At 36.7% G+C, this 261,151-nt stretch overlaps 3 protein-coding genes across 4 annotated transcripts; 1 reads left to right on the plus strand and 2 right to left on the minus strand.

Annotated features, from left to right (window-relative positions):
* Window positions 1-1,564: 1,564 nt before the first annotated feature.
* Window positions 1,565-81,348, minus strand: LOC149770825 (pleckstrin homology domain-containing family M member 2-like). The gene is made up of 16 exons (XM_089949063.1): window positions 81,211-81,348; window positions 76,671-76,774; window positions 74,428-74,537; window positions 66,622-66,746; window positions 65,700-65,762; window positions 63,479-63,601; window positions 57,176-58,704; window positions 56,605-56,671; window positions 54,930-55,085; window positions 54,593-54,681; window positions 49,035-49,164; window positions 46,823-46,992; window positions 28,661-28,892; window positions 23,318-23,491; window positions 16,244-16,363; window positions 1,565-13,442 (listed from the first exon to the last, which is right to left on the minus strand). The coding sequence occupies exons 1-16, from the start codon at window positions 81,280-81,282 to the stop codon at window positions 13,338-13,340; spliced, it is 3,369 nt and encodes a 1,122-aa protein (XP_089805189.1). The 5' UTR covers window positions 81,283-81,348; the 3' UTR covers window positions 1,565-13,337.
* A 62-nt stretch (window positions 81,349-81,410) lies between these two features.
* On the plus strand, window positions 81,411-124,963 carry LOC149770826 (uncharacterized). 2 transcript variants are annotated; one of them, XM_089949064.1, is made up of 7 exons: window positions 81,411-81,527; window positions 84,740-85,027; window positions 115,990-116,055; window positions 117,581-117,666; window positions 123,356-123,473; window positions 123,833-123,891; window positions 124,790-124,963. In XM_089949064.1, the coding sequence occupies exons 2-7, from the start codon at window positions 84,755-84,757 to the stop codon at window positions 124,893-124,895; spliced, it is 708 nt and encodes a 235-aa protein (XP_089805190.1). In that variant the 5' UTR covers window positions 81,411-81,527; window positions 84,740-84,754; the 3' UTR covers window positions 124,896-124,963. The 2 variants fall into 2 exon arrangements, with proteins under 2 accessions (XP_089805190.1, XP_089805192.1); XM_089949066.1 differs by lacking the exon at window positions 117,581-117,666.
* A 13,048-nt stretch (window positions 124,964-138,011) lies between these two features.
* LOC149770827 (uncharacterized) lies at window positions 138,012-260,779 on the minus strand. Its single transcript, XM_089949067.1, has 4 exons — window positions 260,418-260,779; window positions 218,204-219,401; window positions 141,368-141,557; window positions 138,012-140,175 (listed from the first exon to the last, which is right to left on the minus strand). Exons 2-4 carry the CDS (start codon window positions 218,963-218,965, stop codon window positions 138,071-138,073), a joined length of 3,057 nt encoding a protein of 1,018 aa, XP_089805193.1. The 5' UTR covers window positions 218,966-219,401; window positions 260,418-260,779; the 3' UTR covers window positions 138,012-138,070.
* Window positions 260,780-261,151: the final 372 nt, after the last annotated feature.

Here is a 261,151-nt window from a genome sequence, read left to right on the forward strand (position 1 = left end):
ATATTATAAGAATTATTTTATTTAAACCAACTGCTGATACGATTGTCCATTCAGGAATAGAGATGAAAGGATCCTTAAGATGGCTGCAGTGGTAACCATATTGGCACCATTTTCGTTTTGGACCAAATAGACATCGCAAGTCTTCTGGTGAAAACTCCATGTAAATATGACACTCTGTGCAGGAAGAGTAGTGATAACAATATTTAAAAGACAATACTCTGGTGGCCATACTGGAAATATGCAAGCAGACCATTTTCATTTAGGTCTAACTATACCATGGAATGAATATATGTTTAAAGTTTCATGGCAATCTTCTACACAGAAGTTGCGATAACAAACGTGCTAGCAGAAGGTCGGATAATGAAGACATACCAACCTATAAACTCTTCTGTTTCATGCCTAGTAGAGCTAACCTCCCCAATGAAACTTCACTGCCATTAAGACAGACTGTCATAATTACCTAACCTGTATTACTCAGGTTAACTACTGCGGACAAACAGATCGAGCCATGGGGCTAAATACTACGTCACGTTTACCTAACTCGATTTAATCAGGTTGAATAATGGAGACGAATAATTATGCCATGCTTGCATAATTACAGTAAGACCACTGCTATTAGAGACCACCTGTTTTGAGAGACCACAATCCGCATGCACAGATTTATTGATTACATAGTTATGTCCTGTTTTGAGAGACCACCTGTTTTGTGAGACCATTATTTTTTGGCAGAAAGGGGTGGTCTTTCAAAACAGGTTCTACTGTATATTACTTTGGGAGACTACTGGGGACAAATAGATGGAGCCATGGGGCTAAAGACTACCATGTTTACCTAATGTGTATTACTCAGTTTGACTACTGGGGACAAACAGATGAAGCCATGAGGCTAATGACTATGAAATGTTTACCTAACTTGTATTACTCTGACTACTGGGGACAAACAGATGGTTGTTGTTGTTGTGGGGTTCAATGCCATTTTTCTGCACACAATAGGCTATGCATGGCGGCCAGTATTAATGGTGGAGGAACCACCGACCCACGAGAAGCTACTGGCATGCTTTCTCACATATCCACATTGGCCAAATCCTAGACTTGAACACATGCAGACAGAGGTAAGATGGCAGTGACCTGTAACGTAGAGCGCTTTAGACCACTCTGGGCCCCGACAAACAGATGGAGCCAAGGGACAAAAGACTATGTCATGTTTACCTATCTTGTATTACTCAGGTAGACTACTGGAGACAAACGAATGGAGCCAAGGGACAAAAGACTATGTCATGTTTACCTATCTTGTATTACTCAGGTAGACTACTGGAGACAAACGAATGGAGCCAAGGGACAAAAGACTATGTCATGTTTACCTATCTTGTATTACTCAGGTAGACTACTGGAGACAAATGAATGGAGCCAAGAGGTATAGACAGTAAATGAGAAGGAAATAAACTACTTTGCTACAAATATGTATAGAGAATTTGTGTTAAAACCCCCCAAATATAAACCACATTTTAGAGTAAGTACAGCAAAATTTGTTCGGAATTGTTTCAACTAGTAAAGACTAGAGCATAAGTAGTTTTTCAAAGTACCATTTTATCATAAAATGGAAATATTTTCAAGTATCATTTATATTATAAATGGACAATGTTTCAAAGAACCATTTCTATTATAAAAGAACATATTTTCAAATATAATGTATTCTATAAATTCTAAAATGGTGGACACCTGGTTATAACAGAAGGAATTCAATGGCTGTCTGCTAAAATAAGCTGTAGCAGGCACCCCTCCTCATTTTGTTTTTTGTTCTAGTAAGCTTTGAAAGATTCTGTGTCATTATAATAAAGTATTTTTCCAGTAATGTAACAATATACTGCAACAGTATCACCAATGAAATAATAATTATAATACAACAGTATCACCAATGAAACAATAATTATAATACAACAGTATCACCAATAAAACAATAATTACACTACAACAGTATCACCAATTAAATAACAATTACACTGCAATGTTATCACCAATGGAATAATGATACTATAACAGTATCACCAATAAAATACTAACTGTTCTCCAAGCAATTATAATGAATAATCACTGGTGAAATGTTGCAGTATTAAACTTTTGAATTTTTAAAATTTCTACTAGTTCCAAAAAATACAAGATAAGTTAAAATGAATAGGTTAGTTGGCATTTTCTTGTTTGCTAAAAGTTTAACTTCAAGAAAGGGTCATAACATAGACAGGTAAGGTACCCTGTCACTACTTACTGATGCAAATGAGAGGGTACACTGTCACTGCTTGTTGATGCAAATGACAGGGTACCCTGTCACTACTTGTTGATGCAAAAGAGAAGGCACCCTGTCACTACTTGTTGATGCAAATGAGAGGGTACCCTGTCACTACTTTTTGATGCAAATGAGAGGGTACCCTGTCACTACTTGTTGATGCAAACGAGAAGGTACCCTGTCACTACTTGTTGATGCAAATGAGAGGGTACCCTCTCACTACTTTTTGATGCAAATGAGAGGGTACCCTGTCACTACTTGTTGATGCAAATGAGAGGGTACCCTGTCACTACTTGTTGATGCAAATGAGAGGGTACCCTGTCACTACTTGTTGATGCAAATGAGAGGGTACTACCCTGTCACTACTTACTGATGCAAATGAGAGGGTACCCTGTCACTACTTTTTGATGCAAATGAGAGGGTACCCTGTCACTACTTGTTGATGCAAATGAGAGGGTACTACCCTGTCACTACTTGTTGATGCAAATGAGAGGGTACTACCCTGTCACTACTTGTTGATGCAAATGAGAGGGTACCCTGTCACTACTTGTTGATGCAAATGAGAGGGTACCCTGTCACTACTTGTTGATGCAAATGATAAGGTACCCTGTCACTACTTGTTGATGCAAACGAGAAGGTACCCTGTCACTACTTGTTGATGCAAATGAGAAGGTACCCTGTCACTACTTGTTGATGCAAATGAGAGGGTACCCTGTCACTACTTGTTGATGCAAATGAGAGGGTACTACCCTGTCATTTGTTGATGCAAATTAGAGGGTACTACCCTGTCACTACTTGTTGATGCAAATGAGAGGGTACCCTGTCACTACTTGTTGATGCAAATGAGAGGGTACCCTGTCACTACTTGTTGATGCAAATGAGAGGGTACCCTGTCACTACTTGTTGATGCAAATGACAGGGTACCCTGTCACTACTTGTTGATGCAAATGAGAGGGTACCCTGTCACTACTTGTTGATGCAAATGAGAGGGTACCCTGTCACTACTTGCTGATGCAAATGAGAGGGTACCCTGTCACTACTTGTTGATGCAAATGAGAGGGTACCCTGTCACTGCTTGTTGATGCAAATGACAGGGTACCCTGTCACTACTTGTTGATGCAAATGAGAGGGTACCCTGTCACTACTTGTTGATGCAAAAGAGAGGGTACCCTGTCACTACTTGTTGATGCAAACGAGAAGGTACCCTGTCACTACTTGTTGATGCAAATGACAGGGTACCCTGTCACTACTTGTTGATGCAAATGAGAGGGTACCCTGTCACTACTTGTTGATGCAAATGAGAGGGTACCCTGTCACTACTTGTTGATGCAAATGAGGCTCAAGCATGTCTTAGAACACTCATTGTGCTGCCACCTGCCTTACAACCAATGAAAGTATAGTTGGCCAAAAAATCTGGATGAGTAGGGAATTTTCTGTTGAAATTTAGACAGTGCTGTTGATTCTACAGGTTATAAAACCAAATGTTTTAAGGTATCTCTAGCTATTTTTTTTTTAAAAATCTATATCGGACTGCACATTAGTTATTAAAAACTTCTTCTGCCAGGATATTTTATGTCCAAGTTGACAAAGGTCAATCATGCGTAAATATGTCACATCGTAAAGAACATGGTACATTGAAAAGAAGTAATTTCACAAAGGTGGATGGGTAGTTTGTTGTTATTGTTGTTGTTTTGAGTTTAATGCAATTCTTCAGCATATGACAGACTATACATGGTGTCCAGTGATTTTGTTGGAGGAAGAACCAGACAAAAACCCCTGTAAGAACTACTGACCCACAGGAAGCTACTGGCAAGCTTTCTCAAGTACCCACACTGTCTGAGCCCAAGACTCGAACCCAAGCGGACAGAGGTGAGATGGCAATGATCAGGCAGAAAAGGTGAGTATTTAAGATCACTCTGCCACCTGGAACCATGGGTAGTTTGACAGTAAGTATACATAGGTGCTAAAAAACAACTGAATTTTTAATGCACACTCTATCATTTAAAATCATTAATGCATGAATTAATCCAATTAATGGTGGTTAAACAAACTTATTGAGCAAAAAAACTTAATAGTGTCAATCACTCAAAACTTTCAAAACTCAATATTACACTACCTAATAACTGCAATATTTCAAAATTCAATATTACAATGCCTAATAACTGTAATATTTCAAAAGTCAGTATGACATTACCTAATGAGTATAATATTAAAAAATTCAATATTACACTGCCTAAGAGCAGTAATAATTTCAAAATTCAATATTACAATGCCTAATAACTGTAATAATTCAAAACTCAATATGAAACTGCCTAATAACTGTAATAATTCAAAACTCAATATGACACTGCCTAATAACTGTAATAATTCAAAACTCAATATGACACTGCCTAATAACTGTAATAATTCAAAACTCAATATGACACTGCCTAATAACTGTAATAATTCAAAACTCAATATGACACTGCCTAATAACTGTAATAATTCAAAACTCAATATGACACTGCCTAATAACTGTAATAATTAATTCAAAACTCAATATGACACTGCCTAATAACTGTAATAATTCAAAACTCAATATGACACTACCTAATAACTGTAATAATTCAAAACTCAATATGACACTGCCTAATAACTGTAATAATTCAAAACTCAATATGACACTGCCTAATAACTGTAATAATTCAAAACTCAATATGACACTGCCTAATAACTGTAATAATTCAAAACTCAATATGACACTGCCTAATAACTGTAATAATCCAAAACTCAATATGACACTGCCTAATAACTGTAATAATTCAAAACTCAATATGACACTGCCTAATAACTGTAATAATTCAAAACTCAATATGACACTGCCTAATAACTGTAATAATCCAAAACTCAATATGACACTGCCTAATAACTGTAATAATTCAAAACTCAATATGACACTACCTAATAACTGTAATAATTCAAAACTCAATATGACACTGCCTAATAACTGTAATAATTCAAAATTCAATATGACACTACCTAATGAGTGTAATATTTCAAGTCAGAATGACACTACCTAATGAGTATAATATAAAAAATTCAATATTACACTGCCTAAGAGCAGTAATAATTTCAAAACTCAATATGACACTACCTAATAACTGTAACAATTCAAAATTCAATATGACACTGCCTAATGAGTGTAATATTTCAAGTCAGAATGACACTACCTAATGAGTCTAATATCAGGGCTCAAATTTAACACAATTTTCTTTGTAGTCAGAAGGACTAGTATACTGAGAAATTTACTAGTCCTGCCAAATCTTTACTAGTCCTGTTCACAAAACAATGTCACACAGCTTTCATGTACGTTTAATGATTCAGCTTTAAAGTTTGAACAGCCCACAACAAAACTGGATGTTTTCTGTGTGTTTGTTTTTCGAATTGCGTACACCAGTTACACCACATAACGTTCCTTTCCTCGTCATAATTCAGCCATTCCCTGTCTTTTGTCCATTTCTTCTGAAATTTTCCATTACGCTTTTCCCTATCATAAGAATTATTCCTCATCATTCTCATTTAACTTTTGCTTTTTTTCCGGTGGATGAACACCTTCTATCAAATGCCACATTTTGCCTGTCCGACAAGGAAGGAATTGTGCCTTGTTTTGAAATACAAGATGTTATAGTATAGCTGACACGAATTATTTAAAGCAAGAAAAGGAATTTCACAGTGTCCTTTATATAAGAAAGTCAGAGCAAGAAACAAGTTTCAAAACAAGTGTCTTTGCCCCCTCCCACAACTAAATGGCCCCTCCCTAAAAACAACTTAACTTCAGTGGATGTTGTGCACGATCAAAGCAGTGGCTGTTGTAAACACTGTTATAAAATATTAGCATCAGAAGATAGTGTTAGTTTCAGCTTGGAAAATGCGTGTTCCCATCAAGCGAAGTCATCTGATACTCAGTGCATTGTATTTAACAGCTCCAATTATGGTATCATAAATCATAAGTTTGGTAATTGTTCCTAATTAATCGAACCTCAATGTATTGTTGAAATTAATAATAAGGAGGAAAATTTTCAAATCTTAGATGCTCATGCTCAGAGATTTTAATTCCCAACAAATGTACTGCATTCTGCTCAGATATCTCCACGAGTATTCAATTATTTGTTCATTCTTGTAAGGGAAAAATATAAAAACTATTCTTATCATCATAGAAAAAGTAGTTGTATGGAAAGGATGTGTCAATAACGCAATCGTAATAAATTGATCTAATTCTTATAATTATTTCGATGGAAATGTAAAATATGTAGTTTCCTGTTTGTGACTGTTAGTGCGTTTGGGTAGCGAGCAACAAAAAAAAACCTTAAACAAAATAACATGCAAACTAATTTCTTGGAATAGTTTTTGCCGTGTTCTTTTGTGTGGTATACCGCTTTGTAGTTTGTTACTGTGATCGAGTGAATAAAGTGATACCACGTCATTTTTCATTTCATTCATTATCAGATTAATTAGGATCAATTACCAAACTTCCGCTGTTAATGACGGGACCATAATTTGTGCTGTTAAGTGAAATGCACAAAATCGGATGGATTCTTGTTATAGAAATGCACCTGTCCAAGGCAGAAATTGACTTCATCTTCTCATGCTAATATTTTATGCCTGTGTTTACAATGGCCACTGCTTTGATTCTACAGAACATCTACTAAGTCAAGTCTTTATTAGGGAATGGCGTAAACAAATGCTGACTATTGATAACTGAAACTTACTAGTCTGACAGGAAATCTGCTAGCCTTGGGCTAGTGGACTACCGCTAATTTTGAGCCCTGAATATTAAAGAATTCAATATTATACTGCCTAAGAACTGTAATATTTCAAAAGTCAGAATGACACTACCTAATGAGTGTAATATTAAAAAATTCAATATTACAATGCCTAATAACTGTAATATTTCAAAACCCAATATTACACTATCTAAGAACTGTAATATTTCAAGTCAGTATGACACTACCTAATGAGTGTAATATTAAAAAAATTCTATATTACACTACCTAATAACTGTAATATTTCAAAACTCAATATTACACTACCTAATAACTGTAATATCTCAAAACTCATTATCACTCTATATAACTGTGTTATTATAGGCCAAGACATGCAGAATATTTCCATGATTTTTCTACTATTTATCAATACGATAATGCAAAAACTGAAGATAAAGTTGTATGTGGTCACTTGATTCATTACTGATATTAATCTAATGCTTACAATACACACAATTCATTTACAAGAAAAACATCCAAAAGCAAGTTGCCACGTTTTCTTAAAATTGCACAAAGAAGCTTTGATAAATGACATGTTTGCATAACGCATACATATGTGCATCAAGTGTAAAGACAACAAGTATCCATTATATTTACAGTCAAGTAATTACAATGTCTTACCTGTACTGACATGTACAGGTTTTACATTTCAAAGGCTGCAACAAAGGCGGAGAAGTGCATACAAATTTTACACCAATGGTACTTTAATCAATACATACATTTACTAACCGAAAACATCTATACATATTAGCGATGGACAATTAACCAGTCTAACCAGGTTTTGCACTAATTGGTTTTAAGATAAATATCTGATCTTGCTCCCCATCACCAAGGGCAGTAATACCCTACCCCTTAAACATCCCATAAAAACCCATTGTTTTATGGTTGACAAAAATAGGGGAGAGAGAGGAGGGTGGGGAAACCAGACAAAGTGAAGAAACCCAACCTTATCAAAACTGAACCAGCTAGGTAGTTTCCTACCAGGCACCTGGACCCATCAGAATTTCCCTGTCCATCCTAATACATACAGATCTACATTGCAGGTACTTAAATCTATATCCATGGTCTTTTACCACCCTAAAACGTGTATATATATATATATATATATATATATATATATATATATATATATATATATATATATATATATATACTACATTAAATTTAGTTTATTGACATAAGCTCATACAAGATATTTCCATCACATGGTAAGACTGACCATTATTCAATTAAAAATTGATTACTTAAGACAAAAAAATAAAACACTGCTTAGTAAACTGCATGTAAATATAGTTAATATTTTGTCTTAGCTGTGATTGTACATACAGTTTTTGCAATCATATATACTTCTTATAGCCAACTGCACAGACACCAATCTGCCATCACATAATGCACCAGCAGATCTGGGTCCATGCAGTTTGTTGGGAGTAATCAGTCAAACATCTACCAGCACATTATGTGAGAGCAGATCAGGGTCTATGCTGTATGCAGTTGAAGTCAACTTGTATGCGAGTATATATGGTAATGATAAGGATGTATGAATATTTGTAGAATACAAATATATTAATTGTAATTTCATGCTCATTCTTAGGTCTGAAAATTCTCAAATTATTACTAATAACAAGATATTGAAGTATATAAAATAATTTTGTTTTATACTCAGGTTGCATGAAAAATCCGAGCGCCAAAAAATAACAGAATGTAACGTGCATTGATAAAAAGTGCACAATATGAATTGGAATTTTTCTCTCAATTTTTGAACTTCAAATCAATTCCAAACCCCAAAATCAAGCCATTATACATAAGTAAATTTCACTATATCAATCTCAGACATGCCATTTAATACGGATGCATATGAAATCAAAACATCTTCATTAAAAACAATTTTTTAAAGATAAAGGTAATGAATTTTCATTGCTAAAGAGTCTAAAACTAATGATTTTAGAACAATTATCAAATTTAGACTTGTACATGTTTTATATTGTCCATGGGAAGCACATGCATGGATTGCTGATCATTTCTATCCATAACCCTTTAATGCACACCAGTCTAGAGACTGAACTGCCTAATCTGTACTTAATTTATCTAAATAAATTTACGTCCTGTACAGTACAGTAAAACTTTTCTTTCTAGTGGGAAATTTATTGCAAACATTGGGACAATCATTGGGTATGCTTTCTTTCAGCATGCATGAGATGACACGGTGGCCATGGCAACTAAACCCTGCTTAGCATTTGTAAATATCTTTGACAAAATTAAATATTTTGAAATATTCTTCTAAATAAACTTTTTTGTTTCTTGCCAGTCCAGTCCGGCTTTGAATTTTCCCAACTTATGAGGGGGAATGCCTAAATTTATAAAAAAAACACCTATTTGATGCAGTCCAAATTCCACATAACATAGGCATAATAGTTTTCAGCTTCTTGTCAAAACCGAGATACAAATCTTATTTTTCTTTTATTTTACGTGTTTCATTATATAAAAATCCATACGAAGCACTGATATTCATTTCTACCTGCATTTACTATAACTGACATTTTTCTTTTATGATATCTGATGTACATTTTTCATGACTTTTTTAACCTTCTCTATAACATGGCTACTGTTTACTGACCAGGACAAAACACACATTATGTCCAGCTGACCCAGATCAATATATAACTGTCCAGATGCTGGGAATCAAAATGTCCAGATGCTGGGAATCAGAATCTGTTGTTGCCATTAATGAGGAGTCTGATTCAGCTAAGATTCATCCAAGGACATGTCATCTATGACAGTTTCAGCTCTAGACCAGACTCCAAATATGAGGCTCTGGTATCCAAAGAACTGCTGCCCATGAAAACATCCTTGGAAAAACAAGTTGCTGGACATGATCAAATACATCCACATCAGCGGAATACAGATGAAGAATTAACAGCATCCTATTTCTATATTCCAAGTGAATTCTGCAACCCAACTGTTTGTAAAACGTTTACGTTGGACAGTATCATATTCCTTTTTTAAGTTATTTTCCTTTTTCCTGGCTTCAAAGTATGTTGATATGATGACCTTGATAATCAGAAGTAGCATGCGTCATCAGATATTGAATAAACACAAAATAGTTAATGAATGGAGTTGCAAGCATGTGCTATTTATCTTCTCATCTCACAGAACAGATCAGAAACAATTAAGTTTCATATTTCACCTGGTTTGTATTACTTCTTTTAACATCATGAAAATCAAATTTGCAGTTATTCGATATGCCTAAAATAAACATTCCAGATTGACAGGCTACTCTTGTTTTGCCATGTGAATGAAATTAGCTGGCATTGGACCGAAGGCAATCTTGCATACTTTCTTCCAGTCGAAAACACTTGAAAGAAAGCTAAGAATTATAGAACATTAAGGAAACACATCGAGAAAAGCTGTATGCTTGGTCACAGGCATATTTATTCACACTTATACATATGCAAGTACTCAGACATCATATTATTCTGATCCAGACAAATGGAGTGTACTATGACGACCACAAATGACGAACCAAACCCTTATACCCTAAGATCTGAATTTTATTATCAGAAACTCAAAAGACCAGCTTTAAAATATGTTTAAAAGATTTTCTTGCTAAAGCAAACTTTAAATAAGTGGGTATTGTATATAATCATCGACCGAATGTCATGCCATAGAAGAAAACATTTCTTATGGTGGATGCTTTAAGACTACCAAGAAAAACAAATTCATTTAACAATTGTTAAAATCCATCTGAGCTCAATTTTTACTTTTATGTTTGTTCTCCAAACATGACATGATTTACCTTCAAGCCATCAATTTTTCAAAATAAATGTGATTTTTGAACTTTACATACTTTTAACATCCCATTCCACCGGATCTGTCTGTATGCCGTATTTGACATGGCTGATCTCTTGTAACTAAAAATGGTATGAACAAGTGTGTGTAAACTATCATGTATGTATCAAGTGTGTGTAAACTATCATGTATGTATCAAGTGTGTGTGAACTATCATGTATGTATCAAGTGTGTGTAAACTATCATGTATGTATCAAGTGTGTGTAAACTATCATGTATGTATCAAGTGTGTGTAAACCATCATGTATGTATCAAATGTGTGTAAACTATCATGTATGTATCAAGTGTGTGTAAACTATCATGTATGTATCAAGTGTGTGTAAACTATCATGTATGCATCAAGTGTGTGTAAACTATCATGTATGTATCAAGTGTGTGTAAACTATCATGTATGTATCAAGTGTGTGTAAACTATCATGTATGCATCAAGTGTGTGTAAACCATCATGTATGTATCAAATGTGTGTAAACTATCATGTATGTATCAAGTGTGTGTAAACTATCATGTATGTATCAAGTGTGTGTAAACTATCATGTATGCATCAAGTGTGTGTAAACTATCATGTATGTATCAAGTGTGTGTAAACTATCATGTATGTATCAAGTGTGTGTAAACTATCATGTAAATAGGCTGCAGACAGCAGTACAGAAACACAAGTTCCAAACTTTAATTATCAATACTACAAAAATGAACAAAATACAAGTGAATAAACTAATGAATTTCAAGTCACATGAATTAAAATCTTACAATAATATATTAAAAAACATTTCACATGAACACAAACAATTTGAAAAAAAATTGCTACTCTTTTGGCAAGAAGTCTGAATTAGTATTAACAGCATTTTATCAAGTATTCAGATTACTGGAGGAAATGGGTTTCTGTCTAAAGTTTAGTAGACATGATTTCAACAGTTACATGTTGGAGAACATAATCAGCAAGCAGTTAACCATTTACTCTTTAAACTTCTGGACTGAACAACATACCCAACTTGACCCCATACCACCCCATAGTAATCTTTTCTCAAAATAATGAACCTGACTTGCTCAAGTAAATAAAATAAAAGCATGCAATTCAAAATCTAGTAGTTTTAATTTACATTTTGCTTTAAAACTGAACACAAAGGTTATATATAAATGAAATTTCAGTAAATGCCCGTTCTCCAGCTATACATTTTTTACAGGGTATGTGTGCAAGATAGTCACATTTTACGAAAGGGTATTTTTTCAGTGACGGGGCATTATTTTAAACAAAAAGAGCATACCATTACAAGTACTTTCCTGCCCCCAAAAAAGTCTTGGTCTCAGCATTCAATATACCATCATTTTAGAAATAAAAACGACGTTACATTTATACATGTATATGCATTCTACATTAAATGAAAGGTAAAAATATATGGAATTAACAGAACTTGCCAGTTTTAAGTAGACATTTTACAAATCCAGACAACTGGGAGGGTCAAATGAATAGGTAGCATGGATATTAGAGAATTAGGTCATTGGAGTACCTCTTTATTTCTATCTAGTCAGAGTAATGCATGAAAGAGATAACAAATTTTGAAGGAATTATTTAACAGAACTGCTGTATTTTAATTTAAGTTTAGGAAATGTCTTAATAAGCCATGAAACTTTCACAAAGGTCAATGTCAGAATCACTATTTAGAAGTAACAAACAGGGTACATATATCTTCTTTTCATGTTGTCCTTTTGTTGATTAAACAGAAAAAATTAAGATCTGCAAATATTAAATGAATAATAGATTTTTGCTTTTGGGAGTCATTAAACATCATTTTAATGACAAATATTAAAAAGGGGAAAAATATCATTATTACTGAGACATGGAATAACAATCATTTTTAAATTAAGACGAATAAAAATATGAAGAAGAATAAAAATATGAAGAAGAACATCTTAATTACCATAAGATGGTGGTGCAAGGAATGAATGTCTCTGAAATCTGAAATCTTATTGATACGTATGAGGACTGTATGAAATGTGTTTAATTTGTAAATCATATCACCATTTTTGTTGTTGTTGTGGGTTTAATGCCATTTTTCAGCACATGATAGGCTATACATGGTAGCCAGTATATCTGGTGGAGGAAGAAACTGGAAAAATCCCAGGAAGAACCACCGACCCACGGGAAAATTTGTTCTTGCTACTGGGGGTGAAATGTATAATTCTGTATCAGTTTCATACACAAACTGTTTATACCCTGATCTGCTGGTGCATTATGCGACAGTTGGTTTACGTTGACACTGTTTGCAGATGGTCTGCATTACATATGGACATGTATGGTTCATAAAAAGGAGAGAGAGAGAGAGAGAGGCTATCATTGTACAAGTTATTGCTTTACATACAACAGTATTATATCACTTAAAGACTACAGCTAGCGAGACAAAACAACTCTGATTTCACTGGGCAGTCTTCAGTTTGAGGCTATTCTTAAGAAACTTGTCCATTTCTCTACATTTTCTCTGCAAAGTTACGTCTTCCATGGGAAGCTGTGGAACTTCAACCTGAAAATAAATGAATGAAATGATATGATTTTAACAAAATCACAAAATCTTATTCAACAACTACATTGGAGAATCACTCGTATTAAGATGGCTTGGTTATGAGAATTTAATTTTGATTATGGGTTAAATGTAAGCTTTTTAACAATATGTTAATCCTCATTTACTTCTAAGCTAATTAAGTTTTGCTAATCAGATTACCGTGAGAAAAGCCAAATTTTAAATACCACAGGACCATCCCATTTTGACTCTATCCAAGTACTAAGAGATGAACTATACAAAATCATTTTCTCTTCCGGTCATGGTAAATCAGCAAATCTCACTGGTACTTATGGTTGGTCTGTACATATTTCCATACAAGTCTCCTTTCCTTAGAATTTTATACTTTTGCATATATATATATATATATATATATATATATATATATATATATATATATATATATATATATATATATATCAGGGATCGTCCTGGGCTTCGCCAATGTCGCAAATTGCGATTTTTTTTCCTTATTGGTGACAAAAATATCCCATCTGGCGATTTTTTTGGCGACAGACTTTTTGGTTATTTAATTTGTACATACAGTCATGGATTTGGACTGGATAAATTAAAAGGGAGAACAAAAGGAAGCCACAAACTTGACTAAGCAATGCATTGGAATCAATCTGTTACACAAACGATCCTTTGTTCATATTGACAACCCCATCTTTAGAGTGCATTGTTACATCATAATCTGCTAATGCTGACATCTGGGCTGAGTACTGGATGCTGTGATACAGTCAATCATGCTACCGAACTATACCCACAACTGACCGACTTCTGAAGAGGCGAATAGAACAGATACAATTATTGAATGGCTAATCCTTCTGGGGTTTTTTAATTATTTTTTTTATTGTTACATATACCAATACAATAGTTTTGCTGAACCTTCATAGAAAACTGATAACCTTTGAAGTACCGACTACTGCGTATAAATACAAAGCAAATGGAAAAAATCTCAATCACAATTATATCTGTCGCCAGTGCAGCATTTTACTCATTGATCTTTTCCTTTTGCCATCAACTGTGTTACAGCCGCAGAGACTTAAACTCCGCAACAAGAAATAGCAAAAAAAAAACAGTTTTGCATAATTAATAATAATTATTTATTTCTCAAAATACAGGAGTGAAAGAATCCCTAAATTGGGTGTGAATTTATGCTTATATATACAGTCCAATATTGCCAGGTGTTGACTCATGTAAGCTTCATTCGTGGGAATGGAGATCCTATTTTGCTTGTCGAGAAAATTTATACAGCATTCAGTGATCATTCTTGGGATTTAGGAAGCAATTCACTTCAAGCTTTGTGAAGCTAGCCATGGGGGGGGCTGCGGAGAGACTACTGGTATCACCTGTCAGCACTGTAGACTGTGAACGTGGATTCAGTAAGATGAACCTCATAAAAACTTACATCAGAAATAAACTCTGCATCTCATCTCTCGAGAATTTAATCAGAATCAGCATGCACAGATGTGAAAAATCAGACTTTGAAACTGCATTTAACAAGTGGGCAGCCCTAAAATCGCGTCGGATCTTCATATAACACTTTGTAACATTTTGTTAATGCTTGTTGTAATTAGAGTATTAACTAACCCATCTTTTGTAATTTCCATTGCCTGTTACATTAATAGACTAAATTAACACTTGAAAAAATGTACACTACTTGTTCTGGCAACACCTTTTGAAAATTAGCGACAAAATAATGAGGTTGGCGATTTTTTTTGCCACAGCTTTCTAAAAGCCAGGACCATCCCTGTATATATATATATATATATATATATATATATATATATATATATATATATATATATCAGATATTAAATAAATATTTACAGACAAGAAATTATGCATTTTGTGTGAAATGAGGTCATCTTCACACATCGTTTTATTAAAAATCAGGAGAAAATTATCAACTTGCATAAATCCCAACCCTGTTAATATCAGCAACATTAAAAATATCGATAATTTTGTGTGTACATAACATATATACAAATGTTATTCTACATTTATTCTGAATTTGTTTTTAATGGTGTGAATAGGGTTTTGTGATGTTGAATCACAAACCCAATCAGCAGATGGTGTGGTGTAGAGAGTACTACCTGGGTTCACATTACTAACTGAAGTACACACAACAGTTGCCCAAAAAACTCATTGATTTTGCCTGAAAACACACCTTTCAACAAATTTCACAGCATGTAACAGACTTTAAATTGTAATGATTTCTTCAAAAACACTGAGAATTTTGTGTAATAGCTACAAATTGCCAAGAAGGGATACAAGTCATCTGTTTAGAAGGAAATGCAAAAGTAATTTGAATAAATGAAAAGAGGGTGAGGCATTTTGTCACTGATAAGAAATTTCCATGTCTGAAAATGGAATGGATGGACTAATTTACAGGCATGTTTGTAACCTGATTTTATTTACAAAATGGTTTTACAACATGATCAATAGTTATTCATAATTCATTTTTAAAAAATGATTCCATAACACGCCTCTGGTTTTTAAATATAAATATTTAGTATCTAGAAATCAGTTATGCCTTTCATATTTTATAAGTAAATATTACACACATCTGTGTGATCACTCTCAAGAAAAAGGCTACACATTGTATAAGGCCAACTTCCTACAGCAGAAAGGGGCGACCTGACAAAAATGGAATCAGCATCTAGGTAGAATGTCATTTTCTTAGCATGTAAGCCCAAAGCAGATGGGCATTTAATCTTTCTCTGATGAGTACTTGCAAGGATGAACTCAAATTTTCATACCTGGAAATGTTCTGACCAACAAGATGATAGGGCTTGGAGGAATTTAGAAGTTTCATTCTCACTGTTGAAGTACAGCACCCATTTCTCACTGCTAACCTTTGCTTCCTGAGAGTCGAATGCCTGAAAAAATTATCAAAACGTTCCTTACAATGCTTGTAAGTAGGATCATTTTTACGTTTTAAAAATATCACATTAAATTTTCAACCGATCAATAGCTACCTAATGTAACAATTATCCCATGTCACAATCTCAAAACAAGGATTTCTAAAAATCCAGTCTCACATTTGACCAATGCAATGATGTACAAGAGTTATTAACAGATTTCAAAAATGAGGAATCATTTGACCATAGACCTGAGAAATATAAATTTTCCACCCTCTTTTATGTCAATCACACATCTTCACTATATTAACATCTTTAGAAACATTTTTCACCCACAGAAATTCACTTTTCCACTCTCTAATTAAATTTCCTACAACTCTAGAGGATTTACTCTCCTTTTCCTCATAGCTCACACAAACTTTCTACCTCTTTGGAGTTTTGAGGGTCAGAAAATTCATCTCTGGCAGGTCATTTCTGAGAACGAGACAGAAAAGAAAATATACTTCTTTGCACCACTGCAAATTAAAAGTTTTGATGTATTCCCTGAGCATAATGTCAGTTCAATTTGTAAAGAATGATACATTAATTAAAACAACCAAGATTTTAATGTTATGCCACTTGAAGCTAATCAATTTCCAACAAAATACAATTCAAGTTGTTCATATACCTCTGACAACTGGCTTCATGAGCCAACATATTTCCAATTTTGTCTAATTGAGTGAAACTTGATGCAACAACAAACAAATGCTTATTTCAAATTATTCTTGACAATGCTAATTTCAAATCATTCTTTACAATGCTAATTTCAAACTGTTCTTGACAATGTTAATAATTTCAAACTGTTCTTTACAATGCTAATAATTTCTAACTGTTCTTTACAATGCTAAAAATTTCTAACTGTTCTTTACAATGCTAATTTCAAACTGTTCTATACAATGCTAATATCAAATTGTTCTTTACAATGCTAATTTCAAATTTTTCTTTACAATGCTAATTTCAAACTGTTCTTTACAATGCTAATCTCAAGCTGTCCTTGACAATGCTAATTTCATATTCTTCTTTACAATGCTAATTTCAAATTGTTACTTACAATGCTAATTTCAAATTATTCTTTACAATGTTAATTTCAATAATCACTCCCATTTTCTGTGCAGTATTAACAACCTCTCATGATGACTACACATGGTTTGTTTCTTGACTTCAGAGGGTCATTATCTGGCAGGGGTATTTAGAACTCTTGTACCTAATAATATTTCTGTTTGTATCAATTGCCCAAGATTTGTACTGCAACAAATGCATTCATTACTGAGCATGCATTCTATATAACACTTTATTCTCTAAGTAAAAGCTAATTTTGAATTCAGGTCTATTTGCTTTCCTTTATCACAACACATTCCCTGTGACAATTGACACAATTTCTCACTTTCTCTAAATCTGTCTCTGTCCTGCCTAATCCTTGCTGCAGAAATATTAATATACTGATATGGTGAATTTTGTATTAGTTCAATTTTTTCGCTAAAAATTCTTCTTCTTATTATTATTATTATTATTATTATTATTATTATAGGTATCAAATTGGTAAACCAAGTTAAAAGTACTGGTATATTGGAAAAAAGGCAGTTAAGGCAGTTAGGCAACTGGCTCCACCCCAGTTAGGCGACTGGCTGCTCTATATGCATATGATCATGAAATCCCAACTGTCAACAGCCTCACAATGACTGGGCAAATCCACAACTGTCAACAGCCTAACAATAGTTGGGCAAATCCACAACTGTCAACAGCCTAACAATAGTTGGGCAAATCCCAACTGTCAACAGCCTAACAATAGTTGGGCAAATCCACAACTGTCAACAGCCTAACAATAGTTGGGCAAATCCACAACTGTCAACAGCCTAACAATAGTTGGGCAAATCCCAACTGTCAACAGCCTAACAATAGTTGGGCAAATCCACAACTGTCAACAGCCTAACAATAGTTGGACAAATCCACAACTGTCAACAGGCTAACAATAGTTGGGCAAATCCACAACTAAAAATAGTCTAACAATAATTAGGTAAATCCACAATTGTCGATAGCCTAACAATGATTGGGCAAATAATGTCATTATCCATAAAATGAATTCCTAAGTTTGTTTCTCTGCATGTTTCCTTAAAGAAAATTTATTATTTTGTTGATAAATGTTCATAGCCAAAACCCCTTTTGCGTATCAATCCAGGATCGGGTTCTTTACAGTGAAAACATTTTACCTTTTGCAAGTTGTGATACTATTATAGTCAAGGTAGACATACAACACTGCTGTTGATGTGATAATGTCATCACTAATATTTTTATCTGTACAATATTTACACACAACTAAATATGAAATAAAATTTGCTAACAAACACTATATTTTTACACATACTGTAGTAACGGTTATATTTTATAAAAGATTCAATGCTGCTCTTTGCATTTCATGCATTTGTATTTCATTACAGCACAATTTTAATAAGGCAGGATATAGTTCTCTTCCTTTAATTGAATTTCTATTCTAATCCAAAAGTGCGAAATAGAAAGGAAACAATGGATGAATGTGATAACCATATGAATGTGATAACAATGGATGAATGTAATGGATGAATGTGATAAACAATGGATGAATGTGATAAACATATGAATGTGATAAACAATGGATGAATGTGATAAACAATGGATGAATGTGATAAACAACGGATGAATGTGATAAACATATGAATGTGATAAACAATGGATGAATGTGATAAACAATGGATGAATGTGATAAACAATGGATGAATGTAATGGATGAATGTGATAAACAATGGATGAATGTGATAAACATATGAATGTGATAAACATATGAATGTGATAAACAATGGATGAATGTGATAAACAATGGATGAATGTGATAAACAATGGATGAATGTAATAAACATATGAATCTGAATGTAATTCAGAGACAATTAAAGCAAAACGAAAAACAATGTGATGACAGAAGAAATCCAAACATGGTTAAAAATAGATTGCAAATGAAAAGCAGATTTAGTACAACTACCCATCTGAGGGTCTGTATACAAGTATCTCATGCATGATCTGCAGCAGTGTTAGGCAAATCCTATTCCAGGAATGTTAAATTTGGAAAGGTAATTGGCAAGTGAGAGGCAAGAGATTCATGCTTCCTTGGCAGCAAAAAGAAAGCTTACATTGCCAAATTTATGTGTTGTTGCATTACGTACCCATATCATCATATTAAGTAATCATTTTTATGCCAAAATCAACCGACAATAATGTTATATATTTAAAAAGCATAATGTAATGGGGGTAGCTTATTTCAAATACAAATGATGTGCACTAGATCATAACGATTTAAAGAACTACCGCCCAGTTTCTAATCTCCCATTCATATCAAAAATCTTAGAAAAGGTTCTATCCCAGCTTGTATCTCATCTAAATTCAAACATTCTTTTTAGCAATGTACAATCTGCATATTGCCCTTGCCACAGTACTGAAACTACTCTTCTAAAAGTAGTTAATGACATTCTCTCTGCGTTGGATAACAGAAGGATTACAGTCCTCACCCTCCTTGATTTGTCTGCAGCATTTGACACAATAGGCCATGATATATTACTTCACCGTCTCCAGCATGTATTTGGCATTCATGATACAACCTTACTGTGGTTCAAGCCCTACTTGGTCAACAACAGGATACAAATTGTATCTGCAAATGGAATACACTCCAGCCCAGTTGATATATGTGAGAAAGCTTGCCAGTAGCTTCTCGTGGGTCGGTGGTTCTTTCCGGGCTTTTCTGGGTTCTTCCTCCACCATTAATACTGGCCGCCATGTATAGCCTATCGTGTGCTGAAAAATGGCGTTAAACCATACAACAACAACAACAACAACCAGCCCAGTTGATCTATGTTGTGGTGTTCCACAGGGGTGTGTTCTTGGACCTGTTCTCTTCATTCTGTACACTCAGTCGCTCACAAGTGTCATAGATCATCATCCAGTGTCTCACCAATTGTACGCTGTTGACAACCAAATATACAAATCTAGCCACCCAACTGAAGTTGATGCTACCATCCAAGGTGTAGAGAGGTGCATTTCTGATGTGAAATCATGGATGACACGTAACAAGCTGCAGATGAATGATGATAAAACTGAGGCCATTCTGATCACAACACAAAGACTTTCTCATTCACATCCTTTACCTCAAACAACAAATATCAGCAACACCAACATTAAATTCACACAATCAGTATGAAACCTAGGTGTTACTCTGGACAGTACTCTCACATTGCACCAACATGTCATGAACATATGCAAGGCTGCATATCTTGAGCTGAGACGCATCAGCTCAATTTGCAAATATCTTTCAGTTGATGCCACTAAAACACTTGTGTGTTCATTAGTACTTTCAAGACTGGACTATTGTAACTCAATTCTGTCTGGTTCATCTCAATATCTGCTCCAGAAACTTCAAAAAGTTCAAAACACAGCTGCTCGGATCATACTTAGAGTAACATGATCAGAGCACACCTCCCCGCTGCTCTGTACCCTACACTGGCTATCCATTCGATCCAGGATCAAACACAAAATTTGTTCTCTGTGCTATGTTTCACTGTCGGACTCTAGTCCAACATACCTATCCGACCTCACCCATGTGTAAACACCAGCAAGATACTTATGCTCCTCTTCTGACTATCGTATACTCATTATTCCCACTGTGAAAATAAAGTCACATGGACAGCGTTCTTTTGCATGCCAGGGCCCAGCAACATGGAATGAATTGCCCACTGAACTTAGACACGGTGATCGCATTCAAGAGGGCTCTTAAAACTCACTTATTTCGACTGCAAAAGACCTAATAATGTTTCCTACCTTAAATATTCTCAGCATGTTTTTTTTAATGTTTTCTCATTTCATGGTGTTTGTTTTTGTAATCATATCATTATATGTTTTTTATCTTATAGGTGTTGTCTAATGTTGTCAAGCGCTTAGAGCTTCTAAAGATTAGGCGCTATACAAAGTCCTCATTATTATTATTATTACTATGTATGGGTTAAATTTCTGAGACATTAAAAATTTCAGGAGTTTGATTCAGTAAAATCCCGGAGATGATAAGGAAAAAAAACCCACTAGAATCATTACTACCAAAAATTATAGTAAAACGTTCTTAAAAACAATATTTATTATTATTATTATTATTAATTATTATTACATAGTTCAAAATTTCCGTTAGTCCAGAAACCCATGGTTAGTGACAATATCAAGGGACTACTGGAATCATGCTTGTAGCTAGTCCTGTGGATTACTGCTCTGTTCCTGGTCATTAAAGAGTGTAACTTTTTCATACAAATGTGATAGCCATGTCTCTTAATGACCAGGAATAGATTACACATGTTCTGATTGGCTGATAAGCACTGCAAATAGCTTACTTAACAAGACGCATTTTGCATGTTGTAATTCAACCATAGGAATCAGATGTTCTATCCTTATAATGGGTCTTACTTTTTTAATTAAAATTCCATTTAAAAATACAGATCTCTGTGCCACAGTGGATACGTATCTATCAGAATTTGCCACAATTTCAAAGTGATATTTATTTTAACAATTAAAATCTCCTGGCAACTACTAATTTTGAATCTAAACTAGTACTATGGGTAAGCAAATACATTTTTCAGGCATTAACCCTGTACTATAGGACTTGAATTCGTTAAAATACAAGTGATGAACTGGGATCATCAGCACTAGGATCTTGTGAATAAGGTTTAAAAAAATGTTTCTAACCAATTTAATTTCAATTTTCCATTTTGGACTTTTCATTTTTAATATGGAAAAATACCGAAGTTGAGACTGCAAATTTCAGAACATTTAAGAAATCCAAAAAATGTTCTGCCCCAAACAAAAATCTCAGATTCAAATATAGTTTGGAATGTAACTGAAAATATGAAATATCCCATGCAAAACAGTAGCACTCATTTGGTACAGGTTAACAATGTATAAAAGTTATAATGGACACATTTCCTTGACATCAAGCAAAGTTTATACAAATGTGACAGTAAGCATTCTATTTCAAGGTTAACTGCTTTCCTCCATATTCAGCAAAGGTTGCTGATTACAATGAACTCTACAAGAGAATGGAAAGCAAATAATGCTTACTCCCTTGTTTTAAATACTTTGAATTTTATGGCTTCTACTATGAGTGTGCCGTTTTACCAGTACAATCAGCATATTGTGGTACATACAGATCCTGCTGGTACAAGTACCATGGTACATTACCAATGAACTGGCTATTGTGACATGTATCTAACTAAAATTGTTTACTTCTGCAACCATTTTTATCATTTTAATTTTTGTCTATGGCTTTTGTTCTAAAGCACTACAAAAAGGTTTCTGAAGGCTGTGCCTGCTAAGAAAATATTTTAAATGCACCTTATATTCTGAAGCAATGACCCACAGTGGCAGATGTAAAGTCTGAAATACTGCTTGAGCTGGCACCAAAGAAGAATTTTGAAATTACTTGCATTAGCATTGTTTGCTGAAATTATGCATGACAGATAGAAAATTAATCGATTACCATTTTTGTTTTGGAAGGTGAAGTAGAGATGTAACTTGTAAATAGCTGGTTAGCTGCTGAGCTTTGCTGCCCAAGTTTGTTAATATTATCCTATATTTGCCAACAATGCAATCCACGTTGATTAAATACAAATAAGACAGAAGCCTATTTCATGTAACTTGGACTTGTCTACATGTGGGATGTTTCCCATTACAGCAAGATAAAATAAGATAATATTTAAAAGAAATCTTTGTTATAAGAAATACTAACTTTGTTTCCCAATCCATGAATTTATGTACTTGCAAAACTGCCATTTAATGCCAAATCGTAATATTTTATACCCAGAAAACTGTTACATGTATTTAATATTAAGTTTTACTTCAGTCTGCGGTATTATTAAGTGCCATTCATACACATACCAGCACACAGAAGGTTTTGCATGTAGGGTCAGTGAGAACAGCTGTAATGTCCACCAGACTGGCACTGCCCAGTGTTCTAATAAAGCTGGTCTGCAGGTCCTCATGACACATGAGCAGCTTCTGACTGGTCAGTACTAGACAACAAGTGAGGCAACTTCCACAGGCTTGACGAGTCTGTAACAAGAGAGACAATGTATTAAGTGCTAAAGGAAAATACAAGCCAGACCAGTCGGTAACAAGGGAGACAATGTATTAGTGCTAAAGAAAAATATAAGCCAGACCAGTCTGTAACAAGAGTGGCATTAAGTGCTAAAGGAAAATACAAGCCAGACCAGTCTGTAACAAGGGAGACAATGTATTAGTGCTAAAGGAAAATACAAGCCAGACCAGTCTGTAACAAGAGTGGCATTACATGCTAAATAGAAAATACAAGCCAGACCAGTCTGTAACAAGAGAGACAATGTATTAGTGCTAAAGGAAAATATAAGCCAGACCAGTCTGTAACAAGAGTGGCATTAAGTGCTAAGAAAAATACAAGCCAGACCAGTCTGTAACAATAGAGACAATGTATTAGTGCTAAAGGAAAATACAAGCCAGACCAAACTGTAACAAGAGAGACAATGTATTAGTGCTAAAGAAAAATACAAGCCAGACCAGTCTGTAACAAGAGAGACAATGCATTAGTGCTTAAGGAAAATACAAGCCAGACCAGTCTGTAACAAAAGTGGCATTAAGTGCTAAAGGAAAATACTAAGCCAGACCAGTCTGTAACAAGAGAGATAATCTGGCAAGTGCAAATTCAATTACAAAATCTGCAAAAAACTGGTACCCCACAAAAAATGGTGAATTCAGTCATTGGAAACATGAAGCTGTTATGAGAATTTGGAGACTTCCTATTTCCGTAAAAATACGAAAAGAAACAGGCTGATTTCCTATTTCCATAAAAATACAGTAGAAACAGGCCGATTTCCAATTTCCAGTAAAAATACAGTAGAAGCAGGATGATTTCCAATTTCCAGTAAAAATACAGTAGAAACAGTCTAATTTCCAGTAGTTAGCTCCATTTTATCGAGTTTGTGTGATCTTAAGTACTTGTGAATTTCTTCCGCTTTTTTTATTCTATTAGTTTCTGGCTGAACACAACTGTAGCTATCGTCCTGGGAAATATTACACACTCTACAGACTGAATTGGAATTTTCTGGGAACAAAATTAGTCCTTGATGTCACAACTCCTTTACAATGTCACAGGAGTTCAAAGACGGATTTGGTTTGGTTTCGTGTTCCATGGCACAGCAACCCAAGTAGGTTATTTCATGGCAAAACAATTGGAGTAAAATGCCTTACTCCCTGACATGCCAACATTGCTCCTCCTGAGCTGATCAATTGGTAGGATTCAAATCTACACCCTTTTTGTCACCCTGGCATGCAAACCACTGCCTTTTACAACAAGTTAGAAGGTAGATCACACCTATTCTACATCCCCGAGCCCATATTCAGAGACAGAACAAGATAGTGTCAAAAAAGTACCATATATACTCACTTATAAGTCAAGTCGAACTACAAGGAACAAATATCTAGATCTGCCGCAGCATAATGCACTGGAAGATCAACGTCTATATTGTTTGTTCTACCGATTACTCCTGATAAAACTGCAAAGACCCAGATCTGTTGGTGTATTATGCATTGCCAGATCTGGGCCTTTGCGGTTGGACTTGTTTTATAATTGACTACACAATGATATGAAGACTCCCCAAAAGGAATTGGAATTTCTAATGTCTGTTTTTCCTTGTATGATGGAGGATGGATGTCCAGGGTCTGAATGCTGAACCCACTATTGGTGTATAGCTACATAAAATTATTTTCAGATGAAATGCATGCATATTTTAAGAACTATAAATGAAGGATATAATACACTGACAGTGTTTAATTTTGACTTTGGAAACTGGTCCTTTACACAAACCTGTTATGAAAGACCACCTGGTCTTGAGAGACCATATTTTGTCAGCAGAAAGGGTGGTCTCAATTGACAGGTTTTACTGTATCATTACAACAGTACAACAATGTCCTATTATATGGTCTGCAGTTATGATCATGCCACTTTAACAGTAAAACAATGTCCCATTATATGGTCTGCAGTTATGATCATGCCACTTTAACAGTAAAACAATGTCCCATTATATGGTCTGCAGTTATGATCATATCACTTTAACAGTAAAACAATGTCCCATTATACGGTCTGCAGTTATGATCATGTCACTTTAACAGTAAAACAATGTCCTATTATACGGTCTGCAGTTATGATCATGTCACTTTAACAGTAAAACAATGTCCCATTATATGGAATGTAGTTATGATCATGTCACTTTAACAGTAAAACAATGTCCCATTATATGCAATGTAGTTATGATCATGTCACTTTAACAGTAAAACAAAGTCCCATTATATGGAGTGCAGTTATGATCTTATCACTTTAACTGTAAAGCAATGTCCCATTATATGGTCTGCAGTTATGATCATATCACTATAACAGTAAAACAATGTCCTATTATATGGTCTGCAGTTATGATCATGCCACTTTAACAGTAAAACAATGTCCCATTATATGGAGTGCAGTTATGATCTTATCACTTTAACAGTAAAACAATGTCCCATTATATGGAATGTAGTTATGATCATATCACTTTAACAGTAAAACAATGTCCCATTATATGGTCTGCAGTTATGATCATGTCACTTTAACAGTAAAACAATGTCCCATTATATGGTCTGCAGTTATGATCATGCCACTTTAACAGTAAAACAATGTCCCATTATATGGAGTGCAGTTATGATCTTATCACTTTAACAGTAAAACAATGTCCTATTATATGGAATGTAGTTATGATCATATCACTTTAACAGTAAAACAATGTCCCATTATATGGTCTGCAGTTATGATCATGCCACTTTAACAGTAAAACAATGTCCCATTATATGGAATGTAGTTATGATCATATCACTATAACAGTAAAACAATGTCCCATTATATGGTCTGCAGTTATGATCATATCACTATAACAGTAAAACAATGTCCTATTATATGGAATGTAGTTATGATCATGTCACTTTAACAGTAAAACAAAGTCCCATTATATGGTCTGCAGTTATGATCATGCCACTTTAACAGTAAAACAATGTCCTATTATATGGTCTGCAGTTATGATCTTATCACTTTAACTGTAAAACAATGTCCCATTATATGGAATGCAGTTATGATCTTATCACTTTAACTGTAAAACAATGTCCCATTATATGGAATGCAGTTCTGATCATATCACTTTAACAGTAAAACAATGTCCCATTATATGGTCTGCAGTTATGATCTTGTCACTTTAACTGTAAAACAATGTCCCATTATATGGAATGCAGTTCTGATCATATCACTTTAACAGTAAAACAATGTCCTATTATATGGAATGCAGTTATGATCATATCACTGTAACAGTAAAACAAAGTCCCATTGTATGGTAAGTGTGTGTGTGTGTGTGATTGGATTTTTAATGTAGCTTTTGCTATGATGTTTGCAGTGTGGCAGTTTTTAGTGATGTCTAGCACTGGAGCATCATGCCGCAGACAAGTAGCAATATGTTCCACCCAGTTACATTATTCTGACACCAGGCCGACCAGTCCTAACACTAACCTCTTAATGCTGAATGCCAAACGAGGCAGCTGTTAATACCATTTTTGTAAGTCTTTGGATGACTTGGCCAGGGACTGAACCCATGACCTCATGCATACAAGGCGGACACTCTAACCACTAGGCCAGAGGAGCAGTCATACATATAGTAACAATTACGATCATATCACTATAACAGTAAAACAATATCCCATTATATGGAATGCAGTTATGATCATATCACTATAACAGTAAAACAATATCAAATTATATGGAATGCAGTTATGATCATATCACTTTAACAGTAAAACAATGTCCCATTATATGGTCTGCAGTTATGATCATATCACTTTAACAGTAAAACAATGTCCCATTATATGGTCTGCAGTTATGATCATATCACTATAACAGTAAAACAATGTCCCATTATATGGTCTGCAGTTATGATCATATCACTATAACAGTAAAACAATATCCCATTATATGGAATGCAGTTATGATCATATCACTATAACAGTAAAACAATATCAAATTATACGGAATGCAGTTATAATCATATCACTATAACAGTAAAACAATATCAAATTATATGGAATGCAGTTATGATCATATCACTTTAACAGTAAAACAATGTCCCATTATATGGAATGCAGTTATGATCATATCACTATAACAGTAAGACAATATCAAATTATACGGAATGCAGTTATAATCATATCACTATAACAGTAAAACAATATCAAATTATATGGAATGCAGTTATGATCATATCACTATAACAGTAAAACAATATCCCATTATATGGAATGCAGTTATGATCATATCACTATAACAGTAAAACAATATCAAATTATACGGAATGCAGTTATAATCATATCATTATAACAGTAAAACAATATCAAATTATATGGAATGCAGTTATGATCATATCACTTTAACAGTAAAACAATGTCCCATTATATGGTCTGCAGTTATGATCATATCACTTTAACAGTAAAACAATGTCCCATTATATGGAATGCAGTTATGATCATATCACTATAACAGTAAAACAATGTCAAATTATACGGAATGCAGTTATAATCATCACTATAACAGTAAAACAACATCAAATTATATGGAATGCAGTTATGATCATATCACTATAACAGTAAAACAATATCCCATTATATGGAATGCAGTTATGATCATATCACTATAACAGTAAAACAATATCAAATTATACGGAATGCAGTTATAATCATATCACTATAACAGTAAAACAATATCAAATTATATGGAATGCAGTTATGATCATATCACTTTAACAGTAAAACAACATCCCATTATAAGGTATGCAGTTATGATCATATCACTTTAACAGTAAAACAATGTCCCATTATATGGTCTGCAGTTATGATCATATCACTTTAACAGTAAAACAATGTCCCATTATATGGTCTGCAGTTATGATCATATCACTATAACAGTAAAACAATGTCCCATTATAGGGTATGCAGTTATGATCATGTCACTTTAACAGTAAAACAATGTCCCATTATATGGAATGTAGTTATGATCATATCACTATAACAGTAAAACAAAGTCCCATTATAAGGTATGCAGTTATGATCATATCACTTTAACAGTGTGAGTAAAATGTGGAGCACAATATGTACATGTCAATAAAATTCCATTAACAGACTGACCTGTAATCCTTCTGATACTGCTTGACATAAACTATGCAGCCAAATATTTGCCTCCACCTCAGTTGACAGCGATAACCAGAAAGCATTACCATTGGCCAGAATAATCTTGATGCTATGGGAGCGTTCTGAATTGAAGTCTACCTTACATCCAACACATTCTTCCTTACCCAGGTTCACAATTGTGTGTGGTTTTACATCGCTCTTGTCATTAAAAATACACAGCATACAATCCCTAAAAATAAAAAAATTATAATAATAATAATAATAATAACAATAGAAGAGGCCCAAGCTGGGCCTGAGATAATCAACTACCGCATTTCAGGTTATTTTTCGTACCCTTTAATTTTTCGTACACCAATAACTGATTCGGCCCTGATCCCGTATGTAGTTGTGATCAGGCTGTACCGTATTTCGGAGCTCTGCAGCGTAAAAATCATTTAAGATACACCAACGTGGGTGGTATTATAAAAAAGCAGACAGATAGAACTCTAAAATGATACCAAATAATCTGGAAGTTCTAGTTGCACTACAGAAGGAAAAACCTCATTTTTGTTACCCGTTTTTTTTTTCCCACCCAAAATTTGCTCGTGGTCGGAATGCGATTTTGTGTCTGGATTTGAGACCTTTTGGCCTCAGAACTAAGGCAGACTGGTCTGAACTGCACACAGACAGGTGATCCTTTGTAAAAACTAGGTTACGGTGGGCATTTGGAATAAAGAGCGGTCTCCATATGAAAATGATGGGTCCATTAAGCACAAAAAAAAAAAAAAAAAAGAACTCCAACTTTTACCCTTCTGCACATGCGTAAGCAAAATAACCAATGGAAAATTTCTAATACAACTAGGCATTAGTCTCATGGAAAATCTGCTGAAAGCCGATGTATTACAATGTATTCAGAAACAGCCCCCCAAATGTCTTTCCTATGCACATTTCCAGTGAAAACGACAAAAACGTCTGTGGTAGAATGAGTTAGGCCATAAAAATAATTACATAATTAATTTTATATTTTTTTGGACACAAAATTTAATATTTTTTCAGTCATCCTATTTTTTTTTGTATATAAAATGATCCACATGGTTTCCACGCTTTTCTAAATATAAATTTCCAGGTCATTTCCAGACTGAAATTACTTTTTTTCAAGATTCACATATGACCATTACTGAATGGAACTAAAGAACACTGTTGATTACAAAACAGGCATTTTCTAAATCTAAAGATGTTTCCCTTTCAAGACTCTCCAAAAACATCGAAGTCAGAAAAGATGATCATGTACAAAACCAAAATGTATCACACAAAACAAGTTCGATTATATTCCTATAAATTAGCATGTAAAGTCATTTCAATGTACAGAATGTCATTTCAATGTACAGAATAAAAATTCTAACTTTATTCTGCTGCATTATGTTGCTAAGTGGGAACAACATAATGAACATAAATTATGTTTTGTTTCCTTTCAAATTTTTAATTCTAAAGAATTATAGAGCAATATATATTCATTTCATAGAAAGTAACATTTCCTATGGAAAGAAAAAAACCCTCAAATTATTAGTCTTGCCTTGTAACGAAAAGAGTTTAACCCTAAATGTATCTATGCCAATAAAATCCAAAAAAGATTTTTCAAACAACCTAATCTCCTTAAGATGATCTAGTTAAAAATCCATCATTTAAAAAACATTTTCAAAAGGGTTTATTTGAATTTTGACAAAAGACCTTCACAATTATATAATGTTGTATTAACAAGGACTGAATTTTCTGTAAAATCAACTTGTCTTCTTGTAATTCGTTAAACCAAACATATATTGATACAGGAGCTCGTATCATTTTTAAATATATACAATAATGTCAGACATTTCTGTGCACCTAAGGTTTCTGTCTCCAATACTGAAGCAAAACACATACCGATTTCTACTGACTGACGAAAGTAAAATAATGTAATGCTTACCATTTAAAAAGAGGCAACTGTCACCAGAATATTGTTCAAAATGATATTAATTTTGGACATACAGGATACCACCAATATGTTTTCATGACTCGCGATATGTCAGCCAATTTTGCGCACAGCTTTGAAAAGACGTCATGTTTATCCATTAAGCTATAGAAATTAAATACATTACTTTGGACCGTCTCTGTCTGCAGTTTCGAGTAGTTTGATCAGGATTACAGATAATTTTACCAAACTGAATGTAACAAAGCCAATCAATGGCAAGCAATATTAAGCCAACTAAACCGGTCTTGTAAAAAATTAGTAAAATTCAATACACATGTATTTTAAAAAATGAGCTATTACGTGACAAGAAACAACAATGAATAAGGTATAATGTGTTTACATCTTGTTTATGGGGAAAAATACTACAGAATTTAGAAACAGACTATATGCTGGGAAATTTTGTGAGAATCATGTTCTAGTGGCAAGCTGACATGTTGGGCAGCAGATGATTTTGTACATGTGGGACAACTTCTTGAAAAATTGGAAACTTCGATTAAGATGCATCATTTTTTATGGCAACAGATACATAGTAAATAGGATGTTCTGGGTTACAGGTTCAAGCACAGGAGTCTGATATTTTATCAATAAAGTATGGCGAAATCTCAGACAACATGAAATCACCATATCGGTAATATAAATAAACACAAGGAGTGCATGTGTGGCCAAAACCCTCCGCTCGATTTAACTTTTCTCACGCGTCTTTTGCTACTTCAGAATCGCAAGAAGACTGAAAACTATACAAATACATTTTAAAAAACAGTGATGTACCAATGCATAACTCTCGGACGACCATCGCATGAATCCAATCTGGCGAATTAACCTTTATTTTCACCATTATTTTCTCAGAAATGGCAAGTATTATAATCTGCAGTCAAGCAAGACGAAACTATGGTGTAGATGAAACCTGACCCAGTACTCGCCATTAGCATTACTAGTCACATGACTTCACAAATCTCAAATAAGGACATCGATAGTCCAATATTCAACAACAAACTCCTTTATAATGTTGTAGATAAATTCAATTATATTAAATAAAAAACTTTTTGTAAAAATCAGCCATCTGGATAGTCTGATTTATCAAGCAGAGATCACATGTCCATGTTGTGGTCATGTGATACAACAATACTCCAAAAGTTGTTCTCAGAATATATAAATATTTTGTGTTCTTTCATTTTTGTATTTTTATTAGAATCAGTATAAGACTTACATTTAAATTTTTTTTTCTTTCTCTGCAACACTTGAAAAGGTGGGTTGTTAAATGTGTACATTACTCATGACTAGCAATGCAAATTGCGAGCACCAGGTCACATTTCATCAACGACGTAGTTTTATCTTGTCTTTCAGCAGATTAAAGACATAACTACTACAATTTCTGAGAAAACAAGTAATTTTCATATTGATTTCATGCATGTCTCATTCGATCTAGCAACGTTTAAAGTTTGCTAGGATATCCAGTAAGAGGCTATTCTTTGCCACCACCATGTTGGCCTCTTGTGATGCTAGACTGGTTTTCATACCTTTCACGTAAGGAAAGATATGGATATCGAGCTGAACCTTGAAAATAAAAGTCTACTAGATGAATCTAATCCACTGGGCATTTTGGATTGACTCAGAATATATGTTTATTGCAAGCAACCAAATGATGCATACTGTACCCTCTGAATATTCTGGTTAGAACTCGATAAATTTAACTCACGATCAGTTTAGTTACGACTTAATTACGTGATTGTTTTGGACATCAGGTGGAGGTGGAAAATTCCAGAGATTTTCCTGACTTACATCACTATTTGTGAAATTCATGGTGAGGAAAAAAAGTCTACTTTCTCCCGACTTTTCCTCAATTTCCCAGTAGCGTGGGAACCCTGGATCTACAGTGAAGATTTACTTTTGCCAAAGTGATAAAAAAAGTATGACCCTTTCAATTTAACAGCTAAGAATAAAAGATAAAATCATTGTTTTACTTGCAATTTTTATTGATCTATTATTTTTATTTCATTTTGTTAAAATTGAAGACAGGTTCACATTTCAAACGGATTTAAAAATATACCAAAGTTCGTTTTAGGTACATCAAATGATCAGGGTATTGTTGTGCTAAGCAAGTTATGAGTAGTGATTAACTTTGGGCATGTTCTTAACTGAGTATTTGAATACTGAAATGGGAGATTCATGCAATATAACAATCGTGGTTTATAATCATGCATGTCGGTCATTGATAATTTCTTTCTTTTATTATTGTATTTCAATACATATTTTTATGTTTTTATTTGCATCACGTTTCAAACGGCGTCGAAAAAATGCTGATGTATCACTTAGATACGCAAAATGACTAATTTATTCTTTGCCAAGTATATTTGGTATAATCCCATAAGAGAAATATAAATATGTTTCCTCAGTGAAACACAAACCCAAATTAACTGTTATCTTCGCGTAAATTTGTATCTGAGGTATCTAATAATGGAGAAGAAAAAACCCAAACAGAAATATTCACCAATTATAAGTTTGTTCAGCTTACTCAGAAAGGGCAACTGATATTGCCCTTCTTTGTCTTTTGTATCGGTGAGAAAATATAATGATATATTTGTTTTGTTGTCATTACAATATATACCATTATTCATTAACAGCTGGACGTCATTAATGAGTGATCTTGTTTATGTCAGTCTGTGTAACAAAGAAACGCGCTCATCTGAAAATGAGTCCAGCAGCCACTTGAGTTAATTTATCAAGTAAAAATAATATCACAGTACAGGAAGATGCGAAGACCAAAGGTCAATTAATCTTATTGTCTCAACATAGTAATGCAGTAAAAACTATAAAAACCCAGTTAGTTTTAATCATAATTGCAAAAGTCATTGACTATGTGAGTTTGATTTATATATAGTTAATATCTTCAAAGATCTTGGACTGTTCATGCTTGGGCATGTCTTCATTATTAACCCATTAACCCCTAGTGATGACTTTACGAGGCAGGAGGTAGTAGCCTACTGCCGAGCTCTGTGGCATCATGGTCATGCAAGATACACTAAAGTGGGTGGTATTATAGAAAGGTAGACAGATGTAGCTCTACAATGATACCAAATAATCTGGAATATCTAGTTGCACTACAAAATACAGAAACAGCTTTCAAAATGTGTTTCCTCCAGGGGTTAATGTGTTAAGTTTCTTCAAACCCCTGCCAATGGGAGAGACTTTTATCCCACCACCACCTAAATGCACTGAACCACCAAACAAAAGGCAGAAAATTGGACCTGGATGGCCCAGAAAAGATAAAGGTGAAGCCCATCACCTGTCTGTTACTTCATTTACCGAACTCGCCAATGAAAAAGATGGTGCTGAACTTCACAAATCAAATACTGATGCAGCAGATAATGCCATCATACCAAAAGATACTATTGTAAAGGTGCCCATTGTTGCCGAAACATTTCCTGAGCCTGCAGTAGACAATCTGGACTGCAGCAAAGATATGAGGGATATAAGCCAGTTTCCTGGTATTGCAAAGTCAGCAGCAAGAGGAAATTATAAGAAATGGGACATTAATGATAAAATAAGAATTGTTGAGGAGGTAAAAATATGTGGAATTAGGCCCATAGCTGCAAAGTACCACCTTACACCAAGTACTTTACCAACATGGATGAAAATGGATTTTTAAAAAAATATTCAAAGGACAAAGAAAGGATCTGTCCTAGGTGCCTACTGACCCATGACACATTCACATGAGAAGGAGCAGGAAATTCTTGGTATGCGGGACTGTCACATGCCTGTAGAATTAGGCTGCAAAGTAAAACCTTACACTAAGTACATGTACTTTATCAAGCTATATGAAAATGGATGTTTCAAAAAAAAATTCAAAGAACAAAGAAATAATCTGTCCCAGGTTCAGGCTGACCAATGACACATTCACAGAGAAGGAGCAGAAAATTGTATACTCTGTATGCGGGACCATCACATGCCTGTAACAATTGAGATGTCACAAAATTATGCTACTGCAGTTATTCAGGAGAAATATCTAAAGCTTCAGGGCTCAAGAGGATGGGTTGATGGAAGCGAAATGGACTTGCACTGAGATGTAAACTTCAATATCTCAAAAACTACCTCAACACCTAGAGGAAAAAATAGACTGCTTTACCAGATATATAAGAAGGCTGCAGAAGGATGAGGAATTTGATGAACATTTAATTGGAAATATGGATGAAACGCCAGTCCATTTCGATTTGGTTCCTGGGAAGATAATTCATAAAGTCTGGATGAAAGAGGTGCGTATTAGAGGTACCGGCAGTGACAAACACCAATTTAACTTGTGTACTGACATTGCCTGGCATCTGGTGATTTGTTGCCACCAATGATAATCATTCGGGGAAAAAGAAACTTAAAAAATCTAAAAATCCTAAAGGGAGTTGTAGTGAAAGTTCAACAAAAAGCATGGAAGGATGAACACTAATGTTGGATTATACTTATGAAGTTTGGAAAGTACACACGAAGTGAGCAACTGAAAAAATTCCAGCCCCTTCAAAGCAGCAGATGATTGTCCGGATTTTTGAAGCCAGTGAAGAATTAAAGAAGAAAAAGGACATGATAATCAGTAGCTTCAATGTTACTGGTCTTTCAAATGTATTAAATGGTAGAGAGGACCACTACATAAGGAGTGACAATGCAGCTCCATTGGAAAGTGTTTCTAGTGACGAAGAACGTGAATGGTTTGAGGGTTTTGAGCTGGAAGACTTGTAAAACTCTTGAAAATTATAAATATTTCACTGCATCATGTTTTTACATTTGTTTTGTGCATTCGACCAATGTTGGATCAATTATATCCTTGAAAATAATGTGTTTATAATACAAAAATATTTTTATACACATTGCTTTGTTGTTATTGCTCTCTCTGTCTGTCTGTCTGTCTCTTAAATTCATTTGCCATTTTTTTCAACTGGCTTCAGAACAAGTATCAGTAGATTAATATTATTTTTGAGCTAATGGGCTTGTCGTACATATTTTCAATACCCCATGGGTAGCCTCATTTCCCTACATACAGCCTCCTTAGTTTGATCTGTTGAGGTGAATCTGGTCTTCAATCCAGTATTTACTGGAAAAGACCAAGCTAAAGGTCATGTGTATTTAATTAGCATGTATATTACATCTGCATAGCCATGTGGCACAGTGACAATGGATCTCATAATTACAATCAAAACGATTTATTCATTCAGGTTTTAATTGCCAATGGAATATAATACTGCCCTTGTAGTGTTTACATAAGGAATAACAAAACTTACTGGTATCTGAACAATAAAGGATAATCTCTCTTTCTCTCTCATAACAACAATCAAATTCTTGAGTTGAGAGCAGAATGAGACAGAATTTGTACATTAGTTTTGTACGTTTGGTTGTCGAGTGCCGTGTGTTCCGCAGGCCTTGTCCAGGTATGATCCCTTTATTTTTCGTACACGGTCATTACCACAAAATGATAATTAATATTTTGTACACTGAAATTAATAAATAATTTTTCCTGTACGAAAATCTTCATGAAATACAGTACCTGATGTCTACCCTAAAGCCAATGCATGGGCATTTGCTGAGGAAATGTGGGTTTGTAGAATGTTTGCCATCAAATTGAATTCTAATTCTGTTGATTAGTTATGACAAGCAGTGTGTAATAGTGATTAGATAGCTCAACACTACAAAGCTGTTGGGGCCCAGAGTGGCCGAGTGATCTAAAGCTCTTACCATTACGGATCACTGCCATCTCACCCATTTGTGCGGGTTCGATAGTTTAGGAAGATGATCATTTTCCTTAAATGCCAGCTATAAACAAAATATGAAATTTTAAATTGTATATTTATTACATTTTAAACTCCACTGCAATAATACTATCTTGCTTTCTCAATATGTGCAGCCCCAATACTTTGTGTTGTTAGCAACTCATTGGGCACAAAAAACCCACAAAAAAAATGATAATGCTGATTCAACATATTTACCGTACATCTGTTGAAACACACATGGTCTATTCATGGATTCTCAGGCAAAAAGGTTTTCCTTAACATAGTTCCATATTTACCTAACACTTAAATATCTCCTTCTTCTTGGTTCATTGTCATTAAAATCCTCAAAAAATGTAGCAACATGCTGAATTTATTCTGAACTTCTTCACAAAACATAAAATAATACAGATTATAAAGACAATCCTGAGTTCTGCCATATAAGGTATTCGCAGAATGTCAAAAAAAAGATGGTTTCAGTATATCAACTAGTACGATCAGAAAAGATTGTTTGATGGACTGTGATAATTTTTATGTGAATTATTTCTCAGAGGATACTTACCTAATCACATTACTATAGGACTATTAGCCTGCTACCTCTTGAACAAAGCCCTGCTAAAAGACAAACATCATCTTTTCCTGTCCTTTTTATATAGATAAACAAGATGCAGTAACTCTTGCCCAATACCTCCCTTTGATACCACCAGGTGTCACCAGTTATTAGTTGAGTGAGAAATTAACGCAGTTGCACACATGGCTGGGTGGTTGGGATGGGTTTTTAAGTAACGGGATTGGGTAAGTATTCCCACAAAAACATAATTTACTTAAAAATTTGCTTTCTCCCTCAGACACATTCCCCAATCACATTATGATAGCAGAATAAGTAATAGGGGAGGGGATGCTGAGCATCCAACCTCTACCTTTTGTATCCTTCAAGGGAATGATAGCTGGATTCCCTATGTGATCAATAACCCATTCTCCTAATTATATAATCAACACAGCCGGGGGTCACTTGATCTGTGACATTTATCTACAGTTAAGAAGATGAAGATTGAAATCTTCTTACCTACAAACTCTTTGATTACTGACAGATGGTAACACATTCTGAGCTACAAAGCATGGTTGTGTCAAGAGCCACTGAACCCTCCGATCTGAAATGAAGAGAGTCTAGGCATGCAGCTTGCTTACCCTGCATGTGGAAGCTAAATCTATCAGGAAACATGACTTGTATGATAGTGACTTTAGTGAAGTGTGGACTAGTGGTTCTAATGGATTTAAATCAAGCCATGTTAAAACCCAGGATTGGTTCCATTTGGAAATAGAGTGATAGATTTTGGTTTAATGAGACCAGTGGTCTAAGGTTGACATTGCCCGGGGTGGGAGTGGGAGACAAGCGCCCCAATCCTCCAAAATGCCCCATACGGCCTGTGTCTCTTACTGCCTCTGTCAACTAAAATCCAGCTCCTGGCCTTCGCGAGTGGCTTAGATTTGAAGCCCGGCAGACCATGTTTTCTACTAACAGGAGAAGGGGTGAAGGCGGCCCACTGGCGCCTTAAAACCAGTTGCTTCGGGTAGATGGGACTCGTAAACCTTGGATGGTAGCTCATCTAGGAGAAGGAAAACTCCGATTCCAAACCTCTGCTGCCTTGTGGCTATACCCACTCATGGGAAAGGCTAAGGGAGTAAACCCCGACAGAAAATCCGGAGATGGAGTCCCTAAGGCGGTATGACATTGACTTCAACGTCATTCCGGCAACTCCTGCGACGCCGTTGGTGCCAAGCTGTATCGGCATTCGTCGTTCCCTTGGGCACACCAGCTGCGTGGAGAGGGGGGATCTGCTGCATGGGCAACAGCTGATTCTCCATACCACCCTGCCCAGGCTTCATAGCTCCACTGGAGAGGACACTCCAGCGTCGTCGTACGGCGTCGGCACAACACGAGAAGTAGCAGTTTACCGGTTCTAAGTCAAAGCTCGATTGGCGTAGAGCTTGGCGCCAGGGGTTACTTCTGACGGTGGGAGAGATCATCAGGTCTCACTGGACAGCTACCGCCCGCCTCAAGCTGGGCAGCCCCCAGTCAGTAAGGTGCTGCCCGCCATGACCTGCCTGCTTCACTGGGTGCGTGGAGCTTAGAGAACCATCTCGACAAGTGGGCCACAAAACTCTGCACCAGGAAAGACTAAAAGAAGAAATAAAAGACTCCAACTCTTCGTTTTGCAACCTGGAACATCAGGACCATGTGTTCTGGATTGACCACTGACCTACAGCAGATCGACGATGCACGGAAGACTGCCGTCATTGACAGAGAACTCTCCCGACTGAACATCGACATTGCCTGCCTCCAGGAGACCCGACTGGCTGACAGCGGCACCATCAGGGAAGCCAATTACACATTCTTTTGGCAGGGGAAGCCCTTGGATGAACCTAGGCAGCATGGTGTAGGCTTTGCCGTCAAGAACACGCTAATCACCTTCACTGAACCTCCATCATCAGGTACTGAGAGAATCCTTGCCCTCCGGCTGTCAACATCCTTAGGCCCGGTCAACATCTTCAGTGTGTACGCTCCAACCCTCTACTCCACCTACGAGGAGAAAGACAAGTTTTATGAGGCTCTGGATCAGGCAATATCCAGTATCCCCAACAATGAAAGCCTTTACTTACTAGGAGACTTCAATGCTAGAGTGGGAGCTGACCATGAGGCCTGGTCCACCTGTCTTGGCTTTTACAGAAGGGGCAAGATCAACGAGAATGGTCAGCGACTGCTGGAGATGTGCTGCTCCCACAGCCTATGTGTGACAAACACTTTCTTCAAATGCAAGGAGATCCACCAGGTGTCGTGGAGACACCCACGTTCACGCCACTGGCACCAGCTAGACCTCGTCATCACCAGGCATGCAGAACTGGCCAGTGTCCTCCTTACCCGCAGCTACCACAGTGCCGATTGTGACACGGACCATTCCCTCGTGGCCAGCAAGGTGCGAATACACTGGACAACAAATTTTTACAAAAGTCATGTTACTGAAATAAAATTAGTCAATTCTTATCAATTTTTATGTGCTGAACACGAATATGACAGTCAAATTGCAAAATTGGCTCTAGTTTTTTTGTAATCTGCAAGAAATTAATGTTTACATAACGAAATGCATTCCAATATTAAAAGGTCAACTGTAATAGCCTACCTATAAAAAATCAAGTCATTGACTACATCTTAGATTTCTTCGCCTGTCTCTTGTACAGCTGTTCGGGAGCATCTCTGAGGAGTGTCCAGCAGTAGTCAGCCAGCATTGTAGTGGACCATTTTCCCTGGTATCTTTGTTCCATTGTTGCGATATCTTGATGAAAACGTTCGCCGTGTTCATCACTAACAATACCACAGTTGCTAGGAAAGAAATCCAAATGGGAATGAAGGAAGTGAATCTTTAGAGACATATTGCAGCCAAGTTTCTTATACTTCATCAACATGTCTTCTACTAGTTCCTTATAGTTTTCTGCCCTAACATTTCCGAGGAAGTTTGTAGAAACTAGGCGAAAAGCATTCCATGCTTGTTTCGCGTCACCTTCCAGCAAGTTGTTGAACCGGTCATCTTTGAAAAGCTCTCGAATCTGAGGACCCACAAAAACTCCCTCTTTAATCTTTGCTTCGCTGAGTCGAGGGAATTTTTCATGCAGGTATCGGAATGCTGGCAAAGTCCGGTCAATGGCTTTCACGAAGTTCTTCATCAAACCTAGTTTGATGTGAAAGGGTGGTAGCAAGATTTTCTGAGCCTCAACCAGAGCTGGGTGTTGGATATTCTTCTCTCCAATGGCTACATTCTGCCTGTGAGTCCATTCCTTCCTCATGTAGTGCATTTCCCTTGCTCGGCTATCCCACTCGCATAAGAAACACATGTATTTTGTATATCCTTGCTGCAGTCCCATTAAAAGGGCAACTACCTTCAAATCACCACAGAGGTGCCAGCTGTACTTGTTATACTCAATGGAATTCAGTAGCTGCCTTAAGTTATCGTATGTCTCTTTCATGTGGACAGCATACGCTACTGGAATAGATGGAAGAATGTTTCCATTGTGCAAAAGCACAGCCTTGAGACTCAGTTTCGAAGAGTCCACAAATAGTCTCCATTCTTGTGGGTCATGAGTGATTTTTAAAGCATTCATGAGGCCCTCAATATCGGAACAGAATATCAGATTACTTTCCTTTCTGAAGAAAGGCTCCAATTGCTGGTGGCGCTTTCGATATGCAGTAATTGTGACATCTTCTTCTAGAAGATTCCATTGTTGGAGTCTTGATCCTAGCAATTCTGCCTTGTTCTTTGATAAGTCCAAATCACGAATCAGGTCATTTAGTTCTTCCTGTGTTATTCTGTGTGGGGTTGATGATGCACCACAGTGAAAATCTGGATCACTGCATGCTGATGGACCAGGAGAAGAACAGGTCGACTCACCTTTGTCTTCGTCAGATGAATCAAGAGAATATTCTGCTGGAGGTTCTGGAATAGGAAGTCCCTCACCATGTGGAACTGGTCTCAATGCAGACGGAATGTTTGGGTAGACTATTCTCGACTTCTTTCGCTTCGTTATTCCGCCGGAAAGAGGAGGAACCAAGCAGAAGTAACAGTCATTTAGGTGGTTGCTTGGCTCTCTCCACACCATTGGGACTGCAAACGGCATTGATGACCTTTTGCAATTCAACCACTGTGAAAGCTGTGTTGTACATGTAGCACAGCATATATGCGGAGCCCAAGGCTTGTCTTGGTCACCAACCTTGCATCCGAAGTAAAGATGATATGCCTTCTTCACTTGAGAATTGATACTTTTCTTCTGGTTGGCAAATGTCACTTCCCCACAAATATAGCAAAAATTGTCCGCGGTATTAACACACTTTCGAGGCATTACTGTTCTTTATTGTACGTAAATGGATAAAATAATAAGTTTTATGTAACAGTAGCTTGAACTGTCTCGCACAACGTCTAAAATATTTTAAATGCTGAACCTATCTGATTGGGCTTTATATAGTACGTCAGCTTCAGCAGCCGCCTGGCATTAGTATAATAGGCCTACACATGTATAGTACAATGCTGACGTCAACTTACTTCAGCAGCCGCATGGCATTAGTATTGCATTGCATCAGAAAATGATGCAATCAACTGTGGATGATGTGAGCATGATGGTATTATGCAATGTTACATCATTATTCCGGATGTTGCTGCAGTCCTACTGGAGAAATTTACACAGTGAAACATAGAAAATGAGGTATATGAATATCTTCAAAACGAGAGCCAATACAAATTTTTCACGGTTATATTCGTGTTCGGCACACCAAAATACTACAGATTAGGGCCTTTTCAAGTCAGTAATGATTTCACTGTTGACCAGTGATATTACCCAAGAAGCTGCACCATGCCAAGAAGAAGGGTCACCCACGTATCAACACCTGCTGTGCAAGCAACCCAGAGAAAACACAGCAGTTCATCAGCAAACTGAAGGAAGCCCTCACCAAAGTGACACCTGATGACACCATTGATTCCAAGTGGTCCCATATCCGTGACTCTGTGTACAATTCAGCCATCACAGCTTACGGGAAGAGGGAGCGAAAGAATGTCGACTGGTATGAGGCAAACTGGGAGGAGATGGAGCCCGTGACTGAGGCAAAGAGGAAAGCCCTCCTGGCATACAAGGCTGCACCTAGCCCCAGAACACTACAAGCCCTCAGGATTGCAAGGAATAACGCCCAGAAGACCGCCCGCCGCTGTGCCAACACCTACTGGCTGAACCTTTGCAACAGTATACAGACAGCTGCTGACACCGGGGCTACAAGAGGAATGTATGAGGGTATCAAACAAGCGACAGGCCCCCCCCCCAGCTACAAGACCGCCCCCCTCAAGTCCAAGACGGGCGAAGTCATCACAGACCAGGGGAAACAACTGCAGCGATGGGTTGAGCACTATCTCGAGCTATATGCAACCCAAAACAATGTCACTGGAACTGCCCTGGACGCCATTCCAGACCTGCCTGTCATGGAGGAGCTAGACACACAGCCCACCCTGGAAGAGCTCGGAAAAGCCATCGATTGCCTTGCCTGTGGGAAGGCTCCCGGAAGCGACGGCATTCCGCCTGAAGTCCTCAAGAGCGGAAAACCAGCACTACTCCAGCCCCTACACACACTCCTCTGCCTTTGCTGGGAACAGGGATACATCCCACAGGACATGCGTGATGCCAACATCGTCACTTTGTACAAAAACAAAGGAGACCGTAGCGACTGCAACAACTATCGGGGCATCTCCCTCCTCAGCATCGTCGGAAAGGCCTTCGCCCGTGTTGCCTTGGCACGCTTGCAGATCCTAGCCTCCTGCGTCTACCCAGAATCCCAGTGTGGATTTCGAGCCGGCAGGTCAACTGTAGACATGATCTTCTCACTACGTCAGCTGCAGGAGAAGTGTCGCGAGCAGCGGATGCCCCTCTACGTTGCCTTCATAGACCTGACGAAGGCGTTTGACATGGTTAGTCGGAGTGGACTCTTCAGACTTCTGCAGAAGATCGGCTGCCCCCCACGTCTGCTTGCTGTCATTATGTCGTTCCACGAGAACATGCACAGCACAGTGTGCTTCAATGGCGCAACATCTGAAGCATTCCCAGTCGTTAGCGGAGTCAAACAAGGCTGTGTCCTTGCACCGACGCTCTTTGCCATCTTCTTCTCCATGCTTCTCCAGTACGCATTCAAGGACTGCAGCGAGGGAGTGTACATTCATACCAGGGCTGACGGCAAGCTGTTCAACATCGCCCGTCTCCGTGCTAAGACTAAAGTCACAGAGGTACTCATCCGTGAATTGCTCTTTGCCGACAATGCAGCCTTGACATCACACACGGAAGATGGACTTCAGCAGCTGGTATGCTGCCTCTCCCATGCATGTAAGGAATTTGGACTGACCATCAGTTTGAAGAAAACAAATGTCATGGCACAGGACACAGACTCCCCTCCCTCTGTCTACATCAATGGGTACAATTTGGAAGTTGTCGAGAACTTCACATACCTCGGGTCTAACATCTCCAGCTCACTCTCCATTGATTCTGAGGTGGGCGGCAGGATTGCCAAGGCAGCAGCAGTGATGGCCAGACTTAACCAGAGGGTCTGGAACAACCCCAACCTCACTGAGAAGACCAAACTGCGTGTCTACCAAGCGTGCGTGCTCAGCTCACTTCTCTACAGCAGCGAAACATGGACCACCTATGCAAGACACGAGAGGAAACTCAACAGCTTCCACCTGAGATGTCTGCGGCGCATTCTGCACATCCAGTGGCAGGACAAAGTACCCAACACAGAGGTTCTAGAACGCGCCAACATGAACAGCATGTTCTCCATACTCAGCGAGAGGCGCCTTCGCTGGCTCGGCCATGTCAAGAGAATGGACCCAGGTCGCATTCCCAAGGACCTGTTATATGGGGAGTTAGCAGAAGGTGCACGACCAACTGGACGACCACATCTGCGCTACAAAGATGTTTGCAAGAAGGATATGAAGACAGCAAACATCAATGTCAACGACTGGGAGAGCTGTGCAAACAACCATTCCAGCTGGCGTCTAGCTGTCAGGCAGGGAGTTCAAAACACAGAGGAAAAGAGAAGAATAAAGCAAGCTGAAAAGAGAGCTAAAAAGAAGGATAAGCAAAAGCGTACTTTGGAGCTATGCCATCGTCTCTCGTAGACGGATGGATGCCAAGGAATGAGACCAAAAAAGGCTAAAATATCCTACAGAGATTGGGGCCAAATGTTTCTCCTCAAAGAGCCAGAGAAAAAAGTCAGCCACTTAAGGGATTGAGACACATAGGGAAACTGTTCTTGGTATGGCACCAGTCCCTGACAACATGCCACTTTCCCTAATAAGCCTTCAGAATGGACGGCCTTCCTGCTCTCAATGTTCTCTCCACAACTGAAGGTTTGAACTGTTTGTCTCACAAGGCTGTCCATATAAGAGACGAGCATGTAGAAGAAGACGGTCTGGGCAAGGAGTAGATCAGTGACCCAGGACTTGTCCCATATGATATCAGATGTTGCTATTCTGACCCTGCAGCTTCTGGATCCTTCTAAAAAGAAGTGTGACAGTGCATTCACAGTTTTTGGGTCCAAAACTGGAGACAAAGGGGTTATCATGTGGCTCCACCTTGTTGTAAAGAAGTCAATCAAAGAAACCACCCCTCAAAGTGTGCAAATCTGAGTGAAGACCCACTGATGGAATCCATGTGAAAGGCTTGACTTCTCCTAGATGTGTTGGTCAAGACAATGTGTCTGCCTTGAATGTGTCTGATTTGTATGTTTACATGGAGATTGTCAAACCAACATAGAAATTGCCAAATCAGAACACAATAGTTGGGTGATTTGGTGACTCCCCATCTGAGGAGATAGGTCACCACCACAGAGTTGTTGGATCTAATGAGGACTGTTTTTGTCTGAGAGCTGATCTTTTCAGAAGTGAAAGACATTATGACGGTCTTCATTTTTAGGATGTTGATATGTTCCCCTGACTACCACATGCTGCTGATTGTAGTGTAGGCCAAGAAACAGCTTGGCACCCCAACCATGTGCACTGGTGTCAGTACATGCCGTTATTTTCACTTGGGGGCTTCTTGAGCAGGTTTCCCATTGCCAGCTATCCTGGGTTGCACCACTGATTCAGGAATGACCCAAATCTCGGGTGTGAGCTGAGCAAGATCAAGTCTGCTGCCAGACTAAATAAACTAACGAGCTGCAAAAACTCTCTCGCTGAATTCCTGCTGGAAATGGAATTGATGAGTTTGACGATTCTAATGACATGAACACGAGGAAGTCGCACCAGATTCTGGTTGTTTAAAAATTCCATATCCAGAGGGACAAAAATCCTGGAACAGATGGAAGTCTGACTTTTCCCAGTTCACTAGAAAGCCTGGATGATATAAAAGGGAGAAGAGATTGTCCGGCTTTGAGGTAGAACAGAACTTACTATATGCTTCTGGAGGGTGTTTTCTAGGTATGCTGCTGTCACTGTAGATAACATCAATCAGTAACGATGTCATAATCACAGCAAAGGCCCAAGGGTTGATGTTAAAATAAAACTGACAGCATACTCGTCCCATCGAACAGAAAGGTAGATTGGACTCGCATTCTCCATCTTGAAATTGGGATGCACAACTGGTTGAGTTGACTCAGATGATGGGTCTCAATTTGTTTGCTTTCCAAAAAAGGAAACAACCTTGATTAAAAACCGCCGAGATTGTGGTCTTTGCACAAGTTCCACCATGTTTTTTTTTTTTAATGAGTGACCATATCTTCTGTTGTAGAAAGGCATCCTTCTCCCAATTTGAAGGTGCATCCATGATGAGGGGAGAGGAGAAGAGTGGATGGGCTTGTTGATATTTGAAAACCCAAAACCCCTCCAAATGACCTGGATCATACACACAATTGCCCCCACTCACCCCCGTTCTGTGAGAATATGGAGATCAAGTGAGCTCAAAATTCATTTTCTTACCACCTCTGTATGACTGTCTATTAGAGACTGATATTGATGCACTTGTGACTGAGAAGATCCCCTGTCCCGAGTCCACTTAGCATCCTTTCCAACTGGCAGAGTGGTTCCAAATGCCCATGTGCATTGAGTGGCAAGATGGAGGGGCAGTTCCTGAGCTGCCTGCCTCCAAACTTCCTCTATTCTTCCTCCAAAGCAACTGTGACCTGAACAGGGTCATCCGGAAAGGGACCGTAAGACAAATTTTGAATGACATGCAACTCATCATATTGGCCTGTCAAAGTAATGGCCATGGTATGGTGAGAATTCCTGGTCAATGACATTAGCAATCCTGGCCATCACCTCCCAAGCATGGCTACTGCCGGGTGTCTATGTCGAGACATCTTACACATGTGCACCAACAAATGATCAAATGTCCTAGTGGTGAATTTTTTTTTCTCTCCTTTCAATACATTCCACAATCACATTACTTTCAGAATATTAGCTGGCTACCTCACAAATTCAGCCCTACTTAAAAACAAAAGTTGTCTTTCCCTGTCTATTTCTAATAGAAGGGCAATAACCCTTAAATTATCTTGCTAAATCCACAACAGTCAAGATTACTGATAATCACTGTACTTGACAACTAAAAAGTTACACCACCAACACGACATGAAATAGTTCAAACCTGTGAATACAGCAGTTTTCTTTTACATATACAGTATAAGCCCATCACATACCACAATGTCTTGTGATCTAATGCAGTAATATGTGTTCTTTTGATTCTGTATTAAAAAAATCTTGTTTTCAGTTAATCTTGAAATTAATTTCTTGGTGTTGAATGCAAACTGTTTCTTGGTCTTATAACAGATTTGGTTTTCTAATATTGGAATTTTCCTTATCTACTCTGCAATATATTTCGAAGCAACACAAATTACTATTATGACCAATTTATTATTACCTAAGCATAACATAGGCTGGTTTCCAGGTGGTGCCTCGCAGTAATCCACTTGATTCCGGGGTTTTGTATAACACGTGTCCCTCCCTCTCCGAAGATCCAGCTCGACCCCTGCATGTCTGGGGATCTTCCCAGTGAACCAAAGCATAATACTTAAGTTTGGCTTCTGAGGACTGTAAGGAAAAAGAAAATAAAAATATTAAATGAGATCTTTACAATTAGGAGTATTAACACCATTTTCAGCACAAGATAGGATGTATACAGCACCAGTATAATTGATGGCGAAGAACCTGGAAAAACCTGGAAATAATGACCAACCCATGGGCAGCCACTGGCAAGTTTTCTCACTTACCCACATTGTCTGAACCCAAGACTTTAACAAACGCAGACTGGTGAGATGGCAGTGATCCGTAACTGTGAGCATTTTAAACCGCTTGGCCAATCAGGTCCTCCTCACCCTTTATAGTGTAAATTATCATCTATAATTTGTTGAATGCTTTCTATTAAACACTAAAAATAATTACAGATAAACGTATCGATAATAAGTTTCAGCTCATACTTAAATGTTATTATTATATGCAAGCTTTTAAAAAAGAGAAAAATGTACTTTGAACATGAAAGCTGAAGTAAACAAATAATAATTACTAATTTCAATGACTGATGCTGAACAATGTATTAGAAAGTACAAAACAATTAATGACATTACATAATAATGTGAAGATGTGGAAATTCTATATAAGGTTCGCCATTTTCTAAACGAACAGAATACAAATTTAACTGCAATCTGGTAGGAATAGTAATGCAAACCAACTTCTCTGTGACTGATACTACTGCAGGCTTACTTTCTGGGAGGAAAAATACTGCAGGCCAATTTTCTAAAAATGATAATACTGCAAACCTATTTTTATAGGAAGGATAATACTGCAGGAATACTTTTCTGGGAGGGATAACAACGCAGGCCAGCATTCTGGGAGGGATAATAAATCAGGCCTACATTCTGGGAGGAATAACAATTTAGGCCTACATTCTGGGAGGGATAATAATGCAGGCCTACATTCTGGGAAGGATAGTACTACAGAAATACTTTCTGGGAAGGATATTACTGTAGGCCTACTTTTCTAGGAGGGATATTACTTCTGGCCTACTTTCTAGGAGGGATAACGCTGTAGGCCAACTTTCTGGCAAAGATATTACTGTAGGCCTACTATCAGGTAGGGATACTATTGTAGGCCTATTTTACAGCATGGGTAATACTACCGGCCTACTTTCTGGTAGTGATAATACTGTCGACCTACTTTTCTGTATGCTATTTATCTGTTTACAGAGTTTGCAGGGGATTACCTCGGCCAAAAATCACAGTACACTGATCACTTACTTTCATGTCCCTCAGTATACCACTGCTCCTAGTACATAACAAAACAAAATTAGATTTTATTTCTTTTCAAATGTTGGACTTGATCCCAATATCTTTCACAAATCTCATTTGAATTTCATGTTGGTATATTTGAGACGTGTTAAACATGTGATTAAATGTTCATAAATATAATTATAGTCATAATATTCTAAATTAATTTGTGACAAACACAACAACTTTGTAAGAATTTTAAAAAAAATATTGAATATATTTTGTCATTAAAAACAAAGACATGATTGTAATATCATTAAGGTTTTAACAAATTCATTCTGGAATTTCTTTACAATTCATACTTATGCAAACTACCGAAGTACCGGTACAGTCAAAAAGTACATCGATATGTACCACTGGATTTAAACTAGTATGTCATGCACTCTACTTAAAACTTGTCAAACTTGCATGGGTCTTTAATTTGATGAGTATAATTTTACAGTACTTGGTTAAGTTCATTTGTTTTTTAAGTTTAACAACATTTGTCAGCAGATGATAGGATATACATGGCAGTCACTATAAATAGTGGAGGAAGAACCCGTATATCGGTAAGGACAACCACTCTTCCAGAATCTTCAAGTTCTTCATTTATTCATCTTTCAATTCCTTAAATACAGCCAATCTCACCTGAAAATTTACTTCTATGAACCAATCATCCATCTTAATCTGCCAGTCTTTTAAGGTTACTTACATGTGATATAAAAAATTTATACAGCAAATGCCTGCCCTAAGTGGGCATTTTTAACACTATCCAGAAGTGATTCTTTATGACAGGTCTGAATATATACGGAGTAAACATGTTATCCTTACTTCACAATTACACTCTGTAGCAATGTATTTCCTAAGTCCTGTTCTCTGAATGGTGGCATCAGTGTCTACTGTCAGTTTGATTGGTACATCATCACTTGCCATGACTGATGCTAGGCAATCCACTATTGCTCTGAAAAGACAGATATTATATATCACACAAAGTCATTGATAACACCGTATTTTATCACACAAAGTCAATCATACCACTGGATTTTTATATTTATTGCACAAATTCCTTGATAACACTGGATATTATGACACAAAGTCTTTGATATTACAGGATTTTATTAAACAAAGTCATTGATAACACCAGATTTTAATATGCAGTCATTGATAACACCAGATTTTATCATGCAGTCATTGATAACACCAGATATGATCATGTAGTCATTATTAAAACCAGATTTTATTACATAAAGTCATTGATTACACAGGATTTTATCACCCAAGGTAACTGATAACACCATATTTTATCACACAGTTATTGATAACAACAGATTTTATTATACAAAGTTATGTCCAACACAGCATGGTCCAGCAGAGAAAAGTCAGTTCAGCATGATCTGTTGGCTACATTTGTAATGATAGTTCAGCATGATCTGTTGGCTATATTTGTAATGCTAGTTTGCCATCTATTATTATCATAATCTAACCCTACTGCAGCTCAAACTCCACCCCAATCAAATATGGCACTTAGGGAGCACCAATATTATCAAAATTTTAGTCTAGTAAAGAGACCCTTGTTAAGAAAACTGTAAGTTTTGTGATTCTAGTTTTCTTTCACATAAAACTACAGACCTTAAAACTTAAAGTGTGAAACTTCCAAGTAAGAAACAGTCTACAGTGTAAAGATTGTGACAGTATGTAACGAGAATAAAAAATAATAAGTGACAGTTCCTAACATGAAATATAACTAAGTTGTAACTGTCAAACAAAAAGAATAATTCGGTTATGACTATGTAACATGAATAATAACTAAGCTGTAACTAAGACACATGGAGAATAACTAAGTTGTGACAGTGTGTAACATGAAAATTATATTTTGACAATTTTACAAAGTCATCTTGTGTACCACTGCAAGAATGCATCCATATGTAAATGTCTCCGAACCTTTAGATACTGTTGATTGTACCTATTTTACAATAGCGTCATACAAATAATTTTAAAAAGATATAATAAGCAAAGATCGTGTTCACAATCAAACTCGTCAAAAACCTTGATGCTATAAGCATATTTATCTACACAATTTATCGCAAAAAAACAAGACAGTTTGATAATTATCCCAGAAAGTTATTTGTTAACATGTTAACAATGGGATTTGATCTAAACAGAAACATGTCACTAATGAATTCAAACTGTGACAAAAACTAGTAGCATTTTAAATAACTCGGATTCTTAAAGATAAAATATGATTATATTAATAGCCTACACAGACCTGAAAACCTAAAGAGACATTCTCAGTAGGTCAGTTGACCAATTTTCAGTAACATGTAAAAGCTATTATAGTAAAACTTTAAGAACCATTACATGTTGTAACCTACAATATATAGCTACTGGTGTGACTGGTACATGGTACTTTTGCACTTTCTAAGAAACTTCTGATCAAACTCCATTCTGAAGCATTCTCCCCCCTTCACTTTCATGACTAGTATTGCTTCCAAGGTATCAACTGACACAGATGACCTGGATTATGAGTGTTTGTTGCAACAAATGAGAACACCCTCTCACAACCTGCATTTGAATGAAGAACAATAAGTACATTCTTCATGATGCTGGACAAAAATCTGTATCTGAACTGGCCATTAGCATCCTTGAGTTTACCATTGCTTGTTAACTCGTTTAGTGTTTAAGATCTCAGGATTCAATTCATCTACTTGGTAATTCAAATATTCCGCTTCAAGTTGTCTTGCCAGTTGGTTTCTTTGGGTTACATACTCATAAACCTTGACGGAAAATACATCACACTGCTAAAATCACTCATCATCCTTTTTGACTCATCAGTAACTGCACTGTGTTTCAGAAGTTCATTATTCAAGGGAAACCTCTTAACAATGTGATCACAAGCAGCTGTGTAATTGTCCCTTACATGTTTATATAAGTGACAAAGGCTACTTTCATACAACTTACTTTCAGCAAAGTATTTTCAAGTTTCTAAACCTACTGTAAGTGAATCATATGATTTTTGTTTCTTACAGTCATGATAATTGATATCAGTAAGATCCTTGGCTTGTGAAATTTCCGTAGCCTTTACAAATCTAATCAGCAAATGTTTTAATAACTCAAGCATGTTTTCTCTAAGTTTGTGGATCATAGGCTCCTCCTGTTGCATGATTAAGTTGAACTTGTTAAATAATGGAATTATGTGGTCTAAAAATAAGCAATAAATTTTACGCCCTCCAGGACTGCAACGCCTTACACACACTCATAGCCTTTTCCTCTCTGTAACTGATTTTTTAAACTGTCTTTCCGGTCATTTCTAACCAATGATGTCTGACATCTAGACAGAGTTTTTTTTATCTAATTTCTTTGATTTAGCTTTATCTAAAGAACCTATCTTGGGTTTCATTTTCTTAGACTTTCCTGCTGAAGCAGACTTGAGGATAGAACTAGCTTGCCTTCTAGATTTATCACAGCTCAAAGCTTTAATGCACGTGCCTGCACTATCGTTATTTCCTTCTTTATTGCTAGATACATGTGGAACCGTCGTTATTTCCTTCTTTATTGCCAGACACATGTGGAACTGTCGTTATTTCCTTCTTTATTGCCAGATACATGTGGAACTGTCGTTATTTCCTTCTTTATTGCCAGATACATGTGGAAATGTCGTTATTTCCTTCTTTATTGCCAGATACATGTGGAACTGTCGTTATTTCCTTCTTTATTGCCAGATACATGTGGAACTGTCGTTATTTCCTTCTTTATTGCCAGATACATGTGGAACTGTCGTTATTTCCTTCTTTATTGCCAGATACATGTGGAACTGTCGTTATTTCCTTCTTTATTGCCAGACACATGTGGAACTGTCGTTATTTCCTTCTTTATTGCCGGACACATGTGGAACTGTCGTTATTTCCTTCTTTATTGCCAGATACATGTGGAACTGTCGTTATTTCCTTCTTTATTGCCAGATACATGTGGAAATGTCGTTATTTCCTTCTTTATTGCCAGATACATGTGGAACTGTTGTTATTTCCTTCTTTATTGCCAGATACATGTGGAACCGTCGTTATTTCCTTCTTTACTGCTAGATACATGTGAACTTTATCCTTGGAACTAGACACCTTCTCTGACATCCTACCTTTGGCTTTAGCTCTTTGCCTTTAACCTCTTGCTTCTTGGTTTCTTTAACAAAATACATTTGTAAGAGTTCCCACTGTTCCAACAGTCTCTTTATACCTTCATACTTTTATCCCAATAATATGATATGTCCACTAATAAGTCGTCAAAACTAATAGGCAGCATATCAGCCCACTTTTTCACTGCTAAATGTATCAAATGGCATGAACATCCGCTCAGATACATGGAGGGATTCACCTTACTTATATGTCCAAATACACCTTTATTGCAACCTGTCATCACTGAAGCATTATCTGATTCAAAGGCAAAACAGTTATTCCAACTTATGTTTCTCTTTTTCAAATCATCATCCAATAATGTAAAAATATTTTCCCCAGTAGAGGCTCCATCAAATGTTGGAACCGACAAAAGTGCTTCAGTTACAATCCTGTCTGTGTTATCAAAATATCTAACAACAAGAGCTAGGTACAGCTTCTCAGAATCATTGCTACCATCAGTTGCTGAAAGGTTGGGATAAAATATTGTTAACAATGCCTTCCTGTATTGACTTGCACTGTTGTTGTTCTTTGGTTTAACACCATTTTTCAGCACAAGACAAGCTATACATGGCGGCCAGTATTAATGGTGGAGTAAGAACCCGGGAAACCCCTGGAAAGAACCACCAACCCTCGAGAAGCTACTGACAAGCTTTCTCACATACCCACATTGGCTGAATCTGAGACTCGAACCTACACAGACAGTGGTGAGATGGCAGTGATCCGTGACGGAGAGTGCTTTAGACCACTCGGCGCCCCTACTTGCACTGTTGTAATTCAGTAACAGTAGCTTTTGTTCTGACACACTGATGACTATTTGCTAACAATGATTTTGAAAACATGCACTTGAATAGTTTAGAAGCATGGTCAGATGCAACATTATGCTCAACCAAACAGTTTTTAAAATATACTTCGACCTTGTCCTTAGCGACCTCTAATTCAGTTTCTGGCACTGCAGTTCCAAATCCCATAGAGGTCATGGACTTACAACTTGATTTCATTGCACCGTATTCTGTATGTTTCTTTAAAATTCACATGGTGGCAACAGTCATCTCGCCTACCATGGGAAATGTTCAACATGTGCAATAAATGTAATGGATGCCTTTTTTAAAATACTTTTTTATAAGCATGACCAAGTATCTGAGTAATCTGTTTTATACGTTTGCAACCACTGTTAAAGCTTTTTATGAGGCTGGTTGTTGTCTCCACCTTTGACACATTTTCGTTTGGAAGACATTTTCAGATGACTGGATGACAAAATGAAAAACGAAGCTAGATCAGATGTGCGCTTCTCACGAATAAAATAGGCAGGTTTAAAGCATCTGAGGTACTACTGTATGGTTAGCCTGGTTCCCAACCAAAATCCACTCAGTCTAAGATGAAACTCCGAATCCGAACATGGAGTCTAATATGACAATCCAGATCCGGAATGAACCAGTACAAAAAATATCCGTAACATTAAAATAAAGATGACATTTCCCTACTTTTTGCTATCATTCCGTAAGTCTGTAATTTTAGTGGGTTTTTTGTAAGACTTACGGCTAAATCGTAAGAGTTGGCAGGTCTGCCTACATAGATGAAAATAATAACTATTATCTTAGTGTCACTATTTTCAACATGACGAGTGACTGTAATGAAAAGAGTAAATGTAATGAATCCTCTAAACAAAATAAGCCAACAATGCAAAAATCACACACTGAGCAAAATGAAACTTGTAACATTCATTAATATTAATGAAGCTCCACCTGTTGACTTCAACCATAATCAAGCACTTGTTAAGCCACTTATTGCAACAAAGCAATGAGATGCTTTCCTTCATTATGAAGTTATTACAATTCTTTTGTGAACTGCACTTGTTGAGATTGTACAATGGTGACATGCAGTTTTTTTTTTACTCAGTAGTTATGTCCCTACCATTACATACAGTTTCTGTTATTCAGTGGTAATGTCCCTAATTTTTATGATGTAATGCCATTGTCAAGACACACAATAGCTGCTGCAGACGACAAACTACTGTCCATTTTATTTTTATTTATTAAACGTTATTTATCACGTGTTTGTTGAAATGTACTACTAGAGTTTTTAGTTATGATACTGTCCCCTCTTTAAAATCTGAAAATGTCCCTTTATAAAACTGCCAGCAAAGAATTCTGCGATATATGTGAAGAAATCACCCCTGAGATAATCTTTGCTGAAAATAGTCCCAAAAAATGAATACATACTAACCTACTACACTTTTCATCTCCTGTTGTCAGCCAGTACTGTTTCTTCCTGCTCTTACACACAATGTGAACCAACTGGTTGTTCACGCCCAACTGAAACAAAAGTAATCTACTGACTTAAAAAGACAATGTTGGAAATATCACTGAGCTAATTTAAAAAAAAAAAATGAAAAGACTATCCCAACCTTTAGAATTTATGTATCATGGCATAATGAAAATTAAGTATATAAAAAAAAGAAAAGAAACGGCTTTAAAATTAAATAAAATATTCATATTCAATTATTTTTCTCAACTAAATGTCATGGTAAAACTTCAAAAGTAGTCAATTGCCTTGTACATACTGATATGTAGTCAATATCTGAAAATCTGATGACAGCCTCCCTGGTAAATTTCCCATCTCTGCTCTCCTGTGACAGCAAATATAGCGATCGCGACGAGATGAGGATGAAGATGACAGATTTTTCCCCTTCTGTGTGTCCCATTAGGCTGCTAAACATCTGAAATTTCAGCACAATATAAATGTTTGTGTTTGCACACACACTTAGTATATAGTTATAAATATTTGATCATTTTTATTAACATGCATTAGTGGAGGATTCTGAAAAGTCCTCCAGCTGTCTCTCCATTCATCCACCCTCTGTCTGTGTGTAAACTCTATAAAATAGCAGCTTAATGAGCTGTTAAAAATTCTATACATTTATGCAATTTGAAGATATTATCAATTATTAAAAGAAAGTTGTATGCTGGTGAGTTAACTTTCTCAGTATATTATATTTATCGAGTTCATATCAGACTCCTGATAATATGAAATGTGGCCAACGTCATAAATTGTAAGAAATTTCCCAAAATATAATTTTCTTTGGACCTCTTCATTTCTATTACAAGGCTAAACTGCAATTATTAAAGTTATGTTATGATTTTTCATTTTTATTGTTTAATAAAAGACAGTAGACAAATGTCAGGCAGCTGAACAATCTCAGCCCCACATGGACCTCTTGTTTAAAGAATTAAGTTGGCAGAGAAGACAAATATTATGACTTTTAAGGAAAATTACCACCAGATTAAAGATGTCAATGGGTACCTGGGTACTCGGGTATCTGCATATTGATAATAACCCATGTAATAAAATGGGCAACAGGGTACCAGTTAAAAAACATATTTCCAACTTTAGACCAAAAACATCAGAAGTGAGCAGGACACAGAAGAATGATTACAGTTCAAGGCAGATATCATGGGACTATTGGCAGCTGTTCATTTTTTCATTGTTAGACAACCTTCTAATTTTCTTATTTTTGATTTACAGTAACTGTACATGAAACAGTTCCACGAAAACAGATGGGTTTCTTGATTGTGAAACCATGTGTCACAGATACATTTTATTTTGATACACAAGCACACAGTGGACCAGTCTAATGCAATCTAAAAAAATGGCACCAGATATTAAGAGAAACAGGCTTTATCAATGTGACTATTGGATGTCATATGACTGAAAAAGAAGAAATTGTGTATATGAACTCAGCAAAGCCTTACCCTATCCCATACTAGGGGTCAGAATGTGTTCATGAACTCAGCAAAGCCTTACCCTATCCCATACTAGGAGTCAGAATGTGTCCATGAACTCAGCAAAGCCTTACCCTGCCCCATACTAGGGGTCAGAATGTGTGCATGAACTCAGCAAAGCCTTACCCTGCTCCATATTAGGGGTCAGAATGTGTGCATGAACTCAGCAAAGCCTTACCCTGCCCCATACTAGGGGTCAGAATGTGTCCATGAACTCAGCAAAGCCTTACCCTATCCCATACTAGGGGTCTGAATGTGTCCATGAACTCAGCAAAGGCTTACCCTGCCCTAAATATATTAGATAACACAAGAGTATCAGTGCCATGGGTTAAAATTATTTTTTGTGGTGTTCTAACCAAAGCAGTAACTGTGTATCTGCCAATAAAAAACCTCCAAGAGGTTAATCTCTAAGAATGTACTGTAAAAGGGTAATGAAAGTAAAATGTCACATTTTACCTTCATGAAGACTTCATTTTCATCCATCACATCTAGCATTATAAACAGCATACTATTGTGGTCTAACCTGACAAGAACAAAATTAATCCATTACCATCTTAAAGTTGATGTGTTTGATTTGAAAGACATTTCCATTGAGAGTGACTCATTATACAGCAATCTTTCACAAAAGTTAGTTTCTCTGAAGTATACTTACAGATCCTAACAATACTAACTTGGAAATAATTCAGATAGGTTCTTTCTATGAACAAAATTGTTATCTTTATTCCTCAATTAAAAGTCTAGGTGATCCAAGATCTGGTATGTCATTATATGAATTTACAATGAAAATCAAAGCCAAAATGAAGTCCCATTATCATAGACTCAAATCATCATTTCAGCCCCCACCCAGCATTACTGTGCAGGATAACAATAATATTAATAATAATAACAGTAATAATAATAATAAAGCAAAATTTTAAAGTATCCCTACCGTTGTCAAAATTCTTAAGGTATACACACATGCCTGTAATCAAAACACTTCATTCAAGGTTTAAAAAAAAGGATGAATAATGCCTGATAATTTTCTTACCTAACCTCTCCTGGGCATAGTTTGTTATTTTCGTTCTCATCTGCCTCTTTACAATTGACAACATCTTCATCTGCCTCCTCTATAAAGCTGAAGAACGGACATGTATTTGGTTTATTGATGATATCATTAACTCTGTCATGAAGCTGCATGATAGCTGATTGTGTTGATGGATTCAGATTGGCCACCTTATCTACATTCTGATTGGATGACTTGTTTACATGTTCACTCTTATTTGAATTCCTTAATTCTGACTGGTTTGGTGACTTCCCTGAATCACTCTGATTGGCTGATTTGCTTGGACATTGCCCTGAATTGGAATTACTTGTACGAGACTCATCAATGGATTTCACATATGCAATCTCGCTAACTGAGTTGTGCAGCAGTTCACTTTTGTTTGAATTCATAGTTTTTAACTGAGCAGATTTCTTCAATTCTGATTGGCCAGATGATGTCTTTATTGATGTACTCTCTCCAATAAATACAGAATCATTTTGGGCCTTTATTGCACTTAATGTATTTTCTTCTTTAAAATGTGTAAGTTTAGAAATATTTGTTTCTAACAATTGTGGAGTTTGTACAGTTGACGGCTCATCGCAGTCAACACTTCTTGCATAAATATCTTCCATACTATTGCACAATCCCACTGACTTTGTTATAACCTGTTCTGTTTTGTGACTTGACTGAAATAAGTCTACATTAAACTGATCACCTGATTCTACTGAAATCTTATAGGAGTCCAGCGAAATCTTGCTATCACAATCTTTGGACTCTGACTTTTCAGGAGATCTATGACCTTTTTTGACCTTTGACTTTTCACTATCTCTAGCACCTTTATGGTTGGAATGCATTTCCTGATGAGGTTTATCCACAGCATTAACTATCACAGTTTGCTCATCAAACCTGAACTGTTCTGTAAATATTCCACTGTCCCGTTGACAAGACTTCTCAGAACTTACTTCAGAGTGGCCTGTGCTTTCCATACTAGAAATCATGGTATCTACACTATCTTCACGGCTGTCTGAGCCTTCTATGGTTGATCCTGAAGAATCAGACCTAGCCTTCCTTGGTTTAACACTGTTTCCATTTTCATTTAAATAATTATGACTGACTGAATGTGATTTTTTATTCACCGACTGTCTGTTTATTTTTTCAGAATTTCTCTCCGATTTTGATGGGAAGTTACTAACAAGAGATTCTCCACTGACATCATTTGTCCCTATTTTGTTTAATCTCTTCTTCCTGACTCTTTGTCGTGATTTCTTAGGCAATCGTATAACCTCAAGTGTGGAGTTGCCATCAACTAAATCATCTTCTAAATTCACAGAGGCTTCGAGTCGGCGAAAACGAGCCTCCCGTTCATAATCCCCTTCATACTCTGTTGGAGTCTCACTATGATGACGAAAATTCATGTCACTGTGACAACCCGAGTCAAGAGAAGGAGAATATTGCTGTGTTCTTGGGCTCAGTAAGCTGGTATCATTGCTAGCTACACTAGCACTGTCACTGTTGCATTCGCTTTGAGAGATGGACTGTAAAAGAAAGAATCATTCCCAATGCAATCTGAAATACCCAGAAACAAATGTGATATCTTACAAGAAATCAAAAGTTCTTTACTGTGTCCCATAAAGTAATGTAATTTAATAAATTACTCTCCCTAAAAGTAAGAGCCACAGTGGCTAATTGGTTGGTGTATCTGACTTGTGACTGAAAGGATGTGGATTCAAATCCTACGATCAACCTGGGCCAGTTGATCAAATTGAACCCGAATGTCTTGGTACTAAAAAATCTAACAATTTTGCTGTGATGTAAAACAACAAAGCAAACCAGTAGCTGCAACTGTAAACTATCAGAATTGCAATTTAATTGCTAATATTTTGAAGCAAGTTACCATAATCAGCAATGAAAAGTTATATCATTTATAAAAAAATTCTTTACATTTGTTTGGTGGAATAATCAAACAGCTCGTCTGAAACTATCATAGTTAAACATACAAACAATACGGAGCACAAACTGAATATTCTTTTAATTGGTTGCAAGAAATCATAAATTTTACCTATCATTCATATTTGCAGCAGCAGCTTTCTTTCAGACATAATGAGGAGCTAAGCATATTTAATTCAACTGACACGTGGTTAATTCCGACATGGACTGTAATTCAATCTGTAGTTTTTTTAAGCAAGTGTTGTACTAAATTATGTTTCCCCAAGAATACTTACCTGAACACTTCACTATTTGGAAAATAAACTTCACTATCTACATAATATGTCCATTCTGAAAGACGAAAAGTTCTTCTTTCCTATTTATATGCCATATAGACCTATGAAGAAATTCTTACCTATTACCTCACCCGTATTACCTCAAGGTAGCTCTTGCTTTAAGCTGATTGATACATCAACCTCACATTCATGGGGAGCTGTTGGAGTGTTTTATAGTAATGTCTTTTACTTGAGTATCAATATTATCCAAAATATTGCTAGGACACACAAATGCACAAATCACAAAAAATTTGTACGAATTTGTTCCAGAAACAGTCCAGCAAAAGTAACTAAATGTATTTATTATGGAGAAAGAGTGTATGACTTGGAATACAACCTATCCTTAGCTAAAGAGCCTGGTACACCAAAATGAACTAAATGGCATTCAACTCACCTTGCCTTCTGTAGCGAAAACTATAAGAAAGCATATCTTCTGATAGCAGCTTCAGCAAGACTGTGTCTAAGGGTATAATCTGACTCAGGGAAAGCCACGTCAAAACCCATTTAAGATTCCATTTCAGAAATGGGTTGAGGGATTTCTGACCTCTACAAGTCAAAATTGGTTAGCATGTCATAGTGACCTATATCGTTTTCTTTGCCATGATGCCTGAAAGTCAGATATGAAAGAACAATAGCCATGACAGTAACTGGAACTAACAGTTTCTCCTCAAACATCCTAGAAAAAAGTCAGACAACTGCAGGACTGAGGCACTGAAAGGGATGATGGTAGTGACTTTACACCAGTCCCTTAACACATGCCAATTTACCTCACACACCTTCAAAGGTGGCAGGCCTTCTACATTGCAAGATTTTCTCCACAAATGAAGGCTGAAATTCATTCCTTTGCATGGTTCTCCATGACCAAAAAAAGACATAAAGGAATAGTCAGTACAAGCAGGAGTGGAATACATCTGAATGTGGCTGTTTGAGAAGGTGCCCAAGAATTTTCCTGACAACCTCTATTACTAGACTGAGCAGATCATTCACCCAGCACATGTCCCACATGAGGGGCTATCAGATTGAGCAGATCATTCACCCAGCACATGTCCCACATGAGGGGCTATCATATTGAGTACATCATTCACCCAGCACATGTCCCACATGAGGGGCTATCATATTGAGCAGATCATTCACCTAGCACATGTCCCACATGGGAGGCTATCAGACTGAGCAGATCATTCACCCAGCACATGTCCCACATGAGGTGCTATCAGAAACCCTGGCAAGTCTGACCTACAATTTCTGTACTACTTTCAGTGCCAATATCATGGAGGAGATGAGGGAGGGGGGTGAAATGACACAGAACCCAAAGTTGGTCCCAACTGACCAATATTCACTTCCTGGGCTTCTGGATTGGGGTCCATATCGACAGTTTGTTATCCCACCTTGTTACAAAAAGGTCCATCATTAGATGCCGCCCCCAAATTGCACAAATCTGATGAAAGACCATCTGATGGATGGACACTGGGTGTGAAGCTGTCCAGGATATTAAGCCTGGAAGGAATCCTGTCTGATATGGATTACAGCGATCCCCCTCTTATACAGCCAAATCTTCTGCACTTGGAAACTGGCCATTTAAGAATTTAAGACGGGTGGCCTTTCTGGTGGGGGGGGGACAAAAAAAAATTGTAAGAAGTATATGTACGTAAGAAAGATACTTACTTCAAAGCATTTAATATCTTCATTTAATATCTTTGTTTAAAGGTAACATTAATTATTAAAAGGTTCTTCTTGTCTTAAGAATTGACTTACTTCAACTGAATATACATTAATAGTTCTTATTCTTTATGTAATCGTGATATGCGAGTGGGTATTGTTGTCATGCACATTGTAAAGCCATTCAAAAATGTCATTTAAATCTTGGTACATACATAATTCTCTTTCCATTTGCTCCATTTTCCCACTGCTGCTGAATAACCTCTTATTGTTTATGACATTGTTTGAGTCTTTTCAACATAAAATTGTTTGGCAAGTCCCCCCTCCCCACCCCACATCGTCAAGTAGAATAACCTACTTTCTTCGAAAATAATACATCTTCATTTACATGATGACAGGTTAATGTTTGGTAATAGTTTATTTGGATGTCGCTAACTGTATGCAATTTAATTATGCAGACAAAACTTTTGCAGAGTGCACGAATTTGCCTTTATTGTGAAAGAGGCATAAATGTATTATCACATGATTTTTCAGTCCTTGTCTGGTACCCTCTTTTGTTCAAGTTCAATTTCTATGTGTGTGTTACTCCATAAAATCTATTTTAGCCTAGGCTGACCATGTTATGACCTTGACAATTATGTCCGGTTGTAATCGTCAAAGATTAGAACTCAACAGATATGTGAAGCCCAAAACACTTATAACATTGTTGAGCCCATTTGACTGAGTTTGAAACTGTTCTTGATGCCACAGTGTAATGTAGGAGCTTAAAGGTGGCATGAAAAGCATTCTTTTTGTAGTGACAGCAGCTCAATGTTAAATGTGTCCTGACTGGTTCAATGCAGTAGTATGTATGTTCAAATGGACAATCACCAGAGAAATGCAACAAGTCCACAGACTTACAGCCCACAAATATATGTTTTGACATGTGAGGTCGTTTATGCTTACTGGGTTGCCTATGTATGAATAATTTCCTGACTATCCATTAGGTCTGCAATGGATGAAAATTGTCCGAAGGCCAGTGGCACATATGCAACTCTAACAGCGTCTGGAAAAATATAAGGGGATGGAAACTCCACAATCCTTTGTTCCTGCCATATGCCAGATACAATCATTTCAGTATTGTACACATAAATTTAGATGGCGTGGGGACCATCAAGATGTCACACTCTATGCAAAGAAAAGATGGTTTCATCAGGTGAAGGCTCAAAATATTGCATTCTGTTATGATGTCACATATCTCTCTGTGCTCTTGATGCTTTCCCACAACACATTTGTAATGTCTGTATTACCTTCAGACCATAATGTGTAAACACTGAAAAATGAGGAAGATGAACGCAAACAAGGCACGTTTCATGGGTGTCCTCAAGATTGTAAATTCCATGCATTTTCTTGCTCTTGTTTAAAATTGAAAAGAAAACAACCAGAAAGTGTTCACAAAATATAACGACACTTGTTAATAAAATAGATGCAGTGAGAATGAATTAACAACCCACAACATGCAACAATGATACCATGTTGGAGTACAAGATCAGAGAGACATTTCACATTAATATTGATCAAAAGTAGAAAATAGCTCACTATAAAATTATACAGACCTTCTGAGTTGCTGTATTCAAATCACAGATGTTAAAAGATTTCTAAAATTGGAGATAAAATTGCTACATGGTGTTTTAGCAGAGTGTGCGGGAACACAACAATCTGTTTGATTCCACTTCACTTTGCTTTTCACCATTTAGCATTTAGCTAACATAAGTATATGGTAGGACAAGTGGTGATAGTTTATAACAACACATGCAGATATTACTGATTCCAATGTTGTCTGTAATTCTATTTCCTAAAAATGCTGAAACTTGGAGACAGAATAAAGAATATGACTTGAACAATTGTTGTATAGTCCTACTGATCACTCTCTGCCAAAGCTTTGACATTGTCAATGTCATTTAGGTTTATGTAAGTTTATTCACAAGAGTTTGCTTTCAACAAATTGTCTTCTCTTTTAAATATGGTGCTTAAAATGTATAACTCACAACAAAACAATAACTTTTTCTGATTAAGGTTAAATGTTATTTCTACGATCTTTTTCCTTCAGGTATGGACTTTGCATTATTTTCCAAAACTGAAGAACAGTTATTTGCAAAGATGCAAATTAATCCTCTTTCTGTCCATTTGCTGTGAAATAATTCACAGATGTATGGATGCATCTACAATTTTGATGGTTTTCTACATATATCAATATTAAAATTAGAGAATCAATTCAAAGGAAAATATTATTAAATTATAAAGGTTACTTTTAATTTCTAACAGCCATGATTAAACATTCTGTGTTTGCTTCTTTTGTTCCTGATATGAACCAAAATTTGGATTACAGAGAGAAGATAGTATTGTGACTTACTGGTCGATGGGGTCTCACAGATGCTACACTATCCATACTGCATAGTGAGATTCTGTCCTCATCAACAGGATCTGACCTGCCAGTCCTTGGTGGACTTGTACTCAGATCCAAATAAGGCATGTCCTGTAATATTTACATTATGATAGATCTCATAGGTAACAATAGCAAGCTAAAATTCTGAAGAACTCACCTGCAAACCACTCTTACCAATCTCACCCGCAAACCACTCACGTCTCACCTGCAAATCACACCTGACAGTCTCACCTGCAAACCATACTTGCCTGTCTCATCTGCAAAGTACACTCACCAGTTTCACCTGCAAAGTTTCATGCTCACCAATCTCACCTACAAACACACTCACCAATCTCATCAGCAACCACTTTCACCAATCTCACATGCAAACACACACTCAAATGTCTCATCTGCAAAATGCACAGTATTATTACATAATTTTTGTTTTTACATTTGAAGATAGATCATGTGATATTCAATTCATTGTATGACACTGCTAGCTTTATGTGACACCATTAAACTATCTGTGGCAATAAGCAGTTAAAATGGTATTTGAACTCTTTAATCTCAAAAAAGGTTTGTACTAAATTATGTAAACAAAAAATATAGATGACTGTATCATGAACTTTCTTGAACCATCAGACCCATTGCAGGGTCAAAGTCTGATATATTTGCTATAAAAAAGTCCATTATTTTCTCATCAAAATTAATTGATCTCACATAAAGTCACCTCATGAGACAGATATTCTACAGGGTAAAACAAAAAATTCCAAGAACTCAAGAAAAGAATATTTCTTCTTAATTGGCACTGCTCAACTGACCTAAGTGGTTATAGCATCCACCTTGGATGTAGGAGATTGTGGGTTTTAACCCTGGCAGAGTCATGCCAAAAACATAAAAATGGTACTAGCAGCTGCCTCACTTGGTATTCTGCATTAAGGGGTTAGTGTTAGGATTGGTTGGCCTGCAGTCGGGAGAATGTGACTGGGTGGGACATGATGCTATGTGTTTAAGGCATGATGCTCCAGCACTAGACATCACTATAAACTGCCATACTGCAGACATTGTATGAATATAACTGAAAAATCAGTAAAGCTATGTTTAAGAAATCCAAATTCATATCCTTTTAACTGCTTAGTGTTTAAGCAATCCCTGATAGTATTAAAAAATGACAAGATTTTTCAAATTAAAATTGAGTTTGGTGGTAGACATACTGACATTTTTATTTAGGACTGCCAAGACAGCATAATATGTCCTCTGGTGGAAACCGCATGTCCTGATGTAAATTTTCTGTTTTGGTGGAGTAACGATACCAAGATTTTTAAGACAGGTGCCATGGTTCTCATTATGGAAGACATACCTGAAGCTGGATTTCCACCATTTTCATTTACAATAAACAAGCTACCATAAGCAATCTTTCAGTCAAACCCCATAATGATCTGACCATTCGCTCAGAAGAAGTAATGATAATATGATTTTCTAGATGGTAACTGTGCTAGCCATAATGGATATCAGATCAGCATCATTTTCATTTAGGGACAACTATACACTTTAAGACGACTTCTGGTGAAAATTCTAAGTCAATAAGACAATATGACAACCAAAAAGATATTATAAGTACAATTTTCATTTAGGAACAACTAGACATCATAAGAAATATTTTAGTGAAAATCTCATGTTGATATTCAGGAGGAGATACAATAGCAATATTTTCAAGAAGGTCACTGTTGCAGTCATCAGGACATCAATCAGCATTATTTTTATTAGGACCGGCTAGACCTCTTGCTAAAATCCCATGCTGATAGGACTATCCATTCCAGAGAAGTAGCAATAACAAGATTTTCAGGATGGCAATATTGGCTAAGATATTGGCATCATTTTCATTTGGACCAACTTAACATAATAAAATGTTTTTCAATGGAAAACCCAATGCTGATATGACCATCCATTCAGGAGGTATAACAATAACAATATTTTTAAGATGGCTGCTGTGGAAGCCATTTTGGACATCGAATGAGCACGATATTAATTTAGGACCATGAATACATTGTAAAAACTCTTTTAGTGAAAAGCCCATGTTGATACAACGATCCATTCTGAAGGAGTAGCAATAACAAAATTTTCCACTTTTGGTGGCCATTATCGACGTCTGAACAGCACCATTTTCATTTAGACAAACTAGACAAAGAGATTAATACATGTGTCTCACCATTTCCAACTGAAAGACTGCATTTTCAAGTCCTGCTGTTAAGGTCAATAAAATGTTCAACCTCTGAAAATTTCGAAAATGGAAGATTACTGAGTGAAAACATTTTTTAAAAATAGCACTGAAAGAAAATAACATATATTTATAATCAAATTTCTGTCATTTTTTCAAAATGAGAAAGGACAAGTATTTCACACACTTGGCAAAAGACAAATTTCAGCATTCCTATATAATGAGAAAAACAAGGTTTTAATTCAACTTTCTATGTAAATGACTAAATGAATACACATTCACTTTCATAGATGAATTATCTCTATGCCTTAATACTTGATTAAAAATGATATAATAAAGCATCAGTACAGTTTGGTTTGGCTTGGTGCTTTATGGCATAGCGTTATTTAGTGCTGAGGCAATTACAGTAAAAATGTTTTGCCGAAAGACATACAACAGTAGCTGACCGTGGCTAGCCAAATGGTAGGATTCAAACCTGCACCCTTTCGATGCAGCAGCACAGAAGATAATTGCAATATCCCGAATCCCTATAGCCATTTTCTCTTTTTCTTATACACATGGCTCTATGCTTTAATAGCATTAAATTTCGAATCTTATAGCTTCAGCTGTAAAATTTTCTCTGACAAGATTTAGACCAGGAAGACCCTTTCTGCAAAAATTTCTTCCGATGCTATGAAAAAAATTGTTTCAAGTTTTTTTTATTTATTATTTTTAGTATATTTATCAATATCTGATGGCAAATCAAAAACATTTACCTAATATTTAATGGCCTCAATGTCTGGATGATTTCTGTTCAAGCCGTTCAATTTATTTGAAGTTTATCATAAACTATGTTATCAATAAAAAATGGAATGATTCAAATTGTAAACCACCACTGACAATTCTAATGAAGAAAAAAAGGATATATACATACCTGCTGGTCTAAAACTAAGGCATCCCTCACATAGTATTTCTTCACCAGTTTCTCATTTTGCTGAAAGCAGCGGATGTAACTCTCCAGCAAGCAGTCATTGAGAGCCATGAATAACCATGCTCTACCTGTGTTAAGGGGACAGGAATATCTTTACTGTGTGGTATGTGTGTCCCTTCGATGACACCAAATTTTGAAACATTACTGCACATCACTGTAAGATAACTACTAGCAGCAACATGCTGTGGACATCAGTTATACGCATGACAACGTCAATAATAATTCTCAAACTTCCTTTATAAAAAATTGACTTTAAATTTATTCTTTGAGGCGGATGATTATTTTCCAAACAGTTAAGTGATGTTTCTAGAAAGAAGTACAGATTCTAAATAAATTCTAGAAAAAATATTTATCTAATAATCATTGTATACTATCGATAATTAGAATTGACTCAGCGTGAAGTTACTACTTGCAAAAATCCTGCCAAAGGTACGACTTTTAAATTATTTTTTCAATATGATTCTTGAGTGCTATGTTTCATCTGTAGAATATATTTCAAACATAACTCCATCAGATTTTGTGTGCTATCCGCTGTCTTCAAATACTGTAAACTACCATTTTTGTGAGGTACTAATTTCTGTAGATTTTATGGTTGCTATAAAAATAACAAATTTTAAACACAAGTACCATACATTCTCATAATAAGATGATTATAACTGAAAACAACATGGAATCTGATCTACCATTGCATCATAATGTGCCAGCAAATTAGGTTCAATGTTGCTTTTTCCACTGATTACTACAAACAAACTTCAGAGACCAAGAAACGCAGCTGCATTATGTTATCATGGCAGATCTGGCTCTGTGAGGTAGCATGTGGATTCAACTTATAAACAGGTATATACATGCAAATCATAGCAAGTCCTTTCTGCTCTGGTGGCCAATTGGTCAGAGCTTCTGCCTCGGATGCGGGAGTCATGGGTTCAACTCCCATCTGAGTCATACAAAGACTTATAAAAATGATACTAACAGCTGCCTCGCTTGGCACTCAGCATTATTAAGAGGTTAGTGTTAGGACTGGTTGGCCTGGTGTCAGGATGTGACTGGATGGGACATCATGCTACATGTCTGCAGGATGATGCCATAGTGCTAGACATCACTATAAACTGGCATACTGCAGACCTCGTTGCAATATTACTGCAAAACTGTTAAAGCTATGTTAAAAATCCAGATCAGACACACATTCATTCCAGTCATGGAATTCAAGCACTGACAAAACTATGACAAGAAAGGTGCCATTCAGTATGGCCAGATTATAAATGCTGTATAATTATTTGGAGGAAGGCCATGCTAGCTAACTTGGTAGTACATCAGACTTGTAATCCAAATGTTTGAAACAGACTTTAAAATATTTATGTACCCTAGAAAACCATTTCATTCACATTGTAAGAATGTATTTTCTTTTGCATTTGAAATAAATTTCAAACTCATTTCAAACTGACATAAAACTGATGGCTTTTATCTCCATATATTCATGACTGCCACATGATAAATATACGCACACTTTAGTTCGGCCTTGATGGTCCATACATATACATATGTAAAGCACTAATGCAGATGGTCCTACTCATGCTGTAACATTGATAAAAATTCCAAACAACATATCTCTATTTAATAAAAAAGCCAAGTAAGCAATCACTGCACACTGAAAATATAGGTCATAGTAACCTAGTTTTTAATCAGAGCTATATACTTCAACCAACTTCATAAGCAATAGTGTCTGAAAACTAAATTCAAAGGTTAAATAAAACTTATTAGACAATGAAATACAGGTCAATGACCTTTTTCCACTCGAAGGTGTTGTATCAAAATAACACTTTCTATGACCAATAGTGTCTGAAAAATTAATGCAAGCATTAATGCCACACAGAGACACACCATGGAATTCTTTGTAATTCAGCCAAAAATTGACATCCAAAGAAATAAATGAATGCACAGTGTGTGGTGATTAAAAATAGCAGTTGTTTAACCAATTCGGCCCCGATCCTGTCTGTAGGCGTGATGAGGCTGTACCCAACTTCCAAGCTCTGCAGCATCAAGGTCATTTAAGATACACCAAAGTAGGTGGTATTAAAAAAAAGCAGACAGATATAGCTCTAAAATGATATAAAATAACCTGGAAGTTCTAGTTGCACTACAAAATACAGAGAGAAAAACCTCATTTTTTGGACCAGTTTTTTCTTTCACCCAAAATTCACTCAAGATCGGAATGCGTTTTTCTGTATGGATATTAGACCTTTTGGCTTCAGATCTAAGGCATACCGGTCTTAACTGCACATAGACAGGTGAACCTTTGCAAAAACTAGGATAAGGTGGGCATTTGAAATAAACTGTGGTCTCCATACGAAAATGAAAAAATAAAATAAAATAATAAAAAAAATATATGTAAGATTTTAGGCAGTGTAATGCTAGTATTAGACATAGTAAGATCTAAATGTAAGATTTTAGGCAGTGTAATGCTAGTATTAGACATAGTAAGATCTAAATGTAAGATTTTAGGCAGTGCAATGCTAGTATTAGACATAGTAAGATCTAAATGTAAGATTTTAGGCAGTGTAATGCTAGTATTAGACAGTGTAAAATATAAATGTAAGATTTTAGACAGTGCAATGCTAGTATTAGACAGTGTAAAATATAAATGTAAGATTTTAGACAGTGTAATGCTAGTATTAGACATAGTAAGATCTAAATGTAAGATTTTAGGCAGTGTAATGCTAGTATTAGACAGTGTAAAATATAAACGTAAGATTTTAGACAGTGCAATGCTAGTATTAGACAGTATAAAATATAAATGTAAGATTTTAGACAGTGCAATGCTAGTATTAGACAGTGTAAAATATAAATGTAAGATTTTAGACAGTGTAATGCTAGTATTAGACATAGTAAGATCTAAATGTAAGATTTTAGGCAGTGTAATGCTAGTATTAGACATAGTAAGATCTAAATGTAAGATTTTAGGCAGTGCAATGCTAGTATTAGACATAATAAGATCTAAATGTACGATTTTAGGCAGTGTAATGCTAGTATTAGACATAGTAAGATCTAAATGTAAGATTTTAGGCAGTGCAATGCTAGTATTAGACATAGTAAGATCTAAATGTAAGATTTTAGGCAGTGTAATGCTAGTATTAGACATAGTAAGATCTAAATGTAAGATTTTAGACAGTGTAATGCTAGTATTAGACATAGTAAGATCTAAATGTAAGATTTTAGGCAGTGTAATGCTAGTATTAGACGGTGTAAAATATAAATGTAAGATTTTAGACAGTGCAATGCTAGTATTAGACAGTGTAAAATATAAATGTAAGATTTTAGACAGTGCAATGCTAGTATTAGACATAGTAAGATCTAAATGTAAGATTTTAGGCAGTGTAATGCTAGTATTAGACAGTGTAAAATATAAATGTAAGATTTTAGACAGTGCAATGCTAGTATTAGACAGTGTAAAATATAAATGTAAGATTTTAGACAGTGTAATGCTAGTATTAGACATAGTAAGATCTAAATGTAGGATTTTAGGCAGTGTAATGCTAGTATTAGACATAGTAAGATCTAAATGTAAGATTTTAGGCAGTGCAATGCTAGTATTAGACATAGTAAGATCTAAATGTAAGATTTTAGGCAGTGTAATGCTAGTATTAGACATAGTAAGATCTAAATGTAAGATTTTAGGCAGTGTAATGCTAGTATTAGACATAGTAAGATCTAATGTAAGATTTTAGACAGTGCAATGCTAGTATTAGACAGTGTAAAATATAAATGTAAGATTTTAGACAGTGTAATGCTAGTATTAGACATAGTAAGATCTAAATGTAAGATTTTAGACAGTGCAATGCTAGTATTAGACATAGTAAGATCTAAATGTAAGATTTTAGGCAGTGTAATGCTAGTATTAGACATAGTAAGATCTAAATGTAAGATTTTAGGCAGTGTAATGCTAGTATTAGACATAGTAAGATCTAAATGTAAGATTTTAGGCAGTGTAATGCTAGTATTAGACAGTGTAAAATATAAATGTAAGATTTTAGACAGTGCAATGCTAGTATTAGACAGTGTAAAATATAAATGTAAGATTTTAGACAGTGCAATGCTAGTATTAGACATAGTAAGATCTAAATGTAAGATTTTAGACAGTGCAATGCTAGTATTAGACATAGTAAGATCTAAATGTAAGATTTTAGGCAGTGCAATGCTAGTATTAGACATAGTAAGATCTAAATGTAAGATTTTAGGCAGTGTAATGCTAGTATTAGACAGTGTAAAATATAAATGTAAGATTTTAGACAGTGCAATGCCAGTATTAGACAGTGTAAAATATAAATGTAAGATTTTAGACAGTGTAATGCTAGTATTAGACAGTGTAAAATATAAATGGAAGATTTTAGCCAGTGTAATGCTATTACAGTGTGACCCCGCTATATAGCGCTCCGTTATAACGCGAATTCGGATATAACGTGGTCGTGGTGTGGCTACCGAAATTTCATATACATGTATTTATCTTGTGCACAAAAAAAATTCTTAAGTATTATGTAAAACGTTGCTTATCATTTTGGGGAAGAGATCGTGTATGAATAATACAAGATGATCGTGGCTTGGCTCCTGAAATTTTATATGTATTTTTCTCATACATGAAAAAGTATTTTTTTTCTTCTTCTTAAAAGTAAGAAGAAGAAAAACGCATACAAAGTTTATTCTGGGATCGTGTAGGTCTTCGCCAATGTCGCAGACTTAGATTGTTTTTCCTTATTGGCTGCAAAATATACCATGTGGCTTTTTTTTATTTGTTTGCTGTTTAAACTTTTATATCCAACCATTGGTTTGGAGTGCAGAAATTCATTGGCCACATGAAAGGAAGCAGCAAACTGGCTATAAAATGCACTGAAATTTATCTATTGTTACATAAACAAATTCTTTGTTCATACTGACAAACCATCTAAACAGTGCATTGTTATATCATAATCCGGTTATGCTGTTGTGAAATATCCGCTTTTTTGTTGTAGACATTTCTGGTAATGGAGATCAACCGGGTGAGGCATTGTCTCGTAATCTATCTTTCATCAGATTTTCGGCCGCTCGCTAGTAATTAATATATTTACAAAGATTGACATTTGTATGTGGATGGTAAGTAAAATTCCTCTTCGTTTCACTCAGAATTAAATTCTTCAGAACGCTCACGTTTTCTGTAATAATCCCTATCATCAGAACACCTGCGCCTCTATCGTCTGTTGACCCTTTGTTAATTTTTAGAAGCATGCGTGGAAGGCAACATCATGCTGCTACCACAAATGAAAAAAAATACATCTTACTTATTGGTTTATTCAGTAGGCATGGAAGGACAGTGACTAGAATAGTCTAAACGATGGCCAATTCCTTTTTAACAATGTACCCAGATAAAATAGTTTGCTGAAATTTTAAAGGAAACAGATTACCTTTGAAGCATCGACTGTTATGAAAACGTGCTCAGCAAATGAAAAAAATATCAGTCTCAATCATGCAATACAATTATTTGATGCTGCCGCCACAATAAGAAATGGCCATTCGTTTGGTTCTCCAAAGCTGTCCTTTAGCGGTGACTTCAATGTGCATGCACCCTTCATCAAAGAAAGCCAACTACAATCTTTCAATAACAGCAAAGAACTTTTCTTCAAAGGAAATCAGTAACAAACTTAAATAAAAGTGATGTTATCTGATGGATTTTTGCATTTTCCAATGTGACTGGAACACGATAACTGTGCTGTGAAAGTTTCCTTTTTGTAGGGGAAAAGTTTATGCCAATGGCGGCTTAAAATGCAAACATCTTTTACCAACGTGGAATTCATTACGTGATTGTGCTACGTTTTTCCACTGAATTCAGACCAATATGACCTGTTACAAAATTAATGAATATTTTAAAGGTGTGTGTGCATATTTTTGATGGAATCACTTGTATTGTGGATTCAATGTATGTGATGAGGTTCGCAGGTGAATACACGGTGTTGATACTCTATTCCTGCTATACATTAGACATTTATATATAAACAGGATTCACGTATATGTACCAATGCATGGTTCTCTAAATAAAGTAAACTATTATATTATGTCTTCTCTGTTTTCACTACAGGTGTATTTCTCATTTAATATGCATCAATTCAGGATGGAAACTGTGCCGACAAGGCACGTATTTTACCGCCCGCATTTATTACCCACCCACCCCCAATTTTTTTATTATGGGGGGTGTACATTTTCTTTAGCTAACTGACTTGGTTGCATATAAGACAGTTCAGTATATAACGCAGTCGGGTTTTATGGCTCCCAACTACCGTGTTATAGCGGCGTCACACTGTATTAGTGTGAAATATAAATGGAAGATAAAGATGAGCCCAAATGTAGACAAGTGCTCTGCATATCCTGTCACCAGCAGTTTTGAAAACTTTATGAGTATTTTAAAGACGAGAAATTTAATTTTTGGAAGCTCCATTTAGAAGTCACACATTTCAACATTCCCCTGCTTTGTCCTAACCAAACAGTTTTTAAGTTATGGATCGGGGTGGGTGGGTAGAAAAGTCTTGGGGGTGGGGTGAAGGGGTGGCTGAGGGTGGGGCCCTCAAAGTCAATGCCATTTGTATATATAAATTTGTCCATCCATCTCTAGCAACTACAAATGTGGGGTCTCAATAACAGCTTTTATGTTTTGACCATTAACCTCCCCCTTCCATATCCATCTCCACCATAAGGGCCATGATTAGAATTCCAAATGTATTGGCACAATCTACATCCATGGACTGTCCAAAGTTACAAGTGTCTAGTTTTAATGATGTAGGATATTATACACATAAACAAGGAATTTATCACAATAACAGTATGGAGATAAATAATCAAGTACAAATTATAATTCTATAATACAACCTGAACCCTCAACAATCTTTTCCAATGTACCAGCAAATGTCATTTTTACAAGCTATGTCTAATCTCTGCAATAATAACTGACCCTACTTTGCAAGCTAAGTCTAAACTCTACAATAATAACTGACCTGACCTTTCAATTTAAGTCTATATTAATAACTGACCTTACTTTGCAAGCTAAGTCTAATCTCTACAATAATAACTGACCATACTTTGCAAACCTGGTTTGATCCCTGCATCAACAACTGAACTTTGCAAACCACAAAAAACTGACCTCACTTTGCCAGGTAAGTTTGATTTCTACATTAATAACTGAGCTTACTTTCCAAGCAAGTCTAATCCTTCCATTAATAAATGTCAATACTTTGCAAGCCTGGTCTGGTCCCTCCATAAATAACTGGCCTTACTTTGCAAACTTGGTCTTATTGTTGTTGTTGTGGGGTTTAATGCCATTTTTCAGCACAAGAAAGGATATACATGGCAGCCAGTATTAATGGTGTAGGAAGAACCTGGAAAACCCCCAGAAAGAACCACCGACCCATGAGAAGCTACTGGCATGCTTTCTCACATACCCACATAGGCAGAACCTGCGACTCGAACCCACGCAGAGGTGAGATGGCAGTGATCCGTAACGGTGAGCGCGTTAGACCACTCGGGGCCCCCAAACTTGGTCTGGTCTAAACACTATTAACTCTGCAAGCCAGGTCTGATTTCTACATTATTACCTGAAATTATTTTGCAAACCTAACCTGGTCTGATATCTCCATAAATAACGGAGTTTACTTTGCAAACCTGTTATGATCCTAAATTATTAACTGAGCTTATCTCGCAAGTTGGTCTGATTGATACATTAATAACTGAACTTACTTCTACCAAGATCCGTGGTGACATGCCTCAATCGTTTGGCTTCTGCTACAGTCTCCTTTAGTGTAAATTCAGCAACTATCTTCCAGTATCCATTTGTTACATGCCGGAGGCTGAAACAAAATAATAGCACTTAAAATCACATTTTCTTTTGGTTAGATTTTAAGATTTACATACAATTTCATGTCTGGTTATGGTTACCTGACAGATACAAACATGTTAACAATTATGGTGGGCAAGAAATAAACTGATATTACTTATGTTCTTTTAGAACTAAAAAAAATATAGATTCCTTTCTGCACTCATAAAATGAACTAAGGATAATGGATGGTTGTATAATAAAAGGGTGTGCAACAAAATATGCAATTAATTATACTTAAAACCTTTAAAAAAAATATGTACACAGCTATGTGCCAGCAGTGAACAAAATAAAACGGAGTCAGTAAGAAATGAATAAAACATGAAACTATCTAAGTAGCATTGAAAACTAGTACCTGCCCACCAGTCTGACATGGATAATATTCTGGTCAGGTTGACATAAAAACTTAACTAGTATGTCCCTGTGGCCAGCTCAAAATGTTACAAGCTTATGAAATAAAATCTGGAAGAACTGAATATGTTCCAAAGAACCAGGAACTTTTCAAAGTGTTAGTTCTTTGGGGCCAGGAAATGGAAACACTGCCTAATACGTGTACAAATTTACTGAAAGACATCTTAAATAGATTGAAACTTAGGTCTGGACAAAAAATAGATGCTAATCAAATGGACAAAAAAAAATATAAAAAAATATTGAAACTGAAAAATAATGGATAGAAAAAGGCTCAAACTGGACCATTAACATGCATATAAAGTTTCAGAGAGATCTTTAATATTTTGGGGATATGTTTAATGTTTTGGAGACATGTTCTGTAAAAGAAGGCACAAATGCTGGCTGGCTGAAGAAACAAAAATATGAAAGAAACTGCAGAACTGCAGATAACAAATTGCACACTGACACCACTATGTACCAAATTTCATAGAGCAAACAGTTTTGAAACTTTACTCTGGATGGATGACTAGACAAATGGACAAAAATGTCTTCACTGGGAGTGAAGAAATATAAATACTATACAACATGTTTAATATGGATACAGCAATATATCTTAAATGGCTTTGGAGTTATGCTGTGGAAATGAAGTGAAATGGCACATCTACACCACAGTTACAAGTTACACAGAGACATCTTACATGGTTTGGGAGTTATGCTTCGGGAAAATAACTTAATGATGGACTAGATACTCTACAAATATTGAATCTAAAAACTGTGAATAGCAAAATTGAAAAGGCAAATATGAAAATGCGTGATCTGATTTATAATCATAATTATTGACTTCAGAAACTTTATAAGCTTATTCATAATTGTTCCTCACTGGCAGTGTAATCACAAAGTGTAATCATGGTTACAAATGATTACAATTTAAAAAAGTCACTAATTATGTTCTTAATAATTTTATGAATAATAAGTTTTCATAAACCATGATTGTTGACAATCTGTATTTAAATAATTTTCAATAAACATTTACAAAGAGCTAAAACTGTTTTTCAGTTATACAATGTATATCTGCCCAGAACAAAACAAAAAACGATAACTAGCCAATACATAAAATTATAACAAGCCCATACAAAGCAATCATAACTGTAATCATCCCCCTTGTGATCATAATCATAATCATGATTTTCAAATAAAGTGTAATTGTAATCAGAGCCAAATAACCTGTAATCGTAATTGTAATTGAGCACCTATAATTGAATCCATGCCTGACCACTAGTCTCCAACGTATTTTCACACTTCATTAAAATATCATAAATGATTTTAGGGTTTTCCTAAGAAATGAAAGTATGGATAATGCCACTTTCATGATATTAACAACATTACAATATATGCATATATTTAGTTAATACAACGTGACCCCGCTATAACACCTAAAACCCGACCGTGTTATATATTTAGTTAGTATATTGTTTTCCAGTTATCATTGTTTTTAGCATCTCATAAATGATAATTATCAGCTTCTAAAATCTGAAACATCTTAAGTTTGTAGGCTGCATGTACAAAATGTAAACATCAATGAATTCATTTAACAAGGTACTCCCTAAATTGAAATGAGCTGATACGATGCAAAATTTATAATTTTATGGTAATCATCATCTTTTTAAGATTGGATCTTTATTTATGGGTAATAAAAATAAGAATGCATTCTTTTTACCCATGAAGAAAGGCATGGTCAAGGTGTTCGGACAACTTGTGACACTCTCTGTCGCTGTTTCTGAGGACCAACACTTGACCTGATCTTACTTGTAATGCCTGGATCTGAAAGATTTAAAAAAAAGAATTGACCAATTTGTCCATGTACATAAACAGTATAGTCAACCAGAATGACTGTTCTGACCTTTTGACCTTTCACTGAAATATTCACAAGAACCTAGTCCACTTCCAAAACAGGTGTCGGTGTCGACTGACTTTACTTCCACAGACTAGATCATGTATCTAATGAAAACCGTTACACTTTTGTGGGTAGACTGGACAAGGCCATACTATTAAATCTGAAGAAAGGGGAAATGACATGTCTGTTTATTATGTTGTTTAAATAAATGTTAGCAACATTTTGTTATTCAAATGTAATAAGATGAAAATGATTAAAACTGACAAAATATTTATAAAAAAAAACATTTAAAGCACCAATGCATAATCCACATTTTTGTGATTTATAAAGCAATTCATCATCGTATATGTTAAGATTAACATTACATATCAATGTGTATGTATGTGATTTGGATTTTTAATGTACCTAGCTTTTTAAAAAATTCAGTCATGATGTCTGCAGTATGTAAGTTTATAGTGATGTCTAGTATTGAGGCATCATTCCGCAGACATGTAGCATCATGTCCCACCCAGCCACATTATCCTGACACCAGGCTGACTAGTCCTAACACTAACCTCCTAAGGCTGAGTACCTAGTGAGGCAACTGTTAATACCATTTTCATAAGTCTTTGGTATAACTTGGCTGTGGTTCAAAGCTGCAACCGTCCATATATATGAGGCACCCATTGTATTACATTAATAGAGTTAAAAATGCCTATACTCCTATTTAGACCAAATGTTAATCCCTACCAGATGTCAAGTATGTAATTGGTATATATAATTACGTTTTCTATCTTTGCTACTGGAAGGGAGAGATCTGAAATCACATTTAATAATTTCTATTATATTTAACATGATCTTTATTGTGGTTAAAATGTTCAGACACTGTGATTATAGATATTTCAAAGTTATCTTTTATTCTCACTTGGAATTCCCATTAAGTCTCACCTATATAACAGTGTTCCAGGCACTGATGAAACCATGAGAATTAGTGAATCTTGGTTTTAGACTAATTTCTAATCTTCAAGCAATTTTCCCATTAAGGCCACACTCTTGGAAACCCTTTTTAATTTCACGTATTTGGGAAGAAATTTTATCGTTTATTTATAAAGTGGAATTTATTGAGAAGGTAGTAGCAAATGCTTTGCTTTGGGCATTCTGTAAATGTATAAAATAATTTATTTCCCTGGAAAAATACTGTAACAATGACAAAAGTAAGAACTTAACAGTTTTAAAAATCAAATCCAAAAAATACTCCAAGAATAATCACGAATAAAATTTTAGAAGTCCTAATAAGGAAATGTTCTAATGAATACAAGTTTGATTCCTGATGAAGAATCCAAGATGGAAGGCAAATGCTGTATCCTGTACAGTGTTGTTGTCTACAGTTCCTAGTAGAAACATAAGAAATACACTCCAGTGTTGGAAATCTGAATAAAAATTTTAAGCAATGTCTTTGTTCAAGAATTATGTATGAGCACATAAATATTTCCAGAGAAACTATTAATCTTTAAGATTCTAAATGATCTGAAGAAAAATTAACATATAACTTGAAAACTGGCTACAGCATAAGGAAATGACTTAACATCAAGTGTTTTAAGCCCAGACTGAGATTATTTCTCTAAAAACAATTGTATAAAACCTGAATACTGCGCAAAACTGATGCTCAGATGAGGGTAATGAGATCATGTTTAAATCACATACTCTCAACTTGACCCTGACAAAAACCAATCATTTCACTCTAAGAATTAAAAAAAAGTTGTTTACTTCACTAAAAACTACATGTATGTACAAGTCGAGGGTCACATATCCAATACAGCCTCGATCTCACCATTATTATTCACAAAATAAAAATAAATTTCAAAAAGAACCTGTTCACATGACTGTTACTAATTTTGAAATAAGGTTGGGAACTAGGTTAGCTTTAAGTGTTTACGGTCAAACTATTTTCTGGAAAAAATTTATAAATCACGTAAACACAATTATATTATAATAGCATGTAATAGAATAAAATATTTAAAGCTGACAAACAAACAAACAATAAAATTAAAATAAATCAAATATACATAACACAGTTGCTTCTAATCGTTTGAAGTTTCATTTCTGCTGAAAACTGTATATGTAGAATAGCTGGGCATGAGTAATGATGCACTCTCGTATACTCATTGGGCTCTAGATGGTTTGGGGAGCTGTTTGTAGATTGGATTCCCACACAGGGTTGCCTTCACTTCCGACAGAATGTAAGGTTAAAGAAGATGATGACTGTTTGGATGTGGAAGAGAACCATCCCATCTGCTGTGGTGTTCTAGTCACCCCCTGTCCCTGACCAGTTTTGTTACTATTTTAACTCATCAGAGGAATAATATTACTTGATTAGTTTGTTCAACTGTTCACTGTATCATCTTACTGTGTCATTTATATACCCTCTCGTCACCGGTATAGCTACTTGTAAGATCATGTGACTAGTATTATCGCAACTTTTACAACTGTAGAATTAGGGGTTCCGAAATAGAAGTAAATCTGTGTCTTGTAGCCAGGTTTTTGGGATACAATAAGATATGTGATTTAAAGAGGGGCATAAAAAAGAAGAAAAAAGAAATGACTAGCAAACTGTAAGAATATTTATTCTGATCTACAGAACCTCTGTTCTCTTCATATGAACCCAGATAGGAGAAGTTGCTACCCGAAAAACAGATGTCTCGACAATAACTGTTAAACAAAAATTTATACTTCGCAGAGCACATTTTCATATGTGGAACTTTCAATGAATTTACAGGAGTTCTCGCTTTTCACTTTTCCAAGCGCTTCAATTTGTTCAAATTCTGCACGATTCACTCAATGGCACACCCTGACAGCATCTATGTTTAAGTACTTGACATATCTAATGACTTTCCTGCAAAGTTTCTCTGTTGCTCTGCCAATACTTCCTGTTCGGAATGCAGAGATTAAGCTACATTGATTTCTAATTAGTGGTTATAGTTTAACCTGGACAGTAACAAGTAATAACCACAAAAGAGAATTAAATTAACATATTTCAATATGCAACACACCGGTAGCAAAGCTTTCAATCGATCATTGAAGTCAAGATACAATTCAAAGTAGAAAGTGATTATTAAATAATGAGTAAAGACCATGTACTTCATTGTTTCAGAGAATTAGCATGTAATTGGAATGGGTGGGGGGCACATTAAGAACCTTGTCACTTTGTGTTAACTTGTAGATGACGAGTGGATATTATCAAATAACTGATTTAGTTTTTACTAATATACATGAGTGCCTGTGACTGCAAATGCTGTTTCAGATGGATTATAATTTTACAGAATAACAAGGCAACTAATAATAATTATTCATGACCGGTAAAGACTAAAGTAACATATGGTAAGTATCATTTTGTATGATCTTCATGTATGACACTGAGATCCGATTTTAATCAGACTGGATTGTCAGTAAGAATGGGCACACCTACATGGACATGGAAGTACATGTCTACCACAGGCTGTTTAAACAAAACCAGGCATTAAAATGAGAACTATGAGTTAACATCTGTCAATTGTGAAAGCTACCAGAAAACAAAAAAATTAACATCCTTCAAATTTTGACTCTTATTTGCCATCATAGATTTTATCTCCTGCTTCTTGACAAATTTGGCAATCATGTGATCAGCTTCTTGCATAAAATCATTGGACTTTATTGGATGACAAACTAGTTAACCAATCCATTACAGTGATACTGACTTTAAAATATAACTTTTATTTGAGAACATTAGGTACAGCAAAAAGGTGAAATTCATGGGTGCATTTTTGGAAGTATACTTGCCAGTAGTTCTGTCATGTTCCTGAAATAAAACTGATCATGCAGAACTAGTGAATATAAGATAAACACACGATAGGTGGCGCTATGCAGACAAATTACCTAATACCTATTATACCGCGATAACAAAGAACCCTCGTTAGCTACCATACCTAAATTTTCAGTCCTTTCTTCAAAGTTGGGTATCATCCCAACCCACCCATTACCAACAGCTCTCAATTTCCCAAGAAAATGACTGTATTGAGTGTTGCAATGGACAATAAAACTAGTCAAAGCAACGCTGGCTTTTGGATTATTAAAATGTTCAAGAAAACATTCCTTGCAAATTTGTTTAAATGACCAGTATGCAAAATTGTTAACAAATCACAATCTGAGCTTTCTACGTGCAAATATTTCCAATCTCAGAGATCCAGAGCGGGACCACATTTTGAAGATCGTAGAAAAGTCACCACTGTCAAATGATTGTGATTGTGTGTGATAATGTGTCATACGGTGATGTACTTCAGTGATGTAATACACTCTAGGCTCAAGTCTTGAGAGACAAGACCAGCCAAGAAAAGAAAGCACCACTTACTGCTTTCACTGCTTTTGATACATTGGCCAGAATTCTGTCCTTCAAACGCATTCTATCGTTCAGTACACTCATTTTCAACAATCCGACACACGATGGTACCCATCAGTCAGTTCTTTTTATACGTAAAAGGATGGAAATGACACTTTTTAACAGACGATGTTCGCATAATCAGTCACAGGACATGAAACTTGACTGGTGTGCGAATGTTTTATACGACTGGAGTATAAAACTTATTCAAGTACTATGACCAGTCGCGAAGTGGGCGCTAGAAACGGAAATGGAAGATATAATTGCACTAAGTGCTTTCGGTACTGCGCGTGAGTATTATGAAACTATGATCCAAGTGTGAATTTAGCCAATTATCACACCCCGGCTGAAAGTCAGATTTGAAAAATATGTATTATTTACTGATTTTTAAATTTTTTAAAATCCTATATCCATTATTGTATATTTTAATTATTTATCTTTTTTTCACTCTTCAGTATAATTAATTAGTAATGAATGTAATTAATAAATACAGCACATGTGTGAGGTTTTTAATTTAAAAAAAAAAAACTTGTCATATTATTTGTCAAATGTGTAGCTCTTGTTTTATATGTGTGTAGGGCTGGTGTTTCTTTTTAAGTACTCCAGCATACCAACATTCCATACAATTTCTTAAAACTTGTATCTAGTTTATGCACTTTTGAGTTGAATCAGACCTTAAGCAGTTGTGTTTCATTTAAATGGGAACTGGTGAAAGTTGTTTCACTGAAATCGGCCCTGGTAAAAGTTGTGTTTCATGGAAATGGGCCCTGGTAAAAGTTGTGTTTCATTGAAATGGGCCTTGGTAAAAGTTGTTTCACTGAAATAGGCCCTGGTAAAAGTTGTGTTTCATGGAAATGGGCCTTGATAAAAGTTGTGTTTCATGGAAATGGACCTTGGTAAAAGTTGTGTTTCATGGAAATGGGCCCTGGTAAAAGTTATGTTTCATTGAAATGGGCCCTGGTAAAAGTTGTGTTTATGGAAATAGGCCCTGGTAAAAAGTTGTGTTTCATGGAAATGGACCTTGGTAAAAGTTGTGTTTCATGGAAATGGACCCTGGTAAAAGTTGTGTTTCATTGAAATGGGCCCTGGTAAAAGTTGTGTTTCATGGAAATGGGCCCTGGTAAAAGTTATCTTTCACTGAAATGGGCCCTGGTAAAAGTTGTTTCACTGAAATGGACCCTGGTAAACTTTATGTTTCATTGAAATGGGCCTTGGTAAAAGTTGGGTTTCATGGAAATGGGCCCTGGTAAAAGTTATGTTTTATTAAAATGGGCCCTGGTAAAAGTTGTGTGTCATGGAAATGGCCCTGGTAAAAGTTGTTTCATTGAAATGGACTCTGGTAAAAGCTGTGTTTCATTAAAATGGGCCTTGGTAGATGTTATGTTTCATTGAAATGGGCTCTGGTAAAAGTTATGTTTCATTGAAATGGGCCTTGGTAAATGTTATGTTTAATTGAAATGGGCCCTGGTGAAAGTTGTGTGGCTGGAAATGGGCCCTGGTAAAGGTTGTGTTTCATTAAAATGGACCCTGGTAAAAGTTGTGTTTCATTGAAATGGGCCCTGGTAAAAGTTGTGTTTCATTGAAATTGGCCCCGGTAAAAGTTGTGTGTCATGGAAATGGGCCCTGGTAAAAGTTGTATTTGATGGAAATGGACCCTGGTAAAAGTTGTGTGTCATGGAAATGGGCCTGGTAAAAGTTATATTTGATGGAAATTGACCCTGGTAAAAGTTGTGTGTCATGGAAATGGGCCCTGGTAAAAGTTGTGTTTCATTGAAATGGGCCTTGGTAAAAGTTGTTTCATTGAAATGGGCCTTGGTAAAAGTTGTTTCATTGAAATCGGCCCTTGTAAAAGTTGTGTTTCATTGAAATGGGCTCTGTTAAAAGTTGTGTGTCATGGAAATGGGTCCTGGTAAATGTTATGTTTAACTGAAATGGGCCCTGATGAAAGTTGTGTTTCATTAAAATGAGCCCTGGTAAAAGTTGTGTTTCATTAAAATGGGCCCTGGTAAAAGTTGTGTTTCATTGAAATGGACCCTGGTAAAAGTTGTGTTTCATTGAAATGGGCCCTGGTAAAAGTTACGCTTCATTGAAATGGACCCTGGTAAAAGTTATGTTTCATTGAAATGGGCCCTGGTAAAAGTTGAGAATCATTAAAATGGGCCTTGGTAAAAGTTGTGTGTCATGGAAATGGGCCCTGCTAAAAGTTGTATTTGATGGAAATGGACCCTGGTAAAAGTTGTGTGTCATGGAAATGGGCCCTGGTAAAAGGTGTGTTCATTGAAATGGGCCTTGGTAAAGTTATGTTTCATTGAAATGGGCCCTGGTAAAAGTTGTGTTTCATTGAAATGGGCCCTGGTAAAAGTTATGTTTTATGGAAATTGACCCCGGTAAAAGTTGTATGTCATGGAAATGGGCCCTGGTAAAAGTTGTATTTGATGGAAATGGATCCTGGTAAAATTTGTGTGTCATGGAAATGGGCCCTGGTAAAAGTTGTGTTTCATTGAAATGGGCCTTGGTAAAAGTTATGTTTCATTGAAATGGGCCCTTGTAAAAGTTGTGTTTCATTAAAATGGGCCCTGGTAAAAGTTATGTTTTATGGACATGGACCCTGGTAAAAGTTGTATGTCATGGAAATGGGCCCTGGTAAAAGTTACGTTTCATGGAAATGGGTCCTGGTAAAAGTTGTATTTGACAGGAATGGGTCCTGGTAAAAGTTGTATTTGATGGAAATGGACCCTGGTAAAAGTTATCACAGGAAAATATTTTGATATGGATTGAACAAGCTAATGTTATCAAATGTCAGTATAAGTTATTTCATTTTAAAATATTAAAGATACAATTAGCTTATTTTTGTTTCATAAATTACCATTGTGACTTGTCATCATTATTATGTTTCCTTTTCTTTCTCTCTTTCTGATTTGCTGCTAAACATAATATCAGTTTTATTCTTTCAGTATTGACACAATGTTGTGGTATAGAGGAGGCTTTGTAGGTGTGAGATGAAGAACAACTCATGCAGACAATTGTTTTCTTATCCCTTACTCATCAAAATAAAAAAAAATATTTGAATATTTAGGAAGTAAGGACTCAACATGCATTTCCATCATTGAAATCTTCATTAACTGTACCTCTACACAAATGGCCATGATACCATGTTGAGATATGATTTGATGTACTAAAACTACTTTCTTTGTTAAGCTTGTAGTTTGTTTCTAGTTGTACACATTATGTAAAAAGCCAATGTATGAACTTCAAAACAAATTGTAAGATTTCCTTACTTTAGAATTAACGTTGAAAATGAAGTGAAATTTGCAATCTTCTGTTCATTGGCCCACAATTCTATTACGATTATTATCATCAACAACAAAAACAACAACAACAATAATAATAATAATAATAATAATAAGAATAATAATTATTATTATTAATCTATCTTCTATTATTTATTACTATTGTTTATTATTATTATTATTATTGCAGGCGTATTTTTTCTTTCTTCTAGTTTAATTCTTTATGTATGCTTATTCCGCTGTTCATATGTCAACCGGAAGCTGCATGTGATACCAAGCAAACCAAAATGGCCAAGATCAATGACGACTTGAAGTCGTACCTGTCAAGAAATTCCTCCTCACCAACTCAGGGTTTTCTGTCAGAGAGTTCTGGGAGTAAATTTAGTTTGAACAGTTTGAATCCTTTCCGGAAGAGCCAGACAACAGAGGATGACGGCTCCGGGGATGTTGCAAACAGTTGGTTTTCACAGGCTCAACGAGACCCCATTTGCCCGAGTTTGGTGGGTGTCCTGTGCACACGTTTATTACCCATGTTTGATATATAATGTGTTACGGATATCTTCGTTTTCTGAGTAGAAATAACGAAATATTTCACAAGTGAAGTAGAAACTTCGTAACGAGCGACAATATAAAATTATTCATTACAATACATTCTGTTGAAATCGTAGTAGCTATGCTCAAGGTATTTTGTAAATGCATTTGCTATACTGTAGTTGAAGTCCCACAGTCATGTAGGCATTCAACACCCATTATTTAAGTAATGGGTGTCCATTTCTAGAATTTGATTCTACATAACTTTAAGTGGCAAGCATTCACTTAATTTGGCCACTTATACAAACGTATTCTTTTGGAAGGTCAATATTTAGAAGCCACAAGAAGTGCATATGGCAATTTCAATGTTAAAGTACTAAGACATTTTTGGACGAAATGAGCCGAAAGGTTTGATCCAGTACAATCCAGATTGAATGTCACACGCCGCGATGTCACAGTGAAAGCTACACAAGATGTAGTACTAATATTAGTACTCCTACTCTACCTTGTGGAAGGGGTACTAACATGAGCATATGTGTCAATGGAGCAAGCTGGGTGTGAGTCACACCCAGCGATCTTTTAGCCTAATATCAACAATTTTAACATATTCCTTGTATATAATAAAAAAAATCTGAGTAGTACTCTTGTTTTTAATACCGGAAGTATTGCAGATCATTATAGAAATAGATGTAAAATCTTGTTTGCCTTTCTTATCATATATTTTCATTTAGATCGTCTGCCATGTTAGTTCAGATAATGATTACATCCATTCTCAGCCTTGTTTGTTTGTGTGCCATATAAAGACACTGAGGCCTTATTTGAAAACAAAAACAAATCATGGTAAAAATATGATGCTGTTTAATCAGAAATTTGTACATTAAAAGTAAATACGGTTTATCTGCAACTTTGAAATTCCACCAAGAAGCCATTATTTGCCACTTGATTGATAATAACATAGCGTAGTTTACCCAAATAAGTCTGGCAAGCCTTATATAGAAAAGGGGTCGTTGTGAGAGTTATCTGTCATGGCAGACATGGTGAGGTTAGTGTAACCATCCAATTTATTTTATCGTGTAAGGGCTTAATGAATTCCAATTAAGCTAAACTTCTTTCACAACATGATTATACTTGTGTAGTAAATTTCTACACTATTTGTTTATCTGACTTTAGTGATGTTTTTTTGGCTTCATTACATTACATGGGATCAGTTCATAGCCTCAACCACAACAAATCAAGTTTAGGCTATGATATCTTCGCTACACAAGATGATAAACAATTTCGTACTAACCTATATTGTGATGATTCCACTCGATGTTCTCTTGACCCTAGTTTAGTACATGGCTGCCATTGTAAAAGGCCATAGAGCTTGATAATTCTCATCAGGAAGTTTGATGACATTTAAGGCGCAGAGCATTAAATAATAAGGATTGAATGGACTTTGGTTAAAGAAAATTAGTGGTAAATTTTAAAAGAACAATGTATATATTTAATTTAAAATGAGTGAATGCACATATATGATCTGTGTGACTTTTACTATAGAAGTTGAGATGTCAAAATTTTGGGAAATTTCTATCAGGTATCTGATCGAAGGAGAATTGTATTTAGTGTGAATCCTTGAACTGTTGTAGGTTCACACATGCCAACCCCTAAGAGAGGTAAAAGCATAGTTTATTACTAATGTAAGTAGCAAAAAGCGTAATCTGAACAGAAAAAGAGCAATCTTTATATTAAATGCCATAATTACAAAAAAACTGCATGACAAACATACATTTATATTTTATTTAACATACATTTAATTTTTGTACTTATCTGGATCAGCAGTTAAAATTGTTATCACAAATTGGCTAAATCCATGTGGATTAGTAGTTACTACAAGAGTAATTGATAAATTTTGTATGCATAGCACTTACTTTAATTAGTCTACATGTCCACCTTGGGCGAATAGTTGTAAAATCCTCAAATGATGACTGTTGTAGTATCCTCAAAATGCCATGGTTCATCCATTAACGAAAGTCTGGTGCAACATGTTTTTAAGTATAATTTAGCATTTACAGCCCATTTTTATATGATATCAGGTGCCATTCTTTATTCAATTTATACTTCTTCACTACTTAAGTAGTATCAAAATGGAATGAATCTATAATAAGTGGTTTCACATTCAAGAATCCCGTCCATTTTCTTGGACCTGTTTCATGTAAAATTAATGTAAAAATTACCATATTTACGCACGTGGTGAATTTTTATGTGATTTTGTTTCTTTTTCAGTGTTATTAAAAAACAAAGATTTCCTTATATTTAAATATTTCAGTGAAAAATATCTTTCTGTATAGTTGTCCATTTCATTTCCTAATATGGTATAAGAAGTGCATGTTATGGTAACCAAGTTTTTGTGTTGCCTTTGCAATGACAGAAATATCTGTCTTGGGTTTCCCACTACTAAAAAAGAATCCATTAAACAAACGTGAACAGTGGCTCTGACTTGAACAGCTAATATTTGCTCCAGGGCCACAAACTTAAGGCAGAAGTGGCATTAGTTAAATTGGACATTTCTATTGTGCTTTCCTTTATCTGAATTGTTGGACATACTGAAATTTCATTTTGTCAAATATTTCTTAATCAGTACTTATTATCATGGTTGACAAGCAGTAGTGACCCAATTAATGTTATTAGGATCTCAAAACAAGCATTTTTAAGTCACAATAATAATGGCGCATGAACACTGGACAGGCACAAAGTTAGGACAGTCTAGATTGAAATGTCAGTGCTGAATCTTAAATAGGTTGCATGAGAAACAAGAGAAGTGTCCTTCCTTATATATACATGTATGACAAGTAAATTGTAAGCAACCATACGAGCCCTTGTGATGATGAATAAATGTGCACACAACATGAGCCTCAAACTGCTATCATTATTATCTTTCTTGATCTGAAATACCTGGGTACCTGTTGGCATCTTTAGCAGTTAGTAGTATTGGCTTTATTTTATTTAACACGGTCAATTTAATACATATTCATATTTATTTCTCCTATTAACCAAAAGATATTACACCAGGAGCTGACCAAAATGTGAAATAAAAAAAATAGTGTCTAGTGAAAATTTCTGATATTTGGAGATCCGCAGCTTTCTCTAAAGCAAAGCAAAATTTGTAAACAAAATCCAAATAGTTTTTAAAAAATATGTTTAACTAAATGTTGTGATATTCGTACATTTATTCGAGTGAGTTAAAACAACAAATACAATATATATCCATGTATGTATGGTAATTTGGGTAAATTGGCCCCAATTGTACATTAGAATTCACCATCCTTCAGTTTACTCTGAAATAAAAGCATTATCAAAGAATGTAAATGAGTGTTACTATTCATTGTTTCAATTTCAGATGTTATTGTACCAGAAAAGAGTAGTAAATTAAATGTCCAGTCACTGTTTAACAGCACTTCCCAAGACGATAAGGGGTAATCCATGTTTATAACTCTATAGGTTGGTTTTAACAGCAATAAAAATACTGTGAAGAAATATATAACTTTTAAGCTAAGGAACTATTAAAATCATATATAGGTGTGAAATAGTTATATCATCTGGTATGCCAATTTTGTTCCAAAAGTTGACATACTTTTGCAGCTTAATTTATTTTCTAGAATTTTAAAGTTTGGATTACAGACTTGACCCACTTAATTTAAAACTCAATTTCAGGCATCAGTTAAAATTGTCAGAAATATCTTAATGGCTCAAGATGCTGCTTTTGCAAAATGTGTTGATTACATATTAGACTGATTAATAGGATCAAATACATGTCTTAATACACGTGATAAAGGCCAGATATACAAGATTTGGGAGCCTTTTCTTTGCAAAAATACCAATAATTCCATGCAAGAAGCTAAAACATGAGTACAAGATATTCTTGCAAAAATAGACCGGTTTTGGGGTCCAGGTCCACTGTTATTTTTCAAAAGCACCATTGCACCACTCACAATGACTGCTGCAAAAGTCTGGTCCCTAGTAAACTTGATCTGACTGGTTTCTGTAATGCATGGATAGAACACAAAAGTACTTTGTTTCTTACTCTTCTCAAAATTTGGATTTGTTTAAATAAATCTTTTCAAAAGACAACTCCAGTAGGCTAAGTAGTTAGAGGGTCTGCCAAGGATGCAGGAGGTCGGTGGTTCAGAGTCCTACCAGAGAATTATAAAATGGTATTAACAACTGCCTTGCTAGTCGCTCAATAGATTAACGTTCGGATTGGGTGGCCTGGTGTCAGGATAATGTGACTGGGTGGGACACGATACTACATGTCTGCACCATGCATGATGCCCTGGTGCAAGACATGCCACACTGCAGACATTTTAGTGATATGACTGAAAACTGTTTACCCCTACATTAAAATCCAAATCACACATATTCATTTTCAAAAACAATAGATGGCCTTAAAAATAGTATTTTTGTACTACCACTGGTAGAATCATTTGTTAAAGCCAAGAATGCACTACTTACTGGTAACCCTGGCAATCTGTTCCCCATTTGTAGGTCACATTGCTTTATACACAAAGTCCACAGCTTTCAATAGAAATACTATACACAGACGATCTTTATGATGGTAATACATGGGGCTAAGTACTCTGGAGTCTGGTTCAAAAGCAGTTGCAACACCCAAGTTTGAGCATCACCAACATTTCATTTGCAGCAATCATGTAGCTCCATTATTTTCACATAATGATTGTGATGAGAGTGAAAACAGCTACTTAATTTCTATATTTAATCAATGAAGTTTTACCATACTGTACCTTATGTTATAGAGAACAACTGGAATATGATACTGTATGAGTGTTATGTATATCTATATTATGTGTGTTAATTTTCATGATTATGTATCGTTAGTGTTATTTACTAATGACCTTAAAATACCAATATTCTTTATGATTGTGAGTCTGTACTCAAACAAAGCAGTATCTTGTGGCCCACAAAATGATTGGCGATACAAGGTGTCATGAGAGATAAGAAAGGCAGTGCGGCCCTTGGCCATTGAAAATGCCCTCATGTGGCCCTCTTGGTGGTTTGAGTTTGAGACCTTGCTCTAAGATAAGGTCATTCTTAAACACTCTACCAGGGCCCAGAATGGCTGAGTGGTCTAAAGCACTCTCCGTTACGAATCATTGCCATCTCACCTCTGTCTGCATGGGTTCAAGTCTAGGATTTGGCCAATGAATGTGGGTATGTGAGAAAGCTTGCCAGTAGCTTTTCATGGGATGGTGGTTCTTTTCGTGGTTTTCCCGGGTTCTTCCTCCACCATTAATACTGGCCTCCATGCATAGCCTAACATGTGCTGAAAAATGGCACTAAACCCCACAACAACAACAACAAACACTGTACCTAGTTCCAAGGTACTGGGATGTACTTTAATAGAAGTAAACATGTTGATGAGAAATCCAGCTGACCTAATTCCCAATTGACTGGCTGCTAAAGTACTTGACCTTACTGACAAGTTGTGATTTTGAAATGATTCATTCTAGCCTCATTTTGATTATGTATCTTGTCTCAGTTTTATATATAAGGGGTGATTTACTGGAAATTAGTCCTTCCTCGCATTATCGTTGGTCTTAGAAGAAACAAATAGTTGTGATGATTTGAGTGGATTTATTTATTTATATATTTAAATTATTAATTGGAATTATAAAGTACTCAGACTTTTTGGTATCAGTAGCTGTATTGAATTACTGTGAATTCATTTAAAGATATTTTGGGTTGTATTATTGTGATAAATCAGGCATGTTAGCGTATCAAACTGATCCATGGAGTGAACTTATTTGGATTATGACCTGAATTCATTTGGATTACTCTATGCTTTTGGACTTGTGGTTGAACTTTTAGGACTATTTAGCATTTCATTTACCATAATGTATGTTATTTTTAATTTTACACTATCTTCTTTAAGGAAATAAATTATATTTGGAATTGACAAAACCTTTTTGTTTCTTTACTCTTTTTGTTACTTGGTTTAAAACCATTGTCGTAACACAAGTTGCACTAAATATTTAATAGAGGTCATGTAAATTTAGTTCCTGACAATATGCATGATTTTGTAAAAATTTATACTTGAAGCCAACTTTTATTGTGTTGAGTTACATTTTAGGTACTTTTTTAATGGCACCTTCTCACTGGTGACTAAAAGTATACTGAAGTGTGGATGGTTTTGACATATCTTATGACAGAGAGAGAAGGAGCAAATGAGGAAGAAAAATGCAATGGACCTAAATGTGGAAACAAATTATGATTAGATGTGTGCTTAGATCAGGCACGATTTCCACAACTACAACATGTACAGAAATTTCAGCCACATTACATGAAAGTAGCTTAGATGTGTGTCAACATTATCTCCACTGTGCATGTTAAAAATGCAAACAACCTCACCTTACACCCGTCACTCTGTCCGAAGTACGTAATTTCTGTGGAGCCAACAATATTTGTCCCTCAATTTCATTTTGGTCTTGACTTTTGGCGAAAAATAATTACAGATAATAAAAATACTCTATATAGTTACCCCAAATTTTGTAATTTCCTGGGAAAATTGGCGGAGGGGTGGATAGAGCAGGAATATCTGCAAGAAAGTTGCAGATATAAATTTTTGGTATTATCGCTGTCGTAATAGATTTAGGTGTGCCATCTAGGAGCAGTAAAGTAAGGAAAAAGGCCTCAGATTATTCTGACTGCTCTGCAACTGTCACAGCTAAACTCATGCTCCAGACTATTAATCGAAGACAATAATCAGTTCTGTTATCTAAGTCAGTAAAAAAATTGTGTGACTATAAATGGCAAAAATATTCAAGTTTAAAATTTAATGTGAAGCATAATAAAGTTCTGACAACTTCTTTGACTCATTCTTGACGCCTCAAATAATGTGTGTGTAATCTGGCTTTGAAAGTGGAAGAGAACCAAAAAACCCAAGAAAAACCACTGATTGTGCATAGGCAACTTTGCACATTTTCACACATGTTAAGACTGAGATTCAAATCCGGAATCGTGAGATTGAAATTGAGCATGTAGCCGTATGTATTACTGGGACCTGGATAACATTGCTTCAGATTCAGGTTTGAAATATTGTAGCAACTTTAGCTTTATTTTGAGCTACTAAACTTGTAAAGGTACACACCTCACTTGCAAGGGGTGTGGGTTGATTGGCAGATTGTACCTTCTTTCAAGGTGTCCACTTTATTCAGTTCTTGATATCACCTCTGTGGAAATAAAACAATATTCCGCTGATTTGATTTAGTATCTCACTTTGAAATATTAAAAAAATAATTATTAGCTTTCCAATAAGCTTGATGGCTATTCTTTGTACTGTTTGGTTGGGCAAGAAAGAGACTTGTTTTCTTTATGTGTGCCAATGGTAAGGTAAGGTGATCAGTTTGAAGCAAGAGTTGTCTTTTAATATTAAGCAATGGTGGGATTAATTTGAAGTCATTTTTGTTTATCTCTACTGGTCATGGACCAGAGCAACTTATGGGAGGATCTTTAGTCCATTGACCATCTGTCCAGTAACACAAGTTTGTTATCACTGTTTCTTATGAACTACATGAAGGATGTTGATATGATCTAAGAAAGACAACTGTTACTCTCTATTCTGTAGTGGTCTTGAAGGAGTTACCTTCGTGTGTGTTGATTAAACACGTGACTTGTGTTTTCGTCTACGAGCTATTCTTTTGAAGATATCACCACTTATGATGATACAAGCATGCTATCAACATGGTGGCAGCGGTGAACGCATATCCTGATAACGTCTGCAACGTTGATTTTCGCTGGATAAACGCACAGAGTTGAAGAAACTCCGAAAATTTGACCAAGCCAGGTCGCGAAAATAGATCACATTTAATTGAACATTCGTCCCGATTTGATTCGTTCGACATGGCGGACTCGTTAAAGCCACCTGGGACTTTAGATATTACTGAAGGAAACATAAGTGAAAACTTCAAGAGATGGAAGCGACAGATAGAAATATATTTGACCGCTAGTGGTTCCCAAAACAAAGACAAGACAGTTCGAACCAGCATCATTTTACACTGTGCAGGACCGAAGGTAATTGACATTTATGACCAGTTTGTATGGGCAAATCAAGATGACAAAAACGATCCAGACAAAGTTCTGCAACAGATTGAAGCCTACTGTAATCCACGGAGGAATGAAGTTCTTGAAACCCACAGGTTCTGGTGTGTGAAATATGATGACTTTACATCGTTCGAACATTTCCTTACCGAAGTTAGGAGAAGAGCAGAGTCGTGCAATTTCAAAGAAAAAGACAGAATGCTAAGAGATAAAATTGTACTCAGCACAAGTGGTAAGCTCCAAGAATTGTTGTTGAGAGAAGAAAAACTTGAACTTGACAAGTGTCTTCAAACTTGCCGAGCATTTGAACAGTCAAATAGACATGTGCAAGAAATCAGACAAGATAAAGTACGTGATTCAGTGAACAAAGTTGATAACACGAAACCACGATCACAAGCAGGTGTATCTGGTACTGGATTGGTAAGACCGAAACTTAAGTGCGGTTTCTGTGGACTGTTTCATGAACGAAGCAAAGAAAAATGTCCAGCCTGGGGAAAGAGATGTAACAACTGTGGTGTAAAGAACCATTTCAAATCATGCTGCAAGAAAGTGCAAACAGTTGACCAAAATGACAAGCCCGAAGAAGCTACAGAAGAAGAATTCTGGCTTAACTACATTGACAGTTCGATCAATTCAAAGGCAAAAGCCAAAATGATTGTAAATGACTGTGATGTAACATTTCACATTGACACTGGGGCCCAGGTAAATACAATCCAACAGAGATTTGTCCGAAAATCTCAGAGAATACAGAAAGTGTCACATCTCAGAATGTGGAACAAGTCAACAGCGAAATCCTTAGGGGAGGCAACTCTGACAGTGACAAACCCAGTGAACAATGAAACTTATAACGTAACTTTTGTAATTGTGCCAAATGAGCTAGATTGCTTGCTAGGTTTGAAAGCGGTTCAAGAACTGAAACTGGTCACAATTAACACCGATAATTTTATCGGAAGCGTCAAACGCCACCTCGGAGATCTTGGTGAAGTGAACCTCAGACTCACAGATGATGCAAAACCCAGGGCATTGCCAGCTCGCAACATACCGCTGGCAGTGAGAACTGAGGTGAAAGAACAAATTGACCTACTGACAGAACGCGGCATTTTAATACCAGTTACAGAACCAACTGAATGGGTTAGCCAGATGGCAATTACAAAGAAGAGCAATGGATCGTGGAGGATATGTTTAGATCCTCAACCACTGAACAAAGTGTTAGTGAGAGAACGATATAGACTTCCAACTTTTGATGACGTAGTTCCAGGATTACATAATGCCAAAGTATTCACGAAACTCGATGTGCAAGAAGCATATTGGCATATTAGACTTGATGAAAAATCCAGTCTACTTACTACTATGATAACACCGTTTGGAAGATACAGATGGGCTCGACTACCGTTCGGACTGAATGTATCCAGTGAAATATTTCAGCGGAAACTGAATGAAGCTCTTAGCGACCTTGAAGGCATATTTACAATTGCGGATGATATTATCATCGTTGGTTGTGGTGATAATGAAATAGCAGCTCAGAAAGACAATGATGAAAAGCTGGCAAAGCTTTACAAACGCTGTGAAGAGAGGCACATTGTTTTGAATGAAGGAAAGAAGGATATGGGCCCTGAAATCACTTTCCATGGACACAGAATCATGCCACAAGGTATCAAGCCAGATAACGATAAAATCAAAGCTGTTCTTGAAATGAATGCTCCGACGGACGTTACTGAAATCAAACGATTTTGTGGATTGGTACAGTATATGGCTAAATTTGTGCCAAATCTGTCTGAGACTCTTGAACCATTGAGAAACCTGACTAGAAAGAACACACCGTGGAAATGGACAAAACAATGCACGGAAGCTTTTGAAAGAGTGAAACAACTGTTAAAGCAAACAGATGTGTTAGCAATCTACGATCCAAATAAGGACTTGGTACTACAAGTTGATAGTAGTAAAGATGGCCTAGGAGCTGCTCTGCTGCAAGATGGACACCCACTTGAGTTTGCATCAAGATCTTTGAAACCAGCTGAAAGGAACTGGGCACAAATAGAAAAAGAAGCGCTTGCAGTATTGTATGGGCTAGAGAGGTTCAATCAGTACACATATGGTCGCCCAGTGATTGTTGAAAACGACCATAAACCTCTGGAAGCCATCCTGAAGAAACCACTCAGTCAAGCACCAAAGCGGCTACAAGACATTCTAATGAAGATGTTTAGATACAATGTTACGTTTCGGTACGTCAAAGGATCTGAATTAATCATTGCGGACACACTAAGTCGTGCTTATAGTTTGTCAGATGACACTGAACTGACTAGGCTGAAAGTATGTGAGGTCGAAATGTTTGATAAAATTCCGGATGCGCGAATTACAGAAATCAGGAGAGAAACTGCCAAAGACACAACTTGTCAGTTGTTGATTGACCGTATTATAGAAGGATGGCCCAAAAACAAAAATGACCTAAAGCCTGAAGTGAGACCTTATTTCTCTATCAGAGACACACTGAGCTTTTATGACGGTATAATACTGAAAGGGGAAGCTGTTTTAATTCCAAAAGCTTGGAGAGGACAAATTAAAGAACGTTTACATAGTGCCCACCTTGGCTTTGACAGTATGGTTAGGAGAGCACGAGGAACCGTTTTCTGGCTGGGAATGAATCAAGAAATAAGACAATTAGCAGACAATTGTGAACACTGCTTGGAGAGAAAGCCAAAACTCCAGAAAGAGCCCCTGCGGCAACATGATGACGGCAACTACCCATGGGAGAAAATTGGGTTAGACTTGTTTGAAATACAGGGTAGAAACTATTTGCTGGCGATTGATTATTACTCAAATTTTATAGACGTTGATTTACTCACCACAACATCATCAAGTCAAGTCATTATCAAACTCAAGAAGCAGTTTGCGCAATTTGGAATACCTAGAATAATCATCAGCGATGGCGGACCACAATTTACGTCTGACGAATTCAGTCAGTTCACGAAACGGTGGGGCATTCAACATCACGTGACTTCTCCTCATCACCCAAAGTCAAATGGCAAAGCCAAAGCCGGTGTGAAGATTATAAAAGGCATGATGGTTAAATGCCTGAACTCTAGGACTGATCAGTACGAAGCACTGCTAGAACTAAGGAATACTCCAAGACAGGACACTGGTCTAAGTCCGGCCCAAATGATGTTTGGGAGAGAAACAAGATCAATGCTACCTTTGGTTCAAAAGAAGTCGCCCAGAAACAAGAAGCGAGATGCTAGGAAGGACTGTATCAAGAAAAGTTATGACCGCAGTGCTAGAATTAAACTAAAACTTGAAAACAGTCAGCCTGTATATTTCCGACACAAACCAGATAAACCCTGGAGAAAAGGTGTTATTACAGAATCAAACAACCGAAACTGTATTGTAACTTCAACGGATGGTGTTCAATACAAGAGAAATAGTGAACACATAAGACCGACATCAATCCCAGTACAAATCCGCGATAAATCACCGGAAAGAACAACTGTACAGGAGCAAACGGCTGACACGCATGTAAAGGAACCTGATCAGAGGTGTCCCGTACCAGAGTCGACATGCCTGGAATCAGTGACTACACCAGTTATAAGACCCAGGCGCGAAGTGAAGACGCCAACCTATCTCAAAGACTATGTGAGGTTTTGAGTCAGTTTTATGCAGTTGTGAGGGACATAATAATCCCCTGTAGTGATCTAGAAATGTTTTCAAGTGTTACAGTTATTGTTAGCTAAATTAGTTGAATTTATTTGCATTGCATTTTGATGACTGCATAGTATAAAATCCTGTCTTCTTTAAATCATTTTCAGTTAAAGTCTAGTCAATAATTTTTATCTAAGTCAAAAAATCCAAAGCCAGTACTTTTTGTAACTGTAAATTTTATAACCTGTTAACTTGTTCATAAATTGATGTTTTGTTTAGATCTCAATTAGTTTCGTTAGAGAAAAAGGGATGTTGATATGATCTAAGAAAGACAACTGTTACTCTCTATTCTGTAGTGGTCTTGAAGGAGTTACCTTCGTGTGTGTTGATTAAACACGTGACTTGTGTTTTCGTCTACGAGCTATTCTTTTGAAGATATCACCACTTATGATGATACAAGCATGCTATCAACATGGTGGCAGCGGTGAACGCATATCCTGATAACGTCTGCAACGTTGATTTTCGCTGGATAAACGCACAGAGTTGAAGAAACTCCGAAAATTTGACCAAGCCAGGTCGCGAAAATAGATCACATTTAATTGAACATTCGTCCCGATTTGATTCGTTCGACATGGCGGACTCGTTAAAGCCACCTGGGACTTTAGATATTACTGAAGGAAACATAAGTGAAAACTTCAAGAGATGGAAGCGACAGATAGAAATATATTTGACCGCTAGTGGTTCCCAAAACAAAGACAAGACAGTTCGAACCAGCATCATTTTACACTGTGCAGGACCGAAGGTAATTGACATTTATGACCAGTTTGTATGGGCAAATCAAGATGACAAAAACGATCCAGACAAAGTTCTGCAACAGATTGAAGCCTACTGTAATCCACGGAGGAATGAAGTTCTTGAAACCCACAGGTTCTGGTGTGTGAAATATGATGACTTTACATCGTTCGAACATTTCCTTACCGAAGTTAGGAGAAGAGCAGAGTCGTGCAATTTCAAAGAAAAAGACAGAATGCTAAGAGATAAAATTGTACTCAGCACAAGTGGTAAGCTCCAAGAATTGTTGTTGAGAGAAGAAAAACTTGAACTTGACAAGTGTCTTCAAACTTGCCGAGCATTTGAACAGTCAAATAGACATGTGCAAGAAATCAGACAAGATAAAGTACGTGATTCAGTGAACAAAGTTGATAACACGAAACCACGATCACAAGCAGGTGTATCTGGTACTGGATTGGTAAGACCGAAACTTAAGTGCGGTTTCTGTGGACTGTTTCATGAACGAAGCAAAGAAAAATGTCCAGCCTGGGGAAAGAGATGTAACAACTGTGGTGTAAAGAACCATTTCAAATCATGCTGCAAGAAAGTGCAAACAGTTGACCAAAATGACAAGCCCGAAGAAGCTACAGAAGAAGAATTCTGGCTTAACTACATTGACAGTTCGATCAATTCAAAGGCAAAAGCCAAAATGATTGTAAATGACTGTGATGTAACATTTCACATTGACACTGGGGCCCAGGTAAATACAATCCAACAGAGATTTGTCCGAAAATCTCAGAGAATACAGAAAGTGTCACATCTCAGAATGTGGAACAAGTCAACAGCGAAATCCTTAGGGGAGGCAACTCTGACAGTGACAAACCCAGTGAACAATGAAACTTATAACGTAACTTTTGTAATTGTGCCAAATGAGCTAGATTGCTTGCTAGGTTTGAAAGCGGTTCAAGAACTGAAACTGGTCACAATTAACACCGATAATTTTATCGGAAGCGTCAAACGCCACCTCGGAGATCTTGGTGAAGTGAACCTCAGACTCACAGATGATGCAAAACCCAGGGCATTGCCAGCTCGCAACATACCGCTGGCAGTGAGAACTGAGGTGAAAGAACAAATTGACCTACTGACAGAACGCGGCATTTTAATACCAGTTACAGAACCAACTGAATGGGTTAGCCAGATGGCAATTACAAAGAAGAGCAATGGATCGTGGAGGATATGTTTAGATCCTCAACCACTGAACAAAGTGTTAGTGAGAGAACGATATAGACTTCCAACTTTTGATGACGTAGTTCCAGGATTACATAATGCCAAAGTATTCACGAAACTCGATGTGCAAGAAGCATATTGGCATATTAGACTTGATGAAAAATCCAGTCTACTTACTACTATGATAACACCGTTTGGAAGATACAGATGGGCTCGACTACCGTTCGGACTGAATGTATCCAGTGAAATATTTCAGCGGAAACTGAATGAAGCTCTTAGCGACCTTGAAGGCATATTTACAATTGCGGATGATATTATCATCGTTGGTTGTGGTGATAATGAAATAGCAGCTCAGAAAGACAATGATGAAAAGCTGGCAAAGCTTTACAAACGCTGTGAAGAGAGGCACATTGTTTTGAATGAAGGAAAGAAGGATATGGGCCCTGAAATCACTTTCCATGGACACAGAATCATGCCACAAGGTATCAAGCCAGATAACGATAAAATCAAAGCTGTTCTTGAAATGAATGCTCCGACGGACGTTACTGAAATCAAACGATTTTGTGGATTGGTACAGTATATGGCTAAATTTGTGCCAAATCTGTCTGAGACTCTTGAACCATTGAGAAACCTGACTAGAAAGAACACACCGTGGAAATGGACAAAACAATGCACGGAAGCTTTTGAAAGAGTGAAACAACTGTTAAAGCAAACAGATGTGTTAGCAATCTACGATCCAAATAAGGACTTGGTACTACAAGTTGATAGTAGTAAAGATGGCCTAGGAGCTGCTCTGCTGCAAGATGGACACCCACTTGAGTTTGCATCAAGATCTTTGAAACCAGCTGAAAGGAACTGGGCACAAATAGAAAAAGAAGCGCTTGCAGTATTGTATGGGCTAGAGAGGTTCAATCAGTACACATATGGTCGCCCAGTGATTGTTGAAAACGACCATAAACCTCTGGAAGCCATCCTGAAGAAACCACTCAGTCAAGCACCAAAGCGGCTACAAGACATTCTAATGAAGATGTTTAGATACAATGTTACGTTTCGGTACGTCAAAGGATCTGAATTAATCATTGCGGACACACTAAGTCGTGCTTATAGTTTGTCAGATGACACTGAACTGACTAGGCTGAAAGTATGTGAGGTCGAAATGTTTGATAAAATTCCGGATGCGCGAATTACAGAAATCAGGAGAGAAACTGCCAAAGACACAACTTGTCAGTTGTTGATTGACCGTATTATAGAAGGATGGCCCAAAAACAAAAATGACCTAAAGCCTGAAGTGAGACCTTATTTCTCTATCAGAGACACACTGAGCTTTTATGACGGTATAATACTGAAAGGGGAAGCTGTTTTAATTCCAAAAGCTTGGAGAGGACAAATTAAAGAACGTTTACATAGTGCCCACCTTGGCTTTGACAGTATGGTTAGGAGAGCACGAGGAACCGTTTTCTGGCTGGGAATGAATCAAGAAATAAGACAATTAGCAGACAATTGTGAACACTGCTTGGAGAGAAAGCCAAAACTCCAGAAAGAGCCCCTGCGGCAACATGATGACGGCAACTACCCATGGGAGAAAATTGGGTTAGACTTGTTTGAAATACAGGGTAGAAACTATTTGCTGGCGATTGATTATTACTCAAATTTTATAGACGTTGATTTACTCACCACAACATCATCAAGTCAAGTCATTATCAAACTCAAGAAGCAGTTTGCGCAATTTGGAATACCTAGAATAATCATCAGCGATGGCGGACCACAATTTACGTCTGACGAATTCAGTCAGTTCACGAAACGGTGGGGCATTCAACATCACGTGACTTCTCCTCATCACCCAAAGTCAAATGGCAAAGCCAAAGCCGGTGTGAAGATTATAAAAGGCATGATGGTTAAATGCCTGAACTCTAGGACTGATCAGTACGAAGCACTGCTAGAACTAAGGAATACTCCAAGACAGGACACTGGTCTAAGTCCGGCCCAAATGATGTTTGGGAGAGAAACAAGATCAATGCTACCTTTGGTTCAAAAGAAGTCGCCCAGAAACAAGAAGCGAGATGCTAGGAAGGACTGTATCAAGAAAAGTTATGACCGCAGTGCTAGAATTAAACTAAAACTTGAAAACAGTCAGCCTGTATATTTCCGACACAAACCAGATAAACCCTGGAGAAAAGGTGTTATTACAGAATCAAACAACCGAAACTGTATTGTAACTTCAACGGATGGTGTTCAATACAAGAGAAATAGTGAACACATAAGACCGACATCAATCCCAGTACAAATCCGCGATAAATCACCGGAAAGAACAACTGTACAGGAGCAAACGGCTGACACGCATGTAAAGGAACCTGATCAGAGGTGTCCCGTACCAGAGTCGACATGCCTGGAATCAGTGACTACACCAGTTATAAGACCCAGGCGCGAAGTGAAGACGCCAACCTATCTCAAAGACTATGTGAGGTTTTGAGTCAGTTTTATGCAGTTGTGAGGGACATAATAATCCCCTGTAGTGATCTAGAAATGTTTTCAAGTGTTACAGTTATTGTTAGCTAAATTAGTTGAATTTATTTGCATTGCATTTTGATGACTGCATAGTATAAAATCCTGTCTTCTTTAAATCATTTTCAGTTAAAGTCTAGTCAATAATTTTTATCTAAGTCAAAAAATCCAAAGCCAGTACTTTTTGTAACTGTAAATTTTATAACCTGTTAACTTGTTCATAAATTGATGTTTTGTTTAGATCTCAATTAGTTTCGTTAGAGAAAAAGGGATGTTGATATGATCTAAGAAAGACAACTGTTACTCTCTATTCTGTAGTGGTCTTGAAGGAGTTACCTTCGTGTGTGTTGATTAAACACGTGACTTGTGTTTTCGTCTACGAGCTATTCTTTTGAAGATATCACCACTTATGATGATACAAGCATGCTATCAACATGGTGGCAGCGGTGAACGCATATCCTGATAACGTCTGCAACGTTGATTTTCGCTGGATAAACGCACAGAGTTGAAGAAACTCCGAAAATTTGACCAAGCCAGGTCGCGAAAATAGATCACATTTAATTGAACATTCGTCCCGATTTGATTCGTTCGACATGGCGGACTCGTTAAAGCCACCTGGGACTTTAGATATTACTGAAGGAAACATAAGTGAAAACTTCAAGAGATGGAAGCGACAGATAGAAATATATTTGACCGCTAGTGGTTCCCAAAACAAAGACAAGACAGTTCGAACCAGCATCATTTTACACTGTGCAGGACCGAAGGTAATTGACATTTATGACCAGTTTGTATGGGCAAATCAAGATGACAAAAACGATCCAGACAAAGTTCTGCAACAGATTGAAGCCTACTGTAATCCACGGAGGAATGAAGTTCTTGAAACCCACAGGTTCTGGTGTGTGAAATATGATGACTTTACATCGTTCGAACATTTCCTTACCGAAGTTAGGAGAAGAGCAGAGTCGTGCAATTTCAAAGAAAAAGACAGAATGATAAGAGATAAAATTGTACTCAGCACAAGTGGTAAGCTCCAAGAATTGTTGTTGAGAGAAGAAAAACTTGAACTTGACAAGTGTCTTCAAACTTGCCGAGCATTTGAACAGTCAAATAGACATGTGCAAGAAATCAGACAAGATAAAGTACGTGATTCAGTGAACAAAGTTGATAACACGAAACCACGATCACAAGCAGGTGTATCTGGTACTGGATTGGTAAGACCGAAACTTAAGTGCGGTTTCTGTGGACTGTTTCATGAACGAAGCAAAGAAAAATGTCCAGCCTGGGGAAAGAGATGTAACAACTGTGGTGTAAAGAACCATTTCAAATCATGCTGCAAGAAAGTGCAAACAGTTGACCAAAATGACAAGCCCGAAGAAGCTACAGAAGAAGAATTCTGGCTTAACTACATTGACAGTTCGATCAATTCAAAGGCAAAAGCCAAAATGATTGTAAATGACTGTGATGTAACATTTCACATTGACACTGGGGCCCAGGTAAATACAATCCAACAGAGATTTGTCCGAAAATCTCAGAGAATACAGAAAGTGTCACATCTCAGAATGTGGAACAAGTCAACAGCGAAATCCTTAGGGGAGGCAACTCTGACAGTGACAAACCCAGTGAACAATGAAACTTATAACGTAACTTTTGTAATTGTGCCAAATGAGCTAGATTGCTTGCTAGGTTTGAAAGCGGTTCAAGAACTGAAACTGGTCACAATTAACACCGATAATTTTATCGGAAGCGTCAAACGCCACCTCGGAGATCTTGGTGAAGTGAACCTCAGACTCACAGATGATGCAAAACCCAGGGCATTGCCAGCTCGCAACATACCGCTGGCAGTGAGAACTGAGGTGAAAGAACAAATTGACCTACTGACAGAACGCGGCATTTTAATACCAGTTACAGAACCAACTGAATGGGTTAGCCAGATGGCAATTACAAAGAAGAGCAATGGATCGTGGAGGATATGTTTAGATCCTCAACCACTGAACAAAGTGTTAGTGAGAGAACGATATAGACTTCCAACTTTTGATGACGTAGTTCCAGGATTACATAATGCCAAAGTATTCACGAAACTCGATGTGCAAGAAGCATATTGGCATATTAGACTTGATGAAAAATCCAGTCTACTTACTACTATGATAACACCGTTTGGAAGATACAGATGGGCTCGACTACCGTTCGGACTGAATGTATCCAGTGAAATATTTCAGCGGAAACTGAATGAAGCTCTTAGCGACCTTGAAGGCATATTTACAATTGCGGATGATATTATCATCGTTGGTTGTGGTGATAATGAAATAGCAGCTCAGAAAGACAATGATGAAAAGCTGGCAAAGCTTTACAAACGCTGTGAAGAGAGGCACATTGTTTTGAATGAAGGAAAGAAGGATATGGGCCCTGAAATCACTTTCCATGGACACAGAATCATGCCACAAGGTATCAAGCCAGATAACGATAAAATCAAAGCTGTTCTTGAAATGAATGCTCCGACGGACGTTACTGAAATCAAACGATTTTGTGGATTGGTACAGTATATGGCTAAATTTGTGCCAAATCTGTCTGAGACTCTTGAACCATTGAGAAACCTGACTAGAAAGAACACACCGTGGAAATGGACAAAACAATGCACGGAAGCTTTTGAAAGAGTGAAACAACTGTTAAAGCAAACAGATGTGTTAGCAATCTACGATCCAAATAAGGACTTGGTACTACAAGTTGATAGTAGTAAAGATGGCCTAGGAGCTGCTCTGCTGCAAGATGGACACCCACTTGAGTTTGCATCAAGATCTTTGAAACCAGCTGAAAGGAACTGGGCACAAATAGAAAAAGAAGCGCTTGCAGTATTGTATGGGCTAGAGAGGTTCAATCAGTACACATATGGTCGCCCAGTGATTGTTGAAAACGACCATAAACCTCTGGAAGCCATCCTGAAGAAACCACTCAGTCAAGCACCAAAGCGGCTACAAGACATTCTAATGAAGATGTTTAGATACAATGTTACGTTTCGGTACGTCAAAGGATCTGAATTAATCATTGCGGACACACTAAGTCGTGCTTATAGTTTGTCAGATGACACTGAACTGACTAGGCTGAAAGTATGTGAGGTCGAAATGTTTGATAAAATTCCGGATGCGCGAATTACAGAAATCAGGAGAGAAACTGCCAAAGACACAACTTGTCAGTTGTTGATTGACCGTATTATAGAAGGATGGCCCAAAAACAAAAATGACCTAAAGCCTGAAGTGAGACCTTATTTCTCTATCAGAGACACACTGAGCTTTTATGACGGTATAATACTGAAAGGGGAAGCTGTTTTAATTCCAAAAGCTTGGAGAGGACAAATTAAAGAACGTTTACATAGTGCCCACCTTGGCTTTGACAGTATGGTTAGGAGAGCACGAGGAACCGTTTTCTGGCTGGGAATGAATCAAGAAATAAGACAATTAGCAGACAATTGTGAACACTGCTTGGAGAGAAAGCCAAAACTCCAGAAAGAGCCCCTGCGGCAACATGATGACGGCAACTACCCATGGGAGAAAATTGGGTTAGACTTGTTTGAAATACAGGGTAGAAACTATTTGCTGGCGATTGATTATTACTCAAATTTTATAGACGTTGATTTACTCACCACAACATCATCAAGTCAAGTCATTATCAAACTCAAGAAGCAGTTTGCGCAATTTGGAATACCTAGAATAATCATCAGCGATGGCGGACCACAATTTACGTCTGACGAATTCAGTCAGTTCACGAAACGGTGGGGCATTCAACATCACGTGACTTCTCCTCATCACCCAAAGTCAAATGGCAAAGCCAAAGCCGGTGTGAAGATTATAAAAGGCATGATGGTTAAATGCCTGAACTCTAGGACTGATCAGTACGAAGCACTGCTAGAACTAAGGAATACTCCAAGACAGGACACTGGTCTAAGTCCGGCCCAAATGATGTTTGGGAGAGAAACAAGATCAATGCTACCTTTGGTTCAAAAGAAGTCGCCCAGAAACAAGAAGCGAGATGCTAGGAAGGACTGTATCAAGAAAAGTTATGACCGCAGTGCTAGAATTAAACTAAAACTTGAAAACAGTCAGCCTGTATATTTCCGACACAAACCAGATAAACCCTGGAGAAAAGGTGTTATTACAGAATCAAACAACCGAAACTGTATTGTAACTTCAACGGATGGTGTTCAATACAAGAGAAATAGTGAACACATAAGACCGACATCAATCCCAGTACAAATCCGCGATAAATCACCGGAAAGAACAACTGTACAGGAGCAAACGGCTGACACGCATGTAAAGGAACCTGATCAGAGGTGTCCCGTACCAGAGTCGACATGCCTGGAATCAGTGACTACACCAGTTATAAGACCCAGGCGCGAAGTGAAGACGCCAACCTATCTCAAAGACTATGTGAGGTTTTGAGTCAGTTTTATGCAGTTGTGAGGGACATAATAATCCCCTGTAGTGATCTAGAAATGTTTTCAAGTGTTACAGTTATTGTTAGCTAAATTAGTTGAATTTATTTGCATTGCATTTTGATGACTGCATAGTATAAAATCCTGTCTTCTTTAAATCATTTTCAGTTAAAGTCTAGTCAATAATTTTTATCTAAGTCAAAAAATCCAAAGCCAGTACTTTTTGTAACTGTAAATTTTATAACCTGTTAACTTGTTCATAAATTGATGTTTTGTTTAGATCTCAATTAGTTTCGTTAGAGAAAAAGGGATGTTGATATGATCTAAGAAAGACAACTGTTACTCTCTATTCTGTAGTGGTCTTGAAGGAGTTACCTTCGTGTGTGTTGATTAAACACGTGACTTGTGTTTTCGTCTACGAGCTATTCTTTTGAAGATATCACCACTTATGATGATACAAGCATGCTATCAACAAAGGAGTGCAATGAAACTTTACACACACATTCAGCCCATGGTCTAGCTGCTCATACATGGAAATGGTGTTACTTTACTAGGGCATCCAATATGACTGCCACAGTGGCTATCTTAAAAATCTTGCTACTCCTGAATGGATGGTTATATCAACATTGGGATGTTACTAAAAGACTTGCTCTGATGTCTAGTTGGTTCTAAATGGGAAATTGTGCCAATATGGCCACTACATTTGCCATCTTGAAAATTTACTATTGCTCTTCCTACACGGTCATAACAACATGGGGTTTTCACTAAAGGCTTCTTGTGGTATATAGGTGGTGCTGTGTCAAAATGGTGCAAATCTAACATCCATTATGGCCACCACAGTGGCCATCTTGAAAATCTTATTATTACTCCAACTGAACAGAAAGTCATTAATGTGGGGCTGTCTCCAAAAGTCTTCTTATGACATACAGTTAGCCTTAAAATGAAAATAATGCCAGTCTTTAATTTAATATGGTCACCACCCAGCAGCCATCTAGAAAAATCTTGTTATACCAACTAATCCTGAATGAATAGTCGTATCAGCATGAAGTTTTCATTGAAGGACTTCTTTTATGTCTGGTTGATCATTATGAAAATGGTGCTGATCTGACAACCAGTATGGCCTCCAGAGCTGCCATCTTCAGAATGGTGTTATCACTACTTTTCCAGACTGGAAAGTCATTTTGACATGGGGATTTTACCAAAACATTTTCTGTAATGTTTGGTTGATCCTAGATGGAAATGGTGTTGATATGAGGTCCAGTATGGCTACCACTGTGGCCACTGTGAAAATCTTGTTATCACTACTTACCATTTAGCATGACTTGAAATCCTTCCTGGGGCCGTGGGTGGTCGAGTGGACTAAAGTGCTTGCCTTTATCAGTCACTGACATCTCACCTTTGTGTGGGTTTAAGTCTCAGGCACGGACAGTGGGGTCATGTGAGAAAGCTGCCAGTAACTTCCCAAGGGCCTGTGGTTCTTATGGGAGTTTTCTCGGGTTATTCCTTCACTAGTTATAATGGCTGCCGTGTATAGCCTATCTTACACTGAGAAATGGCATTAACCCCACCCCAACAAATAATAAGCAACAGCAAGTCTTTCCTGGCAGTATTTTTTGTTTACCATTTTGTTTTAAAAAATAGTATATTGGGACTTCCGTGTATTTTTTAAGTTACATGATTTATTTTGTTTGTTGGAGAAATAACATCAATGGAATATTAATCACCTCAGCTGGTATTTTTGGTGTCATGTGTCCATGTGCTTCCATTGTTGAACAGTTGTTCAATGCATGTTCTTTTAATGGCAACCTTGTTTGCTTTCTTTGGTGCCAAGCACAAGGCTGTAGATAAGCCTGATTCTTCTGAGACTGGCTGACAAAAAATAGGTAATGAATCAAATTATGAATGAAAGAAACAGAGATTAGTGCATGACTCATGGAATCTGACATTTCCATTTGCTCAAAATAAATTTCCATTGTTTAATGATTAAATAAAAGAGGGAATATACTGTAATTAATCCAGATATTTTGACACTGGACACCATACTGTAATACATTTTTTAATGATAGTAAAGAATTGTCCAGACACCAACCATGAGTTTTTTTTTTATAAAGAAAGCTGATGACAAACAAAATATTCACAATTTGAATTATACAAGTAGTAATGGACGGCATGCAGGATAAAATGTCACAATTTGAATTATACAAGTAGTAATGGATGGCATGCAGGACAAAAAGTCTCAATTTGAATTATTTAAGTAGTAGTAATGGACGGCATGCAGGACAAAAATTCACAATTTGAATTATTTAAGTAGTAATGGATGGCATGCAGGACAAAAATTCACAATTTGAATTATTTAAGTAGTAATGGACAGCATGCAGGAAAAAAATTCACAATTTGAATTATTTAAGTAGTAATGGATGGCATGCAGGACAAAAATTCACAATTTGAATTATTTAAGTAGTAATGGGTGGCATGCAGGACAAATATTCACAATTTGAATTATACACGTAGCAATGGACGGCAAGCAGGATAAAATGTCACAATTTGAATTATACAAGTAGTAATGAACGGCATGCAGGACAAAAAGTCACAATTTGAATTATTTAAATAGTAATATACGGCATGCAGGATAAAATGTCACAATTTGAATTATACAAGTAGTAATGACGGCATGCAGGATAAAATGTCACAATTTGAATTATTTAAATAGTAATGGACGGCATGCAGGACAAAAAGTCGCAATTTGAATTATTTAAGTAGTAATGGATGGCATGCAGGACAAAAAGTCACAATTTGAATTATTTAAGTAGTAATGGATGGCATACAGGATAAAAAGTCAAAATTTGAATTATTTAAGTAGTAATGGACGGCATGCAGGATAAAATATTACAATTTGAATTATTTTAGTAATGGACGGCATGCAGGACAAAAAGTCACAATTTGAATTATTTAAGTAGTAATGGACGGCATGCAGGATATAATGTCACAATTTGAATTATTTTAGTAATGGACGACATGCAGGATCAAATGTCACAATTTGAATTATTTAAGTAGTAATGGACGGCATGCAGAACAAAGAGTCACAATTTGAATTATTTAAGTAGTAATGGATGGCATGCAGGACATAATGTCACAATTTGAATTATTTAAGTAGTAATGGATGGCATGCAGGATAAAAAGTCACAATTTGAATTATTTAAGTAGTAATGGATGGCATGCAGGACATAATGTCACAATTTGAATTATTTAAGTAGTAATGGATGGCATGCAGGATAAAAAGTCACAATTTGAATTATTTAAGTAGTAATGGACGGCATGCAGGACAAAAAGTCACAATTTGAATTATTTAAGTAGTAATGGACGGCATGCAGGATATAATGTCACAATTTGAATTATTTAAGTAGTAATGGACGGCATGCAGGATAAAAAGTCACAATTTGAATTATTTAAGTAGTAATGGATGGCATGCAGGACAAAAATTCACAATTTTAATTATTTAAGTAGTAATGGACGGCATGCAGAATAAAATGTCACAATTTGAATTATACAAGTAGTAATGGATGGCATGCAGGACAAAAAGTCTCAATTTGAATTATTTAAGTAGTAGTAATGGACGGCATGCAGGATAACAATTCACAGTTTGAATTATTTAAGTAGTAATGGATGGCATGCAGGACAAAAAGTCTCAATTCGAATTATTTAAGTAGTAATGGACGGCATGCAGGATAAAAATTCACAGTTTGAATTATTTAAGTAGTAGTAATGGACAGCATGCATTATAAAATGTCACAATTTGAATTATTCAAGTAGTAATGGACGGCATGCAGAATAAAGTGTCAGAATTTGAATTATACAAGTTGTAATGGATGGCATGCAGGACAAAATGTCTCAATTTGAATTATTTAAGTAGTAGTAATGGACGGCATGCAGGATAAAATGTCACAATTTGAATTATACAAGTTGTAATGGATGGCATGCAGGACAAAAATTCACAATTTGAATTATCAATAAATTACTTTAAAAAATGTGTTGATATGATATTATTCTTAATTATTATTGATAACACTGAATTGCTGGTTTCACAGGAAAAGGGTCATTGTTTAGCAACTGAAGTCTTAATGGCAAATTGTAAAAGAAGCATATAGCATTGAAATCATTACAGTTTATTTAGGTCTTACTCTTAGACAGGACAGGATAGGGATATACAGGAAAATATTTGGCTTCATTCTCTAATTATTTTTAAAAAAGAAAGAATTTTATGTTTTTTGTGCCAAATGGCTTTACTTTATTTTCTGTGGCTTTAATACAGACCTATGAAGAAAAAAAATCGAAGAGTTTTGTGAATGAAATCATTCCAAAATTGAAGTCATCACAAGTAACAAGAGTGGGTCTAAACTGTTTCAAAGGATACCTGTATACTAAATATGCATTCTGGAAGATCATGCAATGGTGGAAGTGCACACTTAGTTCCTGCACAGGATATAGTTTGTTCACGGACTTGGAGTACTAAAATTCAATTCCAGGCCAACCCTATAATCGTGCCCAACAACTGCGAAATTATCAAAAACATGCAACATGAGAGAGCATACTTTGGCAAGTCATGATGCAAAGCATTTGGCACAGTGTGTATCAGCTTGTTCCAGTGATGTTAAGGCCATGCTGCTGGTTGAAGAAAATTGCAGTTAGACCACAGATATCTACACAAGGAACACTTCCATGTCTATCACTGGTGTATCTGTCACTGTGGCATATCTGTCACTGTGGCATATCTGTCACTGTGGCATTTCTATCACTGTGGCATATCTGTCACTGTGGCATTTCTATCACTGTGGCATATCTATCACTGGTATATATGTCACTGTGGCATATCTATCACTGTGGCATTTCTATCACTGTAGAGTATGAAAGACAGTGGTCCAGATGTGTTTAGTAGAGTATGAAAGTGGTCCAAATGTGTTTAGTAGAGTATGAAAGACAGTGGTCAAATGTGTTTAGTAGAGTACGGAAGACAGCCTATGATGTTGAGCTGCAACTGAAACCATCTTCATGGATGCTACCTCTGACAAAACTGACCACTCGTTATTAGATTTACATATTCTCACAGGATCAAGTACCAGGATGATTTGAGATTTCAGGTAACAGCCTGGTCTTTGAACATAATGTCTCTATTTGAGACACAGTCAAGTCAGTTCCCTGGTATATCAGTCTACTTTCATCAGCTTAAATGAGATGGAGAACTGAATCTCGTTGGATAACTCCCCATACAATAGCCAGGTGTAAAATCCCTGGTATGTCGTTGGATAACCCCCATACAATAGCCAGGTGTAAAATCTCTGGTATGTCGTTGGATAACTCCCCATACAATAGCCAGGTGTAAAATCCCTGGTATGTCGTTGGATAACTCCCCATACAATAGCCAGGTGTAAAAATGCATTATCTTAAGTAGAAGAAATATTTTAATAAATTGGGTCTTCGAAAATAATTACCCATCACATTACACTCAATCCATCCCATCTGTCCCCACAAATACAAGTATCCTGTTACATTTTTCTGTCAATCTTTTTAAAATAATATTCAGTTGTTAAGGGACCTGCATAGTTGTGATATGTGTCGTTAAGTTTTAAAAACATTATTTTCCAGCCTTTGTCTCTTGCGGGAATTTTTATTTGCAATCTTTTCTTAATGGTGGCTTCATCATGTCATTATGCTTCTATGAAAATCTTTTAAATCTTGGGTATGCAAATAATCTAATGGGTCTATAATTAGATTATTAGTTTACAGTAACTGCAGTATTATAAATTAAAACATTTTGTAATTTTACATATACCGCTCCGGTGACTTAGTGGTTAGAGCGTCCGCCTCGGATGCGGGAGGTCGTGGGTTCGATCCCCGGCCCAGTCATACCAGAGACTTACAAAAATGGTACTAACAGCTGCCTCGCTTGGCGTTCAGCATTAAGAGGTTAGTGTTAGGACTGGTCGGCCTGGTGTCAGGATAATGTGACTGGGTAGGACATCATGCTACATGTCTGCAGCATGATGCCCCAGTGCTAGACATCACTATAAACTGCCACATTGCAGGCATCGTAGCGATATGACTGAAAAATTTTTAAAGCTACGTTAAAAATCAAAATCACAAATCACAAATTTTACGTATACTGGAAAAACATAATATTATTATATATAGACTTACTGAAAAGTCTTTAAATGTATATTACTGTCCAAAAGACACACACACACACACACACACACACACACACACAGATATATATATATATATTGTTGTGTAGTTTAACGCCATTTTTCAGCACATGATAGGCTATGCATGGTGGCCAGTATTAATGGTGGAGGAAAAACCCGGGAAGAACCACCGACCCTCGAGAAGCTACTGGCAAGCTTTCTCACATAACCACATTGGCCGAATCCTAGACTCAAACCCATGCAGACAGAGGTGAGATGGCAGTCATCCGTAACAAAGAGCGCTTTCGGCCACTCTGGGCCCCATATATATATTGGTTAGGTTATACCCAAGAATGGCTGGGTTTGCAAATTTAATTTTTGAGTGTGACCCATTCTATTAATTTATGTTGTTGTTGTTGTTGTGGGGTTTAACACCATTTTTCAGCACAATAGGCTATACATGGCGGCCAGTATTAATGGTGGAGGAAGAACCCGGAAAACCCCGGAAAGAACCACCGACCCACGAGAAGCTACTGGCAAGCTTTCTCACATGCCCACATTGGCTGAATCTTAGACTCGAACCACCGCAGACAGAGGTGAGATGGCAGTGATCCGTAACAAAGAGCGCTTTAGACCACTCGGCCACTCGGGGCCCCCTATTAATTTATGTAAACAATAATAATTCTAGACTGGCTCACTTGGCTGACTACCTGTGGTGTTCAAATAAGGTACTTGTTTGAACAATTTTGCTGTATTTATTATCCATAATGACATCATAGATTATTTTTAGCAGTCCACCCAACAATATCCAAATGAGCCAAAATGGGCTTCATTTTCCCAGGTCATGGGTCATCAATTGATGTCAAATATGGATTGAGGATCCATGTCAAATATGGATTGAGGATCCATGTCAAATATGGATTGAGGATCCTTGCCTTGTGAAGATGAATGGGCCCAAGTACCATAAAAGCTATTCTGGCATTGAACCTGCATCACATGGGTCATTATGGCAAACTGACCATTAATAAATAGTGCTTACAGAACATGCCTATGAACACAGTTTTAAAATATTCACTTTCCCTGATACATTATCACATTGAAATACCAGTACCAGTGGTTCACATTTAAAAGTGTGGCTTGACACTTGATTCTAGTCAAATTATCTGATAGAATAATATGAATGTAATGTGTTTTTAAATAGAAATATAATTTAATGTTAATCAAAAGTTGTTGATTACATAGCGCAAGCAATTGTAATTTATTACATTTGAAATAACTACACTAATCAGCTCTTTGTGGGGTGGGTGGGTGTGAAATCCCTTTGTTTGCCAGACATGTAGATCAAAATATTTTGACTGATTTTTACTCCAATCGGACATTGGTAACAGCAATTATCAAATAACACTACATGTATATCCACTTGTCTTTGATTTGACTTTCCATTAACTTCCCAGTAAACACCTTAAGGAAATAAAATACCCTGATAACATGGTCTAGTTTGCAAATTTTTGGGGTGGGGTGGGGTGGGACAATGAATAAGGATGTTGCTAAGTTTAGATTAAAAGCTGACTAGGTCTGATTTACCCATTCATCAGACTATAGAGGTCTGACTTGGCTTGTTTTCCCAGCTCTGGGCAAACTCTCTATAGCCAGATAAACAAAGGTGTGAGAGATTATCTCCTGATTGTATAAAATCACAGTAAACGAACAATTGCCCAAGGATTTATACATTACATATTATATCCATCCCACACACCCAGTGGTTTTTGACCTGGTATGTAATCATGTGATACCTTGAGAACAAAATGTACGAAACCTACACATAGAGTAAGGAAGATAAGAAAGAATAATAACTTAGTTTTGTTGTCATTCTCCAAGATTTGTTAGAGGTTTAAGGAAACAAAAGTCCATCATCTAACTTGAAATTAGGTGTTTTATATATTTGAGGTAGTAAGTCAGCTTTTGTAGCCAGCAAATAATTGTTATTTTTAGAATAAAATGCTTTGTCGCGTGAATTTATATAATTTCTTAAGGTAAAAATTATTGTTATAAATAATTAGCTTGAGTGGAAACCATTTAATCTTGGAAGGATAATACTAACACTAAAACAGCAGCAAATATTCACCTGAAAATGATATTCTGTGGGGCCAATCAGTATTTTATTTTCAATCAGAACTTGTTTTATTTCTTTTGAATGATTTAAATTAAATTCACAAATATACAGTTGCCATAGTCATTTTCAGGAGGAAAAAAAGTCTGCCAAGAGACTTGAGATTTTCATTACCTCTAAACCACATATCTTTAATAACTTTACATCTATCATTCTTTTTGATTCAAGAAAATGGAGAACTTGTTCATGCTAACCACACAGTTCCTAATCAGCAGTTATATTTCATTAAGACGAGTGTCAAAATTCAAGTTAGTATCCATTAAGCATTAAGTTAGTATCCATTAAGCATTAAGTTAATATCCATTAAGGATTAAGTTAATATCCATTAAGTATTAAGTTAATAGCCATTAAGCATTAAGTTAGTATCCATTAAGTTAGTATCCATTAAGTTAGTATCCATTAAGCATTAAGTTAATATCCATTAAGTTAGTATCCATTAAGCATTAAGTTAGTATCCATTAAGCATTAAGAGAATTGTCCAAGGTTTTAGTGTCAAAGCTTAAATTTACTGTCCATAGAGGGAAGTGTAAAATGTTAAAGTTATTATCAATAAAGGGAAGTTTCAAAGGTATAAGTAACAAGGTAAAAGGGAATTGCCAGTTAATACTAATACTATTATTATTATTATTATTATTATTATTATTATTAATAAAAAAAAATAACTTTATTTAGACAAGGTATCTCAGTTACAGAACTAATCTACCTTGAGACCTTCTATCTGTGATGTACAATGTATACAGTATATAACAAAAATAGATGGAAGTGTTAAAGGTACAAGTTATTATCCATGACACATAAAAAGGGAAGTGTCAAAGATAACATTTATTCATAACAAGGAGAAAAGGATTGTGAAGAGAAGTTTCAAAGGTAAAATTTACTATTCATAACAAGTAAAAGGGAAGTGTCAGAGGTAAAAGTTACTATTCATAACAAGGAAAAGGGTAGTGTCAAATGTTGAAAGTTACTATTCATAACAAGTAAAAGGGAAGTGTCAGAGGTATAAGTTACTATTCATAACAAGGAAAAGGGAAGTGTCAAATGTTGAAAGTTACTATTCATAACAAGGAAAGGGAAGTGTCAGAGGTAAAAGTTACTATTCATAACAAGGAAAAGGGAAGTGTCAGATGTTGAAAGTTACTATTCATAACAAGGAAAAGGGAAGTGTCAAATGTTGAAAGTTACTATTCATAACAAGTAAAAGGGAAGTGTCAGAGGTAAAAATTACTATTCATAACAAGGAAAAAGAAATGTGCTAGGTAAATGTTTCATATTAATTTGTCATCCCTGTGCTGAATTTAAGCAGAGCTACCAAGTCAAGTCCAGCTGCAGACTGCACAGACCCATATCTGCCATTGCATAATGCACAGACCCACATCTGCCATTGCATAATGCACAGACCCATATCTGCCATTGCATAATGCACAGACCCATATCTGCTATTGCATAATGCACAGACTCACATCTGCCATTGCATAATGCACAGACCCACATCTGCCATTGCATAATGCACAGACCCATATCTGCCATTACATAATGCACAGACCCACATCTGCCATTGCATAATGCACAGACCCACATCTGCCATTACATAATGCACAGACCCACATCTGCCATTGCATAATGCACAGACCCATATCTGTCATGCATAATGCACAGACCCATATCTGCCATTGCATAATGCACAGACCCACATCTGCCATTGCATAATGTGCAGACCCATATCTGCTGTTGCATAATGCACAAGCAGATTTCTGTCTACGCAGCCTGATAGAAATAGTAAAACAACATACACCCTGATCTGCTGGCACAATGGCAAATCAGGGTCTGTGGTGTTTGCAGTTTGCACTCAACTTATAATTGAGTATATTTGGTACCTAGTATTTAGAACATCTGGAAATTTGTTACATCATGTATTTTCTTTTCTCCTTTCAGACCAAGAAACAGAGAATTCTAGGATTTGTCATTTGCCTTCTTCTGGGAACATTCTGTTTTTCAATGGCAAGTATTTTTACTGAGAATATATTTTTATCCTTTTGAAAGCTTTGAGCCACATGATTTATATCCAGGCCCCAGTTTTCACAAAACATGTCAAACTATATCCAGACCCTTGTGTTCACTTGACATGCCAAAGTATATCCAGGCTACGGTTTTCACAAAATATATAAAACTATATGCAGGCTACAGTTTTCATAAAACATGTCAAACTATACGCAGGCTGTAGTTTTCATAAAACATGTCAAACTATACGTAGGCTGTAGTTTTCACAAAACATGTCAAACTATACGCAGGCCGTAGCTTTCACAAAACATTTCAGACTATATCCAGGATAGAGTTTTCACAAAATGTGTTAAGTAATACCAGGCTACAGTTTTCACAAAACAAGTAAAATTTTCTTTCTCAGATTGAACTTTTCTGATATCTCTTTTTTTTCTTAACTGAGTATTACAAATGCAGGACAGTCAAAATAGCTTGAATTTGTTAGGTAAGTCTTGTTGTTGTATTTTTCTTCAAAGAAAATTTGAGGAATTCTGGAATATTTTGTAAAATAATACAGATTTCAAAGTGTATAGTTTGAAAACTACACAAAACTACATGCAGTTAGATCCAAGTTGGCAGAAAAAACAAGTTTAGTATGGTGTAAGGACACAAGGAGACCATAAAGTTGGGGTGTATTCATATGCCATATCAGAAATGTTCTTTCTCCCAACTCTGGACACACTCATCTGGACAAAACTGCAGTCATGAATATGTTTTTGGATCTTTTCATACCTTGTTATTATGCTGTTAATATACCTTAACCTGTGTAGTGTAAATGGAATTCAAAGAAAAGTGGAATTTATAAAAGTTTGATCAGGTGGATCATAGAATATCAGAGTCATTTAAAATACCTGAATAATTCTACATGTTGACTAGGTGTGTGATATGAATTGAACTCCGGTATTGTTCATCCATACAAGATTAAATGGATATTTCATAAAAGTGTTATTGGGGTCGTTCTAAATACATCATATTTTAAAAAAAAAATGAAATCTAATATTGTCAGAATTTTATAATAAAAGTCATATTTACAGGAAATATTGAAATGTAATGTGATTCACGGGTTTGAATTTTTTATTCACATTTTAAAACAACCAGAACATGACATTATCCTTATTATCAAAATTTTTACATTTAGCCAAATAAAAGAGTGTCTGTCTGTCTGTCTGTCTCATTATTCTGCACCATGACAGGTAGAGCTATAGCAATATTTTTATTCAGATGTTGGTTAATGTGTTTTTTTTAGTTAAGTCATTACATAGCTATGCTGGGGCATATGTGTTTCATGAACACATTTATTGTCAATACTGCTGTTAATTTTGTCACCTATTTTGTTAGTTTACCTCATTGTGGAGTGTATGGAGCATCATAAAATGTTTTGATTTTCTCATTACAGGCCTGCCTTTATATCCCTTTAATCGTTTTGATTTTCTCATTACAGGCCTGCCTTTATATCCCTTTACTCATTTTGATTTTCTCATTACAGGCCTGCCTTTATATCCCTTTACTCGTTCTTAAAGCAAGAAAATTTGCAGCATTGTACACACTAGGAAGTTTATTTGTGATAAGTAGGTAGGTATATTTGTTTGAGTTATTTATCTATACCTTGTCATGAGTATATATAATTGAATTTGATGTATGGAGGATAACATTTTCATTAGTGCTAGCCTTGATTGCAGTTTTGTATTAATTTAGAGATGCATCTTGTAAAACTGATTAAAAAGTTTAGAGACTTGGGTTCTTTTGCATTATATGTACATTAAAAATAAAATGTGGAGATTATATTATAAATTTCTATTGCCTCATTAATGAATATGACCCTCAATATTTGCCTTTGATATGTTTACAAAAATGATGTGTCACTAAAAAGACATTGAAAATATTGAGGTTCTACTTTGATAAAGTGAATACATGGAATACATTGGATACTGATTTTTAGTCCAAGTTATCGACAGTAAGCTGCTTTCTTTGAAATGGGATATGGAGAACCTCACCTACTTTAAATATAATCCCTCCTGTGCTAAGAGATATTTCACCATGCAGAAATTTAGGAACCACGGTAGGTCAGTGGTTTGCATGCTGGACTTGTGACTTAACAGGTACAGGTTTAAACCCTTTCAAGATCAATCATGGTGGACTATTATAGTGTGTCCTTGGGCAAGGCACTGTCAGGGGTCAAGCTAGACTTGAATTTTAGGGAGAATCGACTTTTCCTTTTGGTCAGATCAGGGAGAAGTGGGAACAAAGCAAGACATGCAATATATATATATATCAAAATTTTTTTAATACTGGGTACCAGTCAATTCTAGCGATCAGGTTACCCAGGTACCTGATCAAAGGGAAATTGTATTAAATGTGAACCTGAACTGCTTTGTTGTAGGTTCACACATGCCAACCCCCAAGAGAGGTATAAGCATAATTTATTATTATTATACGTGGCAAAGAACATAATCTGAGCATAAAAAGAGCAATCTATATATTACATGCCATAATTACAGAAAAATTTATATTTTTTTTATTTAACGTACATTTAATTTTGCAACTTACCTGGATCAGCAGTTAAATTTTTTGGCACAAATCGGCTAAATCCATGTGGATTAGTAGTTAATACAGTAAAAACTGTTATGAGCAACCTCTGCTATGAGTAACCACCTGTCATTTCTGACCACAAACGTAATGCACAGATCAATTTTATTATATAAACGCTTTGTCATGAGCAACTGACTACTGAACATGACCAGTGACTATTATGTCTTGACAAAATATGTATTTCGACACTGTTATGAACGACCATAATTGCAAAAATGGGGATAAACTCAACTGGCCTTTATTTAATCCAAATGACCGCTGGTACATTCCAGATAAAAAAGGACTGGCTACCAGTATCAGAAATTTTGTAGGTATGCTTTTAGTGTTTCATTTTTTTAATTTTAAACCAGACTAAAAGTACCTGTAAAGTATTCCAGCACTTTGCCTGATTCCCGACCGTATCCAACTCTATGAATGACCATCCATATTGTGAGAACAGAGACCTTGTAATGCCAATCATTTTGTTGTTGTTGTTGTTGTAGGGTTTAATGCCATTTTTCAGCACACGATAAGCTATACATGGTGGCCAGTATAACTGGTGGAGGAAGAACCTTGGAAAAGCCCCGATAAGAACCACCAACCCACAAGAAGCTACTGGCAGGTTTTCGCATGTACCCACGTTAGCCAAGCCTGAGACTCGAACCCATGCAGACAGGTGAGATGGCATGATCCAGAACGGTGAATGCTTTAGACCACATGGCCACTCGGGACTTTGAGAACAGAGACAGACACCACTAACCTTTTGTAACAACGATCACTTGAATAGTAAAGATTGTTCTGATTGAAAACACGCATGAAAGCACCAAGACAAAGGATACTGGCTACCCGGCTTGTATATAGTGACAGATGGTATAGTCCATAAACCAGGCTAATATACATGTCGTGAATTTGCCATTGTAGTGCCCAAATTAACATAGTGGTCGCATATATTGTTTGTCTTTAAAGTTAATCTGTATTGCATGGGGTTGAATAAGGTCTTTGTCTATTAAACCAGCAAGTGAGAATCATTTGAGGGATTTGACTGATAGTGTGAAAGGCTTGTGATTTTTGAAGTTTTATTTTCCTGCATATATTAGTGGTTATATCCCAGTCACCAAGCTGTTGTCTATTCAAGTAGGTGTGACTCAGTTGCACACTTTGTTTATAGAGTTAATCCCTGTATGTCTTCTTTGAATTAAGCCGTTGACTTTTGTCTCTGAATAAATTATTGTTTCTGGATGAGATAACTGTTTCATTTTATTTCATTCATTGTTAGATATGCAATGCACATGTATAAATTTATCATATTTTCCCAAAGCCTGGTCAAAACAGTCATTACAGTGGATATTACAACTAAGCACTAATAATGTAGGCACCTAGTACCTTAATACAAATGGAAGAAACACCGGCTAAAGTGAGACAAATTTTAATGCTGGAAAATGATTATTGTAACTGAAAGAAGTGGAAAAGAGCAGACCACTTGCAAAATAGTGGTTTAAATGTTGGTAAAACAAATTTAGGGTGTAACAAAGGAAAAGGAGCCAATCAGAAACAATTTCCTATGCTAATACATATGATCTTAAAATGTTATTTTGTGTTTAATGATAAAGTATATCTTTATTGCTGTATAATTTTGTTTTCAGACAAATGCATACAATGTTTTAGCAAGACTTATTAATAAAAAATAGAATATTTGGACAGTGATTGTGGTTATGTTTCTTCAAATTGTTCTAAAACTGGACCTTGGAAACTGGTCTTTTTGTTCAAACCTGTTCTGAGAAACCACCTGTCTTGAGAGACCATTGTTTGTGGGCAGAAGGGTCAGTCTTTCAATACAGGTTTTACTGTACAAGAGTATAGACACAAAAGAAATGGATCAATTAACACTCACTTTAATTAGTCAGCATGTCTACAGTAACTTTTGCGAATAGTTGTAAGGTCTACAAATGATGACTGTTGTAGTATGCTAGACCTGCCATGGTTCATCCCTTAACGACAGTCCGGTGCAAAATGTTTTTAAGGTTAACAAAATCCCTGTCCCACATTTTTCAGTTTTATAACATCAACAGTCACATAATTACAGCCTGTTTTTTTTTTAAAGATATCTGGCACCATTTTTTTTCAATTTAGACTGGTCTACTACATATGTAGTATCAAAATGGAATGAATATATGACAAGTGGTTTCACATTCAAGAATCCCGTCTTATTTCTTGGAACTGTTTCAGGTAAAATTAATGCAGAAGTTACCATAGTTACATGTGGTCCATTTTTTTAGATTTTTTTTCTCTCCATGTTTTTAAATAGTACAGGTTTCCCTTATATTTAAATTATTTCAGTGAAAAATTTAATTCTGTATAGTTGTTCATTTCATTCATTTTTTCCTAACATGGTATAAGAAGTACATGTTACGGTAATCAGGTTTTATAGTTGCCCTTGCTGTGAAAAAAATATCTGTTGGATTTCCTGCTAATAAAAAATAGAGTCCAGTAAATAAACATGTGAACAGTGGCCCTGACTTGAACAGATAATACTCGCTCCAGGGCCACAAACTTAAGCAAAAGTGGCATTAGCTAAACTGGACATTTATGTGTACTTTCTTTTATTTGAATTGTAGTACGTATTTAAATTTTATTTTGTCAAATATTTCTTAATCAGTACTTACTGTCGTTGTCAGCAAAAGGTACTGACCTAGTCAATGTCATCAGGATCTCAAAACCAGTGAGTGTAATATATTCATCAGTCGGTGCACTTGCTCAGTCAGACATAACGACAAACTGAACTTTAGTCAAAGGAGGTAATGCAGTCAGTAATTTTAGACTTGTTACCGCTTCATTAATTTTGATGGTAAATTTCACTGATTCATTGGGAGTCAGTTTTACTGGAGAAATGGATTTTTAATTGACACAGTGTTCAATAAAAAGCATAAAAAATTTGCAATTTGAAGATTTTTTTTTCATTTGACATTTAAGTTAAGCTTGCAAAACGTACAAGGGGTGGCTCATATGTTGGCTGCAAGCTGTCTATGAGGTGTTGGAACTTTGTGATTGAGATTATGTATGTGTATTTGAGTAGATGTATACATGTATATATTTAGGTACATGCATTTATGTATATCTGTGTGTTAATCAGGTAATAATGGATTTCATAGCTGCTTTTATTAACACTTTAAAAAACATATTTCTGTTCAGATTTTGATAAAATTTGGTTTGTAAGTTTGTTATATTGTCAAAATTTCATTCATTTGTGAGCAACATCATGCTAATGAGGTGTTCTTGCTTCTGATTGGCCAAGCTTGTGAATACTCTAGAACCCATATTTCTGATCATAGTTGGTGTGTAATCTTGTAGCCACAGGATCTTAGGTAAATTTAGTTATGAGAAATATCCATGCATACTAATGAGGTGATCTGGCATCTGATTGGCACAGTCTTTAAATACTATTTCTGATCAGAGTTGATGTGTAATCTTGTATCCACAGGATCTTAGATAATTTTAGTTATGAGAAATATCCATGCATACTAATGAGGTGATCTGGCATCTGATTGGCACAGTCTTTAAACACTATAAACCATATTTCTGATCATATTTTTATCAACTTGGTGGGGCCCCGAGTGGCCGAGTGGTCTAAAGCGCTTGCCGTTACGGATCACTGCCATCTCACCTCTGTCTGCGTGAGTTCGAGTCCAGCCTCGGCTAACGTTGGTACGTGAGAAAGCCTGCCAGTAGCTTCTCGTGGGTCGGTGGTTCTTCCCTGGGTTTTCCAGGGTTCTTCCTCCACCAATTATACTGGCCGCCATGTATAGCCTATCTTGTGCTGAAAATGGCATTAAACCCTACAACAACAACAACAACAACAACACCATCAACTTGGTATGTAAGATCTTAGATGCAATCTGATCTGATTGTGGGAATTTAACTTGCAACAATTACAAGGTCAAAACCTTAACCACTTTGCCACTAAGTTCCATTGTCTGGGATCTCAAAGATTTCCAAGCTATGACTCCTGGGGCAGAGTCACAGGGGGGTAAAGGCAGACCCAGGAAGCCATGCTGACTACAGATTAACTGCCTTGATAATGCAAAATTAATATATGTTTTTAATGGTTGGGCTACTGACACTTTGAATTATGAACCATGGCCTAGTATTCAGTGGCAGGAAGTGATTCAGGAGATAATGATAGTTTTATAAATGCATTGTCCCTTTTTGCCAAGAAAGCAATCTTATATGTGGCCTAGAATAGATAATACATAATGCCAGTGAAACAAATTATATGCTCCAACCTTCTCTTTCTCCTCTTTAGTGCCAGTACAATGTATGTGTTTTCAATTTTCATTGACAAGCCGACATGCCACCTACCCTGGTTAGTGACATCTTGCTTGATCTTGCACTTTTTGGAAGGAAAAGTAAGATACAAGTAATCGTATGTTTGGTTTCAAGTCTTTGTGTATAGAGTACTTTTTCATTCAATGTCTACAGTATTGACACTGGAATTATGGAATGTTTTGATATTTAAGTAGGTTTCCGCTTGTTGATATTGTTGGAGGGAAGATGATAGACAAATGGGTGATGTTAGAAGCATTATATTGAAAAGAAATGTGCCAAAACTTTGAGAAAAGTATACGGCTGCAGATTTCAGTTTGTAAACTTTTCTTTTTTAACATTTGCATTTTTTATCTTTGTTTTTTGTTTACAGTTTTTCCATGCTGTGGGGTCCAGCAAACCATGTAAAGCACCTGTTTTCAATGGGCAGATTACCATTTACAACAGCGTATCTTGGCACATTGTTTGCCACTTTGTATTGCTCATTATGGGTTAGTATCAAATAATTTAGAACATTTTGGAGGCTTGGTGATGTAAAAGATTTTGGAAGCAGGTATACTTCTTGAAAAGGAGAAAATATCCAGAAAAAAGATTGTAATAAGCATCTTGTGATTTTTTCTATATTCATAACATGTGAAAGTTCAGACAGGCATATGTTAATCTGCTTTAGACTGTAGTGAACAAATTGTGGATGGATGTTTTCATATGACATTTAAGTTTAATGTTTTTTTATTATGGTATAAACTGTCAATCATTTGCCGACTCACACAGCTTGCATAATACCTTTTGATCATTTTACTTTTAATTATATTAGGGAAACCAAATGCATGTTATTTATTTTTCTTTTCAGATAAAGAGCTCGGTTTTGACTGTGATATGTGCAGTACTACAAGTCTTGGCTTTAGTTTGGTAAGTAAGATGTACCTTTCCGTTGTTTGATTGTGATTCCAATGTGATACAGTGAGACTCCACTATAATGTGTGTTATTATTTGCATGATTCCAACATCTCACCAATTTCTCCTGACTAATTTTTGAGTTACTTTTAATTTTTATTGCCAAAGTAAATGAGAATTTGATTTTGCATGTCAAAATGGCCTTATGGCAGTAATATATTCAGAAGGAATATGAACTATGAATAGCCTGGGAAATTTGAAATAACTTTCAAGTTTTAATTACTTACCCTCATATTAGCAGCTGTTGTAAATATGATCTACATGCAGGACACCTCTCTATAAAGGACAACTTAGATTCTCTTTTATTGAATATTCTTATGAAACCAACTGAATTTATACATTCAGGCAGATTTCGGATGGTGGAACCACTGTAAAAGCAGTTAAACCCTCAGATACAAGGTTCATAAGACTGTTTGTAACACAATTTTATGAATATAATTTATTGAATGTCATTCTCATTAGCTCCATGTAACAAGTTACGTCATTGTAAAAGCTTTAAAATTTTGGACTTTTCATTTTGGATTTAACATTACATGTTTTTGTCTTTTGTCCAAAACAGATAGTATATAAAGTGCTTGAATGTCAGCTGTCCATTTATTTAATCATAATGTATGGTCTATTTAGTTTCAGTTTGAATATTCCTAGTCTTGTGTGTATTTTCAAGTTGAATGATAATTTCATTTCGTGAATCTTGTTTGTATTTTCAAGTTGAATAATAATTTAATGTTGTGAATCTTGTGTGTATTTTCAAGTTGAGTGATAATTTAATGTCGTGAATCTTGTGTGTATTTTCAAGTTGAATGATAATTTAATGTCGTGTTCCTGATTTTTTTTCCCATCTGTCCACTTACAGGTACATAGTCAGCTACATTCCTGGAGGACAGACTGGTCTCAAGTTTTTCACCAGGATTTGCTATTCAGCAAGCTCAAAAACAGTACAGTCCATCCTGCCAGTCTAGGCCACTCAGATCTGTAATCAGCTGTATATTTTTTTGTATATTTTGTAATTAAAAGCACTGTAAATATGGAGATGTTTTATGCCTTCTTGAACTTCATTACAGTGCCAAAAGTTATTTCCTCATTACATACGGAGCCTGAATCTGAAATATCAAGTTATTTCTAAACACGCTTTCAATTGATTTTATAGTACTGTAATCAAACATGGTAGAAGAAGGGAGCTAACTCAACAATGTACTAGACCTGTTGTGTCACATCTAACCCATTCTGCTAATGAACTACATCAACCTCTGCAGTTTCATACAAGGTGTTTTTTTTATTGAATTTGTTTACTTGTTATTCAGTTGTGCAATACTTTCTATATTATCATAATGAGGATTCGTATAATTTAATTTGACACTGTGTTCTACACAATATTTAAATCCAAAAGTTTCATCTTATTTACAGATTTTACGTTATATGTTTATATAACCACAAAACTTAAACATTATGACATTTTAAGTGTGAAAACTGAAATTTGGCACATATAACTAAATCTTCAGGGTGTGGAATAATTTTTGTAAATGTTTCAGAGGAAAACAGTATATACTTTGTTGCACATTGTCTGCTGTGTTTCTTGTGCCATCTTAACATCTCTTTCTTAACAAATCAACATGTTTTTCATATTTGCACAGTCTGATTCATTTTTGAAAAATGCTACATGGTGTTTGAATATTACACGTGAAGTTTAAAAGCTACAAGCAAATATAATTTTTTTTAAAACATCAATACTAACATTATAACCACTCCTTTAGTGTCAGTCTTTTTATCTTGAATCTTTCTTTTTTCTTTTTTCTGATCAAAATATTTTAAGAGAATCATAGATTAAATTGGTTTGCTGCAGCGCAGTGATGATCGTTGATAGTCCAAGATACACATTATCATCTTGGTCAGCATCATGTTCAGTCTTGGAATGTTATTTGCTGATGCACATGTAGTATGCAGCATACAAATACAATTTTTAATGATTCACAGTTGATGTGTAAATACATCTGTTTACTGAAATAAATATGATCACTGAATTCCTTTTAAATTTGTTTGCATCTGGTTGCAGTCTGAAGGAATCATTTGAACACCTAACAAGTATTTTTTTTTTACATTCAATCGAGTCAGAATATACTATGACAATATCATTTTACAAAGGAGTATTTATCCTGACATTTTTCTGAGAAAATCACAAATATTGTTTACCTACCCTTTTTCTGCATTTTTTTATTCACGTGTATATATCATATATATGCGCTTTCATGTCAAACTGCAAACAGCAAACATCCTGATCTGCCGTAGCATAGTGTTCTGCATATCAGGGTCTGCACTGTTTGTTCTTTTCATTATTCTTAACAAAGAGCATGGACCCAGAGCTGCCAGTACATTATGTGCAATTTGCAGTCACACTCACAAGTGAGAGCATGTAATGTCCGTAATTGCTCCTAACAATTTAAGCTAGGGCTTTGGTATATAATTGGGTAGGATTTGTAGATGTTCACATTAGTACTGGAATCTTTCCATGACTACCAGGAAAGGGGCTAGGATGGTTTTCCAAAAATCAAAAATCATTCCCAAGGTTTTGTAAACATCTTTAAGATGGTTGGTATGGTCAGATGCATTGCATGTGCTATGAAATTTGAGCCAATTCCAATAACATATGTATCAAACATGGGTTACTTTGATCTAATTGGGCAATTGGGACACACTGTAATCCCATTTTAACTGTAGATGATAATTAGATGGGTATATCTTTGATGTCAGATATGTTCTTTTGCAGACACATGGCAAAGTAGATTTGTGTTCATAAGTAAATTATTTTCTTTTGTATTTGTTATTTTCTTTTTAAAATCATAAAACATAATTTAGTTCCTTTTATACAGATACTGTACCAAAATATGCTTGATTAATAAGAATATTAAAAAAGGTACTGGAGTTTATTTATTGTACCATATTTTTCAAAAATTAGTGTATTGAAGTAAATATTTGCCTTTTTAAAATTCTTTTTGTTAATATGTCTGCATTAATATTTACCTATTTAATTTCCTAACATTTAAATTTTGGCTTCTTTTGAATTTTCATAGTAATTTTAGATGCAGGTCACTATTATTGGATATGGATTAAAGAATTTTAATTATTTCATTTGACCTCTCTTCACTTCTTATTGTGGTTTCTTCAAGGGGTGTTATGAGTTAGAATGTAAGTGGGTAGATTGGATTGCAAAATAAGTCAGTCATCTATCACACTGGTACCAAAACAAGTTATAGTCTGTCTGAGAATATGAAGTTGTCATGTGTTGACTCAGGCCATCAACTGAAAACATTTAAATGTGTGAAAAATCTATATACTGACTATCCGATAATTCATGGTAGGTTTATTGTGATAAAGGTAAAACTACAAAAGGGAGGGTTATTTTACTGTTATATAACTTTATTCACATGTATACTGAATCTCATAATTATGGGTTTATCTAAACACAACACAAAATTATTGCCAATGTACATGTCTCATTCTAGTTTCTTTCAAACTGAAGTTAGGCAGTTTAATTTATGAGATAATTTACAATGGTACAAATTTTGTGGTTCCTAAATTAGACTACCGCTAAGTTTTAAGAGTAGGTTTTGTGGGGGGTGGGGTGGAGTGTAGGGTATATGTGTGTTAAAGAATGTTCATTATATTCATTTTGTACATTCATACTCACCAACCTGGCAACCAACATTTAAGATCCCTTGGAGTGAAGTAACTTGTAGAATAGAGTAATAATATTTGAGTTGTCTCCCTTACACTTTGTTGCCTCATAACACCTTTAAAAGTTCACATTTCCCATACTGTGTCTGTCTTTTTATAACCAGAACAATGTTAAAATTTAATCGTAACTTTGGTACTTCTCATTTGTTTCATTTGTATTTTATCTTATTCTGACAACTTCATGCATTATGGGTGTTTGGAGATAAACAAATCTGACTATATATATTTATGTATGTCTCGGGGGATGGGGGTGGGGTTGCATGTGTTCTAACAGTACTTTTAGCACAGTCTTAGTTATATAGCGCCAACTAAACATATGAGAAGCATACAAAACAAATAAAACTGCAAAAGAGTAAAATTCTTTATATATATATATATATATATATATATATATATATATATATATATATATATATATATATATATATATAAAGAGAGAGAGAGAGAACTGGTACTTTATTAGTTTCTGTCAGTAAAGAATACACAGAAATTAGCAGGAAATCTTTCAAATTGTATGGTGCTAAAACATTTTTTTCATATTTTGTAACAGAATAATATCAAAAGTATGAATATTTCTTTTACAAAACAGTTGTATTTGACATAAATTAATGTTGAATATTGTGAACCTTGAATTATATGTTTAAAATGTGTGTGTAAGGCAGGTGAATGGGATGTTGTGAAAGATATCCAGGCCAAATCCAACTTTTGGAAGGGGCCCCGAGTGGCCGAGTGGTCTAAAGCACTCTCCGTTACAGATCACTGCCATCTCACCTCTGTCTGCATGGGTTCGAGTCTCGGATGCGGCCGATGTGGGTATATGAGAAAGCTTGCCAGTAGCTTCTCGAGGGTCAGTGGTTATTTCCGGGGATTTCCCGGGTTCTTCCTCCACCATTAATACTGGCCGCCATGTATAGCCTATCATGTGCTGAAAAATGGTGTTAAACCTAACAACAACAACAACAACTTTTGGAAACGGTTCTGGATAAAAAAGAGGAAACAAATGTCATTATTTTTAGTTATTTCTACTATATGTTGTGTTAAGTACATATATTCCTTTCTAAGACAGAAATGATTCTTATAATTTCAACAGTGCAGTTGTTTTCAGTTTGAATTTTACAGACTTTCTATGGTTCAGTAACATTGATGAATGGTCTTCAAATGGGTAAACTACATATTGTAATGTTTAGGCTGTTACAAAACGCAACAAGAAAAGAGTGAAGACAACAAGCTTTGTAAACTTTAACAAATAATTTATTTCCCTAGAAAAACAAGGTAAAATGAGAAAAAGAACTTATGGTTCTACGAAGAAAATTCCAAAATAATCCAAGAATAATCCAAGAATTAAAAAATAGAAGTCCTAGTAATAAAAAGTCCTAATGAAATTGAGTCAGGTCCAACTGAATTTCTGGACAATGTCAAATCCAGTAAATAAAGTTAAATTAAAATAGCATGTAATGGAATATAAAAAATAAAACTAAGAAACAATTAAATCAAATATAAATTAAAACAAATATACACAACAATATATTTATATTTTATGCTGTCATCAACCCAACAAAGATGAGTAACAAGGCTCAAAGAAGGGTTTATTGCAGTAATCACACAGAAAACCAAACTCGGGATCAAAGGATGGACACCATGTGGGGCAAGAAAAGTCTTCTACAAAGTTTAAAAATAGAAATTATATCCTGATATAGTTTTGCATGGAGGTACCTTGGAAATATGTTATCATTCAAGAGTATAAATAATAATAATAATAATAATAATAATAATAATAATAATAATTATGATAATGATAATAATGATGATAATATTTAAAGTTAATAAATGATAATTATACTTGTAATAGTTAAACGTGTAAAGAGGTCTGGAATATTTACTTTGGTAAATATTGTTGCAAAACTTAACTGTCTTTTAAATGGATGCCTGACTAGTTTTGATAAGTCTAGTTAGACTTTTTCATGAGTTTTCAATTGTAATGTATATAATTCCTTACATGTGTGTTCTGATTTGGTCCACCCAGGTTAGATTCAGTTGGTAGTATCTTGGGGGACTCAACTGGATGCCCAATGTTATGTGCTTAGGCTCGAATAAATAATAACACAAGAAAGACTGAAAACGACAAGCTTTGAAAAATATAAAAAATAATTAATTTCACTGGAAAAATGCTGTAAAAATGAAACAAAATATGAGAACTTACGGTTTCCAGAATCAAATCCAAAAATAATACAAGAATAATCCATGAATAAAATTATTGAAGTCCTGATATTGAAATGTTCTAACGATTCCAAGTTATAGACCCGACGAAGAATCCAAGATAGAAGGCGATGACGTATGCTGTAGTCTTTACTGTGTTGAAATATACAAACATTGTACAAACATAATAATTAATCATCCGGTCTTGGAAATCCAAATAAAATTTTCAGGAAATGTCCTTGTTCAAGAGTTCTGTATGAATACAATAATATTTCCAGAGATACGAATTGATCTTTCAGGATCTAACTAATCTGAAGAAAAATTAACAAATAATTAAACAACTAAAAAATTAAATACTTCAATACTGGTCACAACAGAAGAAAACTTGACATCAAGTGTTTAAAAGCCCGGACTCTCTCTCTCTCTCTCTCTCTCTCTCTCTCTCCGTTTTAAATGAGATTGCGTGCTGAGATCTAACGTTATCATACTTATAATGTACGATGTATTACTTTTGGTAGAAATGATATCAAGCATAATTTTAGCGTTGTTCATGAAATCTCTCTCTCTCTCTCTCTCTCTAAACATCACTATTAATACTAAGTATTTCGCTATTTCAGAAATGCCTAATTGCGAAATAGAGGATCTCGTGATAATGTTTACATGTAAAAGTCATATAACTCCTGTTGTTGTTGTGGAGTTGAACGCCATTTTTCAGCACACGATAGGCTATGCATGGCGGCCAGTATTAATGGTGGAAGAAGAACCTGGGAAAACCCCAGAAGGAACCACCGACCCACGAGAAGCTCCTGGCAAGCTTTCTCACATACCCACATTAGCCGAATCCGAGAGTCGAACCGACGCAGACAGAGGTGAGATGGCAGTGATCCGTAACGGAGAACGCTTTAGACCACTCGGCCACTCGGGGCCCCCACATAGCTCCTGTATGAGCTTGATAAGAACCAATCATTTTACTCCCAGAAAAAGTTGTTAACTTGGCCATCAATCGAGGCCAGGAACTATATCAAAAATAGAAACAAGTGTTTGTATTATTAGGTATTTAAGGAAAAATTCAGATCAAACTGAATTTTCTGGAAAATATAAAATTCCTAGTAAACAAAATTACATTAAATTGACATGTAAAGAAAATAAAAAGGCCCCAAAACCCACAAACAATCAGATCAAATCAAACACAAATTAAATCAAATATAAATTAAATGAAATATATGTAACACCAGTCAGGTTGTTAGTGGTTGGCAAGTTTCATATAATTTTTGGCTGAATGTGTTTCTTGTGGTTATTCATTTAATTTCTGAAATCGGCGGTTTCGCCAACATATCCAGTGGCACAGATCTTGCACGTTAGCGGTAATATTACATTTTCGGTTCGACATATCAACTTTTTATTGATTCTGAAGCTAACTCCGTAATTGAACTTCTGAAAGATTTGGTCTTGGTCGTATTTTTGCAAATTTAGCAACCCTTTTCTTTGCAGCAACATTTGCCTGGATTTGTTCACAGGCATATGGGTTGACAAATAATGTAATTACTGAAAGGACGTTCACATAATTAAGTCAAGGCTTTGGCCTTTTGATGTGGCTTGATAAGTAGTATCGATGTGAGAGCATGAGTACACATTGTTCTTCTTTGTGAAAGTAATATCGCCATTTTGTGTAGAGATACACTCTAGTTAGTTCATTAAAGTATTATTAAGGGTAAATTGAATGGACCTAAGTCGAGGTAGTACGACAACAAAATTGCTTTCAAGGTTACACGGCAACTATCTTTTCTTCTATTTTTCCTTCCATTTCTCCGTTATCATGGCTGGTCGTAGGGGCGCCACTGATGACTTTGCGACAATCTGTCTCCATTTTGTCCTGTTCTCCACTGCCCAGGTTTTGATGTTATCCGCCCATCTCTTCTGTTTGCCTTGTTTTCTCTTTCCTATCATCGGGCCTTGTAGGGTTCTCTTTGACATGCCAGATTAGCAACAGCCTTGCACGTGACCTTTTGGGGGCACACGACGTAAATCCAAGAAATCAATCAATCAAACGAGCCTTGACCATGCCATCTTAATTTTCTTTTTTCATGATGGTGAGCAGATCTTCATATGGCCCAATTTCCCCTTGAATTTTAATTTACACCTCGTTAGAGGTCTTTCTTCTCACATCACAGAGGTTGAGGATATTTGCTGTGACTCAGGGTTCTTCATCCTATGATGTTACGATGCTTGCCAAGGATCTCGCTTGTTGTGCCTATTTCTGCCATGTTGACAACGGTGATCAAGGAGTGTAGGTTTATTTCTTCAGCACCCAGAATTGTGAGTGGTGCAAATTTGCCGTTTATTGACGCATCAAATGCTCATGCGATGCTTAGATCTTTGTTTTTCAAATTCAGTCCTGATCCTTACCTGTATTGGCATCTTGGTTTTCCTCGCACGAAGTTTGATATTCATCTTCAGCAAGTCATGGTCGCTTCCTGTGTCAGCTTCTTGGAAGCTAATTGTTTCGGCAATGTAAAGGCTAGACCAGAAGCGTTTCCTCACCTAGATGTAGTCAGTCTGGTTGTGATACTTTTCGTCTAGACTGTGCTAAGTCCATCCTCTAGATCGTTTCTTGGGGCCAAGGATGTTCGTTAGCACTTGATTATAGTAGGTGGCGATGTCCAGGAGCTTGAGTCCTCTCTCGCTGGTCTGTTCATTACCGTAGGAACCATAGATTTCTCGCCAGTTTGCATCTTCCACCTTGGCAGTCTAGTCTCCTTAAATAACTAGAATATCCTTCTTGGGTGTCTGATCAATTAGAGTTTGAAGCTGTTCCACTTCATCGTCATGCTTAGATGTTGGGCATAAACCTCTATGATAGTAATGTTTCATGCCCTAAGCGGATGGTAATCATCCTGTTATACACTGGTCAATAACCCATGACTGCACTCAAAATGTTCTTGTGTACCATAAATCCGACTCTGCGCTCATGTTTGTCCTCATGTCCACTAAAGTAAAACCTGTGTCTTTCGTCTGTTGATTCTGAAAATTCTTTTAGCGCATCTCGCAGAGTCTAAGGATGTGCCATTGGTATCTTCCAGTCTTATGAGTTAGCTCCTAAAGTTTATCGTCTGCTTTTAATGTCCTGACATTTCAAGTTCCAATGGTGATGTTATCTCTTGCCCATACTTCGACGGTAGTTGCACCAGTAGCACACTTAGCACCTCTGTCCATGTGTCCAGCCGTCCATGTGTCCAGCTGAACAACCATGGTGCACCTTAAATCTCAGCTCGATTTACTTTTGGAGCTGCTAGACTTTCAGCCAGTGATACACTGACAAACCAGCTGATTTGACATCATAAGAAAACCACGGCAACAACCCTCGTAATTCACCATAAGTAAAGAAGTGAATCCTGTCCATGTGAGTTTAAAGGAACACAGCATTCCAGTGATGGCTGCCACCAGAGATTGTCTGACTAGAGTATCCAGATGGACTACAGAAAAAAAGGTTTCAAATGTTAAACGATTAATTTTTTACAAATAAGTTTTATTATTTAAGATTGTTTTTAAAAAAAAATGTTTGTTTTGTTAAAAATGTTATATTTTCCCTACTTATTTTGTTGTTTTGTTTTCGTTTTCATTTTTTCATTTTATGTTGTTTTTTTTTTAAAGTCTTTACATCTCTTTAAATTAGTAATATAGTGTTATGTGCATTGACATTTTCTAACTTGAAGCTAAGAAAGAGCTGTATATATACATACATACATACATATATATATATATATATATATATATATATATATATATATATATATATATATATATATATATATATATATATATATATATATATATATATATTACAGTTGTTTATATTTTTATCAAAGGTATATATATATATATATATATATATATATATATATATATATATATATATATATATATATATATATATATATATATATATGAGGCTATTGCCCCATTTTTATTTCAGACAGTTTGACATTTCTTACTATAGTGATAGAATGTTTAAAGCCTGTGAAAATTTGATTAATGGTTTGTATAAGAAAAACTGACTTTTCAATATTATGTCTTGAAATTTATGTTTGTTAACTTCTTGTTCTTATCGGAGATGATGTTGCATTAGACCGCATCCACGTTACTATGGTTATTGCCATCGTAGATGACGTGGTCATTGGTCGCGTTAAAGTAGTTGTTGTTCTTGCCGTTATCATAATCCCTGTCCTTTTCCTCCATCACTTTAGTCGACATCGTTATAATTTTTATAATTATTATCAGTCATAGCTTCTCGCATACCATACAACTAGAAGTCGAGAAGGGAAGGTTACCTGTAAGTCCGGATTAAGTTCAAAGAATTGTGCACGGATAGGTTGGGTGAAGGTTAAATCCTTACGACATAGAGCCCCCCCCCCCCCCCGCACTAATAAAAAAGAGGTACTATTTTGGTACAAATGGTTTCAGCTTTGTACAGTTTTCTTCACTTTATTCCATAAATGTAAGTACCTAAAAAAATAAGACCAATAACGGAAACATAACCGTCTACAGCTAGCAAACCTTAAAAAGACGAGCGTGCGTAGGAAACAAGTGCGTCGGTAGATGAATCGAGTTGCAAGCTGTGTTCATGCTATCATTTTTTTTTTTAAAAACTCTGTGTGTGTGTGTGTGTGTGTGTGTGTGTGTGTGACGGAGTTAGAGAGACCGACAGACAGAGATAGAAGGCAAGAGAAGCGTTAATGCTTGTGAGATTTGGAACATGTGCAATCAGTAAAGTAACCAAAGCAGTTTTGTTTTAATCTTTTGTTTATATTCATGGTCAACAATCGCTTCATAACACATCAAACCCGAATAATGAATTAATAATTTAAAATACTGGTTGAGATGCAACATGCATCTATAGATACTAAACAACATAAAACATACAATTCAGGCATGCAAGCTAAAACATCTACGAAATCTAATATAACCATGTAACCTTTTTAAACATGTATTAGAAATAATCGGGCAACAATTGTATATAAATAAATAGCCATAAATAAATAGCCATCATCACATAAAATATGGATATAAAGAAAAATTCCAATTGTGCTTTACTCAAATGAACTACTTAATAATATTTATAAAATGAATTAATACTAGTAACAAGCAAATTCCGTGAATTGTTGTCTTCCATGTTGGGTCATACAAGTTCACAACAATGAAATCAGAGCAGACATGGCAGGAGGAACTTCCATGACAGATGTTTCATTGCATTACCTTAAGGTCACAAATATTTTCCAGTGACCTTGAATGCAAAACATATAATGACGTCAAACTCAGAAGCATAAGCGTTCCACGATTCTTCGCTTAACGCAAACATCTATTTTCATGTAACGCAAAAACAACATGAAACAACATTAAATAATGTTAGGTCAAATGTAACTGAAACCTACAATAATTGGCATGTGACCTTGCCCTTTAAGATATTACCCATTCCACCCCCAATTTGGCATGCGAAATACCTTTCAGTGATGATATAGTTTTACTATGTTTCATCCCATCATCTCAAATAAAGTTAGAAAGTGTAATGGAAATGTGATATAAATTTTCAGCATATAGTAGAAAAGAAAACGCATTTGAAAACCTGAAATATTCTGCAGTGACATCGACATTGAAGTTCACACACACACACACACACACACACACACACACACACACCAATGTCATCTAGTGATGATGTACAAGTATACAAATATACAAACATTGTAATCCCTTAATCTCAAACGGCTTTAATATTATCGAGCGGAAACGAAAGTATGACGGATAGGACAGAAATACAGATAATATTTCCTGCGTGTTTCTTCGAAAAGGTGGGTACAATAAATGTTAATGTTAGTCTAATCCCAAGAACAGCAACAGAATGAATTGTTGCCTAACGGATGTGCTCCTTTTCACCAGGACTCCTACCCTCCAAAACAAACCAAAATAGAGCAACAACAAAAACAATAAATGGAGGAATATATAACACAGAAACATTGGAGATATATTCGGAATATACTCTGAACAGTTTATAAAATTCAGTATGTGGTACCTCTCGATGCATTACATTACCATATCGACATCATTAAACTAAGAGATTTTCTTCCTTAAATGGAGGCGTTCTTCAACATCACAGATGACACTATCCCACGAGGCACACTCACTTTGCAAGGCAAATTCTGGATAAGAGTTTGTCCGTGTATCCTCTGACCCTTCCCAGCTCATTTTAGATATTTTGACATGTAGGGATGTAGTCTCAGAGCCATTTTCCTATCGAAAAGTTTGAATTTGCCGCCAACATGCAGTATCATCATTAGGTGCCGCGCGTGTACGGTGGTTTTTTGAAGATTGTTTGACTTACATGCATCGATATTACTGGTTTTTACTGTTGATTAAAATTCTAATTTATAACGATTTTATAGCTTGAAGTATAACTCATGAAATAAATTATATTTTTCCGTCAAATTCACGTGTGTACAGTAAAATAAAATCCTGAATGATCGATTACTAACTATAGCATTCGCATACAATCACTTTCATTTATACCCGCCTACCGATTTTAGAAAAAGAAAGCTGCAAGGATATTGAAAATGCATAAAACGTTGTCATTTCGTTCATTGATTAATAGTTCTTACCTGACTGTGGCCAGTTGGTCTCAAACACCGTAAACTTTTTGGCATTTCGAATCAAACGGGAGGTTTCTTAAGTAACACTGTCCGCCATATTTGCATGGGCGAATATAATGCTTTCAAGCAGCAGGTCTAATGTATTTCGCCGTCTTTGATAATCTCATTAATTTGTATATGACGTAGTTAATTTGTTTGAACACATGCATACAAGAGTTCCTCCTTTTATATTTTCAATGTTTTTAGTTTTTGTTTTATATTAAAACCAGACAATGCAAACAGTGGACGCAGATGACAGTTTCTAGTGAAACTGATTATTCAAACAATCAGAAAAACACAGTAGGCAGCCTACTCTTTTACGTCGAAGCTTCCGTTAGCTTTGAAAAGCCAATAAGGCGACAGTACTAGGGAAACCTGGGCGACAAGCAGATTAGAAATTTTAAGTCATTGAATGAATTATATCATTGATATTTTTCGTTTAAAATCGTTAAGGGTGTACAAACAAACGAAAGGATGTGCGAATACTTTAAATACCTTTGATGTTGTCAGATAACTTTTTCAAAGCTAAGTTTTTTCTTTTGTGTGAAGAAAACAGGTCTACTATTATAAGTACAATACCATAAGTACACCAAGTTACTGTTCTATTTTTTAAAGATCAATTTAAATTGTAAATATAACCTATATCCGTTATAGTGGGTTTAATTCAGTCCGACATTCAAATAACATAGCTGACTAAAACTCTTTTCCAAACCTGAAGAGTAACAGTATACAAAGAAACATGTTTTTAAGGCTTTTACTTCCGTGTGGAGCCTCCATTTCCCACGACTGAATTTATGTTAGCCGAAAAATTGTAAGAGTTCTTGCCCAAAGTCTCATAGTTCCATTAACTGCAACTCTTGCAAGTACAGAATAGCCATCGATCCGCTGGAGTCGTTGAAAAGTAGTTTTTGACTGAATGACCAATCAGTATTCAAGCAGTGTAATATCTTTGTCCAAAACGTGTACCAGTGTGCCATGTACAATTACCTGTTTTAATATTTTTATTTCCTTCTAGTGAAAAAGAGCAGATGTTCCACGCCATCGGTAACCACAGGAAGTAATCTAATATGCCATGAGAAAAGATAAAGTGTAAAAAATCAAAAGTCCGTGGAACAGAGAAATAATAATAATAATAATATTAATAATAATAATAATAATAATAATAATAATAGTGCTTCTTTGGCACGTAATGCATATGAAGGCTTAATGCATACTTTCACTCATCCAAGGTGCCGTGGGTATTACCTTTTTATTCTAATACAGATTAAGCAGTTCTTAGAACGTGAATATTTTGCTTATTATATAATTCTCTTGATTTATTTATTTTTTAAATAAAAAAATGATTTTAATGAGCAGATTAACTACCAGTATTGCGTAGAATGTGCACTGTGTAAAATGCAATTTGTGTGCATGTGTGTAATAAAACATTTCGTTGCAATGTAATAATAAATAAATATTTGAATTCTTGGATATGAAAATAGATATTGTATATTGACTAGACATAAAACTTCAAATGCATCAATAATCAATCAAAAATAAACAGGTTCAATATCATTGGTCAAGGGTATCTTTGTTGTCCTCACGGGACTGATATCATCACGTTGTTCATTTTGAAAAGAGCTATTTGAAAAGTCTGAGTCAAACGAACGCTCATCTTCTTTGATTGGCTCGTTAGTATCTGGCCATGGAGACAAATTATCTCTAGCAACAACTTCTCGATTTGACAAAGCATTGCTGAATTTAAACACGGAATCTTCTGGTTCAAGTTCGTCATTAAACCTTCCAGCAGGTTTATTTCCTTGCCGCTGCGAAAGGGAGTTTCCAGATAAATCCGTAGATGATTTTAGCGGGACGTTATCGAATGGATTATCACTCGTACTTGATGTCGTGCTTCTGGAATCTGGTCGTTTGGACACGACGGCATGCGTTTTGAATGGCTCCTCTTCGCTGCTAGAACTGACATCCATAAATGGGTTTGAACTAGAACTTGTCAGATCTTCTGGTTCCTCTCTGATTGTGTCAAAACAGATTCCCATTCCGCCATAAATACTGGTATGCGTAATGAAATTCGCATCAAGTGCTTCTTCAAATCCGCGATCTGTCTCCTCATCGAATATGGAAGTCGGCGTGGACAATTCGCTGTGCATGTCTTCTTCATACGGATGACTTAATAATTGCCCATTGATTTCGCTGGTGTTGGAATTCTTCAGCGTATCAGCATCTGATTCGATGTGGTCCTTCATTTCCAGTTGTATGGAAGGATCTTCTGTTACATCCATCCACGGAGGACGACGGTTTTTGTCTTTTAAGACGGTGATTGTGACAGAGCTGTTGCCTTCACGATCCGCCTCAGTTATGTCACCATACTTTGGTTGTCGGTTGAATCTAAGGCGGTCTTTATTTTGAAATACCGAGTGATTGTTAGTTATACTTGAATTTAAGCTATTTAGTTCTAACTGGTCTGTATAGTACCTGCCAGATTCTAACTGATCAGATGAATTGCACTCATTTTGAACCTGTTCCTCACGGCCAAAAGACGTCCTTCCTTCGTAAACGACGTCTTCGGTATATACTGTAACTTCTCTCTTAAATGTACCCAAAGAAACACCTTCTTGATTTTGAGATGCCAAGTAATGTCTATTTGATTTATCATTATTTTTCAACTTGTATTTGAGGCTTTCTTTCTGGTTTATGCCCTCCGCAATATTCCTTTTCATAACTTCATGGGAAGCACCTTTTCCCGAACCAGGATTCCCAGTTTTTTCTCTGAAGCAGTCATTAGTAGGTTCGGGTTGTGTTTCGCTACTTCTTTGTCTCTTACTCGACGTTTCAACTTTCCTCTGTCTAAACTCTGAAGACTCGGATGAGTTACTAGACACGTTGTCAAGAATATTACAAATATCTCCCTCCTCGTACTGTCCACTGACTCCCTCGCTCTCGGATTCCTGTTGACTCTTTTGTCTGGGGAGACTCTCCGTCAAGTAGTCTGGATGATAGTCACTGGACATGTAATAATGCATGGAATGTACACTTCCACTCTCTGGGCCTGTTTTGTAAAACTTATCTCTCTCTCGTTCTTTTTCTTTGACCTTCTTTTCCCGTTTCTTTTCCATATTTTTGGTTTCTTGTGCATCAAATGCTTCATTTACAAATATTGCCGGCAAGTGCTTTTTCCTCATTTGTTCCTTCCAGTTCTTCCTTGATGAGCTGGATGAAGATCTTGTGATCTCTTCTTTGGGACTAAGTGTGACGTCTTTTCCATTATGCGACTCGTTGGAGGCAGAACTGGATGAACCAGAATTTTGTCTAAAAACGTTCGCACGTGTTTCGCTCCCAGGAGATTCGTTACCTACCATAGTTGTGTTGTCTACTTTGTGTACCTCAATCTGAGGCTGAACACGTATTTCGTTAGAACAAATTCCATTTTGTTTCCTTAGCGAATTCGTGCTAACTTCTTCTATGCTATTATGTGAATTCGGAGTTCCAGCCCGTCCGTTGGATTTCGCATGACTCCTGGGTAGAGTATTTTCAAGATGGCTACCATTCTCGCTAATTCTCGAGACGGGCCGTGATGTACGGTCATGCTCTCGTCTGATATATCGAGTATAGGATTGCAGTGTACATGACAATGGATCTGCGAAAGAAAATTTAAAATATTTTTATTCGTCCCAACAGTGGTGTGTATAATAAACAGTACTGGTTGCTATATTTTGAACTTTGAATTCTTCACCGCCTTACATGCCATAACACGACAACTGTATCAGTTGATGTACAGGATAAAATAGGATTATGAAATGAGGGAAAAGATAAAATCCATAAAACACTATTAACAGAGAGACTTCATCTTCTAAATATAGTAAATGGTCTCCTGAAACTATCACTCGAAACACTGACACGAAACTACTTTACGAAATATATCACCCTAGAAATCTCCCAAGCATCAAACTGAATAATTAGTTTCAGATCCAATGAGTATTTCTATATCAGGATGCCGTTGATGAATTCTATACAACAGCACAGCACTATTACTTGGCTCATTAAAGCCACTAAAGGTTAGAAGCTGGCGTGGAGGTCGGGGGGGGGGGGGAGGCAATGAACTGCCTCTATTTCAGAGAAAAAGAAACAAGAAAATTTCTGAGCATGCATCGATTTTGTATAACCTAAACCAGATCAAAGTAACATTTTTCGAATAGAAAATGTACTTTTAGTATAGTTGCAGTTTTAAAGATTTTCAACCATTCTCTCCGTGACGAGTCTATAGAGAACTGACTCTGAGAATTCGATTTCATTAAGAAGACTATGGACAAATTTAGACTGAGTACTTAGACACAATGAAGAACCAACGCCCCCATCGAGATCGAGATGCTGAAACTGAATGCCCTGTGTAATTTATATTATGAGTGAGAGACTTTGAGATTTATCGAACGTACGGTCTGGGGATAAATGGAACAGGTTGAGATATAGCATTAGCCGCAAAATGGAGGATAGTTAGAAGACGATCTTTTTAAAATTATAAGTGGTGATATTTCTTTATAACGGCAGGAATTTTAAGGTTGATAATTTTATTTTAAAACATTACGATACATCAGGGGTCGGCAACCTACTGCACGCGTCAATGTGTTGTTTTTGGGTTTTTTTTGGTGGCACGCGAAGGGCATCCAAAAATCTCGATTTTAAGTGTTACTATCTTACTAGTGGCACGCGCCGCTGGTTCATTTTGTAATTAATCCGGGAAAAAAGTGGCACACTATGTAAAATAGGTTTCCGACACGTGTGATATATGTGAAAATGGAGAAATTATGTATGTTTGTCCATTCCCATCTTACCGTCTTCTTCAAAATTTGACTTCCGAAGTATGTGTACTTTCCAACCGTATACAAGAGCGTGCCTGTATCTTTTGTTTAGCATCCAGAGCGCATGCGGCATCAGCAACGCTTCTAGAAGTACCAGCCACAGGACCGCGATTTCTATCCATTCCCTGTCGTTGCCGCTGAAAGCTTGTAGACATTGCAGTACCTGAAATAAAAACAGTGTTACCAAATAGACATTGCAGTACCTGAAATAAAAACAGTGTTACCAAATAGACACTCCAGTACCTGAAATAAAAACAGTGTTACCAAACAGAAAAATCCATTTTGAAAATTAAACGAGCAAACAGTGCTTTTTTGAGTACTGAAACAATGATAAAAGCGATCGATTGTACCGGGTGAAAGGTCACTAAGGAGGAATTTCTTTTTCACCTGTTCCATGAAAATAGTCGTCATTTTACATTCTGTGAGAACCGTTGATCAGTTTGCCCTGATAAGTACGAGCAATCATCCTTGAGAAGAAATGTTCATGTCCATTACTCTGTCATAATCCCGTGAATGCGTCTTGAACGGGGTTACAAATTTCTTTTACATCACATGTTCCCTTTGGCTACAAGTAGAGTGATGTCCCTTTCTACATGAGTCTATTAAGCTTAAATGGTACTTTCAAGTAAAAGTTCAGATGCATGTAGCATGGCGCAAAACACGTTTAAAAACACCCCTGCATGAAAGACTCCGTTATCGATGACTTGGTGTTCATTTACCAACAAAGAAAGATTACTACGAAAATTTATCGAAGATAACCAACCTCAACAGTACTGGATTCAGATGGACAATAAATTCTCTGATTTTTAGGAATACTCCATCCATGTATGTGCAAGTCAATGATAATCGCATGCAACGTCTTTTGAAAACTTTATGCAAGAAAATGGTGTCTCCCCATTAATCCCACCCCCCGAAAAACAGGGTCTAATATTAATCAGTAGCTATGGCTGTTTTTAAACATTTAGTGCAAACAGTCAATGTGTCATTTTAATATTTTACTTCTTTCGAGCACGAAATTCTGGATTATTTAAATTGGAGTAACAAAGTAGCCTACCCTAAAAGTAATAAGGAGTACCCTACCCTAAAGGCAATAGGGAGTACCCCACTCTAAAGGCAACAGGGAATTCCTTACCCTAAAGACAAGCTTTCTGTTCGGTTTACCGTTTCTCGAGGTTAAACGTGTAAAACTTTTTGTATTCTCCATTAAGAGTCAATTTTATATCATCGTCTTTATCCATGTTTATTCTGAAATTTTTTGGTTTTCAATTTTCGCAACATATCGAAACTGCTCGGAAATCTAAAGTTTTACGCAGTCTCTCGTTCAACCCAATATCTCGCTTAATTCTGTGAGATCTACGACAAAAGTATGGCTGCGATAACACTGGTCCTCGCGAGAGTACGATACAACGAGACTAATTCAGCGATTACCCTAGGCTGAATCAGTTTATCTTTTAAAATGTATTTAAATATAATAGGAGCAGCTTTGTAGTAACGAAAAATTCTGAGCCCCCAATTTGGACTCGTACAAGAGTTAATAGTTGGTCTGATGTCATTTTCCTTATAATACGTTAACTTTAGCTTGAAATGGAAACACACACACACACCCCGAAAGGAAAAAAATACCCCCCCCACAAAAAAAACAAAAAAAAAAAAAAAAAAAACATCTACGGTAAACGTCAACTTCCAGACAATAATTTCGACGAAGAACAATGACATATAAGAAAACGTGAAGACACATACTTTCTGAAAATTTGGTTCTGCAAAATGATATCAACAGTTCATGTAAATATTATTGAAATGAATTAATAAATAAAGACATAATTCTTCAAGAAGAGTTATTTTCTGTGTACTATATCGTTTTGCAGAACCGTTTTAAATGAGACTGCGTGTTCCTATAGGCTGAGATCTAACGTTATCATACTTATAATGTACGATGTATTTCTTTTCGTAGAAATGATATCAAGCATAAAGTTAGCGTTGTTCATGAAATCTCTCTCTCTCTCTCTCCGTTTTAAATGAGATTGCGTCTTCCTATAGGCTGAGATCTAACGTTATGATAATTATAATGTACGATGTATTTCTTTTGGTAGAAATGATATCAAGCATAATGTTAATGAAATCTCAGTAGAGAGATATGTAATCGTATAACAAACGCGACAAGCATCTCTCTCTCTCTCTCTCTCTCTCTCTCTATCAGCAGTTATAATCATGCCGAAATTAAATACCCCATACCGTTTCAAGATGTCCCAGTAAAACAGGCTAATGTCGACAAAACAACAAATATATATATATATATATATATATATATATATATATATATATATATATATATATATATATATATATATATAGATAGATAGATAGATATATATCTCTTTTTCAATAGTGAGCACGCATTTGAAATTAAAGTGCAATTCAACAGTTTACCATGGTCAAAATGTGAAGCTGTGAAGTTGAGATGGTAGATCTATGACGATAACATTTAATCCCATAGTCACGAAATCGGCAAAGTGTCAAACTGAACTCGCATTCAAGACTATGTAGTTACAAAGCAAGTTCACAGCCACTGAAGAACAGATGCCAAGCACACACTATTTTAGTTGATCCGGACATTTTGTTAATCTCACATACATGTCGAGTTAAGGCATTTTATTATTTTGAACACAATGTGAAATTCTGTGCTTGCGACTTTGCCTAACTCCACAGGACGTGACCATATGGAACTTGCTGTTAATACCGTTTATAAACGAATACATACGACATCATCTGCCGTTATTAGGTATGCTTAACATTCAATGGGGGAACAAATGAAATTAACCGAGCTAATTCGCATGCAGAAAATTGGAAAACTGGCCATACAACCTACTAATTATTCGAAGAGCATCCATGAAATGCGATTTATGGCAAATGGGGGAATTTCATGATGGACGGTTTTGTGTCACAGAAAAATAAATAATTTAGATGTTTTTGAATATATAATGGATTAATATGGACCCAGTGATCTAATTTCATTAGCTATCCGTGATAACTTTGCTAACTATAGCCAAAATTAGGATACCGTTCAGATTTTGGCGGAGTTTAATTGGATTTGGATAATAAAATGCCCGAAGAAAATTTATCACTTACCCACTAGCATTAAATCAAATCAGCCTTTATATAATAATAATGATAATAATAATAATAATAATAATAATAATAATAATATTAATGAAATGTGAATGGGTTTCAAGAGAAACAAAGGACTACTTTACAAATTGATACACGAAAGCTAAAAGCATGGTATGTGATTGCCCGAAATGAACGCAAAAACCCAAGACTGTTATGTTCATTGGGTAGGAAAAGTCCTCGACTCTTTCAACGGAATCCTTGCTTCAAGCTTTGTCCGATTGAATAACATTTCGTGTTTTGTTCCGAGTCTGTGGAAACAATTTGTATGATATGGCGTATAAATACATCTCAGCCTAACGGCCCGGATGTGTCACTACGCAATATCAAAATCGTTCTTTCGATCGACCCGTAACAAAACACTTATGTAGTATTATGAAGTGATTGAACCAGTGATGTCACATGACTACAAATAAGGTCGTTAAATTATTAAATACAGCTAAACGTGCTCATAGCAAGGGTACAACCAACACGACCTTGGCTAAGAAGACTATGCAGGAATCATGTGCAGGGCCGGATGCGGATGGGGAGGCAGAGTTTCCCGACCCCAACCCGCTAAAAATATTAATTACACACACACACACGTACAGTCACTTGTTACTTGAAATTTGACCATTGTTTTATTCTTGCGTTTATTGGATATTATGCTGTTATGTATATCTATATTTTGCGTTAACTCCTGGTAAATGATTTTATCTAAGTTTTTAAATTTTTCTTCATGGCTGTAAATTGTAGTGAGTGTCTTGAATATAAAAAATTCTGCGTGACTATGGTCTGTTTTCGAACTATTAAGAGCGTAAAATTGCATAAGATCTATAGATAGATGATTGACAGTGCATTTCTGGTTCTGAAGTTTATACGAAAATTTTCATTATTTTGAACTTTAATATAACCTTTTCAGGATTATTTTGGATTTACTTCATAATACTGTAAGTTCCTCTCACATATTTCATTTATAAAATTGATAATGGAATGGTTTGTTAAATTTGACAAAACTTGTTGGTTTAGCTTCTTTCTGTTAGCCTACTTAGTTTGTGACCATATAGTCGTAACTATTCACACTTTGAGTAAATAGGCACAAATACATTTGCTTTGATGCCCTTTCGAGGAAAGTCAGCTTCTTTTTTAATTTTGGACCACCCCGGCCCCCAACACCTGGCATAATATGGCCCTAATTTGCGTCATATACAGACATGGAATAGACATACGAACACAAAACATGTACCGTTGCTGATTTGCGTCATATACAGACATGGAATAGACATACGAACACAAAACATGTACCGTTGCTGATTTGCGTCATATACAGACATGGAATAGACAAACGAACACAAAACATGTACCGTTGCTACAAAGCTTGACCTCTGCTCTGGGTAGATCCCACAAACTGACTTACGTATTGGAACAATATGTTTACCTTATGTACACCTGACTTGAATTTCATCTAACCCTTCCCGTAGCGTTTTAGATATTTGGAACGTTATTTTGCAGTGTGAGGCCAGAACGCATTCCCTATAGAAGATATAGAATTTGCGGTAACCACGTGGCAGCGGATAGTCGCATTAAATAAAGGCATGCAGATTTAAGTAACAGTGTTGAACCCTACCTGCTTGATATTGTTAAGTACAAATATTTATGTTTCCATTCATGAAAGTTAAAACTAGTTTCGTCTCTTTAATACGCCGACGCACGAACCAGTGTATAGCCTTTACAATCTGGACACCATACTTTGCCTTTTCTTGCATTGCATGGTCACTTGACCCAGCTCTCGAGAAATACACTTTTCTTAATGTCAGGTGTCAAAGGATCGCGTGATACTTTCAACATATTAGGGAAAAGACCGACTGTCATTGAGAATTGATGCTGCGAGATTTGGCGATTGTGTGACTCAGCATGACAGAGCAGATTGTTCGTAAATGGTTCATAATCATCAGTATGTACTTTTTGTATTGTTGTTAAAGAGATTGCTTATTTTATTTACTGTATGTCATATTGGTAAAATAGTACTCATACATTTTATATCCTTGCTTAGAGACAAATATCATACTGAGTTAGATTATACAGCATATACCATATTATTTGGAATTAGAAATTCAGCAGAATTAGAGTTTATTAATGAATATATATATATATATATATATATATATATATATATATATATATATATATATATATATATATATATATATATATATATATATATATATGTATGTATGTATGTATGTATGTAAACTGCCTTCAGTATGTGATTTCCATCCAACAAATAAAACTGTATGACTAACAATAATTATATTGGATACTCTTGTACTCCTCGATTAAAACAGTTGTGACAGCTATTCAATATTAGTTATTTTTATAGCTTATATTATTATGTAAATGACGGTCGAGCGTCGCAAATAAAGGTTGGCATCAGTAATGGAAATAGATTGTTCTTGAAATCCCACTTAAAACAAAAGTGTTTAATGTATTTCCCAATCCAATCTTGTAAACCATCATATAAATAATCAATGGGTAAATCGGATTAAACCGCACCAGAAACATTCGTAAGCAACCCACTTGTCCCAAAATGTAACTATGTACAGTAAAACGTATTATAAAATTAAAATTAGGAAATAAAAATAATTGTTCCTACTGAAACAAAAGAAAAGATAGAAAGAAAAACAAAATAAGACAAAGAAGAATCTCTCTAGAGAATATATACTATACCAAAATTTAGACCCAATCAGCACAAGATACACAGTCACGTGATGCGTACTGGTGTCATTTTGTACATGATTTGCATTTATAGCCTTTTACAGTGTTTTCAGCCTGATGACTGTGTCTGTGCAATGTACTTTAAAATCTACATACTGTCTTACAATACTCGATATGTACGTGTCTGCGCAATGTATTTTAAAATCTACATACTGTCTTACAATACTCGATATGTACGTGTCTTTGCAATGAATTTTAAAATCTACATACTATCTTACAATACTCGATATCTGTGCAATGTACTTTAAAATCTACATACTGTCTTACAATACTCGATATGTACGTGTCTGTGGTACGTGTCTGTGCAGTGTACTTAAAAATCTACATACTGTCTTACAATACTCGATATGTATGTGTCTGTGGTACGTGTCTGTGCAGTGTACTTTAAAATCTACATACTGTCTTACAATACTCGATATGTATGTGTCTGTGCAATGTATTTTAAAATCTACATACTGTCTTACAATACTCGATATATACGTGTCTGTACAATGTATTTTAAAATCTACATACTGTCTTATAATACTCGATATGTACGTGTCTTTGCAATGAATTTTAAAATCTACATACTATCTTACAATACTCGATATCTGTGCAATGTACTTTAAAATCTACATACTGTCTTACAATACTCGATATGTACGTGTCTGTGGTACGTGTCTGTGCAGTGTACTTAAAAATCTACATACTGTCTTACAATACTCGATATGTACGTGTCTGTGCAATGTACTTTAAAATCTACATACTGTCTTACAATACTCGATATGTATGTGTCTGTGCAATGTATTTTAAAATCTACATACTGTCTTACAATACTCGATATGTACGTGTCTGTTCAATGTACTTTAAAATCTACATACTGTCTTACAATACTCGATATGTACGTGTCTGTGCAGTGTACTTTAAAATCTACACAGTCTTACAATACTCGATATGTACGTGTCTGTACACTAAGCAACAAACTGCGCATATCTATCTGTACGTTTAAACCCCTCCAATCAGTTGTGTCACCATACAAAAATGACCTTGGGGCAGCTGTGACGGCAGATGGAGAAACGTCAACAAGGTTGTAGCTTATACGGGAATATTGCAGTGATTTTCTGGCATTCCTTTCTGTATTTGAATATAACATTTCTAGAAGTAATTCGAAATCAGGAAAAAAAACATAGTCATGAACGAGACAACCATTTAAGTACTTACGGACATGTACATAAATGTTGAAGAGATGTCAATTTCCGGAGAACACTAGTATGTCTTCTGACAGGCGATATTAACATACGTTGGGTCTTCAGGAATGAAACCTGTCTATGCTATGTAATTATGTTAGCGTTTTATTTTTGTATCTATGAGCAGAAATCATTGACGGCACCAACAAATGGTAAAGTGCTGGGTTAGGTAGTTTATTCAGAAGAAAAAAATGCAGCAAGTGAGAGGATATATATATATATATATATATATATATATATATATATATATATATATATATATATATATATATATATATATATGGTTCATAGGTTCATCAATAATACAATTATGGCATCGAGATTACACTTTTGTTTCCAGGGGTCAAATAGGGGTCATGAACACAGAAAGATGAATGTAACTCTTACTGGACATTTAAATATTCAAATTTAATTATTTCCTCTCTGTAGCTGGAGAAAGCAACTATTCAGTCAAAACTATCGGAACATCCCCATCGCTAACCAGAGACAATTGGCCCAATCTCATTCTGATAGTCGATTACAATGGACGATAATTGTTGGAAACAAAACTATTAAAGAATGTTATTCCGAATGCCACGTTAAAGGTCATTTTGACTTCCATCAAATCAGAATTATGTATTCGTCGTGTATAATATCAGAGCAAACTGAATCGAGAGACTCCCCCAAGGCGTACTTCATTCATGGAACAGATGGTTAAGCTGCAATGACGATCGCCTAGTTGCCACGATACACAAATTATGCCTTTAGCCGCATTTGCTCGAAAATTGCTACAATCCATTAACAGCTATATAGGGTTAGTCACGAATGCAATGAATTATATCAACTGTGTTGTTCAAAGTACCGTAATTTTTTTTTTTTTTTGGGGGGGGGGGGATTTAGCAAAACAACAACTTATTCATCTTGCCTTGTATTACCATTCCTGTGGTGCACATAGTTACGTATTTATTTATTTACCCCCTTTTCGTAATTTTAAATTACATGATAGTCGGATTCTATTCTAAAATCTGATTCATAGCTATACATAAAAATCAGTAACACACAGTAACACACACACGCGCACACACACAGAAGGACACACACACGCACACGCAGACGCATACACACGCACACACACACACACGAAGACGTGGATAAAAAGCACTAAATAGTCCTTGTAGCAGTAAAATAACGTTCCTTTCCCCCAAAAGTTACAGTTTTAATGATAATTGCTTTTGTGCCATGTAATTGACTGATTTATTCTTGTGACTATAAAATAATGTTAATATAAAAACATGCCTTATATTATATATATTCAAAATTTCAACGTGTTTAACATTACATATTAAAACTGCGTTTGCGTGAAAGGAATGGGCTGTCCTCCCAGTTTGATTGCTTTTTAGTTGTTGTTTCGGTACCTTAACCAAAATGCATCTGAAATTTACGTATTGACCCCCCCCCATCGATCGTCTTCATCTGATTATTGATTTCCTACCACAAAGAAAATTTCATTTTCTACGTTGCCCATCTAACTTTTTTAATCTTTCAATACATCATCGTCCGCAGTAAACTCCACCACTGTATCTGTATCCTGCACCGTTTCTGTAAAATTTAATTCTATTCTTTGTAACAGCATTTGCTGATTAAGCTATTACAGTGCTTCTACACAAAATTATGCTGGAATTTTTATCGCTACTTCCACATGTTTATGCTAGTGGATAAACATGGGTTTAGTTGGTATAAAAATTCCTGTTTTTCTAAACCGTATTTGTATTCGTTGCTGGATAATTTCTTTTTTTTAACCCGGACTAATTTGGTAATAGTTCCAAAATTAGAGGTCAGTTTTTAATTAAGTAATTGAAATATGGTACAGCATTGTACACCCTTAGTGGTACATATGATTTGAATAGCTTCAACATAATTTATTTTACAGCCTCAATTGAATTACAAGCGATCGGAAGCCAACAGCAATAATCCACGAATAAAATGATCTAGTCTTCTTAGTCTCCTCGCTGATACATAGCATATGAAATGCGATCAAATGATCCACTGAGAAAGGTCATACCATCGATTAAAGCAGAAACCGTTTTCCGAACGCTCCGAGATTGATTATATAGCCTGACATTCTAACGAAATATAGAAAAGGATACATGTCCCTGGGCTGCAGTTTAATACTGGTATCAATACGTACCACAACCTCGTTATAAAGGAAGTTTCATTAATGCACAATATATACAACTCTGTATGCTGTCATTTGTGACAAAGTTAGCGCTGAGGTCCATGCCGTTAAAAATCTTTCCAGATTCACAGATTGCTCACATATTGAACTTTTATGTGTGATGCAATCATTAAAATAATACCAACCACAAGCATTTTAGCTGTCTTTAAATATTTCTCAGTATATTCGCGGCAGGAGGAAGACGTCATGATTCCTTACTTTTGTGCATTGAAGAAGCTAAATAACCTGATGGAGTCATGCTGTACCTTTTAATCACCATCAGCGGCTGAAGCTTATATTTGTATATTCTGTGTCAATAAATTCGATCCCACAGCCTCCTTATTCGGTGGATATACTAAGAAATCTTTCCAGAACATATTCATGCAATGCCTATTAGGTACGCGTTATATCACAGAGTCTATTCAATCACGAACTTCAAGCGTTATATCACAGTCTATCCAATCAGAAACTTCAAGCGTTATATCACAGTCTATCCAATCAGAAACTTCAAGCGTTATATCACAGTCTATCCAATCAGAAACTTCAATCGTTATATCACAGTTTATCCAATCAGAAACTTCAAGCGTTATAGCACAGTCTATCCAATCAGAAACTTCAAGCGTTATATCACAGTCTATCACGGTCTATCCAATCAGAAACTTCAAGCGTTATATCACAGTCTATCCAATCAGAAACTTCAAGCGTTATATCACAGAGTCTATTCAATCATAAACTTCAAGCGTTATATTACAGTCTATTCAATCATGAACTTCAAGCGTTATATCAGTCTATTCAATCATGAACTTCAAGCGTTATATTACAGGGTCTATCCAATCAGAAACTTCAAGCGTTATACTCCAAATCGGAGCAACTGGGAAGCATGCATTACTTTATAACGTCATAGACCTTTCCGATAACACCTAACGTCAAAATAACTTCATGGACCTTTCCGATAACACCTAACGTCAAAATCAAGAATTCAAAGATCGGCATTTTACGTTAAGGCAACACATCTAGTTCAGTGTATTGCGTCAGCTGTTACTCAGGTGCTTTATCACATTGCGTGTATCTATAACTATTACAGGAACCGTTATTGTATGTGTTTGAGGGGGCATAACAGTATATTAATACGATAATCCTTTTAGATTACACTTTACTTCCAAATTATCATAAATTTAAACCTGTAAATGCCTCATTATGCCGAAAAGTACTGTTTCTCGTCAGTCTATGCATACCATTATACATTTTACTCAGCTTGTGCAATGGGCATATGTGCTTAAGAAAAACGCATGTTAAAATCATTAAAAAAATTGCAAATCAGCATAACTTGAAATTGTAATACTATTGTCTCCTCTCTATTGTATATTATTTAAAATCCAAGTGTTGTAATCTGATCATGGTAATTATATATATATATATATATATATATATATATATATATATATATATATATATATATATATATATATATATATATATATATATATATATATTGCACATGTTCCATATATTCATCATTTCCTGTTAATCACCATAGTAATGCACAATCACAAAAGCAGTTACAAATACAAGTTAAGAAAACATGATATGTCACTTAAAAGTCTAGGCATACATTACACTGCTAACAAAGATAAGGAGCGTGAACATCTTTGATCCTATAGACGGAGTAAATAGTTTTCACCTTAAGAGATAAAGTGATAATCATAAACTTTTAATTGCTTGACCACGTTCAAAGTTTTCTTTAAAAAATATTAAAATTATAATAATAACTTTAATGGCAATTTGCAAGAAAATTGAATTACTCAGAAATATATTTACCAGATGAATGCATTGTGGAGTCGTCAAGGAAACGATCATTGTTGGAGTGCAAGGATACAAGACTAAGTCAATGGTAAAAAAGAAGTCCTAATACAGATCCTTGAAGACCACCACATGAATCGGAAGCATCTTTTCCCGTACAAACAACCTAGGGGTCTGCTGGTGAAAAGCGACGTGAATCAAGTTTCAACTGAGTTTGAAGAAAACTTTGTGAGATGATAGAATTTTTGCTTTAAATGAGCACCGAATAGTCTGCCAAATCGAATGCTCTTTTAAAAGTCAACGTAGATTGTGCCGGTAGCCACTAATCTATATGTTCGTCAATGCAGTTTGACAGGAATGTTTCTGTCCGAAACCTGATTGTGATTTATGGAAGAGTTGGTACTTGTTAAGATCCAAAAGGTATGCCTGCTGACATGTTTTTCAATAATATTTTAAACTAAAGATTAAACAGATATGGGTCAATACTTGGATGGGTCATTCTTTTTATGAATAGTGATTTTTTAAAATTTGTGTAGCTATGGAAATTTATAATAGTGAAACTTCAATTAATTAACCTCAAATTAGTTCTTTCAGAGACTCCGATATTGATGATGCCGATATTCTCAGAATTTTAAGTCAATTCCATCATAACCCGATTATTTGTTTGTGTCTATTATATGATGATATCAATAGTGTCATTATTTATTATTCGAATAATTTTGAAACTAACTTGATCAGGTACCCTTTCATTCCTGAAGGCAGCAAGTTTGTCTAAATTAGGCTCTGTAAAAGTAGACCTGTCAAGTGTTTGGGAAATATCTGTACAAAAAAAGGTTCAGTTGGTTTGCAATATCGAATTCATCAGTATAACCAGTACCATTAACAATAATTTCACATGGACTCAGAAGTACCGCTTTCGTTGAAGTTAGTTCTCGCATGTGCTTCCAGATTGATCTGCTATCAGACTTTGAGGCCATGGCTTCTTTGAAAAAGGAGCGTTGTGCGTTTCACAATCTGGGATTTGACTTTGTTCAGCCATAAACGATAATTGATAATCTCTTTACATTTATGATGGTAATTAATCACATGGGCCTGCTTTGATACTGTAATGATAGATTGTGTTAAGCTTCCATTGTGGAGTAAATATCAAAGACCCTTTTGTTTCTCCATTAGGAGATATAATGTTCGAACTTTCTTCAGAATGTGCAACACATTAATCGTTGTAGGTAACTTTAATAACAGTTATACTGTTCACATTTCTGATTTAGACCTTGATGAAACCTTGTGAGTGAGTACATCTAGACGATCATGTATCATCGCATCGGAACTAGGTTGAGCAAAAGAGTACTGTGACTTATTTCTTATTTGTGTGTGTGTGTGTGTGTGTGTGTGTGTGTGAGTGTGAGTGTGTGTTAGGGCAAGTAATTGTACTGGTATCACATGATCAGCGTTTATTTTATTTTTTTATTTTATTTTATTTTATATTTTATTTTACATCTCTTGAATTAGTTTGGGCTAATTTATATTAACGCTTGATATATGCAGACATGGGGTGGAAAAATGGGTTTGATTCCTAAAATTGTTTTTGCATTAGACTTTTGAGTTATTTTCACATGTAACTACATAATGTGTACAGGGCATTAATACCAGATCATGTTATCTAAGTTTTTGGAATGTGTACAGGGCATTAATGCCACATCTGTTATCTAAGTTATTGGAATGGATACAGGGCATTAATACCACACCATGTTATCTAAGTTATTGGAATGGATACAGGGCATTAATACCACACCATGTTATCTAAATTATTGGAATGTGTACAGGGCATTAATGCCACACCATGTTATCTAAGTTATTGGAATGTGTACAGGGCATTAATGCCACACCATGTTATCTAAGCTATTGGAATGTGTACAGGGCATTAATGCCACACCATGTTATCTAAGTTATTGGAATGGGTACAGGGCATTAATGCCACATCTGTTATCTAAGTTATTGGAATGGATACAGGGCATTAATACCACACCATGTTATCTAAGTTATTGGAATGGATACAGGGCATTAATACCACACCATGTTATCTAAGTTATTGGAATGTGTACAGGGCATTAATGCCACACCATGTTATCTAAGTTATTGGAATGGGTACAGGGCATTAATGCCACACCATGTTATCTAAGTTATTGGAATGGATACAGGGCATTAATACCACACCATGTTATCTAAGTTATTGGAATGGATACAGGGCATTAAAACCACACCATGTTATCTAAGTTATTGGAATGGATACAGGGCATTAATACCACACCATGTTATCTAAGTTATTGGAATGTGTACAGGGCATTAATGCCACACCATGTTATCTAAGTTATTGGAATGGATACAGGGCATTAATACCACACCATGTTATCTAAGTTATTGGAATGGGTAGAGGGCATCAATACCACACCATGTTATCTAAATTATTGGAATGGGTACAGGGCATCAATACCACACCATGCTATGTAAGTTATTGGAATGGATACAGGGCATCAATACCACACCATGTTATCTAAGTTATTGGAATGGGTAGAGGGCATCAATACAACACCATGTTATCTAAGTTATTGGAATGGGTACAGGGCATCAATACCACACCATGCTATGTAAGTTATTGGAATGGATACAGGGCATCAATACCACACCATGTTATCTAAGTTACTGGAATGGGTACAGGGCATTAATACCACACCATGTTATCTAAGTTACTGGAATGGGTACAGGGCATCAATACCACACCATGCTATGTAAGTTATTGGAATGGATACAGGGCATTAATACCACACCATGTTATCTAAGTTATTGGAATGGGTACAGGGCATTAATACAACATCATGTTATCTAAGTTATTGAATGGATACAGGTCATTAATACCACGTCAAGTTATCTAATGTTGTAAAGCGCTTAAAGCTTTTAAAGATTAGGCGCTATACAAAGTCCTCATTATTATTATTATTATTATTATTATTGTTATCTACGTGATTGGAATGTGTACAGGGCATTAATACCACACCATGTTATCTAAGTTACTGGAATGGGTACAGGGCATAAATACCACACTATGTTATCGAAGTTATTGGAATGTGTACAGGGCATTAATACCACACCATGTTATCTAAGTTATTGGAATGGGTACAGGGCATTAATGCCACACCATGTTATCTAAGTTATTGGAATGGATACAGGGCATTAATACCACACCATGTTATCTAAGTTACTGGGATGGATACAGGGCATTAAAACCACACCATGTTATCTAAGTTATTGGAATGGATACAGGGCATTAATACCACACCATGTTATCTAAGTTATTGGAATGTGTACAGGGCATTAATGCCACACCATGTTATCTAAGTTATTGGAATGGATACAGGGCATTAATACCACACCATGTTATCTAAGTTATTGGAATGGGTAGAGGGCATTAATACCACACCATGTTATCTAAATTATTGGAATGGGTACAGGGCATCAATACCACACCATGCTATGTAAGTTATTGGAATGGATACAGGGCATCAATACCACACCATGTTATCTAAGTTATTGGAATGGGTAGAGGGCATCAATACAACACCATGTTATCTAAGTTATTGGAATGGGTACAGGGCATCAATACCACACCATGCTATGTAAGTTATTGGAATGGATACAGGGCATTAATACCACACCATGTTATCTAAGTTACTGGAATGGGTACAGGGCATTAATACCACACCATGTTATCTAAGTTACTGGAATGGGTACAGGGCATCAATACCACACCATGCTATGTAAGTTATTGGAATGGATACAGGGCATTAATACCACACCATGTTATCTAAGTTATTGGAATGGGTACAGGGCATTAATACAACATCATGTTATCTAAGTTATTGAATGGATACAGGTCATTAATACCACGTCATGTTATCTAATGTTGTAAAGCGCTTAAAGCTTTTAAAGATTAGGCGCTATACAAAGTCCTCATTATTATTATTATTATTATTATTATTATTATTGTTATCTACGTGATTGGAATGTGTACAGGGCATTAATACCACACCATGTTATCTAAGTTACTGGAATGGGTACAGGGCATAAATTCCACACTATGTTATCGAAGTTATTGGAATGGATACAGGGCATTAATACCACACCATGTTATCTAAGTTACTGGAATGGGTACAGGGCATAAATACCACACTATGTTATCGAAGTTATTGGAATGTGTACAGGGCATTAATACCACACCATGTTATCTAAGTTATTGGAATGGATACAGGGCATTAATACCACACTATGTTATCGAAGTTATTGGAATGGGTCAAAAGCATACAATCTGACAGTTAAGGCATGAACTTGTTAATTGAAGACTGTGTAATGGCACTACTAACTTGTTAATTGAAGATTGTGTAATGGCAGTACTAACTTGTTAATTGAAGATTGTGTAATGGCAGTACTAACTTGTTAATTGAAGATTGTGTAATGGCAGTACTAACTTGTTAATTGAAGATTGTGTAATGGTAGTACTGACTTGTTAATTGAAGATTGTGTAATGGCAGTACTAACTTGTTAATTGAAGATTGTGTAATGGTAGTACTGACTTGTTAATTGAAGATTGTGTAATGGCAGTACTAACTTGTTAATTGAAGATTGTGTAACGGCAGTACTTGTTAATTGAAGATTGTGTAATGGCAGTACTAACTTGTTAATTGAAGATTGTGTAATGGTAGTACTAACTTGTTAATTGAAGATTATGTAATGGCAGTACTAACTTGTTAATTGAAGATTGTGTAATGGCAGTACTTGTTAATTGAAGATTGTGTAATGGCAGTACTAACTTGTTAATTGAAGGTTGTGTAATGGCAGTACTAGCTTGTTAATTGAAGATTGTGTAATGGCAGTACTAACTTGTTAATTGAAGATTGTGTAATGGTAGTACTAACTTATTAATACCATATTAAATGCTACTGAATTCTGAATGTAATGCATGTGCGTGCGCATCCCCCTGAAAGAATCAGCACATTAGCTTTCATTGCTCATAATGGGGGTTAGGGTGTAGAGAGACTGCATACAACAATGAATGGAAATATACTGAAAATAGTTATTTGTGTTGTAATAAACAAGCACATAAATGTGTCATTACTAACGCATAAAGGAGCTCTCGTTAGTAAAAAGCAACAACAAACAAACAAAACAACACCCCACCCACAACATACCATTCCTGGCTATGAGAAAAACATGCACTTTTACTTGCAAATGCCTCTGAAGTGATTTAAGTATCTAGCCTTATATTTGTTAAATCCTGGTTTTTTTTAACGTCATATTTCAAAAATCGCCAAATGTCAAATAGGCCTTGTCTTGATTCGACTGAATCCAAGTCCAATATCCATAAATAGTTTCTGTTTTTTGATACTGACGTAGCTAACCCTTATTTTATATCCATTTTCAATGTAACATACAAATCATCTGGTGGTAAATGTCATTCACTGAAAGCATTCCAAATGATAATGCTTGCTTTACAGAAACTCGTAATGATGGATATGTTCCGGATAATCAAATATTCATGGCTGGATTTAGACAACAAGGGTAATGGTATTGCAATTTAGTGTATTCGTTTATCTTCTGTCAGAGTTACAACCATATTTTTAAATAGATAATATCGAAAAACATTTGGGTTAACACTGAACGAACCTCATTAGTATTTCTTGCAGTGCCGGATTACCAAATAGGCAGAGTTGGCACCGGCCTAGGGGCCCCGCGACAACGGATGAAAATAATATTGATAAAACGTATTATGAGATAATTTTGCGAGGGGCCCCAATATTTCGACTGTCTAAGTGCATAAGGGCCTCCACACGGTTTAATCCGGCACTGATTTGTTGTATGTGTTTCTTGTAGACCGTCAAATGCGTGTAATTGATACTGGTCTTAAATGCATGAATTCATTTTAAAATGTTCTTGAGTCACTCTGATCAGTCACTTTAATGGATGATTCCAACGCTAATGTACTGCCGTCTACATCAAGATGAAAAGTTGCACGATCTAACTGAGCTATATGCATTAGTAGTTATAATTAAGGAACCTACGAGATCCACGAAAACCATGTAAACACGTCAAAATCGAATTCTTGTATCAGATAACTTAAATAATAATAGACAATGACCTCCAGAGAATCGATCAATCTGTCTCCGATCGTGATGGTGGTATAATGCATGATTAATTAATCATTTTTGGGGAAAATGATGACATTTTCCAATTAATCAACGACTAACTGATTAAAAATGATTTCTTATAATTAAAAAATGAAATAACATGTTAAAAGAAAGATCTTCATTGGTTCTTTAACACGTGACAGGACTGAAGAAAACACAGATTATCAATAGTCTCAACATTCACAGATTTTAGGACATTTTTCTACATGTCTGTCGCTAGCAATATGTAATGGTTGCGGTACGTTTTCGGCCAGCAAAACTATCGTCAAAAAGACTTGAACATTTTTTACCCAGTATATCCTCCTTAAGGACAGGTATAGAAACAGAGACTTGCACCCAACTGACCCTGTATCAGGCTTTAGTCCCGGTACAGGGACTGGTACCTTCTTGACCCTGTATCAGCCTTCAGTTCATTTACATAGACTGGTACCTCTTTGACCCTATATCAGCCTTCAGTTCATTTACAGAGACTGGTACCTCTCTAACCCTGTATCAGCCTTCAGTTCATTTATAGAGACTGGTACCTTCTTGACCCTGTATCAGCCTTCTAGCCAGGTATAGATACTGTGTCAGTGGAAATCTGTGCTATACAAATATCCGACAAAACGTGCGAAAAGTTTGCTTCTAAATATGACACTTCTTTTATACAAAAAGTAAGCACACAAGAAAATCCCTTTAAAGCTTTAACACCATCTTTACTATATGAATCTTCATGACCTCAATCATGGAGGATTTGTTTGACCTTGGCAGATTTTCGGATGGACTTTGGCACGTACCAGAAGTTTGGATGGACTAAATTTTGAGTAAATAACACAGATCTAAATGCACAATGCCTCTAAATCTCTCCCAAAATAAGGTCAAAACGAGTTAAATATGCATTACATAGAGAGCTGTAGCTCTTTGGTCTTAACTTGACTAGCTGATCAATATGTAGTTTGCTTTAGTTCAAGAAACCAGACATAAGCAGATTAACCACTTTATACAATGAAAAAGTGATGCTGAATTCATAGGAGAAATTAATCATTATGCTATAAAACAAAGTTGGTTATTTAATCATTAAATTCAAAAGAGTGATTAACTGATTATCATAGCTATGCCTTAGATACAACCTACACGTCACAAAATCCTATGCTTATATAAAAGAACAAATTACGATCAAATGAGACATTTGATTTGTAATGAGGGATGGGATACTTGTTGTATAGCAAAAATGTACATTACTCTGTGACTTTTTTCATTGATGTTTTCAAATGGTTTGTTAGTGAAACTATTCACCTCGAAATTGATAAAATCAACACATAATGATAATCATGTTTACTGCAGACATTAGAAAAGCAATCAGAGATTGACTCTAGATAGCTACTAATAACGACTTTAATAAAATTTTATATTAACATCAAGGTAATAACTCTCAAAATGTGAAGAGATACGAGAAAGAAAATTTGTATATTAATACTGGTCACGTTCTTGATGTGCTGAAAAGTACGAACCGTATATCCCATTGGAAATTCTTCAGATAACCGTATATCCCATTGGGAGTTCTTCAGATCTTTTAGCTAAGCTAAAGTATTCAAAACACAACTGCTATGACCGATTTTGCTACGTGTACAGTTTGTTATTTATGTCAGTAATGTGCGATATGTTTTCTTGAATCCGAGTTCAACATTGCTTACGAGTTATGCAAGTTTTTTTCTGTTGGAAATCTATTTCGTCGCAGACCAAGTGTGTGTGTGTGTGTGATAAGCAAAATTTTCATTCATGTTTTTAATAAGTCTGTGGAATCACATAAAGTTGTGTGTTCAGATATAATTTGAGACGAATCAGTTATCTAAATTATTCTTTGTAAATTACTGTGATCAATGATTTTTTTGGACTAAAGCTTTGGAATTATTCAGTAATATGCATCACAATAAGGTAATCTAAAAGTGCCAGTCTGGCTTTCTTCTGTAAATCAATTGTTAGAAATGTATTACAAAAGTGTGTCCAGTTCATAGAGATGATGCAATATATTCAAGGCATTTGAAAGGGTCTGGCATAAGTGTCCATAAATGTACCACATGTGTATACATGAGGCGTTATTTGACTGTTTTTCGAAATAGTTACAAGAAATACGGCAGAAGGTGGTAAAACATGACAGTGGTTTTATTCCATACACGCAGACGTACCACAGGGGAGTGTACCTGGACCGCTTCTCTTTTCTGTATATATCAATGTTGGTGATACTTTTAATAGCGTAAGTCTTTTATTTGCCAATTATACGTCCACATGTTGTACTGGTCATTGCAGATCAATAGAACAAACTTAGTTGTGATTGAAGTCATCTTTATGCCTGATATTACAGATCGTTTGTAGAATTTTATCCACATAAAACATACCATTTTTTTCTCTTAGATTAAATTGGTAGACATCCTCAACTATATTGTAATAAAACTAGCTTACAATGGGTAGAGAGTCATTTCAATTTTGATGTTATTGTTATGTTCAAAATAGTATGGTAAAATCAGCAAGCAAACAATTATCAATAATCGGGGCACTACAATACTCACATTCAAAGTCCAATTTTAATACATTTTTTATGGATGCAAATTTTTGGATAATCTCACTATTTTATGATGCTGAAAACAGGATAAAGAACAACTTGAGGGCGCAAGAATTATAACTGGTCCTCCAGGACATGCACGTAAGGAAGATTTTTACTTTTTGAACCCGGTTGGAATATTATGGAATCTCTCAAAAAGCTTATAATACTCTGCTTGTTTTATAAAATAAAATATAAAAAAGCAATTAGTTAAAACAACAACTATAAAACAGTATATTTAGCGTCCCGTATACTATTTTCACCACTTAATTTATCTCAACGATTGAATTCTTCTCTATAAGCATATAAACTCCGAAATTATCTGCAGATCAGCGATTTTATTTACATTAGCTACAATACGCTCTGCCATTTTGGTTTGGAAAAGGTCAAGGCTGACAAAAGTTCGGGTCTATTGTTAAAAGAATGACAGGACACTAGTCCATCCTTCGTCTAGGTATCGCCGAGTCACACGAAAATCTGACTAAAGGGTAACTCTCCTACCGACATGATTTTTCTTCAAGTTCAGACGATTACCTTTGTTGGTTCCTTTCCAACTTGTAAATTAACTTTTGCCATTATATGAATTGCAGAGGTTTTCTAATGGCCATAACTCGTATTCTGAGGCTCTTAATTTGCATACTTCAATATAATAGACACCCACCCCGTTTCTTTATCTTCCAAAATTTTCTAAATACTTTATCCAATAGCAATTCATGTCATTCATTTTTAAACCTCTTCGATGAATTCAGAACAACTGTGCTTAATTCCGGAAAGATACTGATACTTATGTATTGCCACTTAATCACCCCGAAACATCCAGGCCTGGTAATTAGATAATTAGATTATACTAACATACTGTCTGCGTATCTGTTGGCTAATTTTGAACGAGGATGCCAAGCCTCTAGGTTCGGCCTGGACGTCAGTACACTTAAATATTCAATTAACATTTGCCATAATCTTCAGTGAGTGCAAATGCTAGATGGGGTCAGAAACGTAGAATATTTTCCACTTTATTCACTTAAGTCTAGTTGAACATGGAGAGTTCGGTATATGCATCCAATTGTCTGAAGAAACCTACTGTGACCAAATTAAAAATGAAATTAAAAATGAAATTAAAAATGAAACTTATTAACTCAGTAGTAGAAGAATCTAATAAGTTGGACAGTTAAATAAATCGAAGTCGGCATGGCAACCAAATTTCATGTCAAGCTCGGTGCCATTTTAGAACATTGTGGGTAACGGTATATCATGTATTTTACTGTATGACTGACTTTAGGCTTTTATTTAGAGGACTCATCATTCATAAAAAGATTGGACTAATTTAAGTGTAACAAAGTACCAGTTTTGCCCACATTTCCTAGCAGAAATTAACCACAGTGACTTGTTAAAATGTATATTTATAAAGAATTTCTGCGTTTGCCGTCATCTGCTAATATCATACCTATAACTTAAAGTGAATTCGTTTGGTTGATAAAAATAAATAGTCTCTCGCGTTGTCAATAGTGGTAGTTAATTATTATTTATAATTTTGAATTTAGCGATGTATATTGTTTTAAAACTGAATACATATGTCTACTCTACGGTTCTGAACTAGACTTTAAAAGGAGGCTTCCACAATGCGTATCATGACGTTACCCCCCCCCCCCGTCATCCTGGTCCACTGTACAATTCACCACAGCATCGGTGGTGATGCTATCAGTCAAAGGTGAAAAGTCAGAGATATTCCATGTTCATCTTTCATAAAGGCTCTTTTGCAAAAGACTGTTCCTTTATAGAGGTTGTTGTTGTTGTTGTTGTTGTAGGGTTTAACGCCATTTATCAGCACTAGATAGGCTATACATGGCGGCCAGTATGACTGGTGGAGGAAGAACCCTGGAAAACCCAGGGAAGAACCACCAACCCACGAGAAGCTACTGGCAGGCTTTCCCACGTACCCACGCTAGCCGAGCCTTGGACTAGAACACACGCAGACAGAGGTGGGATGGCAGTGATCCGGAACGGTGAGCGCTTTAGACCACTCGGCCACTCGGGGCCCCTTCCTTTATAGAGGTAGTACAATGTTCCTAAACATAGAATATCGCAGTTTAGCTGCAGACGGGACACTAAAAAAAATATCTGAAACATAGAATATTGCAATTTAGCCGGGATACTAACAAAAATGTTAAATATATATAATTGGTTAAATTTTAAAATTACAAGATGTATTTCCCATGTCTAATGGTGTAGTGGCTGGCAACCGTTTTTTTGTTGTTGTTGTTCTATGGTTTAACCCCATTTTTCAGCACAAGACATGGCGGCAAGTATAACTGGTGGAGGAAGAACCCTGGAAAACCCAGGGAAGAACCACCGAACCACGATAAGCTACTGGCAGGTTTTTCCACGTACACACGCAAGCCGAGCCTGAGACTGGCAGCGATTTAAGGAAACATCATATGAAACGAAACAGAATCTCGGTGTCCACATTACATATACTCAAACTTAAATATTGTGAGAGAACAACTTAGACATTTTGGATCCAGAAAGAAAAACTGCTCCAGGTGGCGCTCTCACTTCTTGTGAACCCGAGTTCCGCATAAGTTGATTTCAAATATATTTTTTTTTCTCCATAAACGTTTGTTTTTCTTTCCAGGGGCGGATTAATTCTTGGGAGACTCAAAGCATTGTAGATCTACAAATACACACTGAAAGTAGTCCTTAAACTGTCCTTTATATGTACATAATTATTGTAACTATATTAAACTAAGTATTAGACGGTTTGTACCTTCATGTAATTTTATCCACTGGTGAGTATAGTGGCAATAAGATGACATGCTGAAATTGTTATACCTGTGAATAGTATATTGTCCATATATATATATATATATATATATATATATATATATATATATATATATATATATATATATATATATATATATATATATATATATATATATATATATATGTGTGTGTGTGTGTGTGTGTGTGTGTGTGCGTGTGCGTGCATGCAATGTAGGTAGGTAGGTATGTAGGTATGTATTTTATGTGTGTGTGTGTTGACCAGCATAGTCACACATATTAATTCATTTTAAATATGTGAGTAAGTATCCGAGCATACGTGAGTTTGCGAAAGTAACTTTTAATTTTATTTAAGAATTTAACCTGTTACAAAAATTAAGGACCTCTTGGCAGATGCGCCTTGCATGACCAAATGTGTTATCCTATTTAAATAACGTTATTATTATTATTATTATTATTATTATCTCAGATGTTCCGGACAGGTAAGAGAGAGAAAAAATATCTAGCTATGCTTGATATCTAGAAGATGCAATGTTGAATGTGTGAATTCTTCACCTTCCAGTTCCTCGCCACCTAGCGGTACGACCAATATTGCGGTGTATCTGGTCTTAGCTGTTTATAAAACCAATGCATGATCCGTATCGTTAGCTAGATGATGTAATAGCTGTAATAACTTGTTAAATGTATGTACAGTTTAAATGTATGTACAGTTTAAATGTATGTACAGCTTAAATAGATGCAAGATGGTAATTTAAGTAAATTGGATCTTTTTAAATACAGCTAAGTTAACATTTGTTCAAAACACGACACGTACATCGGCAATTTTGAATACTGAATATGGGCCAACATATAAATACAATATTACATCAGCTTTCCATTTTCCAGATTAGTTTTGGTTCATAGTTTCTATTTAAAAAATCGTTCGGCAACACATTTGAATATATTATCACGTAAATTAAGTGTTTATGTGCCTAATATGGCATCATTTGACGCTTAATAACATATCCTTTCATCCTCAAAACTGAATCTCTATGGAAGTTTTACAAACATACTCACCTGCCCGAGAGAGAGAGAGAGAGAGAGAGAGAGAGAGATAGAGAGATAATGTTATTGACTCGTATATTTTTATTTCTAGGGAGAGATGTGATCTTGCGATTTTCTAGAATCCTTCCGTGCACCAATGACAGCAATAAAATATGCAATGTACATTACGATATTCATCCCAACTTAGTAAACGATAATGATGACTTGGCTGTAGCACTTATTAATAAAAGTTTATAGCAAACCGTATGATGATAGTTACCATTCAACGATCTTTGAAAAGGTTTGGAATCATTACAAGCATACGTCCTGGACAAGCAAGTATAGTACCATGATGTTTGCCGACTAACACTATGCCCTAACTGATGACGTGATAAACAATCGGAAATTCTTTTTTGCATTTTTTTCAGGATAGTTTCTAAATGATAAAGCTGTAACATATCATATCTTTCTATGTATCATACGATTATCAATGGCAGTCGCTTCCGTCACCTTTGTGGAGATAAATAGAGACTGTGATTTGCCGGGTGGGGTGGGGGTGGAGGCGATGTGTCTAAGGCGCTCGCTTATCCAGATCATTGACATCTCACCTTGCTCCGCGTGGGTTCGGCTCTTAGCTTGGTGAACGTGGATGAGAAAGCTTACTTGTAAATGTGAAATAACTTATTGTATCTCTTGATGCCTAACCAGCTAGTGTGCGACTACGGCGTATGGTGGTAGAAATGTCTCGTTGCACACTTACGATGCCCTTTTGGCTGCCCATACGGAAAAAATATGGACAGAGGGCGCATAACCGGAAATGAGGAAATTTAAATAGTTTTAGTATATAAAAAAGAAGAAAGAAAAAAACTTGTGGAAACATGCATTAGTATTAACCTCGAAACTTTATATAGGCTGGAATTAATTGCACCCATCTGTATTAATAAAATATGGTATACACGATTTTAATTGTCACAGTTAAACCATTATTCTGCTAAGGTACCGTTAAACGCTTACATACATACATACATACATACATACATACATACATACATACATACATTCATACATACATAAGGCCGCTCCGGTAGCCTAATGGTTAGAGCGTCCGCCTCGGATGAGCGAGGTCGTGAGTTCGGCAGAGTTGTACTAAAGACTTATAAAAATGGTACTAACACCTGCCTCGCTAGGCGCTTAGCATTAACAGGTTAGTGTTATGACTGGTCGACCTTCTGTCAGAATAATGTGAAAGGGTTGGTGTTACATGTCTGCCGCAGTATGTCCCAGTGCTAGACATCACTCCAAACTGTCACACAGCTAACATCGTAGCGATTTGACTTGCACATTTTTAAAGCTACGTTAAAAATAAAAAATAAAAACATATACCTACAGACATACATACATCCTTCTCGACGACAATATACATTAGAAAAAAGATTACTGCTGACAATTTGAAAAATTATCATGAATCATGTTTCAATCACGATTGGAACATCCCCCTCCCACTTGCGATAAGTCTACAAATAAAATTGGATGTAGTTGTTGGAAAACGTATGTATTGAACGGGTTTGATGAATCCGATCGCGACCGTTCCGGTGGTCTAGTACTAGTGGTTAGAGCGTCCGCCTTGGAAGCGGTAGGTCGAGGGTTTCAACCCCGGCCGAGTCATACCAAAGATTTTAAAAAAGTGGTACTAACAGCTAGCTGCCTCGCTAGACGCTTAGCATTAAGAGGTTAGTGTTAGGACTCGTCGGCCTGGTGTCAGGATCATGTATCTGGGTGGGATATCAAGCTACATGTCTGCGGCATGATGTCTCAGTACTAGACATCACTATAAACTGTCACAGTGCAGACATCGTAGCGATATCACTGAAACTTTGTCAAAGCTACATTAAAAATCCTAATAACACAAACACGAATCCAGTCGGGCAGAGTGCACCAGTCACAATGAGAGAGAAAAGGCCGACAATATTCCAATTCTGACTTTGTCTCCTTCCGCCACCAAATGTGCTATATGAAACAAAAGCGCAGTTCCGAATATAGTTCTTTCTCCACATGACGGAAAAAGGCAGAGGATGTTTTGATTGGTATAATCAGGCAGTTCAGATAATGACGGGGATAAATTGTACGAACGCGTGATAAAAGGACTTAATATTAAATACATAATGTTTGTACAGATTAGTTCTCCCCGCTAATCTTGTAGTGAAATTTAAATCCGCTTTAGCATAAATAATACCTTTGTTTTACAATTAAATGACCAGCAGCGGAGCGGAAGGAAATTATTTTAAAGTAAATCATTTTATGCACGTATTGGGAAACATAATTGACTTTTAAGTGAAGATTTATTTATTAAATCACCGGGGAACCTTGATATTGATTAACCTGCACAATAATATATCTTCTTTTGTGCAAATAATAGAAAAATTAGAGCTGAACCGAAAATACAGCCCGAATATGATTAAAAGTGAAGGTATGTCAGATTTTATAAAGTAAAGTTTGCGATAAAATGCATTCATAGCAAACACGTCCGATTTGACATTTGATTTATTTAACTAGCAGTTTTATTTCGACTTTAAAAAGCGACCACCCAACGCTCAAGGAAAACGTAACTGAGTTTCAATATAGATAAGCCGAGTTAACAGTCTGGGAGGTACGTCTCTGGTGACAAAATTCACTTGTATGCATAAGTATACAGTTTTATGCAGAAAACTATATTTTTACATAATTTCAATTATGGTGATTTATATATCCCTTACATGTGAATCGTGTTTGTTTTACTAAAAAAATTGAAACTTAAAATTTAAATTTTAATTTTAATTTTTTTCGAAATTACTGATCTAATTGGTTCATTTATTAATACATTGCAGCAGTGTACATTTGTTTATACAACGAACCAACCTTAAATTGTTTTACATTTTTAAGTTAAAATGGGATTGCATTGTTTGAGGAAGTCAAAAAAGGTGCCGATTGTATAAGTTCTGGCAAGTCATAAACGAGGGGCCCCGAGTGGCCGAGTGGTCTAAAGCGCTCTCCGTTACGGATCACTGCCATCTCACCTCTGTCTGCGTAGGTTCGAGTCTCGGATTCGGCCAATGTGGATATATGAGAAAGCTTGCCAGTAGCTTCTCGAGGGTCGGTGGTTCTTTCCGGGGATTTCCTGGGTTCTTCCTCCACCATTAATACTGGCCGCCATGTATAGCCTATCTTGTGCTGAAAAATGGCGTTAAACCCTACAACAACAAAGCAAGTCATAAACGATGAACCAAGACTATAGTGCCGATGCAATGGGAGTAGAGATACTTGCGCACAAACATAACAAGTTCGGGCTGAGCAAGAATCGAACCGGTAACCATCTGATTGTAAATTTACGGCTATAACAACGTGAACAGAGCCACCGAGGCGTCCTATCATAGCGTTTAGGTTTGTAAATGGGCTTCTATTTTAATCTGAAACAATTCAAATGTAAATCTTTAAAAGAAATATGATACCCTTTAATGAAGACACTACTTTACATATTTTTAAAGTCCATGCTTGTACTAATGGATCAGTGCCTTACGTTTTATTTTGGACACTACCACGCCACTGTCCAATGTATCAATACTTCAAGTAATACCCTACAGCAGTATTCCGTTCAAACATATAATGAAAGCTACTTCCTGACATATAATCGAATGTATGCATTTAGCCTATGGTGTGTAACTATGTAAATGATTTATAGATGCCAATATCCGACACACCAGCAGGATATTACTCTTCTGATATTGTTTCGTTTCATGAATATATGTGGTCAAACTGAATTAATTTGGTTAAAAAGCAATGCTGACTCGTTTCAACTAATAAATTCGAAATGAGAAAATGAATGGGGATTTTGGCTTTTACCAAGTTTGCGAAGACAGTCCACCCCGTTGTATTCATGTAAAGGAACTTTACAGTGTCTGGAACGTATTTGCAATATAGAAAACGATATGAAGACGAGACGGTATGCACACGGTACGATACGGTACAGATACGATCAGGAATGATATGAAGACAAAACAGTAACATAGGCAACCAATTATGAATAACGCTCAGTTATGAATAATGCGTAGATGGTTCGAAACGGTACGCTCCGGCCGCACAAGAGACAATAAAACGCTTGGTAACATCAGGAACAATACAAAACGACACGTAAAGGGACGATATGAAAACGATAGGACAATATTTGGGAACGAAATTTTGCTGTTGTTGTTATCGTTGGGTTTAACGGCACGTTTAGCACAATGTTGTCTATATCATGACAAGGAAATATGAGCTAATTGCATTTCATAACGATACTTGTAGCAAGTATCGTAATTCATTACTGGTTCTGATTTTTATTTTATTTGGGAGGAAATGAGAAAAAGAAAACGAATGAATTGTTGATGCAGAGGAATGCAAATGCTGAATATTGATTTTGTATACCTGTTCTCCTAAACAATGGCTTAATTTTAGGCGACATTATTTTACCCCACCAAAAATCGTTGTCGTATTCTGACATACTCTCTAACAACATTTTGGCTCCAATGTTTAAGTTGATTGTCCCAAAAAAATTATTCCAACTTAAACAATGGTACTCTCGACGGCTTGTGGTAAAATAAACCGAAGAACCCAGAAGAAACCACGGACATTGGAAGGGCGACGTTTTTCAGTGCAAATTCCGAAGTTCGTTATCGAACCGGGGACTGCTGATGTGCAAAGTGAGCGCGCTACCGCGTGTTATCCATGCTCTAAATGTTTGGTTAACTTGTTAATCATCATTGCTTTAAACTATCGTTGCCTTGTCTAATTCTTGGTCAAAACGTTTTGAACCATTTTTATGCTCTGTTGTTTCTCGGAAGACTATCGATTTTAAAGAATCTGATCAGAATTTGCAAATTACATATCTCAATGTCGTTCAGTTGGAGCCTAATAAAAACGTACCAATGTAAATGGCATGTCTGAGTGCCACGCAACTGGAGCCTGAGGAAACGTACCTATGGATATGGCATGTCTGAGTGTCACGCAACTGGAGCCTGAGGAAGCGTACCTATGGATATGACATGTCTGAGTGTCACGCAACTGGAGCCTGAGGAAGAGTACCTATGGATATGACATGTCTCAGTATCATTCAACTAGAGCCTGATAAAACGTACCTACGCAAATGACATGCCTCAATTACATGCGGTGGCTTTAGTGGTTCGAGCTTCAGCCTTGGATGCGGGAGATTGCGGGTTCGAACCTTGGCCAACCAAGTCATACCAAAGACTTATAAAATATGTACAAGCAGCTGTCTTGCTTATTGCTCAACATTAAGAGGTTAGTGTTAGTGTTAGGACTGGTCAGCCTGACGTCAGGATAATGTGACTGGGTGGAACATGATGCTACATGTATGTGGCATGATGCTCCATCACCATAAACTGCCACACTGCAGACTTCGAAGCGATATTACTGAAATTTTGTTAAAGCTACTTAAAAAATATAATCACACACACACACACACACACACACACACACACACTACCATGCAATTGGAGCATGATAAAGCTACACAATTAGACTTCAGCTGATTCCCTTTATTATTACGATTCTCCACACAAAAAACGACAGTGCTAAATGTGTCACGTGCCTATGAACTACTGAGCCGAATTTGATTACAGAACATGGGGTTTATACCCAGCAGAAGACAAAAATGGCGAACATTAATTTGTTTATAATATATGTCGGACTTAATTTTCATGAAACACATGCAATATGTCTAGACGTAAACTATAAGGCATGCTAAAATGTCCGATTACAAATGAAATCATTTGATTAATTATGAAAATATTCCATTAGTTGGTGCTTTGACATACACCTGCAGGTTTGACTTGCCACCATGACATACAACTGCAGGTTTGACCTGCCACCATGACATACAACTGCAGGTTTGACCTGCCACCATGACATAAAACTGTAGGGTTGACTTGCCACCATGACATCCAACTGTAGGTTTGACCTGCCACCATGACATACAACTGCAGTTTGACCTACCACCATGACATACAACTGCAGGTTTGACCTGCCACCATGACATACAACTGTAGTTTGACCTACCACCATGACATACAACTGCAGGTTTGACCTACCACCATGACATACAACTGCAGTTTGACCTGCCACCATAACATACAACTGCAGGTTTGACCTGCCACCATGACATACAACTGCAGTTGACCTGCCACCATGACATACAAATAAATGTAAGACAAAACACAGACATGGGGAAAATAATATTTTAAAGCATATGGACAGGAAATTTGATGTAGATCTACTCACACATTCAGACAAGTATATCTTTTTCCTAAATCGTGTCTTCTGTGTAAATTAAATTGTCCATATTCTGTTGGGTGAAGGTTTGTCGTTCTTGAGCAATGAACAAGACAATTTCGCGACTCAAGGATTCCTAACTGCAAACATACGGGCAATTGTTTTTGTTTCTAATTGATGGAAACAATTGTTGTATTCATGTGGTATCGTGTATTTTGAATAAGCCACTGTTATAAATGAAGAACGTCTCAAAAACAATAATGTTGCAAATAGTGGCGATGAATATCACTAAGTTATTTGCGATACATCCCAAACACAAACGATATTGTAAGAATGTTCTATCTGTTGTCAAAGTTATGGGATATAAAGGGATAAAAACGAGTAAAATCGCCTCTTCGAAAGACCGAATGAATCCAAATACCGGGTTTTAATCAACTTACTGTCATGTAACAGTACAATTATATAACCACTACAAGCAAAGCGTGTCTTACTTAAATTTCTCAGTCTTTGTTCTGTAATTGGATAATTTTGTATCTTGTGTGACTTTAGCCTGAAAAGAAATCTCAGGGTCCAAAAATGTAGTATATATTACAAATATCTGCATCGTAAATTGTAATTGTTGATAGATAGGGGTTCTTAATTCCTGGCGAAAATAATTGATACAATTCTCAGTAAAAAGTAATTTATTGCTTAAACTATGAAAACGAATGTTTAAATTCTTTCATTTAAGGCGATCGCAGATTACAAGCCATCCATGCAAATAATAGAAACGGAGGAAAATGAAAGTTAGTTATGTTTTTTTGTGCAGGACTCTTCATGATTACCTATTATATTCGGGGTGTGATATACAACTGTCCTTTATGTTTGAAACTAAATTTTTTTTTATCTTGGCACGCAATTAAGACGTTCTAAGGCCAGTTTCAGTAATATTTGCGTGACACCTAATAATCAGTTTAAGAATAGGAAGTATGACGTTGGTTAATAAGTGTGTGTGTGTGTGATTAGGATTTTCACGTAGCTTTAACAATTTTTCAGTCATATCGCTATGTCTGCAGTGTGGCACTTTATAGTGATGTCTAGCACTGGGGCATCATGCCGCAGACATGTAGCATGATGTCCCACCCAGTCACATTATGCTGACACCAGGCCGACCAGTCCTAACACTAACCTCTTAATGCTGAGTGCCAAGCGAGGCAGCGGTTAGTACCATTTTTTAAAGTCTCTGTTATGACTCGGCTGGGGATCGAACCCACGACCTCCCGCTTCCGATGCGGACGCTCAAACCACTAGGCAGCTCTAACCACTAGGCCACCGGAGCGGTTGGTTAACAAGAAACAATTACTATACGGCATTGTGTTTCAAACATACAATAAACAAAACGTAGTATCAGAAGAAACGTTGTTAATGGACAAGCTATGTGTGGTACAAAAGTACTCGCATTGTTTTTGTTTTGTTTTTTCTCTGGCTTTATCTGAAAATTATAAAGTACTAAAATAGCTTCACAAACATTTTCAAGCAAAGTAATCCCCGTCCCGCAATATTTATATATCAAATAAAACTATCAATAGGAAACAATTGTGGAATATTAACAGTGTTTACTCGCTTACAAGTCGAATCAAACTACCGATCTGTCGTCCATTAATATACCCCCAGATCAGATTTACGCAGTTTATTAGGAGTAATCAGTCAAGCACACAATATCGATTAGGATTTGCCGGCACATTATTCGATGGCAAATCAGGATCTATGTTTCTTTGCAATTAGAATGATCTTACAAAGGATAATAATCATTCACCATCGTAACAACCTTCGTCTTTCAACTGGATTTGAATTCAATTAATTGATGCACATTTCTCAAGACTTTGTTATAAATTTACTTCAATTGTTTTTATTTTCTTCATGTTAGTCTGATGATTATGGTACCTGTGAATTTTACATACAAACTTTCTGCTGGAATTCCAATTGATAGCGTGAAATATATCAAGTATATGTCGAAACCAGTCTATAAATGTAGAGGAATATTAGAATCTGTTATGTATGCTATACTTGAATTTCAGGCTAGTATCTCTACTTTATGCATTAGCCAAAGGCGGGGTAGGGGTGAAGGAGCACAAGGCAACTTCTATTCTACTTGATACACCTGAAAATGGCAGGGAGGGAGAATAAGGGAAAATAGGAAACATTTTTTGCCGTATCCTTCAATGGTTACCAGACTATACACCCTCGTAATGCTTGGGTGTTACATGGTCTTGTCTATTTCTTATGCCTCCGAAATGTAATTGGCAAAGATAAGTATTAAAAAATATAAAGCCCCCCCCCCCCAAAAAAAAAACGCCTCCTTGTAAATAGGATGTTTAAGCATGTTTACTTTGGTATACTTCTAGTTGGAGAAATATGAGGCGAATATTCAAAAGAATCTTCAGTAATTCTGTATCTGGTTTATGGAGCCTTCAAGACTACACGAGCGACTTACTCGTTTATTTTTTGTATTTGGTTTATGAAGACTTAAAGACCACATGAACGACCGACGTGTAATTTTCCAACTCTGTGTCTGGTTTATGAAGACTTAAATACTATAGGAACACGCGTCTATTCGATTTTTACAGCTCTGTGTCTGGTTTATGAAGACTTAAATACTATAGGAACACGCGTCTATTCGATTTTTACAGCTCTGTGTCTGGTTTATGAAGACTTAAATACTACAGGAACACGCGTCTATTCGATTTTTACAGCTCTGTGTCTGGTTTATGACGACTGTAAGACTATAGGTACACGCCACTCGTTTTTTTTTAGAACTCTGTATCTCGTTTATGCAGCCCGTACAGATCATAAGAGCACCCGACTCGTATAATTGTACAACTCTATAGGTTTTATCAAGCCTCAAAGACTATTAGAACACCTCTATAGGTTTTATCAAGCCTTAAAGACTATTAGAACACCCGACTCCTCTAATTTTACAATTTTATGGGTTTTATCAAGCCTTAAAGACTATTAGAACACCAGACTCCTCTAATTTTACAACTCTGTGGGTTTTATCAAGCCTTAAAGACCACAGAAATATCCAACCCATTTATGTTCATAACTCTCAAGTGTAGGAAGACATGTGAGAACGAGAAATTTTTGTCAAAAGAAACATCAATGTTTCTAATGCATCATACGCGCAAGATTTAAAATTAGCTTGAGACTTCTTGAAAGGCAAATGTTATCCCATTATTTATAAATGTTATCCCATTATTTACATGGGTTGCAATGTTGTGCATTGCTGGCGAATTTGCTTGAATAACAAAAAGAATGTATAACGCATGTATCACCCGTTAAAAGGTAGCTTAAAAAGCATGTCCCCAAATACGAAGTTCATCGAAGTTTGGGTGTGCAGGGTAATTACGGAAGCGTAGATGTGATCAACCATTTTCTGTAATATTCATGGAAGAAAGTACGAATAGGAGAATGTTTTCAGACTTGTATCATTTATACAGTGTGAGTAAAATCTTCAAAGAATCCTTTAAAATTTTACATTATACAGAATATTGCTGGAAATATCATGCATTTTGCATCTTTCCAGTACATGGTATTTTACTGATAGAAAATCGTTGTCTATTCAAAAGCAATATACACGAAATAGTGGAACTATTCGAAACTTATTTCTCTGTCCGATCATGAACCTATTGTCGACAAACGCACTTAAAAATGTTTTAATTATAAGTACATGAATATCTTTAGATTATACACGTTATAAATTCAATGAAATTATATTACTATAAGTTAAAACATGCCTATCTCTGAGAGTCAATGTCACAGAAAGTGGTCTTTACGTTTCAATGGAACTATTTTTAACACTGTTCCGCGTATTCGCTAATATATCATCTTTTAAAATCGGGGATTTTGTTGTGCAAAATCGTGTAATCACTTCAACAATACTGCTGATTTTGTTCTAAACATTTTTGCAAGCTAAAGCAAGAAAGAAACACCAAGATAAGCTGTACATATTATAAATACAGAAATATCCTCGTGTCAGAGTCCAGTCAGTGATGACTCGGACAAACAAGTGAAATGGAGTTAATTGCTGGGCAACTGTAATTGGTCACGTGGTTTAAACGATCAGATCCAATGGAATCACTGAGAAGCATTAATTGATTGACAGTTGGTGGTGTAAGTCAGTTTCACTGTCCAACACTATCAAAAGCGACATCACGTTTTATTTTTGTGTGAGAGATTGTATGCAATTTAGATGTTGAATGTTCTATTTTGTTTTATTTTCTTTTAATTTTCTACGTGAGTTGGATGCACGTTCAAGATTGCATCTTTACATCTACAAATAATTCTTTTTAAATTTGATCTGCGCGATTTTGGAATTCTTAAATTTCATTCCATAACAATGTTTATATGATTAACGTAACTCATGTCAACGTTCTACATTGCATCATAATATTTCTAAATCTCATCTCTGCATTCTGGTAATTGATTGCATGTTAATCAACATAACTAAAAATACACTGTAGAAGCTACAATATGGTACAGTGTAAAATGTCAGCATAATGCAAGTTGGAATATTGCAATCAACGCCATCTGTTGTCATCATAATGCCATACTTGTAATGACCCATTATAACAACAGATGGAGCTGTTACATTAATCACTTAACACTAACAACTGTCCTGGGTCCAAGATATTGCAGATTCAAAGCATGGAGCATATGGCCAAAGATCCCCTATTCCACCAACAAGCATCGAGTAATTTACCTCATCTCAGCACCCCACCCCCATATATTGGTCTAGCGGTCACAGTCCGACCAACTGACATAATAGCATAAACGTCATTAAAACTAGAACTTATTGGCATAAACGTCATTAAAACTAGAACTTATTATTTATTTATTTATTTATTTATTTATTTACTTACTTACTTATTTATTTATTATGCTGATCTGGGATCAGGGATTGCTCATTGTAGTCTCACCAAAATGGCAAAATTACAAGATATAGACAATAACGTAAATATACAGGTGTAACATCGCGCATAACAGGCTTCACTGTCAGATTTCCCTCGGCTGTGCATTCTGTCTTTAAATATAACTTAAATATAACTCATTCTAAATTACTGGTTGGAAATTCAACAAACTTATTTTATAAGTTGATGATGTTGCAAATATGTGTCTGAGGGTAATAGGTTTCTCGCTTTTAGCCCATGCAGATAACTATTTCTCGCTTTTAGCCCATGCAGATAACTATTTCTCGCTTTTAGCCCATGCAAATAACTATTTCTCGCTTTTAGCCCATGCAGATAACTATTTCTCGTTTTTAGCCCATGCAGATAACTATTTCTAAAATCTTAGCCACTTCTGAAATTCTTGAATTTCTGAACGCAAATCCGATTTGTTTGGCGAAGCAGAATTCGACAGTTACTAGTGCCATGTTAAAGTGAACCGAACATTTTTCAGTCATATGGTATCAGATGCAGTGTGGACTATTTTATGTTATTATATATTCAGAGCCATGGCGCACAGATTTATTGAAATATACATTTTTGTATATCAGTTTTTATTCAAAAATGAAATATCCGAATGTGCCTTTGTCATCAAACACTCCCAAATTTCGTCAGCAAAATTAAATAAATCCATGACCTCAGAAAAAAAGAAACCTGTGATTTAAAATTGCCATTCGTGGGAAAGTCACAAGACTATGTATATCACAAATTAAAACCTCGTCTGTAAACTTAATTTCTAAAGATATCTGATGACGTACACCGATTATGAACAAGAAACTGTTTATATTAATTACGCCTCTTATCCTTGGAAAGATTTTTGATCAAAACATGGTATAACTGTCAAGTTAATCAACTTATGTAAGCTATGTGAGCGATATTAACCCCACTTGGATCTCCTTTTGGAATATGTATCGGCGAAACTTGTTTGGCATAGCCTGTACAGAATTTCCTCTTGGTTCGTTCTTAGCACAGGAGTTCAACTCCGTGTTAAATATGAATTCGGAAAAAAAGAAAACTAATAATTTTGACTGATTTTGACTAATTTTTACTGATTTAACGCATATGAAACATGGTAACACCTCGGATTCTGTTCTGTCTTTGTACCTTTTTGATGTCTTATTGTTGTTCATGAAATATCGGACTACTTAACCTCACGCAAAGTTATATTGTTATATTTGGCTTGCACAGTTGCTCGTAAAAATTACGTTAATTGGTGACTAATAAACGCTAATCGAGCCTAAAAAATGAAGTTTATGGACAAAAACTGCGTCGTTTTGCCCAACAGGGATAACCTTCATTAACTGCGCTGAAGACAACAATCGAAAACATGTCATCAAGCGAGGGCTTGTCACTGACTAATTAGGTTGAAATAATCATTCTCAGACATGTATTGGTTCGTTTGTTTAAGGTAATGATTTTAAAGTTTGGAGCAATGAACCTCAAGAGAAATCCACATAAAGTAATATATCAAACTTAAAAGGTAGATCAAAAAATGAGTGAGAGAAAAAAACAGACTCGTAAAATGTTACATTTTAAAAGAAGGAATCTTTAAAGCGAAAAATGACTAGGGTTGAGTTAAACATATAAACATATCGGACAAATCAGTGTCTCAATTTCACGACAAAATATAAAAGTAATTTTGTAACGAGAATTTTGGCAGCCCAAGATTATATCATATCACTGGGATATGAACTGGTCTTGTTTTTGTATTAGAGAATATTGTCGGACTGTGTTGTTTATGTTTATTGCTCATGTAACTGACATCCTTTATTTTATCATGCATATGAAACTTAATGTCCTGATAGTCTGTGAAGTATCGGGTCATTTCTTTCAAGAACGCTAGTCGGAACGACCTGCTTATTATAGGCTGCCTGGCTCCGCATTCATGGAACACCTCGACTAGAGCGTGCACACGAAATCAGAATTGCCTTTCCCATCGGCATTATCTGGTTGAAATAGAAACAAAACAAGTCATGCATATCAAGAGGACGCATGTATTCTAAATATATTTTATGTTATTTTTAAATCTCACAAAATTAGTTATTTACTGGAAGCCCAACTTTTGAATGTGTACTTACGTTGAGACGTTTTGCGAATATGGGACCAGAATGATACGAGATTTATTAGGATGATATCATGGAAAATGGAATAAAACTGCTTAAACAATAAAAGAGTAAACAGAACCTATAGGGCATCAAAGTTTAGCATGAAATGTTTCATTTATAAGGAGTATGTACGAGTAGCATAACCACGCGTGCGTGCGCGCGCGCGCACACACACACACACACACACAAACACACATACACAGAGTTTAAAACTTTGTTTCAAATATATGTAGCTATGAATGATGGCAAGAGTTCCTACAAACGAATATATTTAAGTACCTATATTAGTTCTTTCGCACGATGAATTTTAAAGGTACGGAAAACGTCAGCCTTTAGCGAGAAATGTCAATATTTCCTTCTGTGCTGTCAGTTAAATATGCGTGGCCTAATACGTAACCGCAAGCCTTAATTGGACTGACTCAGCGGCAGGAAAGATCAAAATATTGTGGACAATTGACGTCATGTCATTACATCCTTGAAAACACCCATTAGTATGCCTCTCGACTTGCTTTTTTTGGTGCTTCGCTGGATTTTTAGTACGTGTTCTTGTGTGCGTGTGTGTACTATGTTGTGACTTGAAATATATTGGCTTTTGTTAAAGTTCAAAGTTTATTGGCCTGGTGAGAGCGGTTGCTCGTGTCTGTCTGCCGGGACATTTTGCTGGTTAGGAATGCATTCTATTTAATTTCACGAAAATTTCATTGCACACTCTTTGCTAAGCTAAGAGCGTTGCCATTTTGAAAATTGCTATAACCAATTAAACCATTCCAGGTTCATCGCTATCCCTCTATAGACGAGATATGGGAATATTTGACATCGAATGCGATATAAGGTTGTAATGATACAGCGATACTTATCAGAAACATCGATATTTTAGTGAGGCTACGACACATTGCATCGCAGCATCGGTATCGCGATAAATACGATACAACATATAGTTAACGATGTAATTTTATAAATTTACTGACACCTGAAATTGGACAAGATTGACAAAGTGAAGCATGTTATGTGTTGTTTATATGAACCATGGATATTAATCGGAAAAGCAGCCCCTCTCCCAAAAACCAAAACCTGTACTGTTACTGATTGAATGTTTGGTGTTTAATATATTGATTACATGGAAATACGCCCAAGCTTATGCATGGAAATAATTATCGTATCGGTACGTTACAAGATAAGAATAGTAGCGCGAAATCACTATGGATACACATCCCTAACTGAGATACAACGTTAACTACACAAAATGGTCTATTTTATTTGCAGAATGATTTTTTTAAAAAATAGTATTTTACATTTCCCAGATAGATCGAGTGAGGAACTAAGGTCTTCTATAGTCATAATGGAAAAGGTATATATCAATTTTTTAAAGAAACTCGTGCTTTTTATGATTGTGTCTTTACAGTAGAAAGAAATTGAGCTTGGTGAAAATGTTTTAGTCATGTGTGGACAAGTCACTTGCGACCGCTACTGTGGCCTAAGTGATTAGAGAATCAGCCTCGGATATGGGAGGTCGGGGTCGCGGGAAAAGGCAGAATCGCACAAAAGACTTATAACAATTGGTAACAATAGCTGCCTCGCTTCTCGTTCAGCATTAAGAGATTAGTGTTAGGATTGGTTAGCCTGGTGTCATGATAATGTGACTGGGTGGAACATGGTGCTACATATGTAGTCTACGGCATGATGCCGCTGTGCGTTATATCACTATAAACTGCCGGGCCCCTGAGTGGCCGAGTGGTCTAAAGTGCTCACAGTTTTATATCACTGCCATCTCACTGTTGTCTGCGTGGGCTCGCGTCTCAGGCTCGGCTAACTTGGGTACGTGATAAAGTTTCCTAGTAGATTCTCGTGGGTCGGTGGTTCTTTTCGGAGTTTTCCAGGGTTCTTCCTCCACCAGTTTTACTGGCCACCATGTATGGCCTACCTTGTGCTGAAAAATGGCGTTAAACCCTACACAACAACAACAACAACAGAAACAACAAATATAAACTGCCTCACTGAAGATATCGTATGACTGAAAAAATATTAAAGCTACGTTACACACACACACACACACACACACACACACGCACGCACACACACAATCACATGCACCTAGTCTGAAACCCGGGAACTACTTTGCTTGGATTCTGATGCTTTTCCAACCTCACCATCCTGCATCACAAACACATGGACTGTATCAAGCTTTTCTGCATAAGCCGATTGAAACAGCCGGTCGATGTGTTCGAATAAATCAGACCCTGTAATACAGCCATGTGCAACATAAGCCCTGCGCCAAGCGTTATCCGCTTATTTTCATCATATGGTATGGCTTTAAAAAGCATTTATCCGGTCCGCGCACTGGAGGATGCTACACATGCCTTTTCTAATACATGTACAAGACTACCAGGTGAGATAAATAGAAGCCATTACACTGAGTGTCTTTGTTGCGCTAGATCGTCACAAATTTGCTTAAAGTAAAACTTAAAATCGAAAGCTTACCTAGAATCGAAAGTAATTTTTATCATGGTGGTATCAGATTATATGTATATTTTGCCCCGTAACTTTCCTGTAATCCGTGGATCACACAAACGATGTAGTGTATCAAAAACGCTGAATTATTTAAAATCTATTTATCACGTCTGGTTGTCATATCTGATCAGCAATGAATACTTTTAAACCAGTGCCACATATCTCAACGTATTTTGTTTGTTCATTACGTAAAGACTGGCTGGATTGCTTTCTTTTTCTTTCTGATTTCGTGACGACTGCGAAAAATCAAAATACTCGTAGACTATTATGAGCTGTTTATATGGTCCCAAAACGCACACACTCGGAATTGTCAAATTTTCGAGATGAATGGAACTCGTCCACACACTCGGAATTGTCAAATTTTCGAGATGAATGGAACTCGTCCACACATTCGGAATTGTCAAATTTTCGAGATGAATGGAACTCGTCCACGCATTGTTCCAGCCAACGGCGTATGTGGTCTACAGTGTTCACTTCATTCTTTGGTCCCGTTTTTTTTTTAAAAAAAAAACCTAAGAAACAGATAAATAGTCTTGAAATCCTACAGCACAAGAGAACCATCTAGCGATATATAATATTCCATTATTGGCATACTTGTCTCGAAGACTTTAGATCATAAATAGATGGTAATTTTACTTCGTAATCTCGTGAATTTGTCTGAGGAAACATTTGTATTTGATTGCCTCGCAGATTTCTTGCCGTTGACCCCCAAAGACAGCAAATAACGTTATAATGGGACAAAATAGCCATCGATTCCGCAAGTCCTTTAACAGTAAGAATCGAAGTAATTAAACGGGAAGACTCTAAAATCTCCTGGTCCCTATGCTACTATACGGAGGAACATAGCTAAAAAATGGTGATAGCGTTAGACACTTGTCATCGTCTGATATCGGCAAAATAAGGAACTGAATTAACCTGTAAATAGTATGAAAAAATATATGAATTTCACATCGGTATTTAGGCTTGCCATAGTTTGGCATTTCTGCAAAATTTATAATATTTTTATGAGACATAAGGACAAGCTCTCTTGCTTAGTTTTAGTAAATTTGGGAAGTAATAGTTCGATAAATGGTGGCAAGCATATTAAATAAAACGTCCCGGAAGCAGTGTTGTATAAAAGATTGTTCATATTATGTAGCCTGACAGCTGTCGAAATATGCATTCTTTCGTAACTTGATCGTATAAAATTTAGATTATTTTCTCAGATCTTTTCGTTTACGTGGAATGATGTGCGGAATGTGAGGAGCTTGAATCCTTTAATTATCGAGAGGGTATACAAAAATGGTGATGTTATAAAGTAGCATGTAAGCAGATGGACCGATCCAATGTCTGAAGATTTGTCCTGGCTCAATATAGTATTGGTCCATGATGAGTGTCTAGAAATAGGCCATTGCTGCTTTGTAGTTTGTTTTTATAATTTGCTGTATTTGTAGTTTTTTTCCCCCTTTATTTAGTGGTAGTGATGATATATAGAAGTATATGAAATAGTGCATAACAAAAAAGCAGTGTACATTTACCATTTTTGATGGAGAAAAGATTATATAAAGACACTACAACAGGGACCACGACACTTCGGCTCTCATCGCTTTCCAATGAAAAGTCAAACCACGGCCTGGCGAAAATGAAACAAGCCAAAAACGAACAAAACCAAAGAGACGTGGGCGTTAGATACCGCTTTAAGTGCTGACTAAAGTTTAAAATAGTAATAATGAAAAAATGTGCTTTTATGGTAAATAAAATCAAAATTTATATGAGTCACAAAGAATGTCGAAGCATTAATTTAGTGGTGCATTAGCCTAATATCAATTTTCACGCTTTGAACACCATGCTGTCATAATCTCGAAGACATCAACACCTTCTCCAGGAATCAGATGAACAGTCACGCCCCTCAAAGACTATGCTCTTTCAAAATATACTGATGCCGTAATGCTGTGTCTTTTTACTCCTGAGTCATCTCTGCGCTTTGTCTCATTTGCAAATTGGCTGAATCCTACTTGTATTAGCATAAAACTGAAATCCAATAAAAGAAACCCTCTCATCAACCCTCAACCTCTCAAAGCAAGACTATGTATTGCAGCTCATATACGCTACACTGTGACCTTATCGACATATTGTGATGTCTGCTCATTCGCTTCAAATAACTTAATTTGAAATGTTCATCCAGCACATAAAGCATAATCTTCACTTTCTTTACTAATCCAAAAAATTCCAATAAATGCAATTCAAACTGAGTGTGATAATGTTATCAAAGCGTGCGTTATTCATTCTTTCCAGCTACCCTTTGTGAAAAAGTAGCGATAAAGTAGAAGCGAAGCCTGTCACCATGTGGTTTGCAAAACAGCAATTTTTATCAAACGTCAGCATAAAATTAAACAAGTAGGAATAATATGGTAATTAAGGTTTAAAAAAGGAGTATGATAATACAAAGTAGGAAGAGGAGTAAAAGCAAGGTTCTCTTGGAACCTGATTTTTCCCCAGGTAATATTTTACCACCAAATTTAATGTATTACAAAATCCACATTTATCGGTATAATCAAAGGTGTCAGCCGTGACACAAGCAGTCCGTAGGAGGGAGGGAGAGGGAGGGGGAAGGGGCTATTTTATGTTTTGCCTTTAATCGGACTTACATTTACCAAATCTCTATTCAGACATTCTTACGTCGTCGAAAAGTGTTATTTCCCAACATCAAAAAAGAGCTAAGGAAAAATATAAATTGTAGTCAATATTTCTACTTGAAGTGAAATGGAACGCTGCTTTAGTTCATACCTATCGATAGAGTGTACATTCGGATTCTTTTAGAGTCGACGTGGTTCTCTGTCTAAACAAAATCTTTGCTGACTAGTAAATATCTGAAACTGAGAAGTAAGAACGTGATTTGTTTAGTTCCATCGTTCATCATATATTGGTTAAAGGAGATGGTCTTCATTCAAACGTCACTTTTTTAATTTATTGGAAATGATATTTGTTAGAATTTGAGGTTATTCCCAGAGGACGTACTCAATTCATTAACAGATGGCGAAGCTGAGAAGACGATAGGCAAATGATAATGTTACAAATGGTTTGCATTAACCCATAGTTTGTTTTTAAATGGCTTCAATATATAAGTTTTTGTGCAGAGGATTAATCATCAATAACATAAGACATATAAACTGTACAAAGGCATCGTACTGTACCATACAAGGCAGGCCCATGAAGGGTATAGAAAGAACAAGAATGTATGAACGTAAATGAATGAACGAAAATGTATGCCAATGTATCGATAAAAATGTATGAACGTAAATGATGCTAGTATGTGAACAAAACTGTAAGAACGTAAATGTATGAACGAACATGTATGTCAATATATAAATAAAAATGTATTAACGTAAATGTATGAACGAACATGTATGTCAATATATAAATAAAAATGTATTAACGTAAATGTATGAACGAACATGTATGTCAATATATAAATAAAAATGTATTAACGTAAATGTATGAATGAAAGTCTATGCTAATGTATGAATAAAAATGCATGAACGTAAATGTATGAACGTAATGTATGAACGTAAATGTATGCCATTGTATCAATAAAAATGTATGGTAAATGATGCTAGTGTGTGAACAAAATTGTATGAACGTAAATGTATGAACGAACATGTATGCCAATATACAAATAAAAATGTATTAACGTAAATGTATGAACGAACATGTATGTCAATATATAAATAAAAATGTATTAACGTAAATGTATGAACGAACATGTATGTCAATATATAAATAAAAATGTATTAACGTAAATGTATGAACGAACATGTATGTCAATATATAAATAAAAATGTATTAACGTAAATGTATGAATGAAAGTCTATGCTAATGTATGAATAAAAATGCATGAACGTAAATGTATGAACGTAATGTATGAACGTAAATGTATGCCATTGTATCAATAAAAATGTATGGTAAATGATGCTAGTGTGTGAACAAAATTGTATGAACGTAAATGTATGAACGAACATGTATGCCAATATATAAATAAAAATGTATTAACGTAAATGTATGAATGAAAATCTATGCTAATGTATGAATAAAAATGCATGAACGTAAATGTATGATCGAAAATGTATGACATGTATGAATCAAAATGTATTCTAATTTATGAATGAAAATGTGTGTAAATGTATAAAAATAAACTGTATACTAAATGTACGAATGAAAATATATGGAAAATGTGTGAACAAAAAAGTATGGAAAATGTAGAAATAAAAATGTATGTTTAATGTATAACTAAAATGTATGGCAAAATGAATTATTACAAATGTATGCTAAACGTATGAAGAAATGTGTATGCTAATGTACTTATAAAAAATGTATTGGAAATTTTATGAATGAAAATATCTGCTAGATGCTTGAATAACAGTGTATGCAAAATGAAATAAGATATATCAACAATTATGTGATGCACCGTTTTTACGCTACATTAATCTTTGTATCCTGAATCATCGATTTTTTCTTCTCATGTATCATTTTTCTGCACGTAACTGCGTTGATTTTATGTATTTATGTATCGTAAATTAAATTGATGACATGTTGAAAATGTTGGCATGTAAACAATAAATGGTAAACAAACAAAATCACAATTTAATCAGACTGGAAATGAGTAAGCAATAAGAGTTTTATAACTGTCCTTTTGTGACAGAATAAAGAACTCGGGTGTACAAATAAACTGGACTCAATAGAATTTACATCCATGAGGCTATAAAAATTAATTTCGAGTCAGGTGAACATTACGGTAACAGCTGATGTGGCAAATTAAAACTGGGTAAACTGGGATTTCAAATGTCGACCTCGGTTTACAATTAGCTAATTTATAAAAATATTTCTATGCAACAGAAATAGATCCTTCGAGACATGGGAGGAGATTGAAACGACCATCAAACATCCATTTGTTGAATATTTGCCAGTATTATTTTGTTAATAGGAGTGTCGTTTTCCATACAGAAAATCTAACGAAAATTAACAAGTTCCTGCGATCACTGTATAGTGTATTGTGTAGAATATTCCACGTAGTAATCGGTAAATCAAAACAACATGCGCAGAACACATATGACTCAACAGAAGAAGTAATGTTTGCATGGGTGTTTTGAAACTAAGGACAATAATCAATGCAGTTAACTAAGAGTTTAGATTTATTTATAGAGTGTAATATGGTGTCATGTTTGCTTAATACAACCTTTTTTTCAGGACAGGATGCGTTGGGGTCCGGAGTTTTCGGTCCTTCTGGCTTATTTAAAAAAAACGTACATGTGCACCCACCCCACCAACACCCCCCACAAACGTACAGTCACTTGTCATTTGAAATTTGACCATCAGTTTATTCTTGCGCACATTTATTGGGTACTATGTACAGTTTGAGTAAACAAACACACAGATTTTTGTTTTGGAGCCCTATCGAGGAGAGCCAGGGCCCATTAAATTTTTTGGAAACCACCAACCTTAACATTTGACCCGGTCCGGCCTTGAATTTCTTCTGTTCTCACTATTAAGTTTTGTTTTCTTTCTCATTTATTTTTCTTATATGTATGGGCTTTGACTCTGCGGGAGAAATCGCTATAAACTGCCAATTGCACATCGTAACAATATGACTCAACATGTTAACGCTACGTTATGAATGCAAAGCACGCACGCACGCACACACACACACACACTCTACGATAATCCAGCTTTGTTTTATAGCAGTCTCGGTTCAGGCTATAATCCTACTTTGTTATATAGCTACGGTCTCGTTCAGTCTACTGCAGTTCAGCTTTTGTTATGTATCTACCGCTGGAAAGAATACCATTAAAATTTTCATTCGAACGAAACAGTCAGATGTTAACCTTGTCCCTAAATCTGCATAGTAAGATAATTCATATATTTATAACAAATACGGTTTTGTATTTCCATTTTTATAGAATTATATGCATAACATATATTAAGAATAAGTTAATAGTTACCATGGTAACAGTTTTTGAGAAACTATTCTGTAAAATAGTACGAGTCTTTTCTCACAAAAAATCAATAAATCAGAGCTAGGAGGTTTACGTGATTGTAATAGCTTGTACACAACCTAGTCGTTTATAGTTATGCTGTATAGAATAATCATTTACGAGCTTTTTTTCAAAGAACATTTGCTGCCACTCGGTAGCACTTGCGCACAAAACGCACGCACAGACGGAGACAAAGTCAATCCTACAAACACCATCCACTTCTTAAAACAGGTTTTTAAAAATGGACAGAGTCGGGTCTCTAGATCGATGCTTTATCTTTGGACCGCCGCAACTTGCACACATGCGTGTGCGTTGTTTGGTTTACGTAATGCGAAAACACGTTTACAAATGGAATGCCCACAACAGCAATAAATAGAAGACAAAAGAGGTTGATAAGTTCCCATAGACTTAGTTACATTTAAAAAGATACACGTGGTCTTTTGCGTTCCTTTTATGTGCATGAATAAATGCGACCGTAATAATACATTATACTTACTTGATCAATGAACATGTATACTTTATATTTTAAAATATGATTAAGGTGGGTTTTTAGACATACTGTATTTTTAAAGTCTTTGTCTATACACTGAGGACCAAAAGGGCCGAAAGACTATCGTGAACAAGTGTAGTACAAGGATGAATCAGCAGTGTGTCAATGAACGCGCATGCCCATGATGTTTCTGACAATTGTTTCCGAAAACCCGGATATGATATTGACCGCCCTTTGATTTAATAATACGAATAACCAATTCGCATTCTTGCTGTCCCTGGGGTATTAATTGTATTATATGTTTGAATTCATTTACCTCCTTATGCTTCATGGATAAAACCATGATATATGTGTGTATTTCAAGCTTTACACCTTTTGGAAGCTACACTGCTGAACTAGTTCCTTTCTGCTCTTGTATGTCAACCAAGAGTGAATAAGACACATGTTCGGAGAGGGGAAAATTGTCACCATGTACTTGTACAGCATCATGTTAAGTGCGTGTCAAACACCAACAATGAAAGCAGGCGTTGAATGGCATATCGATTAAATTTGATAACACACCGATACACTAGTACAGACTCCATAAAATTTCAATTAGTTATTCTACTATAATAATATGGATATAACTAATTACCGAGACTCTTCTATGATCATACTGTACACTTCGTGATGCAGAATATTTATATTTTAATATCACATTCGTCTTCTACTCATGGTCTATTTCAATAACCGTATAGTGCCTTCGATAAACGTCTACAGAAATAATCAAATGCAGTCTTGTAAATAAATAAATAAATAAATAAATAAATAAATAAATAAATACATAAACACAAGTTCGCATTTGAGATTTATGCCTGATTTCAATCATTTAAGAAACAAACTTTTACTGAGATGGAAATATATTCTCCACATTTAATTTTGAAGGTGCTTGAAGTGGACGCCTTGTCGTCAAAAGTTTTCCTATGTCAATATGATAATCTGATTCAAATAGTGTTTTCCGGCATGGCGGAGATTTGCGAGACCCATCTAAAGTCATGTTTTTGTTGACCGTTCGAATCACCAATCAACGCACTGCTTTCATATTTATAAAACTGAAAATCTTCATTCAGAAAATATTGCTTCTAATGATAACTCTCCCAGTCACGAAATACAATGCTTTGTCAAATAAGTTACTAAAATAAGTGGACCGGAAATTTGAAATGCCGGGTTAATTTTAACATTTGTCGGTGCCTGTCACATCTACGTATCATAAGTGAACTTCGATTTTAATCAAACTTATCTAGAAGACTTTTAATCATTCTATATTTTTCTTTCAGTTTGCGAAAAGAGGCTTTCTTCCAATTGCTGATGAAATTGATAATATCAACTTATAAAAGAGAAAATAAAAAAGAATACTATTTACATTGTTAGCCGATCATTGAAGACCCACGTTTATTTCAGGACCTAATGTTAACACCAGTAAATGACTGGTTTCCTTTTTCACTGGTATTTTTTTTTTTATACATCAGACCTATATCAAGAATCTATGTCAAATATTAATTTCTATACATTTTATTTTTACTGTCTCTAAAACAAAAAAGCAAAAGAACCCAAAAGGTTCAAATGATGCATGTACTTCTTGCGTGCCAGCGATCAAGATGAATATCACATGGCCAGTTGATTATTCTCTTCCTCGAGGCCAGGTGAGTAGATAATACCATCTGTGTATGTTTACGTTAATTTTTCATGACGATACTGGGTCTCGAAGCGGACATCAATAGACTGGATAATTGAATTAGCACTTGCCACAAAGTAATATGTGCGTAATGGTTTTCGAAAGTAAAAAACGAAGATTATACACTCTTCAGTGAAAAAAATATTAGTAATACATAAGGAGGCAAGGAAGTAATTGCCACAGTTTCAACGTTTCATTACATTTCTCAGAACGAAAATAAAAATGATTACAAACCAGTCACCACAAAAGAAAACATGTTACGTGTTACGCTTTTTATCGGCAACTACACAACAGTTACAATAAACCTTATTCGAAGCAATAAATATTTACAAGTGATCACAAAGTACGACATTTATAATTAATAAATTCATGTTGATGTGTAGCAAACTTAGCGTTTAAATTGTTCTATTTTTTTTTGGGGGGGGGGGGCATCCCTCTTCTGATCTTTCCAGACCATTATAGTGTGGCCCCACCTTCCTAACTGTAATTGTACCCGTAGGCTTAGTGTATTTGTTCAGTGTGAATGCTATTCGTTACAGTTTTTCATTCTTGTTTCTTGTTTGTTTTCGTTAATTAATATTTTATTTTGGAACAATTTATATGGGTTGTGATAGTGCGTGTTTATTTTTAAAAAAAATGTATTTTGGATCCTTTATGATCTCTCAGATTTTTGTATGTTTTGGATCCTTTAGGATCCATCTTTTTTATTCGTTTTCGTTTCAGCTTCTGTTAGACTTAACATTTCGATTATGTCGTACGTTTTTTCAACGTCAAGTTCATCTTCGTAGGATAGCTTGTAGATTTTTTTCCTTTTTCTTTCGCTCTCTTCCGGGGATGTTTTCAATTGTTCTGTTTCTATTTCCTGACTTGTAGATGGTTTCACCTTCTTTATGATCTTTTCTTTTGTTCTCTTTTCTGTTCCTCTCTTAGGATTTTCCTAGGGTTTTCTTTTTGCTTCTGTTTTCTTGTTTCCTCTTCTTGTGATATTTTCTGCTTCTTTTATTGTTGTCGCTGCTCTTTTTGTTGTTGTTCTCACTTCTATTATCTTTGGTTGTTGGTTTTGTTGTTTACCCTGTGTTTCTCTTTGTTTCTCGTTCGGTTCTTGTGTTTGGCGGTGTTGTTTATCTATTGGTTGTTGCTTCTGTTGTTGTTGTTGGTTTCGTTATTGTTTGAACTTTTGTTGTTGGATAATCAGTTCTCTGCCGTCCAGTTTTTCTTTTTCTTGGGTTTTGTTTTCTTTGTTATTTATTCTTTTGTATTTGGGTCGTTTCAATTTCACTGATTGTTACGTTTTTGTCTGTTTGGGAAAAATCATAATGTCACTTCTGTGATGTAACTGTTGTATTCGTAGATGTTGTTTCGTTTTTTCTTGTTGTACTCTGCCTTTCGTGTGCGTGTGTGTGTGTGTGTGTGTGTGTGGGTGGGTGTGTCCCGTTTTCCCGCATTTGTGGCATTTTCTATGGAGAATGCACCCTTTATACCACGTTTTTTTTTTATAATAAGAAACCCGTGTAGGAAGAACACTTGTTTGATTGTGTGTAACTTCTCCTTTTCCACTTCTGGAAGTCTGATGCCATTTTTTATTTCAAATCCCGGGATTGTATCAAATCTCGCCCTTACGACTTCGATTTGAAGTTTTTCTTGAAATCTCCTAACGGTTGCTTCAAGCGGGATTTCCATGAGTAAGTCAACAATAGGTAGCACCCCCCTTCTCGCTTTGATTTTTCTCAGAAAGGGTTTCGGCTCTTTTATTATTATTGACCCATTTGCGATTTCCATTTCTCCATTTGGCAGTATTGGATCTGTTCCTTTAGGTATTGGATCTGTTCCTTTAGGTATTGGATCTGTTCCTCTAGGTATTGGATCTGTTCCTTTAGGTCTTAAGATGAAACCAATCGGTCCATGCATGTTCAGACTATCCGCTGAAATCGGTTTTCCTAAGACTTAAAGCTGATATAAATGTGCCCACTGATGTTTTTTTTTCGTCTGCTGGTATCCTTGCTATGTCAATTTCCTGGGTCCCTTTTTTTAAAAACATTTGTTAAAAAGCTCCCTCTGCTGTTGCGATTATTTCTGTGTGTAATATTTGTCTAGTTCATTTATTTCTCTGTAGCTCGCCATTTTGTTGTGCTTCCTCGTGCAGCTCTTGCGCTGAGTTTGGTTCAATGATTATTTTGTGTACACTTTTTTCCCAACCAAATGTCAATTAATTTAGCATGGTTATAGTTATAGTTTTATAAATGTTCTATTGATTTATTCCTCATTGAAAGTAAAGTTTCCCACGAATGTAGGGTTAGGGTTAGGGTTGCTTTCTTGGAGCCTTTCCTACGGTGGACTTCCTAGCTGTTTGCTTTGTACGTGCCATTGCCGATGATAAAACAGCCTTTACTTCTCAGCTCATATGTGACGGATAGTATTTGCTAGAGGAAAACCGGTAGTGACCTGGGGGTGGGGTGGGGTGGGGTGGGGGAATCATCGACCCAAGACACTACTCGCAAACTTTCTCAGGCTGGCACTGCCGATACTCTGATCCACGCGGACAGAGGTTTCAGTCATATCGCTACGATGTCTGCAGTGTGGCAGTTTTTTAGTGGTGTCTAGCACTGGGGCATCATGTCGCAGACATGTAGCGTGACGTCCCACTCAGCCACATTATCCTGACACCAGACCGACCAGTCCTAACACTAACCTCGTAATGCTAAGCGCCAAGCGAGGAAGCTGTTAGTACCATTTTTGTAAGTCTTTGGTATGACTCGGCCGGGTATCGAACCCCCTAGGCCACCGGATCGGTAGGCAACATGTCCGACTGAGAAGGGGACATCGCGTTTGATTACATGGATTTGGGTTATCAACATTGTGATTGGTAGTGGATTGAATGGGGATCAGGTCACTGCATGTATTACGGAAACGACAAGAAGAAGCTTGCCAAGATGGTGTTCCGTACTCGTTTCGTGTTAAAGCGTCCCTACAATTTTTTTTTTTTTAATAATTTAGGCAAGTCTTACAATGATTGATTCTTCAAACAGTTATCTCTTTAGCGCTACTCGATGACGTAGAAATCATGTTTCTAAAGTTGTTTCGTTCATTATCACGGAGAGTGAACATGCCATATAAAGTTTCATCAAACCCTCATTGAAGCTGAGCTCACCGCTAATTCGACTGTCGCAAACAGAATATCGCCCGGCCATTTCCGTCAAATCTAGATATAATCTCGGATGTGTTTGTAGGAATTTTATGAGCTTAGTGATTTGCCTCTGGATGAGTGCATATATATATCGCGATAGGAAATGTCGAAAATATTCTGATCGTGACTTTGTCTCCTTCCGTCACCATGAGAGCAAACTTAGTTCCGAATAAAGTTCTCAATTGTGGCGCGAATTACATCCGAGGTTTCATTCATGACCATATGGAAAAAGGTCGAGGATGTTTCTATTGGAATGTGTCGGCTATGGAACGTATTTTTGCCATTAAATTTGTTTTAAGGAAAACCGGACAATTTGAACAATTTTGATAAACATATAAATGGCCACGACGTTTTTGTTTCTCGTTGAAGTCAAGTTGAAAAGATTCCGAAATGCTTGTTGAACCTATAATCGACAAATTAAATACGGGCCTAGCTTTGGTGAGGGTTTGCTGAAACTTATACATGGCGTTACAAATCGTGGTAAACATGTTCAAGTTTTTTATGTTAGCGAGCGGTAGTGATAGATACATGTTTGACGAATCGATCAGGGTAAATTATACATTACTTATATTTTTACACTGTTGGGTACCAGACGATTAAACACAACAATAATACGCACAACTGTCTTAGCAAGTTTCTTCCTTTGCAATTTCCATAATACTGTCCCACACACATAGACACACACAAACATGAACACTACCCTCCTCTTACCTACCAATCCCCGGGGCCCCAACTGGTCCATAACGCTCTCCGTTACGGATCACTGTCATCTCACCACTGTCTGCGTGGGTTCTAGTCTCAGATTCAGCCAATGTGGGTATGTGAGAAAGCTTGCCAGTAGCTTCTCGTGGGTCGGTGGTTCATTCTGGGGTTCTCCCGGGTTCTTTCTCCACCATTAATACTGGCCGCCATGTATAGCCTATCGTGTGCTGAAAAATGGCGTTAAACCCTACAACAACAGCAACAACAACCTACCAATCTCTCTGGGGGCTCCGAGTGGTCTAAAGCGCTCTCCGTTACGGATCACTGCCATCTCACCTCTATCTGCGTGTGTTCGAGTCTCGGATTCAGCCAATGTGGGTATGTGAGAAAGCTTGCCAGTAGCTTCTCGATCGTGGGTCGGTGGTTCTTTCCGTGGTTTTCCCGGGTTCTTCCTCCACCATTAATACTGACCGCCATGTATAGCCTATCGTGTGCTGAAAATGGTGTTAACCCCTACAACTACAACAACAACAACAACCAATCCCTCGAGATCTGGCCAAATTCAATTTGATCTCAGGCGTTATCGTGCTATAATGCGCGTGCCGTCCCATATTACGCTCGAAGCACACAAGTCATTTACACACGAAATGCTTGACTGATTTCAACATTGCAATTCACCAACCGACGATATAACACGCAAACCGAAGGGAAAATACAAATGTAATTAATATGAACTTTCTAAGGTTTACAATTGACGAAGGGTTGCAGGGCGTGTCCAATAAATCAATGTTTCACAATGAAATGTTTATTTTCCAATTAGCCATAACGATTTCAATACGAGACAATAAAGTAAGTCAGAAAATGAATTATACATATCAATTCACGAAAACCACTCAATTATGCAATCGGATATACATGTTGTTGTTTTGTTTATAAAGCCTTTTCTCGGAGCAAGATACACAGTAGCGTACTAACGGTGGTGGGCGTACCAGACTGAGTGGTTGGAGGCCTTGGGGCGCCAAAACAGCTTTTAATTTTTTCACGAAAATGACCACAATTTTGTTTGCAAATTTGTTACTCTTGAATCCCAACCTTTCAGAAATTACATAACGTAAACGTATAACAAGAATTTACATAACGTACCCGTATAACAAGAAATTGCAAACTCATTTTTGCCTCCAACGTGTGCTTCATGAACAAACCTCTACTCTACCCAATGGCGCCCCTCAACACCCTGCTATAATCTTCATTCGCATCACATAGAGGGAGACTGATCCAGACATTTAATCCTTCATACAACCACCAGTAGTGACATTTATAGGAAAGTATATGGCGGAGGAGGGGAGGAGTATGGTATTACAGTCACTTTCCTTATATGTTTGACAATAGCAAGCTGTGAAAGAAGCTTCTCAAATCTGAAGCTTGTGAAACATACGTACACTCGACCATAAGTCAGTCAAGTTTATCTAATTTGGGAATATTGTCAGCAGAAAGAGATGTCTATCTTAATGTTGACTTCAGTGTCGTCATTGAGCAGTTAGCAGTGTGTGTGTGTGTGTGTGTGTGTGACTCGAACCCGTGCAGACAGGTGAGATCGCAGTTATCGGTTAAGGCGAGCGTTTAAGACCACATGACGTGTATCCCTTCGGATATACATCGGATATACATATAAAAAATAAATACAAGTACATAGTTTGAAAGTATATATGTTTAAATATTGAGCACGACGTGAGCTATTCTGTAGGGTGTATCGTGCAATTCGAGCTAAGTCTTCTCGTCGCGTCTGAATAAAGCGTTTTTATTAGTTTATGCAGTCTTTTTTTGGGGGGGGGGCATAGAAAGCAAATGTCCATGGGGTTTACAACTTTCCACAAGATACCATACCGCCTACTCTTCGTGGGTAGGCAATTAATATTTAAGTCGACTTTCTATTTACTTCTTTCTGATGGTTCGTGGTTGTCAAATGAAGACGTTTAAAGATGCTTCATGTTTGGATTATAGAAAAAGCGTTTCAACATTTATGATACATTCATTTCAAAGTGTGCACTGTAAGTCGAAGAAAGGGTTTAACGGCCCACTCACGGACTGGGACTAATCAAATGTTTGTACTGGCAACAACCAGTGGAAGATATTTTAAAATACTACAGTTACATATGCAAGCTTTCCACAGAAGCTTGCCTACAATTTAGCATAATGAAAATTGTTATCTTTGGATGTTAGGAAAACACTCCAACCACTTAAAAGGCAATCGTCATCTTTACAGTACATTCCTTGCCTTTAACATTTTACCTAACCAAAAATAGTATACACCATGGCTGAATTATACGCTACGTGATGTGCTTTAGAATAGGAAGTCTTTACGAAAGCTTTACTAAGATGTTCACGAACTGAACTGGAGACAGAGAGCGCCTAGATTCGAATACTACCAATGAATTACCAATGGTCGGATACTTTAATATCTCATTGGGTAAAACAATTTACTGTAATTGCGTCAGTACCAAATAACCTACGTGTGATTCCGTGCCATAACACATCGAAAATCAAGCCAAAACGTCTGCACATGGTAGCATTTATTCATCGATGAGATTACACGAGCTACTTGCGTCAACATTTACAACAAAAAAAAAACTACTAAAGTGGAAACTCCCTTATAGTCATTTCCCTTACACAAGCACCTCATATATCCAGCCAAATACTAATTCTCCCACCTCTTCATTGTATCTATATATTTTACTTTCCTTAAACAGTCGCCTCTCCAACAGCCAACAGGTCCATAATTCTTTCTTTCCATGGGTAGCTAAAAAAGAGGTGCGCTGCATCCAACAATCAATAATGGAGAATAAGCAATCGATATCAAATCTCTAGGGTATCCACTGCATAGAGGTAACTTGTTACCTTATATCATTCAAACTCTAACATGTGCTGTTATAATTGTTTGGTTTCGTTTTGTGGCGTTTAACGCCATTTTTTTAGCACGTGATAGGCTATACATTGCGTCCAGTTTTTGATGAAGATAAATTCCGTGAAGAGCCACCAACCCATGGGAAGTTATCGACAAGGTTTGTCCCGTGGCCACACGAAGGCTCGAACTCGCACGGACTGAGTTGAGATGTATGAGTGACCTGCAAATGCCTAAGACCAATCAACCATCCAGATCGCCTGACGAACGCCAGATCGTGTGATGACTACCCAGATCGCCTGATGACCACCCAGATCGCCTGATGACCACCCAGATCGTCTGATACCTGTGGAGCGCTGATTAATACTATCGCTGGCAAAGCTGTGAGCATCACGTGATTTACATGCGCACTAGCAGTTTATATGGCATTCATGCCTAATGTACATCATATTTTTTTAACTTCCACTATATATCAAATTCAAATCGACATAAAGTGGACAGTTTTAAACCATTTTCTCGACGCTTGTTCACTGTGCACTACAAAATTAACACTAATTGGTGTGGGGCAAGTGTCAACATAACATATTCAGATTTTTTGTGTTGCGATAAAGAGTAGGGTATTATTATTTCTGTCTACTGTCGCTATGGTGATGATAAAACCGTCATCAACTGAATAAAGTTTCGTATTTCCGTATCACAAAGCGCCCATGATGACTTTATTCTGAAAATAGTTCACACAAAAAAACACAGTGCGGGATATCATATAGTATTATTGGTTTATTGAAATTAAACGTTGCACTAAATATTGCTTGTTCACGAACAAAGATAATAAGTTTATCGGCAAACTTCATCAGATTTAGTTGCATAACATGGCCTTTCACGAGGAAAGTATTTCAAACAACATGGCCTTTCACGAGGGAAGTATTTCAAATAACATCAAAACTGGAATGACTATCAATAAGACGTTTAAGAAAAATAGCAAAATGTGATAGCAACATGTGAGAGACAGCGTGACAAAAAAACGTGATAGACTGCGTGATAGTAATACGTGATATTAGAGATCCAACCATTTTTATTTTATTAGAGTTTAAAGGCGAACTTACACGGTCTCCAGAAATTTTCTAATACTGACGTGTTTTAGTTTAACATTGTCAGCTTTCGTATTTTTGGCCGTTATTTGACACCAGATACCGAATTACAAGCTTAAAGGGATTATGAAAATACTTTGAACGTGTGATTTCAGTGCTAGAAGAAATTTATTTTCAGACATATGCCCAGGGCTGGTGACTTTAAAATACGTTCAAGCCCTGGCTCAAATTCCGCAATCACTGACTCCAATTACATGTAACAATAGCTTGCTATTTCTTTCACTATTTAACAGTGTTAAGAATGCTTTTTCTTTAGGTGCAGGTCCAGGACGAGTTACTTTAGGTGCAGGTCCAGGACGAGTTACTTTAGGTGCAGGTCCATGACGAGTTACTTTAGGTGCAGGTCCATGACGAGTTACTTTAGGTGCAGGTCCAGGACGAGTTACTTTAGGTGCAGGTCCAGGACGAGTTACTTTAGGTGCAGGTCCAGGACGAGTTACTTTAGGTGCAGGTCCAGGACTAGTTACTTTAGGTGCAGATCCATAACGAGTTACTTTAGGTGCAGGTCCATGACGAGTTGCTTTAAACAATTCACTAATTCCACTAGCTCCAGCTCCAATAGTGTTCTTGAAATGGCCCAATGTTTTGACACGACGTTGAATTTGCTCTACTTTAAATATGAAACAAATAAACACTCGTGTTTATTGGTCTCTCAGATTATTTTATTTGAAGAAATGTTTTCCTCCATGTCCTGACGTTAACCGTTGTCAACTGTTTCAGTGCTCAAGTTTCGTAATTTATTTCAGACACAGGCCTGGAACAAGTGCCTTTTAACGAAAAATCAAATCCCCGTAGAAGGCCACATACTTTTTTTTTTTTTACACAACCAGCCAATCCAGAAAAATTAAAAATGCTTTGTACCTTATGCGTGTGAGTTTGTTCACAAGACTTAACCCTCATTCACATTTGATGAAGACGGGTTCACGCTTGCGCCCACCCCCCATGTCAACTCTGTACATGTTTTGGTCAACATCCGTAAAACATAATAACTGACCACTACATGTTAGCCCACCTCCCAGAAAATATTTTTGCGGGCGCCCATGGGTTAACAAAGAATAAGAGTTCCAACAATTCCACAATTTCTTCATCCTCAAATGGTGAATTTTTGAATACTTGTGGAACACATCTTCTGTTCTTGAGATCTCCATCTGTATACTTTGAACTTTGCCATCAGGTCAATGATGTGTCTGTGTATTTCGTCACGATCGGCCGGGAAATGGGGCTTAGAGTAGTTTTGCTTATTTGAACGCAGCCAATATTCTGTTTTTGAATCAAACTTGAAAACAGTAATAAAATCAAAGAGGCCTTTGTCTTTTTGCATCAATCAGTAAAATCAGTTGCTTTAAGTTTCGTAATTTGTTCGTGTGACAAAACTCTGGGTGTGTCACAATTACAGACAACAGTCACTCCGTATCAGTAGTAACAGCTGCTACCGTGGCATTGACCTAAATGGATTCAGATATAAGGTAATGATCTCATTTGCTTTAGGGCGAAAATATTGAAATATATTGGGTATTTTTATTAAGTCGGTGATGCCCTGGCTTAACTCAATTGTAAAACAATCGCAGATGTACCGTTTGATATATATTTAACCAAAGATACATTACGAATTTACGAAGTCAACATGATCAGCAAACAGGTTATTGTTTTACATGCTGTACAAGTGATCGTTAATTACAAGTATCCCATGAAGAACGAAAAACAGAAATAGTACGGTTCCCCAATTTACGTCTTTATAGCATTTAATACAGCAGACAATCCCCATCGAGTGTGTGTGCATCGGGATGGGGGACCTACCGATGGTACCAAATGTGGAAGTTTAATATTAATAATTTACATGTGTCTTTCAAAAGCTTAACAATAACAATGCAGCATTTAGTCTGTGAGCGCAAGGATTCTTTCAGCAAATTTAAAAGAAAAAATATTTTCCTACAGGCCTGACGGACATCTCACTTTGAATACGGGAGGGGCCTAATCTAAATTTAGAGGGGGTACCGGGAGTCAGATTTAAAAAAAAAATCTCTTGATTTATTTTGAAATGAAATACTGACTCGTTTAATTTCCTTTTCTGCGGTACTACTGGTGTCCCATCAGTCTGAAGTGGCTTACTAAGTACTGAAAATAGGTAAAATGTAACAACACAGATAATAATCTATATATAAGCCTACAGCAACACCAATAGTCTACAGCATGCAAAATACTCATTTGTCTCTTATTTGTAGACAATAACACATTTGGATGACAAGCAATTTCATATAGCCCAAAGGTCAAAATTTCCTTTTAACATTGGTTGCTATATTAAACATGGGGGGTGGGGGAGAACTATAACTGCACTGCCGACGGGATGGGGCCAAAGAGATTCACGGTACTAATTCAATTCCCAAACAAACATATGCAAACACCGTGATAATCACAATTCAATAGCTTTAAATTTCTGAATACACGTGCATAAAACAATGTCTCTGTTTTTTTGTGCTTTTTTTTCATTTTTTTTTTCATTTATGACTAGGATAAGCCCACAAAAAGATTAGTTTTACTAAAATCATGCTTTCGTTATCGACCAGTCCTGGTCAGCCAAACCTATTTGTCCTCTACTATATCTCCGCACACTTTCTAGACTGGTTCCCATTCTTCCATACCATTAGTACCGGAAGTCCTAATCTAATCGTTTTAAGCTCTTAAAAACCGTTTAATTTGTCCAAGTATCATTAATAGTGGAGTCGTGATTTTCAAAAATGTTCAAGGTTTCTTTATAATTATCCCTGCTTCATTATCAATCAAACTGGAACATGCTTTCCTTGTATATAATGTTTTTGCGTGGTATATTTTCAGTATTAACGTGCCAGTACGCCATTTATAGTTAGGGCTTTCGTGTCCGATCTAGATAATGTTACCGCGTTATCACACCGGGTGGCAAAATATATTGGACCAGTGAATGGCAGCAATAAATAAAGCTCAAAATGTCTAAAATGGGCGAAATTTCACAAATTGTAACCAAATTCCTACATTAGGCTGTTTCATGTACATTTCAACACAGTATATAGTTTTGAAAATGTGAATTAGTTTGTCTCAATCTGAGGAAATATCTCCCCTGTCCACATTAAATCTCCTTATTGCTGCTACCAGATATTGTCCCGAATGACAAGTCACGTGACCGTTTTACATAAGCATGAAAGACAGATATCGACCGCAAAACACCCGAGAGACCGACTCTACATAATTGCCGCCAAAGAAAGCTACTTTTATTATCTGGCGATATGCTATACAGTTTTGTTTATTATATCCTAGCAGACCAACTTAGCGGACGAATTAATGTTAAGAGTTTAGCGAAATGAAATACTTTAACACTTGATAGATTTACTTCTTTTGTTATGATGATTTGCTAAAGTTAATAAAACACATGTCTTGATTATAATTTGAACTAAGTAAAATACTTTCCTATGTTCATTGGACGAATTTCGTTGTCAAGCTCCACCGTTTCGGAGTTAAGCAATAATGGTCTTTTACATAAAATAACTTTAATGCTTAACAAAACAGGTCAAAATAAAGACAGACAGATCCTTCTAAATAATAGGTATTTAAATTAACACATCGCATTCTTTTAATAATTAAGATGTCAGTGAAATCATCAGACCGAATACATTAGTATATTCCGATGTATTAGTACAGATGTACCAATGATACTATATATAGTACACATGGATACTTCATAAAACATTTGGCATTAAGTGGACAATTTATATATAAATGTGACTTTTAAGCTAAAAACAGTAACCGTACATCTTACGTTACATATTACTAAAAGTACATGATGTTAAACCAGCCCGAGCCAAATTTGTCATTCGACTGGTTCGGGTTTGTTTTGACGTAATGCATTTTTATGGTGTCTGCTATAAACTGACATCGAAAATTCATGTGTTGCTTGAATAGTTTTTGTTGCTTCAGATCATCTTTTGGTGGGTACTTGATATAGTATTTATATATAATAATACTGCGAATATTGATAATAGTTGACTTTCTGTGTGACAAAGACTCGCTTTCAACCATTAGGCGTTACCCTCGGACTCAAAATCTTATTTCGTGATTCAACAAATGTTGGCACACGGCATATTGCGCATTGTGCTGAAAAAGAAAACACAGACCTTAGGTAGAGTGTTTCGTGTCAGCAATTTTCGACTGCTTTTTATGTTTTTATTTTTCTGTGTACAGTAGACAACTTGAATTCTGTAGCAAGGCTTGTATTAGAATTGTGACTGGTTAATTTAAACAAAAATCCAATCAGATATATTGATTCTAAAAGTAAGTTCCATAATCGTGATGAATCAAAAAGCTCGAGTCTCTGGTTTACAACTAACGTGTATATGTTAAGGCTATTATACTAATTTAGGACTGTTCTTAAGATTTTAAGAGAACTTCATGACTTAATTATGCCCAAGCTCTCTCTTCCAAGCTCTTATCATCACGCAACGCAACCAGTACTCATATAGCCAGTCAACACAGCATCGAAGTCTTTTTAGCAGGTTGGTTTCAGTATACTTTTTTGCTATCGAACAAGTTTTATAATTGTTCAAATTCATACAAATTCTGTTTTTACTCTTTAAATACTTTCTTTCGGGATTTACACATATATCTACTGGAAGAAAGCATGACGTCTTTACTCGCTTACAAGATGAGGAAAACTGCAATCAAGAAAGCTCCAGATTTGCCGTAGCATAATGCACATGCAGATAAGGGTCTATATTGTTTGTTCTACTGATTACTCCTTACAAAGTGCACAAACCCATATCTGCCAGATTTTGGTTTATTCAATTTGCAGTTGGACTCGTCTTATAAGCAAGTACATACGATACTTCATCACCGGTAATCAGCAATATGGAAGTTGTAATTATGTAACAGTTATAATAACTAAGTATGTGGTATGTGGTACGAACAGGCATAATCACAGAACCTCTTAGAGAACATGCCAACTTCGTTAAATAAATATTTCATTAGGAAACCAGTGTGAATCAAGCTATCATAGCATTGCTCTAGATTATCTCTATTGACTGTTTCATATATATATATATATATATATATATATATATATATATATATATATATATATATATATATATATATATATATATTCTTGTGTTGAACTGATTGCAATTTGATAACAATAGTAGTAATAGTATAGTGGTCGTTTACTAAACTGGCAAATGTTACGCACATTAGTAATGTATAAAATCTTCTCATTAATACACTAATAACATGGTACTTGTAATAAGCGTCCTGCCCAACGGACCACGAAATAAAAAAGTGTTAAATAATGCATGTTGTAATGTACATGCATACATACATGCATGCATGCGTACATACATACATACATGCATACATACATACATACATACATACAGACAGACAGACATAATAAAAAAGGTAATGGAAATTAGAATAAGCAATGTGAAGCAAAAACGTAAAAAAGTAATTAATAAATATATGTACATTCCTCTCGTTATTAAAAAGAGAAAGTTTTACTTCTTCAACCATACGCCTGCACATCCAAATAATTTTATTTATATTGTTTCATTTTGTTAGTTTAGTGCTTACAGTCTAGGTGCATGGAAAATACACTAAGTTTGCAATGTTATCAAAAACATTCACATAAAGTGACAAAAACACGTTGTCAAGATTTCAACCATACCCTGAATCCGCAAGATACTTTTCAAGGTGTCTTACTGTGATGAAATAGTATATGTACTATGCCATAATGGACTATTATTTTTAATCATTTAGTATGGGATCATTTTCAACATTTGAAACACTACTTATAGTTTTCCTACTCCTGTAATCGATGACTTTGTTGCAATCGCCCATAGCTGCATAGTGAATGCGCAGGCTCATTGAACAAAAGTTATCATTGATCGATGAACAACATATTTCAAGAAGGCACACACACACACACACACACACACACACACACACATATACTTGAAGGTTTACAGGGACAGTTTATCAGTGTGTGCCCCCCCCCCCAAAAAAAAATATAATACAAAACTAAAAAATGACCGTACTAAAAGCTACAAAGGTGGGGAAATACCAGCGTTAGAATTATTCCAGATCAAAATACTAGGACATTCAGATCGAAATGGTCACGTGGTTGGTGCGCTTAATGGGTGATTAGGCACTGCATACATACATAATTTATATGTATTGTGAGCACCAACCTGATCAAAATCAGATCCCCACTATTCTACGTGAAGGTCGGACAGTGACTGGTGATATAAGTCACTACCATAGTTACTAATTTTATAAGACGGTCGGCTTTGGTGAGACAGCGCCTTATGACTGGAGAGCATCAATGTGTGCCGAACGATTTGATTCAGCTTCATGTTTCAGAAAGCTGCATTTCCATTGGGTAATTAAAATGTCGTAAGAACGTGACCCCTAAGCGACAGCTGTTGAATCTTCCCGTAGGACAACGGAGATCTGATTTTAATCAGATTGAGTAACAACAATCTGAGATGTCTTCCTGGATATTGTTGCACGTTATATATTAAATATTACATATTAAAGAAATTAATTCGTTTAAAATACCGCATTCTTTTGTTTTATTTTTGAAAGGGAACCGTTCTGGGAACAATGTCAGTCACAATGATGCACTTCTGTATCAATATGTTAACATAGAGTGCAGTCAGATTTAAATCAGATCGCCGCTGTCCTACGTGAAGATCTGACGACGACCACTTAATGCTCATGTTCTGATGACCATTGAATCAGCCAATGGAAATGCAACTTTCAAAAATCTGAAAGCGAATCAAATCGTTCAGTACATATTCATGGTCTTGATCCACGCTGCTCAGTCTCCAAATGCGAATATGTGATTGGTTGATAAAATTAGCAATTATGGTAATAACATATGTTACCGGAACATGGCTCCTAATTGGTCGCTGTCAGACCTTCATGCACAACAGCGGAGATCTGATTTTAATCAGATTGACAAAAGGCGCTGACCACACCACAATTGTTCTTTAATATCTAAAAATCGAACGCTCGTGGCTCCAAAATAGGCCTTCAAAGGAAATGGCCGTTACAATTTCTATGCAAACTGTTCGCCGATTACTGTGATCTTTAGGTACGATCTGTTGTTAAGTAAAAATTACTTTGTATCATTTATAATTTTAGCATGGTTACGATTAGTTTAATCAATATGGGGTGTTGCGTAGGAATGTATTCTATGTAATACGCCAACCGTATTCTAACACAGTGTTTGTTTTGAGTGTAACTATATTAAGATCAGCAAATAAAGGGAAAGCAGTTAAAAATTATGGCTAAACATCGCGATCGTTATAGTAAAAATGTCATGGTTAAACTAGACCAAAACTCCTTGTCCTAGTCCGATAAATAATATCCCCAAATTTGTGTTGATACTGATGGATGATTTCTTTGTGTGATCTCACGTGCTCACTAAATTGTCCAATTGTGTGCATGCGACTCTTTCCTGAACTTTCCCGCGTGCAGTTTAGAAATGTATCCGTATTTGGTAACAACCATATTTAGCACGAAATTCTAAATAGCCACATGACATAGCGTTGTATTATTCCATTTGGATTAACAAATCGCTAAACGTAGGACTTCATTCGTAAATACATATCGCCCAAAATGCCCTTCAACTGACAACAGCTCACGAAACGCGAGAAATATCGGTAAGTGTGAAGAAAGTGAGTTTTGAGAGCCCTCTTGAATGTGATCACTGTGTCTTTGTGTCTAAGTTCAGTGGGTAATTCATTCCACGTTGCTGGGCCCTGGTATGCAAAAGAACGCTGTCCATATGACTTTGTTTTCATAGTGGGAATAATGAGTATACGATTGTCAGAAGAGGAGCGTAAGTATCTTGCTGGTGTGTACACATGGGTGAGGTCGGATAGGTATGTTGGACTAGAGTCCGACAGTGAAACGTACGTAGCACAGAGAACACATTTTGTGTTTGATTCTGCATCAAATGGATAGCCAGTGTAGGGGTACAGAGCAGCGGGGAAGTGTGCTCTGATCGTGCTACTCTAAGTATGACCCGAGCAGCTGTGTTTTGAACTTTTTGAAGTTTCTGGAGCAGATATTGAGATGAACCAGACAGAATTGTGTTACAATAGTCTAGTCTTGAACGTACTAATGAACACACAAGTGTTTTAGTGGCATAAACTGAAAGATATTTGCGAATTGAGCTGATGCGTCTACATGTATGTGTATGTGTCTACAGTGTACGCAGGTTTGTTCCGTAAAATTTGCATGCAGCATCCGACATCAAGCCCACATATCGTCCATCAGCATCAACACAGATCTTGGGGATGATTTATGGGATTAGCTCATGGCTACTGACGTTGTTTAAAGAAACACTGAAAGTGTATCACCATCGTCTTGATATGAAAGTTGGCATGCATTTCGAAATTTGGATTGCAACGCCCTGTTTGGAGGAATTCTGACACAAGCCCATCCTACATTAAGTGTTACATGGAGATTATGAACAAGAACACTTCTGCTTAGTAAGTTTTAGAAGCCTATTGCATGATCACCTTGATGTAAAATCCATCTCAACAAAAGCGTTTTGTCACCCATGGATTACCAGATATTCCATTATATCCATGGTAAATGCAGAATGACTTTTTACATTTATCTTTATTTAAATTCAAGTGTACAGTAAACTGCAGGTACCACCTATCCTGTATTAAATGTGAAAAAAGAAGTTAAACTTCACACTTATGTAGTTTTCATGAATATGTGTTCTACGACGTTGAAGAAAAGATAATGTGACTATTGAAGACCATACGTTGTTGTGGTATAAACATTCGCTGAAATATGAGTGAAGAAACTGTACAATATTGTCGTTCTGGCAAGAGAAATGTAAAGCAGTGGCGTTCTGGCAAGAGAAACGTACAGTATTGTCGTCATGGCAAAATAAATATTTAATCTCATGCAATGTCAAAGCTGTCTCTTATTCATATGAAGTAATCATAATTGATTAATTATATTAGAAGCATTAGCTGAAATTCTCAGTTGTGTTGAAACACTGACTTTTAGGGATAAGACTTTTTAAAAGAAAAACACCGGGGATTTGGCGAATATGTGAGAGAAAAACATCAATCATCCCTACAAATAACAGTACCGAACACGTGTTCTTCTGTAAGAATGTGTGTTTTGTTATTACGTTATTTCTTTTTATTTATTTACATGCTCAGCGTCTCAACACTTTATATGTACAGGTATTATTTTAGTCGCTTTGTACATTTTCACACAAAATGGACCCTGTTTTCATACAGCATATTTGTTTCATTACTACTTTACCAGATTACAACCTTTGTTCCAGTTTAAACTAGTCGAAGCTGGGCTAATTGTGTGCTAATGAAAACAGTACTGCTCTCTTTCAGATCGTATCGGACTTGCACGTACAAAGTAATCAGCACAAATCCTTCATCGAAATTACAAACCCTCATTTGTAAAGAAAAAACTGGCGTCAAGAGGATTTTATATATTTGTACAAATTATTAAATGGTTACTGTGTATTACATCACGTTCCATGAAAAACGATTATATTTTAAGACAATACACAAACATGACCATGATGTGACAACGGTGTCTAATCCTGTTTTTTTTAAAATTAAAATAAAAACTCTAAACAACCTGATTTTTAAATTTAAGCGGAGGAATATTATTAGTTACACGTTCTTTTTAACAAGGTGTACCCAATCATTAGTATGTGGTATTACAAAAACTTAACTTTTCTTTTTCTCGTAGAAAAATTATTATGTAGGGTTTATAATAAAAAATACAAACTTTCCTTTCTTTTTCTTACAGAAACAAATATTACGCACAGCTTATATAATTTTGCATTGTGATTAAAATGCTTGTTGTTTTACGTTGTATCTTTTTATTGAAGAGGCTTACGTGAACCCGATGAGCTTAAATTATTTTTGTGAAATGTGTGTTTGAAACAGTAAACAACTGAACCATTAATGTTGAAATCAATATTACAAATATTATTATGAATATACGACATGGAAAAATACGTACCAAGTAAGAACAGCAACAACTGAAGTTCCTGATCAAACTCACTTGTGGCAAGCTCTGTTCATTAATTATTTTCATGCTAACATTAAGTGATAGTATGAGAACGGGATTTTCTGGATGAAGTATGAGAACGGGATTTTCTGGATGAAGTATGAGAACGGGATTTTCTGAATGTAGTATGAGAACGGGATTTTCTGGATTAAGTATGAGAACGGAATTTTCTGAATGTAGCATGAGAACGGGATTTTCTGAATGTAGTATGAGAACGGGATTTTCTGGATTACAAAGGCTTAATATGGTTGTGATCAGTTTTATCTCAAATCACTTTTTGCAAAACATTTTCTGTCAGAAAAATGTTCAGAGTGGAGACCCACAATCCACCCCACAAAAAGAAAGCATAAAAGCATTCGAAACAAAATTATGTGAGAAAAATGTATTCGTTGAAGAACAACGGGGTTAATAAAACGATACACTTTATCAATGAACTGATTTGGAATGACTTTGTTTTGGACCATGTCCAACCTGTCTATAAAAGTAATCACAGCAAAGCCTTGTCGACTGTGTTAGTTTGTGAACCACAGCCGTATTTAGCATTTATTTTTAATACATGCATACTGGCATTTTCTTTACCAGTGCAAACTGGGATTTTCTTCACCAGTTTTGGGAAGTGTGGTAATTTTACATTTCTGGAGTAATTTTTCACATTTAGGAAAAATGAAGACACACGATGACAAAAATGAAACAAAAACAACATAATGCGGAATTGTAATAAAAGCTAAACAAAAAGAAAACTATTTAAAGCGTTTTACTGGTAGAAACCGATCTTTTTTCCTTAATTGTCAAGAAAGAGATTTTAGTTTACTTAAAAGGGTAATTTACCTGCCTTAAAGAACACGTCAACGGACATCAGGATGGATAACTTACGTAATACAATATACCTCAATATACAATATACCTCAACATACAATATACCTCAATATACAACAAACAAACTGAAAGCAAAATTACCACTGGCATCAAAGTAGCAACCTACACAATTAAAACTTCAAAGGAACTAAATTCTTACATTAGCAGAATGTAACATACATTCCAGACTTTCTGAAAATGTTTTAAACATAAAAGCACTGACAACCACGTAGACAAGTGTCTAGGGATATATTTTATCACGAAACAAAGCACGCACAATTAAAATTGTCAACCGTCATAGCGATGGGTATAAGTAATTTGAGAATCTCCTAGAAAGTGAATTAACCAAGCTCATGCCCGCAGGCCAATGTAGACGGTGAACATATCGTATACTTGATTTTATTGTTGTTGCTATGAATATGTTAAAGTTAACGGTTGAGCCTGCTTCTAATGATGCGCGTTATGTTGTGTCTTACTCACGTACTTACGAAAGTAACAAAAAGTGGAGAGAAAAAATTAAAATAATTTGAAGGATATGACAGATGTTGCCAGGTTGTATAGTTTATTTAGCATGTTGTACACTTGACCGTGTTGTGTTCACATTATACATTTATTTGTGTCTGCTCTCTGTAAGAAGGGCGAGAATATTATTCGGTCAAATTAACAGTTGGTTGGAGCTCTATCCCTTCTTTTTCACTTTCTGAACAGCCAGTAATTGCAAGCAATACTCGAAGATGTAGTTGTGCAGATTTCGACCTTTTTCCAAAGGGCGTCAGGGCAACGTCGATGATGTCGATGAACTACATTACAACAGTTTGCTGTTCAAATCAGCAAGATAAAATAGCGCGATGAGAGATTATCGTATAATTTTTAAAAAGTCGTACATAAAGCAAAATAGGAAAATAAATATATGTGGTTCTGGTTACACTGACAAAAATTAGGGTGGGTAGGTCGGTGCAAATCTGTTGTATTTTTGGTCCGGGCGGATTTAATAAAGCATCAACTGAAAAAAACAAGAATCAGTCTCATCGTGAATTTAACTTAAGTTGTAGTTTCAACCACTTGTCAATTTTTTTCTCCTGATTTTTGTTTCTTTTTTTTAAAATAAAAATCCCGCTCATAAATTGCGTCCGCAGGAAAAAATATGCTCGGTCGGCTGACCTTAACCACACAAACGTTTTTATTTTTTATTTGGCCTGAGCAAAATAATTACTAGCCAGTAACAATGTCGGATGCCAGCATCCGAATTTGAATGACAGAAATCAGTTATGTGCTGCTTCCTTCAGGGCGCGGGCCGGATACGCGATTTTTGAAGTTCACACCCTATAATGTCAATAAACAGTTAACACCGGACTGCTAGCCGGGTGGACATATTTTCACATGCTAGAATATATATAAATGTAGAGTTAAATCTTACACCGGATGGACTAGCTTTATCCAGGTTATTACAAGAAGCAATGATTTCGGCCAGTATGACTGGTCAGAAACAAGATCTGAACTAACCACACAGCAAACAGTCTCTTTTTTTAATTACAAAAACATCTTTGCTGCCCTTCTGTATTGAACGTAGTAAGATTGCAACTTTCATGAACCAGACGAAAATGTCGACAAACTCTCTATGAACTGACGAAGGAAAATATTTAAAGAGAAGCTGTGACAATCCCAAACTTACTGCTCACCAGGCGCTCAGCATTAACAGGTTAGTATTGAGACTGATGTCATCATAATGTGACTAGCAGGGACATCATGCTACATGTCTTCGGCATGATGTCCGAGTGCTAGACATCACTATAAACTGTCACACTGCAGACATCGTAGCGATGTGACTCAATATTTTTTTAAAGCTACGTTAACAAAATCCAAATCATACACACACAAATCCCAAAAGGAGAGAGAGAGAGAGAGAGAGAGAGAGAGAGAGAGAGAGAGAGAATGTAAAGATTCTGTATCCTGTTCCTGTTGTCAGAACATCAATGACATACAGAGTTGTACGAGTATTTGCTTCAATACTTAACAGCTTGACACAAGCATCACGACTGTCAAAAGCATAGAAACTAAAACAATTCCATTAGCTTCTTGGATCAATTGCCTGTTTTTACCGCCGCTTTGATGCATAGTTGATGCAATTAAACCCTTTAAGTAATTCTGGAATCATTACAAACTCAATAACACGAAAATAAAAAGCCGGTGGGGGCGGCTTGTTCATTGAAACATGTCGGTATCAACTGTTCACAAACTGTTTAGCTACATTATTCGCAAATTGATTATGTTCGACGAATGCCTTATTTAACGCACAGTGGGGAAGTTATCATTTGCACGAAAAATCTCTTAAAACATTTTTACTCCCATACACGTTTGCTCTTAGAATGTCGCACTAAAACGTTCGGATCCATATTTTTTTTCAAACAGATTTTTTAGTCTGGACTTTAATTAAGATTTAGAATCAAGCAATCTGACAGAATAAATTTAAGCCAAACTTAAGTCTGATGAATCAAATATCTTATGTCAATACTCTGACATTATAAGTATGGTGGAGAAAAATGACGTTGAAACCGGGCGACCGTGGCAGCCAAAGCAGCGAAAATTGTCGCTAATTATGGATGTAAACATCGATGGCGGCAATCATTTGGCAAATTATCCTTGCCCCTGAAGAAGCCGTCTGTATCAGAAGGCATTCCGATGCTACTCATTTAAAAGTAAATCAAGTACCAATTAGGGGCAAGCACCGGTAATATTTCAATTATGGGCAAGCACCGTTAATATTTCAATTAGGGGCAGGCACCATCCGTTACAATACTAAGAATAAAGCAATGAAACATTGAAATAATGTTGCGAAAACAATCCCAAAGGATTTAAGAAAAATTTGCATTTGTCCCTATTACAACTCATGCTGGCTTCATTGTCATGGACCACTACTCTGGCCATTGGCAAGACTACGTTTAATATGCCAATTTACTGAAAAAGCATATCTTATTGACAGGTCAAGTTAGTATTTAAAAAGCCCTTCGTGACAACTCTGACATAGAGATAAATAATTAAATAATAATTAATGCACCTTGTGTGCATGTAAATTTCTTCTAGAAGAAGTGCGTCAGTGAAGCACGATTTTCACTCCCATTGTCTCCAGGATTTGGTTTATATGCTTAACACCATTTTCAGCTTAGAAAGTCTTCAGCCTTGTCTGTCGCATGCTAGGAAAAGACCCTGCATTAAACAGAGGTCATTTTCAACTTGCCTCAACTCCGTAGTTGTCAGAGGTGTTCGCAGAATAAGTTTCGTGGCGGTGTGGGGGAAGCAACATGTAGTGTTCAGCTATTAAGTTATACGGATGTAGGTCAAAGCATGTTTAGGGGTGAAATCGTTAGTGGGGGTGGGTAATTGCGGGCACACATGGTAGCTGTTATTACGCCATAATAACTAATATGGCATCACAACGACTCAGTAGAGTGTTGTCACTAATAGCAACATCAGCACATTGTTTGAGGTTATACATAAACTGAACGATTTTCTTTTTCATTTACATGTACTCGATGAACATCTGCAATCATTTAATTGACGGGAGAAAGTTTCCTGTGATACTTTCATCACAAACCTTTTTTTTTTTTTGTTTTAGTAGCTATTCTTGACTAGAGGTTTGTCTGCTGAAAAGTCCAATACCTTCTTGATAAGATTTAATTTCATTTAACGAGAATCCTGTCCCAAAATTTTATCTTAGCTAACAAATTGTCGCGAAAAGAGATGGAAATCGATCCAGACTGTGTTTGCCGGCTCATATGCGCTTCAATGCGACGTCATCTGTATGCTGTGATTTTTTTGCATGCTATCTTTCAACATCCTAAGCTCTTTATTACGTCAATGCAAGTAAAGAATTCATTCTTCTTCGACGCATTTGACATAATCTTTACATTATGCCTTAAAACCATTGGAGGGAAATATCGCAGCAAATGAAGTCTAAACTGAATATGATACAATTATCAAAGTCAGTGGCGAGCTAGGGGTAAATGGCGCCAGGGTGGGTGGGGGGCCAGTGGCTTAAATGGGGTCAAGGGCAACGATGATGTCCCAAAGGGCCAGAATACGAGGCCGAAAGGGCCGAAGCCGGGGAGTGGGCTAGTACCCCCTCCAACCAGTGGGATTTGGGGTTTGGAGGAGCGCTGTAAGCTCCCCCAATGGGGCCCGAGCGGAGTCCTGGTCGCAAAAGAATTTTCTGCAATTTATTGCCGTTTGATGACATTTCCTAACATCTTAATTCCATCATTCACACAAGACAGTCAAGAACCATTTTATGCATGTCTGTCATTTCCACATTAGAAACATTAATTTCACTTGTTTTGGCGCCCTAGACCACTGACACCCGAGCCACCCGCCCGTGTGTCCCTCCCGCCGTTAGTACGCTACTGACCAAAGCATACGGTTGCACCAGCTTTAGAGCGTAGTGGCAGTGGTTTAATCCTAGCAAAGGCAGATAACCCACTTTAAAGAGGATGACGAAAGTTGGAACATTATCTAATGGGGACACGTGGGTATAAATGCAATCTGTCTGACACAACAATGAAACGTCACAGACAATCGGAGGACGTTACTATAGGAATAAATTATCATGGTTGGGTATTTATCGATGTTGATATAGATAAAACTTCACATCAAATGACCTGGATGAACGCATGAAAATTCCAGATCAGAATTACTTGACCGTTTACATCCAATCAAATTGTAGAAACTGCGGTCAGTCCGTAAAGACTGGAATTATTATACGATTAAATGATCATGGCTGGGTATTTATCGATACGTAAATTTGACCTAATCAGTAATCACCCACAAAGTAAATAAAGTCCAAATGGCTTTATGTTAATTGGGTGAGTAATGGGTAAAATTAACACATCGATAAACCATGGTCATTTATGATTCCAATTTATTTCCTTTATGTCACCAGATCAGCAGCTTTCATCAACAAAACATTCACTTTTACATAGAAAGAAGTTTTTTTTTCATTAGCCTTTTAACTGCGAAATAATACATGGCCCGATCTTCGCTGACCTAGAATCGTGGATTCTTTTTACAGTACTATAGGGTAGAGTGTCATAGCGGATCATGCCAGTGATATATTGTTATGATCATTCATATATATTTTATATGCTAATTGTTTTTCCCGTTAACTTTACACTGACAGAATCGTTCAGTATTTTACGATATTGCACACCTTCATATTGCATTCACGTGCATAAAGGAACTACTTTCTCTTGTAAACAAACAATGGACGCAGACGCCAACACTTTTGATTTGTAAACAAATCATGCACACTCGCGTAGTGGGCGCTTTACGTTATGGTTGTTTAAATTTGTTTCTGAATAAGTAAAGGAGATGATTCGTGGACTGCCACATGTCAGCTGCTTTGGCACAGTTTCGATACAATGTTTCGGATTTATGCTAGCTATACAATATACGCAAGAACGGATCCTTACAAATGACATACAAGTGACAAGGCATAACCTGTTTTCTTTAGCTGATGATAAGAATGGCAAAAAAATATACTTAGAGTTTTACATCCTGAATTTCCTCAAAATGTACTTTCTTAGTTCTGCAAATCCTAGTTACATGAGCCATGTCATAGGTTCTCAATCTTGATTATACATTTCGAAATTGCCATTACATAGCGTCTTTTTGATAATTGCCATTGAAAAACTTCATATTTGTCCCACATTATGATTTCAAACATTCAATGACAGAAACAGAAACACATTTGCAGATGTCAACACGCTTCTCCATCGCCTCTTCAATCCGATGTATTTCATGTGGAACTGACACATATAAATCCAGTCCATCATCACAAAATTTGGTAGAATCGAAAAAATACCAAAATCTTTTCATTCCAGATCAAATGGAAAAGTTGTTGCAATGCGCATTCATTCACAATATGACTCCAAATTTCAATTTTAATTAGACACGCCATTTTGTTTCGAAAGTTATGTCGAGCGAGCGACTAAGTTCAAAGTTATCTGGGCGGAAGCATGTGCGCAGTAATAATGTTGTTGTTGTGTAATGATGAATCAGCGCTAGTATATTTAGTTTAGAATACTGCATACATTCTGTATTTTGTTAATATAATTAAGCATTAGGTAGAATAAAAAAGAGCATATAATAAAAAGGTTATTGTATGGGACAATATGAACTCGTTTTGTCGGATGGATATACTGCACTCCCAGCAGTCGTTTTAGCAATGTACAATCTGCATATCGCCCTTGCCACAGTACTGAAAATACTCTTCTAAAAGTAGTTAATGACATTCTCTCTGCTTTGGATAGCGGAAAGATTACAGTCCTCACCCTCCTTGATCTGTCTGCAGCATTTGACATAATAGACCATGATATATTACTTCACCGTCTCCAGCATGTATTTGGCATTCATGATACAGCCTTAATGTGGTTCAAGTCTTACTCGGTCAACAGGACACAAATTGTGTCTGCAAACGGAATACACTCCAGCCCAGTTGATCTATGTTGTGGTATTCCACAGGGACCTGTTCTCTTCATTCTATACACTCAGCCGCTCTCACGTGTCATAGATCATCATCCAGTGTCTCACCAACTGAACGCTGATGATACCCAAATATACAAATCTAGCCACCCAACTGAAGTTGATGCTACCATCCAAGGTGTAGAGAGGTGCATTTCTGATGTGAAATCATGGATGACATGTAACAAGCTGCAGATGAATGATTATAAAACTGAGGCCTTTCTGATTACAACACAAAGACTTTCTCATTCACATCCTTTACCTCAAACAATAAATATCAGCAACACCAGCATTAAATTCACACAATCAGTACGAAACCTAGGTGTTACTCTGGACAGTACTCTCACATTGCACCAACATATCATGAACATATGCAAGGCTGCATATCTTGAGCTGAGACGCATCAGCTCCATTCGCAAATATATTTCAGTTGACGCCATTTAAACACTTGTGTGTTCATTAGTACTTTCAAGACTGGACTATTGTAACTCAATTATATCTGGTTCATCTCAATATCTACTCCAAAAACTTCAAAATGTTCAAAACAAAGCTGCTCGGATCATACTTAGAGTACCGCGACCAGAGTACACCTCCCCGCTGCTCTGTACCCTACACTGGCTATCCATTCGATCCAGAATCAAACACAAAATTTGTTCTCTGTGCTACGTTTCACTGACGGACTCTAGTCCAACATACTTATCTGACCTCACTCATGTGTACACACCAGCACGATACTTACGCTCCTGTTCTGACAATCGTATACTCATTATTCCAAGTATGAAAACAAAGTCATATGGACAGCGTTCTTTTGCATACCAGGGCCCAGCAACATGGAATGAATTGCCCACTGAACTTAGACACAAAGACACAGTGATCACATTCAAGAGGGCTCTCAAAACTCACTTATTTCGACTGCAAGAACAAACTTAAAGACCTAATAATGTTTCCTACCTTAAATATTTTCAGCATGGTTTTTTATGTTTTCTAATTTCATGGTGTTTGTGTTTGTAATCATATCATTATATGTTTTTTTTTTATCTTATAGGTGTTGTCTAACGTTGTAAAGCTCTTAGAGCTTCTAAAGATTAGGTGCTATACAAAGTCATCATTATTATTATTTTTATCCGAGAAACTAGTTCATATTTTCCGATACAAATGCAGTAGCCTATAAATATAGTTGATGCTGTTTAAACCTGGTTATTCCCTTTTTCTAAAATTATGCTTGCGTACGGCACGTAATGTTATAGCAATCGTTCCTGTTAATTTCTACACATTTCGACATTTCAAAAGCAAAATCGTGTCCTTTTTAAGTGAGATTCATTCAGGGGCGGATTAAGGCTCACTGGTGCCCTAAGCACTGACAAATCTTGGTGCCCCCCTCCTTTCCACGTACACCTGGGAAGATAACCCTAGGGTGCACCATAATCAAGAAACAGAACATCATGATCAATTTGCACTAGTTTTATCAATTTGTTTTTACAAATCTTCATTCGTTTTTTTTTCTTTTCACCCTTTTCTCAACTTTGTGGTACCCCTTTGGCCCTGGTGCCCTAAGCACGTGCTTAGTCTGCTTAATGGTTAATACGCCCCTGGATTCATTGCTTGACACATGACTCTGACCTTTAATAACATCTGCTGGAACAAGTCGAAGAGAAATGCAATAATTTCCGAAGACTCGCTTGTAAAGCATGCTATATGCCTTCTGAGGCAAAAGGGGTGAGTGTTGGAGTGCAGGAAGGTCTGTGCAATTACAGTTTTCACTTCTAATGGTAGATTTTAATCAGGGCTTTGTAAATTTTAATCGGAAATCACAGAAGTGGGTGGGCGGGGGCTTGTTGCTTTGATTAGGGTGTAAGGTGTTCATGTAGATAAAACTTCGATCTGGAAACAGGGAACCAAAAGTAGTAAGCAGAATCTTGCGATGTGTGAACAATTCCGGCTCAGTATCACGTGACTGTTTACATCCAATCAGATTGTAGAAAATGCAGTCAGTTCATAAAAATTGTAGTTATTTTAACGTACCCAGTATACAATGTCATTTTGTCATGTAGACATTCACATGTTTCCAGTCTCTTCTAACACTTTAGAATTTAATGGGATTGTCTTTTGTTTCTATTTTTATCGAAAATCGACAATTAAAATAAGTCTATTTTGCGAAATGGTTAAGATTGAGAATAAGTTTATATGTATTTCGGTAAATGGCAGCCTCTTAGCGAGTAATTTCCGATTGCGGGAATTGGCCAGTAGAAGGTGAAGCCAAGGCGTCACAGCGCGTGCGTTGCAACCGAAACAACCTTTGTAGTCGAGTATGGATCCATTCGGTCATTACTATTTTTCCCCGAAGTCTATAAGAAGCTTGTTATAGTTTCAGTAAGCATAGCTTTCCCAAGTTATTATTGTCCAAATAGATTGTATAGCTCATGTTATTCAGGTACGTTGTGTTTATTACTCACAAATAGCTAAAATACCGGTACCTAATAATTGATAAGTTCAACATTACGTCATCCCTGGCATTCAACCAATCAAAGGCCGTTATCTAACTCAGTAGAATATATGATTGACTCAGTTCGTATTCTTTCAGAACTTTGTCTTTGATAGCAAATAAAATTCTTCTTGCCTGCTAGTTTTTGTTTTAACACTAAATATTAATATCCAATAACATGTTGAAATGTATTCCCATGATTTTTGGAGATTCAGTCTGAAAGATTATATGATGACGAAATTAAACATTTATAAGGCACAATGAAGGATAAGACATCAGTAAACAACATGTTTTCTCCTACTGGAGCCGGGCTTCAAGCCTGTTGTACCGCGTATGTCGAAATTAGCAACTGTGTGAAAAGACCGATATTAGTTTATTTGGGTGGTTTTGGTGTGGGTGGGGGGTTACCACCAACTACAGATTATATTGGGGTTTGTTCGATACTATTTTTTTCATGAACATTTCTTTTATTTCAAGATTTTAATATACAATATAATATGTATACGTTTAAAGAAAAAAAAACTGTGGTAATAGACTAATAGTATATATTTAGAAGGTATCGTGGACCTGTCATATATTGTTTCAAGAAAAGCTTCTAGTTTTACTAGACACAGGTTACCCGTCGACACGATTACTTAGAACATTCGTAGAATTCTCGCTTCCCTCTGACCGCTAAAACACCATAACATCTAAGATGATAAATAAACGACTTAAAACATGGATGCTTTTTATGCAGCAGAAATAACGGTCGTATACACTGCCTAATTTATTACTATGAGTCTTACGGCTTCGTACAAAATAATTCTAAATTTCTGAGTGATAATTTTAAAAGGTTACTGTGGATACGTTTGAGTAAACCGAATGTATTTCGCCATCGATAACCATGTTTTTCAATAGTTCATAAAGTTATTATATGTATATTTATCAAGGAAATAACATGAATGGACTGGGTTGTTATATATCCGTGCCTGGTAATGACAGAAAACTAAAATAATCTTACCAATTTATTAGCTTTTTCGCAGGGAAAGAATAAAATGTATGCTATCTTTCTTTGTATTTCGGGGCATACTTACCGCGTACGATACGTGGTTCATGAAGAAAGACAGGATTGTGAAGACGAGAATAAATCTGCTTAAATCCCATGCAAAATTCAGTCGGCGATAGCGCTCGAGAATCGTACAGGTGCCACTGCTTGGAACACTAGTTCTTTTGTCAGGGAGGTAAAAACGACCTGCTTGGTACTTAACTTCCGCCACTTGCTTCATGTATTTCAAAAGAATAGTGGCGTCTGTAACACATATTGCAGATGTTAGCACTGTGGCAAAAATAATAACTATGAAAAAGATGGTAAAACCCATTCCTAAATCGAATGCTAGAAATGTACACCTATCTTTCTGAAAAGGATCACTCGTAACTCCGATGGTCGGGAATAATCCAACAACTGAAGAAACAATCCATACGAACACTACTACAATCTTCAGCACATTTGCTGATATGAACTTTTTCTTTTCTGCGGAAATTTTGAGAACTGCAGACCAATGCACGCACATTGTTACTAAGCATAAAATCTGAGCCATCCGAAAGCTAATAAATCCCCATGTAAAAAAATTACATAAGCCAGAGTTCCAAGAAATAGCCCTTAATTCTAAAATGGCTGGAACTGGCAATATAAAAACAACGTTTGCAGTCATGCTGAGTACCAATGACAACAGCACTACGTCTGTACCACTGTAATACGGATGGTAATGGATGATTACTATGACGGCAAGAATATCCGTTAAAATCGCTAACGGTACAATAATAATCCAGGAAAGAGCATGAGTAAAATTCACCATGTTGATAATCAGTAAATAACTGATATAAACCTTGACCAGTGTTGTCCTACGAATGGCCTCTCTCACCGTTTAAAGCCAAGCTTAGCGAATTTTATACTGTTTGCATACAACGTTTTGTAGTTGTTTATTGCCTGTTGCATCATTTTATCATAAAAATACAAATATCAGGAGACACTTCTGCGCAGGGTCAAAACAAATTCATTATCCTTCTTCACATGGTAAAAAAGCTCAATATACTGTTCCGTTCTGTTGAGTCGTATTTGTAATTTGCCGCTTCCTCCGACATTTCTTTCTCGTGTTTGGTCACCATCAATGTCACCATCGGTTCTGGTTGGTAATCAGAAGACATTCTAGATTTTACTTTCGATTGCAGGTTGGGAGGCCTCAGAGCCGACAATCACTCGTGTTATGGCCCATTGCTTTCCACCCGTTCGCTCTGGAAAATAGAAATACATAAATCCGCCTTTAAAATATTTCAAAGCAATTCATTTAAATTTAAGCACAAATCCATTTCAGGGTCGAAAATATTTCACTAGTCACACAGTCAATTGTGTTAAGTACATCTTGATCTTCCAGTGAAGCAGACGACAATGTTCCTCGAACACTCACAGACAATTTGTCATCTAAACTACACTACAATTGCCACTATACTTCTTAAGTTACTTCATACATACCAGCACAGATGGAGAACGGTGTTATTTGATAAGTTATCCGTTTTCTATAATTTCTTCCCTCGACAATGAGTATCGATAACTGAATATTTGTCATTGAATTTGTCCTCTGCAGATGATACACAATGTGTCAAAGGACTACAATTCGATAAACATGGACAGTCGACCAATTTATACATTGCCACAAAGAGTTGTGAAGCTGCGGCAAACGATTCTTGACTGCTTGAGGAGGAATTTGTGTGAAAGTGGAAAGATACCATGATATTTAGAATGGCGGATGGCACTTCAGGTACCAACATAGATAATATAAAATCCATTAAGAAGACCGTGTACTGCCAAAGGCTGTCCTAATTTATCAATTACAAATATGATTTCTTTTCTGCTGAATACAGAGGTCATTTAGTACCTATTTATTCGTGCTGTTGTTGAAATATAATCCACGAAACCTATTGTCTATGAATTTAGATCTTTGCGCATGCGTTTATGTGCCATAAGCCGCTAGAAGCGTGTATGATACTGGATTATTTAACTTGTTGATTTTCAAAGAAAACGAAATTGCGACCCATTTAGTGCATTACTGCAATAACGTGTTGTTAAACAATGATGTTGCTTCGTGATGTTACTAGGTTGCTATGTGACATACGATGACGACACATATCAACCAGAAACATTATAAAATTATGTGACAAAAAGTCTAAAAGTTTAACTGGTAGATAGTAGATGGTGTTATCAATTGTTCATATGATATGCAAGGGAATTTTTGACTGTTGTCTGTGGTATTAGCACGAATGTGTGTTGGTTCTCGGCACGCCAGCACAGTACTGGCTACATAGCGTCAATTAAAACTTAAGTTTTACAAATGTAGGGATTATTATTGCACACAGACTAAATAAACCTTACAATAAACATAAATGTATTAATACGCCAATACGAAATTAGTCTGTCCTGAGTTCGTTTCACCTTTAGTAGTTGGTTTCTCAGGTTTCTTGTCGTAGTTTAAATTATTCGCATTATTAATTATACGGGTAGAATCAATGTTCCCAGAGATAAAATAATTATTTAGTTAACACATTAGCTTTGGAAAATGCTGTTTAAGCAGTTCTTATGAATTCCATGGAATCTTTTTACAGTGAATTTAGCTATAAATTTTAATATGAAAAAAAAGTATTTTACGGTGTTCGTGTAACTCAATGAAGGTTGTATTTCGTACGGGAAACTCTGTCACACATGCATTCCCCATATAATGATATGTGTGAAAATCACACTTGGTACGACATTAAAAAATAGAAGCTTATTTTTGAGTTAGAGAAATGGGATATTAGTTTTTCTTGGATTTATTTTCGTGTATGATTGAGCGATATATTGGTTGTAATTAACAGTTCACTAATACACGAAAGATGTGTGTGTTTGTGTGTGTGTGTGTGTGTGTGTGTGTGTGTGTGAGATTTGGATTCTTAACGTATTTTTAAAACTTGTTCAGTAATATCGCTATAATATCTGCAGTGTGGCAGTTTATTGTTAAGAATTGCACTGGAGCATCATGCAACAGACATGTAACGTAATGTTCCACTCATTTATATTATCCTGACACCAGGTCGACCAATCCTAACTAGGCAGATGCTAGTATCCTTTTTATAAATCTTTGGTATGACGCGACAGGAGTTCGAAACCGCGACCTCATCCGAAGTGGACGCTCTAACCACTTAGGCCACTGGAGCGGTCTACATGACAAGTTAGATCGTCACAGAGACTACGGCAGCTCAACCGGTCTGGTCATCACAGGATTCAAACCCATACTCTTCTGGTGGCAAGTCCATGTCATTGTTTGGAATCATGGCGTACATTTCATTTGGAAAGGCGCGCGCACAAATACAAAGAAAACAACAGGTTTTTGTATATTCACGCATAGTAAGTTTCAAGCATATATATTTTGCACTTTATTTTTGGGGGTGGAGTTGGTGGGGGTGGGTGGTTGGAGCGGGCTGGTGGCTATGTGGTATAAAGTTCTCGCCTCTACCGATCACTACCATCGTACTTTTGTCCGCTTAGGTTTGAGTGTCCGGCTCGGCCAGTGTGCGTATACGAGAAGGCTTCCAGTAGCTTCCCGTAGCTCAGTAGTTCTTGCTTGGGTTTTCCCCCATTCTTCCATCACCAGTTATGCTGGCACCATATATAACCTATCTTGCCCTGAGAAATGGCATTAAACCCCAAAACAACCAACCAAAATCACTTTATTTTATTGTAATTTTATATATAACTTTCTATACAGTTATAATTTGATAAAATAACTTTCTATACGAATATTCAATCACTTCATTTTCAGATGGGGCTGCGTGGTGTGGAGTTTATTTGTTTCGTATTGGGGATGGGACGTTTATTCATTGTACCGAATAATATGAAGCGTGTGGTGGGTGGTGGATGAACAGGCCCAGTAGGGACCAAAAATTCCCATTTACATTTTTTGTTGTATTGGGAAGAGGCCCCAGAATTAAGTTTTGCGAGGACGGGGAGGGCCCTGTATGAAACAAATAAAATATGACTTATAAGCAGGCTAAGGAAGCAATACGTTTTTTTTCTTTCTTCTTTTCGTAGCAAAGTAGAGGTCGAATTAAAAAAAAAAAAAGCTTATCCTCACACTCACTATTGGAAACACAGTGGTGGGTGCCTAAATTTCTGTGGGTTATTTCATACAATCCAGTCTATGCACTATAATTGTTTGCGAGTCGGGCAAAAAAGCCCAACGAAACGGGCAAAAAGAGCTAGACATGCATTATGTTGATGACAAAAGAAAAAACTAAGTATTTTTTATCCAAGAAGAAGAATGCATACATACAAGAGTAGTGAAGGGGGATATTATAGCGTCAATGGGACTTATCATTAAAAATACCCTTGGGAACATATAGCGTCAAGGGAAATTTAACATGGAGAAAAATCGTGGGAACATATAGCGTCAAGGGAAATTAACATGGAGAAAAATCGTGGGACTGTTGAGCGTCAAGGGGATTTGAACATGGGAATAGGGGACCGTATAGCGTCAAAGGAATTTAAACAGGGTGGGACTGTATAGCGTCAAGGGAAATGGAACATGGGATTTTTTTTTTTAAAAAAAAATAAAAAAAATAAGAAAGGGGTAGGCAATTCAAAGGCTATCTCTTTTCGAGAAATATGGCTGGCCCTGAAAAGGGCTTTTGGGTTTATGTTAATGTATTCATTAACATAAAGGGCACCGTATTGGTCTTCTTCTTGTCCTTAGGCTGCGTCTCACTGTTGGCCCGTAAACCAGCACTCTTTTCAGGCATCCTTGTCTTTCAACGTAGATCCTACGTATCCACAGGCTGGTGTTTGTCCTGTGGACAACGGTCCACTTGGATCGGACACACATAAGCAAGTCTGTCCGAAACATCATGGAAGACACAAGGGTGGATGACTCAACTGTGGTCCACATCTTGAAGCGACGAGAACAGGTGAATCAATGCACTGAACTGCGCTTATTTATAGGTACAGGTAGGATTGAAACGGATTGAGTTCATTCACCAATCCGAACACGCGTTACAAAATTCAGTCAGCCCGCATCCAATCCGAAGAGAGCAGTCTGTGACGTCACGTAGTCTATGTAGATTCGCTAGCGCTTGTGTGCAGTCAATCTATGCGACAGTGATTCAACATGACGGAAACTCAGAAAACGATCCAATGGGGTGCACCAGCAGGGGAGACCGCCCAAGGGAACCCGGACTTACTTTCAGAAGAGGTGAATTGGGATTTTGTGGATTTTCTCTCCTCGCAAGAATTTGTTCCGGAACCTTCGTTACCTTCTTCATTACCGCAAGTGGAGAATTTTAGACAGAGACAGAAAGAAGAATTGGAGAAATTTATACAACGACAAAAGGAAGCGGAACAGGCTTTTCTCCTACAGCAACAGCAACAAGAAGAAGAGGTAAGAAAAAAACAACAGCAACAACAGCAAGAAGAAGTAGCAGCAAAGAAACAAGAGGGTGAAAATCAAACGGTCACGGTACTGTTGGACATTTTAGCGGAGTTAAGAAGTCTGAAACAAATGTATCAGACTTCTTTATCACGACCGAAGAGAATACGACCTTCCCGAGCTAAACACGTCAACCCTGTGACTAAGCCTACCGTACCACCCTTAGTGATTTCAACCCAATCATCATCAACATTACGCAGTTCAGAAGTAGGCCTTGGCCGTGGCAAAGGCATAAGGCAGTTAAAGTTGATTGCTTAAACTCACCCCTACACCATAAAGAGAAAAAAAGGCCCTTTTCAGGGCCACCCATATTTCTCGAAAAGAAATACAATTTCAATTTGCCAATAACTCAAAAAAAAAAAAAAAAAAAAAAAACCCACCCATTTTACCTTTATAGTACGTGTCTGTGTATGAGTGCGTGAGTGTACGTTCTTATTTTAAAATCAAAACTAAAAGACTCTTACCTTATATCATTCATTTATTCTTTTATCCATTTTTTTTACAATCCAATTCACAATTTACAACACAACACTTTAATAAAAAAGTTCATTGACTTCTTCTTTCTCCTTGTTTAGTCTCTCTGTTTTTTGAATTTCTTCACCGTCTTTTCCTCATTTTCTTCCCTTCTTCTTTTCTTCTTCTCCTGTTTCTTTGCCTCTTGTAAATAGAATTGTCTTTTTTCTTCCTCTTCTTCTGAAGAATTCCTCTCTTCATCCGAAGAATCCCTCTCTTCTTCTGAAGAATCCCTCTTTTCTTCTGACTCCTCTTGTTTCTTTTTTGGGCAATCTGGAGACCAATGTCCTTTTTCTTTACAATAATAACAGGTATCTTGACTTTTGTCTTTTTTAGTCCCTGTTTTTGTTCTTTTTTGACGGTCTGGACACTCTGAAGACCAATGCCCTTTCTTCTGACAGATATAGCAAGTATCTTGACTTTTATCTCTAAAGGAAGGAGAGTAGTCCGTAGGCTGGTCTGAAGAGAATTTTCTAATGACCCCTCGCAAAGCTCTGACGAAACGTTCCATCTGGTTAGTCTCTTCCATCGTTGTGCTCGGCTTGAGAGTGAAATGAATAGTGAAAGGACAAGACACACACCCTTTTATATACGCTGGTATGCTATGACTATAAAGTAGTTCATGGTGTTTGAACTTGAGTCATTTGACTTTTTGCTTTCAAGATGAAACGATCTAATTCATTCGAGAAGAAAGAAGAAGAAAGAAGTAAGAGGCAGAAACGTGATCTATCGCCTCGTACCAGGGCTGAAATCTTGGCACAAATTCATGCCAGTGATTTTGAAGAGGACATGAGTGAACCAGAATCAGAACCCTCTAAACCAATTTCACCACCCTTAGTTAACCCTGAACAGTACTATTCCATTCGAGAGACGGAAAAGCGCTCCTCTAGAAAATTTAGAACTACGGCTTACAAATACACGGTGAAGTTTAAAGATTTCAAGGCTGAAGTGCCGTTAGAGAAAGCAGAAGTGTTTATCACTGGGGTGTGGGATTCTTTGCTCACTGCACTCAAGCAACAATGTCAACCCAAAGAAGACGATCGCTTGAGACTTTCCATACAACACGATGGTTTGAAATCCCCTGTTTGGATCGAGTTTAGCACCCCTGCAGAATTGACCGCTTCCAAAGTCATGGACAAGATTCAACACGTGCAACAATCTAATGACCAGTTTGACATCACCGATGGAAAAGCCACATTGGACATGACCCACGTCTCTCCTCCTCAAGGGACCGGACGCAAAAAGATGTTATTGGTGAACGACCTTCGCAGCATTAAGCGTAGCCTTGTCCAAATTCACAACCCTCATGACCAGATGTGTTTAGCCCGTGCCATCGTGGTGGGACGAACCTATGCCAACAAGAACGACACGGTAGAATGGAAAAGAACCTGGAAAACTATTCAACAATCCGACCGAGCCAAACAACGAAACGAAGCAGAACTTCTGTTACAACAAGCCGGACTGTCCAAAGACACACCCTGTGGCATTCCTGAGATGCAAAAATTGCAAGATGCCCTAGCTCCACGTTACACCTTGAAAGTGCACCCTCAAGAAGTGCGCGGGTCTTTGTTGTTTCGAGGGCAAGACTTTAAGGACGGAAAATACATTCATGTTTATTATCACGATGACCATTTCGATACCATTACCACTATCACCGGATTCCTGGGATACGGTTATTACTGTGAGAAATGTGACCATGGTTATAATAATCGAGAGCAACACAAGCATTGTGGATCGAAATGCTCAGGATGTTTGGCCTCTTCACTCTGTCTGAGCGAAGAACCAGTGCCTTGTTCAACTTGTCTGCGCACGTTTGTTAGCCCTACCTGTTACCAACAACATCTGAAGACGCAAGGTTCACAGAAGAAATGTGCTTGTCAACTTCTGAGATTGTGCTCTACGTGTGAACAAGTCATACGTACCAATAATACCAAGGCACACGTATGTTCAGGAAAGAAAAAATGTCACATTTGTCACCACATCGTGGACTTGGAACACCAATGTTACGTGCAAAAATACCAACCCCCAACAAAGAAAGAGGACGGTCACAAGAAGAAAGGCAATTTCATCTTTATCGATTTCGAATGCATGCAAGAGACCGGCATTCACATTCCTAATTTCTGCGTGGCTCATCGAGCGTGCGAGAAGTGCATTCAAGAACCTATCTTCAGTCATTGTCCTCACTGCAGCAAGATTCCTGGAGGACGTGAAAAAATCTTTCGGGGACCGAACACGCTAGCCGATTTCGCCCAATGGGTCTTAGACCCCATCGACAAGACGTGGAGCCAAGAGGACATCGAACGTTACGGAGATTGTCATCGTCATGCCACGGTGATGGCTCACAATTTCTCCGGATACGATGGACAGTTTCTTCTCAGATACTATACGGAACAAGGCACCGAGCGTCCTAAAGTGACTTTGAACGGAGCCAAAATCATTTTCATGCAAGTGGCACAAGTGCAGTTTAAAGATTCGATGAGCTATTTGGCCATGCCTTTGAGTCGAATGCCTAAAACGTTTGGAATGACAGAAATGGCTAAAGGTTATTTTCCACACTTTTTCAATACGGAAGCCAGTCAACATGCCGTTCTACCCCATTTACCCGAGGCTCACTATTACAACCCCGACAACATGCGTACCGAACAACGAGAAGCTTTCTACGCTTGGTACCAGGCTCACGCCTCGGACCCTTTCGACTTTCAGGAAGAAATGCTAAAGTATTGTCGTTCCGACGTGGACATTTTACGGCGTTGCTGTGGAAAATTTCGAGAACTGTTCATGGAACACGGAGGGGTCGATCCTTTGAAAGAAGCTTGCACCATTGCCAAAGCGTGTTCCTTAGTGTATCGACAACGATTCATGCCTGAAAACACCGTGGCTGTCATCAGTCCTCAAACGACCCACTATGTCAAACGTCAATACTCGGTCAAAGCCCTACGTTGGTTACATTACTTGTGCGACAAGGAAGACAAGTGGATTCAGCATGCCCGCAAAGGAGGGGGCGAAAAGACCATCGGAACGTATTCGGTCGATGGCTGGGACTTAGAAAACCCCAAGATCGTGTACGAGTTTAACGGTTGCTTATTTCACGGATGTCCCGTCTGTTACCCTGATCGTAGCACTAAAAATCAGTTTTTGCAACGAACCATGGAAGACTTGTACCAGGACACTTGTCAGCGACGCCAAAAGTTGGAACAGGAAGGATACCAAGTGGTGGAAATGTGGGAACACGAGTACGATCACCGTATGAAAACCGATCCCGAGTTTAAACGCCTCGTGGAAAGTTACCAGTTCATGGACCCGCTGAACCCGAGGGATAGTTTGTACGGAGGAAGGACCAATGCCACCTGTTTGCTGTACCAAGCCGACGAAGAGAAAGGAGAAGAAATCAAATACTTGGACGTGTGTTCGCTGTATCCCTACGTGTGCAAATATTGTCGCTTTCCTGTAGGGCACCCGCAATTGTTCACGGAACACATCGACCTGGTCAACATTCGACAATACGAAGGCTTGATCAAGTGCAAAGTTTTGCCTCCCACGAACCTATACCATCCCGTCTTACCTCACCATTGTCAAGGCAAACTGATGTTTCCCTTGTGCCGTACTTGTGCCGAAACGTGCAACCAAGACCAACCTTGCCATCACAGCCAGGAAGAACGTGCCTTGACGGGAACCTGGGTCAGCGTGGAATTGTTCAAAGCTCTGGACATGGGATACCAACTGTTAGAAGTGTACGAAATTTGTCACTTTCCCAAGACACAACAATACCGCAAGGGTGACCCCACGCAGAAAGGCATTTTCACAGACTACGTGGATGCCTTTTTGAAACTGAAGCAAGAAGCCAGCGGCTATCCTTCCTGGTGTCACACTCCCGAAGACCAAATACAATTCAAAGAGAAATACTACGAACAAGAAGGCATCACTTTAGACCACATCGAGAAAAACGAAGGCAGGCGATCGTTTGCCAAAGTGATGTTAAATTGCTTGTGGGGTAAAATGGCACAACGACCGTGTTTACCCAAGACGGAATATTTGACAGAACCTTCCCGCTACTTCCAGATGATTCACGACAAAACCAAATACATGAAACACGTGGACGTCGTTCGAGAGAATTTGATCTTGGTCAATTACGAAGAAGATCTGGACTTTGTACAAGACGACCCTTTTGGAAATGTCATCATTGCGGCTTACGTGACAGCCCATGCTCGCTTAAAATTGTACGAAGCTTTAGAACTGTTAGGGGAACGCGTCCTGTACTTTGACACGGACAGTTGCATTTACATCCATCACCCGATTCAACATCACCCTACCATCGAAGGAGACCGTTTAGGAGCCTGGACAGACGAGCATCCCGACGACAAGATTTTAAGTTTCGTCAGTGGCGGTCCTAAAAATTACGGCTACCAATACCGTGACAAACAAGGAGAAGTGCACACGACGTGCAAAGTGAAAGGACTGACTCTGAATTATCGTACCAGTCGAGTGGTCAACTTTGGGGTATTGAAAGAAGCCTTGCAATCGGGAGAGGATGGAAACTTTAAAGTGACCACTTACCAACCGAACAAGATTGTACGTTTACCCACTCACCACATCGTCAGTCGACCCTTGGAAAAAATCTATCAAATTGTATACCAGAAGCGAGTTCGACTTCCCAATCATTTCACCTTACCGTACGGTCACGTCGGTATTGGTCTGTATATAAAAAAGGAACCCTAGGCAAGATCGATAGTTCATTGTGACTACCAAGACCGAGCGAACAAGATGAATACTTTGAAAGAGGCATCGTTCCAGTTTGGGGATTGTAAAAAAGTTGTATCTTCCTCTAGTGTGACTAATATTGGATGGATAAGACCCAGGCATTGCGACGGAAAATGTCCGGAAGGAAACTGCGATTGTCCATGTGGTTACCATTGTAATTGCGTAACGGAGTTTGCAGACGAGTGCGATTGTGAGCTTTGCGATGGGACCGATGCTGTACGTTGTGACCTGAGCGATGCCGTAAAGCATCATGGGAACTTTAGTGCCCCTACCCCTATCATGGAAAGTGATGCTGTGCGTGTCAAACCTGTGGGATGCGAAAGCGATGCTGCTCGTCCTCTTGGACATTTTACTGGGTTTCGTTTTAAAGGGGAATGTTCACCTTTACGTCTACCCCCCTACGGATGTCATCCAGCCCTGAGCAAACTCCTACCCATGTCACTCAACCCTCATCGAAACGAACCTGTGAAAGACGAATATTCGTTTCCTGTGCGTTTGTCGGAATACTGCGACTTTGAAAATCGTCTTCAATCGTTTAAAGGAAAATGGCCAAAGTATCTGGGAGGACCGACCCCCGAAGAATTAGCCAGAGCCGGAATTTTCTACTTGGGTGAAGGAGATAAAGTCAAGTGCTTCAGTTGCGGTGTGTCACTTCACCACTGGGAGCCGCAAGATTCGGCCTACGTAGAACATGCTCGATGGTCACCGAATTGTCATTACTTACCCTTAGTGGGACCGAGACATTGAAGTAACTTCTTGCCATAATAATCTGTTCATGGATACTTTACAAGAGAACATTCGTGCTTTGCCTGTGGAGTTGAGAGAACGCATTTACCGAGAGCTGGTCAAAATACAAGTCAAACGTAAAGAACAATTGCATCCGTTACGTCACCGGTGTTTGAACCACTGGTACCTTCAGGCTATACAAGGACTGATTGAGTTGAAAGTGTTCCATTGGACAGACATTGATCAACGACCTCCTGGTTATAAAAAGGAATGGTTTGGTATTGACGATTCTATCTACTACATTGTAAACGTACTGCATCGAATTCCAGAGGAAGAGTTAACGAATTACCAACATCTTTCACGCAATGTCAACTTGGTGAAAGAGGAAACTTCTGAACGAATTGTAATGTGTAAATTAGTGGTGAAACGATTTAGATTCGACAATGAATTAAAACCATGTTTGTGCAAACAGTACATTTCTTGTGTCAGACCAAAGAGGATTTAGTATGACCTATTCATGGATACTTTACAAGAGAACATTCGTGCTTTGCCTGTGGAGTTGAGAGAACACATTTACCGAGAGCTGGTCAAAATACAAGTGAAACGTAAAGAACAATTGCATCCGATACGTCACCAGATCTTTAACCACTGGTACCTGAATGGTATAAGAGAACTGATTCGTCAGAAATTCTTTCAATGGTCAGACATTGTTCAAAACTTTGAGGTCGCTAATGATCGACATGTTCATGATTATGGTTACTTCGAGATTCACCTAGTGCAACGCATTGAGGAAGACAAGTTAAAGGATTACAAACATATTTTACGTGGAATCTGCTTAGCGGAAGAGGAAACACCTAAACGAACTCTGACGTTTCGGTTACAGTATGCAAGATTTAGATTCCCTACTGGAGAACGAAGATCTCTGGCTAGAAAGTACGTGTATTGCATCAAAAAAAAAGAGAATATAAAAACAGGCTGCCATGCCACGGTTTATGTCACATGTCATCCAACAGATTCCGTGGAAGGAACTCAATGACCATATTCAAACCGTGGATCATTACCATCAATTATTACAAGAACTGTATCCATTCAATTTGGGACGACAAGTGGTGTGTGTCTTAGTGACTTGTTTTCTGGGATTTCGTTTACCAGCCGATTCTTTGTGGACTCTTTACGATCAGTACTTACCACCTCCATGGCCTTAAATGGTCACGAAAAACTCCTTTTGCTCAAAGCCTTGCGTTTTCATCTGGATACTTCTCGACCTCAACAGGAAAAAAAGATTCGTCAACTTTTAGCTACCCAAGACGTGTATGACGATGTGTGTGTAGCTTGTGACTTACATCCCTATTGGACAGATGTCCGTGCCTGGAAAGAATGGGGTTTTGAGGCTTGGACCCAAGAAGTGGCCCAGTATGCACGAGAGTTGTTCAAGGAAAAAAGTTACTTTTCAACCCGTGTTAGTGACGGTGCCAGAAGAACCCGTCACCCAGGACAGGACTATCGTGGACAGACCTGAAAGACCCTTTCGGGAGGACACTTGTGTGACCTTACCCCCTGTTGAACTGGTTAGAACATTACCCAAAAGATGTGGTTGTTGTACAGACACTTGTGTTTATTCCACGTTCATCGTTAACATGTGCCTTTTATCCTTGTACTTAAGCCTTTGGCTTTTATGTATTTTTGTCTTTCGTATTCATGTTTGAAAAAAAAACATTCAATAAACGTGTTCTGAAAAAGTATATAAACTCTTGTCTTGTTTGTTTTTCGTGTCATAAGTGACATTTCTCACACCATGGCTACCTCTACTGTCTCTGCTCCCTCTTCCTCTACTGTCAAAGTCATCGACGAACACTTAGATCGTGCCAGTTGGGAGGCTTTGTATCTTCGCCATCCCTTTAACATGCTCATTGCTGGACCTAGCGGTTCAGGCAAAACCGAATTCGTCAAACGTTTGATCGAACATAAACATCATTTGATCGATCGGCCCCCTCAACGGATCGTGTGGTGTTACAAAGAGTGGCAATCGGCGTACAGCCTCTTGCGAGAAAGTCAAGGCGATTCCATCGTGTTTGTGGAAGGCATTCCTAAAGAAGACGACGGCATCGTCTCTGACTCCCGTCAAACCCATTTGGTCATTTTCGACGACATGTTAGGAGAAGACGAAGAAGAAATTAAATTGTGGTTCACGCGCAAAGGGCATCACCGCAATGCCAGTGTCGTTTACATCACCCAAAATTTGTTTCAACAAAGTAAAGCCCATCGCACCATCAGTCTCAATGCGCATTACGTGGTCTTGTTTAAAAGCCCTCGAGATAAATCGCAAGTGCAAGTCTTAGCCAAACAGTTAGGAACGCCTTGGCTGACTCAGGCGTACGACGATGCCACTCAAACGCCACACGCCTATTTACTCGTCGATTTGAAACCTACGACCCCCGAGGATTTGCGATTTCGTACCCACTTGTTTCACCACTGGTGCCAAGACGGAGGGCCTGTCCTGTACACGTCTCCGTCCTCGACTTCATTTCACTCCCCATAAAAAAATCTATAAAAACCTCAGACCCTTTTTCGTCTGTCTCACACAGTGTGAACATGACGTCCCTTCAGTCGCATCTTCCCGTCAAATTGATTCGTGCCTTGTATGGCATCAGTCGAGAAAAAGATCCACAAACACGAGCTCGTGTCTTAGAAGCTAGTCTCAAAGAAGTCTTACGATGGTTCATGGTGACAGCACGTCAATTACTCCAAGGAATCATTCAGATTCCTCATCAAACCAAACGCTTTTTCGATCGAAACAAAGTCGCTTTGGTCCAACTGGCTGATCCCCGCATCGACACTCAAACCAAAAAACAAATCATTTTGAAACCTGGAGGGAGCGGTACTCTAGGAGGGGTCATCATTCGCTCACTCTTAAGATGGGATCCTAATGCCCCCAAAGTTATCCCCAAGACAAAAGTCCAACGAAGCCCCAAGAAGAAAAAGAAAAAGACCAGGTCCCCAAGAAGAATAACTTCTCCAGTGGCAGGACCCTCCTCTGACCAGACACCACCACCCCGGAAAAAGAAAAGAAGCCCCCAGAAAAAGAAACAGAGAAAAAGTCCCCAGAAAATGAAAAGTCCACAGAAGAAGAAAACTAGTCGCAAGAGAGGCACTTCGGCCAGGACGCAACCTTACACTCGCAAACCACGACCTGCCACAGCGGTGACTGCGTCTCCGGCAGCCTCACGTTTATCCACTTCTCCGTTGATGTCACCAGGAACTGAAGAGTACTTGGAGACGTTGATCACACCAAGAACTTCTCCGTTGATGACCCCCAAAAGAACTTCCCCAGTGGCAGGACCTTCCAATTTAGCGGCAGTGGCTGCTGCTCACAAAGTACCTTCTCCCAAAATCAAAGTCCATGAAAGATCGGGCATGTTACAAAGTTTACTGGATTTGTCCAAGCAAGAACTGGCTCGATTTAGTCCGTTGCGTACCCCTACACGACGTGTCATGCCTGTCCTCAAACTGATACGACGTAAAGACAATCAATGGCGACGCGTTCCAGTATAAAAAAGACCTGTGACCGAGTAGGGTATCAGTGTTTTTTCGGTGCTCCTAAAGACTCAAAGATGTCACCCTCCAGAAAACCCCAAGGAAAGAAAAGGAAAGGACTGCCAGCACGTTTAGCCAAACATGGGGACCTGTTATCTGTCCTGTCCAAAGCTTCTCCACCCCTACGAAAAAAAACTCATTCAAACGGCCTCCAAAGAGGTCATCGATACCGTGTGCGAATGTTGTTTGAACGTTTTGAAAGGTACGATCCCTTTGTCCAAACACCAGAAACAATGCTTAGGCAAACATCGTCACGTTCTTCGGAAAATGGTTCAAAAGAAAATTCCCATTCGTCAAAAAAAGAAGATGTTGGTCCAACGTGGAGGCATTTTACCTTTCTTGTTAGGCCCCATACTGAAAGGAGTCTTGGGAACCATGTTGGGAGGACTGGTGGGAGCAAGATAAAAAGGCCCTCGGAAGTCCCAAGATCTCAGAATTCACCCCTGACAACCCCATGGAAGGACGAAAACTAGCCTTAGTGCCTTACAAACGATGGATGGAATACCATCGGTGGCAAGAACAATGCACCCCGCATTTACCTCCCAATCCCAATTTGAGCGAGATGTCCCAGTTACAACACGAATTGCAATCCTTGATGGATCGCCAAGATTTGTCCGAAACAGAAAAATCGCAAAAGTACGGTCAACTCTTGCAAAGACTGCAACTTTTTCACCAGAAAGCTTTAGACGAAACAGCTTTACCCACTCTAAAAGATTTTAAGACCTTGATGAAAAGTCCAGCACCATCATCATTACCACCACCACTTCCATCCCCAAGGGTCACCAGAGATGCTACCCCACAAAGACCCGAGGAAGAAGAGATGCGCGAAGTGTTTCAAACACCGTCAGCAGCTCCCATTTCGAGTAAGATTTCAGCATCCTTGTTGACCCCGTCCCCCACACCCCAACGAGAAGAAATGAAAGCTTGGGTTAAAAAGATGATGTCCACGCCTCCTTCGACAGAAGTGAAAAAGAAAGAAGGGAAACCAGAAGCGAAAAAAGAAAAGAAAACCAAAGCCATTCCATTGCCACCTCCACCACCACCACCACTACCTTCGACTTCTACTCCCGTAGCCCATCGGACACGTAAATCCGTTTCCAAACCACCCTTTCGACCCACCCAAAGTAGCATCACCGAAGAGTGGGTGACTTATTAACACACCAACACAAAAAATGGAAAAAGTCTTAGCCAGCATTTACTACGATCCCTCCCATCCTGCAGGTTACGCAGGAGTTCAAAAATTGTATCGTGCTGCCAAAACGCGACTGAAAAGTCTCCGTTTACCTCAAGTGCAACGATGGTTACAAGAACAAGCTACCTACACTTTACACAAACCCATTCGACGCAAGTTTGCCAGAAGTCGCACCCGAGTGGAAGGCATCGATCATCAATGGCAAGCCGATTTAGCCGATGTCTCTCATTTGGCCAGCTACAATCGTGGCTACAAATATTTGTTTTGTGTCATCGACGTCTTTTCCAGATTTGCCTGGGTCGTGCCCTTGACTTCCAAATCGAGCAGCGAGTTAGTGCGAGCCCTGCAACGGGTGTTGAAACAAAGCGGTCGTCACCCTCTTCGATGGCAAACGGACAAAGGCACCGAATTTCTGAACCAAGCTTTCCAAAAAGAATTAAAGAAACGTGACATTCATTTTTTTACCACCGAGAATCCCGAAACCAAAGCCAGCATCGTGGAACGTTTTCAACGCACTTTGAAAGAACGCATGTGGAAATATTTTACGCATCACCACACTCTGAAGTACATCGACATCTTACCGCACCTGGTGCAAGCGTACAACCAATCTTACCATCGAAGCATCGGACCTGCCCCGCAAGACGTGACCCCCGAGAACGAAGTGTTGGTGTTTGAGCGCCTGTTTGGTACGTCCCCGACGAGGGCTGTCCCCAAGAAAAGTGGAGAGTTGACCGTAGGAGATTGGGTGCGCATTGGCAAAACCAAACGCACTTTCGACAAAGGTTACTTACCTAACTGGACGACCGAATTGTTTCGCGTCACTGGACGAGTGCATGGCCGTCATCCTGCCGTCTATAAATTGGAAGACATGAACGGAGAAGTGCTCAAAGGAACGTTTTATTTGCCCGAGTTACAACGTGTCACCAAAAAAGAAGACGACGTGTACGACATCGAAAGCATTCTCGAACGCAGAACCCGTAAAGTGGGCAAACGACGTGTCAAAGAAGTCAAAGTACGTTGGAAAGGATATCCACCCAGTTTCGATTCTTGGATCGACGCTTCGCAAGTCATCGACTATAAAAAGAAGAAGTGACCATCATGCCCTTTCACACAGCAGACGCAGCTACGTCGACCACTCCTTCTTCCCCTAGTTCTTCTGTGCAAGATTTACAAAAACAACCCTTGTGGGTGTGGTGCGGAGAACGTGTGCCTAAAACGCAAATCGTCTTTTTCTGCCAAATCTTCGTGGTGTATTGTGTCATCGGGGCAGCCATTGCCAATTTGAGTTTGCAACAAGGAGACAAACAATTGTGGACCATTTTATTGAGCAGTTGCATCGGTTACCTGCTTCCCAATCCCTCCCTGAAATTCTCCTCGAACGGGAACGTTGTGTCCAGTGCCAGTGGCAGTCACCACTCCAACAACAACCACAACCAGAACCCCATTTTGGGCGGAGACACACCTCTGGCATCCACTAATATTCCCTCGGACAGCCACAGAACTCTGGAATTATGAGTCACCAAAACCAATTTTACTTAACCTTACCCAGTGACAGTTCCATGGAGGTGTTTCCCAACAACACGTTGTGCTGTTACACGGCCAAATTACCTCAGGCCATCCCCTTAGATCACGAAGCCCATTGGGAAGTGGCTTTAGTAGAAATGATTCACCCGACCCAAGTCCTCAATGTCCTTCCCAATCAAAATAAATTTGATGTGGAAGTTTATGACGAACAAATACAACAGTGGATGGATACCCATAGCAAATATGACAAGAAAACCCCTAACAAAGAAAATCCAAAGTGGACCACCTATCAGTTGTTCATTCCCCCAGGCTATTATTTTAGTGGTCAACATTTGGTCAGCACCATAGCCACCAAGTTTAATGGCGTGTTTGGGGAAGCTTTTAAGAATGTCAAGAACAAAACTGTCACCCTGGAATACCACAAAACAGCTCGTCGCTTCCTGATGAAATTTCCTGAGGGGGATAAAATCATGGGTTTCTATTTTTATGATGAATTGTTTGACATGTTGGGCGGTGACATAAAGATGAGGAAGAAAGTAGAACTACAAACACCACCCCAAAAAAACCATCATTTACAGCAACGAGTCTTTTGGCCAGTATTTTCGTACCCCGGTAGAACTGAACCAAGGACTGAATTTGATGTTTGTGTATTCCGATGTGGTGGAATACAACGTGGTGGGACACACCTCCGTGCCATTACTGCGTGTCATTCCTTTCAAAGTGGATTCTGCCACGAACGCTGACGAGGAAGGTGGAAACACTTATCACGTCCACCGCGAATTTGTCCATCCTCACTATTTGCCGGTCAGCAAGTCGTATTTGGACACGGTCAACATTACTATAAAAGGAGATTTGGGACAAAATATTCCATTCACCAAAGGAAAAGTCACGGTGAAACTCCATTTTCGAAAACGGTTCTCTCACGATTCATAAGTAAGTCATGTATCCAGTGTACCGAGGGGTGGCTCGACAGCGAGGACACGGTTTAGGAGACATGTTAAAATCGGCCTTTCGTTCGGTGGCCCCGGTGTTGAAACCGATGGTGACACGCGGATTGCACGCCTTGAAAGATGCGGCACTGACGCAAGGCAAAGAATTTCTCCAAAATGTCATCATCGACAAACAAAACCCTAAAGAAGCCTTCATGAGGGCAGGCAAAAATGTCTTGCTGCAAACGGGTAAAGACATTTTGGGCCGACGAGACACACCTATAAATGCCCTGCACGCTACCGAATCAGGCATTCAGCAAGGACAAGGCAGAAAGAGACGACGAAGAAAACACCCTTTCACTAGACTTCAAGCTAGAAAGGCCAAGAAAAGAAGAACCGTTCGAGACTTAGACGTTTTCGATTATTGAGAAAGAGACAAAAAAATGATGCACCGAGAGTCTTGCGCTTGTTCCAAGACGGAACTGGATCTGTTTGCCATGCCCCCCACCATGATGACCATGCAAGAATCCCAGTGGGTGGAATTTCATCCCGTCTCCTCTTTGACCGATTCTGCTCCCATCGAGTTTGAAATCAAAGGACAGCCCGAAGATTACATCGATCTGAATAGCAGTTACCTGTACTTGAAAGTCAAAGTAACCGAAGCGAACAACGATGCCATAGACAATAATGATGCAGTAGCTCCCGTCAACAATTTCATGCATTCCTTGTTTAGCGAGGTGGACTTGTACTTGAATAACAAACTAGTCAGCAGCAGCATGGATACATACCCTTACCGTGCCTACCTGGAAAATCTCTTGACGTACGGAATAAATGCCAAGGACAGTCATCTGGATGCTTGCGTGGTATGGAAACCTGACCCAGCGACTAAGTTCAACACTATTGTACTTGCTGCGGATGCTTCACATTCAAAGGGATTTGTAGATCGACGAGCGAAAATTGCACTAAGTCGTAGTTTGGAACTGATGGATCGCTTGCATTTGGACATGTGGTTACAAGAAAAGTATTTGCTGAACGGGGTGGATATCCGCCTGAGACTAAATCGTAGCAATGCCACTTTCCATTTGATGGCTGATCGTGATGCCACTTACAAAACCGTCATCCAAGAAGCCAGACTCTACGTGCGTCGTGTGGAAGTGTTACCTAAAGTGGGAAATGACATCAGTCAGACATTGAGCAGAACAACCGCCAAGTATCCGATCCGACGTGTGGAAGTGAAAACGTTCACCATTCCTACTGGACAGCGATCCATGATCCAAGATCATCTGTTCCAAGGACAGTTACCCAAACGTTTGATTGTTGGTATCGTCAAGAATTCAGCCTTCAACGGAGCCTACCATGAAAATCCTTTCAACTTTCATCATTACAATGTGTCCAAGATCGAAGTCAGTCGTGATGGCAAGACCTTGTGTACCCGGCCTTTCGAGCCTAACTTTAGCCAGAACAATTACTTGAGATCGTACTTGTCCCTGTACGAAGCTACCGGACAGTTAGGAACCAACACCAGTCACGGTATTAAGTACGACGATTATGCAGGAGGCTATGCTTTGTGGGCTTTCGATTTCACTCCTGACCAAGGCAGCGACGAGGGACATTTCCACCCTATAAAATCCGGCCAGATTCGTGTGGAACTTCAGTTTACTAATGCTCTACCAGACACGGTGAACGTCCTCCTGTATGCAGAATTCGATAATACCATAGAAATCAACAGTTTGAGAGAAGTCATCCTAGATTACTAGAAACCATGGAAGACTGTTATCCCTCTTTACCTAGTGGAGAAACTTTAAAGATGGAATGTGAGGAGACCGTGGAAAAAGAAGAAGATGACGGTCCAATACAACTCGCTAAAAAGAACCCCTAGATGGATATATTCAAAAGCAGATTGGACCTCATTTAATGAAACACTAAGCAAAATAGACACCAAAAACATAGAAAATGATAATATTAATAAATATTACGAAGACCTGATTGATACCATTCTAAAGGCAGCCACCACTAACATACCCAAAACCAGTGGTAACCCACATAAACAAGGAGTCCCATGGTGGAATGATGAATGCAAACAAGCCATCACTGATAAGAAAAAAGCCCTCAATAAATTCAAACGCACTAAAAACTCTATTGATTTCACTATATATAAACAAAAGGAGAAAAACCTTAAAAACATAATTAAACAGGCAAAGGAATCAACTTGGCATAATTACTGCACGAATATCAATATCACAACTAGTACCAAACAAGTCTGGGATAAGATTAGATCAATTAGAGGAAAGACAACTAACACCACTCCAAAAATAGCTGGAGCCATTACTAATAAAGAAAAGGCTGACCGACTAGCTCAGCATTTCTCAGATATGAGTAGCAACACCAACCACACCCCAGCATTTCAATTACATAGGGACAAAGTAGAAAGAACCCATAGTAATCTCTTTAAAGACCTCGGTCCCAAAGTCTCGAACCTAAATAAAGACATTACAACTTACGAATGGGACCTAGCATTGAAAACCAAAAACGAAACTAGCCCAGGGGAAGATCAAATAGGATACACAATATACAAAAATATCCCAAATAACATTAAACAAACAATTATTAAATTACTAAACCAAATATGGACCTCAGGCAAACTACCCGATAAATGGAAACACGCAATAGTAATTCCAATACCGAAGCAAGGAAAAGACCCTAACGATATTAGCTCCTACAGACCCATTTCCCTAACAAACAACATTTGTAAGATCATGGAAACTATAGTCACCAACCGACTCAAACACCACCTAGAGAGCAATAATTTAATCTCCGATAATCAATGCGGATTTAGAAACAAAAGATCCACCACGGATCAACTAATACGATTAGAAACCGCAATTAAATTGGCGTTCAACTCCAAACGCAAAGCTGATAGGAATTTAATTGCAGTATTTATTGACCTCGAAAAGGCATTCGACCTTGTATGGACCAAAGGCTTATTAGCCAAACTCAACCACTACGCCATCACAGGTCGAATGTTTAAATTCATTGAAAACTTCCTCGCTGACCGTAAAATATCAACCAGAGTCGGCGACACCTACTCTGAACCACACACACTTGAAAACGGTACACCACAAGGGAGCGTACTCAGCCCAACCCTTTTCAACATCATGATTAATGACTTGGACACCAACTTACCATCAAAACTAATTGAACTCTCACAATTTGCTGATGATAGTGGATTATGGAGAGCAGGAAACCCATCCAACCACAAAGTAATCAGCGATATTCAAACAAGTTTAAACAAAATAGGGAAATGGGCTGATAAATGGGGTTTCAAAATATCCCATGAAAAAACCATAGCAGTATTATTCACCACCAAACGTAAATTACAAAATCAGTTTCCCAAACTCACCATCCAAAATCAAGAAATTAAATTCGTAAATGTAGCACGATTTTTAGGAATGCATTATGACTCCAAGCTAAACTGGGGACACCACATAAACGAACTGGTCAAAAGGTGCAATAAAGACCTTAACCTCCTTACAACCCTTAAAGGAACCACCTGGGGATCCAATCAAGAAACCTTACTAGCTTTATATAAATCGTTAATTAGATCTAAACTAGATTACGGATGCCAAATTTACAACTCGGCACCGCAAAATAACCTCAAAAAACTAGATAGCATACAAAGAAAGGCCCTAATTATTTGCACTGGTGCACTACCATCCACATCACTAGTGGAACTTCAAATCTTAACTGGAGAACTGCCGCTCCACCTTAGAAGACAAGAACTCACCCTCAGATATGCAGCCAGGCTAACAACACACCCCGACACACACCCCACCCGGCTAGCTATAAATAAATGCAACATACCTTTTAGAACTAAATTATCACAAAACATACCAGCAGGGAAATTAGTCCATCAATTAGTTGAACAACTTCCTATAGACAAACTCCAAGCAGAAATTGCAAATCACTATGACAAAGAACCATGGATAAATATCAACCCCACAGTTAACACCCTCATTACGAAATATGGCAATAAAAACGAACAGGAACTCAAACTAAACACAATCTGTACAGAAGAAATCAACTCAAAATATTGCAACTACATTAAGATTTACACTGATGGATCCAAAATTACAGAACCACCCAGAACAGCAGCAGTTTACGTAATCCCCGAACTTAACATTAAAGTAGGACGAAGACTACCTAACCTCTGCTCTATATACACAGCTGAATTCTGGGCCATACTTGAAGCACTCAAATGGATCAAAGAGAACAAAATACCCCAAGCGGTAATAATAAGTGACTCGCTAAGCGTCATAAACTCAATACTTAATAACAACACCAAATCAAGAGAAAACTATCTTAGGCAAACCAATTTATTGTTAAAAATACTGAACAATAATAACTTACAAGTAGAATTTATGTGGATACCATCCCATATTAACATACCAGGTAACGATATGGCAGATATAACAGCTAAACAAAAACTAAACGAAACCACTCACATCAACCTAGATTATAGCATATGCGAACTCAATAGCATATCTAAAACCCTCATTGATAATAAATGGCAGGAATTATGGAACACAAGCACTCAAGGCAGGAAACTAAAAACCATCATTAAAGAAGTATGTAGAAATAGGAAACCACCCAAAACAAAAGGCAGTGAACAAAAATTCATAAATAGAATACTCACGGGCAAAACCAAGCTGGCTAACAGCTTCGGACAGTACATAGGACCACAACCACATAACCCTAACTGCTACCACTGCAGGGTCCCAGAAGACATAGAGCATATTTTTAACAACTGCCATACACTTGAAAAAGAAAGGGCTAAGTTTAAAGTTAAACAGCATAAAATTGGATCCCCTACAACATACCCAGAATTCTTGATGAACACAAACCCCAATATTAATCTAACATTCAAAAATATCATAAGTTTTATACACGAATCCAATCTACTCAAAAAAATCTAAGAAAGTAAATCAAAGACCAGTTAAAAATATAACAAATCACTGTTTGGGAATTATGACGGCCGGCTCGGTCTCGTGGGTTCACAGACTGACACAGCCGTTCATAGCCCGAATAATAAAAACCAGTTAAGGACGAATATTACAAAATCACTGTTTGGGAATTATGACGGCCTGCTAGGTCTCGTAGGTTCACAAACTGACACAGCCGTTCATACCCCGAATAATAAAAACCAATTAAGGCCACAAAAAATTGAAACAGGAAAATAGGAATTAATTAAAACAGGACTCCATAATAACATACAAACAACCATAAAACAAGTTTTCATTCCAAACCAATAAGATAGGGAATCAAAATAAATAAGGAATTCATGAATAAAAAAAAAAAGAAAACGAAAAAAAAAAAAAAAATAAAATAAAAAAAAAAAATACTCCTAACCGTCTCCTTGTCTCTTAAACAACATCTGGCTGAACTTTTAAATCAAGCTTCCACAGCTATTTCTACTAACATACTCAGCCAAATCCAGGCAATGTTGGCAGACGACACTGAAGAATTTGAAACTTCCACGCTGGCAGCGGCCCTGGAAGTATCATCATCCAGCGGCGATGAAGCTGATGAACCTGCACCACCTAAACAGAGTGGAAAAAAGGAAGGCTCTGTCTACCGGAATATCGGACTGGGAAAGGCAATTGATGATATCAAAAAAGCGGGCCACTTCGTCAATGCCACAAGACCGGGTGTCCTAATGTGACGTCATCGCTGCCGACCAATCGTGGCGGGAGTCACATACTGCTTGGTTTGACACCTGGGGCATTTCAATCCAACTAAGAAACACGAGTGTGTGGTGTGACTATTCCCACTCATGTCTATTAGCCTTTCAGTCAGGTTGTTAAGGACTAGTTAGTCCTACACCTGAGTGGCTAAATTAAAAAGTACTCTTTGAGTACATAAAAGCCTGGGGGATGAGGCTCCTTTTCCTTCCCCCAGGAGTAATTAAAAATCACGCAGTGCGTGAATAAAAAAGTGGTACATGTTCAAAAGAACGAAAACCACTATAATCCAACTAACTAACTAACTGATAGAAGAGCTCTTCAGAGAAGAAATGAACAGGGAAAAAGAAGAATGGACAGAGAAGTACAGACTTCAGAGACAGCAGCAACAGCAGCAACAGCAGCAGCAGCAACCTGAAGCTGACAGAGGCTTTGTCGATTGTCGTATCGACACCAAAGAGTTCTTCTTCTCTTTCCGAAGAAGCAGACCTATCGCCAGAAAGTCTATCCTCAGAGGACATCGCATTCTTAGAAACTAAAAAAGAATGCCATAGCAAACAAAAAAAAAACAGCCCTTTTCAGGGCTACCCAATACTCTAGAAAAGAAATAACCATCAATTTGCCAATGTGTGTAGGTAGAGTAGTGTGAAAATAAACACTAACTCTTTTTCAAAAAATGTGAGGGTATGTGTTTGTGTATAGGATTGTGTGTTTGTGTGTTTGTAAGTGATCAAGTAGGTTGGTGTGGATAGTAGATTAAAATGATGTCTTTTTGGTGTTTGAGGTGTATATTTGAGGTTAGATTGGATTGCTTTGCTTATGTGATAGTCTATTGAAGTGATTTATAAAAAATTTTACAATAGTGATGGGTAGCATAAAAAAGTGAGTGAGTGTTTCTTTTAGGTCCGCGCGTTGTTGTTTTTTGGTCATGATCTAGGTAAGATCAATTTTATGTTATTAGGGGATGTTTTCCATCACGTCCGCGCTTTCACTATAAATTGAAACTCGCTGGGCAGTCTAGCTACCCTTGTTGATTGATCAACACAGCCAGAAGAATGACTAGCAGAATAGTGAAACTGTTAGAACTCCAGATGCACCTGGAATATGCCAGGCGCATAGTAAACGAACTATCAGCGGAGGCTATAGTAGAAGAAGCAAGAGTAAAGAAGGAAGAGGAGGAGAGAAGAGAGAGGGAAGAAGAGGAAAAGAAAAGAGAAGAGAGGATGTCGTTCAATATTCCCGAGACAGAGGATTGGGGTGTTGAAGCGAATCATCCTCCCTCTGCGCTCCCCAGAAGAAAGGTGAAAGAAGATTGGGGAAGAAGATGCGTGTGTGGCGCCAGGCCAGGAAGGTGCAACCATTAGATAGGTGCATCAGGAGTTCAAAAAAAAACAGCCCTTTTCAGGGCTACCCAATACTCTAGAAAAGAAATAACTATTAATTTGCCAATGTGTGTAGGTAGAGTAGTGTGAATATAAACACTCTTTTTTTTTAAAAATGTGAGGGTATGTGTTTGTGTGATTGTGTGTTTGTGTTTGTAAGAGCTCAGGTATGTTTGTGTGAATAGTAGATTATGGGTTTCTTAGCGTATGTGAAGAGTATAGTTGGGGTTATATTATATTAAATGAAAAAGTAGGGGGATGTTTTCCTTCACGTCCGCGCGTTGTTAGGTCATGATCTAGGTAAGATCAATTTTATGTTTTTAGGGGATGTTTTCCATCACGTACGCGCTTTCAGCATAAAACTAACAGTGTTGGCCATTGGAACCCATTCTACGGAATAAGCAAACAAGAAGATGCCAGCAGCTTCAGCTTTATACAACGATCTTATGGGAAGTTGGTATTGGATGGTGGATGGATTGAGTGTAGTAGAAAGGGTTGAACAGGAATGGAGGTATGCAGTGACAAAAGACTTCGTCTCAAGACAAGTAACCAGCCTCCACTTATCCGTAAATATTGTAAAAGAAATGATAGAGGATGAGGAGAAGAGAATCAGAGGTTTAATTAACCCACCGTATGTCAAAGTGGGTAAGTTAAAAGAAGCGATAGATCATGTGACGAGTGCAAGGTTCTTTCTAGAAGACATTGTAGAATGGACAGATTGGTGTTTCGCGAAGTGGGGGTTAGAAAAACTTAAGAAAGCTGAAGAACTAATGAGGAATGTGCTGACCAAAGAGGTCAAGAAGATCAAAGAAAAGTGGTATAATGAAAGAAAAGAAGAAGAAAATAGAAAAAAAGGGATGAATTCGATAAACTGAACACAAACTGGATGAAAATCCAAGAGAAGTTCCGGGCCATGGGCCACCCGGACTGGCTGCCGGAAACAGAAAAGAAAAAGAAGAAAGGAATAATGGACAAAATAAGAGGATGGTGGAAGAAGTTAAGAAGTTAAAAGAAGAAGAAGAAAAACCCAAAGGCCCTTTTCAGGGCCCCCATATTTCTCGAAAAGAGATAGCCTTTGAATTGCCTACCCCTTTCTTATTTTTTTTATTTTTTTTTTTAAAAAAAAATCCCATGTTCCATTTCCCTTGACGCTATACAGTCCCACCCTGTTTAAATTCCTTTGACGCTATACAGTCCCCTATTCCCATGTTCAAATCCCCTTGACGCTCAACAGTCCCACGATTTTTCTCCATGTTAATTTCCCTTGACGCTATATGTTCCCACGATTTTTCTCCATGTTAAATTTCCCTTGACGCTATATGTTCCCAAGGGTATTTTTAATGATAAGTCCCATTGACGCTATAATATCCCCCTTCACTACTTACAAGCGCACGCACAGTCTAGTGAATTCCAAATTCAAACTCCTATGGTATTTTTCCGTGACATCTAACTCAATATTATATTTATCATAAAACGTATCAACTCTGTTTTCACAAAATGACATCGCAAAATAATTTAAAACAAACAAAAACGAATCTACAGGTAACATAGTCCGGCCATCTTCTTTACCAAAGGTACACATATATATTTCATACATTTTTATTTTAAACTATCTACTATTCGTATAGAGAAATCTATGGAGAATTTTGTACTGAAAATTATGTTGTATCAATAGTACAGAAAGGAGGTAAAACAGTTTTTTCCCCTTAATCAGGTGAGTAATTCTGAAATATAGTTTCGAAATTTCTGAACTGAATTTGTCTTTTTTACTGAGATATTTCGTACAAAGTGGTTTTCCAATTCTGTCTTATTTTCTTAGAAGACTATATTATTATTCAACTAAATATATGTATCATACCAGTGTGACTTTGATATCATACCAGTGTGGCTTTGATAAAATTTGTTCAGGGATTATAGTGCAGTGGTCATCTAATTCCAAGCGTACAGAAAACAAACCAATCGAACATTCGTTAAATTTCTGTACAACTTTGTGGATTTTGACTATTGCATCACGTCAGAGTTCGATTCCTATTTCAAATATTGAAATCGTGTCTTGAGTGATGCATTTTACTTCCTTCAGTCATAGAACTGGAAAGAACAACACCTATGTAAGCTTCTAGGACAGGATCCCCATTACTTGTTGGTGAGGGTGATTGAAGCCACTTAAGCCGAGATGATATCCGTCCTTATGAACAAACAGTTGGCTTGGTTAGACATGAACTTTAACCAATTTAATCAGCGAGTTGTGCTTTTTCCTATGTACGTGCTTCAATAATTTGATAAAGTTTCCGACGGACATACTGTGAACAAAATCAGCATGGCTGCACGGGAAATTAAAACCTTAGAATTAGAATGATTAAAACTGGTGTTCCGCCATTAGAGTTACACATTATGATGTAGCAATCTTGGATGGTTTTTGTAACACTAAATTAGTTTTACGAAATTAATGCAATATTGTCTTACCGTATGAAGCTTACACAAGACTGCGTGTCGTCTACAAACAAATGACATTGATGTCAATTGACACATATAACTATCAAAATTGAAGTAAACACGTGGATTTGACTGCACACAATTAGAAGTGAAACATTGCATTTCATACATTTCCTTAACTAAGCGAGTCAAATGAATTTATTGTTTGTTGTTGTGTTATTTTTGGATAATATTAACGGAATTTGTAAGTACTGATGCTGTTCCAGCGAAACCATCCTAAATCGTCATCTGCAACCTGGCTTCATCTCCGGACTGGTGGCAAGTTTTAGCCCAGATAAGACCGCTCTAATTATGATGTCTACAGTCTGGTAACGTCTGTTAATGGTTCTTTTCACGAATGTATTACCATATTGGTTATTTTGTTACCACTGATCTAAAAAGAAGAGTACAAAATGCGAGCAAGCATCATCTGCCAATTGTAATAACTTTCTGAACCAGGAACATCCGTTTTTTCGTTACAAATTGATTGGCCTAAAACATCTGTCACGTATTTTCCCAAAAGCAGTGACACGAACATTAAATACATTTGTGAAGAATATAACAAATGTGGGGGGGGGGGGCACCTTTTCATGAAATTGCCAGTAGCTTCCTTAACATTCACATCCGGTATTCGCAAAGGTGAATCTGAATTGACACAAGAACGTTTCCAAATTTAGAATTAATCGCAATCATTACAGTCATTAACCTTAATTAAACTGCATAAATTCCAATTAGAAAACACTCTGCGCCATGTGTTTGCCATCGACGTTTTGTAGGTAATGACAGGGACAACCTTAATTATTACTGGGGTAATCGACAGGGACATAAATATTGAATTGCAGTTGACAATGTCATATATTTCCAGATATATATATATATATATATATATATATATATATATATATATATATATATATATATATATATATATATATATATACCAAATTTTAAACAATCCCCATGTAAGTAAATTTGTAGTGCACTTTGGAATACATGTTACCTGATTATTAAATTTAGTTTTCGTAAAAATAGTTCATTTTCAAAGTGAGCTTGTTGTACAACGTTTTGCTGGAGACTGTGGTAGGTCACATTTGTAATCAATGATATATACTGTGAATGACATTACCTCGAAAATCAATTGCCACGAACTATTTGACACGTGGAAAATGCGTAACTTAAAAGCTGAGAAAAAATATTATACAGTGTTTTTAGCTCTAGAATTTCTGCGACGTAAAAATGGCGCAGACTGTGAGCAAAATTTGCAAAACGATTTGATGAAAAGAATGTACGTGTTGTCTAATGGAGCTGGGTGTTATGGATTTGACTTTAAAATTATATAATCATTTATACAATTTGAATTGTCTCCTTTTCAAGAGACGTCTTCATATTATTGGTTCAGCGTTTCAGAGATTCAAGGGTTACGCCCCATAAATACATTCTTCATACCCCCCCCCCACAAGTTGATTGGATGGAACTCTGGACAACACACTGGTTCATTCAATCGACCAATGGGCCAATATGTTTCTAATCTCCGTAGTTCCATGCAACCCTGTTTTCTATAATGCACCGTTCTAGAGGTGGTTTTAGTCGTATTTCTGTTAGCTGCGAACATCTGCACGCCTAAGCTTTAGGAGATTTATTTCGAAGCTAGCGTTATCTCTTGCGTCGTCCAGGAAAGTAACACTCCTTATAGGAAACCTATGAAACAACCACAGCTCGTCTCGGACCGTTTCGGAGTAATCCATGATAAATTCACGACTCCGGAAAGAAACCCGTAATTACAATCACAGAACAGTAGTCATTAATCACTAGAGTTAGACTTGCTCAAGGAACTCTTCCGTATTTTATACACTATACGTCGTTTCTCTAAAATAATGAAGAAAAATGTCTGAATGAGATTTTGTTATTTTGTTTATTTTGAGAAATGCTTTTTAATTCCAACAGGTTTCGAGATTTGGGTTTTTAGGCTCGTGCTTGTCTCCCATCATATATAATATCCTGAATTTCATCGCCTTTTTCCTTTATTCATCTCTTAGCTTAACTTCTATCGTCATGGCCCTTCCTCTATCGCCAATTTTGAAATCTATAAATGTCCAAATCACCCGCTTATATACTCATCTGCTCGAATTATATTGGTTAAATAAGCCCAACATTCCGTTGGCTAATGCACGACCATTGTGTGAAGTGATTGGAGAGAACCCATGCAACTGATAACCAATCGGATAAACTTGGACTAGGATGAGTTGTGAAACTTACCCTTAAATGATGCCAACTATTGTTATAGAAGAAAGAGACTTTTGTTTCTTTTCTTTGAAGATTGAGACCAAACAATGATGCAATTGGTAAAAACGTTGTTTCCTCCGTAATTCTGGAGATTTTGATGAAGAGAGACTGTATTCCTTATCACTTTTGTTTGAATAAAGATAGTATTTGATGCAATCGAGAAAACATCGAATCAAAACGAACCTTTTGAACAGTGTTATGTCTTTATACAAACGAACAACCTCTTCTTTTGATTGTTTTGTCTATCATTTAACTGCTCGAGATAAATTTCTTTCTAATAATTGAATAAAAATAAACGAAGAAACTCTCAGGTTTTGTGGCTCTCCGGATCAGTCCTAGGCATAATACGTTTATATTTGGTCATTTGAATCTTGCAAGGAACTTTGTTCCACAAATGTTTAACTGAACTGCTTTTTCACCCTCCCTCCATCCCTCCCACTCCCTCTCTCCCCCCCCCCTCTCTCTCTCTCTCTCTTTCTCTCGCACACACACAAACGTAATAGTTATAATGTATAACTTCTTATATAATGTCTCGATTGCAAGTGACGCCGGAATTGTCATTTCATCCTTTCCTAACACAACTGTCTGAGTTTCGAGACAGTTCAAACTAGTCTAATTATTAAATCAGTGGTATAATTAATTGCACACATCAAGTTAGCCAAAGGTATCTTCTAAAATTACCGAGATATTGATTTTCGCAAATCCAAGAACAGGCGATATTTTCCTCTTAAGGGCACGTGACTATTTGCAAAGTGCGACTCAAACTGCAAACTTTTATGCTAAAAGCCACAATAACTATAAGACTTGGCTACCAAGAAATAACATTACTGAATTCTAGCTCTTTTTAAATAGGTAAGTAAGAACCTCTTCTATCTGGCGATTTACATTATTCCAATTTTGGATAGTATCGCTACCCCGACCAGCTCACGTACAAAAACAACACAATTGTTGCAAACACCTCATGTTAATTTTCATGAGTTACTAAGGTCAATCTCATTTTTTTAAATCTTGATTGTAATTTAAACTAAGTAAACTTCTGTGTAATCAAAACCGTGATAACATGGGCGTTTTTGTTGCAAAAAGTTAAATTGTCTATGCTTCTGGAGCACTTATATTGTCAAATGTTCAGTTTCAGTGCGTAGTTTTGCATGTTGTCAAGCTCTTTCATTTCTGAGGTAAGTAAACATTGCATGTAGTCTGTGATCCCATAATGCCTAAAGAGAAGTAATCAGTGTTTTAAAACAAGACATCTCCAACAACAACAACCAAACAACAAAAATCAACCAACTGATAAAGTTTGTATTCGTCGTTGTTTATAATTCTTTCTAGCTCACTCTGTTGTTATGGATTTAAGCCATTCAATATGCAGGGAGCTAGTTCTGTATTGAATTTCGCCATATAATCATCTAAAAAAATCGTACATCTCTTCACTCACTGGCTGTATGTGCGATATGATAAGTATTGCAAACAACGTTCGACTATATTTCAACAATCAGTAAAATAGCCGCACATTTAATTTTATTGTAAAAATGTTACTCCTGTATTTGTACTAAAAAATTCCGTTTCATGGCATCGAAATTCTGCTGATAAAATCCAAGAGCTGGTGCCCAGTTCATAATGGCCTCGCTATTTATACTCGAGGTCTTTTCTAGGATGCGACGGAAAAGACCTTCAGGCTATTGATGAGGTGAAACATTTGTGTGATGAAGTAAATAGATCACAATCGGTGTAAGCAAGTAGAGCTTTGTTCATTTTTCATGTTAGAGGCGAAATACTTACTTCAAAAGTGGCACATGTTTCAAGATAGAAACATGTTTTCATTATCAATCCCAAGAGCGCTAAAATTGCAGAAGAAAAAAAAATATTTATCTGTTAAAATAGATACTTCTTTTGGTGTCAGTATTTATCATTTAGAACTTATAACCCCATTAACTTCTAAGCTCTGCTTATTTAGTCTGTTAAAATGTTACACATACAACATTATATTGGGGGTGGGGATATAGGCTATATATGGCCTTTACTATAAATGATAGACGCAGAACCAGAGAAAACTCCGTATGAGTCACCGACCCACGGAAAGCTACTGGCAAACTCTCACATATCCACGTTGGGCGAACCCGAGATTCAAACCCACGCGGACAGAAGTGATATGGCAGTGGCCAGTAAGGCGAGCGCTTTGGACCACTCGGCCACCCGAACAGCTTTAAGTATTTGCTGATGTTAATAATTCAAAGTCCCGGTAAACCGACTGTTTACGTCTCCAGGTAAGCTCTAATCCTTTGACGGTACGCATAATAAACTAATGGTATACCTCTCATGCGAAATAATCTGATTCTTTACGAACAATTTTCATTAAATATTCATTTTCAAGTTCATGCCAAAACGTTATCAGTTATCAATTATTTACTTTTTATTCTGCCAACGCGTTTCAGCAGCAAACAATGAAAACAACTTAGGAAATTTAATGATGCCATCCGGTTACTGTTCAGAATTCTAGTATACTTGTCTAAGATACATTGAACTCGAGAATAAATCTCCCTTCGTCTAATAAAAAAAAATACTACTGTTCGCTATACATGGTGACTAGTTCGACGAATTATTGCAGGAGTGCTTAGCGGTGGGGGTGGACGCGGCGTCACCCCCCCCCCAAAAAAAATGAGCGCATATAACTAGAACTACTCATACAGGCAATCTTCGTTAGAGTTACATGGTTACAATTATGCTTTGCCATGAAAGCGCTTAAAGTGCATGAGCTTCACTGGACTTTGTCAACTGGGCCCCGCCATGTATTCGATCCAACAAACCCCTTACTTACGTGTTCAATACCCCTACTCTCAACCTCACACTCCAACGAACGATATTCTTTGAACCGCCAATGATATGTTCTATCGTAGAGAAAACACGAATAAGACGCAATAACAAGTAAAGATGATATGAATAAGATGTTGTTGTTGTTGTAGGATTTAACGCCATTTTTCATCATAGGATAGGCTGGCTATACATGGTGGCCAGTACAAATCATGGAGACAGAACCCGGTGTAACAGTCAATAGTATACCCCCAGTCCGGAGTAAACCTGGGGTTAAAGCGGCCTAGGCTAGATTATACCCGGGGGTATTATGGCCTGTGCCAATTCATACCCCTCAGGTCAAATTATACCCAGATGATATCAATAGTGTTAAGCGATATACACAAGAATTACTTAATTTTTCAACATTTTATTGAGGATTCAGCTTTGTCAGGTAAGTTAAGTGACATGTTTCAGTCGTACTCGTAGTCTGTCAAGGTATATACATACAAGATAAGATTATCCAGAGACAGTGTTAATCATGTGGTACACTATCGTGGTAGTGTCAATGCACAACAGTTTGAGCTTTTTGTGGAAAACTTGAAGAAGGAATCAAGAATCATGATACAATATATACTTCACGTTCTTCCAGTCCAATTGTATTGATTAACTATTACATTTCCAACACTCCCATCAATATGTTCTAGTTTTTAAATCACAGTGGTATTCTTACTTCTTTAAGCTGAAGCTAAAACATACCTCAATAAACTCAGAAAAGGCGGTGATGATTGTTGTTCATGTTTTCCTGCTACAAGTAAAGACCAGAACGATAAGTAAATATTAATTTAATATACCAGTGGGGCATATTCTGGCCTGAAGGGGTATGATCTGGCCCAGGCTATTTTACAACCCCGGGCATAGTTTAGCCTATGACACTTTATCACCCGAAGTATACTCTGGCCTGGGCCAAATTATACCCGGCTTTAATCTGGGCAGGGGTTAATTTGGCCTGCAACAACGGGAAAACCCCGGAAAGAACAACCGACTCACGACAAGCTAACGGCAAGCTTCTTAACGTGTTGACGTGCCAGTAAACATATATCCCAAACCAAACCAAAAACATTTTTGTTGTCTCAGATCCCATCCACTGTTCCAGCTTGTGCAGTGGAAATTAATCATCCATCCAAAGTCTGTAGTTTTTCTCTCGGGTTCCACTTAACACAAATCGTATCACACGGTTTTACTATATATGTATATATATATGAAATAACAGAAAATTAACTTATAAACTGTTAGTAAGTCCATACCTTTTGGTTTCAGACACTCTTCGTTGGCTTTTTAACTGATCGACTTGCAGGAAAAGACCTCGTGCAATTTGCTCATATTTTAACAATTATTTTGTAGAACCTTTGACAAACTACCTGAATGAGTCATGTCGCAGTCTCACTAGAGTGGACATTATTGCTTCTATCCATAGCAAGTAGTCTGGGAATCCACACTTGCAGATAACTGCCAGAATGGAGCTTATCGTGTTACTTTACAGACGTGTTCCTGACCAGAAAGAGTACAAAAGTCGTCACAACTGTTGCAGCAGACGGCAAATATCAGTTTGACTTTTCCTTGTTGTTTAAAGTATATCACCTGCGTGAATTATCACTCAGTATTACCCGATGTCAAATCTAATCGTACGATGCGTGTACAAAAACAGCTATCTTAAGCAATATGATAATGGTAACTGAAGCCTCGCCAATGATTCATAGGAACTCTTTACATAAACAATTGCAGAATCATATTTTATATATATATATATATATATATATATATATATATATATATATATATATATATATATATATATATATATATATATATATATATATATATATATAGAAATAACAAACAACAACCGAATCACCAACAAATCTTCCCACACAAGTTTCTGCATTAACGTGTGTGTGGAGGGGTGGGGTGGGTATTTTTAACGTAGCTTTAACAATTTTTCAGTCATATCACTAACATGTATGCAGTATGTTGTGAAGTCTAGCACTGTGGACATCATGCCGCTGATACGTAGCATGATGTCCCACCCAGTCTCATTATCCTGACACCAGGCCGACCAGTCCTAACACTAACCTCTTAATGCTGAACGCCAAGAGCTGCTAGTACTATTTGTATAAACCTTTGGTATGATTCGGCCGGGATCCGAACCCGCGTCCTCCTGCACTCGAGACGGACGCTCTAACACAGGGGTGGGCAAGCTACGGCCCGCCAAGGGCTTTCATGCAGCCCGCCAAGGGTTTTCGTGCGGCCTAGGAACAAGTCATCATTCGCACTGACTCTGTTTGTTACTGTTTATCAAATAAATGTGCTTCTTTTGAAGCTTAAGTTTTCAAATATTAACAACATATTAACAACTGAAAATTAATTAGATGTTATTTATAAAAACCTTTTGTTTTTGCTATTTCAAATATTATTTTACTTAATGAACTATGCGGCCCGCGACAAGGTGTAAATTTGTATATGCGGCACCTGCACTGGAAAATTTGCCCACCTCTGCGAGTCTAACCACTAGGCCACCGGAGTGGTCTCTACTTTAACTTAATATATGTTTAACTTCATACAGAAGCAAATTTATGTACAAGTTCCTTTGGCTCATAAAATCACAACTTTACCTGAAAATGGGGCATAAGAGTACATATTGCTAAAAGTACACGAACTTTCAATTCAACATAATCTTCGTTTTTCTCTCTTCAGCCGCAACCATACATGATCACTTTCTCTTGCACTATCGTTTACTGTTTATTCTAATTCTGCTTCGGGTGAAAAATTAAAAATTAACATTAAATTTCAATTTGCATGTATGGCATTTTGTAAATGAGTGCAAAAAGCTCAAAATATATCGAAGAATATAAAACTTCTTTCACTGAATTCCGTTTCAAAGTTCTTCTTTCCGAGTTTTCTAACAATCATAGTTATACGAGATAAGACAAATACATGACGTATTTAATTCTGAATTGCTTGAAGAAAAAGAGAAAACATCCCTGATTATTTGTGTTTGCTCTAGAAATAATCAAGAGTCGTTCTGTGGTTGTAACGGTATGAAGATGGTGTAAACGAGAGTCATATTTTCTGCTACTTGTATCAATTCTGATTCAGATACAGGGCTGGAAGATTGTGTTTCTGAGCAATTTCGGTTGAACACCTTGAAAGGCTGAAAAGTGGAGCTTTGATAAACAGTAACGAAACCAAACTGAACTGCTTAAAAGGCAGGAAGGACTGGTTCTCAGTTTGTTCTTCCATAAAGTCAAAGAAGACGATAAACATCAATATACTTTAGTATAGAGTTCTCAGACAGTTTTAGTTATTCTTGGGGGTCAGTCCCTTGGTATTTAGTGGATCCAAATTTTAAGTCAAACCCTTATGTTCTGACCCAATATAAAGTACCTGGGTCATTTATCTTTGGAGACTTGGCCTCGCACGCCTGTAAATCCTATTTCAGGCTTCCATGCTTCCTATGCTATGATATGGATGAAGCGTTCGTATTATGTTTATCTGATGCTAGATGGTTTATTAAAGTAGGCTTTGTTGTTGTTGTTGTAAAGTTTAACGCCAATTTTTCAGCACAAGATAGGCTTTACATGGCGGCCAGTAAAACTGGTCGAGGAAGAACCCTGGAAAACCCCGCGATGAACCACTGAGCCACGAGAAGCTACTGGCGAGCTTTCTCACGAACCCACGTTAGCTGAGCCTAAGACTCGAACCAACGCAGAACAGAGGTGAGACGGCAGTGATCCGGAACGATGAGCGCTTTAGACCACTCAGCCAATCGGAGCCCCGGAGGCTTTGTACATGTGAAACTAAATACACAGGGAACATAGAAAACACATGGTACACACATGTCATCTAAGAGACCGACCATTGATTTTTATGTGGGTGGAGTAAAGGAGTCTGAGAATTTCTTTCCAACCAGTATATTTTGCATATTTTACCTCCAGACCATTTTTGAACTAATATAATGGATATCATAATATCTGTTTTTCTCCAAATCTGAGCAAGACTATTCGTAAAGATCTGGAGGGTGGGGGTGGCGAAAATTCAAAGAAGAAAGAAAAATATGCACGCTACCACCTCTCCCCATGTAACCAAAATATGAAATAAAATATACGAAAGAAATGATTTAAATGCGGGCAAGCTCAAACGACAAATCTTCTTCATTCACAGTGTCTGTTCGAATCCCTAAGAACAATTGTGTCTTTCGTGCAATCGCAAATAACAAGTTGATATAACGTGTATAGGACTTGTATTAAAAATAACAACGTGGGTTCAAGTCAGTTTAAAACTTCTTTTCGGGATAAATCAAATTCTCTTTTCTGGTGATTTACATAAAATATAGATTTTGTGTAATAATTACGAGAACCAACAAACCTACTATTTGGAACATCTACAAACTATGACCAGACATATCCAACCATTCACTACCAAAGCTATAGCTCTTTCAAGAAAAAAGAAATTATTTGGCAATTAGCCAGTCATTTACGGTTCTATTCGATTTTAATATGAAGAAGAAAAAAAATCGGTTTTGTCCAAAATACAGAAATTATTCCGATTGCAATGACCAACAATAATACATAGGTTGTGTCCAACGACTAAAGTCATTCCGACTGTACTAATAAACAATAAATCAATTGTGCTCAAATGACCGAAGTCATTCCTATTGCATTGATCAACAACACCCCGGTTTTGTCCAAACAACACAAATCGTCCCGACTGTAATAATGAACAATTAATTGGTTGTGTCCAAACGGCCAAGTAATTTAGATTGTGATTACCAAGAACATATCGGTTGTGTCCAAAAGATCCTAATTATTGCTTCCTATCGTAATGATCAATAGTATATCGGTTTTGATTGTCATGCAGCTGTGTGGACGCCATTCACATCATTTTGATTCAAGGAGAACACACTTGTGATTTTTTTTTACAAGCTGTAGATTCCCCACCCCCATTTACGAAATTTGTTTTTATATTTTGTTCGTTTCTTTACGCCCTTCTGTCAACCTGTCAACCTGTGTAAAACTTTCAAAACCTATCTTGAAACCTATCTTGAAACAAGCTGCAATGATGGATGATAGTTCATATGACGGAAGATGATATTAAGCAATATATATATATATATATATATATATATATATATATATATATATATATATATATATATATATATATATATATATATATATATTGATTGTCATGCAGCTGTGTGGAACCCATTAACATAATTTTTATTCAACACACACACACACACACACACACACACACACACACACTTTACGAATGTCACATTCTTTTTATTTACAGAATGGCATCATATTGTTGTTTCTCATCTATGAATATAACAAAAAGTTCAATAGACACGTTCGAACGTGCAGGTGATTAGAGCAGAAACAGAGGGACCTTATACATTATCTCAGTGCTATCTTAGACGAGTTACTTCTTGACCCTCCTCCTCGTACAGTGCAATGTATCTGCACATCTCGTCTACAAACAATATATACAAGAAATATTTTCGCGAAACCCTGTTGATGAACTATCATCATTCTGAAGACAACATAATAAGTAAAGAACTAATCAAAGTTTCATACAAGTTCCCTACCTCACCCTCGATGTTTTTCCTTTGGAAATTGATATGAAAAATTTCCTAATATATTTCTGCTGAACACTTAAATGCCATTTTTCTTAAAAAATTATTAATAATTGCTTCTTCAGAACACCTTCAGCGCAATGGACATAAACAAAATGATTCACTGCAAATAGGTTACCAATCTGTCAGATGCTATTTTAAGTTTTAATAGGAAATGTCAGCCTATTTTCTTCCATGTATTGAGCTGCTTTGAACTAAGAATATATAACATTGATAGGAAGTCTCAGTCAATTATCGTCCATGTAATGAGTGGCATATGCTAAAATATACGTATCACAGATGGGAAGTCTCAGCTTATTCTTTTCAATGAACTGAGTTGCCCTACGCTATTAATACGAAATATATAAAGTCTTTTCCATGTAATGAGTCACCCTGAGTCACCCTGTGCCAAACAATAGGTATCATTGATAGGAGGTCTCAGCCTATTCTCTTCGATTAACGATTCGCCCTATGCTAATAACATGTAACAGACAGTGAGTCTCAGTCTATTCTATTCCATGTAATGAGTCACCCTGAGTCAACCTGTGCCAAACAATAGGTATCATTGATAGGATGTCTCAGCCTATTCTCTTCGATCAACGATTCGCCCTATGCTAATAACATGTAACAGACAGTGAGTCTCAGCCTATTCTCTTCGATGAAATCAATCGCCTTATGCTAAAAAAAAAGAGACGTAAGCTGTATTTAATGACATGACATATCGGGAGATAACATGAAAGAGATCGATCATATTTATTTCAGCACTTCCTTATCATGTAACGGCATCTTAAATGGTCCCATTCTCTACATTAAGGACAAAAAGAGAACAATGGCATCGATCACAAACTGCTTATTTTGATCGAGCACATTGGACAGCGAAATTATACACAAATTAGATTGTATCGTTATATATAGGCACAAACAAACGTATAAACAACGACACCAGTAAATAAATAAACAATCCAATGCATTTATCCGTATTTCATATAAAACGTTAAATTATTAAATATTAAATAATCGGGATACTATTTTCGTTTTTTCTGTCCATTTGCCTGCACTGGGGCATCATAATGCACATTATCCTGACACCTGGCCGACCAGTCCTAACACTAACCACTTAACCAGAAGGCCAGTCGTTGGATTCCCAATATCAGATCGGTCACCGTGGTGTATTCTTGGGATGGGTTCTTGGGAGCTTCACTTGCCTCGGCAACATCTAACCTTCAGTTTTTGTTGTGCCGTAAGATAAAGAGAAACCATTCCAACTGTCCGTCCGTCTGTCAATATTTTCTTTTCTTATGTGGGTAGTGTTTTGTAATAAGCGGGGAAAATTTATATTCGTGAAATCTTCTTTCCTTTTTTTAAATTAAAATTTCTTTCTTTCTTTTTCGTATGTGATTAACTGTTTGTAATCTAAAGCTATCATGTTTTGGAGATGTAGAGTTGAAATAATTACACGCATTCTGTCATTCGTAGATAAAAGGAATGATAACTACATCCAGCTGAATTGACAGGTGGGCATACCTTCAAACACTTATAATGCACAGGTATGGGCCTTTGTATCTGTTCCAATTAGTAAAATAAGTTTCATTTATCCAGGTCAGTTTTTGACTTCTTTATTATGCGATCTCATTCAAATCTTACGAGTCTTTCTACTCATACAAATTAAGACATTCCTGCTCGATTATGAATTTCTGGGTTGAAAAAGGAAAGTGACGAGGTGAAATTTTATCTTCATGTTGGGCTTACTAAGTACGTGTTAATATTTTTGAAAAGGAATATGGATTTGATTTTCATGCGTAGAAATAGCAGTACACATATGTGTATTGAACGAAGCAACAAATTGATATTTCATATATTGTACGAAAATCATTTGTATCAGTTTGAGAGTACCACACACTGATAAACTGTCCCTGTAAACCGTCAAGTATATGTATGTATGTATGTATGTATGTATGTATGTATGTATGTATGCATGCATGCATGCATGTATGTATGCATGTATCTATATGTGTATAATGGGCAATGTTCATATGGATGGAATCGCATTCAAAGCTAGCAGATATTCGGGGTGTAAAGATCGTCTCTTCTTCCTCGAAGCAATTCGTATGTATGTATGACTTGTCTGACTATAATCAACCCAAAGTTAAAATATCTACCTGAGAAAATTCATGGCAGCGAAGAGCTAAAATTAGCTGTATTCAATAAGGGTTTTAAGAAGGTGTACAAAACTCTAATTACACTGTTGACATATAGTTTTTCCATATGTTCAGTCTGAACCATAATGTCGTTTCCAACTGCGAAACTGTATACCAGAACTCCTAAAATTTTGCTAACACATATCATTTTAAAGAAACACTTGTACAAATTAAATTTATCAAGGACTGAAGCTTATCTATTGTATTCTAAGCAATATAAAATGACATGAAAGCACTTTCAGTTAACACGCACTGTAAACACGTGCTAGTGTGACACACATTGTATTGATAGTACTTTTCTTCTAAAGGTTAATATTATATTGATAAATATATATTTGATATATTTTGAGCACATTATACTGTCCTATTCAATACTATTTTTTAAGAATAAAAAGCATGTAACAGCTGTGACTTTACAGTAATTATCGTACTACCGATGAATATCATGGTAGCAAATGCAATTAGAAGAATATAAAGGATTTTATTTTTGTAAAAAATTAATTTTACTGGAGTGCTGAATGTTTATATTGGAGGGAAAATCTGTGTGACTTAGTTGGAGTTGGGGGTTAGGGTGATGTTCGTATAAATTTGCATGCTTTTTACAATGTGTCTTACAATGTGTTTTGTGCCATACAGGAAGTGTACGATATAATTGTACATTTCAGGATAAGCATTGTATTTTGTACTACAAAGGTCCTGGGGGAAGCCTGACAACGATCAGGCCCGGCCCTAGGGCAAGGCGAACAAGGCAACCGCCATGGGCCCCGCGCTTTCAGAAAAATCAACTCTGTAATGTAATTGTTTTGCTTGCGGCCCCGATCATCGCTTTTGCTGCCTGTGGACCCTCATGCTGCCCTGGTCGCCCGCACTTCCTAGGGCAGGGCCTGACAACGATCCAACCTAATTTGTGTGTACCCTAACTTTATCCCCCCCCCCAACGTGCACTTCACCCCCTCCACCAAATTTTGACTGATCCCTAATTTTCACCATTTAGCATCAAATTTTCTTTATATGAAAGCAACTTACCTTTTGTGCACTTGTCTCAGATAATTAATCCATATATGTTTCTGAATTATCTCCGATTCCGTTTTCTTTGATTTAATATACATTTTATGCGTACTATTCCGATCTAAGGCTACATGAATCCATGTTTGTTATCGATGTTGCATGTATCGTCGCTGTCTCTTCAGTCCATCCTTACTAAAATGTACATGTTCCATCAAGGGTATAAAGACTAGCGTTAATTGGACAAATCCAGGTAAGATATATAGATATGTGTATTCCCTGACCACAACCTCTGTCACTTAGCTGCAGGTGTAAATATCCATGAAATCGCGTATTCGACACAGGTATTTAAATCGAAAGAAAACCTCAACGCCTGTCACGCGCTCTCATTGTTCCGTTATGTTGTCTACCAAGACCTGCCTTCTTGAAATATGTTCATCGATCGATGATAACTTTTGTTCAGTGAGCCTGCGCATTCACTATGCAGCTATGGGCGATTGCAACAAAGTCATCGATTACAGGAGTAGGAAAACTATAAGTTGTGTTTTAAATGTTGAAAATGATCCCATACTAAATGATTAAAAATAATAGTCCATTATGGCATAGTACATATACTATTCCATCACAGTAAGACACCTTGAAAAGTATCTTGCGGTTTCAGGGTATGGTTGAAATCTTGACGTGTTTTTGTCACTTTATGTGAATTTTTTGATAACATAGCAAACTTAGTGTATTTTCCATGCACCAAGACTGTA

This window comes from Sinohyriopsis cumingii, unplaced genomic scaffold (assembly GCF_028554795.1).
Source record: "Sinohyriopsis cumingii isolate HCF-2022 unplaced genomic scaffold, ASM2855479v2 utg002264l, whole genome shotgun sequence".
In the NCBI taxonomy this organism is placed as follows: domain Eukaryota; kingdom Metazoa; phylum Mollusca; class Bivalvia; order Unionida; family Unionidae; genus Sinohyriopsis; species Sinohyriopsis cumingii.

Bases quoted from the DNA above. Each gene is read 5' to 3' on its own strand.
- LOC149770825 (XM_089949063.1), bottom strand. From the start codon at position 81,282: ATGAGTGTACTGAACGATAGAATGCGTTTGAAGGACAGAATTCTGGCC. The intron at 76,775-81,210 runs GTAAGTGGTGCT...TAAATCTTTCAG, and splicing joins TATCAAAAGCAGTGAAAGCA to ATCCAGGCATTACAAGTAAG. The intron at 49,165-54,592 runs GTTAGTATGTAT...CTGTCTTTTCAG, and splicing joins GGAGATGAAAAGTGTAGTAG to AGCAATAGTGGATTGCCTAG.
- LOC149770826 (XM_089949064.1), top strand. From the start codon at position 84,755: ATGCTTATTCCGCTGTTCATATGTCAACCGGAAGCTGCATGTGATACC. The intron at 117,667-123,355 runs GTAGGTATATTT...TTTTGTTTACAG, and splicing joins AGTTTATTTGTGATAAGTAG to TTTTTCCATGCTGTGGGGTC. The intron at 123,474-123,832 runs GTTAGTATCAAA...TTTTCTTTTCAG, and splicing joins CTTTGTATTGCTCATTATGG to ATAAAGAGCTCGGTTTTGAC.
- LOC149770827 (XM_089949067.1), bottom strand. From the start codon at position 218,965: ATGGTGAATTTTACTCATGCTCTTTCCTGGATTATTATTGTACCGTTA. The intron at 141,558-218,203 runs GTAAGTATGCCC...TTTTTATTTCAG, and splicing joins TGAACCACGTATCGTACGCG to GTACTGCAATGTCTACAAGC. The intron at 140,176-141,367 runs GTAAGATGGGAA...TTTCTTTCGCAG, and splicing joins GTCAAATTTTGAAGAAGACG to ATCCATTGTCATGTACACTG.